The following is a 225,047-nucleotide window of genomic DNA, read 5'->3' on the forward strand; positions in this document are numbered from 1 at the left end:
ACCACCAGGTTATATGGAAACTCTTATTTATGCTTATATTGTGCAGATGCAGTTGTATCCCATACAGCAAAAAAAAATAAAAGACCAAAAACATGTTAAAATCTTTCCAAATGTATTTACATACAATATATTGTTTACAAAATAAAAAAAGTAAAAAAAAAATACATTTAATATTTTATAAATATGAATATATATTTTAAAGCATTTAAAAATTGTGCTCTATATATGTAAAAAAAAATGAAGAAAAACTGTTAAAACACATTTTAAATAAATAAATAAAGATCCGCAATGAACATACTTTACAATGCTCCAAAATAATTCATATTATAATACATTTAAAGAAAATGAAAGCATGATTAATTCACTCTAAATCACCGGTAGGCTAATCCACCCACATTTTGTAGTCAGCTGAAATGTAAAAATGTAAGATTGGAAATGTATTTTCTTTTATTTTAAAATATATTTGGGTATATGTAGGTTGAGACAAAATATTATTTTAAATTTCAAAAATATATATTTCACTCTCGTGTTTAATCATAAGCTTAATCGGTAAGCCCCGATATTATTGTAACTTTCTTTGTACAAATAATATTTCATAAATAAATGAAAGCCTTTGACATTTTCATCAGTAGTTTTGTTGACAAGATTAACGCTGCCAAAAACTATAACATAGTTAGTCTACGTGAAATGTGATAAAATGACTCTTTAGTGGATATGTTGAGATTCAGTTCAAGTGTTGATGTACATTCAAAGGCTTCAGTGTGAACCAGTAGCTGGTCTTCAGGGGAAAGCTGAAGTGTGTGAAGTCTGTCAGCCTGCATTATGACAGTTTGAGGACCCACACTTTTTGTGTTTTATGAAAAATTGTCCCCTAACGTTGCCTATAATGAGCATGTCTAGAGGTTTCAAAAATACATTTCTCAGCTTTGTGAGCCTGAACCTGAAGAACTGCCTACTGCAAAGACAAAATGAAATCTCATTAGAAAGTGTATCACTTGTAAGATATAGGCCAACTTATAAAGTGCTTTTTCAACAGTCTGTAGTGTGTTGTTGTTTCCAGTATCTTACACTCTTGTGCACTAGTTTCAGTTTCTATGGTTGAAACTATAAAGGAAATAAAATCATTCATGTGAATACTGTGAAAATTTAAATAATAATAATAATAATAAATTACTCAGAATGGTCATTTAAAATCTGTATTTTATTTCATTCTTTGAAGCAAAACATTAAAGTTTTTATATGCTATATAGATTATATTATGGAAGCCAGTTTCATCTCGATTTCAAACGCAAAATTCTGACTTTTTTTCTCAGAATTGCATGATATAAACGCTCAATCATAAAAACTCAAAATTATGTGACAAACTCAGAGTTATAAAATCAGAAAGGAACTATATAAACTCGAAATTTGCAAGAAATTTTGAGAGATTTTTTTCTTGCATAAGTACGGAAGCGTATTGCATTCACTTGAGGAAAAAAAATCTACTCTGTTTTTCTGAATTAACGAGTTAATTATCTCAGAATTACGAGAATTTTTCATGAAAAAAAGTTTTTGCTCTGTTTTTCTGAATTAATGACTTAATTATCTCAGAATTACGAGATAATTTTTAATGGAAAAAAAAATTTTTTGCTCTGTTTTTCTGAATTAATGACTTATCTCGTAATTCTGAGATAATTAAGTCATTAATTCAGAAAAACAGAGCAAAAACTTTTTTTTCTTTAAAAATTATCTCGTAATTCTGACAAGTCGTTAATTCAGAAAAACAGAGCAAAAACTTTTTTTTTCATGAGAAATTATCTCGTAATTCTGAGATAATTAACTCGTTAATTCAGAAAAACAGAGTAGATTTTTTTTCCTCAAGTGAATGCAATATGCTTCTGTACATAAGAGTATGGATCTCGCAATTCTGACTTTTTTCTCAGAATTGTGAGACAAACTCGCAATTTTGGGTTTTAAGGTCCAATTCTGAGAGGGAAAAAGACTGATGTTCTAAGAATTGTGAGGCTATATCTCACAGTCTGAGGTTTAAACTCGCAATTCTTAAAAAAAAAAAAAAAAAAAAAAAGTGAGAATTGAGTTTATTTTTTCTAGCAATTGCAAGTTTGTATAATGCAATACTGGCCGCAAAACTCACAATTTAGAATTTATATCACACAATTCTGAAAAAAATGTCAGAATTGGGAGATGTAAACTCATAATTATCTTTTTTATTTTTTTTATTCAATGGCAGAAACAGGTTTCCACACTGTATAGACTCATTGAAAGTCACAGAGTATTTTTTTATCTCTGCATTTTTGGAGACTGGTGGCATAAAACATCTATTTATATTATGACTGACAGTTTGGAAAGTCGGTTGCTTCAAAATCCACACAAAAATGCAACATTCATAACACAAACTTTATTTTCAAACAATTTGTTACATCACAAATGTTTATTTGTGGACTGGTTTCAGGAGAGCAGCTTCACATAAAATCATAACAGGCCCCAAAAGGAACCAGATTATTATTAACATGCAAAATACAATCATGCATCTGGCCCTGCATCTGCAGAAAAAAAAAAAATGTAAAAATGTAAAAACTGTAACTTGAATGCAATGTAAATCGCTTTGGATAAAAGCGTCTGCTAAATGCATAAATGTAAATGTAAAATGAAAGCCTGAATGTCCACAGATAATCTAATTCAAATAGCTATTCATCCAAAATCCAAAATGCTTTACAATGTAAGAATTACAATTTAAGAACATTACGAAATTTAGCAAAATCTCAAACCTTTATAGAAAAGAAAACAACAGATAATCCAACTATTCTTCAGATAATCCCAGTCATCATGCTTGTAGGACTTTTTGAGTTTTTGCTTTCTTCATGGTTGTAAATCTGTACATGTACACATGTACATAATAGGAACGGTAGCATTGCAACACCTATGCAAGCCTCACAGGCTACGCATGCACACAAAACAAAGTAGAACAGATTAGGTTTCAAATTCACAGAAACGTGCTAGTTTTTGTAACGAGCGTTTGCTCGGTGCTTCAGTGGCTAAACGTCCTGGAAGACTCATACTCGCTGGGGCACTTGGGCTTGATCCCCTTGCTGTTGTAATAGTCCACCACCTGGTTTGGGACTTCGGCTAAGACACTTTTTGCCAAAGCAGCAGGAGAGGCCTGAGAAAAAGAAGAACAGAAACAAACAGCGAATCAAACATTTGCATGGCCATTTATCCTTTTCGCCATCTGGTCCAGTTTGCCATTCCCGCGCTAATGATGTGTGAAGATACTGTACTTGCTGAAACCCACATGCACGGTGATGAAAAACATCCGGAAACTTAAGCAAAAGTGACTCGTGTGATTCAAAGACGCCTCGAGGAGCTGAGAGAAAATCAGAGGAGAGCCACGTCAAACCCCTTCAACCCCTGCTGACCAATTAGACGCAGGAGAGGAGATTCTCAGATAGAGAGAGACACGGCTGAGATGGTGGTGTTTGTCAGGGACTATCAATACAGTACATGTCTGGAAAGAAAACAAGTCTTGGCATATTTCCCCAGAGGATCCCAATAGACCGCCACTTTGGCTTATATGGACACTCCGTCACATTTAGTGACATGCCATGTCAAATGTATAGATTCATTCATTATATGCTCTATATGTTGACTGTTATATTGATATATATGTGCGTGTGTGTATATGTATATGTGTGTGTGTATATATATATATATATATATATATATATATATATATATACACACACACACACATAATAGATATTTATATATATCTATGTGTGTGTGTGTATTTATTTTTTATATTTTTACATTAAAAAAACAAAAAAATCACAAAATATGCGACAAATTACAATAAATTTAAACATTTTTCATTCTAATTTGTTTTTTTTTTGTTTTTTTTGACATTTGTTTCATGTTTTGTGATTTTTAGTTTATTTTTATTTAAATATTCTCTCTCTGACTATATATATTGATATATTATATTATACTATATTATATTTTATATATATATATATATATATATATATAAAGCTCATTTCATATATAATAAATATATATATAACAATTAAAGCTAATAAATACAAATTAAATAATAGTATATAAATAATATTAAGATAAATTCAAAAGAACTAAATGTACAAATATCATGGTTTTATTTGTTTGCTGTGACTACCAGGTATGTTAGATAAACTACATCTAACAAAATTAATCTGGTAACTATAGTTTTAAACATTTTAAATGGCATATTAAGCCATTAATGGAATAAATGGCATATTATCGGCTTATTAAAATGGAGATTCTGGCGTGTTCTACCTCAGAGGTTTTGATCTTTGTTTGTAATACAGTAAAAACAGAAAAATTATTACAATGTAAATTTTACATTCATTATACATTAAACTACAATTTATTAATGTGGTGACAAAGCTGAATTTCCAGCACCAATATTCCAGTCTTCAGTGTCACAAGATCCTTCAAAAATCATTCTAATATGCTGATTTGGTGCTCAACAAATATTTGTTATTATCAATATTGACAAGATTTTGTGGAAACTGTGATATTTTTTCCATATTCTTAGAAAGTTCAAAAGAACATATATTTGAAAGATAATTTTTAAATAACATTATAATTGTCCTAACTGTCATGTTTGATCAGTTTAAGCTTTGCTGAATAAGAGTATCAAGTTCATTTCTTTAAAGAAAGAAAGAAAGACATCTTACAGACCCCAAACTACTGAATTGTAATTTTCAGAAAGTTTCTAAATGACAGAATTAAAAACCTTCCTCAGAAAACCTTTGGGCTCTTTATTAAAAAAACACAATCCTTTATAACAGTAAAGATTGTGGGGTTTGTCACACTCTAGTTAACCCACTCGAGAGGCAATGCTTCTCTCTGCATTCTGTGGTTTGTTTTCCACCAGGGACCGGCAGTAGATGTGGTAATTAATGGAGCAGTCAAGCTAAAGGTTATTAGATTGCTCCGAGTCTGGGTGGGAAATGTGAGACGGAGAGCGCGGAGGAAGGAGGGAGTAATTAACCAGGAGAGATTCTCCTTAGAGGTACTTCAGACATTATAAGGATGCAGGATGAAAACCTCTGCATAGCGATGCATTGATTAAAGGGCATGATCTACAGTTCAGCTGCATGTATAATCATTTTAACTTTCCATTACAAGTAAAGGGAGCTCAGGTGTGGGTTATGAAAAGATCTCTGAGGCACTCATTAGTAAATAGACATGATAAACATATGTTGTGCCCCTGACTTCAACCTTGTTTCTGGCCATAAATTATTAGGACATAAATTATTAGGACATCACCAACACCTTTTCTTGACTTCAGCATCTAATGGGGTTTCTTTTTATAAAGCATTAGAGGCACAAATGTTTTGCTGTGAAAATTATTAGATGCGTTACATAACAATTTGACATTAAAACTGGTTTTGAATGCATCAAATGTCAGCATCAGTGTTGTTATTGAAAACTATTACAAATAAAATAAAATGTAAATATCAGCTGAAACTTAACGACTCAAATCAAAATTTGAAAAGTTGACGTACTAAAATTACTAAAACCTTAACTGAAATCAAATTAAAGCTAAACAGAAATAATATGTAATAAAATATGTAAAAAAAAAAACTACTACAACCATTTATTTCTATATTTTTTAAAGAAAATTAGAATTTTTATCAGGGTCTATAATTTTATACCTGATATTTGGTAAATCTTGAGTATCAAAATATATACATTTATAATGTAACCGTGTAAACTCACATGTTTGAAGTTACGGAACGGCACAAACTGTACGATGTCACGCAATACTGGTTCTCCTTTAGGTGAGCGAAGGATTCCATCATCACCATCCAGCATCTCCATGTCAGTGAAATCTGCGCTTCCAACTCCCACGATGATGACAGACATGGGCAGGTGAGAAGCGTGGACGATCGCCTCTCTAGTGTCTGCCATATCTGTGATCACTCCGTCCGTCAGGATGAGCAGGATGAAGTATTGCTGCATCGAGGCAACAAAAGAGAACCTTTAGAACAAGAGAAACTTCAGAGATGAAGAGATTGAATAGAAACACACTCACCATGGCCTCTTTGGTGTGCATCTCCTCTGAGGCAAAGTTGGCCACTTTCTGGATGATCGGGGCAATGTTTGTGGGACCGTACAACTGGATCTTAGGAAGGCAATTCTGGTAGGCATCTACTACACCCTGGATACCTGCAACATTTAAAAAGCTGAGCTGTGTGAGGTACAGACTACTCACTTATAAAATACCAGGGTAATGTTTGTTAACTAAAACATTAATAATAATAATTATAATAGAAAAAAGAGAAAAAACATTATTTCATTATTTGAGAGAAAAAAAAAATGTAAATGAAAAACCTTCTTAAAAAACCACAAAAAATTCCTTGTGTTTGCGCAAATAAAACTTCTTAATAATTTCATTTCAGATAGTTGCCAAGGCAACATATCTAATTTTTGTTTAGTTTAAGTTGAAGTACTACCATAACAGAAATATTGTAAACTGAAAACTAAAATAAAAAAATCAGTACTTGGGGAAAAAAAATACATTAAATGAAATTAAATAAAACAAAAAAACCTAATCATTTAATTTTAGAGTTATTTATTTTAAGTTTCACATAAGTTTCATTACTAATAAAGTAAACATAGACTGAATTAAAGTTATATATATATATATAAATAATTTTATCTCAAAACAGTTGCCAAGGCAAAATTTCTCATTTTTATTTAGTTTAAATTGAAGTACTTAAGTAACTATATAAAAAAAACTAAATATATAAATAATTATAAAACAAACTTTAAAATTTTCTCATTTTCATTTTAAGTTTAAATACCAAAATAACTAAAACTACCTCAATTAAAATTAAGAATTAAATTATAATAAAAAAACTACACAGACAAATTTTTAAGAAAGCCTAGTATATCAATGATACTAAAATAACTCTACAATAAGTTTATCTCTTATATTTCATCATTAATTGTATTTATTCCTCTTTTTGTAATGCTTAAAGACTCTTCATGGGGTATGTAAACCAAAGTGCATTGCATTTAAAGGTCTAGAATGAGTGTCAGTGAAGGCTCAATCTCTGCAATGAAGCAGTAATGCTGTTTACTGACTCGCTGCGCATGAATCTTAAGGTCAGCCTGTCTTTCCTCACCACGTCTCCAACTGCTTCATTTAATTAACACCTGTGAGCTTGAACACGCACAAACAGAGGCTCAAAGGTGAAAGCATGCCATGCTGTGCTGCAGCAGAATTGAGATGAGAAGACTTTCAAAGTGAGGGTTAAGGGATGTAATCGCTTCAGTGGCTTCCCCACAAAGAGGAATCAAAGAGACGCTCTGGACCCTAATAGACTTTTCAACTCTGACACACATACTGCACTGTCTCTTTAAAGGATAAGTCATGCTGATGACATTAAAAGCCTTGAATTAACCTGCTGCTGACGTTCTTTCGTCATAACACCTTCCAAGTCTTCATGCATCGACAGTCACATTTGGCCAATTCACACTGCTGCTGTGAGAATGTCTCACCATGTGACGTGCGTGTGCCCTTGTGTCCGCCTGTGATGTTAGCACCATGAACGAAAATCCATCACCCTCCGCAAATAGAAAGCGATAAATGTTGTTAGATGTGATATCACATTAGGAGTTCCACCTAGGATTCACTGACTGTCATTGACATGTAAACCGTCCCGCAACTCCTCAGAGAAAACCACACACACTCTCAGTGCGAAGTGTCAGTAATCAGCTAAATGAGCTCTTTGCCTGTTCACCCCATCTCTAATTACAGTCTAGAATAATTGCATTGGCCAACAAAATTCTCCTCAAGGCACTAGAATTTTGTACTTGTGTAAAAGTTCTGATGTGTTACAGCCAAGGAGGTCTTTCTGGAGAAAAATATCTGTTGCAATACTCATTCATCTCAGAGGTTGTTCCTTGGCAAGCATGTGACCCTCAGAAGTCTTCGACATGCTTGCTCATGGGAATTCTTGTGGCCTTGGACATCAGAAGTGTCACATTTATCAAGCGACCAAGTGGGAAACTCGGAATTCTAGATGATACCTGAGCTGAAAGGGTGAAACATTGCAAAATGTGAATGGAAATGAATGATTTTGTCAAAAATATTTTCATTATCTCTGCTAAATTCCAATATTACTGAGCTTATAGACAACAAATGTAAAGAAAATTATGTTTGCTTTACGAAAGATATATATTTTGTTTGTACAAATTAAATTAAATAATTAATAATCAAATACACTAGCATTTAAACGTTTATTGTTTAAAAGTTTAATTTCTTTCAATATTTTTAAAGAACAAACATTTATTCAATAAAATTCTTATAAACATGTTATAAACGTCGAATGTTTCAGAACAAAATAATTCTATTGTAAACATTTCTATTTCAAATAAAGGCTGTTCTCTGAACTTTTTATTCATCAAATATTCCTGAACAAAATGTATTACACTTTCCACAAAATTCTAATTAATATTAAGCAGCACAACTGTTTTAACTGTCATAAAAATAATCAAATCAGCATATTAGAACCATTTCTGAAGGATTGTGTGCCACTAAGACTGGAATAATTTGTCATATACGAATAATAAATAACATTTTAAAATATATTAAAACAGAAACCAGTATTTTAAATTGAAAATGCATTTTTCAGTATTGTTTTTGCTATATTTTGTATCACATAAATGAAGCCTTGATAAGCGACTTTATAAGAGGCGTTATTTAAATAAGAAATAAATAAGAGACTTTTTTCAAAACCATTAAAAATTGTTTGTAAAAATCCCAAACTATTAAATTATTTTTAAGTGGAGATGCATATATAATTTTTACAGTAATAATGATAGAAAACTATTATTTTTCCAATCTGAATATGTGACATATATGTAATTATGAATAATGATTTGTGATATGTGTTTCTTAGAAAAAGTTTTTGCCAAAGTTCAAGGCTACCTCTGAAAAGCCATGATGCGCAAAGTTTGGTATGGCATCAGAATGGTTTAGTCATGACCTCTTCCAGCAGGGTAGTGCTAACCTCTTGACTGGAAAGATGTTTACACCCCACTGCTCAAAGGTTTACAGATGAGCAAAACTTTTCAAATGAATGACTTTGGATGAGTGAGAAGACTACAAACTGGCTTCTTTCATGGAAAGCAAACAACAGTGCTCTCCAGATGCCTCACCACAGCTTGTCCACAATGGGATGTTGATATTTAGAAAGTAAAAATTACTGTACTTATAATTGAACACCAATGTGGTTCACACTATTCAAGCGTACTGTGTCTCTCGGCAGAACTGCAAAACTGTCATGCTGGATTTTCCAGACAATACCAGGGCGGAAAGGTGCGCTCTCTGCTCGGGGGAGATTGGCTGGCATGTGTCCTGGTGGGGCTGCGAGCCATTTGCTATTCCTGGAAGAGACAGGCCTGGCTGCTTGATCAAAAGCTGAGTGGTCTGTACCCATTCTGGGCGCCACCCCGGTGCGTCTGCGCTGATAGAGGTGGAACAGAAATAGCAAGGGAAATCAAGTGACACCAATACACTGGAGCGATGATCAATTTATCCTGCTCATGGTTGAAGACAGGGATGATGGGAAAGCTAAGCACCAAACACAAACTGAGAGCAAACTAAATACAGAATCCAATCATTTGCAACTTCTGACTTGACTTCCAAGCCAATGCCATCCCAAAGAGAGTTGGGTTACATTTGAATGCATGGCTTGGCAGAGGCTCTCTCATAACAACAGAATTATCATTTATATTACTTTACTTTCCCATCTGTTTCTGTATTTCAAGCATTCATTGTTCTTATATTTTCATCTTTACTCTCTGACTGCAGCCACCCTTTTAGGAGACATGAGTTTCAAACTTTAAACAGGTTGTGATGATGCAAGCCTTCCAAGAGATTACGAACTAAAAATAATCATTTGCAACACTGGGGGATTAGATAAAAAGCAGAGTGGTAACAAAGTCTAATAAAATATGTAAACATGTATCCTACAAAAATAAACCATGTCCTAAAAGTATGTACAAGAATTTCTGCTCTAATGCAAGGTGCCATTATCATTTCACCAAGCCTTAAAACATTGGGTTTTTTTGTGTGCTGACAGTCATTTCTACCTGCTGTCATGGACCAGAAAGACTAATTACTGGGGAAGGGGAGAGTGTGACAACAACGTCATCCAGACCTCCCTGCTTCAGACATTCCTCTCAGGCCGTATATTTAATAGCAGCATTAAACATTAATGCGTCCACCTTTGTCAATAGCATAGCTCTGTAATTCAGCTATGCATATATTGATCTCCTTTGTGTGGGGTACTGTTTGACTTTGCCAATGTTATGTTGAAGCTTTGGGCAAAGATTGCATGGGGAAGTTAATGCATCTGCACTGAGAAGATCATTTATGATATATGGTCTGGAATAGATACAATTTTGGGGTGAATGCTTCATCATACCTGCACATTCTGGGTTGTCTTCGTTGAAGTTTACTGCAAAGTCATGTGAAACCTTGAGGGAAAAAGAAAGACAAAAAAAAACCTTCTTAGGCTATTTGTGGTAAGAATAATATACTCTTTGAGAATAATTCATGCCATACAGAGCCGATCCTCCCTATACGCAGAATACGCAAGCTGCGTAGGGCCCCCGAAACACCAGGGAGCCCCCTTACTCTCAAAGATGATTTCATTTTAGTTTTGTTTTTTAATTTGGCCAGCGGTTATGAAAACATGAATGATCATTTATTTTAATGCGGTGCGCTGTTGCCCTTTCTACGTAAAAATCTGTCAAATCATGTAACGTGAATGTCGTAAAGTCTCTTGCTCAAGACAAAAAAAAACGAGTTGAAAGCGTAGCGAGCCGCGGAAGAGACACTGTTTCTCGAGTGCTTTCCGCGAGCGTGATTGGAGACGGAGTGAACACAGACAAATGCGTTTCATTCATTCATTTTGCGTAGGGCCCCCAGAAGTCTAGGATCGGCTCTGAAGCCATATACAGTATTATACAATTAATTCTTTGAATTTGATCAGCTGTTTTTTTTTTTTTTACAACAACGTAATTCTGACATCCTGACTTCACTCAAACACATTATTAAAGTCATATGTAGACACATTTATCTATTAATTTACATTATATTCATTGTCATATTCGATCTTAATTGGAACTGTTGACTCGAGAACTGCTGTGATCGGTTTACTGCAATGTTGACTCCAGAACCGTTGCAAGAATCGTTTGTGCAAAATTATTCATTGCAAAAATCAATTATCAAAAGCAGATATTATGGTATTATAACCACATTACTCCCTTTTGAGTCAGAATATCAAACACATTTAAGAGACCACTTCATTTATCGACTCGAGACACAAAATGTTTCAAACCATTCAGTCTGATTTAGTGAACTGGTTCAACCTGTTAACTGAATAGAATCCATTCAAAAGAATGATTTATTCATTCATTTGTACTGTGAGTGTTGATTCTGTGTTAACCTCATTTGGAACTATTTTGGTTGGTGAAACCAAAAATATATAATAACTGGCAATATTGTCTAAAATTACTCAACATGTTAACTGAACTCTTGTTTAATCTCACAGTCATGCTGTCTTGATTATAACTGGTCAGCTGCTGCATTTTGTAGTTAAATGTTATAACTGTCCCAGGCACCTGATTTCTTACATAGCTGTGCTACAGTAGTTTCATATTTCAGCCACTATTTTGCTGTCTCTATCTTCTCACATAATAAATAAATCCAATTTAAATCAATATTTAACATACATTTATTTACTTATTTATGTGAAGTCACTAGTCTTGAAATAAGCAGGATAAAGTACATTCAGCTGGTCAATATTGCTGGTCAATACCCCCTTCAGGGGGAATCAAGACCCTTCTCTTCACATTGTAAATAAATACATGATTTTCAATTATATTTGTTTGAATACTTCAAAGATATTTTAAAAATAAGTCTGGAGTGAAGACTGTACATCCAGATATTCAATCTGTCTAGTCAAAACTGTTGAAGCCAAAGATGAATACAAAACACTCTCAGCTCAACACAAAGGCACGTTATCTGTCGGAGGGAAATGAACCTGCTGATATTAGTTCATACATTACTCCAGTGGAAGCCTAATTAGAAGCATTGTTCACTATTCATCCCATTCATGAAAAAAATTCCATTGCACCCCATCACTATAAATGATAAAGAATTTACCTTGAAGTCTGGAGGTATTCGAGCACCGAAGCCAAACGCTGGGAACATTTTGTCACTGCATGGAAACGAAAGCGGACAGGAGATTAGAGCTGGCAGGAATTGAGGATCTTGGGGATTACTTACCAAATTTCCCATCATGCTTTCCTGTCTCAGTGGCCCCCCATCACTGCTCATTTGTAATGGACACAGATTTGCATACTTGTTATTGTTAGTGCCTGCCAAATCAGCAAGCGCCGTGATTTCAAATTTTATCCCAACTGAACGTCCTGATGACTGTGCATTCATCTCCTTCTGGAGTAATCCTGGAGCTCGACATGGTGCTGGAAATGAGCTTTTGAATGACCTTTTGAGAGAGCTGAAATAACAGCTCAGCTACAGTGGTAAAAAAACGCTGGGATTTAGCATGTTATCCAAAAACTGCTTCAGGGTTTCTAAATAATCACCAACTGTTAAAATGCAAAGGCCAAAGGTTTAATAAAATAAGGTTTGAAAATAACAGGCTGCTGTCAAAATGTAACTCCCACCTTGTTTTTCGGTCTTTACCGTATGTATAATTAAAACAGGTCTAGTCTGTGGATGACATGTTCTACTGTTTTTACAGCAAAATGGAGCAGCTATGTAAATTGGTAAATTGGTAAAATTCATAAATTCCAATTAACCACTCTCTATTTACTGTTTGAAGTAAAAAGCATTGTAAATTAAGTTTTCAGTGGTGTGTCTTGGTTACGTCACTATAACTGTTTTTCCCATTTAATCTCTGAAGTTCAGGGCATCACATTTCTTCATATTAGCTGTGTGAATACAGCAGCAAGTCAGTCATTGACTTACCAGATGGTGTTTTCTCCTAAGGAACCTAGTCTCAAACGGGCTTCCTAGGCACCATAACATCATGTATAAAGAAATGTGTGACCTGCATATTGCTCTCTGTGCTCCAGGGCTTTCAGTTTTTCAACAAAAAAAAAATCTGTCACTGTGGGTAAAGCACCCACTATCACATGAAATATTTATATTTTTTCTTGTAAAAAATGTTCTTTGGTCAGAATGCATGGCTACTTTTGAATGGTCATCAATGGTGAATGATGCATCCACATCTACAAAGTTTTGGGACCATGCTAACCAGCCAAACCTTGACCCCTTGTTTCCTTCACATTTTTATATTTTAGACAGCCTATACATTACATAAAAAAATAAAGCCCCAATGTTGGGACTCTACTTTACTCACTATACTGTCAAATTACTGCAGACTCGGAGAAAGAGAACTGACTCGCATATGTGTGAACCCAAACAACTGGTGTATGAAAAAAAGTTGAGAACCCAGAGAGCTGTAGTTGGGATTTGATTGGCTGTTCAGCCAGCTCACCTGTCATAGTCTTGGCAAATCTCCCCCACTGCGACTAAAGCTTTCAGATACTCATTAGGCTGGTAGGGGTGGATGTAGTGTAACGAACAACTGTTTCTAGGATCCCCATTAGAGGCTGTGAAATCAATCGCTACCTGAAAAGACAAGCAGCAATCAAAGTAGTGATTTAATGCTAATTACTCAAAATGTATACACCATGTGGAGAGTCGCTACAAAGCGCCGTCTCAGCATTGACAGAGAGTAAACAGATAAACCTGTAAAATGCATAAGTTAATGGCGGTGTGGGGATACCTATGTAAATAAAATATTGGAGTGTCTATTTACACTAAGTGCAAATAGCCTGCCTTTTGGCAGAGGCTATTTACACTAACTCTGCCCACCAGCGTGTGATTGGGCTAGTCAACATTACAAAAGATGCTCGTCAGTCGTCAGCTCCAGTGGCGCTGATAAAATGTGTCGTACTCCTTTTGGCGTGAACAATCCACCTTTTGGTGAGGATTTTTTTCTCCCTTTTCAAATTTCACATCACATCAGAAAAGAATTCATTTTCAATAAAAATGAAGGAAATAATCAAAAAGCTGAAAATAAAGGGTCCCACTTTATATTAAGTGTCCCTAATGCCTGTGTACTTACATAGTAACTAGATATGTACGTAGTATGTAACCACAGTGTAAGTACATATTGATACATAGTATCTACAGCTCTTAATGTTTGTGCAACTACACATATGTAACAACCCACTGAATGGTATGTGTAAGTACAAATGTGTAACAGGACATTGGTAACAACACTTTTTGGTAATGAAAGTACAAAAGTGTAACAGGACTAACAGCACTTTTTGGTAAAGAAAGTGTTACACTTTATATTAAGTAGACAATTCCTATGGATTTACCATGTAATTACTTTAATGTTACACAGCAGCGGCCAGTAAGTTAGGCTTTACATATAAATTGTGGTTGGTGTCCAGAATGTTACACATTATATTAAGTGGACAGTTCCTGAGGAGTTACCATGTAAGTACACTGGTATTACAGTGGTGCACCAACTCCAACTCAAGATCAAACTCCTCCCACTTTACATATCCCTAAGCCTACCCGTTTACACATACCATTTTGAGGGTTGTTACATGTGTGTAGTTACAGAAATATTACAGCTGTAGATACTATGTACCAATGTGTACTTACACTGTGGTTATGTACTACGTACACATCTAGTTACTACAGGTATTAGGGACACTTAAAATAAAGTGGGACCCACTTAGTGTAAACAGCCTCTATTGCTATTTACACTTGTGCAAATACCATAAAATATACCTGGCTTGTATAGTTTTATTCATTCATTAAGCTTAACTACATTTCATCACAAGTTAATGTTGATGCAATCATATCATTTAATGTTTTTTCAATGTTTGTGCTTTCTGTGTGTGTGTGTGTACCTACTTAACCATATTTTGGGGACAAATTTGTACCCAAAAGTGAGGTAAACCTGACAAAATCTCCAAAAACAAACTAAACAAAGTTTTTTTGAAATTGTAAATATGCAGAAAGTCTCCTGTGAGGGCTAAGTTTAGGTGTAGGATAGGTGTAGGGCAATAGCACACACAGCTTGTACAGTATAAAAACCATTACACCTATGGAGAGTCCCCATTTAGATAGCTATGTAAACGTGTGTGTTTGTGTGTGTGTGTGTGTATGGATTTTATAGCTTTTATCTACAGTACATGTACCAACAACATGTTTAAGCAGAAAAGGTTTGTAAAAACTGCAGGTCTACCAGTTTTCTTTCTATAGAAATATCAACACTTATTAAAAATGCATGTTATATAAATTATTAAAACAAACATGTGATCAGTTTAACTGAAACTAATTCTAAAAACTTTCAGGAGAATCTTTATGAGAATAAAAGAACCTATTGTGATAGAAAATAAAAGTAATGAAACACTACGGTGCACGCAAGTGTCATGTGAAAAAGCAGTGCTGTTAGCAGGTGAGGCAATTATACTTTATAAATTATGAAAAAAAATAAACATTTAGAATGACACTTTGTTTTTCCTGTTCCCATTAGTATGTACATTGTAATGAATAATAAATCATGAGTGCTCTGACTAATAATAACATAAGTCATTAAATAAAGCTGGCGGCTATGCTAATGTCAGAGAAAACAAATAATAATGGATGATTCGGTTTATAGATGTAAACACAGATAAATGAGATCCATCAACTAAGAAAACATGAGTTTTATCTGTCTGGACTTACTGTAAACTGTATTTGGCAACCACCCATGATGTAGTCCAGAAAGGAATGCATCTTAATGATCTGTGGATACAAAAGGACAGGTTATTGTGAAATCAAGCACTTTCATGTTGCTATCTTCTCATCACTTCTAATTTATGTCAACTATGACTTCTAGCTGTGTGAATTTCCCACCTCCATCTAATGTAACAATCAACGCCTCTGCTGACAGCGTGACACTGCCACTTTTTGAAATACAGGGCCTACGGGGAGGAGACAAGGTCCTCTAGAGAGATCATTTTATGATGAAAAAATATTACCTTGCACTGATTCAGAATGACAATCCCAGAGTTCTTGTAATTCTTCTTCTTGACTTTATATTTGGGGTTTATGCATTCCCACTGGACCTGTCATTGTTTCAAAAATAAAAACAAATAATTTGCTTTCTATCATTACTGGTTAAAGTGAGTGATTGAGACATCCTGGACAATATAATGGCTTCATTAGAATGTGTGAGACGGTGCATAATCGCTTCCCATTGGAGCAGCGAAGGCCAAAAACAAGTGCTCCAGTAGGTAATAGACTCTGAAAACAACAATTTCAGTCATAATATTGAGGAATGATGTCGAGCCTGGACGCCTGTGGTATAGAGATACCAGCCCAAAGCGTTTGGGACTTCACAAGAGAACGAGGTGTCATCCAGCTGTAGCTGTACATTTTAGCAGAGTTACAATTAACTGACAGCATAAAAGACAATGACTTATTGTTTTCAAAATCAGAAAGGGATGCTAGCTAATTTAGTCTTTAGCAGTAATGGTTTATCACTGGATCCATTTTTAGAGCAAGCTGCACATTGTAGACTCTTTAATGGGGACTGAATACTCTTTAACACTTACACAGAACATACTCATTATTAATTATTAAGGAGGATGTGGTCATTTTGTGTGAAATTTTCAACCATAAAAAATGAAATTATCCAGTTTGTAAACAGCATAGTGGTCCTGAAATGCAATAAAGCTCAAACTCCAAATTACAGAAGTGAATAATGACTTAATGGACACTTAGAGATCTAGCAGGTGCAGGGTTATGAACTCTGATGTGATGCTTTTTGTGTTTGCCTGACATTTAAAGTGCACAGCAACATTGTTTTGCAGACATTGCAAAATAGCATTTCCATAAGTCTTTCAATCAGTTGTGTCATTAAATTAAATTGTTCTAATTATGCAATTATTCCATTTATAATTCCATTAGAGCACATTGTTCATTTGCAGTCAGTCATTTTGGGTTCAATTATGTTTTTTGGTATGTGTAAGTCAGGTCCTTTTTAAATGGATTTGGTTTCAAAGAATCAAACGTCAAACAATTAATCGCAAAGTTTTTGTTACTTAATATATGTGTGTGTTCTGCGTATATTTATTATGTATATATATAAATACACATACAGTATATCTTTTAAAAATATTTACATGTCTATATTTATATTAATATAATTTATATTATAAATATATTTAATATATAAAAATAATTTTTTTCTGAAATATATAGCCTACATGCATGTGTGTGTATTTATATATACATAAATATACACAGTACACATACATTACGTTAAGAAATTTTATATATATATATATCTTATGAATCAGTAATTCAAACAATCATTGAATCAATTTGAATATATTTGTCTGTCTCTCTGTCTCTCTGTCTATCTATACATCTATCTTTTTAGAAAGATGTGACAAAAATCCAGCCGTTCAGTTCAGGGATACTGGAAGTTCACTAAAGAATCTGTTAAAGTATAGAAGAAACTACATGAAGATCTCCTCATATAACCTCATTCCTCTTTCATCTTTCACTTTTGCTGATTACACTTTGAACCAAACTCATCAGTAGCTTAACCTGCTCTGAATATCTCACAGCGCTGTATGAAATAGTCAACTGGATTTAAAAAGCTGCTTGGCTTGTAGATGGTGTTCTCTGTATTGGATGTGAAAGTGCTAAAATAAATTGATAATTTTTTTATAGTGAGTTTAAAACTGTTACCTGTCTTCCATCCATTGCTGATCGCATCTCTTTGAACGTAGCTTGAAACTCCCCAATGAAATCATGCTTTCCGTTCGAGTCCCAGTCCCACACTGTACACTGGATGTTAAGGGAAGAACACAACCGGCTAAAATTGAATATTAATAAGGCACACCATCTACTCTTGTTGAACCCACTCTGGTTGCCTACATATGGTCCACAGAGAACGCTGATCACCACAAATGTCTGGAACCCGAACACACGGCATAAAGAACTGGAGCAGACTTATCATTACTGTCCCCCATGCATTCCTGCATTAAACATAAAGTGACATTACAAATTAATTAAAGTTCGATGGTTTTCTGCAATATTCAGGACAACAAGGGGTTGACTTAAATAATGTTGCTGTAAAAGAGTAGACCAGGGCATAGTGTGGGTGCTTTTCATTCACACAGTACTTCACACAGTACAGCAATTCTGTTTCAACATTTTTCATGCATTTATCTATCTGCCCAACCAATAGAAGCCAACGTGTTAAAAGATTTTCTGAGGGAAACCTGTTCAGAAAAAAATAGCTTCAGCTTTAAAAGCTTTAAACACTTCAGAAACAAATTCTAATTAATCAAAAACATTACTAATTCATAAAAAAAACTTAGTAATTTGTGAAACATCTGGGGTGAAAATGAAAAAGCAAGCAGCAAGGTACGAAAGGATACAACAAAAGAGCAGTAAACCCCATCATAATAACTAGTATTTTTATTTTGAAATAATTGCAAAACTTGCTAATCATTCTTCGCTGATGCTGATTCTTATTATTATCAATGTTGAGAACAGTTGTGCTTTAAAAAAAAAAATCTGGTAACACTTTAATTAAAGCCTTTATCCATAATTCATCATAAAATAGTTTTAATGCTTTACTTAAGACTTGTAATGCACTTTATAATGCATTGTACAATCTCATGAATAATTGTAACCACACTTGATACATTATATATCAATTCATTGTTACACATTTTAAATTTGGTTATAATTACGTATGACAAGATATAATGTATTACAACGCACATTATGAATATTATAATGTATTATCGCCTTTAATAACCCTTTATAAGGCATTATACATAAAGGCTTTAAGTAAAATGTTACCAAAAATCTCACTCAGAATTTTTGAACTACTGTATATACAGTATATATACGTTAGCTTTTTAAAAATGACAACTAAAAGATGTTAAGCATCCTGTAGAAAAGCTGCAAGTTTAATGTTAATTGAACTTTATGTTTAATGTTTATGAGAGCAGAGCCGATCCTCCCTATATGCAGAATACGCAAGCTGCGTAGGGCCCCCAAAACACAAGGGGGCCCCCTTGCTCTCAAAGATGTTTTAATTTTAGTTTTGTTTTTGAGTTTGGCCAGCGATTATGAAAACAAATGATCTTTTCTTTTTAATGCAGTGCGCTGTCACCCTTTCTACATAAAAATCTGTCAAAACATGTAATGTGAATGTAGTACAGTCTCTTACTCGAGACAAAAAAAAACGAGTTGAACTGAGATACTGTTTCTCGAGCGCTTCCCGTGAGAGCGATTCAAGACTGAGTGAAAGACGGTGAAATGCGTTTCATCGATTCTTTCATCCCAAAACCGCCCTCCCACCACCCCTCGCTGGCAACACAGTTTTGCGTAGGGCCCCCAGAAGTCTAGAATCAGCACTGAATGAGAGAATAAGGCCTGTCGAATATCGGCAGGATCCAATCAATCACAGTCATTATGAGTTAACAACACATGGCATCCCTTAAGTGTTCAGCAGAGGTTCTAAAACGAAGACACGTTTCCCTCACGGATCGCCTTCGCTCTGAGTGGTGTGACAGCAGCGCTTTAATGGACTCCTAAAGGGCAGGTCTGGGAATGGGGTGAGCTCCAGCTGTGAGCTGAGCCTAGTCCGCGAGTGATTCTGCAGATGGCATGGAGGCATGCTACTAAATGAGGCTGAGCCATTTCTTTTAATAAGGTCTGAGTTCTGTTCAGTCATGAGTGGGCAGAAGGGAGGCCACATGCAGCCATATGCTTATGCACTACAAACAGGACGAGAGGCACACAGGTGCCCTTAAGAGATGTTTATAGGGGACCCAAAGCATCTTATTGTTAAATGGATAGTTCATGGAGTACACAGACTCCATCACTCCTGTGACACACCACAACACTAAGCTTTAATGCTATTTTTAACAATTCATTATAGATTTATTATTATTATTTTTAAATAAATGCTATTCTTTTGAACTTCCATTACATAATCTTAAAAAAAAAGGGGGGGGGGGGGGGTCACAACATGACGAGAGTGATGCGAGACACTGTGATCCAAGAGCGCACTTTTGTTAATAAAATTTTAATTTCTTCGTTTAATATAAGCGAGTTTGTCTTTATTTTTGCTGTGTTTTCATAAAAAAAAAAAAATTAAATAAAATAAAACAACGAGAAACAAACTAAGCATTTGTTTTAAAATAGGGAAAAGACCTTATTTATTTGGGTTACAAAGCAAGTAGGCTATATCGGTCTTATTCATATCGTTAATAAAAGTTAGATGTTTAATAAAGGCCTAAGCGAATTTGCCATTGTGCTATTTTATGGCTGATGTGTTTTACTTAATAGGCTAATAATGAAACACAAACTATGATCATTTTAAGAAAGGGGAAATCCAAAGACCGTTTATTTATTTGTGTTACAATGCGGGTAAAACAGATTTCCCTTATTGATATTGTTAATAAAAGTTCAAAGTTTAACATAAGTGAATCTGTCATTGTACTGTTTTATTGTATAGCCTTTTATTATTATTATTATTATTAATAATAATAATAATAATAATAATGAGCCAAACTATGCATTTGTTTGGGGAAAATCCAAAAACCTTTTATTTATTTGTTACAACATGGGTATGTCTTATTCGTTCAGTTAAAGTTATATGTTTAATAAAAGTGTCAGGACTATGGACTGTTTTCAGTTTGTTTTCCCCCCAATGTGCTCCTGGACCTAGTTTTCCCTTGTGTGTGTTATGCCCATTTGGTTTTGTTCCTGTTCTCGTTTCGTCTGAGTAGTCATTCTGTTCACCTGTGTTTCTCCTAATTACCTCATTATGTCATGTATTTAAATCCTGGTCTGTGCATTCGGTCTCCCTACCCCTTGTGATTCTGTTATTAAAGACTGTTAATGCCACTTTACGTCTCCATTGTTCCTTCAGGCAGCATAGTGACAGAAGACCCGACCCAATACAGTTTAACTTGCGTTTTTCCTTCTGTTTGTTTTTTTGAGTTTTTTCAGTGTTTTGTTTTCTGTTTTCCTCATTTTCTCTATGGATTCCCTCGTTTGCCTCCCTCACCCGCAAGGACCTTTCCCTTTTGGAGTATGTGGTTGAGTTCAGCCAGCTCACCGTTTTAGCGGCATTCGACGACGCTGCACTGAAATCGCTGTTCTGGATCGGGGTCAACTATTACCGCCCCGTCGACCTCCCAGACAAAACCAGACTGAACTGAAGGGAGGCAATCATCCGGTGTCTGGAGAGTGTCTACCTCCGATCCAGAACACAGCCAGACCCAGTGCCCAGCCCACCATCTCCCCGCTGCGTGGAGTGTGAGCCTGAGCCCACCACTGACATAGAGCCAGAGTCCGTCGCGAACGATGATCCATCGCCCAGGAGTGCGACAGAGCTGAGGATTGCCACGGATCCAGAGCCTCACAAGTGGGACATTCACATAGACTCCATTGTGAAAAAGGCCCCGCAGAGGTTGTACTTCCTTCTCCAGCTGAGGAAGTTCAACCTGCCACAGGAGCTGCAAAAACAGTTCTACTCTGCCATCATTGAAACTGTCCTCTGCACTTCAACAACTGTCTAGTTCAGCTCAGCTACCAAATCTGACCCCAGAAGACTACGTCAGATAGTCCGGACTGCTGAACGAATCATTGGTACAACCCTCCCTAGTACTCTCCAAGAACTGTACTTAAAGGGCTAGCAACCCCTCTGGACCCCTCACATCCAGCACACTCCCTCTTCAAACTGTTGCCATCTGGTCGGCGCTACAGAGCACTGAGAACCAGAACAGCCAGGCACAGGAGCAGTTTCTTCCCTCAGTTTCCTCATCTAATGAACACTTGACAATAAACGTGGAACACACAACATTATACTGTAATCGTGGGGGGTAGTCCACTGGTCAGCCAGGACTGGTACTGAGGGTCATTTAGTTCTCTTTGGAATTTGTTTGAAGTCCGATGGAGAGAAAATATAGTCAATCTGTTTAACATCTTTTTGACAGTGGGGGGACAACCACTGGCAATTTATATAGGTATAAAGGTCGAATGTGGGGCCAGGTCTGTGAATTATATGCAAATGTCAAAAGGCTAAAAGGGGTCTCTTAAGACATAAAGTCCCAACGACTATCAAGGATCATAAGCAGATGCTACAATAGATAGATAGATAGATGGATAGATGGATAGATGGATAGATAGATGTAATTTATGTCCTTAATCAAACAGGCATTAAGCAGTAAACATTACAAAACATTACAATCAGCACAAACCTCACTGCTAATTTTGTGTGAAGTAGTATTCCTTTAGTTGATTCATTGTTTAACTGGTCGATATTAAAAACATAGGTACTACTAGATTTTAAGATATAGACATATACTACTGTTCAATAGTTAATATTTATTTATGTACATTTATAAACCTTCAGAAATCCTTTTAAGGTCTGTCTGTCATTCTATCATTTAAGAAACATATGTCAGACAGTTGAAAACTGTTGTGCTGCTTAAAGGGGATATAACACACACAGTTTCACCCAATCTCATGTTAATCTTGAGAGTAGTATTGCATCCTTCATATCTCCAAAAAGTCTTTAGTTTTGTCATATCAGAATCCGAATCAGAATGAGCTTTATTCTGGGGGCAGTCATTTATAGGGGCAGTCGTGGCCTAATGGATAGAGAGTTGGACTTGTAACCAAGGTCACGGGAAAATCTCACAGCCAGCCATGAGGACATGGTCTGAAGCCTCACACGCTTCAAGGCACTCACCGAGCACACACCAGACCGGCCTTCGCAAGCAAGTGCACAAGTTTCCTATGAGGTCCTGCTAACAACCATGGTGACTGCCAAGGACACCTGCGCCTTAACTTGAAGTAAAATAACCAATGCTCAACCTGCTAATTCTTGGTTCTTACAGACCTTGCAACCCCCTAGGGAAGCCCTGTAAAGTGCAAGAACTTCCGGCCAGACCATACCATTTACTCTGGTAAAAATATGAGACTGCAGTACCAGCATACACAAAAGGGGAACGGACAGTGACAGTGTGACACACAGACAGCGTGGCCAAACCCTCAACCACACACCTTCAAGGGAATGGAGGGAACCTGGCCCCACTCTGAGCCACACCCCCTTTTTGTAATAGACATCCTGCACCTGCCGACAACTGCTAGTGCCAAAGCTGCTCTTCATAAGAGGCACTGATGCAGAGCTAATGTCAACTATGTGGAATCACTCAAGACCACATTACATCATCAAACTCAAATGGCATCTGCACTCTACACCATGCCTGATTTACTCTCATCCCAAGGAGTTTCATCTGACAGCTGGATCCACCAACTACTGCCTTAGTCCTGGTCTACACCAACAAATGGCCAGAACTAAAGGGGGGTTGCCCACTTCAGCAGATCACTGCTCCCAAAGGAGCACTAACTACTCAGATGAAAAAAGAGCTCTGCTCTGCACTTCACAAACCATCCAGCGATTTTCCAGTTACAGTGGAACATGGAAAGTGATCACAGAGACGTGCCGCCAACCTGTAATGGCCCTCAACAGCCAAAGCGTCCATACAGGGGACCAACGCACCCAAAGCCACATGGTCAATGGCCTTTTAAGGATGCAATGTTGACGGACGGTGTGCCCAGAGCGGGTGTTTTGTGGGTTAACAGCAAACCTCTCCCACAGCAACACTTCAAGCTGGACTCCCAGTTATCACAGTACAAGTGACAGCCATCCTGATCACCCTTTTAATCGCATCGGCTCACAAAACTGCATCAGAGAACTCCTCAGTTACACAGACTCAAATTATGCCAAGCTCAGCTTCACACGCCACCTCCTTGGCTAGGAAAAAGATGAATTTGCCACAATGAACAAGAAGCCAGTCAAGCACCAACATCACCAGTGCATTGCATGGTGAGCTATGGTCTCAACCAAGACCCACCCACCCACCCATGACTAGGGCTGGGTATCGAGTTCGATACTTTTTAGGCACCGACCGAATTGCCTCGATACCACCGAGTATCGAAAAACGTCTTGTCGTTCGGTACCAAATTTCGATACCTAAGGGGTTAATCTCATTAACGTCAGTGAGCCAATAAGCCTGCAGCACTAGGTGTGTTTGACTAGAAGCGACACGGTGCTGATTGATCAGTGTTTGACCTCCGCGAGAGCAATTCGAAAGCGTACGGAGCAGTCTGCTCTCTATATCGCGCAGTTTCGCTTACTTGACACAGACTGAAGCTCACGTGACCTAATGACTATCACGTAACCTAATGACTATCCATGAATGGCATTGCCTAAATGCAAACCTCTGACTGATCAATGACACTTATTCTTTGCCACCTCCCTGACCCCTCCAACCACCCTATCACATCGGCTCAACTGGCTACTGCTCCAGCCCTCAAACTGCTGCATGACATCAAACACATGCTGCGTGTGCTGAGCAACATTCTATAATATGTCCCCGATGACCACACTGCGCCAAAGCTTGTGGTGCCACAGTGACAAAGGGGGGTCAGATTAATGTATGCCTACAACACACCATGTACTGGACACCACAGTACCAGAGACACTTATGATACACTAAAACAAGTGGCATACGGGGCTGGCATACAGCAAGATGTGGCGGAATATATCAGAGCATGTCAGGTTGCTGTCAATTCCGAACAGCAAACCTGAACCACAAAGCCCCACTACAACACACTCCACTTTGGGTTTGCTATTACTGAAATGACACTTAGCTGTTTCACCACATATGGGCCTATAACACCATAAAGATCTGTGTCAGTCCTCACTTTCCAGTCTGCCAGCATGTCACAGACTGCAAACCCCACTACCAAAGGAGGAGACGTGAACACCTTACTAAGAGGCATTACAGATAGTCTCACCCACAAGACCAATGAACTTTTAATATTCTGAGTAATAGTCACGATTCCTGACACACGACTCAAGCCAGAATCACCACCACGGGGAGCTAAAGAAGGCCATCAGTTCCCTAAGCTATGTCTTCACAGCCCAGCTGACACTAAGCACCGCACTCATCGTCAGAAAGAGCTGACACATGCCCAAAAGCCGCATAGACAAGCTGGCAGTGAAAGTCCAGGATGATTTCAGGCATCAGACCACTGAGTTCCTGAGAGAGCTATTGCACACCTCACGCTGCACAGACAAGCTCGAAGTGGAAACCCAGGATAAACTCAAGGTGCCAGACGGAATCAAGCAGGAAACAAAGGAAAAATTGAACAGCTCCAAGAAGCCCTTGCAGTTGCTGAACGTGACCGACAAGAACTAAAGGCTTCCCAGAAAGACATGAGAAGACATCTACAGTCTGCACAACAGCTACTAGATAAGTCCCCCATCCAAGAATTGCTACACAATGGAAGAAGTGAATGGCCACAAACAAAAGCATTGCCAGCCCTCACCACACAACTCTTCCCTTCTAGCAAAAGAAGAAAGCCCCTCCATGCAGACCCTGAAACTGCACATGAGACGACTCTTAAAGACCTTGACAAACTGGCTAAAACATCACCCAGTTTGACCGAACGCTGCAGAAGGCCAAGATATCCAGAAGTTGGAGCTCACACGACTGACAGAGACAAGTTACACCCCCTCAAACCCACCTCCAGTCCTGAGAGTCAACGTGGTGCAAAGGTCCATGAACAGGTGCACGGCTGCACTTCCTCAGACCTTCAAACGTAACCACCGGAGAAGAGGGACCCAGGCGGAGACAATGCTGAACCTGACTAAGGTTAACACTCAAGCTGAGGATCCGAAGGCTGAGGAAATTTAGAAACCACCTGTCATCTTTGTGACCTTTGTGATCCACCTGCCATCTGACAATCAGGATCCAACTGCCATCCGGCCTTCACGATCCACCTGCCATTTCACCATCATGATCCACTGTTGTCTGAAGATATCTCCAGGTGAACATCTTCAGCCAAAAGGAGGGATATTCTGTAGCATCTGCTTATGATCCTTGATGGTCGTTGGGACTTTATGTCTTAAGAGACCTTTTGACATTTGCATATAATTCACAGACCTGGCCCCACATTCGACCTTTATATGGGTGCTAAATTGCCAATGGTTGTCCCCCCACTGTCAAAAAGACACCAAACAGATTGACTATCTTTTCTCTCCATTGGACTTCAAACAAATCCCAAAGAGAACTAAATGACCCTCAGTACCAGGCCTGGCTGACCAGTGGACTACCCCCCACGATTACAAGATACATAACACACACACACGTAGAGACATTTTCTTTATTTAGACCATAATTAATCAGTTACAAAGGTATCTGGTATATGCACGTGTTGTTTGTATGTTTTCTTATTATATTAGCCTAGTGACCACTCATTATTTGTATTAGTAAGCTCTAAACACTCATATTTAGGTGTATGAATATATCTCTGGTTTAATATCTTTTAGATGTCTCTTTCTTGATATCAAAATGATCTGCTCTTTATTTCTCAAACAATGATGTACACTATGTGATCGTGAAATGCATCATACGATTTTTACTGTATTGTGGGAAGAATTACACCGATTGAGCAGAACAGTCATAAAACATGCAAATGAGGCATCAAGTGGGACAAAGAAACACTTTCCCACTAAAACTATGTGCCTTGATATTGGTCAAACTAACCAAAATGGGTGTTACAGGGAAACCAGATAAAACGTCTCCCACACCCAAAAGGCGAGATCTTCTCTTTACTTTCGGTGCCCTGGAGACACACACATCACCTTGAAAATCTTGCAACTCCCCTTTCGGGGGGAGTCCGAGCTTCTGGCAGTTTTAAGTCCAGTAACTTTGTTGATTCACTTCGGACCAATCAACCCATGGCTGGAATGACGAAGCTTTCACTCCTAAAGGAATTCATGAAGAATCTACGCATTATACATGCACCAGGACACTTTACTCAGCACCAACAAAACCAATATGCAAGTAACCGCTTGTTAACTATTTAGATGCGCTTCTAAGCTTCGACCCCTTTTAATTAAGGTGATGTGATTCTCTGATGGTTCTAACAGGTTGTGTTTAGCCGATGTGTAAATCCTGTCATTACGCTCTACTCTCTTGCGCTCTCTCTCTCTCTCGCTCTCTCTCCATGCCTTCCTTGCGTTGGCATCTATGTTTAATGTCTGCATGTTTGTGCCTAGTTCGATGTTACATGTTCCCTTGTAGTGTAGTTTAATAAACATCCATATGTATTCACGCTTGGTTGTCTGTGTCTGCTACTAACAGAACGAGGTTACTTTAACGTTTCGGTTTTGTTGCATGCTCTATGAACGATGTATTAGCGAGGGAATTATTTTTCGTGGCCAGAGAAATAATTTTTTCAATAGACGATTAAAACTGTCCATACTGCGGACGAACAAATAATTTTATTGTACTATTAATGCTACAGTTAATTCCTGAAGATGAATATATAATTGATAACAACCCGTTATGATTAATTATGTTCATCTCACTTTGAGCTAATTTGCTACACTATCATGATTATAATAATTTAACCGAAGGTACTTTAATGTAGATTCTTGTGGGAAACTGCTACTTTTAAAATTAAATTGGTGTTCTTGAACACATTTATTTCAAACTTTCCCTGAGTAATTCCTTTCCTAATTAAATCAAGCAGTCTTTGATGAATGACGAATGAATAAATGAAGCAAGAGAAGGCTAGAGAGGGGAAAGAGGGAGGTAAATTATAAAATGCACATATTTAAGTAGAACACATGGGAATTCCTGGTGAATCCTTGCTGAAATATATGCTCACCAAGCCTTATAGTCCCGAGTCAGTGTAATCAGGCCATGTGACTTATCAGAACTCCTGCCAGATATCTGATCTCAACACACACGGTGGTCCAGCAACACTCATTGAATTTCAAAGCAGTATGGAAATCAGCACTGCTCATCGTTCTGTGTATAAATGCAACTTCACCAAGCTAGTCTAGCTGTCACTAAGCTACTCTTAAAAAGTTAATCATCTAATTATTTTTCTTCAAGACTGGTCATAACTTTTTAAAGGCAGTCACATAAAGGTAGACTGGTCTAATTTGAATCCGAAAAGTAAGACTGATTATTATTATTACTCCCAATTGGTTGAAATAGTGGCTATGTTTATGCAACTGGCACCAGGTAATCGTTTAAACCAGTAATACAAAAGTACACTTATGCAACAGCATCTCACTCATACATAAAAAAGTCTATATTTCACTAACTGCATCAAAATGCACTGGAAATCTGAACATTGAAATGTACATCTGCATTAATTCAATAATAAACCAACTTTTCCCAAAGTGCTGAAGTGCCTTTCAGTTCAATTTTAGTAGAATTGACAGGTAAAAAGCAGACTATTTTTACCCAAGTGCAAATACATGAAATTACGAACACAATGCATACTCTTCTAAGCTTCTTATAAGCTGCCATCTGCCAGGAACACGGATAGCAAATGCTAATGTAAATGTAAAACTAAATCAAAATGGATCCATGTATTTATTTGTTAGTGTAAGTCAAATACACATTAATCTCCAACATCAAATGACATATTTTACCTTCAGTATTCTTTCATGGTCTCCACTACAGAGTGAGTTAAGGGACGTCTTGAAGGTATTCCACACGGGATTGAGGTTATTCATGACAGTCTGTGTGCAGAGGGGAAGAGAGAGCAATTCAGTGTCAGTTAAGCACTATCGCAGAGAGATCTTAGAGAAATGGTTGTCTTACCTCTGTTCTGTGCACTAGTTGCTGAGTGTTGTCATCATTTACCCTGTAGATCTCTAAGAAAGGATCCGACTTGCTGAAAAAATCCTGAGGGAATAACAAACACAGAGATCAGCTGATAGCATCACAAACAAAGTAATTCTGGAGAATTTGTACAATCTAACGCAGCAGCATCGCCACTACATGAAACATAATTTTTAGCAACCCACTGTTTGTAACATCCGTTTGCTCACTGCTTTAACTGTTCTATTATATTTAAATATTACATACTAAGGCCGATTCATTTAAACTGCAGAGGTGGATCCTGTTATAAGCAATACAGGTAACTGGCTAGGATGAGCATTCTATAAGGCTGTTCTTAGACATTTATTTATTTATTTAGTCATTTAGCAGACGCTTTTATCCAAAGCGACTTACAAATGAGGACATAAGAAGCAATCAAAACCAACAAAAGAGCAAGTGCTATTACAAGTCTTGGTTAGCCTAACGCAGTACAGATAATTATTATTATTATTGTTATTTTTTAATAAAAAGACATAGATAAAATACAATTAGAATAGATAGTGCTAGAGTTAGAGAGTCAAGTAAAGATTATAGACATATACACCATTCTTTCCTGGTATTGTACCTGCTCTAAATTCTACCCGCCTCTGTCATTGAAAATTAATTGTGTCCTTGTGGGTAACTTTTTTCCAAGCAGCTACCTGTGCTCTCACCGTCGGCTGCCCCATCCCACCTCTGCTGCTATCTGTCGGCTCAGGGGTCTCCTCACCGGATCAAAGCCAAATATGGTGGGGGAACAGTTTGGACAGGAGCCTCTTCTATTCTAACGTGTCAGTGTGGAAGTACTTGACTGGTCTGCTGAAAGCAAACTAAGTCCTGATCCCAGCTGAAGATCTCTGATGTGACTTTAAATGCAGACCTTGAGCCAAAAACTCATCACCAAACACCAATGACATGAGAGAGAGAAAAAGAGAGAGTATATATAGAGTATAAAGTTTGGGATCAATAAGATTTTAAAGAAGTCTCTTATGCTTTTCAAAGCTGCATCGATTTAATTAAAAATACAGAAAAAACAGTAATATTGTGGAATATTATGACAATTTTAATGTTTCTCTATTTTAATATTCTCTATTTTAATATACTGTAAAATATAATTTATTCCTACGATGCCGAAGCTGAATTTTCATCAGTTATTACCCCAGTCTTCAATCATTCTAATATGCTGGTTTATTATTATTGTTAGAAACAATTTTGCTGCTTAATAGTTTTCAGAGAATGTGATCATTTTATTCAAAATAGAAATCTAACAAAAGTCTTTACTCTTTATCACTTTTTATCATTGTAACATTTAAACAAAATAATTAATTAATTTACATACTTTTTTCAATTTAACATCCTTATCCTTATTCATTTCTTTCAAAAAAACAGACTGACCCTAAATATAAAGTTTAGGGTCAGTCTGTTTTTTTCAGTGCTGTCAAATGATTAATCGCGATTAATCGCATCCAAAATAAAAGTTTTTGTTTACACAATATATGTGTGCTCTGTGTATATTTATTAAGTATAAATAAATATATATATACATATATACACACACACACACACACACACGCATGTATATACAGTATTTAAGAAAAATATGTTACATTTATATGTTAAATATATTTATATGATATAAATTATATAAATATAATTATATGCATGTGAATATTTTCTAAATATATGCTGTATGTGTGTGTATTTATATATACATAATAAATATAAACAGTACACACACGTATATTATGTAAAAAAAATATATATTTTGGATGCGATTAATTGCGATTAATCATTTGACAGCACTAATATATATATATATATAATATATATATATATATATATAATAGATTGCAGCGTTTATGTGCTTTTTATATATATATATAAAAAGCACATAAACGCTGCAATTTATTCTAAAAAAAATATTATAATATTCTAATGAAGTATTCTGAGTAAGTAACATGAGTAAGTAACATGGCAAACCCCAGTTTTAAAAAATTATAATGAAATTACGTATCAACAAACCCATAAATATTTAACTTCTTTTAAAGTATTCTCGGCACTACAGAGAGGTAGCCTACATCACATGAAACATACATAACATGTCCCTTTATCAAACTTGTAATACTGTAGATCAGGGGTCACCAAACTTGGTCCTGGAGGGCCTGTGTCCTGCAGAGTTTAGCTCCAACTTGCCTCAACACACCTCCCTGGAAGTTTCAAGTATACCTAGTAAGACATTCAGTACGTTTACATGGACATCAATACTACTATTTTAATACGTATTAAAACAATACTCTGATTAAGAGTCTACCATGTAAACAGAGATTTTTGATTACCTTAATCCGGCTAAAGTCATAATCGAAATAAACACAAATCGAATTAAGACATGTGGAGTATTCCTATTTTAGTCGCATTTAGTCGCATTGAAGTGCAGTACAGACATGTAAACACCTTAATCAAACTATTACCGTCGTGTAGGACTTTTCGCTGCATTTTGCAACAGGATACACACATGGCAGTGGTCAAACGTTTGACGGCAAATAAAAGACCTTCAATACCCCCATCTTCTGTATGCACATACAAATAATTAACTGCACTTGAGGCTTTCATAAAATTAAAAATGAAACACCCAAACGGTATATGGCATCATCACGAAGACGAACTATATATTTATACGTGAAATTCTGGAGGGGACGTCAGATGGCATAGCGTGGTGACGTAATGATGCATGCCATTAATCGATCTATGTACTAGAACATGTAAAACAGGAACATGTAAGGATTATTCTAAAAGCAAGTCATGTAAACACCTTAATCATAATATTGTCTTGTTCAGAAGAAGGTAAATAATTAGATTACTGATGTCCATGTAAACGCAGTCATTGATTAGCTGCTTCAGGTGTGTTTAATTAGGGTTGGAGCTAAACTCTGTATAAATCTTAAACTGCAAAACTTATTATTATCTGCTGACAATAAGAAACTAGTATGCCTTTCTTGAAGTTTTCCACAGTTGTTAATTATGCCTATAAAACACTTTTCCTCAGAGGACAGCAGCAGGTATGCTGAATGATCAAAACTGCACTGAATCACCAGGAGCCATTTTCAGGACTTTCAGATCTTTCCGAACAACTTTAACACATAAAAAGAGCCACATGCACAGAAGAGTCACAGACCACACACAGCTCAGCATTCAAAGATGTCATCTACTACAGTAATGTTCTCCTAAACGCTTGTAGTCAGTCAGCCAAAGTTTCAGACGTGAGAAACAGCAACTTATCAAAAGTTATCAGAGAATCTTGACAGCCTGGGTCTCTGATCTCTCCTCCAGACTAGAAGCTTAAATCAAAGTTTTAATTACTCAGATGCCAAGGATATGATTTTCACTGAAGGATTATGACTTAGGAGAAGAAAAGTACTCTTAAATGAAAAGTGATTTAAAGGAGGCTTTCCTGTTCTACCTTTTGACGCCCTGTCAAGCAGCAGTACGAGCCGCTCTGTGTGAAACTGCGGATCATTTGTTATACTTGTATTAGTCCTTCTTATTAATTTTAGTCCCATGTAATTACCCTGCTGACAAGAGTTGATTGTGTCTCCCACAGGAATACTACTCTCTCTATCACTCTCTCTCTCTCTCTGTCTTTTTCTTTCTCAACTATCCGCATTTCCGAGTATGGGGATTCATCAAGGCTGAAGTTTATTTTTAACAGAATCCCAGATCATTTCTTTCTGATCACAACAGTTTCAGTGGCTCATTTCACATTCCTCTGTTTATCCACTTACAATGCAATGCAAACTTTGCCATGAGGCTGTTTTTGAATGATGGGCAAGTTAAATTATATTTAACACTTGACAGCAAGCCCATGTCTCAATGCAAGAGAACAGAAAACTGTTGTTGCTCATTTGATATGTTAATTTCTTAAAGGCACAGCCACAAAAAAAAACAGACTCTTGATTTGATGATAAAAAAAATCTAATTATGTGCTTCAAACTTTGGGGGTCAGTATGATTTTTTTAATGTTAAGAAGTCTCTATTGCTCATGAAGGATGCATTTATGTGATCAAAATACAATAAAACAGAAATATTGTGAAATATTATAAAAATTCAAAATAACTTTTCTATTTTAATATAGTTTAATATGTATTCTTGTGATGGCAAAACTGAATTTTCAGCAGCCATGACAGTCTTCAGTGTAACATGATCATTCAGAAATTATTCTAATATGCTGATTTGGTGCTCCAGAAACATTTTATTATTATTATTATCAATGTTAAAAACAGCTGATTGACTTAATATTTTTGTGGAAATCATAATACATTTTTTCTGGACTCTTTCATTAATAGAAAGTTCAAAAGAACAGCATTTATTTGAAATAGAAATATCAAAACTTTTACTGTCAATTTAATGCACCGTTGCTGAATAAAAGCATTAATTTCTTTTTAAAAAAAAAACTTACTGGCTCCAAATTTTTTAACAGTAGTACACCTCAGAGAAATATGTATAATATTGACCCCTTAAAATACATCATAAGGCCCAAGAAAGAAAGGTTCTTTCTTATGTTGAACACAAAAGAAGATATTTTGAAGAATTTTAAAGAACCAAACAGTTGTTGATCCCCATTGACTTCCATAGTAGGAAAAGTAATACTACATGGAGGTCAATGGGGACCATCAACTGTTTGATTACCAGCATTCTTCAAAATATCTTCTTTTATGATCAGCATAAGAAAGAAACTTGTACAGGTTTCAAGGTGAATAAATGACAAAATTTTCATTATTGTGTTTACTATCCCTTTAAGTTTGTTGTTACATAAGATCATTTAATATTCTGAATAAAAGTGCACAGGAGGTCTTCCTACCTTATCATCTAGCTTCCTTGCACTGAATGAGAGTTCAACATAATCATTATTTCCTGTCAGCTCCTCAGCGGTGATCTGGAGAGATAGAGAGTGATGAATTGTTTTCAGCAGAAGAGAAAACAGAATCAGAACCCAACCATGAAGACTGGCATTTGTTTTATAGATCTCGCTCACCTCACCCACTGAGCTTTACATATTCAACTATTGCTTCTGCATTCTGTCAATGTGCATTAACAAGCTCCTCTGGCTGTTTTCTGCAAATTTTGTTTCACAGCTCGCATTCAATACCCCATCTGACTGTTTTGGAAGGTTTCTTGTGTATTATGAGAAGCTGTTCCATGTTTGCCTGGATTCAGTACTGACATGGATCATTCTAAGCACCTCTGTCATATAAAGTGCAAAGCTTTTAAAGGTTAGACCATGAAATGTTTGCGTAAGGCCATTTGCTGGTGTTGTGCACTGCTGGATGTTTGCATAAGTAGAGCGTGAGAGAAAGCAAACAGATAAATTTGGGATTTGAGAAAGTGCTCACCATGATAGACGATTTCCCAACTGTGTTGCCCTGTTTAAGCAGAGCTTTGGTGAATTTTCTCTGGGAGATGATCTATTTGGAGAGAAATAAGACATTTTATGTTGGTCAGAGGCTGCCTTGTTTTGATGGACAGAACACACACACAAAAAAAAAAACACGAATATGTGCAGAACGCAGCACATAATAACACCTCGGGGAGAATTTGGCATGTAAGCTTAGTTCATAATTACACCATGAAGTCTTATCCACTCCAGATAAGTGCTTCATTATTAGCTGTTAAATATTTATAAATAGGAGGGAGAGCTTTTGGTTTTATTTCCCCAAGAAACTCCATACGAGTGAGTGTCAACACCTCACTTTCTCACTTTATTAAACGCGGCTCATTTCAACAATTATACTCTCCCCTTCCCCCTCCAACCAAAACAGACTCTCAACCCAACTCCTCTGAGAGAAAAACAGACCTAGAAAGTGGCTTTGATGCAAAAAGATAAACACATGAATATTGAACAAAATGAATATTGGCATCGGTTATACACTTTAAGCGTCTAGCAAATTCTTTACTGAGAAACTGCAAATCTTAACCATCTGGCGGAAGATCATGTGTGTAGTTTTCCATTTGCTCAAACTGCAGATAAGAGAATTGCATAGCCCATCTGGGCCAGCCGTCCTCACACTGAGCCAGCTACACAGACATTTCACGTTTCAAAATTCAATCAGCCGTAAAATGTCCGGAAATGCTCTTAATAGGTTGTTGGTGTGATTATATAATTAGGGGCTTCATCTGATTTAGGCGCAGTGCCGGCCCCACTCTTCCCTGTCTGTGTGCAATCAATGATCATGTAGAGATCCTGTTGCAAAAAGATCATTGCCAAGCAAAACTAGAACAACCATAATAATAACACATAGCCCACTTGAATATCTATGCTCACTTGGCCCAGTGTGCACTCCATGGCTCCCAGGAAGTCCGCCTCTCTCATACCATTATGACTACTACTGATATCATAGAGCTCATAACGTAGTCGCTGGACCTCCTCGAAGTAGAAGTCCAGGGTGAAGACCTTAGAAAACGTGGGGTTTATACAGCTCCGAATCACCTCTGTCCTGTCCACCTGTAAACAGAACAGAAAACAAATATCTACTTTATATTCAGAACAGCACACCACCATACTATAATACTAATATTTCTGCAGTAAGTGCACAATGTGCAGGATATAACATTTCTGAATGCATGGAATACAAGAAAGAAATGTTATATTCCCCACATTTGCAGTAAACAAGAGGGTATACTGAGGATCCTGTAATGCAATGCAATTTTTTTCAGATGCAACATTTTTTCAACTTTTTATTGACTTGTTATTTGTTTTTATTGCCAAGATTTTATCCAAACTTCCAAATTTGAAAAAAAAAAAAAAAAAAAAAGATTATAACTGGACCTTCTGAGATGATTTTTGAGATGACAACTGGATGCTTTTCACTGAACGAAACATTTTAAACTCATATGGGCGCTTTCGAAACACTGCTTCAAAACCTTTGCGAATCATTAGTTTATTTCAACCCAGTGATTCAAAGCACTCATCAAATCAGCAAAGTAACATGGTATAATTGGCGATTGGTTTGTAAAAGGTGTTTTTATGCATGCTTGTGTTAGGATTTTGTTTACATTTACATTCTTCTGACAAGCAGGAATCACCAGTGTGGGACGTTTTAAGCTCTTCCAAACAAGGAATCATTTTGCAACTGGTTCAATTGATTCAAAGTTTTGAAAAGCTTTGTTTCTCCCATCTCTACAAACAGCATTATGCCACATTTTTGTCAGATGACCCTTAATGACCATGTTTAGTCTGTTACATGCTGTCACATCACCTTATTAAAGGAACAATTCACCCAAAACATAAAATTGTCTCATCATTTACAGCATAGGTCACTAACAGGCGGACTGCGGTCCTGGTCCGGACCCAAAGATTTAAACCTGACGGGGCGCTTCTATTTCAACCGACGCAGCTTTTGTAGTCTGTACGGTAGTGGGGTCGCCAACTGGCAGACTCCGGTCCGAATTCGTGAAGGCTTTTGACATAATGAAATAAATAAATACCAAACGCTAATTTAATAAATAAAATTTATATTAAGCACATCAAGGTCAGCTCTAGAGCCATTTGGGTGCAGTCATGCGTGCAGTAATGAGAGCAAAGAGCGGTGCGGACAGATTAAACTTTCAGTGAGTGAAAAACGATGGCATTTTCAAAAATTATGAAAGTTGACGGGTCCTTAAAAAGTCTTAAATGGTACAAGAAAGCCTTAATTATGATTTCAGGAGGTCTTAAATGTGGGAACTGAAAGATTAAATAAATATGAGCACTGCACGGTTCAGATTCAGCTGCTGCGCTGCTTTGTGGAGTCTGTCTCTTGGGCTTGTGTACTGCCATTCCGCTGGAAGATGATGAATTTCCATTTTCAATCAGCCTGTACGTCTGCTGTTGTCAAAGATCAATGTGAAAACCACCCATGATTTTAAGCAGCAAACACCCAGAGTTGTAAATGGATCAACAAGAAGGTAATGTGTTGTAAAATGTAAACAATTAAGGCAGTAAAATATATTTATATATGTTATTTAATTAATATAATACTTGATTGTTTTTTTTGAAAACCTACATCTGAACTGTAAATCATGCTTTTTTCAGTCATTTTATTTATTTTTATATTTTTTTTTGTGCAGGTCTTAAAAAAGGCCTTTAAAAGTCTTGAAATTAAGCTTAAATATCTTGCATATACCCTGGCCTGGCAAAAACCATCAATTGTTTTTTTTAGAATTGTCCGGACCTCGGCTGGTGGGGAGGGTTCATTACTGGACCTCAAGCCATTTTAGTTGAAGACCCCTGATTTACAGCCTAGTATCTTTCAAAATCCATATGACTTTGCTTCTTCTGTGGAACACAGAAAGAGTTATTAAGATCAGAATGTGCAAGCTGCTCTTTTCCATCCAGTGAAAGTGAATGTAATGACATGAGGTTAGCGGACTAAGTCTTTGAAATGTTTATTAGATAGTTTTCTCACATTTCATTCGCTTTTTTTTGTAACGCACACACTATACACAAGTATTCTTTTCCAAACACTTTGACTTGGCTTCGGTTGAGCTGAATTCACTTTAGTGGATGTTCAGGAGAGTCTCTATTTCAGTTAATCAAGTTAATCCCTTTCAAGAAGGATTTCTAAGGTCAATATCTCATCTCAGGACAAGCTGCTTGATTAGAAGGTAAAAAGACGTTTGACAAGAGCTGATACTCAGGACCAGATCAACACTGAATCAGTGACCTGGGGAGTGACAGGAACTGATCAATTAGTACTGCACAAGCCCAGTCCATTTCTACTTATCTTACCATTAACCAGCAAAACCAACTCTAGTTGATTTTCTTAGTGCACTTAGCCTAACGGCTCTCATCAATCTCAACTAAAGCATATCTAAAGTCCCTCTGAATTTAAACAATCTACTAACTGACAATTACTAATAGCAGCTATAGCAAAGAATTTTGATACAGAGGATGCAAACAAACGAAAACCTTAATTTAGTTCACTCAGGAGAATATGGTATGTTTAATCATTCTCATTAAGCTCATTTGAGACACCACATAATTACATAATGTTAACTTTCGTAATGCTCTGTTGAATGAAACCAGTAAATGTAATAAATCTCAGAACAAGAAGATAAAACCATGTCACTGCTAAATCCCTGTTCCTGAAGAATGTATCTGCCTCTCACCTCACACAGGCAAAGAAAATGGTTTGTTTTATTTGACATCCCTCAGCTGTCATGGTTTAGTCTCAGTTGTTTAACTTTCCTCAGGCAGCTCAGAGACTCAGGATTCTGTTCTTTTTCATTTCAGTCTGCTCCCTGCTTGCTTGCTTTCTTTCTGACAGATAAGATATTTTACTATTTAAAAAGATTTAAATATAATGTAAATGTCTATAATGCTTTTCTTTTGTGTAAAGTGGATGTTTTTTATGAACTGTGTACTGTATATGAGCTGTTATGAACTGTAAGCTTAACAACAAAGCTCATATGAAAATTTTAATTCGCCATCAAAAGCCATCCAAGATGTACAATGTTGCTTCATGCTCCATTATGGATTAGGTATTTCGCCAGAAGTGACAGTTTAAAGTTAAAATGTTAAGATAACTGATTTGTTTCTTCACTTCACAACAAGATGTTAATTGATGGGCTGTTGTGATGTTTTTATCATCTGTTTGGACTCTCATTCTGACAGCACCCATTCACTGCAGAGGATCCATTGGTGAGCATATGATGTAATGCTAGATGACGAAACAAGCTCATATATATCTTAGATGGTGTTCCAGGTTCCAAATTTCCAGTTCAGCATTATTTTTTTATATTTTCGTGAAAATATTCTTTAAATAAATAATCATATTTTTCCAAATCTTTTTTTAAATGTTTACTTCAACATTAAAATGGTTAGCTTATTTAATTTGCACCAACCATCTGAAGACACCACCATTTCTCTTCATTAAGGTCTATAAATATTTGCCTGACTCTTCCAGGTGTTTGCTCTTTATTTACAGGGGCTTCCTCAGGGCAGCTGGCGCTGTTTTATTGGGAAAGTTGCATGCATAAACATAAATCAGGGAGGCATGGACCTCGAAGCAACTGTATATTTCTGCTGCTGAACATGCAAATAAATCTCACTTATCAAAGTGAAAATAGTACAGTTCTGATGATGCTTAATATACATCCATTCTCTGACTAATTGTTGTTTGTACAGGAAATATTCTGACACTGCTTTCAGGAACCATCTGCTCTGTTGTACATCAGGCAACTTGTTAACCTCTCAGAACGCGCCTTGTGAATATTCATCAGAAAAGAACTAATTGCCCCTATTTTGTGACATCTTGTCTATTAAAAGAAAGTAAACATTTAAAGAGCATGTTAAGCAAGCCAAAAACAGGTTGGAATCACACATGATGAGATGTAAGAGGATTGGGAGAAATGTGTAAACCTTAACAAACATAATCAAAGAAATTGAGTCAAATGAATTAAGTCATCTATTACGATGAGCTGTAAGTAACTCAGTTTTGTTAATCAATTAACCATACTGGTATTGATTAACCATTAATCAATACTTAGTTTGTAAGACGTAATTGTGAAAAAGCTAAATAGCAGATAATTCATTAACTTCATAGCTTTTTCACAATAATTGTTCATCAAAAAGTTTAGACAAAAACTATAAAATGAAATAAAAATAAATAAAATAAAAACACTTTTATTGTCATTCCAAATGATAGCAAATCAAATACACACAAAACTGCTGAAATTGACATATCTTTCATTAAAAAAAATTTTTAAAACACTAAGCAATTTTGCAAAACAGAAATTGACACAAGGGGAACTACTACTTCTGTTATTCAGCCAAGCACAATAATGTCATTAATGTCAGAATGGCCAAAAATTGACCAGTCCATTTCATTGCTCACTGATCATAAATCAGCCCTTACAGGATTTTTCCTCAGGGAAATAAAAATGTGACCTGGAACCAGAAAAGCAGAGCCATCCCAAGCCAAGCCTTCCATTCATGGATCTTCCATCACACTCCTATACACATCAACAAGCAGATCCCACATGACAATTTCTAGCAAGAGAGGTCTGGACAAGCCAGCTTTAAAAAAAAAGACGTGTGTCCACTCAGGCTTAGAAACGTCCCTTTATGCCTGCATAAACAGGGCCCTGAGTTCATCACTACACTGGACTGACAGTCTTTTGGCAGTGAGGGGTAGAGCAGTCAAAGCATAGACAGCAGAGCTCTGCAGATACCAATAAATATTCAAGACACCATTGTTGGAAAGGCTTCTTGTCATTCAGCTCTACTTCACTGGAGCTGCTCAGATGGTGATATATATCAATGTGTTGATTATTCAATTATTGTTTATGGCAATAGTTCAATCACAAATATAAATTTTGACATCATATACTCACCATAATTTTGTTTTACTCTTTTATACAATATATATATATAAAGAAGGAGGACGTGACGTGTGGCCAAGTATGGTGTTCTGCATTTAACCCATCCAAGTGCACACACACACACACCGCAGTGAGTAGTGAACAAACATACACACACCGTGAACGCACACCCAGAACAGTGGGCAGCCAGATCCTTGCAACATGGGGCCATGCATTATCATGCTGCCATATGAGGTGATGGTCATGGATGAATGGCAGCCAACAATCAACAACCTGATCAACTCTATGCAGTGCAACACATCTCCTTCGCATAGAGTTGATCAGGTTGTTGATTGTTGATCCACTCCTCTTCAATGGCTGTGCGAAGCTGCTGGATATTGGGAGGAACTGGAACATCGTATACGCCCATCCAGAGCATCCCAAACATGCTCAATGGGTGACATGTCCGGTGAGTATGCTGGCCATGCAAGAACTGGGATGTTTTCAGCTTCCAGGAATTGTGTACAGATCCTTGCAACATGGGGCCATGCATTATCATGCTGCCACATGAGGTGATGGTCGTAGATGAATGGCACAACAATGGGCCTCAGGATCTCTTCACGGTATCTCTGTGCATTCACAATGCCATCAATAAAATGCACCTGTGTTCATTGTCCATAACATACACCTGTCCATACCATAACCCCACTGCCACCATGGGCAACTCGATCCACAACGTTGACCTCAGCAAACCGCTCACCCACACGACGCCATACACGCTGTTTGCCATCTGCCTTGTACAGTGAAAACCGGGATTCATCCGTGCAGAGAACACCTCTCCAAAGTGCCAGACGCCATCGAATGTGAGCATTTGCCCACTCAAGTCAGTTACGACGATGAACTGCAGTCAGGTCGACACCCCGATGAGGACGACGAACATGCAGATGATCTTCCCTAAGACAGTTTCTGACAGTTTGTGCGGAAATTTTTTGGTTATGCAAACCGATGGTTGCAGCAGCTGTCCGGGTGGCTGGTCTCAGACGATCTTGGAGGTGAAGATGCAGGATGTGGAGGTCCTGGGCTGGTGTGGTTACACGTGGTCTGCAGTTGTGAGGCCGGTTGGATGTACTGCCAAATTCTCTGAAACGCCTTTGGAGATAGCTTAAGGCCCTTTCACACAGGACGCGGCAGTCGCGAGTGTCTAGTTCATTTTCAATGGGAGACATGCGGAAAGCGGCAAACCGCAAGCGGTTTTGCTGGCGGCGCGGAGGCGGAGCGCAAGCGGTGCTCGTGCACCCAAAATGCAAGATAAATTTTTTTGATCTTTTTGAGAGCGGCAGCCGCATCGGCACAGTACATTATTGCGCGTGGTTAAATGTCATGATAAACTAACTTTCAAAAGTTTGGATTTGGTACGATTTTTTTAAATAAGTCTCTTCTGGCCCACCAAGGTTGAATTTATCGGATCAAAAAACAGTAAATCAGTAATATTGTGAAGTATTTATTTTTTACACAGACACACACATGCATGCACAGCCGTTCAAATATAATGATTTGCTGCTTAAGAAACATTTATGGTTATTATTATTATAATGTTGAAAACAGTTTTGCTGATTAATAATTTTATGGAAACAGTGATAGTCAGAAATCTGGTTATGTAACATAAAAATGTTTAGGAGAAGTGGTGTGTGGCCAAGTATGGTGACCCATACTCAGAATTTGTGCTCAGCATTTAACTCATCCAAGTGTACACACAGCAGTGAACATACACCTGGAGCAGTGGACAGCCAATTTTTGTTGGGGGTTCGGTGCCTTGCTCAAGTGTCTCACCTCAGTCATGGTATTGAGGGTGGAGAGTGTTATTCACTCCCCAACCTACAATCCCTGCCAGACCCGAGACTCAAACCCACAACCATCAAGTTACAAGTCCAAAGTTTACACTATTTAATTATCCAATTATTTAAATTAATTATTTTATTCAGAAATAATGCATTAAATTGAAGTGACAGTAATGATACAAATGCTGTGTGTGAGTGTGAGTGTCTGATAAAATCAATGGAGCCTCGGTGAGCAGAAGATGATTTTTTTTTCAAAAACATAAGAAATATTTCTGGCCCCAAACTTTTGAAAGGTGGTGTGCATCAGGTTCAAGAAGGCTAGATAGACACTAATCGATAATAAGCCATCTGTTTTATTTAATAATTTTTGTTTACTGTAACATCTGCTTTTCATTTTATTATTTGAGCTGTACAGCTGTTAAAATATCATTTTACAGTCATTTTAGAGTTGCATGATATTCTGTTGTCATGGCAACAAAGTTAAAAGATGTAATATAACTTTACATAAAAAATTTTAGTAAGCATTTTTAATGCTAACATTCATATACAGTAGATTTCTTTGTGTGGCTTTTAAAAGAGTGAGTATTTTCAATTAAATTTAATCAACATTACGTCAAATGCTGCCAGGTGAGCTTAATTTCTACTAATCACGGAATACGCTTTGAATATGGTCTGGAAATTGTAACTTTGTTACCAATTACACATTGTTGTGTAAGCATATTAGGAATGTCTGATCTACTGAAACATCTTGCAAAACAAGCTACTATAAATGCTTTCACACCAGCCTCGTTTCTTGCCCTTTCTTATGAGTGTGATACGCCGGATGGAAGTTTGGCAAGCATAAGCATATTTCATAAGGTTTCATCACATCCATTCTCACACATACAAAACACACACACATACAATGTCACAAATAGTACTGCCCCAAAGGATGTGCCTCAACATGTGCAACATCCCCCACACAAGGGCCTAATTGTCCCTGGAAGCCACATTTACCTTCCTTTCCTCACATCTCAGTCAGAACATGCGGTCTCTGAATGTGTGGCCACCTTCATTCTGCATATGGGCTGCTTCTCCTCATTAGCCCATCAGTGGGAGAGAATGGAGGTTTTCTCCAAGGCTAATCAGCGTGGCACCATCTTCCCGCTTATGAGAGCAGGGCCCGAGGTGGAAGACCGCAGGGTGCAGCAAGAGCTATCATTAAACATTTCAACTGCACACCAGCACCCCAAATAAGATGTTTACCCACTCTCACATCACCACTCAGTTTGTTGAACAGCTCAAATAAGGCAAACCTGTTTGAAGAAACGTTTCCTTCATTTAACGATGAAACTGTCCATTTTAAATGGGGCAAAAAGGAAGAGTGACACAACTGAGATCTTGCTTGCTGTCTTTGAACACCTGTGAAGATGGTAAACAAGGGGTGGCAGAAAAGTGGATTTTTCAAGGAAGATGATGAAAGGATGAAGGAGGAAGAGACAGAGGGCCCTATTTTAACGATCTAAGGGCATGGTCTAAAGCGCATGGCGCAGGTGCACGTAGGGCGTATCCGAATCCACTTTTGCTGCGCATGGTCTAAAAGGGTTGTCCCTATTCTCTTAATGAGTAATGGGTGTGTTTAAGAGCCAGCTGCACTCGCGCCATGGTGGATTCGCTATTTACATGGCGGAATTTGCAAGCACAAAGACTGAACCCGTCTCCAGAAAGGAAACGGAGCTGCTCATGCGCGAGCAAATAGATAGGTTAATTCTGATACATGCAATGACTATCCATTATGACATGTAGGCATTTTTATATTTATGTAGCCTACACATTAATCATTTTTTACATTGTAATCGTTTCATTTTTAATATTTGCCATGTTTGTGTGCTGCTGCACGTCCCTGTGTGTAATAAGCAAAATGTATGTGCATTGTGGACCCGCCTATAGGCGCATATTACGAACGCGCTCTTTAAATAACAACAAAAATACTGTGCCATTGACTTTAGACCAGGTTTTAGTTGGTCAATGGTGCGGTCTATTTCAGTTGCATAATAAATGCATTGTTGAGCTTAAGAGACTTCAAAAATATATAAAAAAATTCTACCGACCCCAAACATTTTAATGGCATTGTACATAAAGTAAACATGTATTATTAAGTAGTGACTACTAGTTGACTTACTATTTTTAAACCATAAAGTGGTATTAGAGACAGTACAGGAGGAAGTGACAGACCAGACAAATGTTCAGTATGGCATTTGATATGATTTGTTTACCCTAAAATGTGCATGCACAATAACTGGACCTGCAGGAAAGAGACCTCAGTTAAAGCAGCAGCATTTAATACCATTGTTACCTATTACCATTGTTTTATTGTTCATTTGAAATTAATTCTCAAAACATAATATTCATAAGTTTCAGTTTTAGAGAGCTTGGTCTTTCAAATTTCTGTAGATAAGAGCTATACTTGCATTTCTATTAGAAAATAGCTACCTGGAGGAGTTCTGAAGACTGTTGCTGTCTACTAACACACACTCATAATTAACGGTTTTAAAGCATTTTTAAATTATAACAGTTAGTGAGGCAACATGCTGCAAGAATATGTCCATATCCAACAGGGAGAAACTTTCAAATTCAAGTTTGATTGTGATAAATTAATGATGGTGAAACAGAGCTCCAAATGCAAAAGAGATGTTCAGCCCCAGTCCATCCTGTAGACATAAATGACAAAAATACCTTGTATGTGCCCATGAAGAGGTGAAAGAACAGAATGGGAACACACAGGGAAAGGACATCTTCCATCACATAACTGACAGATTGTAATCATCAGTGCCCAGATGACCCACGTCTAGCTGCATAACTCTGTCAGCCTGCTATGTTTACTCGTACGCTTAATGAATATTGATATTATTTCTTAAATGCTCACTGAAGTTTAGGAGCGCTGCATCATGATAAGCTATAGCTCCACTGTAGCAAATGCCAAAGCAACAAAATTTGAACCGAGGAACGTGCCTCTCAAATTCATGAGTATTACACAAAACCTAAAGTATAAAAGATAAAAAAGAAGATGTTTACATGGAGAGAAGAAAAAGATGGAATGATGAAGAAAGACAAACCAAAATAAATGTTCAATTTCAGAACAGACATGCCATGGCAAATAAACTCATCATATATATTATCTCATATATGTGTGTGTGTGTGACTACCCAAGAAACCACTTAGTAATGCCCTAGCAACAACTCAGGACTACTTAGCAAGGACATACCAATCATAACACAATAGTATAGTTTCAGTGTCTCTTCCATTGGCAAACTTCCCAGTAATATGCAATTGTGATGTGAGAATCACTACAGCTTGCAGCTACAGACATAGAGTTCTCACTCTTTTTACATCAATATCCAATTATTTCAGACCATGAAACCAATCTTGATCAGTCGAAGTGAAATCTAGATTGCACCCCGTATGGAGCGATATGGAGATATGCTATCCTTACTCAACAGGAGTGCTCCCTGCTCCTGTGATTGGCATTCTGTGTAGATGAAAGAACAGCTCCACCTGCCACAGTCATTCAGATGTGGAAGTGAATGCTGTCGCTGACAGTCAGGCTCTCATCTTCAGTTCTGCCTTTTGTCTGATTATTGGTGAGAGCTGACAGCTAGGGCACTGATATCTGACACGCTGACAGGTCATTATAGCCATTGGCAATGTAACTTTGGACCTGGACATTTTTGGTGTGTTGCTCAGATAGCATTCATTTTCAGAGAAATTGAGAGGGTGGTGTCAGTTCTCTCAGTGCTCAGATTATATGGCTCTTTGAGTGAAAACACTTTTATTTATTGGTGTTTCTTACACACAGAATTGGTAATGAATTGTTTGATAATATACAAGTATCCCACACACTCTGACCAAAACTTTTCTGATTACTGGACAAAATTATTGTATACAAATGCACTCATAAAGTCAATTTCTAGACAATGGCATATTTTAGACACATGAAAATCATTAACACAAAAAAACTCATGGAAATTTCTATAGCTTAACTACAGAAATTTCCAATACTATATATTAGTATATATTCAATATTTACATAATAATACATAATTATTCATATTTCCATTTGATACATTTCCATAATAACACGAATTATTTAAATTATATACACACACACACACACACACACTTAATATTTACATTTAATACATTTCCATAATAACACGAATGATTTAAATTTTATGTATATATATATATATATATATATATACACACACACCCACAGTATGTATGTGTGTGCGTATATATATACAAATATATATGTATATGTGTGTATATGTATGTATGTGTGTGTGTGTGTGTGTGTGTGTGTATATATAATTTAAATCATTAGTGTTATTATGGAAATGTATTAAATGGAAATGTGTATAAATAAATATATATATATATATATATATATATATATATATATATATATATATATATATATATATATATATACACACACACACACACATATATACCTGTATATATATATATATATATATACAAACTTTTTTTTTTTTTTTGGATGTGGAGGGGGACTAGGTGTGCAGTGTCGGTCCCTTTAAAAAAATGATAATGAAAAACATAAAACTGCTACAAAACTCAGTCACGCACCCAAAACAAATTAGCTGCTGCCTGTGTGCAAGTAAATAATAGACCAGCTGCAATAATAAAAAATAATAAAAAAAAACACGAAAACACGTACAGACACACAGACTGTACAGCAGATGGATTTTTAAAAACAGAGTATGGTTGATCAGACCATCACTTGTCTCCAGTCCATTCCAACTCGCTGTCTGACAGCTAATCTAACTACGTTGGGGAAATCTCTCTCTCAGGCAAAGTAATTTCAGGAACATGGATTTTAATGGAGAGAAGATAAAAAAAAAAACAGTAAGTGCAATAAGTGAAGCCAGGAAGCAAGAACATCTACCCGTGAATGATCACTTCTAGCCATTCCATACCATAAATGTTTTAAAACTTGCATTTTTAGTGGAGAAAAATATTAAAATGAGAAGTCAGAAAGATAGTAAAAAACAGATATAAGGCTATTTATCTTGGATTTAAAGCACACATTAGACCAAGTTGCACATGACCAGTGTGCAAAAAGCCTCTTTGAATGGAGTTGTCATGAACAAATCGTACTTTCAGCACATTTTCAAGGGCACAACATGGAAACGGCCTGAGTGCTTTAGAGGCCCTTCACCCCAGAGACTGAGGGCCCATCATGACTTACTGTCCACATTCTGAAGTGCCTTCTTTGTGATTCAGAGCGTGGTGGATTTGTTCAGAGTGTTTGTGACCATCTCTCTGCTTGACGGTGCTAGAGCTCGGAGCAGCTGCAGTGCTGCAGTGGGCTAATCATAGGCAGGGTCAGCAGCAGGTCTTTACTCTCTGTGACTGCCGTAGTTTAAAAGCTTGTTCAGGCACACGAGTGCTGCTTCCTGTACTTACACTCACTCAAGAGCCACCAGCTAAACAAACAAACACACACTAATCTTGATCAAGGGTCAACAGACAGCCACTGCTGATTCTGAGATTTCAAAATGCAACACATTTGACAGACAGCATGTTTTTCATAGTAAACCCATTTGCTTTTAAAGTGCACTAATGTTCAGTTTTGTGGTTAGTACGATTTTTTAAGGTTTTTGAAAGAAGACTCTTAGGTTCAACAAAGCTACATTTATTTAATTTAAAAAAGTAAAATCAGTTGTTTTCTATGTTAATGTATTTTAAATAATGTATTTTATTCCTGTGATGACAAAGCTGAATATTCAGCAGCCATAACTCTTCAGTGTCATGTGATCCTTCAGAAATCATGCTGATTTGGTGCTCAAGAAACATTTCTTATTATTACCAATGCTGAAAATAGTTGTGGTGCTTAAAATTTTTGTTGGAAATCATAACAAGTAGCCTATTAAAAGTAACCTATTAGTTTCTTTATTGATCACAAATGTTTGAATGTTAGTGTGAATTTTATATATAAATATATATATATAAAATCTGTTTCTGAACTTTCTCTACCCTAACCCAGTTTTCTCCTCTCACAGCTCCAGATGAATGAGGGATATTCTTGGTAGCAAAATACAGACCAAATTTAATTAACGCTGTCATACTTCAGCTAAAGATTTGATAATGGCTCCCAGTCTACAGTTGGGAAGTGAGAGATGAGCTATCAAACGGAGAGAGAAACTATCACAGTGGGATAATCCACTCAAATTAGATTTAGCCAAAACCCACGGATATGAAATTTAAGTCATTGGGGCACTCAATACAATAGCGTGTATAAGTGACATTTTCAGATAAATGAGTCTGACCCATAATAGCACTGAATACTGGAGGAGACAGGTTAAGAGGTGTGAAGCGAAATGCAATCATGACGGCAGTAAATCGCATTGCTTGTGTTTGTTGAGCTAGAAATGTAAATTTGCTTCAGGCAACATCAGAGAAACCAAATATCATGATATTTCTCTCTTAATAGACATTAGCTTATAGCTCATAAACAAGGAGTTTTTACTCTTTGAAAATGTCTTGGGTTTATTAGCTTTATTTTACAACATTAAACACAATTTCACAAGCAATCCCATTTAAAATATCTAATGTACGAGTCTCAGGGCATTTGGATTTGGAAAAATTCTAAAAAGCATGATGCAACAAGCTCAACTATAGCAGCCCTTAAAGAACAAACAGCTAAAGCAGCTAAAGAGAAGATGTTCTTCAAATGTTCTTCATGGCGGGATTTCCAGGACGAATGAAGAGGTTCTTTGAGAACAGGTAAGAAACATCGCAAAATGAAGATTTTACAGTGTGGTTTCCTTCAGAGACACTCGCACGAACTCAAAGAGCAGAATCACAAGTGAATATGTGAATGTCTAATGAGATTGAGAGTGGTGAGAACAGATTCCCGCTGGTGAGCTGGCAAAGTCTTCATAACCTGACAGGGAGATTTCTCAGCGAACATATGCCACCTGCTTCTCTCGCTCATTTACACACATGCATGCTCTCACACGCTCACCTCCAAATATATATATATAAAATAACATAATATAATTCTCCTGAAAGCTCAGGCAGGTTGTCAAAGATCAAGCATACACGGGAGTACCGCAGTAAATAAACTATTAGGATAACACACAAAATATGCATTGTCTCAAGCTATACTTAAGTGGCAGATTATGAAGCAAAACTGTGGATTTGTGTCATGCCTGAGGTATTTGCGTAGGTTTTAAAATCAATTACAATATACAGAGGCACTATGTTTTCACCTACACACTGAAATTGCCTCTCGGTTGAACAGTATTTATGCAGTATTTAGGATTTTTTCACAGATTTTTGTAAACGTGAAGTTCAGCAAACTGCTTATTATAGGCAATTAAATCTAAAACTAAAAACATTTACATTACTTGAAAAAAGTTAAAGATTTAACATATAGTTTTACTTGATGTACTAAAATAACTAAAACTGAAAAGTGCCCTGGTGCATCTATTTAAAACATAAACTAATAAAAATGACAAAAACAAACAACAAAGTTACTAAAACCTCAATTTAAATTAAGAACAGAAAACACAAATTAAAAACATCAAAATATGAATAAAATCTTTAATAGTATCTCATATCTCACTTCTCAACTGAAATAAAATACTTCTATTTCACAAATGCAAACATGATATTCTTACATTATATTCACAAACAATTTGAAATTTTGGTACATATTATTCAGTAGTCTCTTAATTTTGGTAGGGACATTTCTATACATCATATCCAAACCTTCGCTCATGTGAGATGCTACGGTGTGAAAATGACTGGAAAATTGGAAGAAAACAGGAAAGGGATGTGTGAAAAATGCACTGAAAATGCATTGATATGGTCCCCCAAAAGAATTAGATAAACTAGCTAAAAATAATTTCATTCAGTCACATAACTACAAATTTTATGCATCCGACTGGAACCACGAATCGTAAATACTTAAAACTCAAACCCACCTCCAACCACTGGCCATGGGACTGCATTTTGATGACCACGCAGGGATCCGGCTTGGAGAGGGTATCCCTGTCTGAGATGCCTTTGCAGGCAACCCGCAGCTCTACTTTGGTCAGGCAGGGGCTGTTGAACAAACCCAGAGAATTGGCTGCAGACTCGTAGATGTCGCTCATGTTTCAGGAAACAACTGTGCTAAAAGGGGGAAAAATTTGAGCTTTTTTATTACATTTTTTATTTTAGCTGTCAAAGCAATGTTATTTATTACAAATAATTTAACAGTTTTAAAATATCACAGATAGAATACAAAAATGTGTCCGACAAATAGAGAAATCGACCAACTTGTTTGCAAAATGGATTGCTATGTACTGTAAACCAGTGATAAACAATACCGAAATAAAACAAACAATACTGTATACGTTGACTTTTAAACATGCATGTCTATTCAAACATGCATTTAAAGTTGATTGACAGTCTAAATGCTTTTGTATTTGTATCACAAAATAAACTTTTCTGTTTAAAGAATGCAAATAAGTCTGTTTTTATAAATGAAATTACGTATCTGCATATATCAAAATGTGCAATTTGCTACATAACGCCCCATAATTTTTCACTGGAATGTATTATGCCTGTGCATTTATACTGAGACATATGGGATTCCTATAGGGACAGTCATTTATTGAACTGATTTGTGGGGAAAGTTCTAATCAGAATCCCCACCATCCCAATCAGTTACAATATAGAGCGAATCAGCTGAGCTAACTGAAATTACAGTTTATGTGGAGAGAGAGAGGGAAAAGGAGAGAGACATCTGAGCTGACGGATGGATATTGAATGATAGATGGATATCTGACTATAGAGAAAGAAAGTCCCAGAACGTGCAATAGTAGTGATGATTGCCTTTGCAAACAACAACTCTGATGGTAGAAAATGGATCCTTAAATTGTAATGTTGTGCTAGTTACTGTCAAAGCTTTCAAATTTAATTAAATAGTATGAAATTGTGGCTGCAATCCACACAGACCAGTAATCCAGCCAGAAGCAGACCATGAGCGGTAGATCTGACCTATGAGAACTGCTCTGTGAAAGAGAACAACTCAATGAAAGGATTATTCTCAGCCAATGCAAAGTCATCCATCACTCCCACTGTATCACACTGACAGCTGACAGCCTCATACATTATAGGTCAGCAGAGATAATACGGAGGTGAGCGGTTCTCTCCCTCCATGTATGTGTGCAAACTTCTCAACATCGACTACGTCATCAGTATTATCCTGTTGCTATTTTTGAGTGTTTTCTCAGCCAGTTTCCCCTCTATTTCTGTCTTTGTTAATGACTCTCACTGAGCCTCTTTATATAGACACGCACAATGTCTGCAGTAGAAAGAAAATTTTCAAGAAATCTTCAGTGCTAATTTACACCCACTGATAACACTTGACCTGATTAAAGCCCTTCTAACTGGTAAATAACCTGAGTATTCAGTAAGGGTTAGGCTTGTTTTTAGCCTTTCATCAAAATATAACGCCTAGCTATAGCATCAGGTCACAAGCTTTGACATAATGACCCTGGTGCTCATGCAGTTGAAGTGAGTTTGAATCTATTTTCTTAATCCCCCATCTCCACTCCATCTAGCTTCCATAATATGAATAAAAATGGCATTAAAATTTTATTCGCTTTTGAAAAGTCTTGCCTGTTCTGCAAGACCAATGTTGTACAGGTGTTGAATATTAAGTTGAATATAATGCATACATTTCATTTTTTTACATTTCTCATTCATTCTCAATTTCATAATGTATCCAGCTATTTACTTTTCTTTCATGAGTTCGCCTGCCCATTCAGCTCTGCCAGTGCCAGGTAGTGGTAAAACAAACTTGGCTTGCTGTCCGTGAAGGAGGCTCGAAACCCGAGGCTTGGCTTGAGCTTCGAGTAAGAAACCCCCCTGATGATACAGTGTGGATAAATGAAAGGGATTTAAAGGAGGACTAGGGGTGGTGAAGGGATATTTGTTGGTTAATAAAAGACAGGTGTGTGGTGGCTAGATTATTGAATGAGAGATTGGTGTGCTTGTCAGATTTGGAAAAGGTTTGATCTGATGTATGAATGGAAAGCGTTTGAAGAACAACGGCCTATGTTCTTTATTTGGATTTCGGGGAGACTGTTTTGAGCAGCTGAAGTTGCGGCACCTATGCGAAAGGAATGACTGGAGTAATGGTTCGCTGAAATGCCTGATTTAGTCAGGACTGATTTGAGGTGTTTCTGAAACCAATGTCTGGAGATATTGTCATCTATGAGAAGAGGAGACCGAATTTGAGAACGTCTGTGAGCTAAGAAGAGGGCAACGGATTGGTAAGGTTGGAGGGGGGTGGGTAAGTTAAAAATGAAAATTGGATGGCCGTGCATTAATTGATCTGTTTTGCTACGTTTGATGTTTGATGCAGGTGAATTCGGAGCATCTGAGGAAACCGAAGAAAGCGAGGATGAAAAGGGCGTAGAGTAATCTGGCTGTGTTTTCGGAGTGGTAACCTGAACGAAGGGTGAGTAAGCAATTGCTTAATATTTTGCGGGAGATGGGCAAGCGAGAGTCTGGATGGCGGGTTGGGATTTTTCATTGCCTTTTAAAAGCAGGGAGAGTTGAGGGTTGTTGGTGGCGGGGCACTGGCAGCCGAAAATTTGTTTATGGAAGAAGTGGATGCCGCTAAGATATGTTATGGAGCCGGGTTGGATCTGTTTGAAGTGGTGGAGAAAAGTTGCAAAAGAAGAAACAGTTGTGAGGGAAAAGTCAGGAAATTGAAGCTTATGGTGAGAATGGAAGGTTTTGAAAGAGTTCCAAGCCATCCAGTATGAGCTAAGTGTTCTTGGAGAAACTGCTTGGAGGATGAGATGGGAGAAGTCGTGAAGATGGAGAAGAGGATGGTTTACTGGAACGTCAGGTCTGAATAAGGAGGCACTGGTGTGGGTGACTGGTCTGCCTGAGGAGCTAATGATCTGAATTTCTGAAAGGCAAAACGGGACAGAGAGTCAGCGATTGAGTTTTTACAACCTGGTATAGGGACTGCTTTAATTATGAACTGGTTGCAGCTAGACGTCCAGATCAAACGTCTTTATTTATGCAGTGGACTGATGCTGAGTAGTTGCAATGGAAGAGAATGCAATGGAAGAGAATTTCCCCCATAATGTCGCGGCGACGACGATTGGGTAGAGCTCCAATAAAGCGGAGGAGACAGACGGTTTCACATTTAGGAGTTCAGGAGACCATGTGGAACCGAACCAGCGTCCTTGGAAATGCCCCCCGAATCCGACTGAGGGAGCTGCGTCGGTGAACAGGTGCATGTCGGTGGCTAGCGCGACGTGGTCGTCATAGAAAAAGGTGAGACTGTTCCATTGATTAAGGAGCAGGAGCCAGAGATTGAGATCTGATCTACACGATTTGTTCAGGGTGACTAAATCGTTTAAGCCGGGGACAGAGGACGCTAGAGAGAGAAGGTGGGAGATAAAAGGGTGGCCTTGGGGCACGATTCTCATAGGGAAATTTAGGTGGCCTAGCAGGGAAAGGAGGTCACTTTTGGAAATTTTTGTGGCCGAAGTATGGTTATTGATTACATTGGAAATTCTGTCAATTTTCTCTTTAGGGAGCGAGGCTTGGAATTTGACTGAATCGAGGCGAATTCCGAGGAACTCGAGGGAGGTGGCAGGTCCCTCAGTTTTCTCGGATGCGATTGGAATGCCTAGTTCGGAGAAAACTTTTTGAACTGTGCTGAGGTGGGTGGCCGGAGGAGAGTACCTGGGTGATACTATAAGGAAATCATCTAGCAGATGAATTAGGTAAGGGATGTTGTAATTATTAGCAAGGGTCCAGCACAGGGCTTCGGAAAGCGTGCCAAAAAATTTTGGGCTGCTTTTACAACCGGAAGTCAGACGGATGGCGAAATGGTATTTGTCACGCCAGTATACTCCGAAGAGATGCCAGAAGTCAAGATTTAATGGCATGACTTTGAAGGCTGAGGTGATGTTGATTTTTGCTAACCATGCTCCGCGGCTGGAGGATTTGATTAGTTGAATTGCTTGGTCAACATCGTGATAGCATAGAGAGAATTCTGAGAGGGGGATTAGACTGTTGATGCTGGGAACGTAACGATGCACTGGTTCCACTGCGCGACCCTTGTCGCGCATTTAGCTGAAAATAGCTTGTGATACGTGTAAAAGTGGCTTCTGCCGAATGACAGCGATAACAGAGAGATAATCATTTAGCTCCTTACACCTGTTTGGAAAAACTGAACAAATTACGTCTGTATATTTTCCAAATGCTAGAACGAATTCTGCAAGTGAAAGAATGCGATTGGAGCTAGAGGCTGAATCTTTAAGGGTCACGGAAAAAGCGCCACAGTCCAGGGATCAATAGCAATCTTTTTGCGGAATGGGAGATAGAAGAGATGCCAAGTCCAGGTCCATACCTGAGAGGATTTGGGTGCGGAGCAGAATGGACACAGATGGGGGCTCCATGGCCATGGCGTGAGCAGGAACTGCTGTTGGAACAGTCGTGTACAGAGTATGGATGGAGGATGGGCTGGAATAACGTTAGAGGGAAGAAGGCTGACGGGGGGAAAAGACAAGGCAGGCACCGTTTGCGGAGGCAGCCTCACACTGGGTTCTGTGCTCGTAGAAGGAAAGAAAGAAGTAGATGAGGAAATGTAGGGGGGATGCAGGCAAGAGACCGGAGCGGGACCTGATTGCGGAGGCAGCCTCACGCTGCGGGGTGCTCTGGAGATAGTTGGAAAAGAAGTAGGAGGAGGAAGGACCGGAGTGGGATTTTATGAGGAATGGGCGAGGCTGAGCAAATCTGAGGTGGGTAAAAGGTGAGCTTGGACAGGAGGAACAATGTTGTGGGCCCTTGGGAGCGTGTTTGAGGGGCTAAATTGGCCTTTAAAAGCAAAGGACTTAAGACCGTGGCCGCGAGACCTGCGCTATTGGGTTGGAGGCAGGAATTACGGCTGCTGGTGCTGTGCTGTGACTGGGGACGAAATACTGGAAGAGCCGGAGGCTGCCTCGGCCTCCGTGTTGAACGAGGTTGTCTCCGTGTTGTCTTGGCGAATTTGTGGGAGGGCACCGAGTAGGACGACCTCGTTCCTTACTGGTGTGGCCAGTTTGAGAACCGGAATTGGAGGAATCTGGGTTCGGCTGGGTGGCAGGCGGAGAATCCGAAGTATGGGAAAGTTCCTCGTCGGAGGTGAACAGCTAAAGCTCGTCAGGGTGAGACATGTTTCACAGAATAGGGCGGGGCCACTATGCGGGAAGAATTGTCGCTTGAACGGAACAATGACTGCTGCTTATATATGGTTGTGGCGATGATTGGCAGGACAAGATGATTAGGCTCCTCCCAAACCTACGTTGTGAACTTCATGTATTTTCATTATTCTCTATGGAGTGTCTCATTATTTTTGGTTTTGAGGTGAAATATGACTCAGTTTTCTGTGTTTCACACATTAACACCCATTGCCTTCCTAAATTCTGTTTCATTTGTAAATACTGTACCACACATCAGGGAACTTAATCTCAAATGTCTATGTATCATGCATAAATATGAAAGGAACACCAAGAAGACTAACTCAAAGTCTAAAACAGGTATTACCTAAACTAGACACGTGAGACAGATGTACAAACTTGGTATCCCTAATGGATGCTGGGACATGCTGGGAATAGGTAGTGCTGAAACCTCAGTGAAGTGTCAGTCTCAAGAGAACAGCCACACAGTGGAGCTGATGGGGCGGCAGGTAAGCAGCGCTCCTGTGACAGACTCCACAGGTACGGGGGGAAAAGTCTCCTCCACTGCTGGTGAGACTGAATGAGAATGAGGAACTCCCTGCGACAACAGCTGTAATCATGAAGGAGGATGCTGTCCACCGATCTGACAATGTTCGTCTAATAGCCCTCTGCTTTCTACAACATTTCTATATCGTATGGTGCTTGTTAAAGCAACGGAAGTCAAAATGTTTCATGCATCATAGATTTTTGGTGGGTGGAAGCAAGGCTGAGAAACAAGACAGATTTTTGAACACTGCTTTTTGAAAACCAAAAATAAATCCCTCAATTTTTGCCACACAATATTCTCTGGCTCAGAGTTATTCATTTGCTTCAGCTAAACTATGATACTGTGATCTCCTCTATCATGGATTAGATCCCCCTATTTGGCCACATAAAACCCATCAACAGACAAAAAGCTCAGTGTTTAGATATTCTTTTATTTAAATGATGAAAAATAAATGAATGCCCTGGAAACTTTGCATAATAACCTTACTTAAACTAAGAGATCAAAATTAACCAGTATTAAAAGGGGATAGTTCATATAAAAGTTAAGATAATTATTTACGCACCCTCATGTCATTTCAAAACTGTAAACTGTTATTTTTTCATGGGAAAAATACACACACACAAAAAGGGGTTTAAAACTGAAAATTTGCTGAAAATGTACTCACTCTCAGGCCATCCAAACTTGAGTTTGTTTCGTCATCTGAACAGATTTGGAGAAATTTAGCATTACATCACTGAATGAAATGAAAATTCACCAATTCACCACATCAATTCACCAATGAAACCTCTGGAGCGAATGGGTGCCATCAGAATGAGTCCAAACAGCTGATAATCCACAAGTAATCCACAAGACTCCAGTCCATCAATTAATGTCTTCCGAAGTGAAAACCTGAATGTTTGTAAGAAGGCATTTTAACGTGAAACGTCAATTTTAGTCCACAATCTGTAATAATGCTTCCTTCAGTGAAAAATGTCAGTCACTGTTGTCCTCTCACAGCAGAATCCACCAAAATATTTGTTTAGAACTGTTTTGGACTGTTTATGCTAGTAAACAGTGCAGGGTCTGTGCATATGTCTTTCCTGATTCAGACGACTTCTTCACAGTAGGATGCAATATTATAGAAGACTTGTACTTTAGCTGGAAGCACCAGTTTGAAGTTAAAAATGTCTAAAAATTTTGTTTATTGCAAACACAAATTTTCACTTGACAAGACATTAATTGATAGACTAGAGAGGTGTGGATTACTTGTGGATTATTTTGATGTTTATATCAGCTGTCATGACTCTCATTCTGACGGTACCCATTCACTGCAAATGATCTATTGGTGAGCAAGTGATGTAATCCTAAATTTCTCTAAATCTGTTTTGATGAAGAAACAAATCTACATCTTGGATGGCCTGAGGGTGAGTACATTTTTTGTTTTTGGTGAATTATATCTTTAGGAAATATGACACACGAGTCATATGGACTGCGTGTATGATTTATTTATTTTTTAGTTCTTTTTTGGATCTTGTCAGCCTGAGTTTACTAAGAACTCTCATTCTGATCAATGTTTTAAAAACGCTTTGTGTGTGTTCCTCAGAAAAACTTCAGAGCATTTGAGTTTGTTCCAACATAACAGAGTAAATAAAGACTTAAAAAAATATAATTTTACTTTCCTTAATGGAATTTAGCAGATTCTCTTATCAAGAGTGAGTTTAAAAAAGAGCTTCGGTTTTCATATGTAAAACTGCCAAGGTAAACAGATGGCAAGCTTGCACTTCTGAACGGTTATCTGAAAGCCGTGGCAGATATCTCCCTTGACAAGTATTTTACAAGCAATTACCTGGCAGAAACACATTCCGTAGGCTTGTCATACAGTAAAAATATCAAGTAACAGATAAACAAACAAAAACACTGCATAAAGGGCTAGCCTGGCAACAGCTATTCAGCAAATGATAAACTGGTTTGGATTATGCTGTTCACTCTGACAGGTAATGTCTACAACCTTTCCACTGTCATGTGTTATAACAAGTGTTTCTTGAGATGGAGTCACAGTTAAGGGTACATCAGCAGAAATACTTCACTTATGCTTCAACATCATAAACAAGCATAAACAAAAGGCAGATTACCTGCTGAACCTTCCTCTCATACCCTCATATCATACAGAGTGCCTCCACAGGGGAGCTGTCATCATAGATATATACTAGTGTTGTCACGATACTGGAATTTCTAACTTCGATACGATACCTTGAAAAATATCGATACTCGATACCATTTTCGATACCACGGTGAAAAAACTGCCACAATATTAAGGGGGTAATTTTTTTAATTTAAAGATAAATGTAACAAGTCGAGAACATGCGGTATATTTTACATGAACAAAAAAATGTCTTGAGGTACTGCATTTGTTGATTTATTTATTAATCTTGTATTAATCTTAGTTAAATGTTAATTGAAACTAACGTTTACTAATACATGTACTAATTACAATCCAAAGTTCTATTTGTTGATATTCTCATTTGCTTCATAACCAAAATATTTCCAGATATAGGGCCCTATAAAATCCGTTTTATTTTTTTCTACATTCAATTTTTTCCATTTTAATTTTTCTGGATTCCGTTTTTTTTTCCGTTAATTTTTCTGGACTCTTTTTTTTTTTTAATGGTCAAATTAAATGCTATTAATCTAAAAGCATGTCTAATTCATTAAAATCATGAAAATTATACAATTTAACATTTAATTTATTAAAAGTGTAACAAAAATGACACGTTTAGGGCCGTATGAAATGTTTTATTGTTTTCTCACCTTATGTTTTATTGTTACCAAATTCTGTGTTTTAGCATGTCTATTAGGCTATTTGAATGCATACAAACAATTTTTATTTATTCTTACAGTAGCCATATGAAATGTGTTTTCCCCCTCAGAAATTCTGTGTTGTGTATTTAAATTTTACTGGATATCAGATGAAGGCATAAAACTATTTTAATTAATTTATATTTGAATTAATGAAAATTAAACATTTACATTTTTTCCAAATGAAGGGGATTTACTATTAAAATTAAAATATTTTGTGATTATGTCTTTAAAAAAAAATTAACAGTAGTAGTAAGTAGTAGTATTATGTACATTCTACTAAATAATAGTAATATAGCCTATTTCTGGCACACGGTCTTTAATAAGTTAAACCGAACTTTTATTTTGACGGGTTGCCGTGAATACTTCTAAAGTTCTGTGTGTGTATGATATGACGCTAGTTATACTCAAATCAAATGGTAAAATGCTGGTAAAGTGCCTTTCAGATCAGTTCTGGAGATATTGTTGATGTATTTATGTCCTCATTGAGACGGCAGACGCTGAAATCACCGCGAGCGCCACATTAGTAAACACAACCGCAGGTGCAGCACATTCACACAGAGACGCGCAGAACATGCAGGATTCATATTTAAATCCACTTTTGCAGCTTAATATTTATAGATACTAGTCCATATTGCGATTTGATTTAAGTGTAATTACCTACTTTCGATTAAGTCATCCAAACTTTGACAAATTCCGTGACATTCCGCATTAAACTGTATATTCTGTGTTTATGACTGGATTCCGTGCGCGTTCTCTGCATCCCGGAGATCATAGATCCCTACAGATAGCGCTCCTGCTGTATTCTTTAACAACCAGAGCAGTCATCTTTCTATTCACTTCACTTTTGCTATTTAACCAGAGCGAAGGAGACGAGTGCGGTCACATGTGGTGCTTGTCCACACGCCTTTGGAGAGAAGTGAAAGTGACAGCTCGGCTAGTATCGGTGTATCGATACTTCGGGAAATTAATATTGGTACCGTTCAGATATTTCAGTATCGATATTTATCGAAATATCGATATTTTTGACAACACTAATATATACCATCTCCGCAAGACTCCAAAAGTTTCTTCCTTTTACAACAGAGTGCATTATAACCATAATATTATCAACACATAAAGCTCTTAACACTTTAGACAGCCTTGTAATTCAAGATCCAATGTGCATATCTTAAATGCTGACACATTCTTTGAAGTCTAATACTATCTTAAGGTCATTCATGAACTTTAAATTAAGTTTTGAATGTCTGGAACATGGAAGATCAACAAAATGGCAGCTTCTAAAATGTGTTCAGCTTTAAAGACGCACAAATGTTTATGAATAGTGCATCCTGTTGACAAAATGCTAGTGGAAACTCATGTTACTGGAACTTGAATTTATGTTTACCAAGCCTGGATTTCTTTGATAAAAAAAGTGTAAAGTGAAATATTATTCAAATTTAAAATACCTGTTCTCTATTTTAGTATATTAGAAAATATCATTTATCCTGTAATGCTGGATTTTCAACAGCTGTTACTCCAGACTTCAGTGTCATATGATCCTTCAGAAATCATTCTAATATGCTGATTTTCTGCTCAACAAACATTTTTGTGAATACCATGGATTTTTTCAGTATTCTTTGATGAATACAAGTTCAAAGGAACAGCATTTGAAATATTTACATTTTTACCAAAATATTCTATCTTATTATCACTTCTGATTAATTAAATGCATTTTTGTTCAATAAAAGTTCTAATTTTTTTTTTTTTTTAATACTGACCCAATTACTGATTACTGACCCAAAGCCAAAGCAACATTTGTCTTAGAAAGACCTTTTGATGGAAAATGTTGTATTTACAAACAACAAACATATGGGTCTTTTAATAAAAGTAAAGTCATTTGCAGTCTTTGTGTGGAAGAATTACACAGAAAATCATGTTTAAATAAAGAAATAGGTATAGAAAGTAGCTGCATTAAACATAATAGTGTAAAAAAATATTTATTCCAATTTATAACAAAAAATCAATTCAAACCTATAAAATATTTGGTTGACAGTGGAAGCTGTCAAAAACAATTTGTGTACATACACTTTAGATATGCATACCTATGAATATTAATGAGATAATTTCAGTATAGGTAATATATCAAATGCATCAGCACACAACATGACAGCTGAAACATTTTGAATGTTGTGGTGATATGTTCTGGGCAATAGATTCAGGAATAAGCAATAAAGTCATTTAGCCTGTTTAAATCATCAAAATTGAAGGGTTGTGTGTGCAGTAGTCCACTTAAGGTCCCTGTTTAAATTATGTGGGCTCTATTCCTCCCCTGTCAGTTTCTTAGTGCTATGATGGGTTTAAAAACAATGTAAAGCATTCGGTTTGAACCCTTCATGATGATCTCAATGTAAAAATCAACAGCGCTGTTTATAAATGAACCTGTATTTGTGAGGTGAAGCCCACTCTGTTTGTTCCCAACAGGAACGGGCTCTGGGTGCTTAATCATTTCTGCAGAGGCAGAGGCCACGAGTCATCTCCAGAGCCTGGTGGCTTTGATTATTCTTATATTAGAGACAGTAATATAATCAAATACGCCTATAGGATTATATAGGATTTTGTCAAAAAGCAATATAAATAATACATGCAAATCATGCTATGTTTGCCAGATGGTAAAAAACAACAATGTGATCTCTTAGAATTGATTTAGAAGATGATTTATGGCGGTGGTTCTCAGATGGTTTTGCTTCACAACAGATTTTCCAACAAAGCAGGAAAAAAAAATAGAAAAACAAACAAGTGCATTATTAATATTATCATGAAAAGCACGGCCCTGATAATATGCTAAATTCTACACTTCTCTTGAATGTCTGAGATTCAAACCTGCAGTCTTTTGATGACAAATATACACTTCTATTCTTCTTTTTTTTTTAAAGACTTTATGCATTGATTTACATTGATTAAAATTTACATTGAGAAAAAAAATCTATTTCAAATAAATGCTGTTCATTTGAACTTTTATTCATCAAAGAATCATTCCTCCAAAAAAATAAACATGATAATGACAAGAAATATTTCTTGAGCAGCAATTCAGCCTATTAGAAGGATTTCTGAAGAATCATGTAACAATTCAGCTTTGCTATTACAAGAATAAAGTATATCTTAAAATACAGTTAAATAGAAAGAAGTTATTTGAAATTGTAAAATTATTTCACAATATTACTGTATTTCCGATCAAATAAATGCAGCCTTGATGAGTCTTCAAAGATTTTAAAAATGTTATAGAGCCCAACCATTTGAACAGTAGTTTATACAACCAATAATGTGAAATAAAAAACTGTTTTCTAAACTTCAGTGAAGTTTGATTAAGGTTTTAAGCACATTCTAATGATGACTTGTTGCCAACACATTATTATTATTATTATTAAGTATCAAGCATTCTGCATCATTTCACTTTTGCTAAAAACAAACAGGAGTGCCACGTCAGATGCAACCTGTGAAACCCATTTCCATGTTACGCCTTCCTCTCAACAAGATAACTGCATTTTCTCTCCCATCTCAGCAGGTAATTTCCTCTCCTTACAGCCAGTGTGCCTAATTTGACAAATACCAATAATGGCTCTCAACAGAGAATGAATGATGCAGTCGACTGGAATCTCACAGGAGTCTTGCATCCTGCCATCTCAGCTCATTTAGCCTTATTTCCAGTCATTTACAACAAACCAATTATTCACTTGGATGTGATCGTCTCATCAGCCTGCTCGGTTACATGAGGAGGGGAACAAGACCGCAGGCAGCTACTGAAAATGAATCAGCTCATTATTCTTTAGAAAGTTGGCTAATTAGTTGGGACATAACACGTTCTGTAAATGGAGAAGCATTAAATGCTTGTGACACACAAGGAACCCATGAACGGTAAGCAATTATCTAATGAAAAGATGGAATCCTGAAAAGGATCAGCCTTGATTCACAACTAAATTGCAGGGATGAAATCTGATCTCATACATGCATGATTTAAAATATATATTGGATAAAGGAATGTAAAGATAGGAATGATATGAAGGAAAACTGGAAACCAAAAAATACTTGAATGTTATATGAGATATAAACTCCACAACTACTGTACAATCAAGATTTCTAGGAATGTTCTTGGAAACAGCCAAGACTTTACCATATACACTGCCATTCAAAAGTTTGGGGTCGGTAGATGTTTGGTTTTTTTTACATTTTTGAAAGAAGTCCCTTATGCTTACTACAGATTAATTTGTTGGATCAATCAAAAACAGTGAAAACAGCAACATTGTGAAATATAATTATTATCATTTAAAATAACTATTTTGTATTTTAATATATAATTTATTCCTGTGATGGCAAAACTGAATTTTCAGCAGCAATTACTCCAGTCTTCAGTGTCACATGATCCTTCAGAAATCATTCTAATATACAGATGTTGTGTGGCTTAACATTTTTGTGAAATCCATTTTTTCAGGATTCTTTGATAAATCAAAAGTTCAAAAGAACAGCATTTGTTTGAAATATCTCATATCTTTGAAATAGTCTTTATTGTCACTTTTGATTAATTTCATCCTTGCTACATTAACTTATTTGTTTCTTTCAAAAGAAAACCCCAAACTTTTAAATAGTGTATATGTAAAAATATTTTTTTGTATATATTTTTTCAGATAATGCATGTAAATTTTAGTGTGAGATATTGTTTAAAACGTATTTAGAGGTAATAAACAAGGTACAGAAAAGGTCAAAAGTCATTGTGATTTCTTATCATGCCACGTTTTTACCAGTACATTTGGTACAGTAACTTCATATCACGTCATATGAAATACACTCACCAAAATAATTGTAATGTGGTCACTGTATTTTTACAGTAAACTTCCACCAGACGTGCGGTTGAATGATTGCATATACAGTATTTACATAATGCTGTTAATGTTTCCTCTCTCCGGCTCCCATATCTGAGATCTCGTGAACATCTAGCTATTTTAGCAGTAAAATAAAGTCTGTCTACGAACATGTTCAAGTTAAATAAATTCTTGCATGTTACTTGCTTTAATTGTTCACCACCATCTGGACACTGAAGGAATCGCATCTTTATAAATGAAGACTGATTTGCCAAGAAAATTAAATTTAAAGTACTTTTAAAAGTATAGTATAAAATAAAAAATAAAAAAAATAAAACTTATTAAATAAAATTTGACATTTGTTGTAATTAAAAGCCACGTGACTAATATTTTGTTTATTGGTTTCATAACCGTTTTGTGTCCAAGTTAAGCGTGCAGTTAAACAAATTCAACAATTAATAAAGGAAATTTACTTCAGTATGCTTCTCAAGTTAATCTTACAGCTCAACATTTTATCCAGGCTTCGAATTAATTAAAAACTTAAATGGAAAAACGATAAGCAGAGTTACGCACAAAATAAAACATTAACAACTTTATAAACAGACTCTCAGACATTAGCTGAAGCACAAGTGCCTCTAATCAAGTTCTCTACTACTGTAAGTTATTAACAAAAATGATCCCCATCCTCTTTTACTTTAACGTGATTAGAGTGCAAATAAAAGCGAGAGCTTCTGTCTGAAGCACCTGCGCTCGCGAGAGCTACTGCAGTGAGAGATGAGAGAGCGTTTCACTCACCTTTAACGAACATGAAAAATAATTCCAGGTAAATTGTTGCTTCGCTGCTTGTCATCAAACACAGAGCACTGAGCAGACATGCGCTCCACACAAGGAGTCGAGCTCCATCCTCCAGCCGCTGTGCAGATGATTGAAAGTAAAGTAGAGCTCGTGCATCTCGCGCACCGGTCCCTCCCCTTCACGCGCAACGGAGGACCCTTTCAGCGGTTACGCGGACTTTAATGGGAGGTACTACAGGTAAACAGAGTCGATTTTGCTCATTCTCCTTAATTAAAATTAAACGTGCCGTATATAAACACAAAATAAGTATTGATCATAAATTGCGGATTTAAACTGGTGTTCTAGCCGGTGCCCAAGCTGATGCTCGACTGGTTTATCAGCCTAAAAGTGCTTTAAAATCAGATCACCAAATTTTATTTATTTTTTTCCAACAAAGAGTGTAAATAAACATGCATCTTATTGAGCCTGTAATGATCAACTTTGCTGATCTGAAATGGTTCCTGCTGTCAGCTGGCTGATTTTATATGGGTTTTGGGCACTTTCAAGCTCAATTTGGCTGGACAGGGTCTTATTATAAAATATTTAATTTATATGCAAAACGTTGCTTAAAAATGGTCGTAAAATCAAATAAAAAGTTAAAATTGTTATCCAACCAAAACCATAATTTATCCCTGTCGTATACCTGAAGTGGAAATCGTCTTCAAAGGCAAGTGTTTGGTTATAGGTAGATGGTAACCATGCAGGCAGCGACATCTAGTGTTAGCTTTAAAAAAATTAAATTGAACAAAAAGCCAGACCACTTCAAGGACGTAAACAATAATAAAGGCGTTGTAACGCTACTGCGCATGTCTGGTCCTGAAGCATTTCCGGTAGCGCCATATTTAAATCTAAACCTACAGCGCATAATTTTTAAGTCTAGCGAAAACTTAAGTTAGGTATTAAAAAAAAAATAGAATTACCCTTTAAATATGATTGAGGTGCAAACTTGCAAAGAACATTAAAAGTAGTTTTCCGGAGGGCTCTGACATGTAAGTTACACGAGAGATGGCGGTAAAAGCGTATGGCAGTCTGGATGCTTTCAATTAATAATTAAAGCAAAACAAACAGTTACTTACGATCTTATCATGGCTTGTGCTAAGATGTCCGGGGAGGTTTTTGGTGGACATTTAACTTGCATTGCTGGGTCAGTCTGTATGTCTACGCATTCATTTTTATTTGTACAGCGCTTTTCACAACATGTCTTTTCACTGCAGCTTTACAGAACATGCATGTTTATTACAACACTAAATGAATGCTAGTAAGCTAGTCACTTCATAATAATAATAATTTGTTACATTTATATAGCGCTTTTCTGGGTACTCAAAGTGCTTTACATAGAAGGGGGGGGGGGGTCTCTCCTCATCCACCACCAATGAGCAGCATCCACCTGGATGATGCTCCAGAAGGCCCACCACACACCAGCTTACTGGTGGAGAGGAGACAGACGATGAAGCCTATCAGTGTATGGGGATGATTAGGAGGCCATGATGGTCAGAGGCAAATGGGGAAATTTGTCCAGGATGCCGCTTTTTCGAAGGACGTCCTGGGATTTTTAATGACCAGAGAGTCAGGACCCCGGTGTAACGTCTCATCCGAAAGACTTCATGCCATTATTACTGACATCATTCGTTTTATAATGTGTGCTTAGTTTGGTCAAGTTTGTTGCTGTGGAACAGTGCTAGAAAGCTTTTGAATGCTCTGAGCCATCATGTGGTCACAAATAAACAAGATGAATGCGATTCAATGCTGGCTACCGTGTTTTGCATAAACCTTTAGATTTTTTAAGATGAAAGTATAGCCTACATGCAGATTAATAAATGCGCACACACTACATACAGTATATATGTGGGTATGCATGCACATTTACTGTAAACCCACATACAGGTAAAAAGTGTGGCCACTATTAATGTTTTTTAAATAAGTCCAATGCTCATCAAGCCTGCATTTAATTGATCAAAAATATAGACAAAAACAGTAATATTTTGAAATATTTAAATTATTTTAATACAATTTAAAATAATGGTTTTCTATTTTAATATGCTTTAAAATAATTTATTTCTGTGATCAAATCTGAATTTAACAATTACTCCAGTCTTCAGTGTCCCGTGATCCTTTAGAAATCCTTCTAATATGCTGATTTATTATCAGTGATGGAAAAAGTCGTGGTTCTTAATATTTCTTTATAAACCGAGATAATTTTAGTATTCTTTGAATAAAAGAACAGCATTTATTTGTAATAGAAATGTTTTGTAACAACTTGCACTAAAGTTTGGGGTCGGTATTTAAAAACTTTAAGAATATGAATACATTTATTCAGCAATTTTTTTAATTGATTTTAAAAAGTGATAGTAAAGACATACTGTTAGGAAAGATTGCTATCATTTTGAAAAGTCCTGTCAGGATTCAATCAATCCTGTATAAAGTACACAGGTTCCAGAAAAAAATATTAAGCAGCACAATTGTTTCCAACACTGACAATAACCAAGTATCAAATCAGCATATTAGAATGATCTCTGAAGGATCATGTGACACTTAAGACTGGAGTAATGGCTGATCAAAATCCTGCTTTGCATCACAGAAATATAAAGAATATTAAAACAAAAAGACATTTTAAATTGTAATTTGACAAATTAATCTAGAAGAAAGTCACGATTCCAATATTTCGGATACATGTCTCAAGTGATTAAACCAGCTATAAATCACTGATTTGCCAAGCCTTAACAAGCATGCTTCCAAACAGGCCACACACACAAAAAAAGTCTGATATTCGGAGCCATTTATTGCTTAACTGGAATGGAGAGGTTTACAAAAACAGTGCTGTAAAATGTTCCATGTGACTTTTTGTAGAAACAATGCTGGTATTCAAACAGACCCACAAGACATTTCATTTTAAAAATCAACAAAATCCTTAGCAATAATTAAACTTAGCAGATGATTGATCCATATCTTAAAATAGATTAATAAGAAAGTGGCTTTTAAAGAATCAACACTATCAAGATTTAAAATCTACACAATGCTCAATTAACAGAAAGCAGCAGTCAGTTATACAGCATAGGAGGGTGGAAGCGTAAGGCAGATTAGTGTCTCAGAAAACTTGCAGTCCGTTCATCTCCGTGGGCATTTCAACAAACGCATTTGGGCCTATACCTCCAAATAAAGACCAATATCTGTCAAGGTACTAAACTTCCATTAGATTTAACGCTTCATAGATCAACACGCTCACAAAAACACGACCTGGGCTCACATGGAACAAGATAAAGCACAAAAAATATACAACATTTCCACACAATATAAAAATGACATTTCAATAAAAGAAAACAAATCTATGACTGTACACCCCTGACGTCCCTTGCACAGAAAAACAATCACAGGGCCATAACATCTTCATCTTGCTGTCACCTCATTCATTTCAACAGCTCACTAAATACCTTTACAGTAATTTAATGACATTTCTTTACAGTGCAAGTGTTAAAAGAAATTTCATGATTTTGTTAGCCTTTTACCCAATATTATATTCATATTCCTGTGCCATAAAACCGGTAATAATAAATCATTGTCGACATCATCAAAACCCTGATTTTTCTGCAAAATATATTATTTCAGGAATGCATATATAACAAAAAAATAATCAGGAATGAGTACTTCAAGAAATACAGTGCATCTTTTCGTACTTGTTAAATCATAAATTGTGAAAAAATTGTGCCGCACATACACTCCAACAAGGATGTGATGACTTGTGTAATCAAACAAAAGTATACGCTGTATGGCCAAAATATTTTTTGTTTGCTTTACAAAAGGATATCAGTGTGAAAATAGTAATGGCAAAATAAAACAATCCCCACACAGAGAAATCGCTATGTAAGAATGTTGTCTACTAAAATTATGACTTATGAAAAATATAAAAATAAGGCACAATATAGAACATGCCAGTTAGTAACTGACTGAAATGGAAATATTACAAAATTTTTGCTTTGGGTAAAAACACTTCTCATGTATAAAAAAAAAAAAAAAAAGTTGGACAAATGGGAAAAAGCTTTTGAAAACGGCTTGTTTTGTTTCAGTTCATCGAGTCAGTTCCATTAGCATTAAGTTTCTCACTCTCTGGTCTGGGTGTGTGGTCTGCTTGTTGATTGTTTCCCTTTCGGCAAGGAATACCGCGATTTTTCACGAACAAACCAAAGTCAATAAAGAAGGCCACCGTGGCCAGGAAGCCAAATGCCTGTAATACAGGAATGACAGTTAAATGTTAGCCGGTCAGCAGCAGCTATTTTGTCATATCAACTAAAAAAAACAAATCTAGCGCCATCATACCACTGCGCCCTGCTCCAGACCCGTCTGGCCATTGTCTGCCGCAAACACAATGCTTGCAAGGAGGAACAGTATTGCCATGGCTGATGTGTATCCAAAATCCTATGAAAAAATAAAAAGTTTAACTGTACATCGGATAAAATTATATCCTCTAGAATAAGTGATTCTGACTGGTCAGGAGCGGTCAAGCATTTTTGTATAAAACAAAATGTATAACAAAACAAAAACTTAATATAATATTCTAAAGTTATTATATTTAACATTTGTAGATTTGTAATATTGTAAAAAAAAAAAAAAAAAAGTTTTTTGACTTACCAGAGTAGGCCAGCTGTTAATTCCAACTCTCTGGTGCAGCGGTGTGGCCAGGAGGATGAGGAGCAGCAGTGTGAAGAGGAATGCTGTGCAACTGACAAATTCAAAAAAGTAGAGTGGTCCACATTGCAAACAGTTGGACACGACCTCCTCCATCACAAAAGCCACAAACGAAAGGAGCTGAGGGGACACAAACGAAATCCAAGTGCATTAATTAACCACCAGGTGGCAGTATCAGCTTATTTTTCATTTCAATAACTATCCCGTCTACAAGACAATATGAATGGTTTGGGTGTTTTTAGATTTTCTTAAATGACAAAATATTGTCTTTAACACACTGTTAGAGAACATGCATCAGTCACAATTCGAAACTGAGAGAAAACCAGGTGTGATGTAAATGCATCAGCATCAGGTAGGAGATTCCCAACAGTGTGAAGAAGCTATTTACCCAGGAAATTCACTCCGAAAACTGATATTCATCATCCTGAGCGCTATGTCTTAGTCACATGTACACTATTAAAAGGTCTTCCAGTCCAAAGGTTAAATTTTCACTGTTACACCAATTCCAGGAGACTTTCCACTCAATTTCCCTTTAGAGAACTGAAACTGGTCAAAAATGATACTGTAACTGATGTAGTCATGCTAGTAACTTACTCAACTGTACTATAAAGAGAAGTCCCTCAAAATAACTCAGCATTTTTTGTTGTAGTGAATACGTCAAACATCTCTGCTGTTAAAACTCTGGGGTTGGTAGTGAAATAATTTCTTTAAACTATTAATAAAAGGCATAGCAATTTGCTTAGAGTTTGAGAATATAAAATATAGTAAAGTAAGTAAAATATACATCCATAAATCACTATGACAATGGGGAATATAGAAAATAATAAAATGTCACTTTTATAACAAATAACTGGTATTTGACATTTAACTGGTAAAATTCAGGGCAAAATGGGAAAACCTGTATAACTGGCAGTAAGGAGGAAGAGGAAATCCTAACAGCATGCTCATTTATGCAAAACAAAATTTCATAAGAAGCAACGTCAAAATGACAAAGCCAGACTAGCCCAAACGTCTGACTCATAATGTCTGTATCGAGCTTTGACAGCCCTGACTGCTAGGAAGGAACAGGGTAGGTTCACATGCAATTGTTATTGTCGCTTAAGAAGCAGAACCTTATCTCTACCACACAGAATCCATTCCAAACCCTCCATCCAAACAAGCTGGATAAAACAGCTGCTGTTCACCACCCAAAAAAGGACTTATTTTAGACATGACCTAAAATGTAACCAAGCAAACTGAAACCACAAAGAAATAATTTGTCTAAAACGGAAACGAACAAAGCTTCATTCCTGGAAAACATGCATAAAAACGTAAAGTTAATGCTAAAATTGATCAGCATTTTGGAATAGACCGTCCTCAGCAAAAAGCAAAGCATTTCTTCACAATACATTAGTCACTTGACTGTGGTCAACAGTCTCTGTTCTGATGAATGCATTGTGGGTAGACTGATTTCATAAACAAAACCTGAGTAAAAAAAAAAAAAAAAAAGCTGTCTTACAAACTCAAACAGTTCTTTTAAAAATACACAGAATATCAAGTGTCAAGAACTAAAAAAAAAAGAAAAGAAAAAAAAATCACTGACTTTTTAAAAATTGAAACAAAGCAGCTGCAAATTCCCACTTGTAAATGACTAATACACTGCACTGGGTTTATGTAGCACAAAAAATATATATATGCTATGGTTTGTGGGCAATAATTTGATAAAGTGGTTTGGAGGTAGATGAGGAAAGATACTCTTCTCACTGAAGGGCCTCTAAGAACCAGCTTCAGCAACTAATCTAGATGAGGTGTCATCTGGAAAGTACCAAGGTGTTCCAATGTTGAATAAGTGGAAAAGGAAATTAAAAGTAGGGAATTTCAAGGGCATCCAGAAGACACCAGCTAATGAACATTCATAATTATAAAAAAAATTAACTAACATAACTTAAAACTTGAGAAAGAAAAGGCATTGTGTACATTTGTAATATAATTTACATTTGTATACAATTTGAACTGTATAGGATTAAAAAGCAAGTCTCTGTTCCGATTAATAACATGCTGTTCAGTGTCATGAGAACAACACTTGGGTACATGGACTAAAAACTCCAGTGGCAATTTCCCTGAATACACTGCAGGAGAAACTCTTGAAAAAATCTAATTCCCAGAAAAGCATGAGACCAGGCCCTGGGCTGTAGGGGCAGTTACTTACAAAGAGTATATTTGTCTCAATGTTGACCTCTCTGTGGTAATTACTGGCTAACTTTAATGTGTTCTGAAGCGTATTTCCCTGTACTTAAAGATTCTTGCTTACAGTATGCGATTTTGAATGTCATTTAAGTCCTTGACTCACCACAATGTACTGTGAAAGTTAAGAATGAGATGGTAATTGAATTTAGCATCTGCTCTCTAACTGCATTAACAGTTTAAAGGCAGACAGTCATTTCTTACACCTGATATCACTTAGTTTGTCACATGCAAGCAGACAACGCCCTTTGGTCTTTCCAGCTGTGACCTTGCGAATTCAAACCCTTAGAATAGTGACAATCAAGTAGTAACACCCTGAGAAGAATTAATGCTAAAAGCTAAAGATCAAGACGATAAAATATGTAGAGTCTGAAAATTTCAGACTGCATTGAAAATCAGGGACTCAAAATCTAATTTAGCCCAGAAAATAAACTGAAAGGATTTTATTTTAAAACAAAAGAAATGCTATGAATTAAAATGCATGAGAAAAAAAAATGGATTCTTCACCATTTCTTGATTACCCTTCAAATCAAATGGTCAGATTCCTTGCTTTCAATAAAGCACATATACATTTCTCATATCTTTTAAAATGGAGCATCAGGTTTTGCACAAACCTGTTGAGCCCATATACCAGTATTTGGGATTTATAAGATATGGTGTAATGCTTATTGTGTGCTAAGTAACAAACACTGCAATGAATGAATGATGGTGGACCTCACACAAAATAAACCAGGACCTCGCCTCATATGAGTCCACTGAATGTCTTTGCAAAGCACAAGCAATATCTACTAAATAGCCACTCAAACAATAGTATTCCTTAGTGAACCAAGATGCGTGCATGTTCTGCGTCGTCATAAATTATAGAAGTCAGTTTGACATAAGGAAGATGCCAAGGAAATGGAGGGAATTTCTAACTTCAGTCTAAACTGCTGTACAAAAAGCCCCATGAGCAACAGCCAAGCAGCATATGACCGTGATGCTAAAATGGCCATGCTTGTTTAGAAAATATGCTTGTCATTATTAAATGCAGGCAAAAAAGTTGCCATTCCTCACTCTCACCCAAGGACTTGTTAAACATAATTTGCATTGTCAAGGATGCGTGAGACAGGTCAATGGATTCATCCGGCAGAATCTTTCATTAGCATGTAACAAAAAACACATTATACTGATGAACACTATCAGTAGTCATATTTTAGCCCCACCTTTTAGAGTTTAATGAACTGCCAGCGTTCTTGTTTAATATTACTCACCTTTATGGAAACTCACACACTTTTCCAATAATGCTAGCTTAACTTGAATTGTGTTTTGAACGGTCTTTAAACCGGATTAACCACTCATTTACAATAATGACCTCTTATTCAAACCGTGTCCCAATGTACTTAGGTTTGAGTATTTTACATTAGGCTACTATAAAAGAAAGTGCATATATTAGAACATTTAAAGACTGTATTGAGATATCACATAGGCTAAATTATGATCACAGTAGCCTACATGTAAACATGGTCGCATTTGTGTTTTCAGACAAAACATGAAACATGCTGCTTACCACTTCAACCACTTTTATCACGAATCTAACTTTATCCAGGTTCTCTGAAGGCACGATGATCCATTTTCTGGATTTGGCCTCCTGCGCTGTTGTTGTGGTGTTGTACACCGTGTCTGCGGTGGCCATACTGTAGCTAAATCTGAAAACGAGAGGGAATAAAACAGTTTAGCGATAAAAGCGTTTAGAATTCAGCAACGATACATATGTGATACTGCAAAGGAAACAAAGTAACGACGCGTCGATAGCTGGTGGTGTTCACGCTGAGAAAAGCGAAAGTAAAGCAGTCAAAGTCAAGTCTAAGTTAACAGAATTGATCGACAATCGATACAAACACAACTGCAAAATGTGTGATAACAATATTGATTAATACTTAAGAGTAAAATACCTCGGTAATGTGCTCTGTTTATGCTGTTCACGCGTCCTTTGTTTGGGCTACTTGTGTTTCACTTCCCCACTCCCTTCAGTTTTCTTTATCGAGGAAGGACTTCCTACGGAGGTTAATGAAGGTCTGCGGCCATGCGCGCTATTTGCAACTTCAGCGTGCCTTTTATGTAGATTGTAGTAGCCTACTTTGGTCATTTATGTCTTAAACTTTGAACATTTAATAAAATATTAATTATGACGTTTAAAATTATGATTATCTAAACCAAAAATAAAATAATCACAAATAATTTCAATGTTTATTGTGTGGAAAAATGTATTCTAAATAAAATAATAATAATAAAAAAAAAAAAATCTCATATGACTCTCCCTCATTTGTAGGCATTTCTACCGCATCAAATAATTTTGGCCTTAATAAAGTTTAGTGAAAGCTACATGCTTACCTGAGGCAATGGAGCATGTCTGAGACCCTGTCCCTGGACTACAAAACCAGTCATCAGGGTCAGTCTTTTGAAAGCTGAATAAATAAGCTTTCCATTGATGTATGGTTTTTTAGGATAGGACAATATTTGGTCGAGACACTGCTATTTGAAAATCTGGAATCTGTAATATTTTACAAATTAAAATATTGAGAAAATTGCCTTTAAAGTTGTCCAAATGAAGTCCTTAGCGATGCATATTTCAATCAAAAATGAAGCTTTGATAATATATTTACGGTAGGAAATTTACTAAATATCTGCATGGAACATGATCTTCACTTAATATCCTAATGATTTTTGTCAAAGAAAAACTAATCGATAATTTCAACCCATGCAATGTATTGTTGGCTATTGCTACAAATATACCCGTGCTACTTAAGACTGGTTTTGTGGTCCAGAGTCACATATGTGATGTGTGAACAAAATTACAAAAATTAAAAAAGTAGTATTTTATTGTGCAACAATTTCAATTGAGCTGTAATTTTGTCAAATTATTGGAAAAATGTGAGAATATTATTCCATTGTTTGTACTGAGGATGCATAAAATGCTGGCTTTTAAAACAGCCTTTGAAAAACAAGGGATTCTGACATTTCGCATCATGCATGTGGTCTTTGCTGTAAAAAAGATTTTACTTAGAAAATGCATTAGAGTTTGGAAGATGATGCTGATAAGCAGCTAATGAGAAAACGTGCTTTTAATTCCCATCTTTAACAAAGGCTGTTTATACTCTGGGTCTTTGTGGATCCATCAGTTTTCTCTCCTCTTTAATGAATTTGATTAGATCTCTATATAGGTCTTAACCTTTCTGTATAATGAAATGAACTTTTGTAAAGACGGATGTGAACTAACTAGAGTTTGAATCTTAATATCCTGATAAACTTTGCATAGACAAACATAAACTACACTTGTCTCATATTTAGAGTTCATGTTTTTGGATTCTAGCCATTTCATTACAAATCTACTGTTAGAGTTGATCCTGTGAGAAAGGCAGTAGGACTTTCATGCACTCTGTGTCTTAGCATACACACACACAAACCTGTTTGGAGTCAATAATAATTGCTAATGGTGCGTAAGATAAAAAGTCTTATCTTATCAAACTAAACCATCAATACAAAGAAATTCTGAATCTCAACTCCCACAATAATGCACAAACCCTTCAAAATAATTAGTCTATTTTAAGCAATTATTATGCAAATAATTAACCTTTTTCTATTTGTTTTTTTATTTCTCTATTGTCCTTAAAAAAAAAACATTGTATTTTATAATTTTTTTTCATACTATTTTGTCATTGTAAAAGTTTGAAAAAGTTAAGTCTACCTGATTACATACAGAGTGTTTTGTTTGTCATTTAGCAGGACAGACTTTGGTAAAGAACAAAGCATTAGCATGTGTGAGTATTCTGAACCCTGCCTAACTTTTCCCGGGGCACTGTCGGAAGAAAAAGTGAATCAATTTTACCAATGTTACCGGCTCTTTAATCTTGAAATAATAAAAATACAGTTGAACTGGGATCTGATTTCGAAATCCTCCTTTAAAGAAGCTCCATTCTTTTGCAATTACTTCATGACCACTTCATGAGAGAATGAAGGCACCACCTCCAGAGGTCACCACCAGAGGTCAGTCATTTCCAGCTTTACTGACTTACTAAAGTTTTGCTCCAGGTTTTGTGGCATTTGAAAATTTGATTTGAATCCTTAAAGCAGCTAACAAATTGAACACTTTAAAACTCTCTAAATTACTTGCAGTATATATTGATTAATCCCCTTAAGTTTAGTTTACGCATAGTTTGTTTTTATATATTTATGTATTTATTATTTGTAAGTAATTATTTTGTTTGTATACATAAACTTTCAAAATATGCTGCTTGGAGTCATTGTGGACGTGATCGACAATGATAATGCCTGTTTGTGATTTGAAGAGAATTAATAAAAGCTACTAATATATATATATATATATATATATATATATATATATATATATATATATATATATATATATATATATTAGTATGATTTATATTTATAATTTATATTTTGAATTAGATTTTATTTCTATTTCACTTTCATTGTAGTTAAAGCTTTAGTGTTTTTGTTATGTTTTAGACATTTTTATTAAATGTTCGACATTATATGTCTATACAGTTTTTATTCATTTTAATATATATTTGTTTGTTTTTTAGATCTAGTTATTTTATTACCTAAAATTAAACTAAATGAAAATGAGAAATTATGCCCTGAAAACTGCAGCTGAAATAAAATAAGTTTAAGGGGTTTTAATTATTATTATGTAATTAAATTTTACTTAAAGTAACTAAAACGTAAGCTTTGCTGCGCTGAAGCCTGCAACAGACCACAAGAGGGCAGACTCAGAAAGTATAAGTAAAAACACAACACAAATGGTTGCTCTCTTGAAGGAAAACACACATAGTAGTTTGCATTTAAGGATCCTTAGATCCTTCATATGTTGCCCACACTGACATTGGCAGCAAACCGCTTTTGTAGGTCACACAGTGGTTGTATTTTCCACCATTGCACTTCTGTAAAGTATGACCTACAACTGTGAGAAATGTACATTTCATCCTCTATTGCATCCCAACCATTTCCCTCCTTTTCCTGTTTGTTTGGGCACTTCAGTGTTGTGCTTGTGAACATAAGTGCCATTTACTTTAGCCAGTGGTACAGAGGTTCTTTTGCTGGACTTGCTGTACTCTAAACACAGCCTTAAAGAGGAGTTCAGATGTGCATGAGTCATGTTTCCAAATTAGCTGGAATACTAAAATGGAATCTGTCTAGGACTGCAGCTCTCTCTGTTTCACTATTTCCCTCCATAGATGATGGCTTCATTTATCCCTAAGGAATTTATTTCCCTTCCACATTGCAGTAGTTACAACAACCCATTAGTGAACTTCAAATGCACCATCAGTGCATTTCCGTCTTTCTCTTTTGGAGGCACTTCCCCTGATAGAGGTCAAGGGTTTCCTGTGGTTTTTGCTCAACAATGTCTTGCTGTAACCAGAAGAAGTGAGCATAAGTCACTGTGTGTTAAGTAGTTCTGCAGATAATATACCTTAAACATTTATATTAATGGGTAGCATGATTTTTGCTCAATTAAAGCCAATCTGACTAAACCGTAATAGGATAATACACAAACACTTGTCGAGGTCATATTTCATCCCAGAACCAAAATAAACAATGATATAAAGGACATGAAGTCTGTTACGACCATTAAGGGTTGCATTGCATTACAATATCATTTTAATACCACATTGCCCCTATAATTCTCATTACTGTAATGCATCATCTCTTTTTTGTTATGCATTTGTTTTTAAATAAGCATAAAGAAAATATAACAAACATTATAATGTATTATCAAGTATAAATACAAATGTATGTTCATGTTTGCCATAAAAATGTCACAATGCCAAAAAAACAAAAAAAATATTAAAGGGATAGTCCACCCAAAAATTCAGATTCTGTTGTAATTTCCTGAATTTTTCTGTGCAACACAGAAGAAGATATTTTGCAGAATGTTGGTAACATTTTCGTTTCCCTTTGACTTCCAAAAAATATAATGGAAGTCAATGGAACCCAAGCTGTTTGGTTACTAAAATTTTTCAAAGTATCCTCTTATGTAATCCACAGAAGAAAGCCAAGTCATGAGGATCAGTAAAAGTCTTGTTCTGATTCCAATTCTGATTTTGAATCAGTGAAGAAGCAACAAATCATATACAACATCAGGAGACTTTTTCTTTTTATCACAGTGTATAAAACAAAGTGACTTACATTTAGGAAGCCAAAAATACATTCTTCAAACTTTACAGTTGCAAATCATAATATAATTTATAGAGATACTGTGAAAAGCAAAATACACTTCAACTTTTGTAATAATACTGTGGGTCAGCATCTCAGTCATTCATGAACACCTAATTTCAGCCAAAATATTCTTTGATCACAGGCACTGAATCAAATCTGCATCACACGATATATACTGTCAAATAATGTAAACATTCTCGTGAATAAATGGCCCCTTTTGGTTTCAGACATTGTTGATTAAATATATCAAAACTCCACTCTTAAAATAAACCAGTCCTAATGCTGAAAAATTCTGAGTTTGATCCCAGCCGATTAAGTTTACTGAGGCACTAAAAGTTTGATGAAGAAATCCACTCTTGAAGCATGTAGCATCTTCAAAAACAACCCAAAATGTCCCTTTAATGTGCTTCAGGAACTCATCATCTCTCCAGAACAAATTGAGAATTTTTCTTGCTACTCTCATCTGATAAGACAGTGACTTCCATCCAGTCACACTGCAGCACCTTCAAGAGAGAATTAGCAGGAAATTATGCAATGAATTTCAACATGTCAATTCTGTTAAAGGAACAGTTCACGCTAATTCACATTTGCTGAAAATGTAATCGCCCTCAAGCTATCCAAGATGTAGATGTTGTGTTTCTTTATCAGAACAAATTTGGAGAATTAGCACTACATGACCCGCTCACCAAAGGATCCTCTACAGTGAATGGGTGCCGTCAGAATGAGAGTTCAAATGACTCCAGTCCAGACTCCAATTGCTTCCAGCTAAAAACATTCATAATCCTAAATACTGATTTCTCCAGTGAAAAGGTCAATCAGGAAAGAAATATGTACAGATCAAGCGCTGTTTAGAACAAAAGCAGTCCAAACAGTTCTGAACAATTATGCCGGTGGGTTTTGATGTGAGATGATAACAAGAGATGGACTTTTTCACTAGACGTTACATGTCACAAAACGTTAATTGATGGAGTCATATGAATTACTTGTGGATTACTCTGATTTTTTTTTTTTTTTTTTTTATCAGCTGTTTGAACTCTCATTCTGACGGCACCCATTCACTGCAGAGGATCCATTGGTGAGCAAGTGTTGCAATACATTTCTCCAAATCTGTTGCAATGAACCAATACATTCAACTACATCTTGGATGGCCTGAAGGTGGATATTAATTTTTATTTTTATTCCTTTAAACTGTTCACGGCTTTCATATTATATAAATTAAATGATTAAAACAGGGTCAGACTCACCAGTTGGTTGAGAGCCACATGTGACCTTATAAGAAGTCCATATGCTGATTGCAATAAGAAAAGTAGCTATAAAGCCAAACACCTGTGTTTATGTAAAAACAAACATTAGTGACATATTAATAATATTCTATAATCACAAATATTATTACTAAACATGAAAAGTCATTTTCTTTTGATGCCTGATAGGCCTTTCTAAGAATCGCACATTCACTGCCCAATAAATAGTGTGTAATGCAACAGTAACGATTAGCATTTCCTGCTTCTTCATCTCTACACAAGAAGGCTTTGTGCATTTCCCCGGCCAATTAGCAGCATGCATTGCACATATTGCGAGCATAAAAAGGCACTCACAGATCCAGCGATCAAAGCTGAGATCCCATAACTCTTCACAGCAACAACTATAGAGGCGATAAAGACCAGGATTCCTCCCACAGCATAATGTAAAAACTCCTGTGAAAGCAATAAAGAGCCAATTTGAGATGAAAAAGCAGCATAAAATTTCTTAAAGATTACAAAAGACACCTAATGCCATGATCTTCGGTGAGAAGATGTGTAAGTGAAATGTGAACTCTGCTGACTTACCGTCAATGTCCAGTTGATGCATGTGATTTTGCTTTGAAGTCGGAACAAATACATGAGGAAGAAGATTAAGAAGACAATGAGAAACCATGCAGTGACCACCTCAAAGTAGCGGTGGGCAGAGTAATTGATCCCCTCACAGTGCACGCAAAGGAAAGCAATCAGGAGGACCACCTGCAAAATTAGAGGTAGTACATTTCAATTAAATATCCTTGTGCCCTTCACAGGAAATACTAAAACAAAGAACAAAGTAGCAATGCTTTAGCTCAGTAAACCTTTGGATTTCACCAGCTCAGCAAATGTAAAAAAACAAAAGGACTTGGACAACGTTTCTGTTCATTTCTTTAGTAATATTAAGTTTAAATATTTTTTATGTTTCTGATATTTTGAGTTTAAATGTCTGATTTTAAATCATGACTTTTTAAAATCATGTTTTATTTAAATAAATGACTAAACATTTAATTATTGTCTTATTCCTGCTTTTTAGTGTAATATTATCATTAGAATTCAACACTAAAAATATATGCATGATAAATGTTTTTAAAATCATATCAAAACAATAATATTATTCTAGTATTACTAATTTTGAAATCATATTTGTTTAGTGTTATATTACCATTAAATACTGTTAAAATATTAGCATTTCTCACTTTGTTGCATAGAAGTGTTAAAAAATGTATGCAAAAAAAAAAAAAAACACAGGTTTCTTTTCCTGTGAACACTGGTGTTTCCTGTTGAACCAATCAAGTAGAACTGTGTGAATGGTGGAAAAAAAATATTTTGTCAAACCACTTATCTTCTATCTGAAATGTTTCCGGTGAAAGTATAATCTTTGGTTTTGGTGGGTTTTGAGTTTAGCCCTCTTTGAGCAAAGAGGCCCCACATGTTGCAGTGCAAATCTCTCTAAATCTCTCTCATCACTGCAACCATTTTAGCAGCCGGCTGTTCCTGAGCATCCGGGGTGTGTGAGTCTTATCAAATTATCATTGCCTTCTACACATTCCCTGGCCTAGACCACACTCTAAGCCTCAAAACACTAGTGTTATTTAAGTAGTAATAAAGACTTTATTTTAAGGAAGTCCTCCCTCCTGCGGCACGGTATAGTGATGACCATACCATAGAAAGTAATCCAAAATTCTTTAAATAATTGCATTATTCCAGATTCATATCCTTTACAGAACACCATGCCACTGTCCAAAAAAATATTATAATAGTATGACACATTTTCAAACATGGCAATAACATTGTACAGTACGTTACAATGATTAGCTTTAACTTCCAGGATATTTTTCACCAATTTTCCTTTAACAGAAACATATTAGTATATTGTGTTGTTCAAACATAAACAAATAATATAGTAATTATTCATGAACAGTTCACTAAAAAGTTCTGTTAATCAATGAAGCATTTATGCATACAAATATTTAAATAACATCAAATACAACTATTACTAGTTTTGGCCTTTATTACGGGTTAAGCTTAAAATATGATGCATTTTTCGCTTGAGAATAAACAGCTGTTGCACAGAAGATATTTATGAAAACACACACAAAAGTGCCTTTTCCTGTGAACTCTGTTGTTTCCTGTTGAATTGATTAAGGAGATAAATCTAAATGTAGATTAATTTACCATGGTATTTAATCCAGCATTCTTTAAAGAATATCATGCTACGTTTGGGGATTGTTTTTTAAATGTAAAGATTAAAACTTTTAGTTAGCACAAGTTTTCAGATTTATCTCTTAAAGAATAACATGGTAGACTACTGCCCAGAAACATAACATAATGCATGATATAAAGCATGGAAATATCAGGTTACAGTACGTTTTAGCATTTTTGTAAGTGAAAAGAATGTTTAACTTCTTGGAAACTTTTCTCCAACGTTTCTCCAAAAGGAGTGCTGCTGTAAATAAATGCACTGACCCTGCATTGTTAGTGCACAGGCAATGCATTCATGGAAAGTTTAGTGAAGAGTTCCGTTTAGTGAAGCATCGTGGTGTAAAACAGTCAAACGTTACCATCCTTAAATGAAGGATTTTATGCATTCGTCTACCTTTACAAGTATAACTTTCTCTTACCACTTGGCCGATTTTCAGTAATCCTTGAAATGAACGCGCATAACCGATGTTGCAAAATCCTCCATCCGAGGATGTTGTTGTGGTTGTAGTAGTAACGATAGTGTGAGACATTCTGGTATACTATATGAGGGACTTTACAAATAAAATAAGATAATATAAATTTAAAGCTGCTTACATTGAACGATACTAGTTGAGTCAAGAAAAGCGTCAAATACAACAGGGTGTGACCAAAGACATGCACGTTTCCACGGGATATAAAATAGACTCGACCGCTCGGGGGCGCGCGGAGGCTCAAAGTCATCCTGAATAGGTTGCATTCAAAGCTTTTTAAAAACATTTATACACCAAAATATAATATTATTTATAAACATATGAACTATATTGACATATATCTGAATATATACGAAACAAAATACACCATACAAATCTCAAATATAATGTTTTTTTGTTTTAATGAACATGCAGTAATCAAAAACGAATGTGATTGGTCCATCCGGATCAGCGCCTAGAAAAGAAACAGATACCATGTGTTATCCAGCAGCTTCAATAATAACCCACACGTTTAAGTGCATAACCCTGTCCCTATTCAAATAATAGAATTATTACTCAGACCCTTCATACATGATCAATAAGACACGACTTCAGGACTTCAACTTTCTGCTTTATGAGATTTGCTTTTCTACCCACCTATTCTGTTGCTATGTGTGTGCCACTAGAGGAGGGACCTAAAATAGCAGCAGTATTCTTACTTTTTTACTTACTTTACTTTTGTCATTTAGCAGACGCTTTTGTCCAAAGCGACTTACAAATAAGAAAAAGTAACTAAAACTAAAAAGTTACAACTCTATAAATACTATCTACCCACATATTTAAGAAAATAAAGAAATTAAATAAAATTAACACATGCATATAACAACAACATTTCAATAATAAACATATCAATGAAAAAATTAAATAAAAAGCTACTACTATCCCTTGCCGGTGTCCCTGCCCGGTGGAGTCGCACGGTAGAGTCGATGGTCTTTACACTCTTTACTTTTTTACTTTCTGTATTCTACAGTGTTTATTTATTTAAATTGTGTGGCTGTTTTTATATTTGTGGTTTAGATTATTTTAAAGCCCTACTGAAGTGAAAAAATAAAGAATATTACATGAAATGACTAACACTCTTTTCTTTCCAACACAACCATAAGACTGTAAGGGTACTAGTTTTGTTACCCACCCTTTGCACAAATCACTGAACACACACACATATAGACTACATATCCTTGTGGGGGTTTGCTCTTGAAGACTGACTGTAGTTATTCAAAGGTTTAAAGGAAGAAAAATAGTTTCTGGATCAACTGCTTCATCACATACACACACATAAAAAAAATAAATTAATAAATTAAAAAAAGACATTTAAACTGCACTTTTTATGCACATATACTAGTTAAGTTGTTTGTTGATATCTTCTTTCAGCATTTTTATTTCCCTTTTAAGGTCTACTGATATTATAACTTGGTTCATCAAACGCTATAAAAAATATGTGAACCTGGACCACAAAACCCTCCATCCAAGGATGTTGATGTTGTCATAAGTGTCAATTGTATATATATGATATGAGAGCTGATGTATGGTTTGTTATGATCGGACAATATTTGGCCGAGATACAACTATTTGAAAATCTGGAATCTGCGGGTGCAAAAAACTCAAAATATAGAGAAAATCGCCTTTAAAGTTGTCCAAATGAAGTTCTTAGCAATGCATATTACAAATAAAAAAAATAAAATAAGTTTTGATATATTTACGGTATAAATTTACAAAATATCTTCATGGAACATGATCTTTACTTAACGTCCTAATGATTTTTGCCATAAAAGAAAAATCAATCATTTTGACCCATTCAATGTATTTTTGGCTATTGCTACAAATATACCCCAGCGACTTAAGACTGGTTTTGTGGTTCAGGGTCACATATATACATACTGTACATATAAAGGTCAACTTCACTGACTCTTGATTAAGACAATGCTATTATGAAATTAAGCACAATAGTAAAATAGTCCCCACCTTTCACTTTTGGTCAATGGCTGGTGGGGGTCCTGGAGGTCTCGGGGGCCGAATTTTTGGGGCCCTGGGAATCATTTCTTCCTTTCCCCCCTCTCTCAGTGCCCCTGTTGAGTACACACCAACTTGTCTAGTTTTACGACCTAGAAAGAATAATAATGTGTATTACAGTATTAGTACTGTGACACATCACTATAATGGACAATTATATAGGTTTTATTAATCATAATCATACTCACCAACTGGACAAGTGCTGATATTGGCACAAACTGTCTCATTATCTTGATATACAGAGGTTTGAACCCTCTGTACACCCATAGCCCTAAAAAATGAAAACAGTTTTTGAGTTGCATTCAAATACTTTTTCAGTAAAGACGCACTATTTCACTATTATGGCCAGTTTAAATGAATAACGTGATCTTACTGTAGCATGACTCTCTGTGCATTTTTTCCTTTTTGGGAAAAGTAACAAATACTGACCATGAGCATTTTGCACACACCAATTTTTAATAAAAAATGCGCAAAAAATAATCAGGTACTTACTTCTTATCACCACATCGAAAATAACCGCTACAAGCCCAAGCAACAGCAAACACCCAAGAATGCCAGTCATCACCGAGAGACTTAAACAATTTGGAGGGTTTGGTGAAAATGCTTTCTGATCCTGGCCCAGTGAGTTCACAGCTTGGCAAGTGTACACGTCATGGTCAGAGAATGGAACTGAGCTGATGACTCTGTGGCCAGTTTTGATTGAAATCTGTTTTACCGGTCCAGATGAAGAGGTCCATTTTACTTCTGGAATTGGATTCCCTTGGGCAATGCATTTCACAATCTTAACCACAACATCTAAATCCAGGGATAGGATAAGGATTTGTGCTGGAGCTACAGTTGACAATAACAAATAAAAATATGTAATTTCATGCATACAATGCAGTGGTACCAAAAAGTATTTAGACACTTAAACTGCAATTAAAATGTATAATTAAATGTATAAAATGTATACTTGAGTAAGTGATGACAGAATTTTCATTTTTGGGTGAACTATCCCTTTGAGTGTGACTTAAGTGTCCAAAAGCATTAATATAAGTGTATATTATTATATATTCTGTCATATATATATATATATATGAAAATTCTGTCATATATAATTATTTTTATTTTATTTTTTTGGGTGACTGTTTATTTGTGTGATGATACAAATGCTGTGTAACTCTTACCATTGACATTAAGCGTTGTGTGTTTGTTGAATTTATCATAATCCAGCTCCACCCTACAGGTGTACTGTGAGGCATCAGTAAACTGTAAATTATTGATCCTTAAGGAAATGTCTCCTTTTCTGTGGTTACCTTGAAGGAAGAATCGCTCTGAAGATGTTGGATAAATACAGTTACTGTCTTGTCCTTTTGTCTTGTTATGAAATATGCACTGAAAAATGGGTTCATGTATGTTGCCCTGCATCCATTTAATAGTGATGTCACCAGTGTAACTATTTTGTTTTGGGTGTGTGAAGATGCAGGGGAGAATCACATTTTGTCCCAAAGTGCCATTGACCTGATCCTGTACTTTCATTGTCCATGGTGTACAAGATATGCCTGCAGATGATAACAGAACAACATATAATATGATAACATAAGTTATAACAAGATAGCCTAAAAAACACTAAATCTGGAGTTAATCATAGTTTTTAGTGGATATGTTTCCAGTTTACATTTATTGCTTTCATTTTAATTCTTTCTTACACTATAAAAACATAAAGATGCATGAGGAAATCTTTGCAGTTCCTTAATGATAGACCAGTTCTCCAAGATTCTGCCTGTATGGTATTGGAAGAGCCTTTTGTATTTTTTATTTTTACCGTGTAGAATTAGTTACATTCTTGCTTTTAAAATTTAAAAAACAATGTATTACCTTCGAGACTGCAAATCAAAAAAAGCAAACCAAACTCATAATCCTGCATCTTCGGAGAGAACATTCCGGGATCTCAAAGACAGAAGATTTGAAATTAAGGTACTGTGACTAAACAAGATGGTAAGTAAAGACTAAAATGAGGAACTGTCTACTTACATTACCTTTTTTAGTGAATTGGTCAGTGCAGGTAGTTTCCTCTGAAAGGCCCTGCTCCAAAAATAAAAATCTAATTTCTCACAATGAATTGCTTACAGCACCACCACATGGTGAAACTTAATCAGGTTTCTTGTCACTTTTAAATTAAAGAGTATACTTCTTAAATTATTTCACTAAAATCTAATTACTAAAGCTATATTTATAAAGTAAACCTCCAATTTGTGTCTAGATGGATGGATGGATGGATGGATGTATACATAAACCTCCAATTTGTGTCACAGACAGACAGACAGACAGATAGACAGATAGACAGATAGATAGATAGATAGATAGATAGATAGATAGATAGATAGATAGATAGATAGATAGATAGATAGATAGATAAACCTCCAATTTGTGTCACAGACAGACAGACAGACAGACAGACAGACAGACAGACAGACAGACAGACAGACAGACAGACAGACAGACAGATAGATAGATAGATAGATAGATAGATAGATAGATAGATAGATAGATAGATAGATAGATAGATAGATAGATAGATAGATAGATAGATAGATAGATAAACCTCCAATTTGTGTCACAGACAGACAGACGGACGGACGGACGGACGGACGGACGGACGGACGGACAGACAGACAGACAGACAGACAGACAGACAGACAGACAGATAGATAGATAGATAGATAGATAAACCTCCAATTTGTGTCACAGACAGACAGACAGACAGACAGACAGACAGACAGACAGATCTCCAATTTGTGCCACAGACAGACAGACAGACAGACAGACAGACAGACAGACAGACAGACAGACAGACAGACAGACAGACAGACAGACAGACAGACAGACAGACAGATAGATAGATAGATAGATAGATAGATAGATAGATAGATAGATAGATAGATAGATAAACCTCCAATTTGTGTCACAGACAGACAGACAGACAGACAGACAGACAGACAGACAGACAGACAGACAGACAGACAGACAGATAGATAGATAGATAGATAGATAGATAGATAGATAGATAGATAGATAGATAGATAGATAGATAGACAGATAGATAGATAGACCTCCAATTTGTGTCACAGACAGACAGACAGACAGACAGACAGACAGACAGACAGACAGACAGACAGACAGACAGACAGACAGACAGATAGATAGATAGATAGATAGATAGATAGATAGATAGATAGATAGATAGATAGATAGATAGCAATATTAGTAGATGTATGAAGTCAGTCATGTGTGATGGTGAGTCAGAAACAGGAACATGTTGCTAGGAATTTTTTTCTTATACTGAATCGTAAATCCAGATCGTCTGCAATGGATGCACACCAGTTTACAAAAACTCTCGGCCTGTTGGTGATCCTTTATTCTGCAGGTGAGAAAATTCAAAACAGAGTTTGAATAGAATAACTCAATAGACCTGATCATTTTGATTTTGTAAGCTTTGTCAACTTTGTTCCCTAGCTATAGCCAAAGACGATGATGGCTGGTTGATGAAAGCACCCACTGAGGTCCGGGCGATGGAGGGGTACCCAGTAGTGCTTCCCTGCTCTTTTAGCCACCCACATCACACCCATCCCTCCTCCATGCATGTGGTGTGGACCCTGGGCCACGGACGGGCTGCCACAGTGCTGTTCCGCTGCACGAGTCTGAACAACAGCCAGCTCTGCCAATCAAAGCCCAACCAGGACCAGCGCTACCGCCTGGAAGGCAACCACCGAAACCATGACGTCTCACTCAGGATTAACAGCGTGACCTTGAAGGATAGCGGCCGCTACTACTGCCGCATTGAGATACTGGGACATCCCCATACAAGCTTTGAGAACACACTGGGTACTCGTCTACGAGTGGAGGGTAAGAAAAGCATCAGTTGATTCCTTATGTTCCCATCTGATGTCTTAACTTGTGTTTAAGAGGGAAAGGAAACATTGTATCTTTATGATGACTGTAAATTTGCTTTCTAAATCAACATCTTTTGTTGGTCCTGGAACAATATTAATGTCCAACAAGCATAGCCCTAACCCTAACCAATTAATCAATTAATATCTCTAAAAAATAGAAAGGATAAAAATAAGTTGATATGAACTCTGATTGGTTGTTCCAAGACTGTTCTAATTGGCAGTAAGCATATGGACGATGTGTAGTGTTCCATTAAGAATGCTTTTAAATTTTAATGAATTTCCTGAATTTGAATTAAGTTTGCAAACAGGAAGCAGAATTGCAATTTGGCTTAAAATGTTAAAATATGAAAAGTCAATTTAAAAATGAACTAAAATCCTTGTAATGGCAATAAGCTCAATTGTTAACAGAAAAATTAAAGTTTGTCAAGACAAATTTAATGAAGGCTTGATAAAGTTTTGTGTGAAAGACATTTAAAAAGCCCTGAACATTTTATAGTCTTATAGACAAATCTGTTTGAAAGGCCACCTATGAACTCGTAGTTAATTTATATATTCATCTTTATATTTACCAAAATTTATGAAACTGGGGGAAGAACATTTAATTTCCCTGAATTCCTGTTGAATTTCTCTGAGTAGAGCACTGAACGATATATTTGTTTAGGGCAACCTACAAAGTTCCTCTGACAAAAACCCAACAAGATTTTTCCATTGGCTTTTGATTAATGCAGAAAATAAATTCTGTGACCAACAAAAGTTATGATTCTTACAGGTTTTGTTTCACAAATAAGCACAACTTTCATTAATTCTACTACAATCAGTAAAACTAAAAAACTTAAAGTAGGCTACAGTATAAACAAATACTCCATCACATGACTTCAATGTCACCACCAAGCTTTCAAAAACTCTGTTGTAATTCAATAAATTCCACTTCCTGTCATTCAAATTGAATGGCCTATACAATTCAAATTCCAACTTATGAACTGAATGGAAGTCAGCTCTTATATTCTGACAGGCTATTTTTATGTTGCTCATTACTAGCTGCACCACGAATCCTGAGTTTGTCAGCCGAGGGGATTGAAGCATCTGGCTTCAAAGCCGTGTGTCGTGTTCAGGGTTCCCCTCTTCCTGACGTTCAATGGATAGAACCAGATGGTGTTCAGGAGGGAGATACTTCATTCCCTCGTTCTCAGGACGCTACCGGGCAATACCGCACTTCAAGCCAACTGCTGGACATCAAACCTGGACGACAGTACATCTGTGCGGCTTCAAACTCTTTGGGGAAGGATCAAGCCACGCTCTACCTTTTGCCCCCCAGTCCAGAGAGGTTAACCGCAAAGAGCTCTTTCTCGCTCCTTGTGCTGCTTCTTGCTCTGGCATTGGCTACCAAGCTGCTTTTGGCTCTCGGTGTGGGAGCTTGGGTGATCAAGAGGAGGTTTAGCATCAGAGCTAGCAGGGTGGAGCACTGAAAAGACGCAAATGTCATGCTCACATAATCAGAACACTGGTTTCAAAGCCGTTTCTTGTCCCATGTATGTTGTTAAAAATAGAAAGGCTTAAAATAAACTTCCTCTTCTAAGGAGAGCCATATGACTCTGACTTCCATCTTTGTCTGACCTGAGTGGATAATTTAAGCCTGAGTGACTTAAATAATAATATAATATCTGATAAAATATAAATTTTTATCTTCATGTATTTGTCTGTCAAAGTTTTGCAAAAAAAAAAAAGCAGTGGGTTGGAAAATATAAAGAATTTTAGATAATTTTTTATCTTAAACTGGGGATCTACTGTACCTGTAGATAAGGACTGATTACTTATATTCACTTCCACCACACAGGCACACACACACACACACACAATCTCGTAAACCTTCCTGTCTTCTTGATTGACAGTTTCAAGTCAACATGGATTGCCACAGTTTTTTTTTTCTTACCACCCAAAGGAAAAACAATAAATTGGGACTTTTATCCATTAAGAATAACTGAATACTATAAAAATGGTCTATATGACAGGCGCATAGAGGGGTAGGAAATTAAGATAATGGCTTGGTAATGGCAGACAAAAAACAATTACAAAGACAAACATTGCTTTTTCTTATTTTTAAAAAGAACATTTACTACTGAATCAAAGAAAGACCATTTGTGAGAAATTAAAAAGATCTTAAAATTAAAAAAATTTAGATTTTTGGATGATTTTCAAGTCAGTTTAAACTTGTCTGACTGTGACTTGACTGTTAAATTAAAGATTTTTTAAATAAAGGGCTAAAAACTTAATATCAAATAAAGCCTATGGCATTATTTTGTATAAAAAAGTCCACAGGACTCATTGTTGTTCAATTAACATTCTTTAATAATAATCACAGTTTAAATCTTAGTCTGGATACAGATCAAAATGCATCTCAAATTACAGGCTTATATTTAATAGTTATATTTAACCTAAAAAGTTTGCAATACAAGTTTTGTTTTCACTATTAATATTAATGCTAGATCAATGTCATTGCCCACCAGATAACATTTTCTAAATCTATCCTACTATAGGGGCCTCGTTATTTATAGACAGATAAATGTTGAGCATGAAAATCAAACAAATCTATACTGATCCCTAAAGGTAGTTCTAAAAGCAAAAAAATTAAACATTGAACATTTTTGGAGGTCAGAAGTCTTGTAATTATGACATCTGTTGTTTACAAAGGATCTCATAAAGTGGAGTATTTTGGTCTTTTATAGCAAACAGGCTTCTTTTTAGAACAGCAGGGTGCACTCTTCCACCTGAAGTTCTTGTTGGGATCCAGGGAAACCGAGGCACACAAGCCTTTCTCCGGTTTTTCAGGCTGTCCTTTCTCCCAGTAAGTGAAGTCCACGTTGGGTGAGAAAGTGTCCTCGTTTCTCCAGTACCAGTCTGTTGAGTACAAGCTGCGGCGCAGACTGATCCAGCCCTCGCTGGGTTCTTCGAGTGTCATGTTTAAGGCCATCCTAATCTGGCTGCTTTCATTGTTGAGCCTGGCAAACAGATCATTATTTCCTATGCAGTACTCACGGGACTTGAACCAGCTCATTTCATCTTCACCAAGTACAAATATCCCTGGGGTCACCAGACAGCCGCCATCATCTAAACACACACAAATGAATATTCAGTATACAGTTAGTATTAAACATGACTGCTTTAAAAAAACATTATTTAACCAGTTAGTGAAATAGCTTGTCATACTGCTAACCGATTAACCTAAGCGGTCAATTATTAGGTATTCAGTTTCTGTCGGCCACTAGAATGGGGGTTGAATTTGTAAAAAAAAAAAAAAAAAAGCAAGCTCCTAATTTTGTGACTCAAAAACATAAAAAAGCTAGAAGCAAAGCAAGAGCAGAAGACAGATAGAAGGTTTATATATGTATTATATAATAGTACTATTTGTTAACCATTTTAATTGTGTTATATGCTCATTAAAACACTTTTTAAAAAGGTATATATGTGAATGTACCACAAAATCATATCTTACATACAAAGTTATATATACGTTGCTACTTTAATATTTATATACAGTATATGTGTATGAGTACACACTCAAAGAAATATGTATTACATATGTATATTATTATTTACTATTACTATTATTTATCTATAATTACTATTATTTATAAGGAGTATATTAGTAAATATTTTTAGAATTTAATCATCATCTACACTGGGAAAAAAATTCAAATTGCTAGTACACTGCACAAATAAGAAGAAATTAAATAGTATTTTATTTATTTTGGTGTATATAAACACACACAGAAATACACACACATATATATACTGTACACATATATATATATATATACTGTACACATATATATATATATATATATATATATATATATACTGTACACACACATATATATATATATATATAATTATGGTTAAACATCACAATTGACTCAAACACTCACCTGGGTCTGTATTTATAATTGTTGCTGCACTCCAATAGGTTTTGTAAGACTCCAAGCGTTCTATCATATATACACCAATCCCTGCAAAAGGATGCCAGATTGTGCTTAGCCATTTTCCCTCCACTAGAGCCCAAGAGTACTCTGTGCCATTCATAACGTTCCATTTGATTGCAGACAAAGGCTGATTATTCATTCGCACAGCATCAGCGCTGGATGTATTAGCAATCACCAAGGCACCACTGCTTGAGGAATTAAAATCTACCAGATAGCAGCCAGAGAATTTGCTTATCGGGATGAGGTCTAGAATGAGTCCGGGACTGATTAATCGGAGGGAAACCTGGATGTTGGTAGAAATAAGCGAGAAGTTGTTCTTAAAATTCGGTAATAATGGCAGGATGTCTGAAGAATTTTGCACCCAAACTCTAGTACAATTAATAAAATAACCCTGACAGACTTGGAAGGGTTGATTTGTTGTCACAAGTAGCTGACTGGCGTTGACGATGGGGGGCATGAGGAATCTGTCTTCATTGTTGTTTGACACATAGGGTTGGAGCTGGTTCAGAACCATGTTGCATGAGCAGTTTTTGCTGTCAAAGCACGGATGGGTCAGAATCACAGCCACTTTGTCATTTGCCTTGATTTGTGTCACCGACCCATTAATCGGAATCTGGTAGAGATTGTAAGGATCAAGCATTATTGTATCTTCTTGGCTCTGACCTCTTTCATCTACCTTTTTGATGGTGACACTGTTGTCCATGTCCACTGCATTGATGATCATCAGCCTAAAAGGTGTGAATCTGACAGCTGATGTTATCACGAAGTTAAAGGATATGGCTATCTTGGTGTAATTCAGAGAGGGAATCTGATACACCTTTCCCAGATTTTGTTCAGGCTGGACAACATGAGACTGGAATCTCCCCTCCCATCCACTCACAGAAAGCACTGTGATGTTTTTATCACTGATGATTCGAAACGTCTTATTGGAAGACATAAACTTGGATTCTTCAACCTGCTTTGTCAAATTCAAAGTCCAAACGATTCCTTCGGCGAGGCTTTTGTTGGTGGTGAGGTTGTTGTTGGCCATATAGGTGACATCGATCGTAGTGTCTGGGTGAAGGGTAGTGATTTTGAATAGATTATAGGTCTTTCGATAATAAACAGCAATATTCTCAGGGAATGCAGTGATGAAACTCGTCCCCTTATTGTCCAATGAAAGCCCTGTGAATGTCCAATAGTCTAATAATTATGTTCGTTTAGCTGTTTAAACATTTCAAACGTATTTTTAACCTGTGATAATCACTACAGATGCACCAATACTACTCCGTTGCACTCATATCAAGTTGATACTGGAGGGTAAACACTTGTATCTGGTATCAATATCATCATCAATGTTCTGAATCCATTGGCATAACAGCACTTTGAAAATTTGACCAATTTGAGACCGCAATCGTGATATTTATAACAGCTATTTCAAGGACAGGACTTGAGCACAATCGATTTCATTATAAAAACATCATATTGAGTACAAAATGTTTGGCGTAATGAATTGGTATTGGTGCATCAGTAGTAATTGTATTAAATAATGCAGAACATAAGAGATTTGTCTGAATGCATTAATTACCTTGACTAAACATCAAAATGGTCAATAGAAGAGCCAACATGACTGCGTGTTTTGCATATGCAGCTCCCGCTTGTGTGAAGTTGGTTTCAGCTGCTGTGCACTAAGTTAGCAAAAAAAAACACAATTAAAAAAAAAACGCTCAGTTGATCCAGTGTTCATTGTACAAAATTCACATGCAGACAACAGTAAACCATATTTTCCACAGAGGAGGCTCTTCTTACAGTTAGTCAAACTAGAAATATGTAAAATGTAGAATAGCCTACCTGCTTTCAATATGTTTTGTCTCTCATTTGCAGTTGCTCTTTTGGGGGGTAAAAAGTGTTTGGTAAAAAGTAATACTGTGAAATAGTATTACAATTTAAAATGAATTGTTTTCTGTTTTAATATATATTTCTTTAAAAAAGTAATGCATCCGTGTGAAGCAAAGTTGATTTTTTTAGCAGCCATTACTCTTGATCCTTCAGAAATGTTTTGATTGAACTGCATATATTCAAAACATTTCTGTAATTGTATAATCTGTCACTTTTGATCAGTTTAATGCATCTTTGCTGAACAAAAGTATATTTCTTTTAAATATATGATGGACTTTACATAGATACTGAGACTAATCATTAGATGTGTTCAAATACAGAAGGCAGTGAAATGATTCATTTAGCATTTCACAAGCAAGAAAAGATATTTTACTTTTAAAATTAAATGCATTAAATACTAGGAACAAAATGATCTCATATTAGTTCATATCTAGGAGGCTATGTTAAATATTTTTTATTCACTGAGATAAATGCATCAATTTAAATTAATCAACAGCAACCACAAAAGAGTGATTTGTTACTTGATTTGAATTATTTGCTAATTCTTGATATCTCTACAGACTCTACAACAGTCTATAATGACAAGCAATTGTTCTGCTTAGACTTGCATTAAAAAAATTCCATTCTAAAAAAGCAATACTCTAAATAGTGCTATTCCTGCATTCTAACAACCACTTCTAAGGTGAACATTCATAAATATTTACGCAGTTTACCTAATTTAAACAAATGAATAAATGAGGTTGTTTGCTTCATAGACTCAAGTGATAAAACATCTTACCTTATCGTGGGCAGCACTCTATATGAACAGAAAAAGCTGCGAGTTTCTGTTTATTCGGTATAAGAACATTTGACATTCAAAATCACTTCTCTCCTCTCCCCATACGGTTTTGCATAAGATTCCAGAAAGATTTGGGTTAATATTAACAAGTGTCTTATTACAGATGTGGAAAAACACTTTCAATTTTATTCACTCAAAATAATACAATTCCAAAACAGTTTTACAATTTCAACAGCCACCGAACTAATTATTATTTGTGCATATAATGTCTCTTAAACATTCACTGTCTTTGTACTTTACTCCAACAGTCTATGCTGGGAAAACATCAAATTAATTTCAAGTATTGACTTAAATTTCTCCACTGCCGCTGATATGCCTAAAATCTGATCAAATAACATATGTTTTTCACCTGAACTATACATCAAAAAAACATCTGCATGCTTTCAGACTTTCTGAGCTGTGTCATCTAAAAACACTGGCATTTGGTCACACCCCTTCAAGACCAAATTTGTGTATTTTCTGCAGAGACATATTTGGTATTCAAAATACACAATTTCCTTTCCTTTGCATGAAACAATAGAGGGTTCACAGTAGCAAACTATGACATAGGCCTATTTCCATTCTTTGATATGAAAAATTTCACCTGGGACTTAGTCTGTTAATCAAATCTGCAAGAATATAAAATAAAGATCAAGTGAAATGTGTTTATTTCATCACGATTTGAATTGCTTCCTGAAGCAGCAACAACTCATCCAAATGGAAAAAATCCAATGTTTTACCTTAAAATATGTCAACAGTGATTATATATGATTATGAATCTGGACAAATCTATATTTTTCTATTTAAGATATCTTAACGAAAAAAAAATGTAACAAGGTTTTTCTGAAATCAGTGTAATTTATTTAAAGAAACAGATTAGGATGGATTAATAATGACAGAATTTTATTTTTAGATTAACTATAAAGGTACTGACCTATTAAACTAATTTTTATGACAGACATTCTCAAGATATGGCACTTCAAAGGTGAAAATACTCAATATGAACCAAGCTACGGCAGGAAGACGCAACACCGATTCAATCCTGCCCACCGCTAGCATGACCTAGAGGTTTACGTGGTCCTCCAGGTCGACCCTTTCCTCTCCCAGCCCCTTCTGTCCTTCCAGACCCTGTCCCTCCCCTCTTCCTTCTCTGTCCATGTTTCAGAGTTGCCGCTTCCTCTTTGAGAGCCTGAGCCCACAAGGCATCAAAAGAACCTGGCGCTTGGTAACCCGGCTGGTTCTTATCAAGCGAGTTTCTGGAGAGCAGAACCCATATACTGGGCACATTTCTGCTGACTGTGAGACTGTCCAAGCCGGCTTCAGGCTCCAGGGCCTCCCAGACCTCCTGAACCGTGCGATAGACCAGTTTGGTGTGCTGGTGCAGGCCGTGTACACGCCGCTTCATGATCTCCACACACGTGATGGCTTTAGCCACACTCTGACCCACACCCGTGAACATGATTTGGCGGCACAGATTCTCTCCCGACCCGACGCTCACCTCTGAGCCTTCTTGAGGGCCTGGATGATCTGCGGAGGCGGTTTTCTCCTCCATACGGTTTAAAGCAAACCTCATCAGGTTGCGGATTTTGCTGCCATCCTTCACTCGAACTTCTGGAGTGTCGCTGGGGAGGTCAGGGAACGGACATGGGCAGGGCTGCTCGACAGTGCGTGCTTTTTTGTAGTTCTCCATGTCATGCAGCCTGTACCTGTGGAAATTAAAACAAGGACATAAGGCAAAATTAATGAATGTGTATAAGTAGTTTGTTATGCCAAAACATCACCCAAAAATATCTAAAACTGTACCAGTAGAAGCCCACTTAGTAAAGTATCTTTTCCATTACCAACTACTTTGTATATTGGTTTCAAAGACCCCAAGTTCATTTAAAATAGTAATAGTAATAATAATTTCTAATTCATAAATTTTTAATAAAGTTCTTTGGCAGTGTACTCTGGACAAGAGTGTTTTTCATAAATGACAACTCGGGGTAAATGTTTTAAATGAACACAATGCATGACAAAATGTGTACGCTATTTAAAATATACATTTAATAACAGCATTATTATTGGCACATTAAATGTATCGCAAACTTACTTTCCCTTCCGTTGCTGAAGTAAGTTAGCGATCTGGCTAACAAGTTCAGATGTCTGCAGCTGTTTTTCTAATAACTGCGGGCTTTTGTCGGTCCATATGAATGAACCAATGAGCTGCGACCGCTGAGATTCGACAGTCTTTTAAAAATACTAAGTTAAATACAACCCAAACGCATAATTTAAGAAATTTAAATGTTATGCTACAAATCCACATGTAACAGAGTGCGCAGAGTGTGACGTCAGCTGAATGTGACAATCAATGTGCCGCACATGTTCATGGGAAATGTAGTTTTTTTTCTGCATAAAATCTGATTGACCCTATAACAATTTGTTTAAATACCAAAAACATGACCACACTGAAACATAACGAAAGAAAAAGTAATTTACATATAATTAAGTTAATCTTTTTTTACGTCTACTTATATGGATGTATGTAGGTAGGCCTATTTAAACACAAGCAATGACCACATATGGCATGAGGATGTTAATCCCTAGTTTAAACTCTCAAATTAATTTATTTTTACATTTCTTCTGCTCCTTTTAAAAGAGCTGTTGTAACAGCAACAGAACGTCAGTGAGAGTCATTTATTAGAACACAGCGCCATCAAGCGTTCAAAGTCAGGCATTTTTTTGTGGGCTGCCCACTGCTCCGGGTGTATGTTCACTACTGTGTGTACACTTGGATGAGTTAAATGCAGAGCACAAATTCTGAGTATGGGTCACCATACTTGGCCACACACCACTTCCCTTTCCCCTTAAAAGGGTTTGCATGTTGCACATTACTGGTGAAATTTCCTGTTTTATGAAATCTTGTTTCCTCATACTTTCAATAGTTTTCAACATTATAGGCCTACCTGTAGATAGTTTAGGTTCAACTTATCACAGCCGATTCAGTGCACGAGTCAGGGTAGTTTTTTCCACCTTAAAATGTAGAACATGAACATTTACATAGAAAAATACAGGAGAAAATAAGGATTTATACAATGTATTCACAATTTTAAGCATATTTGGAAATAGCATAAATTAATTTTTTTTTTTCTAAGAATATATCTTTACCAGTTAAACCATTTTTTTTTTTTTTTTTAAATAATGTGTTTAATCCTTTTAAATATATATATTTAAAAAAAATCGGTCTGAATTCATAGTGTTCCTATTATGACAGGATATCTTTGATCAAAATATGGGCCGTTATATATGTAAATATTCACATGCCTGTATAGAGGTCATAGAATAACTTCGCAGATTAATCTGTTTTACTTCTGTATTATCTGTTATTCAGATATTTAACACATTTTGTTTACATTTTGTTACACAAACATTAGTTAACATAAACAATGAAAAGTACTTATAAAGCATTTATTAATATTAGTGAATGTTGATTTTAACTAATGTCAACAAAGATTAATACTGTAACAAATGCATTGCTCATTGCTAGTTAATGCATTAAATTTAGTTAAATGGAACCTTATTGTAAAATGTTAAAACACAATTTTACATTCTGTAAAAAAGGCTTCTTGCCTTTTTGGATAATTGTACATTTTGTGCTATAACAACTAAATTAGCAAATGTTTCTGTTTATGTCCCCTCCCAAGACATTGGATAATGCATCATCATCTAAACTTGTCAACCTGCTACAATTTCAAAATAAATGCACATTATTCTTAAAAGAGGCATCTTCACCCATCTCACCATATTATTTTCCTGGGCCTTGTGCATCATAGCATCAATACCCCTGAAACACAGTAAAAGGGACAAAATCTTGATCTTCGCTATTCAGCCATCAGTAGCTTTAATGTACAGTATGTCATAGAGTTGTTTTACATGCATATTAGTAAAGACTTTCCAATAGATTAGTGCTTTCATAAATACCCACATCTTTCCAGCCATGGTTAACAAGAATTTGCATTCAGGAGCATGCATAAGTTGCACCTATAAAAAGCACTCAACACTAGGGAATGATATTTTATTAAAATATAATAAGACTGTGTTATAAAGGCAGTCGTGGCCTAATGGATAGAGAGTTGTAACCCGAAGGTCGTGGGTTCGAGTCTCAGGTCCGGCAGGGATTGTAGGTGGGGAGAGTGAATAACCAACATTCTTTATACCCTCAATACCACGACTGAGGTGAGACCCTTGAGCAAGGCACCGAACCCCCAACTGCTCTGGGTGTATGTTCACTACTGTGTGTGCACTTGGATGGGTTAAATGCAGAGTTAAAATTCTGAGTATGGGTCACCATACTTGGCCACACACCACACACCAAATTTCATTACTGGTGAAATTTCCTGTTTTATGAAATCTTGTTTCCTCATACTTTCAAAATGTATAGTTTTCAACATTATAGGCCTACCTGTAGATAGTTTAGGTTCAAGCATACATAACAATGACAGTAATTGATTATTACAGTTATTAAAGTCATAAATTGGCGAAATGCTGCTGTTAGGCATTATAGGGTTGAAGAGATTAGAGTTATTAAGCTTATTAATCAGTGGATTGGTTTGCACACAATGAAATGCATATTCAGAGACTTTTACATGTTCTTTATGGAAATTAGGTACAGCAAATTTGGTACACAAATAGTTTATATAGGAATTTATCACTACATGCTTTAATTAGAGATATGTATGCTGTAACCATTATTTCATCAGCCAGAATTTATTTCTAGACATAAAATTGGCAGATGTTAACATATATACAACAGCACTGAAATGAAATACTTAATAAAGCGCAAATAAGGATTGCATGCATGTTTTTAAAAACAATGTATTATAACTCATGTTTGACATCAAATGTCATGTCATAGATTTTTTTCATTTGTTATATACACAATTTGCTATATACAACCCTTTAAAGTTGAACATAGATTATATTATTTTGTTCATTTTATTTATGATATTCATTTTATTGTTTATGTGGCATTCAAAACTTACAGATTTACTTCCTGCTTCTATTTGAGTTGATACCTAAGCTTAAAAAGCTAAGTTGAAAAACAATCTATACATTCATGGTGTCAACGTAACTGCTTGATATAATTTCAAAATGTTATAATCCTTGTATAATGTTATCATGCATCTAAAATAAATCTAACAAAGATATTGTAATCATTTAAAAAAAATACATCTCAGATATCAGGTGGTGATATAAATATGAACTTGATTAACCTAAAGAATAGCATTACTAACAAGTACTAACTTAAAATATTTCCACCAATTCTTGTAAAGGATTTAGGTATGCTGGCCTTTTGTAGCAGACAGGCTTCTTTTTATCACAGCAGCGTGTACTTCGCCATTTAAAATAGTTTTTAGGGTCAAGGGACACTGAAGTGCATAAGCCCTTTAAAAGGTCCAGTGGATGATTGTCGTCCCAGTGAGCGTAATTGACAGAGATTGGAGTGTCATACTCTTCCTGCCAATACCAGTCTGTAGTTAGTAAACTGCGGCGCAGACCGATCCAGCCATCCCCATCCTCCTTGGTCAGGTTATCAGCCATGTCTTTATGGACAGATTCAGTTACAGGACAGGCAAACTGATTTCCATTATTCATGCAGTACTCGCGAGACTTCTTCCAAGTCAGATGGTCCTGTCCAATCGCAAATGCTCCGGGAACCAACACACAGCCATGAAGATCTGGATGCATGAAAAAATTAACAGATTTTTACCTTTTGCCTTCCACCAGCCAGGGTTGTGCACCATTCAAAACTGAATTGAAAATGTTTTTGTTATCAATTCTTCGAAATTGAGGAAAGCAAACAGGATGCAGAACTGATAGATAGATAGATAGATAGATAGATAGATAGATAGATAGATAGATAGATAGATAGATAGATAGATAGATAGATAGATAGATAGATAGATAGATAGATAGATAGATAGATAGATTTGATTCAAATAAGATCTTTTACCTGGTTTTTTATTGATTGGTACAGCTGGACCTCCAAACATTACTTTTTGAGACATATGTTCCAGCATATAAACGCCAATCCTTGATGTTGGATGCCAGATTGTGGCAATTTTATCTGGTATAGTTACAAAAGCCGAAGAGTAGTTTGTGCCAATGATTGCAGTCCAGTCAGATGCTGAGAGCAAACCTCTATTTGTGCGCACATCATCTTTGCTGTGTGTTTCAGCGATCACCAAAGCCTTGCCATTTGTACTAGAAAACTGCAGCAGGTAGCAAGCAAAGAACATGGTTTCTGGGATCAGATCCACAATGAGGCCTGGACTGAAAAGTCTGAGGGACACTCGCTCCGTAGCATTAACCAGCTGGGATTTCTGCAGGTCTGAAAATGGCAGAAGCGTTGAGGGAGAAGTCTGTAACTGGTTACCATCGTTAAATAGCGTGGACGTGTTTTCTGATAACATAAGCAACTTGATCTTGGACACGTTAAAGATGGAAGGTACGATAAAGCTCTGACCATGAAACGTGTTGGGAAGAATCTGAGCCATTAGCATGTTACAATTACAGCTCTCAGTCTCTACACACGGGTGAGTCAATATCACAGAGATTGTTTTGCTCGATTTAACCTTCAAAATAGAACCGTTGGTCTGAAGCTGGACCAGCTGGTAGGAATCGATACTGAACGTCTCTTCGTGAACACCTGATGTTGATGTTTGTTTGACTATAGTGATGCTGTTTTGACTGTCCACCGCATTGATAATGAGTAAATTGAATGAGCTGTATCTTATGATTGCAGGCCTAGGTAGGTTGAAAGATTCAAGATAGTCTGGGTAATGCAGCAAAGGGATCAAATGTTGTGTACCGAGATTTACAGTTGGCTGAACGACATTAGTCTGGATGCTGCCCGCCCGCTGACTTATAGAAACCACTGTGATGTTTTTGTCACTGGTAATTCTAACAGATGCATTTGAAATGCCTAGTTGATTTACTTCAGAGGAATCTGAAATATGTACATTCAGGGTCTTCCCTGCAGGATGGATATCTAGGTCTCTCTGTGTGGTTTCGAAGAAGACTTTTATTTTAGTGTTGTCATGGAGGGCTGTGACTCTGAGAATGTTTTTGAGATCAGATGGATAGAAGAAACCAATGTTCTCTGGAAAGGCAGTGATGAAGTTGTCTCCATAGCTCACAGCTGTAAGACCTTAAATAAAAACATTCAGTAAATATGAGCATGAGATCAACACAGATCAGTTTGAAAAAGTTACGCTGCGTCCCCAATCACTTTTAAAATAGCAGTTCTCAAACTTTTTTCAGGCAGAACAACAAAAATCTGGGAGAAACCAGATCAGTAACGTAGTTGTCCAAAAAAAATTATAATAATAAAAAAAGCTGTGATAGAAGACAGTAAAATTTCTTCCCTTACCTTGGCAAAACACTGATGCAATCAGCAGAAAAACAAGCATGATTATGGCTTTAACTTGCTCTGTGCTCTAGCACTGGAAGAAATGACAAAAAACACATTGATTGCAAAATATGTTTTGCCATACATTAATGTGTATAAATCAATAGAATGTTTTCAATTACATGTAACCATGGCCAACAGTAGTAATCTTTCAAAGATAAACATTCATAAGCGCTCTTAAGTTCTTATCATATAGTAATGCTTACTAATGAAAACTCTTACAGTAACAACTATTGTTGCAAGAATAATGAACAAATAATCAAATTAATCACCATTAACCTATAGTAATAAAACACAGACTGCAACCATCACAATGCAACTAATTAGAACAAAGTCAGCCTGCAAACTGGTGACAAAAAAAGATTTTCTAAAGCCACAGAATGTCAAAAAAATCTTGGAAAGCTTTCAAACGATAATACAAATCAGCCAAGACAAACAAAAGGCAACAATATATATTTTCTACACCTTTTAAAGGACACATTTCAGAATTTCAACAATTATCCACACAAACCATCTATAATGCTACACTTATAACGACAGTAAAATCTCTTACCTGATGTCTTGGTCAGCAGCACTGTTCTTCTCTCTAAGAAGAACCCTTTGCCCTTATTTTAGCTCAGACACATTTGACTTTCAAAATGCTTGATTTTCTCTCGGATTTGCATAGGATCCTGGCTACACGAAACACTTCAATTTGATATAATGTTGTTCATAAAGCAAAATTCTGCTGTTTAATTCCTACTAATTAAATATCATACAGATTGTTCAAGATAGTTGCAATACCATTTAAAACATTTTGCTGTTGTTATTGTAACCATTTTGCCACAAGTAGGCATTTAGTGCAAAAACACAGCCACAGTTAATGCTGATGAAAAAAAAAATTAAAAATAAAAAGAGAGTAGCCTACATTACGCCATGTGATGCTCAGTTCACATATTTGATAAACATATGCCTTAAATAAAACATAAACCCACATGGACAGGGTGAGATAAAGGGAAATACTTCCAACACAGATTATGAATTTGAAAGTAATTTATTGAAAACAGCTGAATTTGTAAACCAGCACAAGTGATCCAATATTACAAGCAAAAGATCAAATTCTAACTGTTGCCTGGTTATGTCTATAGGTGTCTGTGATTAAAAGGCTACAACCCCTGATTTACCTAAATGACATGTCAGAATGGAAGCGATGGTGAGCCAAAAAACTTCAACCAATGGAGATAAACACACCCATAATGCACCAAAATCAAGCCAAGTAGGCTTGAAGGTGTCTATGGTGATATTAAAAAGAACTTGTATTCCCCTACAATAGGAGCTCATTTTACTTTATTTGCCTTCACTTTAGATCACCATGCCATTAAAGTTTTGATAGTTGTCATATTTGAGAAGCTATTCAGTTTTGGTTTGTGGAATAATAAGCCTAAAATGATATATAACAAATAATATGTAGTTTTATTGTGTTTTCAGAAGATCCATATATTTTTAAATGCGAATATTGATTTATATTACGCACATAAAAAACAGTAACAGTATAAGTTACTGTTATATATAAGTTATTCTTGCAGTTACTAACTTTAGGTCAAGAATTTCAGCAAAAAGGACAGACCTTTGGGTAAGTAATGCTAAAATGATCATGTAGTGTATTAAAGGTCATATCACTGAAGTATCTGCCCTGTTTGTAGCAGATGGGCCTGAGTTTAGTGCAACAGGACACGCTCTTCCAGGAAAACTCCTTGTTGGCATCTTGGGACACAGCAGCGCACAAAGCTTTCCAGGGCTGATCTGGATGCCCATCGGCCCACTTTGTGTAGCTCACGCTGTATTTGCTGTCATTGCCTTTCTGCCAGTACCACTCTGACGTGAAGAGGCTGCGCCGTAGACCGATCCAGAGGTACCCGCGACTTCCGATGTTTTGCAGAAAGTTGGTCATCTCTTTTTGGGCCATTTCACTGCTTATTGTGCTCAGCTGGTAAGATATATTTAGGCAGTAACGATGGGACTGGGGCCATGTCATGACATCAGTACTGGTCTTAAATTGTGCAGAATCTGCCACACAGCCATCACGATCTGTGAACACACAAACATGTTAACACATTTACAGTATGCACTGCGAATTTTGATTTATTTGCATTTTAATGTACCTTAAAGTAGGAGGATGTAATGTATATTAGTCAGCAAATTTAAAATGAATTCAAAAAATGTTCATGATTCATCTGTGTATGTTGCTCCAAATTTCATTTGTGATGTACATTCCTGATTTTTTATTAAAATGCATTTTCCATAAAATAAAGTGGACACTGATTTTTACCGTCAAGCTCTAAAAATGACAAAATTATTTGTTTACACTACTGTTCAAAAGTTTGGTGTCAGTGAGATTTTTGTCACTTCTGCATACCAAGGTTGCATTTACAGTATTTGATCAAAATACAGTATAAACAGTAATACTGTAATATTAATAATACTTATTAATAGTTTTACTTAAAATAACTGTTTTCTAATTTAATATATTTTAAAATATATTTTCATTTATTCCTGTGATGGCAAAGCTGAATTTTATCAGCCATTTTTCCATTCTTCAGTGTCACACGATCCTTCAGAAATCATTCTAAGATGCTAAAATGTTGCTCAAGAAGTATTTCTTATGGAAAACTGTCAATACTGTGATACATTTTGTTTTTAGAATTCTTTAAAGAATAGAACATTAAAAAGAAAAGCATTTAATTTAAATAGTTAGGCTACTTTTTTATGCATAGCAGTATTATTATTATTTTATAATAAGGTGCCCAATTTTATATCATGTGCCTTTCAGACATTCAATAATATCCTAATTTTGCCAATCCAATCATAATTCAATAAATTCCTGATTTCATGTGCCAAATAAAATGAAATCCTTCCTGAAATGGGAGTATAATAGGTTGTAATTTGATGTTGACTTTAACTTACCCTTGGATTAAAAAAAAGGTATAATTTTACCTGGATCTTCGTTTAAAATGATAGCCGGGCTTCCGTAAGGAATTCCACTCTCCATCTTCTCAAACCTGTACACTCCAATCTTGGAGGTTGGATGCCAGATGACATGCACACCAGCAAACGACACCGATATCGAAGAGTACTTTGAATAGGGAATGGGTTTCCAGCCAGTGGATTTCAGTAATTTGCCGTCTATATACACATTGTCCTTACTGGCTGTTTCCGCTATGATAACAGCCTCACCTGTCGAGTTCATCTGAGCCAGGTAACAAGCGGCGAACATGGCTTCTGGTATGAGTTCTAAGACGAAGCCTGGACTGATAAGTCTGATGGACACGTTATTTGATGCACTGATGAACTGAGATGCATTCTTAAGTTCCGGGAAGGGAATTAGCTCTGAAGAATTGGACTCTTGAGTTTTTATGTTCCTGCCATTGAGCCTTACTTTCATTGTGTTAGTCACTTGCAGCCAGGCTGTATTCAGGTTCTCCACCGACGGCACAACAAACGTCTCACCCCACAGATTTCGTGGGAGAACGTGGCTCACCACCATATTGCAATCACATCTGGTAGTTTCTACACACGGGTGGGTTAACAGCACAGCCATCTTGGCATTAGAGTACAGAGTGATGTCTGAACCATTAGTTTGGAACTGGTAAAGTTCGAAAGGCCTGAGCATGATGTTAAATTCTGTTTGACCATTCGCACTGAGACTTCGGATGGTAATTAAGTTCATGGTGTGCTCAGCATTGATAACGATCAGCCTGAATGAATTGTATCTCCAGTTGTCCGGAGCTAACTGATGAGACATTTTGTACAGGGACGCCATCATCTGATTGTAATTGATAAATGGGATTGAATACCACTTTCCGAGATTTCTTAAGGGTTGAACGACATTAGACTGCACGCTGTCCCCGCGCTTACTGAGCCAAAGCACCACAATCTTTTCAGTGCTGTTGACTTTGACTAAAAGAGGGGCGTTTGTGAACTGATATTGCTCGATGTACTTGGGAAAATGCACAATTTTAGTATGCCCAGATTGTAGCTTATCATTATATACATTTGTGTCGTTGATGATGATTGAGACGAGGGTGTCGTCGTAGAAAGCAGTAATTTGGAGCATCTTAGAGGACTCCTGTGGATGGTAGTAGGCAATGTTTTCTGGGAATGCAGTAATGAAGTATTTTCCATAGTTCTCCACTGACAGCCCTGTCAAATCATAAGTTTAAAATGAATTATTTTTGTACGGATATAGATATTCTGATATAGCATACCCATGCACAGTGAGCCTAAGGTTTCCTACAGTTGTCTAGTTTCTCCTGTATCACTCTGCACTCTTTCTTCTCAAGAAACTTCAACTCAGATTAATACTTCATGACCATTGATTTGCTAAGCAGCCTTGTAATAAGTTTGAGAATGTGCAGTCAGCAAAATGAACTCAAAACAAGGTGAAGACCTGACCATCTTGAAGACCGTCTGATTGTACGTGTAGCAGAGGTCAGCGGGTAAGTGCTGTGCAGGTAAAACCTCACTCCCCTGATCTCAAGAGGCTCTCTAGCGACTGACGCTAGAGGCCATGGCCTATAGCCTCCTTGATAGAGCACCCGCCTTCCACGCCAGAGACCGTGGTTTGAATCCCGCTCGGAGCGGGGCGAAGAGGACCGCAACATACGCTATCCTTTATGTATAGTTATTTGCAGTAAAATTCTGAACAATTTGTGTAATGACACATAAAACAACAATGGAACCAACGAGACTTATTCATTTAGTGATTACATAAACTTTGTACATATGTTTGTGTGCAATTGTGAGAGATGATTTACCAGAGCAAGCCAATGACATGAAGAGAAGAAGAAACAGCATTACGGTCACTCTGTGGTTCTCAGGACAGATGATTTGAGCAGCTACAGGCGTTCAACCAAACTAGAAAAATGAGATGGATAAATAAGACAATCTGATACATAAAAACTGGTCCTTTTTGTCTTTTATGGCTCCTTTGCTGGAGAATCTGCCTGATATGGTTTGTTGAGGCTGATTTTCAAATGTTTTCATTGTTGTTTTCCAGAAATAATAGTTAAAAATTATAACACATAATAATTCTGTCTGAAATTTAAAGAGTTAATCAATACATGTAATGTAAACTAAAATACATATAAGTTTCAAAAAAGGAATGTGAAACTTCTCTTATGTGAAAATATTTCTTCCTGATTCAGTCATTAATTCATATAATTAATATAATATTATTATATATAATTGACTTAAAACTGATGAATGTTGATGTTACATGTGTAAGTGCTATAAAAATGAACATAGATTAAGAAGTCACAAACATAACCCTTGCATAATTGCCAAGTTTATCAAAAAAAGTCATAGTTAAACATTTTAATTAAAGCTGTTCCTAAATTTGTCATTCCAATACAAAGTCAGACAGAAATGATTCCCATCTAGTGCATTTTCAACAAAAACAGACAGATCATGAATAGTAGTTCAGTATTAACATAAAATTATGTTATGTATGAACTGATGACTTACCTGATGCTTCAAGATCACAGGTCTTCCACTCTCTGAGCAAAATAATCTTCTTTTGTGTGTTTTTCCAGCAACTGATTTAGTGTCTCCATGCAAGTTTGCATAATGAGCTGCTGACATATGACTATAATATAATCTCACAGCGCAGTCATCACTCAATTCCTCACTCCTCTACACTCATAAAAAAACTAGAAAAGCTGTCACAGGGTGGTGTCTTTTCAAAAGGTGTTAATATGGACATTTTAGGTACTAAGGCACTTATACGTTTAAGGTACCAATATATACCTTTTACAGGTAAATAAGGTAATAAAGGTGAATTCTGAAAAGGTACCGCCCTAGTGACAGTTTTTGGACCTTTTTTTCTGATGATGCATTGCAAGTCACTTTGAATAAAAGCATCTGCTAAATGCATAAATGGAAATAGAAAGGAAATACAATGCACGCACAAGGTCTGAGGGCTGAAACTTGGTTTATTTGGAAAACACTTCCTAGACAACGATATGCAGATTGTTATTAAGAAATGTTTTAATGTATCCTAAAATCTTTCTTTTTTGAAAGTATATATCTCTATTTTGGAAATATAAAGTGGGTGGTATTTTATATATATATATAATATATATATAATATCTTTTTTTTTGTAGTTATACTCTGTGTGCACAAAATCAGTATGTTTTTGTCTAATGCGATAACATTAACAAGCATTTTCGGGAAAAAGAATATCCTCTCTGGGTGGAACACAAAAAGAGGGTTAATGAAGTTTGTATATTAGCAGTGTATCTATACAACTATAAATTATAAACTAAATTCTGCCAGGTTGTTTTCTTTGGCCAGTTTTTATTATTCAACTTTATTATTTTAAGCATTAGAATTACTATTTGACTCTTTTGACATCTCATCTGAGATCGGAAAGTAAAGAGGAAAGTACTGAGCCCTTGTGTAGCAGACAGACTTCAGTAGAGTACAGCATTGTGTAGTTTCCCATTGGAAATCCATGCTTGAGTTTGGGAATACTGAAGCACACATGCCCTTCACAGCAACACCTGGCTCCCCGGTTCCCCACCGCGCGTATGACAAGTTGTGTGAGCTGTTACCCTTCTGCCGGTACCAGTCTAATTTCAGCAGACCGTGGCGCACGCCGATCCAGAACCTCTCATTCATACTGTCAATACTCAGAATGCTGGCCATCTCCACATGAGCCGCTTCATTGCTGGGACTGAACAGCTCGTCACTTATGAGCTTGCAGTACTGATGGGATTCAGGCCAGGTTTGAGGTGTGACAATGATGTCAAACTTAGAAGGAACCAATGCACAGCCTAAAGGGTCTAAATACACACAAACACAACACTAATGTTTGAGTAAGTACATAAGAAGTGTACACTCTTAACAATAAAGTTTCTAAAAAGGGTTTGTTTGTTTTTTTAGGTAGTGATGCCACAAAGAACCTTACAGTGAACAGTTATTAAAAGAACACTCTTTAAAAATTCTGGTTCTTAATTGTCATCTGTGGTTCCATGAAGAACCTTTCCATTGCGCAAGATTATTTATAGTGGAAAAAGTTTCATTATAAAATGTGTTTCGCACTAAGGGGAGCCCAGAATGATTCTTATACTCTTAAAACAAAATCTGTAAAAATAGGGCACAATATACTGCATAATTTAAAGGGATGTTTTAGAGTTAACATAAAAGGCCATAAAATTAATGGATAATGTCATGTGTAATGAGCTGCCAGTACTTTTCTGTTATTTTACAGATTTAGTTTATATTGTGTATGGTATCGCTGTGAAAACCAACTTTTGCAACAAATATTTTTGAGAGTGAGCTATTTTTTTAGAAAGATAACAAGATATGTGTACAGAATTTGTTTTTTTTTTACTTTATTCCATGTTTTATATGACTTTCCTTCTTCTTTGGACCATAATGAAAATCTATATTTAGAAGAACTGTTTTTGTCCTTTCAATGAATGTCAACAGGGGCCAAAAACAACACTGAACAACAATGACTTTCATTATATGGACAAAAAACACTAAAACATTTTTCTAAATATTTTAAAGAAAGTCATAGAGGTTTGAAACGAAAAAGATTTCAAAAGCAGGTTTTCACAATGAGGCCAACTATTTTGGGTTCCCTAAAAAAACCTTAACGTGAACAGATCTTAAAAGAACCCTTTTTCTTAATGTGAAGAACCTTTTGCCAAATGGAAAGTTTCAATGGATGTTAAAGGTTCTTTATGGAACCATCAATACCAATATAGAAACTAGTGTAAATGACAGATTTTCATTTTTTGCATAAACTCATGATCTCATACACTTGTGTTGATGTTAGAAAAACACACTACACAATACAAAAAGAACAATTATTAGCGTAGCCAACATCACCATCACTAGATAAATTTCTTACCTGGCTTTTCGCTTAAAGCTATAGCCGGGCCTCCATATACATGTGTGCTCTTCTCAAACACGTACACGGCGATCTTTGTGGATGGATGCCAAATGACGTGTGTGTCATCGAGAGGCACTAACACTGATGAGTACACCGAATTGGCGATGGTGCTCCATGCAGTGGATAAAAGCAAATCACCATCTATATACACACTATCCCTGTAGTTTGTCTCTGCTATGATTAAGGCCTTGGCATCTGTCGAGCTGACAGGCGCTAGGTAGCACGCAGAGAACATATGTTGTGAGATCAGTTCAATGATGATGCCTGGACCGACAAGCTGGAGGGAAGCAGGAAAAGATGTGCTGATGAACTGGGATCCAAACTCCAGAGATGGAAGGGACAGGAGTTTTGAGGAATAGGCATCCACAGAACTCAATTCTAAATCCCCGCCACTGGCGTTGGTTTTCACTGAGGATGTCACATGTAGCCAAAAGTTGCTGGTGTTGAGTATTGAGGGTACGACGAATCTGCTATCCGTCAGAGTGTCGGGATAAAGTTGGTTCAGCACCATGTTGCATCTGCATTCATCCGTTTCTACACAAGGATGGGTCAGGATCACTGCCACTCTATAATCAGAATAAACCGCAGTTTCTGTCCCCTTGGCTTGGAGCTGGAGAGCTTCATATGGAAAGAGCCTGTACGTCTTATTTGTAGGCAGTTTTACAATTGTGACATAATTATTCACATTTGCTCCATTGATAATAACCAGCCTGAAGGAGCTGTATCTCTTGCTGACGTTTCTTGCTGACTGATAAAAAGTATTAATCATCTGGCTGTAATTCAGCGAGGGGATGGTATACAACACACCCAGATTTTTCATAGGCTGAACAACATTAGTCTGCACACTGTCTCCTTTCTTGCTGATAGATTGCACCACAATGAACTCCGTGCTGTTGACTCTGACAGTCTGAAAAGCATATTCGAGGCGGTATTCCTCAGTACCCAGTGGCAGGGTCACAGTTACGGGCTTTCCTGCTGGCAGTGTGTCTGTATATGTCAAAACATTTGAGACGAAGACTTCCACCTTGGTGTTGGGAAAGAGAGCAGTGATACTGAGAGCATTGGCTGGAGTATGTGGGTAGTAGAAGGCTATGTTTTCTGGGAATACTGTGATGAAGCTTAGTCCATAGCTGTCCCATGACTGACCTGTCAGCAGAACATGTCTATTATTACACCTAGAGAGGACAAAAACAGCAACATATGAAGAATGGATCTATTTAGAAAGAACTAATGATGCACGATTTACCTTGGCCAATCATTGCTGTGATCAGAAGAATGGTCAACATGATTTCCGTTCTGATTTTAGTCGGTGATCTGAAAAAAAAAAAAATCCATGTGACCCATGTGTCAGTCATGTAAAATAATGTTTTATATTTTGCAATATACAGTTCTCATTTTACATCGCACTGCATGTTTTATAGCTTTGTAAATCATTTCAATTTGTGTGCTTCTTTTTATATAAGTATATATTTGCTGCAGTGAAAAAAGAGCGTACTTAAGACAGTTTGCATGTTTTATTGTTGTTTTTTAAATTTCCTAAACTTAAAATATCAAGTTGCCATGACTTTAAATCTGCCATCAGAGTGACAATTAAATTTAGAATGTTATTCTAAATTGTATCAAGTTAAAACATTTCAATGTAAATTGTTCTCCTTATTTACATGGTATTAAATTATGCAGTTAATCTAATGAAATGTACAAAGGCCACAACAAATGAACAGCTGAGAAAAAAAAAAAAAAACCTTACGCCAGCTCACACATGTGAACTCACAAGAGTAACTTATCATTTTAAGACAAAAAACTTCACAACATTACAAAAAACACACACACACACACACACACACACACACACACAAATTATAATAAAAAAAAAATTAAATGTAATGCTTACAATTATTTTGTTATACAGCAGTTTCTTCAGTATTCATGAATATTGTTAAGCACTGATATTGTTTAAATATTATAATTATGCACTGTCAATAGTATCAACCTAAACCTATCAACATATAAACATCCTTTAAAATGCTAGCTTCATTAATATAAACTAGTTATTTTTCTCCCAGGCAGGGTACAGCTTAAAATCATAACTTCTTATACAATACTAAAGCATCGTGTAGCTATTTCTGTTTTTATAGTTATTTTCTAAAAATCTTTTAGTAATGCATCATGTTATGTAGCCTTCTTTAATACATGTTTTTAATTCAAATCAATAAATCACTATTTATTTACAAAAATCATTCAGCTAAATTACACATTCTGCAAGACATGTTGTCATCCTTCATTGGATTTATGACCGTTGTACACCTCTAAAAGCTATCTGTGAGCTTCACATAAAGATAACTCTTACCTCATAAGTGTATCACAGCCTTCTCACTGAACCAAATCACATCGGCTTGTGTTTCATTTATAGCAAAGCATTTGTCATTCAAAATGCACGCTTGTTTTACAACTTTGCATAAACTGCCTCAAACCTGCCTCCAAAAAAAATAAATAAATAAATAAATTATAGCATGAAGCAACCATTTTCAAAAGGTATTGATAATGAAGCACAGAGAAATCCGTTTAATTTATATAATGTTTTTTTTACATTTAGGCCTAAACATCATGGTTAGCACATTTGGTCCAAGTGGATAAATTAGGGAACCTTGACTTGTTCAGATAAACAAACTTAATTTTATGTCTTGGAAGTAACTCAGGAAATCTGCATGCTCTTACAGAGCTGGCAAGAAAAAAAGAAAAGAGAAAACGAAAATAGCGGAGAGTAAGCTTATACCTAATGCATAACACTAAAATCAGGGATGTAAACACACACACCCATGTGATTCATGAATATATTAATGTTAGAGGTATGCATGACGGTCTTTGCGCTTATTATAGGCCATGGTTTCGCTTCGGAGGAAATGCCTAACCTCACATGACTGTAAGTTTCGCTTTCCAAATAGTTTGATATAAGAAGAACTACATCGTATTCGGACACATGCATATTGTGCAGACGCACATACTTTCACAGCATTCGGTAAGTTCTTTTAACTACTTTAATATTATTTCTACTTAAACGTATTACTTTAGAATTAGCTTGTATCATGTTCAAAGCAAGAACGAAATTTGACATTTGATGGCGGAGGAATTATGAATAATGCTGCTGCTGTTGTTTGAAGAAAGTTCCGTGCCTGTCATATCGTTATTGACAGTATCGAGATAAATCACAAACATAACATGTTTTTATATAATGCAAATTATGTGCATTTTTAATCGTTTATATGAAATATTATTTCGTGCATTTTATGAACTGTAATATTTACATATTAGACAATTAGAAAATAATTGATTTTTATTTTCACAGCAAGTAAAGACTTAATATTGCTAGTTAGTGACATAACCATTTTGTCAGCATGGGAGTCAGAGGACTGAAGACATACATTGAAAGTAGCAAAAGAAATTATTTAAGAAGCTGGGCTTTTAGAGACAATCGACTAATAATCGATGGATGCAACTTATACTACACCCTGTACTTTGACTGCAATTTGGATCAGAGGCATGGAGGAGACTATGATGCCTTTGAGGAGATGATCAAAGGATTCTTTGAGAACCTCAGAGCCTGTGACATTCACCCTTACGTTGTACTTGATGGCGGCAGTGACCACACTGACAAAAAATGGGACACTATCATTGAACGAAAACAGGATAAAATAAATGCGGCCTTAGCCATGTCTGAGGGGAGGAAAGCAAAAGTCCTTCCAATTCTCATTAAAGATGTCTTCAGACAGCTCCTTCATAAGCTCAAGGTACCGCTGGTTCAGTGTCTCGAAGAGGCTGATTGGGAAATCGCTGCTCTGGCAAAAGAGTGGTGCTGCCCAGTTTTGTCTAACGACAGTGACTTCTATATATTCAACCTTGAGGCGGGATTCCTGCCAATCACACATTTCCAGTGGGATAACGTGGAAGTGGACAGGAGGACAAACAAAAAATTCATCCACGCCAAACACTTTACAGTAAGAAAATTCTGTGAGACTTTCAATATGAATGCCAACCTTTTACCAGTCTTCGCTTCCATCTTAGGCAATGATTATGTGAAGTTGCAAAATATCAAAAACCTGAGTTGGTCAGATTTCTCAGTTCCTGAGACAGATCATCCCCACATTGATGGGTTGCTTGAATGGTTATCCCGATTCACATGCCCAGAAGCTATAAGTGCTTTGTTGAAACTAACGGACGACAAAGAAAAACCCCTCGTCCAAGAAGCACTTTCCAAGGGAATCCAAGAGTACGAGCTCACCTCTGGCTATCTTGCCCAGTTCTTCCACTCAGAGACGATTCCACCGACAGCTTTTACAAGTCCACTGCAAGTTCTGCCTGAATGGACCTTGAGGCTCCTACTTGGGGGAAAGATGTGTTCCTCCATTATCGACGTACTGGTACATCACAGGGTTTTCTTGATATCTCAGGTTGAAGATTTCCAACTCCCCTGTAGCAGTGAAGCCTCTCGTCCCATACGCCAGGTGATTTACGGGTTACTGTTTTTGGGAGAAAAACAGGCAGCAGGTAAACAAGCGTTAACCATTAAGACATTCACTGGCACAAGAAAGTGCTATGTAAAGGAATATGGCAGACAACAATCAGAAATAAACTGTCAGACATTTGAAGCCATACAGACCAGGGTGATGGAAGGACTTCAATTGGAAACATTACAGAAGGTAATGAAGATGTCTTAGCTCTCTTTTGAAGTGAAATTATTTTGTGTTTTACAGTATTTGTCATTTTAATGTTTCTAGGAACCACACAGCGTGCGACTTCAGGTGCTCCTGGACGCTTTGGGTGTGTCGTTGGAGATGTTAAGAGGGATCAAACCTGTTCTACAGCTGCAATTGCTTGTGACACATTACTGGCTAGTAAACGCACAGCCTCCGCCGTCCAAAGTGCATCTTTGGGGGCTGCTGCTGGGAATGGTTTATGGAGAGTTCAGCAGTACATCTCAAACACAAAGAGGTATTGAAGTTATCATACATATTTATCTTGTGAGCAGATGATGTTGTTCCTTACAGCATGCAATAAAGTAATAAAGCAACCTCAGGTGCCACCATCGTCACGTGATGGTGATAGGAGGAAATGTTTATGTTACATGGAAAATATGGCAAACTTTGCTGAAGTTGTCTTAAGCCAGTATGTAAGTGAATACAAAGTGAATACAAAGTGTGAATACATGTTATTTTTTTTGGTTTGGGGATTTAGACATGCTGTTCAGACTTAAGAAACCACAAACTGGTCAACGAAGGATCTATCTGGAGCATGAAACAGCTCACCTGTACAGCCAGTGGCAGTCCTGTCTGAAGTGGAGTCTCTGTCTCAATCATTTACTGTTTTCTCCGGTACCTGAACCAGAGGCTGCACGGTATATAAACCATCTTGAAAGCTTTCACTCATTATATGATAGTGTTTATCCTTTTGATTTCCCTCATTACAATTTCGGCTTCCTGATTGAATTGAAAGAATTTAAGTTCCCCTATAATGGATTTTTGAAAATTAACTTTCAAAGAAAGAGTCGACTCTGAATCACTTAAACGAGTCATTTTTCAAATGAATCACAAGCCATTTCATGTTGACTTCAACATGAAACATTAGCATATTGCCCGCGCAGACCTGGGAAAACTTGAACCCTCCCTCCCACATTTCCTGTGGATAGCATCATGTAGAGAAGATGCTGTGCTCTGCACTGTTAGAGTAAATCCGGTTCAATGAATCAATGAGAATCAATGGTTAAAGTTCATTTTTACAGCAATACCACAGCAGTATAGCCCCAACCTTGTGTTGTGTCCCCGTCATTTTACTGAAGACTGCTACAGTAACAGTATTTCCCATAGACTTACACTCAATGTGTGGCGGAGCTTCCCCCGCGGGATATACGGTTCACTTTTACAGCTCTGTGTGTTTGCTGAGTAAAACATGCAGTTTGACCTTGCAGGCACATTATTTGACCTTGCATGCATGTCAACCTGTTGTTTGGGTTATGAAATCCAAAATATGGATTTCATAACCCATAATAGGGGCACTTTAAAATTCTTGATGGACAAAAATAAACCATATAAGATTCTTGTTTTATGACCTCTACATAATACATAATATACTGTACATACACACTACCATTTTGCAAAAGAACAGCATCTGTTCAAAATTGAAATCTTTTTTTTTAATAATATACACAACTGTTCAAAAGTTTGGGGTCAGTACTTTTTTTTTTTTTTTTAAGAAATTGATAGGCTTACATTTAGGAAGGATATGTTAAATTGTTAAAAAGTGATAGTAAAGACTTATTTTGTTAAAAAAGATTTCTATTTTGAATAAATGCTGTTCTTCTAAACTTTTTCAAAAAAGTTTCACATATATTAAGCATTACAATTTTTTTCAACATCAATAATAAATCAGCATATTAGAATGGTTTCTGAAGGATCATGTTACTCTGAAGACTGGAATAATGGGTGATGAAAATTCAGCTTTGCCACCAGAGGATTAAAGTGCCCCTATTATGGGTAATGAAAAGTTCATATTTTGGTTTTGGGAGTCCCCAACAACAGGTTGACATGCATGCAAGGTCAAAAAACTATTTCATTGTCTTATAACATGCATTTTTTTTTTTTTTACTTTATTTGCTCAGCAACTCCCAAAAGATTCGCTCAACGATTCATTTTTCCAAACCCCTCCTTTGCCTGATGCTAATCTGCGGTGATTGGTCCAGTTGGTCAATTTCATTTCCATTTTTTTAATTAAGCAAACAAAGTAATACAGACATACAAAAAAAAACAGGGAAAAAAGAGAGAGAGAGAAAAAAAAAAGATATGTACCAAGAAGATGCAACTGTGGCAATTATGCTAGTTTATGGAGAGGCAGAAGAGAAGGTAAACAAGCAGACAAATAGGGAAAACATACAAACACATACATTTCCATTTCATCATGATTGTATGCCTGATAAAGCAGTGTTTGTGAGTGCAGTGCTGCTTTGTGTACAGCCGTTACCGAGAGTTATTTCAAAAACATTCAAAATCTGATCCCTTTTGAATGGTAGCGTGTATGTATAATGTGTTGCACTTGAATACTAAGTGTGTTGTTCTCATGTTGTGTTTAGTTTGTACCGTGGAACACTGGTGCATCAGGTTGTCGGAGAGCTCAGGAGAGGCATCACTCTGGACTCTCTGCTGGTGAGGGGCTCAAGCACCGAGCAGCTCTTCAAACAGCTGAAGGATGCAGTCGTGAGCTTGGTGGGTAAAAACTTCATCAAGAACATGAGAACCGGGCTGGAGCACAGAGCTGCTGGGAGAACACAGAGAGACTACAATGGCCAGAATCAGCCTATAGATGAACTGAGCAGTTATTTTGAACATCTGATGTGTGAGGATATTGATGATGATGATGATGATCTAAATGAGAACAGGAGGAAGTGTAAAGCCAAGGATCACAAGACTGAAATTCCTGACATTTACATCCGTACCAGACACAAGGCTAAAGCTCGCAATGCAGATCATCCCTCTAAAAAATATGAGAGGAGATGCTTCGAGTTGCCCTTAAAGGACTTGTAAAAACAAAAACAGAAAGAAAGTTTGCACTATTGCACTTATAATGGAAATGGATCACAATCAAATCATGCACAATCCTGTATTATTAATGCCTGATTGAAGTTATAAATCATTATAACGTATTTGCATTAAGGTGTTGGACTTTGGTGAATCAGACTATGTTTGTCAATGCAAATTCACCCTATTCAACAGAGTATTTTAAGTAACGTATATGCTTTTTAATTTAAGTGTTATAACAAAATATTTTTCTGTTTTAATCTTTGTGTGTAAATAACATATCTAAATCACTGTATAATGTATTATTAATAACTACAACTTGTAACTAGGGGCAGTCGAGGCCTAATGGATGGAGAGTCTGACTTGTAACCCGAAGGTTGCCACACACCACTTCCCTTGCCCTAACTACAATAGCCAGCATTACCCACATGAACATATTTTACTCACAAAAAGTTATATATATTATGTCAATTCTAAACTCTTTGATTTTTCATATCAGACTGTTAAATGTGAACAGAACTACATTAGGCATTAAGGTATTATAAACAATGTCATGTATTTCAGTGATTGAATGAAATAAAAATTTAATTTGGAAAAAGTATGTAGTGCATGTATTACATTGTTTTCTAAAAAGCATAGTTAATCTAAATAATCAGATTAATCAACAAGCAAAATCAGATACACATTTTTTAAATTTGTAAAAATTTTATTGTACAATTGTGTTCTGAAATGACCACAACAGGTTACTGGTTTCAGCTGTGCAAACCACGATAAAATAAATACAATCTTAAAAATAGAAGAAAAAAAAACATCAAAAAATAAAAAAATAAGCTTTTTACCTATCACCCTTCATTTGAACATTTTTATACTGTTTAATATCAGTGTATTACAATGTTTGTTTTCAAAGCAACAGCGATGCCAGAAAAGGAATCTCACCAATTAACAAATATGGACGACGTGATCATAAAGAACCACTATCCGCAATACAAAGGTCAAATATGATCGCATACTGCAAAAACTGATATATATAGTGTATCATCATTAGCTGTACCTTATTAACAAGATACAGTGTTGGCAGATGGGAATAAGACAATGCCGGTGGGCTGCACTGAGGTTTTTTCGGCATGGGAGGGGCAGATGTTAGTGTCAGGACTGATTAGTCGAACATTTCTGTACACCCAACATAAGCATCCATTTAATCGACAACTACATCATTAAACCTCTAAAGGACTAAGCGTTCACCTAACCGAGCACCAAGCAGGTGAGAAAATAAATAACACTATCAGAAAAGCCTAATTAAAGTGGAAAGGCAAAAGCATCTTATTTCAGATGGCCCTAATACCAGTGTATTAACATAAGGAAAGTAACAATATAGTATTGATACTCTAATAATCTAAATACATAGGAACTGGAAGTAATTGTACAAGCCAGTTGTATAAACCATCAGTCTACTAAGAACTAAAAGTGCATGTACCATCATGAAGTGGGACCCCGTAATCTCATAACGCCATCATATTGTGGGATCCTGTATCTTCAAATAGAAAGTCATTATAAAAAGCAGATTATGAGAAAGCCTATGCAGTGTTTTTGCTATAAATCAGAATCTAAACAGTGTCTGTTTCACGGTGTTATAAAATGAAAATGGCATCCATGATGCTGTAAGTACATTACGTGACGATTTAGCACAAATGTCTTAATTCACACCTTGAGCGTCATCGTGACCCAAAACATGAGATTTTAAGTGGTCCGTTCCACAAAACACTGGACCTTCCACTCATGATTTAATGCAAACTAAAAGATTATGCAAGCACAATTTGTAATCTGGAATGCAGAAAGGCATTATCCATATTGTTAAACAAACCTCTAACCAGAAATGTTTAAAGAAAAGGAGATTTAAAAGACACAAAATCCTTTTAATAATAATTATGTTTAAAAAAAAAAATAATAATACATCCCTTAAATCAAATTCAGTACAGCCATTGTATGGACAGATACAGCATCTCATAAATAAAGTTCATCCAGATGCTATGGGGAGTAGTACAGTCATAAAGCAGCACACCAAAGCATCTCCCCGGGAAAGGGCACGTGTCAGAGACGACAGGACCAGGGCATCACTCCACAATCAGCTCCTGATCTTGACCTTAAAAAGGAACTGTACATACAGGTCAGACCCGACTGATCACTTCGGAAAGTTTTGTAAGGTATGAAACCGGCCCGAGCGACATTTCAAACCAGGTGCCCCAGCCCCACCCTCCATCTCCTGCACGGGACACAATGTGCGTCATACGTCATGGAAATCATCAGTGTCTGTCATCTTTTCTCCACCTCTGAGTCTCTCTAATTTCTTTATGAGCTCCGATACCACGCACACAGAGGACGTGAGGCCCACCAGGAACAGCAGATCTGCACAGAGGATGGTGCATAAATCAGTGAGCAAATCACGTGATGCATGCACATCCAAAACACAGTGAATCAATTTTTATTGACGTCCTCAAAAATAAATAATTATTTTACATTTTACTGTAATTTTATTAGCGCAACAAAGTGAAAAGTTTGAAGGTGGACATTAATTTCAGAAATCACATTTAAAGTTTTTGTTTAATGACAACAGAACTGGAAAATCCAGTTAGTCTGAGTAAAGCCTGATAGAACAAGACTGTGTTGTTATTGTTACCTAAAACAAAATGTATTAAAAATCATTGTGTGTGTGTTTAAAAAATTTAAAAATGAGCCTTAGCAGCTAACTGAAATAAAATAACCTGAAGTGCTACAATTACTAAAACTGAAATAAAACATTATATATATAAAAAATCATAACACAATAATAGCACATAACAGAATTTCTCAAATTAAAAAGAAAACCCAAAAGATCAATAAATACCATAATAGTACATAAATAATGCTAAAATAACATGATTTAACAATTCAGTAGAAGAACATCTGACAGTCTATGTTTGCATGATCAATGTCACATTTTCTTGTTTTTTTGAGATCTAGAAATAATACAGAATCTATTTCTTCTGAATGTTACGTAACATTTTTGGGCTCTGCTGTACATGATGTGAAAAATGTTGTGTACTGTGGTTTGCTCAGGTTTTTTTTTGGTTGCATACCTAAAATGCTTAGGCTCTCAGTTTGAAAGACCTTCTGTAGCGGAGGGAAGTAGATGACCAGGAGTTGGCCCATGATGGAGCCCAGAACAGCATAGCAGAACATCCTGTTACTGCATAAGCCCATCTCGTGCACCATCCGTGTCTGCAGGATGACAAAAACAGTGAATCCTCGGATGAATCACTGGCATAAAATCCAGGCTTAAACACTAATCAAAGACAGCAAAATACACTTTGACAAAGTGCCCCTATTATGGATTTTTGGAAATTACCTTTCATGCAGTGTGTAATACACATCTAAGTGAATGAAAACATCCTGCAAAGTTTGAAAAAGTTTGAAAGTGCACCGTGTATAAAGTTATTGTCTCTCAATAGAAAGAGTTGACTCTGAATCACTTAAACAAGTAGTTTTTAAAGCAAATCCCAAGCCGTTTCATGTTGACATCAACATGAAACATTAGCATATTACATTAGTCACATTTACGGCTCTGCGTGTTTGCTGCGTAAAACCATCAGCCGATTTTCACGTTGGTCTGAATGAAAATGCAAATTCTTTCTTTGCCACTAGGTGCCACTTTTTGATAAAATAGCTGTTTCCCTGGTAAAGGCTGTACACAAAGCAGCACTGCACTTTATCAGGCATTACAGGCATGATGAAATGGATATGAAATCGACCAGTCAGACCAATCACCGCAGATTAGCATCACGCAAAGGAGGGGGTTGGAAAAACAAATCGTTGAGCAAATCGTTTGGGAGTCGTTGAGCAAATAAGGTAAAATGAATGCATATTATAAGACAATGAAAGAGTTATTTGACCTTGTTTGTATACATGTCAACCTATTGTAGGGGACTTCCAATACCAAAATATGAACCTTTCATAACCCATAATAGCGGCACTTTAAAACAACATGACTCATGTTTAAGATCCTGCTCCTCCCCATGTTCTTAATATGTCCCTTGAGAATATAAACAGGAAACATGTGCATTTTGTTCATTTTTGGTGTTGCTTATACCTGTGATCGAGAACTGAGAGCGTTGAACATATCGAAGAACACAAAACAGGTAAACGTCATAGTGGTGTCCCGTGGGGTGATCTCATTGTCCTGCAGCTGAAAGAAAAAAAAGAAGATTTATTAGACAAAGGAAGTTTTGGGGGCGGGGGGGGTCCTTGCAAAGCATTACGGTTCCTTGCAAAGCATTTGGCATTGTTCCTGCAGCTTTCAGGAGGCAATTATTTAATCAAATTTAATGTACTTCATTAACTACTACATTTTGCACAATGGTTTCGCTGCCACTTTTCCCAGGAAAAAAACAAATCGTTTAGTCATTTACCTAATGGCCTGTTTTGAATATATATGGAACACAAAGGATAAACAAAACAGAACACAAATGCTCACGAAGGCCTCATTAGATGACTATTGACTACCTCTCTCCAGAACACAAACAATGTGCCGCAAACAATGATGAAGGACGACACTAGGATTTTCACTATCAGGCTGCGTGTGATGATGCTGTCTCGAACGTTCCGTGGAGGTTTCATGATCACGTCTCGATCGACAGGCTCCACTCCCAAACTAGGAACAAAAAAATAAAGTTCATTCTTATTGTGACACAAGCAATGTTCAAATGTTCTTATACTAAAATTGCAGTCCTGATCAACTGCCGTGATAAATCTGTTAGTAATCAGTTTATTACCTCTGGGCTGGCGGCCCATCCATAATGATGTTGATCCAGAGGATTTGCATGGCATTCAGAGGGTTGGGAAAGTTCATAAGTGTTGCCAGGGAGATGAGGGTGAGGGCAGCAATGCTCCTAAAGGAAGAGAGCATTCGACAATATTTATAACCTGGATGAGTATCTTATTAAACATACACACATACATACATATATATATATATATATATAAATAACTTGTCAGACCACATCAAACAGGAGACATTTCATATTAAAGCATCAATAAAACTTGCAGTTGAAGTAATAGCAGCCTAATAACCAGGCTGCTGTGATGTTAATCAAAGAACAACATTTGTAGCTTTAAGGATTCATCTATATTTCATTTAGAATTTAGTATTTGATAACTTTGTTCAATTTCTGTGTATTTCCTACTTGCTGAAGAGCACAGGTAAATTACATTTATTATAATGGGTTTATGTTCGAAGTTGGCTTAAATTAGAAGTATTATTTTTAGTCTAATAAATGTTAAAATTGATAGCTCTCAATTATAATGTAATGTTGAATGGCTATAGTCAATAGTTAAATATTAGAGAAAACAATTCCTAGAGCATCAGTAGTATTGGTATCAGTGATACTGGCCTTGAGTCATAAAAAAGATGCCATTAAACAAATATTAAAAATATACTGTCTTTATGTTGTTTCTACATTAATTTGAAGATTGAATGTGAAATTATTGCAACATATATACAGTCATCACATTACATTATAAAACATATTAACATGAAAAATTAAATTAATAATATTTTACATTTTTAATCAAATAAATACAACCTTGATCATAAGAGACCTCTTGCCAACCGATAAAATCTTACCAACCCCAAGCTTTGAACAGTAGTGTATTCATAGTAATCAAACTAAAGCTAACAGAAATAAATACCATGGGTTTTTGTGACTACGGAGCACCACAAAATATTTCAAAATCACATTAGATATTTAGGGTTGTTTTAATTCATGATTTCAACATCATTGCCTCTGTCCGTGAGTCTCGAGCAGAACAATGTCAGAACATTAAAAAAAATTAAAAAATTAAAAAAAGGACACTAGATCCCTAGAAAAATCCATTTTAAGCTAATCTAGACTAAATCTTCAAAACAACTAAAAACAGCACAACCCATGTGGCTTCACATACACCACATATAAATGTAAAAAGAAAACCTGTTCATTTCTGAATTAAAATGAGAGCACTCCAACTTACGTGCTCAGCTGAAAGCGCACAAAGTTCTTAATGTTGTTGTATATCCCTTTCCCTTCCTCAATAGCAGACCTAGATTGAGAAACAAAGGCTTGAGGACATGTGTAGACTCACCAGAGAGCACATCAATAGTCCTCAAAAGTCTGATAAAGCCAAAAAAGCCAAGAAAGTGTAGGCTTACACGATAGTTTGAAAGTCGTCGTCTACCAGGATCATGTCTGCTGCTTCTTTGCAGACATCAGTGCCAGTCTGACCCATTGCCACACCGATGTCTGCTGCCTTCAGAGCCACCGCGTCATTGACACCGTCTCCCGTCATTGCGACAACAGCACCAATGTTCTGTAAGGACTGAAGCCAGAAAGAGCACTCTAAGACACGTATTGTTATATGTTATGTGTTGTATGATCACAAACAATTTGTTTGGTGCACTTACCTTAACAATCTTTAACTTGTGTCTAGGGCTGGCTCTGTAGAATACCACTATCTGTGGAGACAAGTTACAAATTAATTTCATGGAAGCAATCCCTTCTCATAACAGCTACACATCAGCAGATACAACTGACTCAGATTGCTGAATTGCTGCATGAATCTATTTAAAACTCTTGTTTTTACAACACCTCAAAAAGTAAAAGGTACTATAAACCTTGTTTGCAGACAAAACGCTTGAGAACTTAAACTATCCAAACCCCAACTGTGAGTCTTTTGGATAGTAGTGCAGAGAAGAAGCTTAGAGTGTATGAAAGCGTGTTCATACCCTGGGCACTATCTGAGAGAGATGCTGGATGTCCATCTGGTCGACTTCATCTCCAGACAGAGACTGGGAACCTTTGGTATAGAGGCCCAGTCGACTTGCTGCGGTCAAGAGAGGAGACAGAATAAATATATTTGAGCAACTGAATTATTTATTTAAATACAAGTTGATGTCCAAACTAAAAAGTAAAAATTTAAAGGAATCTTTTTTTAATTTTATACATAATTCAAACCAATGTTATTTTAGTATCACTGATATACTATTATAGTATGCACTAATATTTTGAAATAGTTTTTATTTTTATAGTTCCCGTTTTCATTTTATTTTCAAAGATTTAGTCATTTTGCTGTTGTCGCTTAAAAAATGTGTCTACATAGTTTTTCATTTTTATTTCAGTTTTTGTTTTTAGTTCATCCAGAAATATCCCCTTTATAACTAGTTGAAATAAAATATTTTTAAGTTTTGTTTCACTAAACAATAATAACCCTTATTCAAACTAAGTGGAAAGAATTTGTATTAGAAGTGATTCATTTTCATGAATGAATTCATTTGTTCCATTAATTGATTCAAAACTGTGATTCAACATGTTTACATTACTACTCACAAAAGACACAAAACATGCCTATATTTATAGATTTAAATGTTACATTTAATGTCTGTAAATTATATAAATCTTTGAAGATGGAGAGACACGCACTGTGACAGAAAAGGGATAACATGTTTGAAAGTCATACCAATTGACACTGCAGTCTCTTGTGAATCCCCTGTGATCATCTTCACCGCCACTCCAGAGCTGATCAGCGTCGCCACTGCCTCTTTCACTCCCGCTCTGGGAGGGTCGATGATGCCCACCAGCCCCAGGAAGGTAAGAGCGCCCATCTCAGATCCAGAAGCAAACGCCAGTACTGCCAGAGGACAGGACAACATCATCAGCTGCTGCCAAAATCTGCTTGATCTCAATATTATGTAAAGTAAAGTAAAAAAAAGTAAAGTCGTGACGTATTGTCAAGTATGGTGACCCATACTCGAAATTGGTGCTCTGTGTTTAACCCATCCAAGTGCACACACACAGCAGTGAGTAGTGAACAAATGCATGCACACACACACACACACACACACACCCGGAGCAGTGGGCAGCCATGCTGCGGCGCCCGGGGAGCAGTTGGGGGTTCGGTGGGCACCTCAGTCGTGGTATTGAGGGTGGAGAGAGCGCTGTACATTCACTCCCCCCACCTACAATCCCTGCCGGCCGGGGACTCGAACCCGCGACCTTTCGATTACGAGTCCGACTCTCTAACCATTAGGCCACGACTTCCCCTAACCATTATTACTGTGTGCTACATGAAATGTCTTTAATTAAAGGAAACTAATAGAGAGGAATGGCAATATGTGAAAGCACTTCTTCTGCGACCTCAGAGATAACTTAATCTTATTAAAACAAGCTAAATGACATGCAGACAGCTGTAAGCTGGGAAAGACTTGCCAGGGGCAACTAAGGAGGCACCATTAGAGCTGACAGAAAAATATTTGGGTGTCATTTCAAAGTTATGTGTGATTTGATCATGGCAGGAAAGCTGTTTGACATTAAGCCACAGTCTGGGAACCCACATGAGCTGAATGATATGTATAGAACTTTTCAGAAATGCTCTTAAGAGTATCATAAGCTGTAAGAGTCAGAGAATTCATAGCAAAAAAGTAGGACTTCAGAGATTTACATAAAGAAGCTACAAGTAAATTCAAAGTATATGCTACATTCTTAAGTACTGCCAGGGGTAACACTAAAGTGTCATGAAAGAGCAGCAATGTCTACCCATAGTGCCATCCACAACTGCTGAATTAGCTAACTGTGCACCTGTAAGGGTAATACAAGCCATTAATAGGCCTGTCGTAATAATCAATATATCGACTTCTTAAAATCATACAGTCATTGTTGGAAAGGGTTCAAATACTCAAAAGATGCTGGAAAACCAAAGAAATTGTGGGTAAACTTTTGAATAGGGTAATTTTTATAAACTAAACTATTATTTTCTCTTGTGGACTATATGTAAATGTCTTTTATATGAAATATCTTATTCAGGTCAGTACTAAACAAAAAAATAACATTGTATGAGCCCTCTTATTTTGGTAAAATAATTAACAATTTGCAGATACTGTAATGTGTATGTAAAAGTTTGACCACACCTGTATATAAAGAACAGGTCAATCTCAATGCAGAAAACTGGGTTTCTTGTCATCATACCACTCTATACATTATTTTCATTGCTGGAAAGTGAGTGATTTCCACCTCTGTCAATGTAATGCAGCTTTCCTGCTACTCCTAACCAGGTTAGGATACCTAGCTTTTAGGTAATATATAAGGCTGAGACAATGTTTCAAGACTTTTGTTTCAACATCATTATGTATGGCATTTATTAGAGAAATTAAAGTGCTGCACCTCTGAGACCAGCAGTGCCCATGTAACTCTTCTGCTGCTGGTAGAGTTCTCTCTGCTGATGGGTCAGAGGCAGAGTAACACCTTTACTGTTGTAGGAAGTACAGAAGCGGATGACCTGCTCATAGGCACCCTTCACAAAGAATATGGCAGGTTTGTCCTGTAATTTAAATCAGAAGTAAGGAAAGATAATTAGTTAATCTTTTGACTCTCAGAAAATTTTTACAGCTTATTCTAACCAAGTACTGCCAAATACTAAACAAAAGGGCTATATTATTGATAAGTAAAAAGACCAGCTTTTACTGGCCGACATTTAAGGGGTAGGCCAATTTTAAATCAATGTCAGCACAATAATTGACTGAAGCTCATTCAAATAATTACACAAGTCTTTGTGCACGGTCATACAGCCGAAACAATTGTTTATAGACTATGATTAGAATTTATGTCTAACTATCCATTACAAATTATTTCCAAGACACACAGAAAACAAATCAGTGAACCCAGCAATGGGCTCTTCCTATGCAGCAGCCTGGTGTGCGCTTTTGTTTCACAGTGGACTGAAAAACACTTGTGCACCCATAAACTGAAAGAAGCTAGACACTCAGATTGGATCTTAAGATTTCGAGAGAGCTCTTTGAGAGAGCTCAGTGTGAGCCTGAGAGTAGTGATAAATAGCCAGCCAAGAGAGAAAGCATTTGGGTGCTTTGCTTTCTATCCATTTTAAGACAACATTTTTTGAGGGGGGTTCATTTGGTGCATGTGAATCAGTAGGATCAGCGATGTGAATGCGAATTTCAACGTGCACTATTGTGACGCTGCCAAGTAATTTTCAGCTCCAATTACAGTAACTTGCACCATCTACTCCTTCACATTTACAGTGTTTTCTACTACGTGGTCCAGCTTACCTGCTGGGTGCGATGGACGACGCGGACCGCCATCCACTTCTGCTCTGAGGAGAAGGGAATCTCTTCCAGACGCACAAACTCCTGCTGCAGCCCCTCCAAACCCATCTATAAAGAACAGAAAACGTGGTCACATACTCTGCTCACTTGAATCCTTCAAAGAAAAATCTAATCTCAAAGAGACCTATCAGTTCTGGCTCAATGAAATAACTAAACAGAGATAAAACAGAGTGGATAGATACAAAATCAGCATTAGAAGAAAGGAAATGTCTTTGTTGTGCCAAACCACAAACCCCTGATGCACTCCAAATGAAAAAACGGAAACAAGGCTCGGCAAAAATGAAAATGCTGTCATAATTTACTCAACCTCACGTGATTCCAAACCTAAATGAGAGACTTTCTTTTTTAGGAACATAAAAGAAGATATTCCCTAGAATGTTAGTTACCAAACGGTTTCGTTTCCAACTATGGAAAAACAATTCAATGGAAATCAATTTCTTTAAACATTCTTAAAAATAATTTTTTTCGTGTTTCACAGAAAAAAGTCATACAAGTTTGGAATGACATGAAGGTGAGTAAATGATGACAGTATTTTCATTTTTGGGTGAACTATCCCTTTAGGCCAGGGGTGTCAAACTCAATTCCTGGAGGGCCGGAGCCCTGCAGAGTTTAGGGGCCTGTTTACACCTGGTCACTTCATGCGTTTTCTCTGATCGGATCAGATTTGTTAAAACGTTTCCATTTATACTTGGCCACATAAATGTGTCTACACAAAACAGATATAAATCCGTTCTTTAATTCCCGCTCTATATGCAAATTTAACGGAGTTCACGTCAATGAAAGCAATAGATATGCACTGCATTTTATTCGTTATCAGATCATTTCAATATCAGAGACCGCAACAAGAGAGCGCGGTGTCAGCACTAGAAAGATACGTTAGTCTCACTACTTTTAATGAAGATGATTGTGTGTTGAGCGTCTGCGACTTACTTTCAGTTTTATTCGCGGCAGTTTGCGCGTCGACCTGCTGAAGAGATACTTACTCATCCACGGTAACGCTTGTTGCATTAGTGCTGTCATATCTGACTATAACATACCATATAGTCTATAAAACGCTCACGCGTTTATTTATTTTTTATATTTTGGGAGGAGTAAAATTAGCATATGTGGTTTCAACAACCAGATGCATTTACACTTGTCCAGTTTCATCTGGAATGCGGCCCAGACCACCTCCTGAAGTGGTTTGAGCGATCGGATTTATATCCGTCTCGAATGCGTTTAAACCTGGTCTTTTCAGGATCGGATAGCTATCCGATCAGAAAAAACGCATGAAGTGACCAGGTGTAAACAGCCCCTAGATGCAACCCTAATTAAACACACCTGGTCCAACTAATCAAGTACTTCAGGCGCCCAATAGAGCAAGTGACTATTCTGAAATGCTTCCGGGCTGGCCCTGTGCAATTCTGTGTAAAACACAGCAGTATTGTGGCAGTGAGTTTTGCAGAACCACCCACATTTTCTTCAGAAAACATAAAAATCTAGTTCTTTTTATCTTTAGATTTGCATGACATTTCTCTCAGTTTAATCCCCATGTATATGTCCCTGTGGAGAAAACAATGTTATTAAGAGTACCAGACGTTAACACAACCGGGACCCTCAGGGGAGATGCTGTTGCCACAGTAACCTGTTCTATGGGGTGTGAAAGCGTGTCTGCTCATCTTAATTAGCACGAGCAAGCAGAACCGATTCAAACACTCTCTGTTTGCCAAAATGAGGTGACATAAGGTGACAGACAGTACCACGCAGACATCATTCCCACAGGCTGCTGCCTCTTGTTTGCACAGGTGGGCAGAGCCACCAGGCACGTTCAACCACATTGTTTGGATTTAGTTATGATACAGTATTTGCATGTAGTATCACAAAAGAACAACAATTAGCAGCATACCATGCAGAGCGGCGACATACTGTACCTTCATAGCCAGGGCGATGATGGCGCCTTCGGTAGGACGGCCCATCAGGGTGTTGCTCCTGATTACTGCATCATTGCACACACAGCCAGCCTACGGGATTTCAGACACCAAAAGAAATGTCACACAATGATACCCAAACAGCTCTGCATTTCATCATACTCTCTGCTCAGACTCACCTCCACAATCTTGCTGATGGAGGTGTTGGAGAAGCCATGCACCACCTCTCCATCCATCAAAACCTCGCCGGAATTGTTGTACCCGACGCCAGTGACCTGTAAAAGAAGCCAAACCAGGTCAAGGAATTCTTAACATCTTAAAGTCAACATGGCATTTAACTTGAGTGGTGTGATGTTTGTGAGTGAAATAGGATGCAAATGTAGGACGAGACTTTATTTTCTATAAGAAATTGATTGACTCATGAAATGTGGTCTAAATAAGATGGCTTGGTGATGTCAGCCAAAATGGAAGTTCTTCCCAAGGATGTTATTGCATTCTGAGGAAAGATTACAAACTTTAACATATACACAAGGCTCAAACACTGACACTAGATGACTTTAGCAGTCTTTTGACAGAGCTCTGTTTGCAGCCCACAGGGATGTGAAATAAAAAAAGCATGATGTAATAGACTAGTAAGTTTAAGAAGTGAGAGACTCAATCTACTCCTCAGCTTTGAAGATTTATTAGAGCAGGCCGATGGCACGGCAATGAATTCAGGACTCCGCACTGATACCATCAGGCTTCGGAGACATTCCTCCTGTTCCTCAGAGAGAAACCCTGAGGCTTCTCTTCAAATCCATAGGGCTCATGAAACATCACAGCTATTAACACTTAAGATGACGTTTTTCTAATGTGGTGCTGGTTTCAGGATAAATGACACCTGCAGGTGTCTTCTTGTCCTGATGTCTAGTTCAACATTTGTTTGTTTTTGAAAGTAGTCTCTTATGCTCACCAAGGCTGCATTAATAAAAATTACAGTAAATATGCAATGTTATGAAATATTACAAAATTTAAATAGTTTTCTATCTTCTGTATTTTAAAACACAATTCATTCCTGTGATGGCAAAGCAAAATTTTCAGCATCATTACTCCAGTCTTAAGCGTCAAATGATCCAATGAAACATTTCTTCCTATTATTATTATTATTATTGTCTTATTATCATTAAGAACAGTTGCACTGCTTATAATGTTTGGGAAAACTGAGATATATTTACTAATCGCTTTTGATTTTTAATGCACCCTTGCTAAACAGACACCATCAATGTTTGACCCTATGCTCATGTATCTGAATGGGGGCAAATCGCTGCATTCAGGTTTCAAAGTGCAACAGAAAAATCATCCTAGAGTAGGAGCTGGAAGGAAGTACTAACTACCTGTTAATGCCAATAATTTAGAAATTCAGTGCTCAAAATGCACATATGGGTGCAGTGTTTGGGTGTCCAGTTACTTTGGTCATGTACACTCTCAGAAAAAAAGGTACAAAAGCTATTACTAGGGTGGTACCTTTCAAAAGGTACAAAGGTGTACCTTTTGAAAAGGTACTGCCACAGTGAGAGCTTTTGTACCTGTATTTCTGGGAGTGTAGTGTATTTTATCCTCCTGAAAGTTTCAGGGCCCTTACCTCAGCGTGCTGTCCATCAGAGGTGAACAGGTGAGTGACTGTCATCTCATTTTTAGTGAGAGTGCCTGTCTTATCGGAGCAGATCACATTACAGCAGCCTAGGGAGGAGAGAGAGGTTAATACACACAACCAAGAGATTCTGATTTCCATTAAATCATTCATATGTAACGAGAAAATGGAAATGAGGCCCAGTATTAAAAGACACCTACATAATGATATTTTCCCATATGAACACATATCCCATATCTACACCCTTTGACCTTAAGCATTCTTGTATTACCATCTGCAATTAGTCAACTCCTCTGCTAACTGTGACAAAACAATCCTAGTCTTGACCACATTAAAAATATACTGTAGCCACAAGGGTTTTATTCTTCTACTTGGCAAAAGTGTTTTTTCATAATTAGTAAAGAGCCATCAAGTCTATCACATTTGAAAATGGTTCTAACCATAGCAATAAACATTTCTTAAAAATGTAAAAATATTACTCCCACCCACAAGAACATTTGGACCTGATTTAATGCGTCTACTCTTCCTTAAATGAATGCATGTTCAGTGCAACTGTGGCTGGTCACTTGACTCTGTGGGCTGACTGATTCTCATATGACTCATTACGTAATGCCACTGAGGGGAGAAAAAACCAAAGTGACTTTTTTGTTCTCCTGTGAGCTGTCCAAGAGGAATAAACTGCATTAGGTCTTTGTCTGAACATTACACAAGAGGTACTTTGACAACAGATTACAAATCATCTATGGCATGCCCTTCTGTATTTAATTGAGAAGTGTGTTTTGTGAACATTCATTCTATCTGTTCTGATAGGGTAATAGATAGCATGAAAACTTTTCATTTTATGAATGTAAATTTAGGATTTTATAAAACCTTTTTAAGAACAATTCAATTTTCAATTCAAGTTTATTTGTATAGCGCTTTTCACGATACAAATCGTTGCAAAGCAGCTTTACAGAAAATTAAGGGTAAATTTCAGGGTTGGTAAGTAAAAAAAAAAAAAAAGAAAAAAAATTGACGTAACAATACTCAATTACTTGTTCATTTATTTTTACATTTTTTATTTTACAAATGGCTTGAATGCTTGAATATCTATGCTCTCAACCACCAGAACATAGAAATAACTTTTACTGTTCTGATCACACTGCAATAAAGTGATGAATTTTTGTCTTGTTTTCCAGCGCAAATGTCTAAAGATTCTTAAATCAAGACACATTTACTTGAGAAGCAAAATCACACAAGATAACAAGTCTTGCTGATCACAATTAAGTGAGTTTATGATTAAAACAGTTTGACGTGTTTCTTCTCATTTTAAAAATAAACTTAATTTGGTAACAACACTTCACGTGTTTAATTTGCATCTCAAGTAAATCTCTTTCAATTTAAGGATGTTTTGATTTTTTTAATTGGAAAACAAAAAAATACTGGGGAAGATATTCTTTTTTTTTTTGCAGCGCATGCAACATTTAATGCTATCATTCTACAAATGTAAGACTTTCTGCTCTGATTTAATATCTTTTTAAGACCCGCAGAAATTCTGTAATTAGCACAGAAAAATTAAAATACCTTCTAAATAGCTTTTAGAAAGAAATTTAGCATTTTACTAAAAATTAATTGTAGCCAAATTAGCCAGGTAGCAATACAGGCAGGTTGCGTGCCATGCCCTTAAACTTGGATGAATAAACGTGGTTTTTGGCCACCAGTGTACTTTGAAATCATTAGAACACAAGATACTAATATAAACCCATGCAGTACAATGTAATATAAATACATTTCAGTGTTTGACTTAGACACTTTTGTTTACTTTTTGCAAGGTAAACACTTTTTGTACTATACTAGGTCACCACATGATGCTCAAAGCAAAGTCTGGGTCACGTAGAAATGTAGAACAAGTGTAGAACATACTCAGCGTCTCCACTATAGGCAGTTTCTTGACGATTGCCCGTTTCTTCACCATCCTCATCACTCCCAGTGCCAAAGTCACCGTCACTACAATGGGGAGGCCTTCTGGGATAGCTGCCACAGCCAGGCTGAAGAGAAGAGCAATGACGTAAAACTTAAAAAGCCAAAACCTGCACTACGTGTCATGTCACATGCCTCCCGGTAACATCTTTCTCTGTGATGGACTCACTGATTAAAGACATACCTGACACCTATAGTGAACATGTCTAGAATGTACTTCCCCTGAAGCCATCCAACCATCATGATCACCCCTGAAATTGGAAATATATTAGTGCCGTCACAGAGAACGAATACAGGATATGACAGAACAGAAATTAGGGTTTGCATTTTTAATGAGATGGTATGCATCTCTAACTCATGAAAGTGCAATGAATGTTAATTGGACAATCTTAATGAGATGTCTACCGATTATCCCGAAGGAATAAAGGGAGAGCTGTTTTCCCAGCAAATCCATGCTTTTCTGTAATGGAGTTTTAGGAGCCTGTTTAAATAACAAAAAGAAAAAGAAAATGTGAAGCAAAGATGTTTGTTCTTTTTATAATGTCTATCTCTCTGGTTTATGCTTGATTACCTCCTCTGCTTGCATCATCTTAAAAACTTCACCAAATTCAGAGTTTTCTCCAGTGCCTATGACAATGCCCTACAATTTAAAAGCAAAATTATTAAAAATGTGTACAAATATCATTTGTCTTATCCAAATGAAAAAAAAATAGAAATGTCTGAATCAGAATCTCGAATCACTTTCTCATATTTTCTAATTATGAGAATTAATAAATGAATTAAATCGCTAAATAATACTATTTTAATATAATAAAATAAATAATTCATCGATATTAAATTATTTCCCACTAAATTAAAAATAAAACAACAAATTAATCAAATATCTCAGTGCTTGGACATCAGAAAAACAAACTCTGTGACTTGACGTTAAACTTCAGCACATTTCACAACTCACTAATAACTATGCACAAACATGTTTTAAAGGGGCCTTTCGTAAAATTTCCAATGGGATATTTTGTTATTTTTGGTGGTACCTTGTGGTCCGATTCATCAAATTGCAATTACAAACATGTAATAGTACCGCCAGTGAAATGTTACCTTATTTAAACATTTATCTAAAATGCTTTCAAAAATCTGTTATACTAAAGAAAAACATAAAACAATCAAGCAAGCAGTAGGGAATATGTACAATTCTATGAAGGAAGGCAGTTTGAAGTACGAGTTCTCTAAGGAATTCTGTGGGTGGTAGATTGGGGTGCAGAACTAGTGAAGTATGAGATGTAACTGTACCTTGGCCTTCCCACAGCGGACAAGAGTACCCATGAAGGCAATATTACTGCGAGACGTGATATCGCCATTGGTGGCAGCTGGCTGAGGGGCAGAGGTCTTGGTGGAGGGGCTGGTCTCTCCTGTCAAACTGGACTCATCAACTGACAGATCCATCGCCTGCAAGGCAGTAAAGGGTCAGCTTCACTAATTGGCCATTAGAACGTTGCAGCTATTTCAAGGCACAAGCATTTCTACTACTAACTGCCATTCCATTGTGCAATCTGGTAAATCTTCAAGCATATATTGTTCTAGGATATTTCTGACTGCAACAATGTTATAGTAACAGTTTACGTGTACATAATGTTTCTTAAGTCCAACTCTGGAGCCTTCTAATAAAACCCAAATATACCTTTGTTTGGACATTCAGTTACAGTGAATATTCTGAATTAAGTGTTTGCTTATGGCATTAGTAAGGTTAATGGTTTTACATGATGCTTACATAATCAGAATATTACCAAATGATCAATAATATTGTTGTGCATATAAATGCAATCACTATGTGCATAGAATAGAAGCAGAAAGCAAAAAGGAAAGATGTTACTATGCGTCTATATCCATTCACACCTCAAACAGGCGCAGGTCGGCTGGGACTCTCTCTCCCACTGACAGACAGACGGTGTCCCCAGGCACAAGCTCTCGTGCCAGAAGGTGCTCCAGATCTCCTTCTCGAACACTAGAGCATAGGAAGAGTTAGGGAGAGTTGGAAAGAGGGAAACAGAGATACTGATTGTTGAACGGTTTAAAAATAGGCTAGTGAGGTCGTGCAGACAGACCTTGAGATTCGTGCCCTGGGGGCTAGACAGAGGTCAAATAGTTTTGTTAATGTACCACCAACAGTCTTGGAAATAAAAAAAAACACTTGTTGCAGGAAAATTGTGCCCGATTAGGAAGAGTGACAGAAAAAGCAGGATAACACACGGTGGTGCACGCTGAGGGTGTTCTACAGGTGTCTGGGAACAGGGCTCAAGGCTGTGGCACGGCCGGTTTTGAAGTGCAAATAAGAGACTTTGTATGTTTAAAGTGGAAATTACACCTTTCATTCTCACTCTCTCCATATGTTGTCTGAAAGGCTGCCTTTTATGCATTTGGTGGGTGTAAAGCTCTGGAAAATACACCCAAGACATCAAGACCTCACATCCACAGCCCTGACATCTATTATCATTAATGTAGTTAAGGAAGGAAGAAAAAGAAAGAAAGAAAGAAAGAAAGAAAGAAAGAAAGAAAGAAAGAAAGAAAGAAAGAAAGAAAGAAAGAAAGAAAGAAAGAAAAGGCTTCCTCATCTTTTCAAGGCAAGATCCAGGTTAATATAATTATAGATAATATAACTAAAAACCTATGATGTTTAAGATTCATTTTATAATAAACACTGAGGATTTCAGTGGAATAAAACCGCTTTCTCAGAAAATTATAAATAGCACAGTCCAATAAAATGTGTTTTACAGATGGTGACACTGGAATGAAGCACATATGGTGGGCTCTTCATGTGATGATAAAAATGTATGTGTCACTAAATGTAAGTGTGTATTAACCAGCATCAAAAATAAATGATTTTTTTGTTTCATAAACGATTTCAATGGAACATACACAACTATTGAAAAATTGGGGATCAGGGAAAAAATTGGTATTTAAGCAAATAAATACAACTTTGATGAGCATAAGAGACTTTCTTTAAAAACATTCAAATAAATAAATAAAAAAAACTTACTGACCACAAAATTGAATAGTAGTATTTTTTTTTAAAGGTAGGATTCAGTTTGTGTAATTTATTTGTTAAGCCAGATCCAATTCTAATAGCCATTTGTTTTTGACATAGAAATCTATTAAAGCTTTCAGGGCTGTGGAAGGAAAAGCACTTTTTGAGTTTTGTAAATCGTGCTCACCAATGGCATTCTGGAGGCACAAGTTTCCCCAACTCCTCCAGGGATTTTTCTGAGCGGTATTCCTGAAATGAAGCAGAGCAGACAGTAACGGTCCGCTGCGCTTACACTCTCACTACACCTCATTAATCTATAAGACTTCAAGTTTTCCCAAAAACCTTCAAGTTCCCCAAAAGTATTTGGACAATTGCATCCATTGTAAGGTCTATCGCTTCACATGAGTGATGTCACATTAAATAACGACACATGAGGTAATGTCAATGAATGTTGGATTTACCTGTACAAAGGCAACTGTAACAACTATAATAATGGCCTGCAAAAAGAATGATACACGAGTGTTAATGGACCAATCCAGTACTTCAAGGAAATCAAATGTCTGACAAGGGGAGTGAGCAGGAACTTACCACGGTGATACTGACGGCATCATCAAACTGACGCATCAACACACTGATGACAGCGGATGCCAGCAGCAACAGGATGAGCGGGTCTTTAAACTGGAGACCAAAAGAGAGAGAAGATAATTCAGAGACTGCATAGGGATGCAATACTTCTCAGAATTCATTGTGTCCCACATCTCAAAGTGATGGTCTGTGTTTCTCTGCCTCAGGGCTTGAGGTAGAAAAATCAATGTAAGCTATACATGACGGCAACAATTATTGACCTCTGTGTCATATAGTCTGCTTTTTCAGATAACGCAGAGACACGCTTGTCTTTACAGATGGCAAGAAACCAAAGCCCAAACTTATATTTACAATATTGGTCTTCTATGCTTTGAGACTAAGTAGTAAAATTTCATACACAACATGACCAGCTGATTTTTGCTATACAGACAAAAATAGTTAAGTTTACTAGCAAAAATGTCATTTTCTATTTGTTTCAGCAAATCACTTAGCTTAAACATTTCTGTGAATCAGTTCCATCAATGATTTAACAATTTGTGTTACCACACACAAAAAAGAAACAATTAGCCTTTTAAAAAGGAAAAAGTTTTTTGTTCATTTAAATGTTAAATCTCTTTAAACTAGATTTTGAGTGTCCGATTTGCAACAGTGGTCTCAGACTTCTGGAATTCAAACATTACCATGTTCTTTTTATTAAAAAAAAAAAAACACGTACTCAGACTATCCAGGCCTTGTCACGGCACTAACATATTGTTGCTCTTTTGTTTGTTTGATTGCAACTATTGTCCTCAATTGTAAGTTGTTTTGGATAATTTAATCGCGTCTTTTAAGCGATTAAATGTAATGTAAATGTATATATATATAGTAACATGTATATAAAGCATGTAGTATAATTTTTTAGCTACATCACCCAGCCCTGTGAGAGGCATGTCTCATGCAAAAAACATCAATGATAGACGAGGTCTAGAAATATATTAGTTTCCAATCTGCAAAAAACTATTTCATATTCGACTCAAAAACTTCAAAATGCTCAGTTAAACACTAAATGGAATGCTTGCGGTGGAGTGACACAGTTTGGACAGGAAATTTAGTCACATGTAATTTGGCTTATTTCAAAGTCCCCAAGGTTACCTGATAACCAACGGCACCAGAAATTGCTAATGACACACTGGTTAAGCGCTAGAAAGTGAAGATTACAAGATGAGAGTGTGGGTTACTTTCTTTGATTGGCCACATACAGAGAATGCAGAGCTTTAATCTACGGCAGGATGTGACAGCCGCGGATCGCCACGTTTGCATAACCGGCAATTAACAGCACCACACAAGATGAGCTCATCATTTCCTTTGAGCGAGCAATACGGCAGCCTTTTGAAAACCAAACCACAAATGCACAGTTACAGGCAGGTTACACATAGCATAGGAAGGCAAAACAAACAGGGTTTGACTTTGCTGTCTGCTAAAAGAGCTTTGACTTTCTCTCACGTCTACTGTGACACATCCGGATTTACGCCATGGCTTTGTGCTTAGGGCTGGTTACGCTGTGATAAAAATGCCATAGAGAATTTGAATAAATCTGGAGAAAAAAAGAAAAAGAAGTAGGGGAGATTATTTTAAGCTGGTGGTCGCGCCTGACCAAAAAAAAAAAAAGTCTGATATGTTCTGGTCTGTGAAGCATGGGGCGTTAAATGGGGAGGGTGCCTGAAAGCGAGACAGAAGAGTGGGAGAACAAAACATAAAAGAGAGAGACAGAGGGAATGGCGCCACATCCAAAAGCAAAAAGAGAATATGTAGTGACAGATTAAAGGCATGACAGCTTGTTGCTTTTAAAGCGACTCTCTGAAACACACTGATAGCTCAGACAGCCTTGTTCACAGACTTGGACGCTTTTTACTCGCCCAGAAAACAAGTCTTTTCTACTCTGAACAGCAGAAGGTAAGACAAAGGTGAAACTGGCAACTGAGCTGTGGCTGCATGAGAAAATTAGTGTAATCACAGGTGTTAAATAAGACGTGAAGAAGCCTTTGTAATTGCAGAAAAAAAGATTAGCAGTAATGAGAAGAAAAGGCCAATCCATCCTTACACAGAGTAATTATCAGCATTAACCACCCAGTCGCACTGAGAGTTAAGACATGACATGTTTGTGCTAAAAATGTACCCTTGTTATGACTTACAACTAGAAATGTTTTACACAAGCTTTGCAGTTTTAGGTTAGATGCACCACACTTGGGAAACCACAAAGGATGAAGGCGACAAAGTGTGGCACCTCTGAAGAGGGCCCAGGTGAATGTGGGAAAAACAATTCCTTCCAGTTATATTACTATATTTAGCCAATCAGCACAATCCCCCTGACCAAGGTGGACAGAAATTTTTCACAGAGGACAGCGACCTGTCATTGCTACATTGGAAAACAGAACTGGATGAACTGGGTCGTTTTACAGCTTCAAGGCATATTAAAAAAAAAAAGTGTTATTTTTGCCACAAGACTTTAAATAGAAACAATGCAATGTTAAGCTTATGGACCACTTCAAATCGTGTGAAAATTCATGGGTTTTTTTTGGGGGGGGGGGGGGGGGGGTTACAGTGTGTAGGTCAATAACATTTGCAGGAAACTCGCAAGAACAACAGGGCTGGCTAGAAATATTGTTGTTGGTTTTTTTTAAATCACAATCCTCATTTGAGAAATATTGATGCTGATTCTGAATCTACAACCCTACAACAAAATAAGTCATAATTTACACGAATTTACAGTCTCAAATGAATGAGGTGAAATGGCAAAATAAAATGCCAAAATCCACATAACGATGCAAAGAAAATATTTCTTTGTATTGAGGTTCCCTCAGAGGTTGCACACAAAAACATATAGCATGACCAATGAAGTCTGATTCTCAAGCAAATTATTCTTGTGAACCAGTAAATTTCAGTGAATCAAATACATACTGCACAAACTGTGTAGTTCACTTCACAAACAAATGACTTATTTGAGCCATTCATTCAAAAAAGAATGAATGATTAAAAATTTAAATGATTTTTATGTAATTGATTCTGATTTGGGTAGAGTTGATAAATTATTTAATTTGATTAAATATATATATATATATGTGTGTGTGTATATATATATATATAATTGATTATATATATATACTTAAAGGATTATGTACAATTGTGTTAGATTTTTGCTGTGGTACCAAAAATTTTAAAATGTCACTTAAATTGGCTGAAATTCTGGAATTAGCAAGTTAAGGATCAATGTTTTGTTTGTTACATTTTCTGTCAACCAACCTGACAGATATATTTTTTCCAGAGTGGTTCATCTTCACTAATGTCAAACTCGTTCCATCCATGGTAGGCGCGACGTCGTGTAACCTCCTCCTGGGTGAGACCGAACTGCAGGTCAGCCTAACAAAAAGAGAGACCAAGAAAATTAATTCAGAAAAAAAACAGCTTTCCCAAAATAACAATCATCAGATGTGTAACCATGACAACTGAGATTAGCCACTAACAAATAAGAATGCTGGAGCCATGGAAACAACTAATAAATCCAGTGTCCTGGAACTTGAGCCTTGGTACATCTACTGTTAGATAACGGTCACCAACAATGCATTTCTGCTCCCAAAGACCTTGAGACCAGAGCACTGTATCGTGAACTGGAGAGAGCATAAAAAAAACTTGATCGCTGTACCTACAGACCTGCTGTCTGAGCAATATTAGGAATCGTGCTGAGTACAACACAATCTCACCACTTTGTATCACTTTACAACAAACTGGGAAGCCACAAGGTCTCCTTTGCTTTCCATGTTCAGTTTACACTCAAAAAACATAGCAGCTTCTGAGGGTACACAAATGAAAGACACATTGTTTTATTTTCTATTAAAATACTACTACCCGTGGTGTATTATTCATAAAGTGCTTCCCGGAGACTGTGGCTGAATGTTGATGACAATGGATGAATAAAGGTCTTCTGGGAGCAGATATTCATGTCAGTGTGGTGATGGACATGGCACTACAAGCTCAATCATCCACGCTGAGACTGAAAGAGCATCCACAGCACTCTCTAATCTTCCTGGCGTGATTCATTAAGGGACACTGTATGATATCTGCAGGGATAAGGCTTTGAATTCCTCAGTGTCCAAACATGCGGTCTGTGCATTTGGTTTGACTGCATGAGGAAATTCAACTAGAAATTGCATTATGGAATACCTGATTCTGATTGCTCAGTTGTGGCATTCTGGAGCCAAATATTTATTTATTAGTATAATGACTACTTCACACTGGTATCCTGAGCTTCCTGTCTTTCGAGTTATTTTGGAATAATGGCAGACTTTCTCTTTTGCCACTTATGCCAAAATTGATTCTTGAATTTGAAGGTTCTAGAAAGAATTGGTGATGCATTTTACTAAGTTGTACTAATTAAACTATAAATGTAAGTTAAGACTATCTTGATTTAATGTGATCCCTTTTAAATAGCTCATATAAATCATTATGAAAAATATATGTAAACATGACATGTAAATATGCCATTAATCACATTTGTAACCACAGAACCCATTTTGGTTCACATTATAAAATTGTATATTTAATGATGTTATATTAAATAAAGTAAAATATTCTTCCATCTCAACAAATCCCCCCAAAAAAGACCAGCGTTTCTTGGTTTCCTACTGGTTAAAAAACTGTGATTAGTAACGATGCACATACTTCCATTAAGTTTTTTATGAAAAGTCATAGCTAAACTTTTTAAACTTGAGTCAATTATTCTGTTTACACAGTGGTTACCACATGTACATGTTTATCTTTCAGGTTATAATCTGTAAAACACTGTATGGAACTACTCCCTTAAGTAACTGATTAAGTTGCACAAAAACAGTCAAGGCAACCAACAACAGTGGCATGAAAGAGATACTCAACTGTAGTATGATCAACAAACCTTTTTCGTACTCTATAACAGTGAAATTACTGAAAATGAATCAACAACCTTAAATATGTCAACAAGTCAAAATAAAGAATCGAACAATGATGCAGCAAAATTACATTTGCTCTGATAATTAAACAATAATATATAAAATGCATCATTGCAGAGTTTTTGTTAATATCTTGTGCAGCTATTAGGGTTGCCAATCAATTAAATATTTAACTGCAATTAATTTTTTTTTTAATTAACACATTTGGTTTCTTTCCATGAAAGCTATAAAATAACGTGTGACATGAATATACCTGCAGTGCACAGGCAACCTCGTTCACAGGTAGTTCACTGGCTTTTTTCGAAGTCAGTACTGGAACCATGGTCTCATTTTCACAGTGGGGTTGACACTCGGCAAGCTGAAAAAAGAAAAGAACAAAAAATTAATTTATTTTAAACATTAAAAACATCAACAGAGGAAGATGTTAGCATCCTGACTAAAACTGATAACCCATGTGATTTAAAATGGTTACAACTTTTGAGGTAATCCAAATCAAAGATTACTAATCTTTGACCCATTCAATGCTGTAAATGGAAACAATAAACAAATCTAGGCAAAGCACATGTACCATTTTGACCAGACCAACCAGTCATAGAACGGAAGTAGCTCCTGTAAAATCATCTGACACTCTCTCAATTTGCACAGACTTTCAGCTACAAAAGATGCATTAGAGCAATCCACAGCTGTGCCTTGGTCTGACTGGAGTAAGATCGTCCAACAGTAATAATGGAGCCCAGCAGATGGATTGGAAAGCATTAGGGAACAGAATGACATTAAACTCTAGATGGTCATGAACATCAGGTTAAGCTTCACAAAGAGCACTAGATGAACATCCCATTTGCTTTGCTGGATATTGATCTAGTCAGCTAGCAATAAATCCTTCCATGATTTTTCAACACCATCTGCCAATCAAACTCACAAACAAACATAAAAAGAAATAAAAAAAAACATACAGGCTACATTATATAGTACATTTTCAAATTTTCTTAAAAAAATGTGAGCGATACTTTATGCAAAACGTCTCATCACAGGTGGTTGCTGAAGTGTTCTGGGTGGTTCCTTGCGGTCTCAATTCAAAAGACAGATCTCATTCATTGTACAGTTCAAATGTGTGGGGTCAATAACATCTTTTATGAATACTTTTAAATATTCAAATAAACAAATATATGCCATGGTGAGCATAAGACAAGTCTTTAAAAATACAGGTAAACATCTTACTGACCCTGAACTTCTGAAAGGTATGGTGTAAGTCTATTGGATTTTTAGAAAGTAACAAGGTTCTTCTAGCAAAAGTAATATAGTAATTTTAACAATGGCCAGGAACTACTTTCGCTGTCTAATTTTAGGAAGCTTCGGCCAATGATTTACATTTACTGTAACTTGTGACTGTGTGAACGGAAGTTAATGAAATGTAGATATATTCCCAGGTCAAGGTTAAATGGTCAAATGCTCAGAGATGTTGTACAAGAATCCTATGCTTTAAACAAATTAGGTTACAATGGAAAGAACAAAACATTCCAGATGGTCGTTTACATTTTTAGGCACAACATGCAAATATAAACAAAATCCTTTTGTGACTGGATTTCAGGACATGACTGCAAAACATACCAGAGAGACAATATGCTCAGAGCGTATTCTAAACATAGTCTCTGAGCATGAACTTTTAAGAGTTACCCTCAGGATGGATGTCATTGGCGCCATTTGGCGGGTATCATTCAGGGTGATGCCCTTCTTAAAAGACAACAGAGAAAAAAGCTATAGAGAAATAGAAAATCAGGGCTACCTTTTGTAGTCTGTATCATGTTAAGCATCAGATCCAGCGTGATTCTTACAGCTCCACATACATCAGCTTAGCATCTTGAAGTGTTACACCATATTCTTGCTGCACTATCACTCGGCAGGTCCAGCGTAGAGATAAAAGAAAGTATCTTATCAAAGATCTAGTGTGTCTGAGCCTGAGCGGATTCCCATAATTAAGAGTGGCAACAGCTTAAACCTGGATGAGCCAATCCCACGTTCTGACCTCTCTCTGAACAGGCTCTTTAAACTAATGAATGAGTGCTATCTGATATAAACGGGTCAATTTGTGAAATTGGTATTGTGCCACGGTTAATTTCTGTACTGTACCGATACTGTATAACATGCATCCCTAAACTCAGAAACAGGATCACAGTCTGCAGTCACTGGCTTGAAAAAATACAAAATATATATTTACCTCTTTAACCTGTCACAAAAACTGTATCACTACTGCTGTACACTACACTTCCAAAGTTTCAAGTTGGTTAGATGCTTTTAAAAAGTCTCTTATTTCCCTAAGGCTGTGCTTGTTTGATCGAAAATACAGTAAAAACAGTAATATATGTGAAATATTACTACAATATATATATCTGCTTTTAACATTAATATATTTTAAAATATAATGTATTCCTGTGATGGCAAAGCTGAATTTTCAGCATCATTACTCCAGTCTTCAGTGTCACACGATCCTTCAAAAATCAGTCTAATATGCTGATTTGGTGTTTAGGAAATTTTTCTTAGTACACCTTAAAAACAGTTTTTGTGAAAACCATATTTTTTTTTTTCAGGATTCATTAATTAGAAAGTTCAAAATAACCACATGTATTCAAAATATCTTATCTTTGAAACATCAGTTTTTATTGTCGATCAATTTAATGCAACCTTGCTGAATAATTTTTTTTTTATTTTATTTTTTTTAAATACTGACCTGAAATGTTTGGACAGTAGAATACATCTACCCTATGAGTAATTGTAGAAATAAGAAAAAAAGAGAAAACAATTTAAGTAATGCTTAAGCTCTCAAATTTTTACGCTTGTCTTCAATTTTTTTTTTTTTTTTGAAATGACACCGTTAAGAAATCCATTGATTCTTGTATGTTCTGTGACATATCAGGAGGACGTAGGCAAGTTTGAAAACAATGCAAATTAGACTTCAGAGCTACAGCATATTAAATTAATGCACTAAACTTAGTTCCTCGCACAAAGCAATTGTATGGTTTCAGACTACTAAAAATACACATGCACAATGCCACTTTCTTTTATGGAACTCTCTGACATTCGACCAAAGAACTCATTTTGTGCTCCGCAAATAAAGAAACTAGCACAGGATTGAAACAACCTTTAACATTTTCAGAGATATAATAATAGCGTAAACTCTCTTTGTCCTCTAACCAGTATCAGGAATATGACGTGAATCTTTTTTTTATTCCTTGTTTAATTGCCGTGATTATTATTTTTGATGACTATTTCACTTCCTTTCATGTAAAGCACTTTGAATTACCACGGTGTATGAAATGTGCTATATAAATAAACTTGCCTTGCCTATTATCACCAAGATGTGTTATTTGATTGACAGTTTTTCTCTGCAATTACATTATGTTGTTAATGGTAAAACTCTTAATCTGTCACTTAAGTGTGTGATATCAAAAGCAAGATACGCTATTTATCATCTCACTCAGCCAGCGACATGAATCGAAAATAAATAAATAAATCAAGCTTTAATTGTTTTCATGTCTCCCGGGCCCCCCTATCTGGGTCTCAATTACAAACTCTGCCTGGTTCTCCTGCTGACAGAATTGGGCCAAGCGCAGGTTCAAGGCCATGCAGACACAGAACAAACTGCTCTCTCAGCGCTCTCCATTAGATGATCGAGACTGATCGCCTGCAGTCCGCTGAGAGGCACAAAGTCATGTTCGCTCCACGGAGCAGACCCTCCACTAAGTTGAAACCGCACTCTCCCCCATCAACCTCTCTTCACCTTTTAAACAGTTCTAGCGTAGGAGCTTACGTATGTGGTATGAAAAGAATTTGTTAAGAAAAACAAAGTACACAAAAAGGAGGAGAAAAATGCAGTTCACTAAAAACACTGATAAAAGCGTTCTCAGGCCCTGCCATGCCTTTAACAATATACATTTTCTGTCCTCCATCTGACAAGCTGAACATTACACAATGTTCCTAAACAAACCAGAAGACAAATATACACAAAAATTCTTGGTCATACCGGGATTTCATCTTTGTCTATGGAAATTTTTGAACTTTTGAAAGTCAAAAGTCAAAACGCCTCCACCTTTTTCTCTTGCTTTGTGTTGAATGGCAGTCTGCATTGTTCCTCGGTACATTTCAATGATCTGAGTCCTTTATGAGAGCGAAAGAGGGTCATAGTGCAAATAATTTGTTTCTCTCTTTCAAAGTACAAAGCTCAACAGAATGTGTTTGGCAATATGCTGATTATTTACAATATTTGCAACACTATCAATAAATAAGACATTTTTAACACACTGTAAACACCTAAAGACAGTGCCATAGAGATATTCTGCACTGTATCTTATGTAACAAGTATGAGAGCCCAAATTGTTTGTTTATTTGGGTTTTTTAATGTCATGCCAGTTTCTTTGGCTATTTTCATGGCGAAAACCAAACTTCGATTATTAAAATCCTATAACAATTTTTTTTTAAACTAAGTTTTAAGAGAATAAAACAAATTCTAGAAGAGTAGAAATATGACAAACCAATAATATATGTTTGACAATGAGCTCCGACATGTAAATATGGGTGGGTTTGCAAATATTTTAATACCATCTCTAAACAATCACAAATTTAAGTCAAGTTATTCAAATAAATCCTGAGAACCTACTTCATTCAAATGGTTAGTTCTTTTGAAAAATTTAAATGAACCAACTCAAAACATTGATTCAACAACTTTAGTAAAAAACGTAATGCAATGACTATTTTCATTTTTGAGTGAGCTATACCTTTAAGCATTGATGTGATATTTTGAGGAAAGAAATGCTAGTATCAACACAGCCACACAGTAATAATGCCTTCGCACAACTAATGAGAATAAAACACATATATCCTGAAAAAAGGGGTCTGTTTGGGGTGTTAGTGACCATATTAAAAGGAATACCTTAATTTAACGCTTACAAAGTGAGAGATGAATTCAGGATTAGAACAAATGAAAGATTATCATTTACAATGGAATACATCCAGGCTCAGAGATCATACAGTTCAACAAAAACAAAAAGCAGTATTGTTGACTTTGAAAGTCTTTTCTGAGAAGTGTGTTGTTGAAACAAGAACAGAGTTTCCCACAGAGAAAGAAAATCTTTTTTTCTCCAAAACCAAGGTAAACAAGGGACCAAACATCCAAGGCCCTGGCTGCTCAGGGGTGGGAAATCAAAAGATTGATTCCACTTGTGAAAATACCAAACTAAAACTTTCAGAACTGCATCACAACATTACTCTGAATCACATGCTATCAGTCGCTTTATTCCCTAATTTTACTTTTGCTATGATTCTGAACATGCTGTTGGATTTCCTTAAAACTCTACATTTCCAAAAAGACTGGGTTAGGATGTGAAACAAACATCAGAGAAACACTCTGTATCAGTGACCACACACCTCCAGCTACTTCTCAATCTGTCACCTAAAACTAATGGGAGCTTCAAAGGAAGTTAAACGCACTGCAAAGTTATATATAGATGGAGCAGGGGCTGCTGGGACAGAGAGCGGTTTATAATCTTCCTCCTGGCTGTCCTGGCAGTGCCTGCAGGCGGAGGCTCACTGGAACTGTTAGATAGCAGAGAGATGTCAGTCCACAAGTGCTTTGAAAAAAACGGAGCGAAACAGAGAACAGGGCAGAGAGAAAGAGGGAAATCCAGTGGAACGAAGCGGTTTTCTTCACACACAAAACCTTTTACATGCACATGGAAAGAGCAAATATACCCTACACATCATCCAAGGGGTGAACAGGCAGACACCCACTAAACTCTCCCTCACCTCCGCAATTACACACAAACATATCGTTCTGTAATGATCAGCATTGCACAGCACTACTGGGTATTACTTTGGCCTGTAGAGCGCAACAGTGACCGCATTTGAAACCTCAGTTAAGGAAGTACTTTTCCTATTCATTGTCTCTATGGAGACTTCAAAAGTAAAACCAACAGATTATGAAATGACTCACAAAATTACAAACCTGATTTAAAGCAAAAACAAAGCAATTAACATACACTAGAACTGGTTTGTTACTAACAATGGGCCAACAGAAATAACCTGTGAGACAACTTCAAGTGAACCACTTTTGTTTAATAAGGCATTTAACCTTTGTACTCAAATTAGGCCCTACCTGCCTTTTCTTTGTGGGCACAGGTTTAGTATTTCTTTTTTGGAACTTATTGATCATAGGCCTCTCATTCATTTTTAAATGAATTGATCTCAGTTTTTAAATGAAAAAGCATTATTTGTGGATCATTTTGGCAATATTCACTCAAAAACTGGGGTGCATAAGCTCAGATCAATGAAACCTGCGATCAGTTCCAAAAAATACAAATTCTGTGCTAATTGAAAAAAAGTGGATAAAAAAACGATTAAATCCAATATTTGGTAATAATATAGCATAACATAAGAAATGTAAAAGCTATTTTTGTAGGTGTTAATTTTTGAGCAAAGTCAGTGGATTTTAGTCCTTTAATAAGAAGTACTGATGTAATTTGAGAACAAAAATATAAATATATCATTGCATCAAAACAGAGCTGAATATTAATTCAAATGAGGCTTACAGAAGCCCATCTCACTATCAGAGTGGTATGTCTGATTAGTTTATATTGTTGTTAGAATTCAAGCTAAAGATAAAGAAAGGGATTTTTACTTCCGGGAACGTATTGTTATTCTATATTGACCATTAATATAACTAGTGACTCGCTTTGACTTGGTCACCTGACACTCCACTGGTTTTACGTTTCACCCCAGACATATTGGAATACTTGCTAAGCCAAAGGACAGAAATGTGCTAACAGTCTAACGTGATGTGTTAGATTGTACACATTATTGCAAATTAGTGTAGTGACCTCTCTGACTTCTCGTCATTTTATCTGATCAAGTCTGCTTCAAAATCTTGAACTTGCCAAAAATTCCCAAACCTGCTATCTAGGTAGGCATCTCACTTGGTTTTAGGACACTGCCCTATATATGCATATGCATTCCCTCTTCCAGAGCATGATGAACTGGACTCTGTCACCCCAGTTAATCCAGGTTTGTTGTCAATGGTGCACCCGTGCTTGTAAAAATCTCTAGTCAAGCACACCACACAGTGGCAGTGAACTTTAAACACCGCACTAGCCAGAGAACGACAGCAGGTTGGTTGGGGTGCAGTTTACTACTCATGTGAAGCTTATATGGTTCCTCTGAGGCCTATTTCGTTAAACAACACAACAGTTCCTGCTCTACTCTGTTTGATTAGCCGCAGATAACAGATGTAGCTGTAGATAACAGCTGAAAAAAACAAAGAAATGTTTGACAGGATGTTACTATAAAGTGTGTAAGTTACATAAGATAAAACAGGACGGTGTGCTGATATCTATATTTTTCAACGCTCTACTCCAAGTTACATGTGTTATATCCGACCAAAATAAACAAATTCAATCCATACACACTACAACGGCTGCATGTATCACTTATTTTCACTCTCAGCTGAAGTTTCAAGCTTCCTCAGTCGCAAATGCGTTTGAGGAAAACCTACTAAATTAATCAACAACACTAATACATATCACGCGCCACACGATTAAACACGGTTTACTGGTTATTTAGGTGAGGACACGGACAGCACAGCAAATGACGGCTGACCTTAAAGCTTCTCCCGTCGCTTTTCTCGCCAGTGTAAGTTACGCTGTTTTCCGTTGGAGCCGTTAATTTGAATGACTGTCGCTCTCCGAGCGCGAGCGGCGACAAAAAACGCTCGCTATCTGCTAATGTTTAAATCACACCAGCGAGTCTCTAATTATGTTTTAGCTGTGTTTCATGGCACACATTCACAGTGTGGAACAACGTATAAACAAACGGAGCTTCGTCTGAGCCTCGCAGTGGGGATTTCTGTGCGCTATAAAGCCGGCAATGGATCTCGGAATAAGGAAAATTGGCTTTTGTTGAAACTTACCAGCGGGTCCTTTTTCTTTCGCATCTTCCGTGATCTTTCGTCAGGTCTGTCTGACGGCTGCTGATGGCGTCATCACGCAGGGCACGCAAAACGGGGCGGGGCGACGTAAACAGACTTGGGAACTGTCAACAAACTTAGCACGGTTATCGCAAGTCAAAAACAAGTTGCTGATGCAATATAATTGATGCATCGTTCTTAGAAATCAGTTATAATGATATACGGAGTCATTATTTGCACTAGGTGTAAACAGCCACCGCCAAATCTAACAAAGTATGCCAGCTTCCGTCTCGAAACGTTGAATATAATACAGTGGTCTTTAGGTAATGTTGACACATCGTTTTAGGGATCAGAAAAATACAGCGTAAATAAGACAAATACAATAAAAACGTAGTCATCCATATCGTTCCAGGAAAAGCGACACAGCAACAGATCCGTAGCGCCGCCTAGAGGAGTCACAGCTCTTTCTCGTTACTAATGACAACCGTTCAAACAAACATCCCAGAGCTGAAAACACACTTGGCTAAACACAGAAATCCGATACACGGTAGGTATTTCATGAATATTTTAAAAAACAAGACATTTTCTGAATATCGTATATTATTTCCATGAGTTTTGAGTTGCGTGTTGCTACTATTCTGTATTCTAGATGAAGATATTTTGATTAGTAACAAGTAAACTTCTGTTGTTGGAACCATGAGCTCACCGCTGTCCATCCTGAGGAAGAACAAACGAGCTCCTCTACCAGACATACACAGTGAAGGGTACGCTCCAACGAAATGCAGCAGGCAGTGTTAAATACCGAAAAATGAAGCATAAGCATGTGCAACTTTTTTTGAAAAGCTGTGACACTTTAAAACATGACATTATTTTCTAGAAACTATGCTAGAAATGACACTCTACAACTCATATTTGTTCCTTTTTTCAGAATACCATATCCAGTACCACAACGTAATATATAATTAATATTGTCTTCTATTTTTTTTAAGTGTATTGTGGTCCAGATGCTGATATAGTAATAATATATATTTTAAAAGGATCAAACATATATATAACAATCATCTAGAAAGTGATGTAATGTTAAATGAAAATAATGAAAACACGTGACAATTCCATTGATGTATGGTTTGTTAGGATCAGACAATATTTGGCTGAGATGCAACTATTTGAAAATCTGGAATCTGAGGGTGCAAAAAAATCGAAATATTGCGAAAATCACCTTTAAAGTTGTCCAAATGAAGTTCTTAGCAATGCATATTACTAATCAGAAATGAAGTTTTGATATATTTACAGTAAGACATTCACAAAATATCTTCATGCAACATGATCTTTACTTAATATCCTAATGATTTTTGGCATAAAAGAAAAATGTATAATTTTAACCCATACAATGTATTTTTGGCTATTGCTAAAAATATACCGATGCTACTTATGACTGGTTTTGTGGTTCAGGGTCACAAATATTACCAATGAATTTAAAACATCCCACCCTCCTCATAAAATCACAGAAATCTGCATATTATCAAGAACAGATGTTTACGAGTTTATACACGTTCATGTTATGTTCCATCCTGTTCTTGAAATTATTAATTATAACTAGTTACTTATTAATTATAAATTATGTACACAAAGTTCAAAGTAGCCTATCTGAGCTTGACCAGAGCAAATCTGTGAAAGTCTGCTGTAGCTTTTTAACATAATTCACCCAAAAATTCATAAAATCACAGTCTTCAGTCTTCACAATATTTTCCTTGTGTTCAGCAAAAGAAATTCATACAGGTTTGAAACAACTTGAGGCAGTCAGTATACATTACCTAAAATGTCAGAATGACAATAATTTGTAATCAGTAAGACTACAGTTTGTAAGTAAACTACCCTGCGTTGTGGAAGCATTTGGTATTTGTAGTTACAATGACACTGCCCTGTATTTTCTAATTTTGTTCTTGCATTGCTGTGCTCAGAATGTTTCTGGACTACAAACTTTAGCGAGTGTGTGTGTGTGTGTGTGTGTATGTCGTCTTCAGCCAATAACAATGCAGGTCACAGGTGAGGGTGTGACTTTACCTGTCTGCCACTACCTGTCATCAGTAACTCGACAGATGACTAGCCATTGTAGTTACATTTTTATGAAGACACGTACTGTTTACTAGTGAGCTTCTATTTATGTTTATGTTAATTCTATTTATGCATGATAAACACAATATTAGAAAAATATTTGCAAACTACCTCAATGTCATCACTCATCTTCATGCCGGCAGTCTCTTGAGTCGACTCGTTGGGCTGTGTGTGTTCTGGCAGACTGATGTCATTTCAGGCAGGGCAGTGTGCTTTTGATGGCGTTCCGCCCATGAGGAGGGACAAGTGTCAATGTTGTGTTTACAAAAAGTCACTGAAAATTTCTTGTCAATGCAATTGCTTTTTTTTTTTAGTTATATAATTCAAAGGTACTGCATTACAAGAACGATCTAGACCATCTTTGAAATAATCAGATGCTGTGTCTGTTTTTTGTGATCTAGAGAAGGAAAGCCTTACGAAGAAAGGTCAGATAATGGTAAGACTTACAGACATTTTACAGTTTTCCCATCTGTCCTAACAAGCGAATATAATGTCAAGATAAATGTCAACAGTCAGAAGAGTTTGAACTGCTATTCTAATGCCATGCATTACAGATTATATAAATGGCAGGTTTCCAACAATGCCTGTGATGGAACATAAAAGCATATGGGAGAAAAATATTAGAATATAGAAAATGCACAGAGAAAACTATACATCAATGGATGTTATAAATCACTTAAAAGTGTCAATTTTGATGTTTCAGACAATGAAGCTCAATTATTCAGAGAGATCTTTCCACAAAACCAGCCAGTGCCACACATCACGAACAACCTTTCCACTGTAAGATCAAAGGTTGTGCAAAAGAAGACGACAAAAGAGGGTAACGTGGCTGAATTTACCAACTACTAAAGCTGTTTTTTATCAAAAGTTTAAATATGATGTCTCACAAATCTTCTCTAAACATGTCACAGCTCCGCCGAGTGATTTTGAACTTATGTCAAGTATGATCCAAAAGATTGTGCAGCTTGAGAGAAAGGTGAAAACTCAGGCTGCAGATATGGAGCGAAAGGTAAGACTCTTCCTTTATTCTTACTGTCTCATTGTCCTGTGGACTCAGTGTCTGAATCTGCTTTGCTGTACAGTTTAAGTATCCAAGTCTGTGTTAACAATCATCAGTGTTGCATCAGATGTCTCTGGGTGCTCGGCTGATATGTGACCCTGGACCACAACACCAGTCATAAGGGTCAATTTAAGATTTAAAGGCTGAATAAATAAGCTTTCCATTGATGTATGGTCTGTTAGGATCTGACAATATTTGGCCGAGATACAACTATTTGAAAATCTGGAATCTGAGGGTGCAAAAAAATCTAAATATTGAGAAAATCACCTTTAAATTTGTCCAAAATAAGTTCTTACCTATGCATATTACTAATTAGAAATGAAGTTTTAATATATTTTCCGTAGGAAACTTACAAAATATCTTCATGGAACATAATCTTTACTTAATATCCTAATTATTTTTGGCATAAAAGAAAAATCGATAATATTGACCCATACAATGTATTTTTGTTTATTGCTACAAATATACCCCAGCGACTTAAGACTGGTTTTGTGCTCTAGGGTCACATATCATTTTTTCAGGTGTCATGTGGTATTAGCTCTTAATCTCCTTACATTTTATGCTCAAGGCAAGAAGAATAGCAGTTCTGGAAGAGAAACTGAATCTTTTGCAAGAGGCAGAAGGTAATTTAGTAAGAAATTAAAATTGCTGAAATATTGATTCAGCATGATATAGACTACAGTGAGATCAACATGAACCAATAAAGAAAACATTTAATTAGTAGGTTTAAATCCCTTTTAAAATTCCCAATTCCCATAATTGTAATGAAAAAAGATAATCATATATTATTTAAAATTATGATTTATAATGTAATCTAAATTAAGTATTTATTGTTGTACAGTAATCTGCTGATTTTAACAATGTAATTGTTTTGTTGCATTTTCATTATCTAAGCATTTATCTATGCTTATTTTAATGATGAAATAATTTATTATTGTAGTATTTATTGCTGTAATATGATTTTAATAATATAATTGTAAGCATTGTTGAATTATCAGTAATTATGCATTTAACTAATATACATTAAAGTGTGCATATGCATATAATATACATTCATCAGTATGCATTTAACTAATATACATTCAAATATTTATTATTGTAGTCTATACTGATTTTATTCATTTAATACCATTTTAATTTTCATTAAGCATTTATCTAAGCTGATTTTAATAAATAAAATACAGTTCTATTAATGTTAATATATTTATAAAGTATTTATTGTAAACTATGCTGATTTTAATGAATAAATAAAAAAACATGTATAATTCTCATCAATGTTACAGTTATAATAATCTAATGAGGCTCATCAAGTAAAATAACAAAACTCATAAACAAACCCAACAGTAAAACATCTGCTGGACATTATTCCAGGTGTGAATGGATAATTTGGGGGCGAAATATGACCCAGACAGACACTTACACTAAAGCACTAGTTTTTTAACCAGTTCAGCAGTTATATAAAAGCTTGTTTAAACAAATATGTTTGTCTTTGACTTTAGAGAAATCTACAAGTAATGAGAACCAAGATGAAGAACTGGTTCAATTGTGCTTCAAGCTTCAAAACCAAGTGTGGGAAATGGAGGTGAGCAGCTTAGTGTGATTGTTTTCTTTCAACCGGTTACCCACGTAAATGTTTGTTCTGTCAGGACCACTATCGTCAAAGATGATTGACAATTAGCATATAGTTTGGATTGGCGGAATGGTTCTGTTCTGGGCAAGAACTCCCTGCGCATCCATGCAGCCTAGCAAGGATGAGAGCAGGGAGAGCAGCGATAACCCCCCAGGGTAAACACAACAGGACCAACATAAGTATTGCAGATTTGTTAAAAAGTTCAGTAATTTTATGTACACATTTTTGAATTTGTCTGATTCAAAAGAGAATCAGAAGGCTGGATCCTGACTGACAGAGGAGGAGTTGGGGATGGAGGAGGGTAATTTGCTATTGAGCAATGCGAAAACTGCTGATAATACTGACGACCTTATATATGGATGCTTAGATAGGTGTCGTATTCCTATAGGTAGATGGGGATCAGCTGAGAGTCAGCTGACGTGAGCTTGACTAACGTGACCTGCCAGAACTAACGCTACGCTCGATTTGTTATGCAGACAACAAAACAAAGGTCATTCCTGTATAACTACACCAAAATAGTCATTGTAAACTCAACAGAATGGCATTTCTCCACCCACACAGAAGTTTCTGAATGATTATGGAATGATCTGGGTTGGAAGTTACAAAGAACACGATGAGCAGGCCAACAGCCAACTTCCTGGAGCAACTAATGCACGCAAGATGTTCAAAATGAACTATGACCTGGTCCTGCAGAACATCCAGGAGCTGAACATTGAAGCAGGGGAAGGGGAGTCCCATGTGACCGCCACTCCTGGTGGAGCCAAACTTACCCAGCAGTCTTCCATACCTCTTTGGCTCTACAAAAACGGCATTGTCATGTTCAGTGGTCCATTCCGCTCCTATCAAGACTCAGGCACACAGGTTTAGTTATTTTCCTTAGTTTGACTACCTAAATACCATACATTTTCCACAGCCAGCTTCCGTTTACTGTAGATGAATCATCAGATTTGTCTTCCTGTTGCAGGAATGCATGCAGGACTTGATGGATGGGTTTTTTCCTTTTGAGCTTCAGGAAAGGTTTCCTAATGGTGTGCCCTTCCAGGTGCGGACTGTGAATCCATGCAGTTTTCATCATTAATATCATCACTATGATTACTATTGCTCATATTTAGGATAATGGATTTAACAAATCCCTAACCCTATACACAACAGTTCACAAGCTTGGCTTGATAATATTTTTAAATGTTTCTGAAAGTCTCTTATTCCTCACCAAGGCTGCATTTATTTGATCTAAAAATACAGTAATAATATATAATATTCTAACCATTAAAAATGTTTTTCTATTTTTAATATATTTTAAAATGTAATTTATTCTTGTGATGGCAAACCTGAATTTTCAGCAGCCATTAGTCCAGTCTACCGTATCACATGATTCTTCAAAAATCATTCTAATATGCTAATTTGGTCAAAAAACATGTATTACTATTAATAATGAAATCAAATGTGCTGCATAATATTATTGTGGAAACTGATCATTTTTTCCAGGATCTTTTGATGAATAGAAAGTTGAAAGGAACAGCATTTATTTGAAATGGAAATCTTTTGTACATTATAAATGTCTTTACTGCCACTTAGGATCAATTTAATGCAAATTTGCTGAATAAAATTAATTTAATTATCAAATAAAAAAATAAAAATTGTACTGACCCAAAACGTTTGAACAGTATAATGCAAGTGTTCAACTTTACCATGTCACTTTTAAAAATATTTATGGTTTTCATGTGGTGTGTGAAAAATCCCATTGACGTAAATTAAGGAAGGATGCTATATAAAGATATAGTAATCATTAATCTTATGTATATTCTTGAATCACACAAACAGGTTCATGACAAACGGGATGAGGAGTTCATAGTTAGGCGGCCAGGGACTGAGTTTCCTGGTAGAGGACAAAGTATAGATGGAGCAGGAAGGCATTCGGTGGACAGTTTTGAGCAGACCAGCTCCACAGCGCCAAAACAGAGTCAGATACCAGGTTTGAACATGATTTTGATATGATTCAGTTATTGTATTACAAAATGGATTTAAATTGCCATTCTGTGTGGCATTTAGGCAAAAAGCTGACCATGGAACAGTTCTTGTGGAAGCTCCCTGTGACTGTGGTGAAGGAAGGGAAAGTGATTAGTATACGTGACTCAATCAAGGCTCATCTACTGGTCAGTGCAGTCATGTTTCAGTCTGTCCTGTTCCGTTCTTAGTTGTTCAGTCACATTTCCCACTGAATTGAATTTTGGTTTTGTTAAGGGCTTTCCTGATGGTGCCAAAAGTCACTCAGTGACCACTGTGGAAACATCCACCCTGCAGGCCCTGAGAGAATGGTATCAAAATCCTAATCATCTTAAATTCATGACCAAACAGAAGTGCTTTGATGGACATCATAAAACTTGATTAGAGTCCCTGATATTTCCCACCCATGTGGTGTGATTTAGTGAGACGGACTCTACACAATCAGAAAAAGGCATTACCACACTACGACTGAAGTCTGAGGATGGCATGGAGACGTTTATCATGAAAATGTATTTCACGGAGACCATTGGAGATCTCCGTCACTACTTGGATCTGAAAAGGTATTACAGCTCTGTTTCAAAATGTAGATAGCTGGCTCTGGAGCATTTTAAGATATTACGCTCTGGATGTTGGCAACTTTAAAATGTTGCTTTCTTTTGACTAAATCTTAGGCAGCATTACATGTATTTCCAAAATGTACTATAATAAACTCATGAACAAATAGGAATGCAGCTATACTTAATGAGTCATCCAATACTGAAATATATCTATTAAAAGGTCATACTCGAAACTTGGGGGTGGGGGGGGGTTAACAAAATAAACATTTTCTTTGAATTTACTCATCCTTAGACCATCCAAGATGTAGATGAGTTTGTTTTTTCATTGAAACTTATTTGGAGAAATGTAGCATTACATCACTTGCTCACCAATGGATCCTCTGCAGTGAATGGGTACCGTCAGAATGAGTGTCCAAACAGCTGATAAAAACATCACAATAATCCACAAGTAATTCACACGATTCAAGTCCAATAATTAATGTCTTGTGAAGCGAAAAAGCTATGTTTGAAATATAAAAAAAAATTCTCTATTCATAATTTAGCTTTCTTCATTCTGAAAAAGTGATCTCATCTGAATCAGGAGGGAAACATACACTATATTGCCAAAAGTATTGGGTCACCCCCTTCTAATGAACAGGTTTGACTACTTTAGTAATTTCTAGGAGTCCAAATCTTAATGTTTACGCATATAAATATATTCTAGGGAATTGTGTGTTTTTAATTTTATAGCAACAGTTTGGACAGAACCCTTTTCTATTCTAACATGACAGTGCCTCTGTGTATAAGGCAAGGTTCCAAAAGACATGATTGATTCGGTCAGTGTGGAAGAACTTGACTGGTCTGCAGAAAGCCAAGTCCTGATCCCAGCTGAACACCTCTGGTGTGACTTTAAATGCAGACCTTGAGCCAAAAACTCATCACCAAACACCAATCTGATGTTTTTATCAGCTGTTTGGACTCTCATTCTGACGGCACCCATTCACTGCAGAGAATCTCTCTTCAAATCTGTTCCGAAATAAACTCATCTACATCTTGGACGGCCTGAGGCTGAGAATTTTCAGCAAATTTAAATTTTTGGGTGAACTATTACTTTAACACTGTTTTACCTGAAATGTATGTATGCTGTCTATATTTAGAAGTAGAATTATTGCAGAGTATATAAGTTGTCACCCCTTTACAGTAAGTTTACAGACAATAATTTGAGCTAATCTCTTTTGACAGAGGACCGGTTGCTGCACCATATGACATCATTAGTGCATTTCCACACCAGTGCTACAGTGATAACACCAAGACACTGCTGTCCTGTGGTCTGACTCCAAATGCAGCGCTGCTCCTGCGTCCTCAAGCTTTATCTCACAGATACTGTGCAGACGCATACAGAACAACCCTTAACTAAAGAACAACAACCATCATCTCATGTCACATAGCGAGTGAGCATCATTAACCCACTTTCACAGTGTGGCTACAAAACTGCACACTTCAAATAGCTCACTGATCATACTCCAACATGTATGAATTTTGGAAATTGATCATTCAGGAAGGAAATCTCAAACACATCAATAAATAGGTTTACAATAATTTCAAGTAGTAATCAATTTGACAACTAAATTATTCATTAAAAAAAATCTAATTACTATAATTTAATCAACTGATAATATAAAAGCTCTTTTTTCTATTTTCTGTAAATGAACCAGGAGGAGACTATCACCGGTCAAGGTGATCTTTGGTTTATAATTAACTTCCATATTATTGTAAATGTTTGAACTAAGTCTTCAATATTCTTTGCATTATTTGCAGAAATACATGAATAAATAGTCTTTTGGGTGAGGTCAAATACACTGAAACCTCCCTATAATAAACAGGTTTGGCTGCTTTAGCCACTTACATTATTAATATGTGTAAAAAGAATCAAGCATGCAACCAAATAATGTAACTTTTTTGTTGTTGTTGTTGTTGATGAATGGCGTGTACTACTTCTGCTTGTAATTACATATTAAATGTCAATACATATTAAAAATGACTAAATGCTAATTGTAATTTCTATATTACAAAATTCTAAGTTCTGGTAATTTCTATGTTATCAAAAGAGAACATGTTACTGCATTATACATACTAAAAACAAACATTCAACATAAGGTTACATTTGAAATACAAAGCTTTATTTCTAAAAACTGAAACGGCTTAAGACAAATATATATAAACAAACATTTAGTGTTGTTAGATAAGGTTTGCCTGGCTGGTTTTCTGTTAAACCTCAAAGAGATCTTACAATATAAAAAACATCAGGTGCATCGTCAAATTACATTCACTCTTGTTAGTGATGTTTCAGGACCAGAATATATCAATTAACCAATAAAACACTCCCCACATTATATGGTCCCTTTTTGTAATAGAATCCCACTACCTCGGCAGTCACACATTACAGTAGAGAAGACAATTAGTATTTACATTGACATGTTATGCAGCAAATACAGGTTACTTCCCTGAAATGCAAGGCATCTGCTCTAATGTTTGACATGGACTAATACAATATTTGCTTCACCAGTTGGTTTCCTCTGATGTGTTGATTCAATGACGCGGCTATTTTTTTATAGCTGATAAATTATTGACCAGACAGCAAATACATCATGGATTATGATAGAGCATTATGGAAACTGTTCTGATAGGTATGTCTTTGATCATGTGGAACTTTGTTTATTATATAATACTAGGGAATGTCTATTCTCCAACAACTTTATACACAAATGATCTGCTGGTGTCATTTCAAACAGCCAGAGGTGGCCAAATATTTCCTCAGCCTTACATTCTGTCTTTAATGTGGTACGTTCTGTTTACTGTAAGATGATGGATAACAGTTAATGTCTTCTTGTTACACACAACCAAGCGTCACTCACTTTGCCATTGTAAAACACACAGCGCCTTGTTGAACCAAAAGATTAAATATTTTCAGTTGATTGTCAACTTCATCACAGACGTTCCCAAATACATGGAAAGGTTTATTTTAAATCATTCTCTTTCCACTGCACACAAAGTCATGGAAATCTTAGAAAAATATCTTATGTATAAAAATAGCCCTCTGGTTTGCGAGATTACAGTGTCCTTAGTGTCGCTAATCCTTCACGAAGAAGGTTTGTGTTGCTAGAGATTGTAGTGTCTTTAAAGGCACTCGTGATGTGGAGTTACCCCCGTACTGTCCGAGCTCACTGAGTGATGCAGTTTTCTCCCATGTCCTGAGCGTAGCGGTCAGAGACTGTGGTTCTCAGTTCCTCGACGTCTCGACGGAGCTGCTGAGCTTCCTGTAGCTTCTTCTGCAGCCCCTCGGGGCTCAGCCAGTCCTCCCACTGCTCTCCTACTGTAGGGGGAGCTGCTGCAGACAGATAGATAGACACGGTGTCAGAGTCACCGCTAATAAAAGCCACAACACAGATAGCACGACAAAGCTGCTATACTGAGTTTCCACGAGAGCATGGTGACAACCGTTGAGCCGTAATCACCACAGCTAATACAAAACAACAGACAAGGTGCCAGTCTGTGCTAGGAATTGTGAGATCAATCACAGGGACTCTGATATTCTCCATGAGTATGTGTATTAAGACAGACTTTAATTGTGTTTCTGATTTAAAGTTACGTAGCAAAAACATGCTGGTAATTTTGATTCATTTTCTTAAATCAAGGTGTACACTTCAATTATTAAAATACAAAATTGAAGAGAATGCATCTTCAAATAAAATATTTTAAAAAAAGTCAAATTATATCAAATGTAAAATTATTTCAATTTATCAAATTAAATTGAAATGAAATATTCTTAATGAAAGCATTCCTTGATTATTTACATTGAGAACTTTTACTGTGATAAGCTTTTGCATTAGACATTTTGATTTACATTTTAATCTCTAACATTAGTAGCAAGGGCTGTTCTGATGAAAATTCAAATGGTTTGTTGAAAATAAAGAAATAAACAAAAGCCATTATAGCGCTAAACCGTTTTTTTTCATGTACAAATATCTCTTGTGTAATTTCAAGTACAGTATTTATGTAAAGTTCTTGTACAGTCTCAGTTTGTGTATGTCTAGGCAACTAGGTATAGTAGTTATAGTACATGTTTAGTCAGATGCTCTATTGTTTTTTTCTTATACTTGCATTGTTGTATGTTTATCTTATGTTTAACTAGTATGTAGAACCGTGGTCCTACGAGACACGACATTTTGTTCCACTATATGTCCACACATGTAGCAGAATGACAATAAAGCTCAACTTGACTTAAATAATACAGAGATATAATAAATATTGAAAGCTGACTGTGCTCAGACTGAGCTCAGACTGTGAGGGACAGACTACAGACTTTACAATATGAATTGGATGAAGGTACTAGATCAGGTTTTTTTTTTTTTACAAAACTTTTATATGGAAGCCCGTTTCCGCCACTGAATATATATTAAAAAAAAAATAAAATCAATTGTGACTTCTCATAATTCTGACTTTTTTTTTCTTAAAGTGTGAGACAAACTCGTATTTCTGAGAAATAAAGTCAGAATTGCGTGATATAAACTCGCAATTGCAAGTTATAACAAAGGCCCTTTAAGGCAAGTCATGTCACATCTTTGAAACGCCACTTGGGCATGCAAGTGCAGCTCCTAACTCTTTGAATGGGGAAACATCAAATTCTCCAAAACTGTTTGCCAAGCTCACGATTAAGTTTAATATTTGAAATCACCAATGAAATCTGACAACAACTGTCTCATAAAAGTTGTATATTTTGCTCAAATAGCGTTAAAAAAAAAGCATATTATTCAAGCTAGACCAGCCAGTGCGCATACGCAGTCCTAGGCGCATGTCTCTGAATACTGATTGTTTCTATAGCAACCAGGACTTCTAACGGCAGCTGCAGTAAAATGATGATTTTACCGATTGGTTATTTTGCTCAATAGGCAGGGCTTCCTTCAATACAGCGTGAGTGACATCTTGGGCATTCTATAGTCTTTGGTTATAAAGTAGGAATTGACCTATCAGTAAGCCCCTCCCCTCGAACGCAGACTAGCCAATGGCAGTCGAGTTTCAGTTGCACGAGGAGCGGAACTCTGACATCTTTAGGTTTCAGAGTCATAGAGAAACATTGGAAGATCCGAAGCTCGCATCAGTTTTATGGGGTTTATGCTTCAAAAGTGGAAAAACAATGTGCTTGTAACACTGATTCCAGGTATCCTGAGAGGATGGGCAATCATTTATTTTATTACATTTCCTGAATCCAAACAAAACAGAGAAAAAAGTCCCCAAGTATTCATCCCCAATACAAATGAAGACAAAAACGTTCATTTTCTGGTTTTCATACACTCATTAATTTACAATTTTAATTTGCTCAAGCAGAACGTTAATGTTATCCTGTGCTTTAGCAAGGTATCTCTGGCTAAATCTAGCTAATGTTAAAGTTAGTGAGTCCATTCTAACATACAAACCTAAATAGTGGACTGTTCTCACGTCTTGTACAGAGTAGGTCAAAAACAGATCTACATTTCAGTGCCACTCCATATTAAACTGGTTAAATGTACATTAATTTAATCGTACCCTGCGATACATGAATAGTGTTGATCCTGCACGTTGTCATCCGCAATCGGATATTTAATTCCCATTTGGTGGCCTTCTGTGTCCAAAATTGTGCAAAAACATCGTGGGACAAGGTTTTCACACTGCAGCTGTTATTGTAAGACAGTGAGCAACTCGGAGCGGGGCTTACCGATAGGTCAATTGCGGGATATAAACTCACAATTCTGACTTTTTTCTCAGAATTGCAAGTTTATACCTTGTAATTCTAACTCTGACTAAGGTCTGTTATATCGAGGCATTATCTGAAAGGGTGCTAGTCTTCTTTATAGCTTGTTGACAGCAGAGGGCGCACTTACAGGCAATGCCGAGCAGCATGGAGAGGTTTGGGTCATGGCCCTGAGCCCGCTGGGTGAGGACGTTGCAGAGGGAGCGGAGGTCATACAGACAGGCGGCCATCTCGCCATACAGCTTCTGGGTGAGCCGGGCTCCCACAGGGAGCAAACCATGGCCACTCAGCGCCTCCTCACCCTGAAGACGCTCTTGCAGTGTCAGATTATGTTCCATCAGCTCCTGGTTCTGCGCTGAGAGCTAAAATACAAACACATGCACACCCTTAGTTCTCCTGTGTGCTATAAAAACTCAAAGAGCTGAATATGCATTATGCTCAACTTCTAACCTCTTTCATAGCGGTGCGTAACTGCAGCAGACTCTCCTCTTTCTCTGCCACTTCCTCTCGCAGGGCCTGACTACTGCACTCCTCCTGAGAGAGCTGCTCCTCCAGAGTCTAAGACAATACACACAATGTTATGGCTGCAAGCTAAACATTTTGCTCATATAAATGAAACTGCAACTGCTTTTGGCACAGGATACTTTGACTAATATTTTAAGTGGACTTAAAGGGAAAAAAATACACGCCCTAAGTGTTGAATACAGACTTTTTTTTCCTACACCAAAATAATATCAGGTGTCCTAAAGAAGCCTCCTACTTTGAAGGTGTTTGTAAAGATTCTTCACCTCCTAGATACTATTGAAAATACATTCCTGAAGACTTGAACATAAAATATGATGCCTGGCTCTTAGTGAGAGGTATTTACTTAAATTACACCTAATTACAGTCTTTAAGACCAATTCTTATTCAGAACAGGTTCCATCTGAAATACAAGACAATTATGATGTTTGTTTCCATTAACGGTTCTTGAATACTATTTTCCCACCTACACTACCATTCAAAAGTAGGAAAAAATACTCTAATTTAATCAAGGATGCATTAAATTGTTTAAAAGTGACAGTGAACTACACTTACAATGTTACAAAAGATTTATTTTTCAAATAAAATGCTGTTCTTTGAACTTTCCATTCAACAAAAAAAATCCTTGAAAAATCCTATCACTGTTTCCACAAAAATATTAACTGTTTTCAACATTAATAATAATAATAAGTGATGTTTCTAGCGCACCATATCAGCATATTACAGTGATTTCTGAAGAATCATGTGCACTGAAGACTGGAGTAATGATGCTGAAAATTCAGCTTTGCCATCACAGGAATAAAACAAAAAGACATTGTATACGTTTATACTGTATTTTTTTATCAAATAAATGCAGCTTTGGGATGGATGAGACTTATTTAAAAAGAAAATCTTAGTCCTGATGTAGTAGTAGTAGCAGTAGTAGACCGATTTGCAAACAAATTGTTACATTGTTTTTAATGTGCATTGTTAAAGAGCATGACACTAGCAACACCAAGGTCATAGGTTCAAATCCCAGGGAATACATGATCAAATGTAAACATTCAGTGCAACACTTGGATAAGTGTCTGATAAATGCAAAACAAATTTAATGTAAATACAAGTTAAAACATTTAATGTAAATGTACCTGCTAAACAAATAAAACTGAATTAAACTGAAAGTAGTCTTTACCCTGATCTGTGAGCCAAGCTGCTCCATTATCCTGAGTTGCTTTTCAATGACCTAAAAAAAGAAGATTCATTCAGATGGTGTCTTAAAATATTTGCACAGAACATATATTCATATTAAATCAATAGCAGAGCAATGCTTCAAAACTATTGGCATCCCTTAGCTAAATTAAGTGTTACTGCAAAGTAATGTGAATAATAAAAAAACCTTTTTGAGTCGTTGGTGCTCCTCTTTCAAGGTAGTGTTTTCTTCTCGTAGCTTCTCTATGTCAAGAGAAGGCAATCTCACTCCATCCTCAAGGCTCTCCTGCACTCTATTCTGGAGACTAGACACACAATCAAATCAAACAATATTAGATCCTACACATGGCAATGCTTCAAAACCTAATAAACGGGCATTTTTGTGCAAGTTGGGCTTGCATGCTTTTTCCTACCTGGTGACTGTTGTGAGCAGTTCTCTCTCCTTGCGTCTCTGTTCTTCCAGTTGGGTCTCTTTGTTGCGCACAGCACTGCGGGCCTCCTCCAGTTTGGCTTCCAGATCTCTGACGGTGGCCTGCAACTGAGCTGTTCCCTCCTCTGCCTCCTCCAGCTGCAACACAACATCCATAACTGAATTAAAACTGAGGACGGAGAATGAGAATAACAGCTGTTTAAAACGGCGGTCTAAAGTGCTGGGTGATGAATAGGCAATATAAAAAAATCCACCCATTCAAAAACTTGGGGTCTGTATAATTTTGGTGTTTTGTTGAAAAAAAAAAAAAAAAGTCTCACTAAGGCTGGATGCATGTTAATATATTTGCATTTGTTTTATATTTTAATATATCTTAAAACAGTTTATTCCTGTAATGAAAAGCTGAATTTTCAGGAGCCATTACTCCAGCCTTTAGTGTCACATGATCCTTCAGAAATCATCATGCTATTTTTTTATTGTCAATGTTGATAACAGTTCTGTTGCTTCGTATTTTTTGTGGAAACCAGGATACATTTTTAGGATTCTTTGATTAAGGGAAAGTTCAAAAGGACAGCATTTATTTGAAATAAGTCATTAGAAATCTTTTGAAACATTATAAAAGCCCTAAATGTCACTTTTCATCAGTTGATAGCACCTTTTCTGAATAAAAGTATTAATTGATTAAAGAAAAATCTTACTGACCCCAAATTTTTTAGCTCCACAAACAATAATGTAAATGGTGAGATTCTGAAAGTAGATGCTACTCTCACTAAAATAATTTAAAGTAATGTTATTTTTACTAAGGCTATTTTTAATAGCAATAACAGGGTATAATCAGCTAAAAATCAGAAAGTAAATAAAATAAACATTTAAAAGGGATAAACAAACAAGATAAATAATTTACAAACAAAACAATATTGTAAGGTGCATTTAAGAAAGAAAAAAAAAAATGTCTTGGAGAAGAAGCATAGTGAGCTAGGGATTTTGTAAACCAGCAGAGTAAGGACACTCTCCTACTTTAAGATAAAGAATACAATAGGAGCAGATGTGTGATATATGGGTGCAGTGGATGCTATAATAGTGTCTGGCAATACACCATAAGAGAAACATCTGAAGCTGAGCATTATGAGCAACTGCTGTGAAAGCACAGAAAAAAAGGCTTTTGTTTTTTTGGCTGGCCATCAGAGAGTGCAGTACCTTTTTGTGCTGGGCCTGGTAGTCTTCCATGGTGGGAAGGTCAGCCAGATATCGCTCGAGTGTCTCAATCCGCTGCTGTTTTTCTCTGTTCTGCTCCGACTCCTTCTGACACTTCTTCTTCAAGCTGTTGATATGCTTGTCTCGACTTCGGATCTTTGTAGTAAACAGCAACAACACAACATGAAAATTCAAACATCAGTTCAGTGAGATTGTGAGGAGGTCACATGATGAAGCTTGCATATGCTCACCCTTTCTTCTTGTTTCTTTAGCTCCTCTGCATGTTTTTCACTGCTTTCTTTCAAGACCTCATTCAGACGTTGCGTCTCTGCTTCCACTGCACCCAGTCTCCGGTCCGCTTCCAGCTTCTCCTTGGTAAAGCAGTCGTTGCGTTCGGCAAATTGGGCTCGCAAAAAAGCGTTTTCCCGCTGGGCTTCCTATCACACACACACACACACACACACAGGAAAGATGAAACAACTCAAAGAGATGTTTTGATACAGTGCAAGGAAAAGGCTGTGCATGCATGTGTGCTAACCTGCAGTCTCAACAGACACACATCGGTGTAAGGGGCTCCACGTCCCATGAGGGCACTGTGCACCTGCATCTCACTCTCTCTGAGACACTGTTCCAGCTGAGACATTTGCTGCTTCTGCCTGCAATGCGCCAGATACTACATTGTGTTAATGTTAAAAATCTTTGGAAAATGAGAGATGCTTTTGAAAACTTGGCATTACCTTTCAATGGTAAGTTCTTTCTCTTTTAGCAAGTTCTCATTGGCTTTAATGACAGCATCCCACTTGCTGTTCTCGGTGTGAGAGGTTGCTGGATAGAGAGATGCATACTGTCCACTTCCTCCTGTCATTAACTGCAATACAAATAGGTGGGAAGGCATGAACGCTAATTTAACAATCGGGCCAAGATTGATATCAGTTTTACCTTTAAAATACACATGAAACGGTATTTGCATCCCTTTTTACTATAGTATAATGTATCCAATTGACACTGAATATTAAACAAGATGAAATATGTAGGTCTTCCTGTCAATCAAAAGAAGGTGGAACAGCTTGTTGAACCGTTATGAACTCATGCAGTGAAGAAAATGTCTCTGGCATGAAGCTGACAGTATAATGGCATAATTGCAATTTGCAGCAAGAAAGATGGCCATTTGCAGTCCTAATATGTGCTGTTTCAGTGTTTGTTTATAGCAGTTATTAAGATTTACAGAACATGTGATTATTATTATTATTGTTGTGATTTATATAGGTATCTCAGACAAATTAGCAGCAGTGGATTTTCTGCAATATCTCTGCAATAATTCCATATTGGGAAACTGTTATAAAGCAAGTTAGCTACATAGACATGGAAAACCCTGATCCAGATTCCACTCCAAAATAGACATATTATCAAAATAGACAGATTATGCTCATTGCCCAAAATGGCTTCATTATTTTTGAAAAGAAGAAAGTTAACAGTGATTTTGTTCCTGCACCATTTGGGGTGATCACATTGGTGTGGGAAACTGAGAGCCATGCCAGACAGTGGGGTGTCCGGACCTCTAACATACAGACCACATATATATAGGGGTGGTAAATTGTAACAGGATGAAAGGTTTGATTAGGATTTTCAGGGTTCATTATGACTCTGCAGAACCCAAGGTGTTACGAGTACTTTGTCCCTGTTACGCGTCATAAACGTCACTGAGATCTTCAATTTCTTACAATTAAATATAGTATTTCATTTCCTTTCAAAATTGTTCAAATAATATCAGTACTTAAAAATCAAGATAGCAGAACCACGAAACCATCAGATATCGTTCTAAATAATACAGGTGCAGTATCAGCACTCTAATTTTATATCCATTCATCTTCAGTTATTACTGTTGCGAAATTAGCTTGTGTTGCGATTGATTAACATTTTCCTTTTGTAACTAAAAACTAAAGTTATTTTAGAGGCAAACCATTATATTTTACATAGGCTACTACATTCAGTGTTTGTTAATTTAAAAAAAACACTATTAAAATAATTATCACTCATTTGAAATAAAGCTAAAATAAAATAATATTAGATGAAAAAACTAGACTAAACATTAGAAAAAAGTTAAGTACTAACATTACTAAAACTGAAAAAAATTTAAGCTAAATAAAATTATAAAAAATAAAAAAAAGGAAAAATGACAAAAGCACAAAATTACTAAAAAACTAAAATAAAAATACACAAATAAGCCAATTGAAATCATTAATAAATTGTAGATAAATAATACTAAAATAACACTGACTACATTTTAATGAAAGATCACCGTCTATTTTTGGAACAACATGCACGGATGAATCATGCACAATAAAATCAGCAAGATGTGTTGAAATTAATCAAGTTAAATCTAATTTCATACTGACTTTAGAAGTATGGTTCGTGATTACATAACTGTTCCCTTTTCCTTTCTCGTATGCAGCAGGACACAAGCTGATCCCTAACCTGCATTTGTTCCACCTGTATCCGCAGACTCTCGAGTTTCTGCTTCTGCTGCTGCCAGCTGGCCAGTTCACCACAGCGTTCCTGCAGTAGTGGATCATAAGCTCCAGTGCTGGCCTGGTCCCTCAGGAGAGCCTGAGTCTGCAGGCCCTGAGGTACGGAAAACATCCTGGCAGAAGCACCAGACCCTGGATGAATGTTCCTCTGGCTGTATGGGTCTAAGGGACAGTTGAGACCTGGCCTAACCTCTGGTAGGATTTTATAGGTCTGTTCCAGCAAGCCTGTATTGTCCCCAAGCCCAGTCATTTGCAGCTGTTGCCGTACATCATGGCAAAGTCCCCCGAGCAGAGCCGACTGATTAAGTGTTGGCTCCATGGCAGGTACCTCAAACTTCTGGGTTTCATCCAGCCGCGTCTGATCTCCAGAGGGGAAGAGCGAGTGATCGAGGCCATTAACCAGGCTGCGGTATCGGCTCAAGCAATCAGGCTTGACCGAAGTCGTGTCTAAATTTCCTTCATGCTGAGCGTCCAGGTTGGGGGAGGATGCAGATTTGGGGAGGGATGACTTGGAGCTGGAAGAGCTGGAGGACACCCGGGCCTCTTCAGAAGCATGCGGCTTGAGCTTGGAGGCCAGAGTTCCGGCTGTGGAGGGCATGACATGGGCAGTGGGGATGGGGATTTGACTGCGGATGGGCTGGAATGAGGGACTGCTGCTAGTGCTGCAGATGTCTAGAACAAAACAGGAGTGAGGAGTGAGAAATTAATGAAACCAAATACAAGTTATGCATTAAATGAGCAAGAGCCTGCAAAAAGTGCTCATCCTTAAGAAAAAGTTTTTTTTTTTTTCCCTTTTCAACCAAATATATTTGAAATAGTGGGACAGTAATGGCATTTTTTCAATGCTTACATTATTTAAACATGTATACTATTTTTATTATATTTTTTTGTACCCATCACGGACACTAAATTGGAGACAACATGGATTTTGTCTTAAATTTTGTAATATTTGAGCTGTATCTCAAAATAAATTAAAAGCAAGTTCTTTAAAAATTTAAATGCCCTCGGAAAATAAATTAAACCCAAACTTAATCAATTAAAATAACGTAAAATCAAATAAAAAGTAATAAATAAGATAAAAATAAAGCATACTGAAACTAAAATAAAAAGAAATGCATTGGGAAAATAAATTAAAGCAAATAAGATAAAGCAAAATAAAAGGCCATAAAATAATATGATTCTCTCTCTCTCCCTCTACACACACTTACATCTATCTATATGATTGTGTGTGTATTTAAGCTCTTCCATTTTGCTTCACTGTTGTGACGTCATGAATCCTAAATTATACAGACATTATACAACTTCAAAAAGTATGTTGCTGTGAAGTCATGAATCCTAAATTATACAGACATTATACAACTTCAAAAAGTATGTTGCTAAATTAGCGAATTATTAACGGATAAATTAATGTCATCTAGTTCTGAAAACCAACACACACCAAACCATTGTGAAAAATAGTACTCACCTTGCTAGCAGTAAAAGAGATATCATCAAATGATAACATTTTCATACATTGAAGAACGGCGAGGCATAAAAAACATGTCCTCCCATTGATGCATCTTCAGTAAATGACAAACTACTGATCTTAAAACACACCCACTCAGTCTGCCAGAACTTGTTCTTCAAAAAAATTAATGTCAAGCTTGGGCAAGGTGAGCGTACCTGCTATGAGAGTTTGTTCTCCTACAGCTCTGTTAGCGCAGGAGCGCGTACACACAGAAAGGTTAGCGGTATTTATAGAGCACTCTCATGTTACGCTGTGAGGTGTCTGTGTGGGACTCCTGCTTTAACCATACAGCTCACCTCTCACACATGCTTAATAGTGCTTAATACTGCAATACTGCTGAAGTGCCTTTAAACAAGTTCCTCAATACAATAATTCAATTAACACACACAAATCAAGTGGAAATGTCACGAGGCAGGCAGCAGTAGGAGGGTCTGCCCTGCGGGTGTCTATTTTGAACATCTGCTAAGGACAGGTTTAAACAATTCTTTGGTTCGACGAAAGATTCTTGGAGCGCTGAGAGGCTTTGTGCCATTGCAAGAAACACCCAGAGCAAAACAAAGCCGTCACCATCACAACACAGAAGCCCATAGACAGTCAACCATATATTTATAACCGCTGAAGCAAAACGGCTGCCAAGAAGTTCCGTGCCGCCACCGTTTTGGCTGTTTAAAAACAAATAAAAGTTGTATTATTAGGGTGTCTTAGTTGCTAGATGCCACAACTGTAAGAAAACTCAAGCAGCTAGCTATTGCTATTACTATGGGAACTTATCTGGGTTTCAGGGCAACAACAACAACAATGGTCGCCTAATAGTTTTTCAATAGCTGATACTGATATCCAGATAACAGGCTGGTCGGATAAAACATTATAATACTGGATTTTCATGACCTTTTCAGTCGTTTATGATTACTGGATAAGAATTTTAAAATCACTTTAATTTAGACGGATGTGCTAATAAGGCTGTCAAATCAATTAATTGTGATTAAATCACATCCAAAACAAACATTTGTGTTTACATAATGTGTGTATATTGTTTTGTATATTTTATCAATATATAAATACACACAAAAACATGCAAATATTTCTTAAATATGTACATATTCATATTTATATATATATATCATGGTTTCCTCAAAAAATATTAAGCAGCACAACTGCTTTCAACATTGATACTAAAAAAAAAAAAAAAAATTCTTGAGTAACTATTTTCACTCTTTTTTGATCAAATAAATTGCAGCCTTGGCGAGGTTAAATGATTGCTTTCAAAAACATTTTAAAAATCCTATCAATCCCAAACTTTTGAACAGTAGCATATAATTGCCAGATATTTATTTCACAACATTACTAAAAACTGAAACAGAAAATTATTTAACCACTGACAAGGCTGTCGTCATGTTTTGGAACTTACATTAAGGGTTATAAAAACCTCTGCTGAACTGAGCAGTTATGCCAATAATCAGCCAAAGTGATATCAGTCTATCACTAAAAATAAGCAATCAAACCAGGCCAAACAGCACAATGCAATAATGCCAACATAATCTACACAAAAGCACACAGAAATGTTTTCATCCGCACTGCATGTTTGGTACAGATCTGTGGTAATCGACATTTACTAGTTTATCAGTGCAGCTAATCGTTGTGCGTTACGTGTTTAACAAGGCAGAGAGAAGAAAACCAAGAGACCAGGATCAGAGTTTCCATTCAGTCCTCCAGGTCAGGCCCTCCTAATGAGACCCCCATCAGTGGAAGTGCAACACCGCCTGGAGGAATCCATGGTATGGAATATCATATCCTCATCTAAATCTCATAGGAGTTCCAGAACTATGAGCACATCTCCATGACTAAAAATATGACAGCTTAATCTAAAAACAGCCAGCCAGCTAATATCTGTTGTAAATAAAAAAAAAAAAAATACAGCCACTGTTTGTTTGGCCAAGTTAAAAAAAAAAAAAAAAGGTCACAAATGAAGTTGAATATATAATGTTCTTGGGTGGCTAAATATATAATTAAAATGAATATATATGTTCTACACTAGATTTTGTATTTCATTAATTTCTATTCTTGCACATGGGTACATGTACGCATATAATTATTTTTAAGACATGACAAATAGACCCAATTGAAGTTTTTTTTTTAAATCAAGTCTGACAGGATGTTCGAATGTAAAAAAAAAAATTAAAGAGAGCCTGAATGGTTTGTCACAGTAAACTGGAGAATTTTTTTTTTTTATCATTTTAAATTTATTGCTTATAATTTACAGTTATTACTATAATTTCCATGGTTCCCAAAACTTTTGATCTCTATATTTCCATAATTTTTTTCATGATCTTTCGAGTCTTTATGATTAGTAGATAAAGTTTCCACTCAAACATAGACCCATTTCTAGCCAATGAAATTATTCTGAGTCAAACATAACTAAAAAAAATGTGTATTCATTATAGAGATTTCCATGACTGTTCCATCGTGGGAATCCTGTACTAGAATACACTGCTATTCCATTAATTTCCCTGACTATATATTCCATGCCTGGAAATCCCATTTGGTGATTCACAATTTCAACTAAAAGGCCGCTGATGAGATGAAAGAGCTGACTGAGGTCTTGAACTCAGCTGTATTACACAACAGGCAAGCAAATGGACACGACAATGTTTGAACACTCTCAGATTTCTCACCTTCAGTGTGGTCAGAGGTACCCAGGCCCATGTCCCCACTGTCTGCTGTGCTGGGCCGCCATCCAAAACGGCTCTGGAACTTCTCAGACACAGCAGGTGTCAGCCATTCCGTGTCAGAATGTCCTACTGGAGCACAATGAACGCATGATGTGACAAACTATTATGGTTATGAGGTACATAACATATGCTTAGCTGTAGATGGCACTGGATTTGTACCTGCAAGTTTGGGGTTCTGGTATTTCTGTGAAGTGGTCATTCCTGTGGCAGTCACCTGTGGACAGCATTCATTAATTAATAAATTCCAAACTAAAAAGACAACACTGTCAAAACACAAAAGGGGTCTATAAGCAAAAAAAGAAGAAACATTAAATCTACAAACAAGTCGGCCTAAATCTTTTCACTGTGCTGCAAAACTACGAACAACAAAAAGATCTGGCAGAACAGCTGCAATCAAAATAACACCAAATAATAAATATAAATTACAAAATAATAATTAAAAATGGTTAATACCATTAGTACTAAATAATAAAATTGTATCATGTTTTTGTATAATAATAACATTAAACAATTTTAAATGACTAAATATTATTTCCACTAACGTTACTCTTTATCTAAATAAAAATGTAGAAAGTATTCACAGATGAACGGTTTTAAAAAATATCTTCATTGCAAAACAGCAGAAAATATATCCCCAAGCTTAGAGCTGGAATAACTGAGCTGTATTTTAGCTAGATTTGCTTATGTTTAGGACATTTGAAGCTCGTTTAAATTACAAACACCCCATGTAGTTTTCAGTACGTTAACATTATAGCACAGCCAAAAAGTGAGACCCAGATTAACAAATGTTCATATTAACTTTGAAAACAAGCTCCATGTATGTTGCTACTTCAAATAAACACATTTACCTTGTACAAGTATCCAAGTTAGCTAACAAAAAGAGTTTAAATGTCAGTAAAAAAAGTGAACAACTCCACGTACCTTAACTCACGGGCTGAAAGGGTTTAATGACACAAACACAACCCAGAGGAACAATAATGTGCTTCATTACCCGAGAGACGCTGACTGGATGCTAACATCAATAACACACAATAGTCAAAGGACAAGCGGCCTCGAGCTTCAAACACCCGCCGCGGCGCCACTGAAACTCGGGACTCTTTGTTTTCAACCGTTATTCTAGTTCTTCTTCTGCGTTTTGCTCTCCTGCCGGGTTGAGACAACAAGCGCCCCCTGCCGCTTGATCAGTGAGCAGCAGGCGCAGACCAATCCACCTTATATGATAAAATATTAGTGATAAAATGTCATATTAAAATTGTATATTCCAAGCCCTATTCAAGAACTCACAATTCACCCATGTGCAATATATTGTGCTATAGTATTCGTTGAAGGAGCCCCTTTTACTCAACGTTTATATGCCCAGGTATGATTATGCTATAATTTGTATTTGCATTTATGTTGTTTATTCTTTATAGTGTTTAGTTCCTTATATTGTTGCCAATTGTCTTAATAAACAAATTAATGAATAAATAAAGAAAAATACAGAAATTGGCATTATTTCATTCAGTTTTCTGTAGACTGGACAGAAATCATGACATTAATAATTGTTTGTAGAGCCAGCAAAGGAGTGCTCTAGTGAGTCTGTGGAAACGTTTTGGAAATAAAAAAGTTTCTAAATAATATAGAAATAAATTACAGAACTTGACATTATTCCTGTTTTATTCTGCTTTCAGAAATCCGGAGATAAATGCACAATCACTAATTGTGATTAAAGTTGTTTTTTTTTGTAGATACATTTTTTATTATATATTTTTCACAGTAAACAGGAAAGAAAAAATGATTTGAAAAATGGAAACTAAATCAAATAGATATGTATTAATAAAATAAATAACATCTACAGAACTCAACATTACTAGTTAATTTTGCTTTATATAGACTTGACAAATTGTGTCTTCAGAAATCTGAATGAATGAATGAATGAATGAATGATGCATTTATATAGCGCTTTGTGTATTGCTGTACACCCAAAGCGCTTTACAATCATGTGGGGGGGTCTCTCCTCAACCACCACCACCAAATCTAGTTATATTCATGTTATATGTTAATGTCTGAATGAATTAAAGAAGTTAAAAACATTTTTTAAAAGCTTTTGATCAGGGATGAGTGCTGAGGTATTGTCGTTGTAGGTTTGTCTTGTATGATGTGTATTGATGTTTTTCATGGGTAATATTTTTATATACTTTCCTACTGTACTGGCGAGTAGAAAATATATATAGCGTTGAGTTACAAAAATAGTATTTTTCAGATTTTATACATATATTTTTTTCACAGTATAATTTTTACTTTACTTACTTTTAGTCATTTAGCAGATTATTTGTATGCCTTGCCTGGTCATATTTGAGGCCACTGGCGTATAAAATGGGGGTACACATAGTTGAGAATCACTCATATAGTCTATTTTAAGGGACTGCAAGTAAACTCAATTGCACTCCAGCCCAATAAGGGGAGCTTGTCTGCGAGTCAGTTCATGCGGCTTCGGCCCATGCTAGAATAGAAGCAGCGATAGCGGCTGTAATCGGTGGCACAGCTATGTATTTTCCCGTGTAATTATCACAAAGTGTTGGTTTTGTGAATGATTGCACGTCGGTGCCCGCTCATTAGATTGCAATGGCACCGGGATGGCAAGAGCTCGCTTCACTGCATGTGGAGCAGATAACGGGATATGTCAGAGAAACCCTGTCGACCGGCCTCGTCTATCTAAAGTCTGAGCTGGGAATAGATTTGGGCTTGAATCCTGATCTCTGCGCCCCATGGCTGCTCCTGTTAACGGCCTGGGCCGGTCTAGTTCTCATTCTGATTTTATGGGTCTCGGTCTGTCGCGGTTTATCAAAAAGACTTTCAGGGACTGAGACAGAAGAAAACATCGCCGATGACACCGGTCCAGCACAAACGGTGAAAAAGGCAGACGAGCCCCGGAGAAGAAACAGAAAGAGGAACGCTGAGAAGGTTTGCCTTAGAAGCGGCATTTCGATTCATTTTAGTGACTCGGTTCTTTTGCATCCAAAACGATTCACCTTTAGATTCGTTTACTGCGTGTAGCGTCGTTACGCCTCCAGGTGGAGACAAGCGAGAGCTTTTGTGTTTTATGAGCGAGTCATTGAATCATTTCTATATAGTTTTTTACAAACTATAAACATAAGCTGACATGGCGTTAAAAAAAGAAACGGAAGAAGGTTACACGTTGCAAAACTTTTACATCCTATTGTTTTTTTATTTTAAAAGTCTGCATTTTTCTAAATGTTTGACAGAAAGCCCAGAAGAACGGACTTGCTGTTGAACCCCAGGAAGAGACTAAAGTGGTGGACGGTCAAGAACTACTAGAAGTGAAGACTGACAAGGTTCATTTATTTTAACATTTACTGTACTTTTAAAAGGATAGTTCACCCAATACTGTCATTTACTCATTTTGATGTTCCTGGTGGTTTTAGGCAAAGAAGAACAAGAAAAAGCCAAAGCCTCCTGCAAAAGAGAAAAAATCCTCCACATCTGCTGGCAAAGAACCTGATGAAGGTATGTTTTGATTAATATGATTTATTATACAAAATTTAGCTTCAGATAGAATGCTTTATTGTCATTATACAACAAAATTGTATAGCTTCTGCTTAAAGGGTTACTCCATCCCAAAATGAAAATTGTCATTAATCACTTACCCCCCCCGTGTCGATCCAAACCAGTAAAAGCTTTGTTCGTCTTCGGAACACAACTTAATATATTTTGGATGAAAACCGGGAGGCTTGTGACTGTCCCATTGACTGCCAAGTAAATAACATAGCACTGTCGAGGCCCAGAAAAGTATGAAAGACATCGTCAGAATAATCCATCTGCCATCAGAGGTTCAATCTGAACTTTATGAAGCGACGAGAACAAGCAAAGAAAATAAAAATAACGACTTTATTCAACAAATGTCATCTGCATCACCATAGCGCCATTGGCAGACTATTTTGACAATGTCTTTCATACTTTTCTGGGCCTTGACAGTGTTATTTACTTAGCAGTCAATCCTCCCGGTTTTCCCGGGGGTAAGTGATTAATGACAATTTTCATTTTGGGGTGGAGTAACCCTTTAAGGTGCATACGTAAATAAACCATAAAAAGAAATACACATACATAAAATCAATAGACTAAGAAAATAAGGAGAATGAAAACAATTTGCTTGTATAAAAAATAAATGGGAAGTAATAGCTTGTGAATAATTACATGTTATAGAAATATTGCTTTGGTATGAGGCGCATATATTGCTCCAAGTAAAGGTATTACACTGAGTGGTAATCATTGCACTGAAGGAATAGAGATATAAAAACACTGCATTAAAAGAACAGACATTTGCATGCGTGTTATCATAATAGATGGTATTTGCTTAATAAATAGCTGTGACTCAGCACTTACAATTTATTTGCATACAGTGGTCAGAACATGATTGTCATGGTAATCTGTCAGGTACCTGGGAGACCAAGGTCAGTAACCGAGAGAAACGACAGCAGCGGCGGAAGGACAAGCCTCCAGGTGATGGGTCAGGCAGCCCAGTAGCAACAGAGGCTTCGAGTGCCATTTGTACTCTGGAGGAAGTCCAGACCGCACCAGAAGAACCAGAAACCACCATCACAGTTTCTATACCTCCAATCCAGAGAGAAGTGAAGGGTATGTTTACAGCCGTTATCATTTTTAATGATACATAACAGGTGGATGTATAATAGAGGAATCAAAATCGTTATTTTTTCCTCCTTAGTTGGCCCACCTGAAATTGAAGCAAGTTTTGTACAAGATGCTGTTGTTCCTCAAGGTAATCAGTTCATATTCATTGTTAACAGACTGAGCTGAAGAAATCATTTTTGCACTAATAATGATCATGCCTTCTGTGGTCTTGTAGTGAAGCCGTGTTGGGAGGAAGCGCTGGGTGTTAACGGTTCTGGCTGGAGTGATCTGGGCCTGCAGCTTCCTCCTCAGATAACCAATGTTCAGGCTGAGAGCTGGACCAGTATGATCGTTCCTACCGAGCGTCAGACTAGTGAACCCTCTATCTGGCCCCAAGATATGGAAGGTGCTGAAAAAGTTTCAATAATCACAAGTTTGTCTTAATATACACTCACTGGCCACTTTATTAGGTACACCTTGCTAGTACCAGGTTGGACTCCCTTTTGCCTTCAGAACTGCCTTAATTCTTCGTGACATAGATTCAACAAGGTGTTGGAAACATTCCTCAGAGATTGGTCCATATTGACATGATAGCATCACGCAGTTGCTGCAGATTTGTCGGCTGCACATCCATGATGCGAATCTCCCTTTCCACCACATCCCAAAGGTGCTCTATTGGATTGAGATCTGGTGACTGTGGAGGCCATTTGAGTAAAGTGAACTCATTGTCTTGTTCAAGAAACCAGTCTGAGATGATTTGAGCTTTGTGACATGGTGCATTATCCTGCTGGAAGCAGCCATCAGAAGATGGATACACTGTAGTCATAAAGGGATGGACATGGTCAGCAACAATACCCAGGTAGGCTGTGGCGTTTAAACGATGCTCAACTGGTACTAAGGGGCCCAAAGTATGCCAAGAAAATATCCCCCACACCATTACACCACCAGCCTGAACCGTTGAGACAAGGCAGGATGGATCCATGCTTTCATGTTCTTTATGCCAAATTCTGACCCTACCATCTGAATGTCGCAGCAGAAATCGAGACTCATCAGACCAGGCAACGTTTTCCCAATCTTCTATTGTCCAATTTTGGTGAGCCTGTGTGAATTGTAGCCTCCGTTTCCTGTTCTTAGCTGACAGGAGCGGCACCCGGTGTGGTCTTCTGCTGCTGTAGCCCATCTGCTTCAGGGTTTGACGTGTTGTGTGTTCAGAGATGGTATTTTGCATACCTTGGTTGCAACGAGTGGTTATTTGAGTTACTGTTGCCTTTCTATCATCTCTGACCAGTCTGCCCATTCTCAGGCATTTTCGTCCACACAACTGCTGCTCACTGGATATTTTCTCTTTTTCGGACCAGTCTCTGTAAACCCTAGAGATGGTTGTGCGTGAAAATCCTAGTAGATCAGCAGTTTTTGAAATACTCAGACCAGCCCGTCTGGCACCAACAACCATTCCACATTCAAAGTCACTTAAATCCCCTTTCTTCCCCATTCTGATGCTCGGTTTGAACTTCGGCAAGTCGTCGTCACCACATCTAGATGCCTAAATGCATTTAGTTGCTGCCATGTGATTGGCTGATTAGCAATTTGTGTTACCAAGCAATTGAACAGGTGTACCTAATAAAGTGGCCGGTGAGTGTATATCATTCTTATTAAAATGATGGTCAAGGGCACATGCTCCATAAATGCCTTGGTGCTCATGCAGGAGATGCTTTTTTTTATTTTATTTTTATAAAGGAATTCATACTTTTATTCAGAAAATATGCATTAAATTAATCAAAAGTGACCAAAAAGTTTTTTTATTCATCAAAGTGTCTTGAATAAAACTATTACATAAAATATTAAGCAGCACAACTGTTTTCAGTATTGATAATAATAAGAAATGTTCCCTGAGCAGCAAATCAGCATATTAGAATGATTTCTGAAGGATCATGTGACACTGAAGACTGGAGTAATGATGCTAAAATTCAGCTTTGCATCACATGAATAAATTACATTTTAAAATATATAACGGTAATAATATTTCACAATATTAATGTTGTTATTTATTTTTGATCAAATAAATTCAGCTTTGGTGATCATAGGCATATTAGTGTATAATATTTTTTTTGTTTTTCTTAAAACAGGCTCATGGACTATTGTGGATGGATCTCATATTCCAGCTTCATTCAGTGGCTTGACTGCTGGTAATTTATTCATAATTCATGAAATTAATACATAACTAAACTAGATTTGTTCATATTCAGCCAGGAACTGTTTCTCTGTACCACTTAATAATGTTTAGTATCACCACTTACACCATAATCTATCACATCTCAGTGTAAAAACTAGATCCATGAAGATAAAGCATGTAGTCCTCTGTGTTTGCAGTGCCTGACCTGAGTTGGAGTGCTCAGCCTTCTGTGCCACTGGATGACGAGTGGTCTGGAATAAGTAAGAAAATCTATACTTGCCCAAAACCTGTTCTGACACACAAATTTAGAGTCACAGACTTATTAAGAGTTGCTGTTGTGTTGCTAAGACAGGACATCTGCAGATCTATCGTGTGACTGGAACGCTCCGTCAGAGGAGTGGGGGAACTATGTTGAGCAACAGCCTGTGAGCGCAGCGCCGCTGGAGCCGCCGGTCCCAGAAGTGGCACAGGTCAGTCTGTCGTGCAGCTGTGGGCCTGTGGAAATGCACTCATTTTTACCTCTCTGAATTAATGAGAGCAAATCAAAATCAGGTTCTGACCTGGGTTGGGAATCCAGGATGTGGTTCTACATTAAGAAGAGATATTGATTGATTAGAGAGAAAGTTTAGGCAATGCAAATAATAAAGCAAGTGGCAACAGAATTTTCCTAAACTGGGGTTTGTGAGATGAGGGAAAAAATGTCAAATTTAAATAATTTTAAAATAAAATGAAACCAAAAATGGAAATTGTGGTGTTTAACATGTAAGTCGGCTTTTTTCTGTCGAACACAAAAGAAGATAATTTGAAGAATGCTGGTAGCCATTGACTTCAAAAGTGCTTTTTTCCATACTATGGAAGTCAATGGCTAAAGTCAACTGTTTGCTTACCAGAATTCTTCTAACAATCTTCTTTTTGTGTTCAGCAGCTGAAATTAATTAATATAGGTTTGAAACAACTTGAGGGTGAATGAATGACAGAATTTTCATTTTGAGGTGAACTATTCTTTTAAGTTCCTTCTTATTTTCATTCCTTTGACCAAGTAGTCGAGCCAAAAATGAAAACCGCCTATATTTCCTTTCTTTCCATTCTACAGGAGTCTGATAACGAGAAAGATAAAGACGAAGCAGTCGCCCCTGGTAGCGGTAAAGCTAAGAAGAAGAAAAAGAAGAAGAAGAAGATGGAGGATGCTGGGCTTTCTGCTCAGGTGAAGATATTACCAGAAGTCATTTCCAAATAACTGATATGTTACTTCAAATCTAACACAGAATACATGCATCATATTCAGCCGCAGGTGAAAGCTGAGAGAGACACGAGCGTTGCAACACCGGCACAGAGCGCAGCGGGAAACGTCTCAGCTGCCACAGCAGGGGTGAGATATGTTTTTCAACATTCATTTGGCTATTAGCAATAAAACAAGGTCCTAAATTTGTGGTGACTTCTCAACAGCCACGTATAGATGACACCGCACGTGCTGTACCATCAGCTCCAGTGCAGACGCAGCGTAGAATGACTGGACCTGAGCAGACTGACAAATCTACTCCTGTACCAACACAAAGTAAGTTCAACCACCATATAGACTTGACATATATCATTAATTTCACTATGTTTCTGCAGGTTATAAAAGTCTTATACACCAATTAAGGCATTTAAAAGTTAACTTAAATCGGATTAGAAAATCTTAAATGCATAAAGCCATCATGGCATTAAATGTTGCATGCATTGTTCTGAAATCTTAAATGCATAAAGGCATCATGGCATTAAATGTTGCATGCATTGTTCTTAAATCTTAAATGCATAAAGGCATCATGGCATTAAATGTTACATGCATTGTTAAAATGAATATCTTCCTCTGCGTTTTTGTCTTGTTTTCCAGTACAAATATCTACAAACATCTCTAAATCAAGATTCATTCAAAATGAAGATATAGGCCTGGTTTCACAAACAGGCCTTAGCTTGAGCCAGGACTAGGCCTTAGTTAAATTAAGAGATTTAAGCAACTTTTACAAAAATGCCTTAGAAGAAAACATTAAGGTGTGCATCTTGTTTTAATCATAAACTTGCTTCATAATTGATTACATTTCTCAGAAAATAAGACTTCTCGTGCCATTTTGTATCTCAAGTAAATGTATCTTGATTTATGAATCTTAAGACATTTGTACTGGAAAACAAGACAAAAATAGTAATAAAGAACATCACTGTTTTACAATGTGATCAGTAGGTACAGTAAAATTTATTTCCTTTAAAAGTCTTACATTTATAAAACCTGTAGAAACTGATTTCTGGTCTTAATTTATTTTGATTTTTTTCTCCACCAGAAAAACCAGATGACAGCAGGGAGTCTCCGAAACAACCAGTCAAAAAGAAGAAAGCTAGAAGAGAGACATGAAGATACAAAAGTGATGAGACAACATATGCAATCTTGGGGTTGTACAGAATTTCATACTTCCTGAGTGACTTGTTTTTTGATACCATTGAATCCACCGTGTTGTGAATCCCATCCTAGTGTCTACATCCCATTAGGTATATCTAGACAAAGTACTGTAACGTTACACTTCACATGAAGGGACACTTCATTCGGTTTTTTATGTATGTTAATTGCAGTCAATTTGATATGATTTGTATTTGCAGCAAAACCATTTTTGTAAGAAGATCCTGGCGATCATTGCAAAGCACTAAGGACGTACCAAGAACACTTAAGATATACGCACGGATCCACCGGGAACCTATAGATCATCTGAGCTGTTACATGAGAGCATAGTCTCATCCTTAATTTATGAAACACTGAGGCAGATTAGAGTGCACTAATTTAGCCAGTTTGTAGGAGGAAAAAGCAACAAATCAAGCCATATGTGGAAACTGTAACAAACTCTGAGAGACTTGTTGCTGGTGAGCACGAGTACATGACGCTGTTATCAGACAAACAACTTATTAACCGTTCGCTTTGGTGAAGTAGTAGTGACGTCAGCCAGGTTTTTCGTGATTAATGTTACACCAGGTACAGCAGTGTCAGGAAAATTTCAATGCCTTAACTTGTGTTGTGCAAGATGGCAGCAACGATCTGTTAGCTGCATGCTGTTTCCTCTTTCGTAATTATTGGTTAATATAAGTCATGTTTAACGAGTAATAAAGAGTTTCTTTGCACACCTGTGTCATTGTCTGATTATTCTGACAACTGTTTCTATTTATTTGGCACAAACAGTTGTTAATTATACAACTGTTTTAAAGGGACAAATACACCCGAAAATGAAAATTCTGTCAGTTACTCATTCTCATGCTATTCAAGACCTGTATGACTTTCTTCTGTGGAGCACAAAAGAAAATATTTTGAACATGTACACTTGTGGGAATTATGTCCATGAAATGAAAGTCAATGTGGCCCAAAGACTATCTGTGTATTTTAAAATGTTTGTTAAAATATAGGTAACACTTTAGATCAAGTCTTATTTGTTAATATTAGCGTTAAAGGAATAGTTCACCCAAAAATGAAAATTTCCTTAAAGTTTACTCTCCCTCAGGCCATCAAAGATGTACATGAGTTTGTTTCTTCATCAGAAGAGATTTGGAGAAATTTAGCAAAGTCCTCTCCATGTTGTTTAGGAATGTTTTGGACTTCAACTGTAAACTGCGCTCAATCTATGCATGTTTCTTTCATGATTCAGACCAGTCATCTTTTTCACTGGAGAAAGCAATATTATGGATTATACACTCATATTTCAGCCAGATGCAATGGATTTAAGTTAATTATGACTTAATGGATTTGATTCTTAGAAAAGCACAGCTTTTCGCTTCACAAGACGTTAACTGGTGGACATTGTGTGGTTTCATGAGGATTATTGTGATGTTTTTACATTTACGTTTACATTTATTCATTTAGCAGACGCTTTTATCTAAAGCGACTTATAATTGAGTAATACAATAAGCGATTCATTCTCAAGAGGCAAATAGACAGGAAGTGCTTGCAATACAAAGTTTCATGCATTATTCAAAGTAAATATTAGCTAGACAGGGAGAGGTTAAGTAAGAAAGCAAAGTGTTTTTTTAAGATGAAGTCAAGTGATGACGGAAGAGATGAGTTTTCAGGTGTCACTTGAAAATTGTCAGGGATTCAGCATTCCGGATAGGAGTGGGAAGTTCACTCCACCAGCCAGGAACGGTTAATGAAAATGTTCTGGAAAGGGATTGTGATGGCACCACTAGGCGTTGCTCACGTGCAGATCTCGGACTTCTGGAGGGGATGTAGATTCTCATAAGTGAGTGGAAGAAGGGTGCTGAGCCTGTGGCTGTTCTATATGCAAGCATCAATGTCTTGAACTTGATGTGAGCTGCAACCGGGAGCCAGTGCAGGGAGATAAAGAGAGGTGTAACATTTGGGTTCATTGAAGACCAGTTGTGCCGCTGCATTCTGAAACATTTGGAAAGGTTTGATTGTGCATGATGGAAGTCCAGCTAGAAGAGCATTGCAGTAGTCCAGTCTAGATATTACAAGGGCCTGGACAAGAAGTTGTGCAGTATACTGGGTAAGGAAGGGCCTGATCTTTCTGATGTTGTGCAATGCAAACCTGCAAGTTCGAACAGTTTTTGCAATGTGGTCTTTGAAAGTCAGCTGGTCATTGAAGACTGCACCAAGAACTTGATGGGGTAATTGTTGATGAATCTAACTGGATGGTAAAATCGTGCTGTAGAGTTGGAGTGGCAGGGAAGACAAGAAGCTCAGTCTTTGCCGGGTTGAGCTGTAGGTGATGTTCTTTCATCCACGCCGAGATGTCAGCTATGCAGCCTGAGATACGTGCAGCTAACGTTGGATCATCTGGTTGAAATGAGAGATAGAGCTGTGTGTCATCAGCATAGCAATGGTAGGAGAAACCATGTGCTTGTATGATGGGACCCAGTGATGTAATGTATGTGGAGAAGAGGAGGGGTCCAAGAACTGATCCCTGTGGAACCCCAGTGACCAGTTGATGTGCTCTGGATACCTACCCTCCCCAGGCCACCTTGAAAGACCTATCAGTGAGATAGGGATTCCACTTTGCTGGTTTGAATCTTGTTTTATCATCTGTTTGGACTCTCATTCTGACGGCACCCATTCAGTGCAGAGGAGCCATTGGTGAGCAAATGACGTAATGCTAAATTTCTAAAAACTTATCTACATCTCGGATGACCTGAGGATCAGAAAATTTTCAGCAAATTTAAATTTTTGCTTCAATTATTCCTTTAAGAGGGATAAATATTGTTAGTTTTTGTTGCCTGTTAAATGATTTCACCTTACAATAAGGTTTCAAAATACATTTATAGAGGTCAACCAATATGTAAGAGTCATAAGGTCCTATAAGATAAGATATCCACAAATCTCAAAAAAATGCACCAATCACAAAACACGAGACATGCAGTACATTAACATTTCTTTTATTAAATCATCTTAAGGCCGCTGAGTAGTGTGCAGACTTCTTAAAGAGAAACAAATGCCCTGTCTTCAGAGCATTGCCCACTGAAGAACTCCAGATTACTGACGCCCGATAAGGCACATTTAGAAACATCGGATCCATCACCCCACCTGAGTATTGTGCAGCCTGTCATCTGTACATATCATACTATATCATTCACGGCTGAACAACAGAGTTTTCCAAGCACCTTCTATGATGGTGATGTGAATAGTTATCAAATATAAATTCTCAAAGTGAAGAATAAAGATCTCCTCACCCCTTACATCCCAAAATAACTCAAATCAAAAGTGTTTACAGTCATTACACTCAGGTGATATTCAATGTGAGCCAACAGACTTGTGTAATGGACAGATTTCATTAACAACCCCCTTGACCTTTCATAATTCAGAAAAAAGACTATTGGTGTTAAGAAAAAAAAAAAAAAAAAAAAAAAAAAAAAAAACAACCTGCTAGTTAAAAAATAATGCATTTTTGGTATCTCTGCCTCAATGACATCTGATGACTTCCTTCAATGACCCAACACCATTTGTTTTTTTTAAATGACCCATCACAAGCTCCCAACAGCATAAAAACTAGTAAAGAGGGGAGCGATACCTCCACCTTTCACATTCACACCAAGAACAGCAGCATTCGAAAAACAGCGTATGATCTAGTTCTCAGTATCACAAATGTGTAACCACACATGCGCAGATCCGTCTGAAGCATCCGTGTATCTGGTGACTGGACTGTCAGAGGACTATGGACTATGCAGAAGACGTTTAGAGGTTAGAGAGGAACAATGCATGGCAAACATAAGGTTAACATTACCCAGTTGAGGCCATGATTCAGTCTAAATTTCATAACTGATACTTCTCCAAATTCATGAGAAATTTGGCATTTTTAAATATGAAATATCTGAAACATACAAAATTTATTTAATCGATCAACAGTGCAAGTTTAAATGTTTGAGAATTTCCTTTTTTTTTGCAGAATGTACCAATAATGGGTCTCATTTATGAACAGCAAGCAAAACGACCAATGTGTAAATTGCTCGTAATTATTCCAGTGTAAATGGTTGCACTGAATGGAATTGTTTTATGAATATTAGCGCACACAATTATAGGTAAATATATGCAATAATGATTTTACAATTTATATTTGGAATGATTTTGATTCGTAACAGCAATATATAAGATTGGTTTTACAAATATTAGTGCATTCAACTGAAATGTTTATGGACGTTAGCGCATTTAATACAATAATGGTTTGTGAGCATTAGCGCATTTAATTTAATGCAGCACCTTACACAAGAATGGTTTACGACTGATAGCACATTTGATTCATTATTTCCAATTTATAAATATTAGAGCATTCAATTAAAATTTAACAATTTATCTAAAAATGATTTTACGAACCTTAACGCAATCCAATGCAACAATTTGATCTAAGTGGTTTTACAAACTTTAGCATTTAATTTAACTTCATGCAACAATTTACACAAGAATTTGATTCAAAGCAAATATGTAAAAATGGTTTTACGAATGTTAGTGTTTTTGAATCAGTGCAACAAAGTATGTAAAAATTATTTTACAGATGTTCTTAGAGCATTTTATTCAATGGGACAATTTACTTAAAAATGGATTAATGAACAATTTATCCTTGTATATTTATGGGGCTAAAGGTTTTCAAAAAAGGTTTTCGTTAACAAGGTAAGCGCATTTTCAGGCAATCTCTTTGAATAAAAAATGGACTCAAAATGAGAATATGGGACAAACACTTAGGGACTTCAGAAGTACGTACTTCTCACGAAGCCAAGCAAAAGGACAAAACGTAATGCGCTGTTCACTGATGTGACATTCTCTCACCAAAAAGAGAGATGTAGCTACATTCGACAAGCCTATTGCTAATCCAAAGCAAACCGCACATAACCAACTAATCATAAAAAAAATAAACAAAAACAAAAATCATGCAGATAAAATACAATGTGTTGAGTAATTCTTGAAAATGAGAGGCAGCACGTTGATCATAAAAGCCAACGTTATTACCAAGACAACCAAAGTCTGTTATGACAATTACGGAATAAAGATAAAAAAAAAAAACTGAAAAAAAGGAGAACATCTGTATATGTAAAGTAAAGTGGTTATTACTACCAAAGTGGGAGTTCTGACTGAGATACTCGGAATGGAAGACATAAAATATCAATCCACCCGCCTGTATAACAATACGTACAGTACATAATCAAAAGTTCTAATTTACCAAACAGGAAATGCACCAGACTCACAGAGTTGTGCAGCAAACAATGTTGCTAATGTAGTACATTGGCCTGCTCCACTATTGACATCACATGGCAGAAGACAAATTCTACCCCTCCCTAAGACTCGGCCTCACCCATTGTGACACGTCAACCATGGGCAGCCGAAACTACGCTTCAGTCATCATAAAAGAAATGGAAGGAGAGAGTGCAGCTTGATTCTAAGGCAACAGAGGTTTTTAAATGGTGCCCATGGGCACAGAGGACAGATGAAGAGTCTGTCTGTCAGGAAGCAGACTGGCCCATCACAGAGTCTGTAAAGCGGTCAGTGTGTGGACCAGTTGAAGTTTCTGCAGCATCCTGACTGATAAAGTGAATCAGTGAGCACAGGATCAGAATGTCAAACTTTGGAGAAAAAGAGCAGAAAGGACAGAATCATGGGACCACTAGATGGCACTGCTGTTACAGAGGAAACAGAAGGTGTGTGGTGCAGTAAAGGCATGATGTCCCTTGAATTCACTGGCCATGTGCATGTGGGTGAAGTGGTCTGCAGGCAGTGCGGCATTAACGTTAAGACTTGTGCCTCTGGGATCCACAAGAATGCTGGGAGTCAACTATGAAGCAGGCTTTTTTTGGTTGGGTGCAGGCCTGCCTCGGTGCCGATGTTGACCGTGATGTTGGTGTAAAGCGGCTGGTAATCCCGGGATACGATCTTATACGCCACCGTATTCATGCCATCTTCTTTCCACGTATGCCGGGTCTTAGCCAACATGTTAAACCTGGATGAGAGGAAACAGCTTGAACGGAGGAAGTACTAGGAGACGATGTCATCATATTAAAGAAAAAAAATGTCATTTAATATTTGTCATATTTAATGCTGTGAATTTCAAAAGGAATCCACACAATTGGGAATTTCGCATTAGGACAAAAGGTTTCCGAATGCAGACTTTGCAAAAGAAAGATAAGGCAATATCAGATAAGGCAATTCTACCTTTTGGGATTCACTTCATTGCCTTTGTCATGCTTGTGTTTGATCATCTTATATCGGCCCACTTTTAGAGACGGGCGACTGATCAGCATTCCTCCGAGTGAGACCCTGAGAAGATAAAGAAAGTTAGACAGTGCTGCAAAAAAAAAAAAAAAAAAAAACAGACGGAGACACTCAGGATAGGAAATTTGAGAAACTGGTTCCAATTCAATTAATGAGTTTGAATTTTATTTCTATTAGACACACCTTACAGGAAGCTGCATTGCAATTTGAATCAGAATTGCAGGAGGACGAATTTACTGAATTTTATACAACAAAATTTAACACATTCTGGAAAAATGGGGCATTCTTTCACTCTGGTCCACAAAAGTTCATTTATTAAATATGATAAAATGCACTACTATTCAAAAGTTTGGGGTCAGTAAGAATTCTCTCTTATTTAATACTTTATTTAGCAAGGATGCATAAAACTGATGAAAAGTGACGGTAAAGACATTCATATTCGTTTCCACAAAAATTAAGCAGCAAATCAGACTTAAGTAATGTTTTAGAAAATTCAGCTTAGCCATCATAGAATAAAATAAATTTTTAATTTTTCTGAAACAGAAAACAGTCCATTTAAATTGAACTAATTTAAATGTAATTTATTTTATTGAAACAATTGAATTTTTCAATTTAAATTGTTTTACTGTGGTTTCGATAGACCGTTTTGATGAGCAATAAAGACTTAATTAAAAAATATATATAAAAAAAAGAATCTTGCAGATCTCAAACTTTCAAAGTGTATACAAGCTAAATTCAAATTCTATTAGTGGCATTTAAAACATCTACAAATTCAAAGCTTTTTAAAGTGTCAACATTTCAAATCTGTTTTGACAAACTTTGCTTTCCAAGTTAAAAGATACATTTACTCAAATTTCTGTATATTTCAATTAATTTTATTTAGACAGAATAACTATATTACATTTCATACATGTTATATTTGATCCTTTGAATGTGGCCGAGCTTGTGAACCATGACCTGACTACACAATCCACCTCTATAAAACACTGTCAGATGTGGACACTGTAGCTTTGAACTAGAGAAGCTGGAAAAGACGGGGGGTTCATGGCCAGCTGCATCACAAAGACAGATCTCCTCCCACACGGACCCCTCTATTAATACACACAAATCATCTATGCATACACTCAATCCCTCCAAAGCAAATAAACCCAATATCCCCTGTGCTCACTCACCGGACACCAATGTCATCGTCCTCACCACCCCAGCCCCAGTAATTGTTTGGGAAACCATTCATCTTGAGGTACTGAACAGGGGTCAGAGCCGACACTCCTCCAAAATACATCTTATAAGGCAACCTGAGCGATAAGGAGAAATGCACAACAACAATATAAAACGTCGAGCTTTTAGTCACTTCATATACATATTGTTATTTGAGTGTTTATTCATTATTTAAATTTGTTTTTATTACAGATTTCACTTTTGTTGTTTAAAAATTACAGTAAAAAAATCTTTGGAAGCTTCTTATTCATTTTTGCTATTAATCCATTAAAATACTATTTAAATTTTTAGCATACACAAAATGTAGACAACAAATTATTTTTTTCCACAAATACATGGGTTGTAAACTGATCTGATAGTAAATCATGTATATTTGCATAATCTGTGCGCAGGTGTGAAATGCAGGCATGAAGATAGAAAGCGTGAAGGACACTGACTTGTAGCCAAATTTGTCCATGGCAATGGCAGCGTGCTTGGGATGAGTGTCGCAGACATAGGTGTTGCGGTCGTCCTCAGGAATGAGGTCCACGTCATGAAAGAAGAGGCAGTGCCAATCCTCATCCCTCATGGCTTCTCGAAATCCCACGTTCATCAGCTTTGCTCGGTTAAAGGTGTAATTACCAGCCTACACACAAAGACCATTATTGTTATTGAACAATTCATAATGGTAAGAACTGAGCATACAGATTTAAGATATTATTTAGTGTCTGTAAAAAACAAATGAGTCCATATAAATCCAGTTACGCAAATACCGATAAAACAAAGCATACAAACTCAGCCGTGCAGCCTGTATATACTTCATACTCATAAAAATGGGCTGAATCTATGTGTTCAGGATTTTCAGAGAGCAGATTAATAAGGATTACGGTCTAATCCTTGGCCTATTGATGTGAAGTGGGAATATCAAAGTCAGGAACATAAGCAAGATGATGATTTTCTTTTCATGGTAATCCATCGTTTTGTAGAACAGCATGTGTGTGAAAAATGCAAAACTTTAAAGTGTTATTTCAGTATGATTGACATTCAATTATAGTTTTTGTTAATATCTTTTATTTATTGTTTTTATTAGTTTTAGTTTTTTAGACTATAGTTTTTTAATAATTTTTATTTCATTTTTACCTTTAGTTATTTTAGTATTTTAGTTAAACTAAATGAAAATTTAAAAAAAGGTTTATGATTTTAGATTTACAGTCTTTTGATCAATTTAATGAATCCTTGCTGAATAATAGTGTATAATTTTTTATTGAATAATTGCAACAGCATAAAAACTATAACCAAATAAAAGTAGGATTTCAATCTCACAGAGTTTAATAATTCAGCAAAAATAAATCTGAACAAAAACAATGCAACTCAAAACTCTGCAGAAATTTCATGCCGTACATTTATAATCCAACATAAAACTGTATTAACCCAGGAAACCAACAATAATAAAACCAGACATTATAGCAAGGAAACAGGTCTGAATCTGGCACACGTTTGTATTAGGATCATTTTTCTTCACTAAAATGAGAGATAAGCTGGAGGGGAGAGCGAACGATGACCAGCGATTGACCTGTCAGAGTGAGTTGTACAGGTTTGCATCTAGATCAACAGCTATAACAGGATAAAGTTATTACAACGGGCTCTGACGGGAAACAGCAGGAGACAGAGTTGAGTTGTACTATAACAGAGCTGCATATTTAATATGTAACCAAGCAACAAATACATCTGTGAAACTGAGGGCATGTCTAAAATTAACACTCACAAGGTGCCAACTGAGAATAAAACTTGTTTTGGCAACCAAATAAAATAGACAATGTATGGATTAATCTAACGTAAGAATGATAGTCTGACCTTTATTGATACGAGCGAATCAAATGACAAAAATACAAACAGTCTACTAGAAAAAAGATCAGACATTTTTCAGAAAAACGTGTGATTAACAAATTTGTCTTGGAAAATGTATAGCAGCTTAACTAGAAAGTTTTTTTTATTATTTCATTGTCATATCTTCTATAGGTGGCAAAATTATTATGAAAAACAAACTTATAACAATTTCTGTCATTTCACTAAGAGACCGTTTACGGAGAGTCAAAATACAATTCCATGACCAGCAAGAAATATTTATAAACTGTACATTTTTTTCAGTGAAAGAAAAGTGATTTTTTTGCATCACCAAATTAAATCACAACAATAACAGGCTGCAGACGCACCTGTTGAATGACATAGATGCCATAGTTGAGCTGCTGACGCTGTAGGAAGGGATGCAGATAGTAGAGGAGGAACTTGAGGTGGTGTTCCCTATTTCTGTGGGGAATGATTATTGCAGTGCGATGGCGAGCCTCACAGTTTGGTGGCCTATAGCGCCCTCCACGGACAACAAGTGGATTCTTCCTCTCCACCTCGGCAAGCGTAAGCCGAGAGGGGAAAGTGACATGAATTGGTCCACCTGAATATAAGAAAAGAGTGTGAGACACTATTTGACACTAAGACACTATTTTGAACCAAAGGTTAACAAATTGCAAAGTGGTTTTACTAGTTTGACATGTAGAACCTGGAAAATTGCTGGCATAACTGGACTGTATATTTCAGCAGAAACTATTATGGTTTATAAATGTATTTATGGTATCTCATTTCAGTATCTTTCTAATATGGTAATGGTGATATTGGAAAAACCTAGATTAGTTATCCATGACTAAGCACAGACAGACAGACAGACAGAGACAGAGAGACAGAGACAGAGAAAGAAAGACCCTTCTGAGCGAGCTATCAAACTCACCAATCAGAGGAGACTGCTTGGGGCAGTAGGGCATGTCCTCTTTATTAAGAGCAGGGCCCAAAAGGGAGAGGTTGGCGTAAACATCCATGTGGTTGCGTCCACCGACTGTGTGTGCTGTCGTAGAATCCGTTTTACGGAAAATCCGGAAAAAATATGACACTCTTTTCTGGTAGCCCTCTCTAGAGAGAAGAGCCATGACCACTAACTGGACGCCCAAGAACATGATTAGGTAGCGCCATTTGGACTGCAGCGTGTACATGGTGACGGAACTGTTCAGTAGAAGCAGTCTTGGTGTGTTTAGGTTGGATAAGTTTGAGGAACTGGACTCTACGGTGGTCTCATTCCTCGTATCTCAGATACTTCAAACTTTTACTTCCATACAAAGAGAAGAAACAAATGAAACAGATATGGAAGGCTGTATATGTAAACAAATCAATTGTTTCAAGGATTGGCAGATGTATCAGATATGTGGAGTAGATGTAAACAGTTCGATGAAACACAAGGCACTTCAGATATGACGGATGAAAAGGCTAAGGATATGTATCATTTATTCTACCAGACTTTCAGGACTGCTGCAGGTTGAATTAGATTTGCTTTGCTCACTGGCAGTCTTTCAGACAATTAATATACAACTCCAAATGGAAACTCCCAGTGGTCCTCTGCTGTTTTCATGATTCAATGATCTACTGAGCTTCCATCAAGCTCCACCAAAGCCATAGGATCTGGAAGGATGTGTCCACTGGCTGAAAGGAAACTGGTTTTGCTCCCAGAGGGCTCTCAACAACAATGGTCCTCTAAAAGTCTCATGGTCACTACAAAGTAAAGCATGGGAGCAACAGAAGTCCAAGGTATTGTTTTGTAGTGTGCTAGTGTGAAATCGTGAGTATGGATATGCTATTTGGATATGTAGGAGGGGAAAACAAAGAGGAGGGGGGGGGGGGGGATGATATCCAACACCCCCAGCTATTGTCTCATTCTGTCCTCGTGCAGGGGGAGGGTCCAACACCCTGTCCAATGCCAGCTGGTCCAATGACAGGAGTCAGTGTCTGAAAGAAAAGAGGGAGACGTGAGGAGTGACCCAGAACAAATTTACACTGTTATACTAGCAGTACACTCACTACTTTACATTGTAGCAAAGTGTCATTTCTTCAGTGTTGTCACATGAAAAGATATAATAACATATTTACGAAAATGTGAGGGGTGTACTTCTGTGAGATACTGTATGCACATACATACATAAATTGATACTTTCAGCAAGGATGCATTAAATTTACCAAAAACAACAGTAAATTAATATTATAATTTTACAAAAAAAATATAAAAAAAAAAAGTTAAATAATAATTAATACCATTATTATTAAAAAGTATGCATCACAGTTTCCAACATTGCACCTGTTTTCAACATTGCTAATATTAGGAAATGTTTCTAATCACCAAATCAGCATATTAGAATGATTTCTGATGGATCATGTGAAAATTCAGGTTTCCCATTAAAGAAAAAAGGAAAATATTTACAATATATTAAAATCAGTATTTTTTTTAATTTATATTTTAATTACAGTATGACTATATTTTTGATCAAACAAATCCAGCCTTGCTGAACATAAAACTGTTCTTTCAAAAACAAATCTTTCAGGCCCCAAACTTTTGAACAGTACATTATTAATATAATATAATTAGTGTTGTCAAAATTAGCGTGTTAACGTATGCAATTAATGCGTTAAAAATATTGAACGCAATTAAAGCAGGGGCGGGGCTAGGGCTGGCCACCTCATTCACAACTGCTGCCTCTGCCACTTTTTTCTTGAAAAGGATTGCGTTTATTTATATACTACAGCCTGTATCATTTCATATCAAACAGCGAAAGAAGCTACATGCAATGCAATGCCCTAGTTATGCCGTCAGTTAAGGCATGAAGTTACCAAAAAGGTGATTAAAGCTGCCTTAAAACTGTGTGCATGCATGCAATATGTTTTATATGCGTCATTTAAGAACATGTCTCTGAAATGGTTTTAAAAACTGTCCTGAGGCACCCCAGCACTGTCTCCCTCATCTAAAACACCCGATTCAACTCGTCCACTCATTAGTAGAGACTTTAAGACCTGAAGTGGGTCAGAAAAGGTAAAGAGATTTGTGAGAAAATAAGATGTACGTCAGATCAGCGTCACGTTCAGCAGCAGCAGCTTTTAAAACAATAGCAGGCAAATAAGCTAATAACCAGCTGCTGTGATGTCTATTAATCAAAGAACAAAAGAGGAAATTAATAACTTTTATAGCTTTAAGGGGTTCATCTACATTTAATTTAGAATTTAGCGTTTGGTAACTCTTCATTTTCTGTATATTTCTGCTGAAGGGCACAAGTAGCTAAATATGTCATTTATTATAATGGGTTCATATGAAGATTGTTTTAAGTTCACTTAAATTAGAAGTTAAGTCTAATAAATGTTCAAATTGATCGCTCTCAAATATACTGTAATGCTGAATGGCTCCAGTCAATGGTTAAATATTAAGGGGGGAAAAAAACTATTTTATTGAGACATCAGTAGTATTGATTTCAGTGATGCTGGCCTTCAATCATAAAAAATTATGCCATTAAAGAAATATTAAAATATACTGTCTTTATGTTGTTTGTACATTGTACATTTGAAGATTGAATGTGAAATTATTGCAATATAAAAAGATATTTAAAAACTTTAAGGTTAGGTGGGATTAATCGCGATTAATTTTAGAAAAATGTGCAATTAATTAGTTAATTATTTTTAAATCGATTGACAGCACTAAATATAATATAATGTTATTATTAAAATAAAAAACACTTAAGAAAAACCTATGGCCAGTAAATTTCCTCAACTCATTTGCCAATGGCAAAAAGTTAATTTTGGACCCCATGTACAACCCTTGGTGAGCAAACACTACCAGCTTGTGTCACTCCTCTCCATTCCTCTAAAATGTGTTTAGATGAATAAAGCCTGCACTTGGTTCCAACATGGCTGACTTCCCAGACACAGGCCTCGTCCAAGGGTAAGGAGGCAAACACACCCTCAGCGGGAAGGCAGGAACTCTGTAAAATCGGTCCTGAAAGCTACATCGGCCCTGCTGGGAATTCTGTCCCACCACCACAAGGATCACTTGCTAGAAAAAAGAGGCCTGGGGCTTCAAACAAGCTTCATTTAATCTGACTGACAGTCTGGTGGATCTGTGCCTACAAATCAATTACAGCTCATTAAAACTACCACTCACAGGCCAATAATCCTAATCTGGGGAATAGCGCAGGGATTGGTGGATTGGTGGACTCATATTCAGCTAATCCTTCTCACAAATCAGAGAGGAGGCCAAAGAGAGAGGCATCAAGGGAAAGGCTGGCGGAGATGCTGTAATTTACATCTTTCCACTCTAGTAATTGAGGTCAGAGAGCATGAGGTTTGGCTTTGTGCTTACTAACACACACATTCTGTCTCAACGCATTAGGATGGACATTAAAAATTATTTTTTCCTCTACTTTCTACTTAATATCTACAGTGGGGGAAAACAATTATTTGATCCCCTGCTGATTTTGTACGTTTGCCTACTGACAAATGATCAGTCTATAAGAAGCATGATCAGTCAAGAAGTATATTAAGGTCCTGGAGTGGCCTAGCCAGTCTCCAGATCTTAATCCCATAGAAAATCTTGTGGAGGGATCTGAAGTTGCCAAACGTCAGCCTCGAAACCTTAATGACTTGGAGAGGATGTGCAAAGAGGAGTGGGACAAAATCCCTTCTGAGATGTGTGCAAACCTGGTGGCCAACTACAAGAACCGTCTGACCTCTGTGATTGCCAACAAGGGTTTTGCCACCAAGTACTAAGTCATGCTTTGCGAAGGGGTCAAATACTTATTTGACTCATTAAAATGAAAATCAATTTATAACTTTTTTGAAATGCATTTTTCTGGATTTTTGTTGTTATTATTCTGTCTCTCACTGTTCAAATAAACCTACCATTAAAATTATAGACGGTCAGGAATGACACTGATATGATCTCATGACACGAGTACACAAAACATGCTCCATTTTTATATTTACATAACTAAAAGTAATGATCATTTTCAGTTTAAGATGTCAGATTCATTATGTTGACTCAGTAATCGCTGAATCATTTAGTGCAGGATTCATCATAATAATTCAAACTGCTGTTTTTGATCAGCTTCATCCATCCACTTTATTTTTCAACACGGAAATAAGCAGTTTTCTGTGAATGTGAAAGACTTCCGGTTCATTAGCCGCTGTAGGGAAACAACAAGAAGAATAACAACTTCATATTATTTGAAGCGCACTTGCTGTCCAGTAATCGCAAAAAGCTCTGTGCTTTGTTACTTTTTATAAACAAAGTATCAGCTTTAAAATGATGGCAAATTCATAATGAAATTCAAACCATAAAACGCACTGTAAAGAAAAAATTCTGTAGTTTTTACAAAATAATTTTGGCAGCTGTGGTTCTGTACAGAAAAACTAAACACATTTACAGAATAAAACTGTAATTTACAAACAAGGAAATTTGAATGTAAACCACCAAATTCAACAAAACACATACTGCTATTAAAATCTGTTTTGTACCTTTAACATACTGACAACCACCATAATGAAGCAGGTGGTAAAAGAGATAGCCACATGAAGATTCAAAGCTCATCACAAGTAGCTTCGCCACAAGCAGAAGTATATACTAATATATAGAAGGTGCACAGAGTCATTCATGCAAACACAAAACACCATCATGGTAACACACACAATACTTAATGCAATAAACTTTCAATGAACAACAGAAGATGTAACAAAGCCCAAATGTACATAACTGATAACAAAACCGATTAAAAAAAACATGATTTAAACAAAATACTTTCAAATGTGGAGTGTCACGCAAGAAATTCTGGGAATATTAGTTTACAGTTTTTGACTGTAAATTATACATTCACTTGTTATTTTTTACTTCTAAAAACTGTACGATTAACAGCATTTTACTGTAAGATTACATGAAATGTCTGGTTAGATCTTTTACAGTTTTTCCTTGTATATAGAATGGGAACTTACTGTTAACCTATTAACTTTTTTCAGTAGCGTTTTTACAGAATTTTACAGTTAATATGACACTTATTTTTTTACAGTGTACGGATTTGGCGCTCTTTAAGCTTTAGCACCGCAGTTCAAGCGGCAAGTGAACCCATTATATCTCTCTCTTTACGACTATAACACATAATTAACATTAATTAACATCAAAAGGCAGGCTATTTTATAAAAGATTCTACAGTACAACTTACTGAAATGTCTCATGTAAAAGCTCATTCAGTGTTTCAAACTGCCGAAAACGTGTAAAGCTTGTAAACAATGCAACGTAATAATACATTTAACCATTCGGTGTCCATAAGCTCATCAGTCAGCTAAAAAAAAAATAACTATAAAGGGGAACATTTTGCTATAATTATGTGCTATTGCATATTAATATTTTTACTTGACCTACTGTCTACATGATTCAACTCCTCCTATAAAATTGCATTTTACTAATGAAGAAAAACAGATTGAATGTGTGAAAGACATATATAACAACGTTTACAGGATGCATTGAGGAGGAGCCGAAACTACATTCAGTGGCCAAGTGATGCTTATGGTCCATGATATTGGTACAGATTATGTGTAATGAACAATTCTTTGTGACTGTATATTTCAAGTTGGAAAAGACATTTAGTTCCCACTTTAAGTGAACCTTAGTTCCCAGGTCATCGACAAGATGCATTAATTTAAAATGCTGATAAAGTCAAGAAAAGATGAGACAAACACATGAGAGTAAAGGCCAATTCACACCACACAGAAAAACGCCAACAAACTTCAAACAAGTTGGCTCAAGTAGGCCGTTGGATTTAGAATCTTATGAAAAATAACTCATGTTCACACTGCACCAACACACACCTACCAACTCTATATCTATAAGCATGTTCAGTCAGATGAAAACAAACTCCAACCAACGCCAACAGGGTTAACACACTGATCCAACAAACTCCAACAGACTAGTTTGTTGGAGTTTGTTGGCGTTTGTCTGTGCGGTGTGAACTGGCCTTATGACTGAAATTAAATTAGTGCTATCGCGATTAATCGCATCCAAAATAAAAGTTTTTGTTTACATAATGTGTGTGTACTGTGTATAGTTATTATGTATATATAAAAGACACACACATACAGCATATATTTTGAAAATATTTACAGGTATTTGCATGTATACATTTATATTCATATAAATTACATCAAACATAAATATATAAACGTACCATATTTTTCATAAATATATACATGCATGTGTATTTATATATACACATAATAAATATACACAGTACACACACAATATTATGTAATCGTTTGACAGCACTAGTTAAAATGTAAAATAATAATAATAAAAATAAAAGATTTATTCTGTGACACCTAAAAAAAATAATTTGGCGTCTACGTTTTTTTTTTTTCTTATAGGAGCCTCCTTACTCGATTTTTTTTTGTCTGGAGCCCTGCAAACATACAAGTAATTTCTTGTGAATCAACACTGGTCTTCGTATTTTTGTACAGTTCACAATGTCAGCCCAATAGAAAGATGCGTTTAATTTATTTATCTTTTTTTCTCATTCAATTTAGTCTGAAACTCGCAAACAACTAAAGTAAAGGTAAAATATGATTTCAAGGCATAGGATATTCTGTAAAACAGATTTCAAATTCAATTATAAAATGCAGCACAAGTCAACATTTGTATCTGTAGTAAATGACAGTACGCCAGATGTGGTAAATACACATTGAACTGAAAAATAACAAGACTGTTGCTTTAAAAGGATCACATCATATCATAATCGGTCACCATATTTGAACCCAACTCAAATCTAATTATCTCTGTTGCACTAATCATCCAAAAAAAAAAATTAACAATGCAGAGGCACTCAAGATAGCCAAAAAGCCTTCTGGCACGGGACACTAATGCAAAGTCAAGCGTAGCAGGTCTGTGGCCGCTGGACTGGAACAAAGTAACAGTCTTACTAAGCCACATGAAGACAAGAGGAAGCAACCAATATTAAGATAGGACAGAGATGGAATGAGAATATTGTGTCCTTTTCTTGCCTTGCCAGTGCACATGTCCCCCCGTCCCCCTTGCATTCTGGATTCAAAGGGACAGCACTGGCATGACTAACTGCATCTTCACAAGCCAAGACACACAATCTTTTATCGTCTGCCTTTCACTCTATTTCCTCACACGGCAGCAAGTGTGCATCTATACACATAAGGCTACAATTGGCACAATGTATTGTGCCTGAGGCCTTATTTTTAAGTGCATACACTTCACAAAAATGGGACACGATTGGGTTTATATAAAGTGCATTAACATAAATATACAGAGAGATCTTTCCTGCTGCGAAGCCCATGGGGACTCGTGTGGCTTTGCTCAGCAGTGCAAAGTGAAAAACTGCATGACGCTTACATGAGGCACCAACAGTCTGGCTGAACTGAATAATGAGATTGCATCTGCGCTAGCATCTAATTTCTCCATGGAGAGTGGAAAACTGTGTTAGACTGTCCTTAACTAAAGGACAGCAGAGAGGCTGGTGAAGTCCACTTCACTCAAATACCTTTTAGATTGTGAAACAAGATGATTCTTTGAGTAACAGTTGTGAAATTGGCCATTATTTGGCCATTTTAAGATGCCATTACCATCAGCGGATAACTGTGATGGCTAATTAACAGAAGTGGTCATTCTGCTTAATGCATATTGTAATAATCAAACAGCCCTGCCAAATGGAAAGTGCACTTTTTTGTGTTTCCAATTCCATATATCTGAATATGCATGAATATTGAGTAAATAAATATCGTACAAAATGTTTATACAAGTAAAAAAAAAAAAAGAGCTTATCTCAAATTAAATATATGCTTTGTAATGGTCATTGCTACCCTGCTCTTGAATACTCATAAGTACTGATCAGTAAATTTTAGGACAATTTCAATAAAGATTATGTAACAATCACAATAATCTTATTGGTTAATTGTTTATACATATAAATTAGGGGTGTAACAATACAGTATTCATATTGAACCGTTCAGTACAAGGCTTTCGGTTCGGTACGCATTACAAACAGAACGATTTGTTGGACTAATCCGATTACATTTGTAAAATAAAAGAGCTTGAAGTGTGTGAAATATAATGTTCTCGGTGCCACTGCGTTCAACAAGACAGCCCAAAGCATGTAACAGGCAACATGCTGTCTGCCCCGTGATAACCTCCCCTTGCTGGGTTGTGTCGAAAAAGGATGATCTTGTATCGACGATAGCCAGAGATAGTCAAAAACATCAATTATTGGCAATATTAAGAGGATTTGGCATTTCCAATTAATGTAGGCCTGTTACATTCTTATTCGGCGTATTATTATTATTATGAAGTTACTTTTATTATTAATTTAAAATGTCAATTAATTTGCCCCGCAATATTACAGCGTAAATAACATGCTGCGAGAGATTGGGCTATTTACTCCAATTACCATGTTGTAAAAAAAAAAAAAAAAAAAAAAAAAAAAAAAAAAGGTCTTTTAAAACAGGTCTAGCCTATTATACAATGAATTATAGGCCTATAATTAAAACATTAATACTGCACCCATAAAAAAAAAAAAAATCAAAAAAAAAAATCAATGAAATAAAAAGCTTTAGTTTAGCCTATTTCAAGCACCGACTTTCAAAAACAACCTCTTTAACACAAAATACGATTTTTTTTCCCAATATGTACGGAATATTAAGGGACTAAATTAAAACAACTAGCTATACCGTTATCAGCATATGTTGAAGTAGATTCGTCTCTCGTCGTCTCTGAGAGTATATGCAATGCATCAGATGCCGAAAGCTCTGTCATTCCGTTTTTACTTTCACTTTCTGCAGTGAGATTAAGACGTTCACCGGCACAACTCTTGCGCAAAGTTTGCACGTTGCTTATGTGATCTCGTCTTCATGGTTTAAAACATAAATATTTCCAACATCGCGACGCAAGCAATTTAAGTAAATTTTAAAAATAAGAAACGCAAGCAAATTTTTGAGCATCTGTTTAGGAACATTCCCAGACAATTACTAAGCAACTTCCTGATCTACAAGTATTAAAAGACAGCAAGTATTATGAGAGAAAGGAAGAGAGAATAAAAGTTGAGAGGCTTCAAACCGTTAGAATTCTTAACCAAGTCAGCAAAACAAATGAAACGTTGGCTGGAGCTGCAGAGCATCTGGATTCCATGTGTTATATTATGAGACCAGTAGAAGAATAAAGGAGTTTGAGAATAGTTGGATTCCCTGGATCCTACAGCCTGTTGTCAATCAAATCTTAAGAGAAAACAATCCCTCGTTCTCTAGCTTCACTGTCACACAAGGTCAACAGTCACTCTATCAGCCAATTCATCAACATCTGTCCATGTACAGCAAAGCATGTCCCTCCAATGCCTACAAAATCACTCAAATATACACACCATCTGTACAGTAAGCCACAGAGCGTACAAAACCACGCTGTCCAGACTCCAGAGGCTTTCAGCAACACAAATATGTGGCTTCACAATACCTAAATGGAAGAACTTTTCAAACACATCTACAAAAGGCATACTAGAGGATGCTGTGAATGGCCATTATGGACAGAACCAAACAAAAGTTTAAAACAACAAAACCACCTTAAAAACAAACGTCAATGAGATATGGACATTTACATGAACAAATCCAATGCTCAACATTTAAAGTAAAACTGAATTTCCAAATACTTGTCCAAAAAAAACATTTTTTTTTAAATGCTGTTCTTTTGAACTTTGTTCATCAAAAAAATCCTGAAATAAATTGTATCATGGTTTTCACAAAACCTTTAAGCAGCACAACTGTTTTCAAGTGTAATAATAATAATAAAGAAGAAGAAGAAGAAGAAGAAGAAGAGTTTATTGAGCACCAAATAAACTAATTTCTGAGGGATCATGTGACAATGAAGACAGGAGTAATGGTTGCTTTCAATTCAGCTTTGCCATCACAGGAATAATATGCATTTTTAAAAAATATATTAAAATAGAAAACTTAATTTTCCACAATATTACTGTTAAACATTTTTTTTTAGATTTGTGCAGCTAAGACCAACATTCATCTACATCAGCAGATTTTGGAAATTTGCATCTTTCATTCAGGATGTCTAATGAATCATCCCACATTATTTTCATAAAAAAACAGAGAGAGAAATACCCGAAAACCAAGTGTGCATGGAATCAGGAAGACTTCCTGATCAAATGCTAGATACCAAAAAAAAAAAAAAAAGTAAAACATAAAATAATATTTACAATGGCACAGCTGGGCACAAATGGTTTAGCAGTTTCACATGTAAAATCAGGCCTGGGCTCAAAGTGCGTCAGAGCAACTACAGGGAAAGAGGTCACATTTTAGAGACTATGGCATTTGGCTGTCAGAACCTTCACTCGGTCAAATCCAGAGCATTTACATAACATCTCTGCACATAACCTAAAGGGAAAGTAAATGCCAAGCGTGTCGAATCCAGGCAGACTTGATGCAACAAAAAATGGGATCTTACTTAATACACAAACACCAGAGTTGTTTGCGTAAGCTATGGTTTCAAATGCATCAGAGATAAAAAACAAATATCAATATCCTCATCCGGGAGGGCGACGCAGACAATCCTTTGTGATGCTAGAGGATTTAGTTTGTGCTCGCAGCAACAGTACCAGGAAATATTTTCCCTTGCTCAGCCTACTAAAGCGGTTTCTAAAGTCTCACATGGAAACAATCAAACAGAATTCTTCATAAGGCATAAAAATTTAAATAAAAAAGTTAATTTACCACAAACTACTGGGATCACCATTTGCTTTATATCCAAAAATGCTTCATCATAATAGACAGCATGTATCTTTAATAAAGGGATACAATGAAACATTTCCAAGCAAACTGATGTCATTTATTACAAAAAAAAAAAAAAGTACACTAGGTTTCAAAATATTTCTGGTTTCTAACTTTTTTATACATAAAGAGATTGTGACGATACTACTAAAACCTATATTTTGATTTTATGTTATTAAACTTTGTTTCCTTTGACACAGGGCAGCCTGGACAGAAAATACCAAAAATAATAACCAGAGGAAAAACAATATGCATAATGCAGGACTTTTAATTATACTGCCTATTGGTTGTGGCTCACATCAAGTTCAAGACATTGATGCCTGCTTACAGGTCAGAAATGTCTCATTTCTTCTAAGTCACGTCTGCTAAATGAGTAAATGCAAATAAATGTGTTTTAAACAAGTTCAAAAAAAACACCAGGACTCTTATTTTAAAAATGCCTGTTTTCTATTGCCAAGATAAAATATGCACTCTTACAACCACCTACAAAATAATACAATACGAACACCACAAAATAAACATTGTCTAAATTCATTAACAGTAGATTGTAGATCATATTCATTAACAGTAGATTGTAGATCATTTGAAATAAATGCATGGTATTACTTGTGAACTGCTATAAAATGTGAGCGTGTAGAACTTGCAACTCACGTGTTCTTTGTACAGCGCTCAAATACTGTAGTAATTCCCATTTTCAGACCCCAAATTTAAGACATCTTAAAGACATTTGTTATACCATTTAAGATATTTAAGACTTTTATGGCCTTAAATTTCATTAAAACGGAATTAAAATTTCATAAAAAACGACTTTATTTGCACAAATGCTCCTAAATAGTTTTTACAGTTTGCACACATCTACTTTTCCTGACAAACGAGAGCGAAAAGCTCACACCGTCAAACCCTGGGCCTGTGAAGGCAAAATATTGGACACAGTCTTGGTACAAAACATTCCGATGAGTCAGTAAACCTGGATCTCATAATCCAGTGATTGAACAGGCATCAGAGTACAGCTTCCATACTATGGTGACAGCAAGTACACAAAGCCAAACTCTTCTTGGGCTAACTAGTCGGAGAATGCATCTAGTTAGTCAATTCCCTTGTTACATAAGAACTGCAACTGACAGATGCCAAATATTAGTACGCAAAGTCAGGAACATATTAAGTTCTTCAGAAAGAACCCTAAAACCCGTACCATTTCTCAAAGTTTGAATGTTAGAAAACCAGCATACATTTTGCCTTTAACTCTGCTGCAGTGCTCTGTATAGAGCAGAAATGATCCATTAACTCTCAACGGATATAATTTCTTTGACCTGATGGTTTAAAATGAGACTGCTGACACATTTTCACTGATCCATTTTGCATTTCGCTGTTCATACTTTGCGCCCTATACGCCACAAAGCTACAGGGAGAGCAAAACCCATAGAGCGAGCAGGACAACCTGCTGCTTGGTTCTGTAACCAAGCGATAAGATCCCAGGGGACTAAAAGCGTCAACCCATAAACTGTGCAATAAGTAAAACAGGACTAAATGGAAGCACTTTCTTATCTAAATGCAGTTAAGAACTAACCTGAATGATGACGCTAAAGAATTGTATTTTCCAAATGAATAAATCACACAGGCTTTTAAAAAAAAATTTCTTAAGCAGTTTATAAATCACCTACAAAAGATGTGCTGCTAAGATCAACATTCATCTACATCAGCAGATTTTGGAAATTTGCATCTTTCGTTCAGGATGTCTAATGAATCATCCCACATTATTTTCATAAAAAAACAGAGAGAGAAATACCCGAAAACCAAGTGTGCATGGAATCAGGAAGACTTCCTGATCAAATGCTAGATACCAAAAAAAAAAAAAAAAAAGTAAAACATAAAATAATATTTACAATGGCACAGCTGGGCACAAATGGTTTAGCAGTTTCACATGTAAAATCAGGCCTGGGCTCAAAGTGCGTCAGAGCAACTACAGGGAAAGAGGTAACGGAGAGTCATGGATTCTTAAGCCTCCTTATCGCACAATAAATTGCTTCATCTTCAAAGAAATTTAAAAACACTTCAAAGAAATGTCATTCTTCATGATGCCTAAGAAGTGTTTAAATAAGCAAATTTGATCGGTTCACTGAGAAATTTACTTCAACTGTTTTGCCAAAGGCAAACTACCAACCAATTATTCACACAAAAGGTTTCTACACTGCAGAATACAATGAATTTGCATGGCAAAAGGTGAAAATAGAGCCATCGGGGTGAACGGTCCAGAACTCAGGTGCTTGACAATCATAAACAGATATTGAATGAAACTTCTTAATAGATTTTGGTGGGATTGTCCACAAATAATAAACAAAACACACTTTGTCCTCTCCAGCTCCAAGTACTTAATCTTCTTATCAGGTGTTATTGATGTTTTTCTGACCTGAATTGCACATCCTGTTGTTTACTTAAGGTCGGTGATATTATGTTGGGCAATCTTAAGAAACCAAATACCAGACTTATCTGATGAAAGAAACCAGTTCAAAAATACTAAGCAAAATGCAGAATGTTTTACTAAACAGCATTAGTTATTTACAAAAATGTATAAACATATTAATAATTCCATAAACTGATATTTATTTGTTATTCAGATCTTATTCTTTTCAAATAGACAATCAAAAACTGCAAACTAACTGAAACAATAGTGTATAAATATACAAGCATGTAGTACAGGTATATTTATGTATTTCATATTCCCCACATTCATAATCTGCAAGAAAAATTAATATGATTTTTATAGTCATCGATTTTTGCTGTTCTTTAGGTTTTGTTGTATAAGGCCTACCTGGTTTTCTAAAGAATAACACCCAACAAACAACAAATGTATTCACAATCACAGGTAAAGTAATTTATTTAATGTACTGGGCAACACTTTAAAAAAAAGGCATAGTTATTGCATTAACTAACTAGCAGTACATTTAATCTCTTAAGATTAGTTAGCCTAATAAACCTATAACTATTCATTGGTAGTTCATTTTAGCTCAGGTCCATTAAAAATATTAACTGAGAATAATAAATGCTTCAGAAGTATTTTGTCTGTTTATGTTAACTAACATAGTTAACTGTTAATTAACAGTCATAGTTGTGTTTAATTAACAGTCACAGCTGGATGAGATGACACACTTCTGACAGCTGAAGGCTGAGGCTGTAGGTGTCAATCTAGCGCCTCGAAAACGCAAAATAATCCGTTTCCCAATAAACATGGGGTTTTGTTTCAGTCCTCAACTTGAGAGGAAAGCATGCTGAGCCAGTACGGTTAGCTACAGCAGGCTAGCACAACTGGGGCTCCTTACACACTCACTAACCCTCCGAAACGTGGGGAAATTACACTTCTACAAAGGCCAAATGAGGGTTAAAGATCTTAAAACGAGTCTTTAGAACTTACCTGAGGAATTTCGGACAGTTTGGTGGACTACCCCCTCAGATATTCCGTTACTCCTGTCTATTTATATGACTTCGTCGACTCCTCCGACGGTCCTGTCGGAGTTGAAAGCGCCCAGCATGCACAGGAAGTGATGTGCGCTCGCGCTGCAATGATGTGCTCTAGTGCGCGTTCATTAGGGCACTTCTTTTTGTGTGTGTGTGTGTGTGTGTGTGTGTGTGTGTAGCAGATACAGGGAGGGGGGTGGGGAAACATGTTTCGTTTCACCCTCTATAAATCTGTCCTAAAGTTTGATATTGCTTACAATCTCTGCTTCAAATAAAATCTACTCATCCATAAACAATGCAAACTAACGCAAAAGAGCACTATTTCAACCCACTGTAGGTTGCAACATTAAGAACACTGATATTTTAAACTTGGACGCATGAATATATTGTAATAATTAACAATATTCTTCTTTTAAATTATTATCATGACATTCCTCCTCATGACTCCACCCAGAACAAGCCTTATGTCAAAGATGTACTGTACACAAACAGAAACTGGTCATTTAACAACCAATAACAGGACCAGAAACCATCAGTCAGACATGAAATATTAAGCAACTTCTTTACTTCAAAACTGAGTTTGTCCTGTAAATCCTTTATGTTTTAAACAAAACAGAACCTTCAAACTTGATGATTGGTGGACAGATGTTTACTTACTAAATATATTAGTCTGTGACAAAATGACATCAGCAAATTAATATAGTGGCCTGAACATCATCTGAACTATAGAGATCTATAAAATAACTTATAGATCATTCAATATCATTCCTGTCAGTCAAAATAAGGTGCAAATAAAGTCTCTGTCACGGTCAAAGTCCAAAACACATACATATTAATTGGACATTAAGTGCAGGTAAGATCATAATCCAACTATATAATCACTGGTAACTGATGAACTGATTGATAAACTGATGAAAATGACAGCATACAATAAATAAAGCTGTGCAGCAGGAGTGAGCCTAAAGGACAGTAACTCCAAATAACTAGGTGAGATTATTATTTTTAAATTGCATTTACTAAAATACACCTAAATGTTTAAGCTGTTTCATAAGTGATATTAAAGATCAGTTTTGTAGTTAGGGGCATAGGCAGCGGCACAAGAGATAATCTTTAACAGATCTGTCCTAAAACCGTCCAAACCGGTTGTCTTTCAGACAAACCTGAATTACAAGACAATGGTGGGTTGATTAGTCTACAATTCGCAATCATATATGCTGAGACACAATGTATATCACTGATAAGTGCACAACACTTAAGAGTCTAGGCACATTTTATTTACTACCAAACTCCATCTTGTGGTGAAAGTTTAGTACTAAAATTCTTGTGAATCAAAACAAGTGAGTCATCACTGAAGAGGTTTGGTTTGAAATAAATGTTTCATTGCATTCTCAGAAACGTCAGGTGACTGTTTATATGCAGTGCTGGGTAGTAACTAATTATATATAATCTGGATTACACAAGATTACGGACAAGATTTTATTTGTTCCTACTGATTGAATTGAACAGACCAAATCTTGAGAAATAAAAAGAGCATTTACTCGGGTATTTTTCATCTGTCTTGACAGACATGAATTGACATTAATGTGTCCTTTATCAACAATTACCTTTTGACAAGAAGCAAGCAGCAATAGATGCAGGGTTAAATTTGTTTAGTTGTTAAATATCAGCATCCTGTTCATTTCTTTGCAGAAACGCACAGAAACCTTTATCTGCCAGCATACATTAGGGTTGTTATCAAAAACATCTTTATTTAGAGTTATGGAAAAAATTTTAATGGTTCTTTGAGGAGTCATTAAACAGAATACATAAAATGCTCACCAGATGTACATGTTTGTTTTTCCATCCATATTTTATATAATAAACCCTGAAGATTTAAATCAAGGTTCAAGTTTTATATCCTCAATATTACACTGTACGTACAAATACAGGCTGAAACAAACAGGGTAAAAGCTAATGCCGATATCTAGTCGAGGCATATTCTACTTGTAGAACTCGTGTTCCTGCTCGTCTTTCTTGATGACAGTCTTGTAAGCCTTCTCAAAGTCCTTAGCCAGCACAATGTAACGGTTTTCACGCACAGCCAGCATACCAGCCTATAGACAAAACAAGTAACATGATTAATCATAACAGAAAAACATGTTTAAAGAAATTCTCATCACAAACAAATATATAAGAATTTTTTTTTATGAATATACTATACTGTCTGTTCTAACTCACCTCCTGGCAAATGGAGTTGATATCTGCACCAGAGATCTTGTCAGGCCTGGCCACATCTGCATTTTGGTTAAGGACAATTGTAAAACATTTATTTGGTCTTGAAAGTCTGGTATAACAGTCTTCTAAATGAAGCTGCTGTAAAAATATTTTTGAAAGTGTCTCATGCTCACCAAAGCTGCATTTCTTTCATACAGTAATAATGTGAAGAATTACTGAAATTTTAAAAATGAATTATTCTTGTAATGGTAAATCTGAATATTCTAACATGCTGATTTAGGTTCAAGAAACATTTGTTAAAAGTCATCAAAACTTCCCAGGATTTGACACCAAAATCATAAAACGTCTTGACTTTTGATTCATTTAATGCATCTGTGCTGAACAAATATACGAATTTATTTGAAAAACTTTTTTTAAATGAGAATATACTTTTTTGTGGCGGTGTTAATACTGTTTGTTCCTCTATGATTAATGCCTTGCACTTTCCTCCTTGCAAGTAACTTTAAAAAATATTTATACTCCGAATGAATAATTGTAATCATAATGAGAAAAAATTCATGTAGGGTCAGGATACAGTCCTCCAGGTCAACCTCCTCTGAGAGGTTCATCTTGCTGGTGATGGTGGAGAACACCAGGCGTTTCTGTCGCCGGTCAGGAAGAGGAAACTCAATCTTACGGTCCAGTCTACCTGGGCGCAGCAGAGCTGGATCCAGTGTGTCAGCCCTGTTGGTGGCCATGATAACCTATCATTGAAAAAAAAAAAAGAAACATTGTCAACAATAGCTGAAACGCCTTTAAAGCAGAACAGGAGGAGAAGTGCAACATAATACACAAAATCACAGAAAAGAAAAACAAGAAATAATAGCCAAGGGGAACCAACATGGCAGCAACATGACGTGTCCATTCAACATTCTGCAATTTCTTTATTAAACAGCCTCAAACTGAATGAATACATAAAATCACTGTAAACAACATCACATACAACAGAAAAAACATGGAAATCAAGATGTCGCCAATGCTGAGTCTGCTAATCACCAAGCTAGCATGACATGCGAAGGTAAAGAAGTCAGCACAAATATCAACAAATCAAGAGAGTAACATTAGGAGTGCAATCACAAGTATGAGAGAAGGCTTTTCAGTCAAATTTACAGGATCCCCTCAGCCATACAGGAGGTTAAACAAGTCAAGGAACTTTTTAACAGACGGTCCACGGTGGAACAACGTATCAGTGACAGAAGATCAGGTGTCCGTACTGCGAAATATTGTAGACAATTTTCAACAACAGGTGAAACTTCAAAGGAAAATCAGAGCAGTCGCATTAATGTGTTAATTAATTGTCGGTCTCCCTGAGGATGCGGAGGGCTCAGATACGGTGGGATTCCTCGAGAGATGGCTGCTTGAGGCAATGGGACAGGAGTATTTTACCAACCTGATTACCACTGAAAGAGCTAACCGCCTACAGGATCAAGACGAAACACTCCCTGAATATTCACGCTCTTCTTGAATTCAAGGATAAAGACCAAGTGCTCCAAATCGCGTGGGCTAAAGGCAAGGTAACAGAATGAATGCGAATTAAAACATTTTTTTTACAAGAAATCGCACGAAGGGACACATCTGAAAAGACAAAAATACATCGAAGTGAAGCAAGCTCTTAAAGCCATGGACATCCGATACGTAACAATCTTGAAGCTGTGTGCATGAAGCTGCGCATCATGCACACAGAACGAGATTGCATATTTGAGAGCCCAGATGAGGTGGAAAATTTCATTTGCAGTCCTTCAATCAGGAAGGCCGAATAAGGGGAAAGAAACTGTCACGTAACAAATAATTTTTCTTTCTTTTCTCTTTTGGGAGTGATAATGTATTTAGAGTGAAATAGGACTGATTGACTCAAAGACTTGACCAGTGGAACTCAGTACGGTTGTGGTCAGTGACTTCTAATTATCTCTATCATTTTTCAGTTATTTTCTTTATTATAATTCACAGAATATATTTTGAATCTGAGACAAGCTGATTGCTCTTGGATATTTCAGTTGTTGCTATAGGCTGTTGTATAATTTCTAATATTTTCAGCCGTTTATTTGTGGGAGCATATGATGGTAGAGAACATACTCATGATTCGTGCTATGTTGCTCCTTACAATACGATCAGTGACACAAAGCATTGAATCTTTAGTTTTTGTTAAGGCGGCTAAAGTGCTGGCAAGTTCAGGACTGGCAAATGTGTATGGACCTAATACAGATTGTCCTAGTTTTTTTGCTAAATTATTTCTTCTACTGTTTTCTTAACCAGGAAAATTTCTAACTGCTGGAGACGTTAACTGCACATTATCTCCTAGCCTTGACTGCTCAACAGCTTTAGACACAATACACATACAGAACATATTCATGCTGTTCCACAGTGACGAAGGGTCATTCTCATATTGACTATTTTTATTTCTAATGAGCTCTTTCCAAGAGTAACATTATGTCAGTATGATTCTATATTTATGTCAGATCATGGTCCAGTTTCTTTAGCTTATAAATCAATAAGTGACATGAATGAAACTCGTTGCTGGCACCTGAAATGGTTAAATGATCCGGATTTTATAAAAGTTACTGGAGTAGAGATGGATAATTTTTTTAAAAGAAAATAAAAATTAAATATCAGCAACTGTAAGGTGGGAAGCCTTCAAAGCATATATCAGAGGTCAGATAATATGTCATCTGCTCAAAAACTAAAACTTAAATTGGAATTAAATTTATTAGAAAAAGAAATCAAGCTTGCAGAAGAAAAGGCTTATTTAGACACTTCAAATACTATACAGCATTAACATCTAAACTTAAAGCTCAATACAATACCCACTCTATAACAAAAGCTGAAAACAGCTTAAGATAAAACAATCTTTCTACAAACACGAAGAAAAGTCAGGAAAATTATTAGGATGGCAAATAAAACAAATGGACACAGAAAAAGCCATTAATAGTATTCAAACTTTAAATGGGGAAATAACATCTAATCCTTTAGAGAAAAATAATGCATTTGCTAGAGTTTAAGTCTGAGTCAGCAAATTTCACAGGAGGCCAAGTTCAACTTCTTAATGTTCTCCAGCTTCCATGCATATCAGAAGAAGAGAAACATTTCGACTATATATTAGAGTCAAATCTTGGACACTATATTAAAGCTGAAGAAAGGCAAATCAGCTGGCCCTGACGATCTGCCAACTGAGATATAAAAGCTTTTTTAAAAACAAATTGGTTGGTCTTCTTAAGGAAACGTATACAGAATCATTTCAAAACGGTTATTTACCACCCACGTTGAGAAGTGTGTTAATTTCACATTATTTTCCATGTCTTTTTTCCAATAAAAGCATGTTTAAATAAAAAAATAACAACCAAAATGTTTTTTTCTAACCTTCACGTTCACATTCTGGTCGAACCCATCCATTTGATTGAGCAGCTCAAGCAGGATTCTTTGCACTTCTCTATCAGCTACAAATATAGAAACAGAAAAATAATGAGTAAACAAAACTCATTCAAACAAAAACTGTCTCCGTCAGAACATCATGAAATGAAGCATGATGACTGAAAGATGACAATTTAGCTTTTTTGTGTGATATGTAAACTACCGTTCAAAGGTTTGGGGTCAGTAAGATTTAATGTCTCTCATGCTCAACAAGGCTGTGTTTATTTGATCAAAATACAGTGAAATATTATTACAGTTTAAAATAACCCTTTTACATTTCAAAATGTAATTTATTCCTGAGACTGCAAAGCCAGATTTTCAGCAGCCATTACTCCAGTCTTTATCAATGCTTATATATATATATATATATATATATATATATATATATATATATATATATAGGGATGCATACCTCCAGTCTGTGCATCAAAACGCTTGGTAGCAATCGCATCAATCTCATCGATAAAGATAATGGCTGGGGCATTCTCTTTGGCCAGTCGAAAGACATCTCGCACCATGCGTGGACCCTCTCCGAGATACTTCTGCACAAACTCAGATCCCACCACACGAATAAAGGCCGCTATAGAAAATTAAAACACAATAAGAAGTTGTAATATAACCATGGTGCTTCTGATCTAGTCATTTACTTCCATCCATGTTCAGGAATAAACTTCAAAGCTCAATAAATCAAATTTGAGCATATAGGCTGAAACGCCTTTAACCACACTTGAGCCTACCTGTGGTATGGTGAGCCACAGCTTTTGCCAACATAGTCTTTCCACAGCCAGGTGGGCCATACATGAGCACTCCTCTGGGTGGGTCAATACCAATCTGAGAACAGAAGCAGAATGTGAGTGGACAACCAAGACTGCTATACAGGCACTTGCATGCACAGACTCACCTGTTTATAGAGCTCAAAATGTGTGAGAGGGAGCTCCACAGCCTCACTGACTTCCTGTTTCTGGATGTCCATTCCTCCTATGTCTGCGTACATCACATCTGGCTTCTGATCTGGGGTCAAATAGAGAGGAAACACATTAAAAGTGACAACAATAAATCTGGAGCAAGGGTTTTTCAGAAATAAGGTGCAATCTAGACCCCTAATACAGGATAACCAAAGAATACCTGAAGTGAGCATCATGATGCTGCTGTCAGCTTCTGGAGGCAGAACATCCACCAGAGCATTGCTGTGCTTGTGCAGAGCAACAGAGGCATTGGGCTTCAGCAGCTCTCTGTCAATTGTGCTCAGAATCCGAACATAGTAATTGGAGCCTGAAGGAATCAAAAACGCACAGTATTATTGACAATGTAGTTTTAAATAATAAACATTTACTAATTTCAAATGCACATTTAAGCATGGGGCATGATCTTATCCAAAGAAACGTACAGTGTTATATAAACATACGTTATATTTGACGGTTTTGAAAATTCAGAAATTAGAGTAGATTGATAATTCTGTAATCATAAATCAGTTTATGATTAAAACAAGAACGAATATCTGCCAATGGTGTCAGAAAAATCAGCTTAATTCAAAGGGAAAACCAGTTTTTACACCTCACCGACATATCTTTTCTTGTTTTAAGCATAAACATAATTTTGTTCAGTTTCTCAGAAAATCATATTTCATATCTTCATTTTGCATCTCAAGTAAATGTATTTTGATTTAAGGATGTTTATATATTTGAACTGGAAAACATAAATACTGAAAACTAAAACAATTTTTGCCGTGCATGCAACATTTAATGGCATGACTTCCTGAATGTGATCATTTCTGCTAGGTCCTTTCTAGACCTTAATTTAAGAAAAGGAATTAAGACCTTTTTAAGACTCGCAGAAACCCTATACTGATCAGTCCTCTTACCTGTGGTTGAGCCCACAATAGCAGTATTCTGGTCTACTGCTTCCAGGAACTGCCCAATAACCAGAGGGATGCTCTGTATCCTCTTCACCTCCTCTTGGGCATGAAGAAACTCCTTTTTCAGATTCTTCTGTTCATCTTTAATGTACTCCTCCTGCACCTCCAGAAACTCCAGCTCCTGCTGCAATTTCTAAAGTGTGGAAGTGATTACATGTCAACAAGTGTGGTAGAGTTAATATTCAGTGGTCAATACTGTGATAGACTAGTTGCATGTCAATCAAACATTTTTAAAAAATAAATAACACCTCACAAATATACACACCTTGTATCTACTGTAAAGGTCCTCCAGATCTTCTGGTTCAGGAGCCAAGAAAGACAAGCCGGTCTGGGGCCTTGAATTCAGCATGGCCGGCACATCATCCTGTAGAGAGAAAAAGATCACAAATATGTAGATGTAAGACAAGATTTACTGAACGCACATTAACTCTACAAGCCAAGAACTTCAAAATAAAAATAATATTATTCAAATATTACAAAACATCTTACCGTAATAACACAATTTACATTAATTACAATTAAAAAAATATTATACACATTATAGCACATCATAACTAATGCATATTCAAGCAGCTACTCTGCTGTATTATTTATATAATTATAGTGCTGTCAAATGATTAATCGCATCCAAAATAAAAGTTTTTGCTTACATAATATATGTCTACTGTGTACATTTATTATGTATATATATATATATATATATAAATACAAACACATGCATGTACACATTTAAGAAAAATATGTTATATTTATATTTAATATAAAATATAAGAATATGAATACATCATAAATGTAAATATTTTCAAAATATATACTGTATGTGTGTGCATTTATATATTCATAAAATATATACAGTACACATGCATTTATAATGTAAAGAAAACCAATTTTGGATGCGATTAATCGTTTGACAGCACTAAATTATACATATTCAGATTTTAATGTACACTACCGTTCTGTTAAGCGTTATATAAAGCTTCTTAATAAATTCTCTTATAAAAAAGATAACGTTACTAAAGACAAATGTTTTTAAACAAAATGTTAAAAGACAACCACAGATGACAAAGCAATGCTAAGCAATAGCATAACTGACGACTGTTGTAAATATGTTTAGAAATTTGTTCAAAGAGGTCATATACAACTCAAACATGATGAAATATAAAGTTTTAAACTTGGCATATTAGCAATGATCGCTATTCTTCTGTAAATTCTCGCGAGCACACATGCTAACGTTAGCCGCTGTCAGAGAATGGCATGACTGAGCATTTGCAGCGAGCTGAATGAATCGGCATCTTTTCACCGTTTATTGTACGCTTTAGACAAGAGTTCAAGTGTACGTACGTTTTACGTATATAGACTAGAACCTTTTAAAGATAATAACAGTGTGTACGCCACCTCTCTCTTTGTAAAACTCTTAAAATCACAACATAACATCTCACCTGAGGTTTCTCAACCAGCACTCCGCCGTCCTCCATGTTTGATTGCAGCAGCTGACGTCACGTCGTGAAGCCCCGCAAATATTCACCGGGTCCTAAAGACCGCCTTTTCATTATTAAGCAGCGCGACTGTTTTCAACATTTATAATAAGACATTTTTTCTTGAGCACCAAATCTGGAGTAGCCTTAGGCCTAATGGCTGCTGAAAATTGAGTTTTGCCATTACAGGAATAAACTGCTTGCTTATTTATTTATTTAAAATAGACTACATTTATTTTAAATACTAGCATAGTGTAATAATATTTCACAATAGTATTGTTTTTACTGTATGCAATCTGAGTGAGCATGAAATATTTCTTTCAAAAACATTTAAAATCTTACCAATCTCAAACTTTTGAACTGTACCCAGTTTATTATATTATTATATTATTATTGCCACAGCCATATCACCCTGCAGCCCAAGACTGGTTGCCCACTGAAGCTAAGCAGGGTTGAGCCTGGTCAGTACCTGGATGGGAGACCTCCTGGGAAAACTAGGTTGCTGTTGGAAGCAAGTAGAGGTAACTGCAGGCTGGAGCAATGGGCGTGCCGTAAGGTCGGAAAGGAATGGGGCGTGCCGTAAGGTCTTTACAATTGGACGCATAAAAGCATCCTGATCCGCACAAAAGCGAGCCATAAACTTAATCACTATTGGCCAACAAATAATTATACAAGACCAAATACATTTCTTTCACTGTAAAAATAGCAATAATGATATTGAGAATACATTCAAAAGTACGTTACCTTAGAAACCTTCTGTATGGCGCGGATTACATGACGTCATCACCACCGCGACTTTTTTAGGATCAATCATTAAAAAACATTCATACTGTTTGTGATAAATGCACTTTTTGTAACACAACATTTGAAGATATTGAACATTTATTTTTGTTTTGCCCTTTTTCTATTTCTTTTTGGACTGACTTTAAAATAGATATGACATACAAATGTGTCTTAATTTAGAACCTCATGACATTTTACTTTGTTTCCAAAACCCATATTTTTCTGAAAAACAAAATTACATAATTAAATTATTTTGGCAAAGTTTTTTATTCATAAGACAAAAATAACTCAAAAGAAACCCTCCTATATTACCTTTTATAACACTGATCTCACAGTACACTTTGAAACCATTTCAAACATGAGATCACAAAACAAAAAGTTTTTGAAAATATCTATAACTCTTGATATGAACTTTTATTTTTGTATTTATTTGTATTATGTTCATTTTATACTTCAGTTGTTATTGTTATTCTCTGGTTTACACATTTTGAGCTGTATTTACAATGTATTCATCTTGTTTTTTTATTGCATTATACTTGAAATGTCTGTACATGAACTAAATAAAATAAAATCATTAAAAACAAATTATTTTAAAGATAAAAATGTCTCCTGACACTATTAAAGTCATACTAGTTTTGTACTTTCATTTTAAGTACATACAAACTAAAAGTAAATGTTATTTTTATAATAATGGTACAGCAAATGTTGCTGTATAAAGGCATACATATACATACGTTTGATCAAACACTCACCATATAATTATAAAATGAAGTAAAAATGAACACCATTTTATCCAAAAAACATTTATTTTGTTGTCATCTTTACAATACATTTTTTGAAACGTCAATTGAATTTGTCATCAAAGGCTTGTGTTCCAAGTCAAAACTCATTCCTTCACTGATTCATACTGTAGTAGCAGTCCATAGAACAGAAGCCATCAAACTCTTTGTCTGAATAGAACGCAGTGAAGACCCCCTTCTTTCCACTGCCGCAATATCCAGTGGTGTTTTTGTAGAGGAACCCACAGGCATCACACCTGGTGAGCTTAAACGCCACCCTATATTCCTCCCTCACATCCGGATTGACTGACTTCCAGTCAACGATACCTACAAGATAAAATAAAAAATATATTTTTAATGCAAAAAATTAATTTAAGATATTAGCTTAACTTGTTCATTTCATAAAGTAATACTTATACAAACTGTCCAGCCAGGCAAAGTGATCTTTTTTAAGAAAACCTGGATGGTGGACTGTTTCATTAAACTTTTTGCACACTAGTGACAGAGTGTGAAAGGCTTTGTCTCCTTCTTCATAAACAACATCAAGAAGAATGTGACTGAGGATTTTTATTAAATATTTTTAAGTTATATTTCAAACTGTTTAACATACCAGTTTTGACTTCACATGGGCCTTCAACCTCAGCATCTTTCCTGTCCCTTTTCCAATCTGTAGGAGACCTAGAGAGAGAGAGAGAGAGAAAGAGAGAAAGAGAGAGAAGAGAGAGAGAGAGAGAGAGAGAGAGAGAGAGAGAGAGAGAGAGAGAGAGAGAGAGAGAGAGAGAGAGAGAGAGAGAGAGAAAGAGAGAAAGAGAGAAAGAGAGAGAGAGAGAAAGAGAAAAAAGAAAGAAAAAAGAAAGAAAAAAGAAAGAAAGAAAGAAAGAAAGAGAAAAAGAGAGAGAGAGAGAGAGAAAGAAAGAAAGAAAGAAAGAAAGAAAGAAAGAAAGAAAGAAATTACAAAATGCTAAAATGTCATTACTTTAAAGTTATATTAGAATTTCTTCAAGTCTTCAAGTAGCAGTACACACCACCATTTCTTTATTCTTGACATGTTAGTCTTGAAAAAAAAAATACTACAATGTTTAAAATTATGTTTTTATACTGGCTTGCAAAACAAATGTGTCGAACAACGATCTGAAGACTCACCTCTGAAAAGTCAAAAGCCACCCCCAGAGAAATGTACAGGCCATACTGAAATTCAAAGGCTACTTGTTTAGGCCTTTTTTTTTTATTTGGTTTCTAAATTAAACTGATGTTACTGTCCAAACTCACCATGAGCACAAAGACTCCAAAATTATTGGAGAAATGCTGCATTGGAATCTCCTGGATTAGGTTTGCAAGCAAATCAAGAAATGGAAAAAAGTAAGCAAGCAGTGGAAGCAAAAGTGCTTGCTTTTTCTGCATTCCAAGTGGCAGTCAAAGATGATCAAATCTATAAGAATAATAAACAAACAAAAAAAAACAATTTAAAATAGGAAAATTCATATATAAAGCAAAACATGTTTGACATAAGTTTCCAATTATGATATGTAACATCACCGTTCACATTATTATCTATAACCTTAAGTTATCTGTAAGGTAACAGGCATGCATATATCACAACTGAACTTATACTGACGTTCATGACGAACCGCGCTAAGTCTGTGGCTTTGCAAATGACTATGTATCTTGTGTATTTCAGGTCTAAAAACTCTGATTGCACAAAACGGACATCGATATAAATTGCCGACTCTGAAGTCTTCAATGCAAACGCAGTCATTGCTTCGTCTCACTGTAATATGTGTCTGTCAATAAAAATTAAATAATTACCAAAGCTGAAAGATCTAACGCAAAGAAAACAACAAATTATGATATGGTATACATGCATTACCTCCGCCATCTTCTTTCAGTCTAAATGATTTTTTTTAGCAAAAGGAAAGGACGTATATAAGTATGGTTACTACTGATTGGCCATCGCAGTAGCCGGGAGGAAACTCCTTTCACCAATGAGAAACCTTTCGACACGCCCCTTACCTTTCGACACGCCCCTACCTTTCGACACGCCCATTACTCCAAGCTGCAGCTACCCCTGTCTCGTTGGAAGCGGTGTTAGTGAGGCCAGCAGGGGGTGCTCACCCTGTGGTCTGTGTGGGTCCTAACACCCCAGTATAGTGACGGGGACACTATACTGTAAAAAAAGCACCGTCTTTCAGATGAGACGTTAAACCGAGGTCCTGACTCTCTGTGGTCACTAAAAATCCCATGGCACTTCTCGTAAAGAGTAGGGGTGTAACCCCGGTGTCCTGGCCAAATTCCCTCCACTGGCCCTTATCAATCATGGCCTCCTGGTAATCCCCATACACTTGATTGGCTCTATCACTCTCTCCTCTCCACCTGTAGCTGGTGTGTGGTGAGCGCACTGGCGCCGTTGTACTGTGGCTGCCGTCGCATCATCCAAGTGGATGCTGCACACTGGTGGTGGTTGAGCAGAGACCCCCTCCTCATGATTGTAAAGCGCTTTGGGTGTACGGCAATACACAATAAATGCGCTATATAAATGCATCATTCATTCATTCATTCATTCATTCATTATTATGAGAAGTTCCTCACAAGATTGGGTACCAAAAAGGTGCACACTCTCAGAAATAAAGGTACAAAAGCGGTCACTGGGGCACCACCTTTTCAAAAGGTACACTTTTGTACCTATTAGGTTCAAACATGTACACTTTAAGTACTAATATGTACCTTTAAGGTACCAAAATGGACCCTTTAGGTATCACTGTAAAAAATAAATGTGGTTTCAGCTTAAAATCTTTTGTTGCACGGCTGCCTTAAAATTTTAAGTTTAGTAATATCTAAGATGTCACTTAGTACAACTTAACATTTCAAGTTGACTAAACTTAACATTTTAAGGCAGCCGGGGTAACAAATTATTTTAAGTTGACGCAACTTTTTTTTTTTTTTTTTCATGTACCTTTTTAAAAAGGTATACTGCCCCAGTGACAGCTTTTGTACCTTTATTTCTGAGAGTGCACTATACCCTTAAATTTGTGTGCATGAGTAATATTTTCTTCTGGTTGAAAAGGCAAACAAAATATATTCATTTAAGGAACATTTATTTTTTTATTGTTTTTATTATATTGCATTTATTGATAATCACCAACTGTAACTGACATCAGATTCTATTAGAACATGTAATCTTTTAAACAAAAAGATGAAGCAATGGTTTTATTTAATAGTTTATTTTTATAAAAATGGCATCTTTTCATGTCACAGTTGTGTGGGAGTAACTTGGGAACACAGACTGTTTTTGAAATCAAAACATGGCACAACAAAAAGAGACCTTCAGTTGCCCATATTGTAAACATAACTTGAAGATAATTCATGTCATATTCAATCTACTGCCTTTTGATACAGAATATTATTTAGATTAAGAGGTTATGCAATGGCAATATGCAATTTTTGATGCATGAAAAAGGAACTTTCACTTGATGCACAAAGAGATTTTTTAGGTACAATTTTTTTTAGATATCTTTTTTTTGTCTTTTTCATCATCTTGTCTTCTTTGTGTGTGGATGTTTATAAATTCAAAGCAGGGTCAGAGTAGTAAAATGGGTTCAAGCAGTGGTGTCTAGCATCTTGTCAAACCTTCTGACCAAAGAGGGGAATCCTTTTGGTGGCTGAGCCCTCTTCAACTTCCTCATCATCAAATACCCTGAAAAAATGTGAGATTCTTTGCCACAACAACACTGCATCTTTTCTGTGGGTCAGCAAGAGGCTTCACAGGATCACGGGTTTGTTCCAGAACAGGTGTTTTTGTGAACACATCAACACGATGTCCAAGCAGAGACCTACGTTTGTCCACCTTCACTGGTCGACTTGCAAAACTGGGCAGCCGGGGTAAGGAGAGGGGAGCGGTAGCTTTCAGATCAGACTCACATAAAGGTTCAACAAAGTTTCTCGTTGCCATGCCCATTAAATGGTTAGCAGCAGGTCTGGACCCTCGATGTCCCGGAGGTCTTTCTTCTGAAACTGATGTCTTCACTTCAGCTTCTGTCAAGAAGAAATGTCCCGCAGACTTGTTCTGTCCAGCAAGAGGTTTCACAGGACAGTGGGTTGGTCCTCGAACAGGCATGTTCTTGGACACAGCAACATGGTGTATATGTAGAAACGTTTGTTTGTCCACCCTCACAAGACTGGACAATGAGGATAAGGAAAAGTGAGCACTACATTTCAGATTAGACATAGGCCTACATGAAGATTCTGTGGCATTGCTCTCTGCCACATTAATTAAATAGGTAGGAGGTCTTGGCCTGCAACGTCCTAGAGGACTTTCACTTGAAGATGTCTTCTTTTGTCCAATCTCAGGCAAGAAGGGAGGAGCAGAAGATCGGCTAAAAATCTGTTTGCATACTAGGCATGGCAGGGCCTCACTCTGGAGAGTATTTCTCACTCTGTACCACATATTGAAATGTTGGAGTGAAGATTATCTCAACAACAACAACAAAACTGGCTGCAGGCAGCAATCACAATGGTCAGATACCAAGTGAAGCTCTTTTATCTCACAAGATACCAATAGTTTCACTGTTGAGTTGTTAATACAGTCATTAAATATAGCTGTTCAAAACACATGATACAGGTTGCATCATTGTAATAGACTAGAGAGAAAAGTACAGACACTAGAATCATTAAACATTTGAAAATTATTGATGAAATAATCAACTCTCAAAAACTTTAAATAAGAAAAAAAATAGATTAGAAAAGTCACAGTTCCTCGCTGCTCTTCTATGTCTTTGCCAACCCTTGTGGGTTTGGCCACATGCAGGTTCTCATCCACATCATAATGGATGTTTTCATTAGTGGAAAAAATCTTCTGGCATGGCAAATACAGGCCTGGCATGGTCTCCTGTGATGTCACTGCAGGCATCATCTATGGCCTGGAGAAGAGAGACTTGTTTGTGAGGAGCCTATTGTGAACCTTCCACCTCCATGTGGAGAAAAACTCTTCAGTCTGGTTAAACTAAGGAAAGGGGAGTATGGGGGTAAATACAAGGTGATAAACTGTGGATGAGCCTGAAACCATGATTGCTGTCAGTTGTGAGGAATTCTGGTCCTATTGCACTGATTTTGTTATAGGGTCCCCTCAAAATCACATTCAGTGGGGGGTGGTCGGGCCCCCCAGTGAACATTGTTCTGGGCCCCTCTCAACCGCTGGGCTCTCAAACTCTCCTCCGTGCCATGGCCAGGGTAAAACCTGCGTCATCCAAAAATATGAATGGTTTTCATCAGCTTCCAGCTCTATCACCCTCTAAAAAGACATTTACTGTAGGAAAAACAAATACTGATAACAATGATATAGCATTTTTGGGGATTTTTTTTTCTCTCCCAACAACAGGCATCTTGAAACTGATCTGAACATACTCAATCCTCAGTTGCTTTCATAATCTAAACATTTACTATTGTTCATAATTTTCCATAAAAACTATGCTTCAAGAGTAATGCAACAGTTACGTAGCATTTTGAGTAGTTGTATCAGTTGATAGTTAGATCATTGTAATGAAATGATTAAACACTCAATTCAGATGTAATGTGGGAGTTGCATTTTGAAATAGTAATACTTTGATATTAAGTTGTGTCATTTTGAACCAGTGATTTTAGTTAAATGAACATAAAATCTTTGGTTTATGTGTATTGTATCCAAGCATTTGAAAAAAAAGTGTTAAACATTTTGAAAAATAACATGAAGGTTCTGTAATTAGTGCAAAAATTATTGTAAAAACTGTAAACATGAAGAGCACTTCACATAAAACAAATGTATTTTACTCTAAATATGCAGTGTGGAAATTAAGAAATGAAAACAAGAGATTTTAAAGCTCTTTTACAGTAGGCCTATAATTCATCTAGAATTGTGGCTCACCCATAGACTGTTAAAAAAACAGGCTCACCTCATAAATGAATGTGTGGTTCACCCTAGAGGTACGAAACTATATTACAACTGACTTTAAAAGACTAGTTCAGCCCAAAATGATTTACTCGCCCTCATGTCGTTCAAAATCTATACTTTCGTCTTGAAACAAAAAGTGCATTTTTGAAGAATACCCTGACCACTCTTCTTAATAGCCGATAAGTTAACCAGGACTGAGACTGTGAATCTCCAAAATGACACAATAAAAGTATCACACGACAGCTTTTTCTAAACAGGTTAAATTTCAGTCACTTTTCTCTTCCTTCTTGCTTATCTTTCTGCGTTCATGGTCTTTGGTTCATATTTGTGATGTTCGATTCATGTCATCATTCGTTGTCATGTCAAAACTTTTAATGAATCTGGTCTAATTCATAAAACCGGTTTAAATAATTATTTCCCGAATCGGACTTCAAAGCCTTGCTGACTGGAATATTGGTTAATGTTTTATTAAGCATAGTAATATGGTTTTAAGGATGGACGTTATAAAACCCTCACATTACTCTTTATTTATTCAATATATTGAAATGTTGTAGCCTATGGACCACAAATTTTGTGTTAAGTATATATATATATTATATATATAATTATTATTTTAACTGACTAACATTTTTACAGCATTACCACAGTTTTACGGAGGTGTGAAGTACTTGAGTAAATGTAACTAATTACTGTAATTAAGTATCTTTTCAGGTACTTTGTAGTTGTACTGAGTATCAAAGATATTAACAACTTTTACTCTCTACTTCACTACATTTTTAAATGAGTATATCTGTACTCTTTACTCCACTACATTTGAGTGTTGCAGTTACACAATACATTTTGGATGGCACTTAGCTTTTCTGCAGCAGTTTATTTATGCTACAAAAGTGATATTTCCAACTACAGGGCACTGAAAGTACTATATCTTGTGCAGTTTACCTATACCCAAACTTGTCAACAAGGCTTTTTGCAATTTTGAGGTGTTCAGTTTTATTTTGGTTTCAGAAAATAAGCGTGATTGCTCTCTTCACAAATCAGCTCTTTCTTGTTTTCAAATGTCCTTGTCTTGGACATTTATGTCACTTCCTGTCTCCCGTGGTGCTTGTAGTCAGTTTGTATCTTATCTTGATCAGCTTGTTAGTCTCCTATATACTGTATATACAACCCAAGTGTTTTGTTAGTTCTTTGTGAGTTGTTGAATGTAATGGTTGTCTGTTTGCCCGTCATTCTGTTCTTTGTTCCCTTTGGTTTTTGGCTTATTGTTTGTTCTAGCTTTTCCATGAAATATCTGCACACAGATCCTTACCTCTGCCTGTTTCCACAGCTTCTCCACAACATTACATTTTTTGAGTTGTGCATCTTTGAGCCTATATTTAGTAAAATCTAAGTACTGTTAAAATCAGATATTCTAATACTTTAGAGTTAGAATATCTGAATACTCAAGTTGTTTTGGAATTGGTGACTTGTAACTTGTAGTGGAGTCTACATATTAACGTGATGATGACATTGCTCCCAGTTTCAAGACTCTAGAATAATCTGTTCTCATCTTGCTTTCCATCCATCCCACTACTGCAATGCATCAGTCTGAATATCCCTCCCCCATCCCTGCTCCCTCCCAGCCCCTCCTCGCCTATCCCAAACGCAGCATCCTTCCCTACAGCGCGAGACATTGTCTTAACGTGGGGTGCACCGGGAGAAACGGAATCTTTTGTGCATATTTTAATTTACCGAACATTTGTTCGGGGACGGCAGCACAATTTGGTTAAATCCGTGACCCACAAATAAACACCCCGCGTGACCAAAGGAATGATTTAACGGCGCGAGCGAATCGACTTCATCCACTGAGAAGGGATCGTAACCAACCGAATGAAGACAAACGTGGAGAAGGAACGTTTTATTGACTAAATGCGTGTGGTATTCGGTAACGGTAGGCAAAACAATCACCCTGAGGTCACGTTTATTATTGTCGACAGGGGAAATACCGTCGACGTTGATATTTCAGTCGTTAATAGGAAAACGGCAACTGAGTATTGTTTAAAAATCTAGGGAGTGCAATTGAAATTATATTACATGTAACGTAGACGCATGAATGATGCATTATTAGCATATTTTTGGTGATCATAATTATTTGCTGTTAGACATATGCCTTGATGCCTGACAGTTGGAAATTACAGACGCTTTAGCAAAATAACAGATGGCATCCGGTCATAG

At 36.5% G+C, this 225,047-nt stretch overlaps 15 protein-coding genes and 1 long non-coding RNA gene across 21 annotated transcripts; 4 read left to right on the plus strand and 12 right to left on the minus strand.

Annotated features, from left to right (window-relative positions):
- Nucleotides 1-2,379: 2,379 nt before the first annotated feature.
- On the minus strand, nt 2,380-64,419 carry LOC306887126 (copine-4-like). Its single transcript, XM_079444663.1, has 16 exons — nt 64,313-64,419; nt 50,048-50,232; nt 35,198-35,377; nt 34,269-34,340; nt 33,737-33,811; nt 28,843-28,926; nt 28,671-28,760; nt 17,861-17,959; nt 16,141-16,227; nt 15,845-15,904; nt 13,590-13,723; nt 12,230-12,284; nt 10,485-10,536; nt 6,080-6,213; nt 5,764-6,000; nt 2,380-3,160 (listed from the first exon to the last, which is right to left on the minus strand). Exons 2-16 carry the CDS (start codon nt 50,216-50,218, stop codon nt 3,029-3,031), a joined length of 1,662 nt encoding a protein of 553 aa, XP_079300789.1. The 5' UTR covers nt 50,219-50,232; nt 64,313-64,419; the 3' UTR covers nt 2,380-3,028.
- Nucleotides 64,420-67,110: 2,691 nt separating this feature from the next.
- LOC306887394 (CKLF-like MARVEL transmembrane domain-containing protein 6) lies at nt 67,111-73,353 on the minus strand. The gene is made up of 5 exons (XM_079445080.1): nt 73,186-73,353; nt 72,801-72,939; nt 68,975-69,151; nt 68,663-68,761; nt 67,111-68,570 (listed from the first exon to the last, which is right to left on the minus strand). The coding sequence occupies exons 2-5, from the start codon at nt 72,924-72,926 to the stop codon at nt 68,409-68,411; spliced, it is 564 nt and encodes a 187-aa protein (XP_079301206.1). The 5' UTR covers nt 72,927-72,939; nt 73,186-73,353; the 3' UTR covers nt 67,111-68,408.
- Nucleotides 73,354-77,394: 4,041 nt separating this feature from the next.
- Nucleotides 77,395-81,652, minus strand: LOC306887175 (CKLF-like MARVEL transmembrane domain-containing protein 7). The gene is made up of 5 exons (XM_079444734.1): nt 81,372-81,652; nt 79,300-79,470; nt 79,069-79,167; nt 78,718-78,799; nt 77,395-77,976 (listed from the first exon to the last, which is right to left on the minus strand). Exons 1-5 carry the CDS (start codon nt 81,480-81,482, stop codon nt 77,963-77,965), a joined length of 477 nt encoding a protein of 158 aa, XP_079300860.1. The 5' UTR covers nt 81,483-81,652; the 3' UTR covers nt 77,395-77,962.
- Nucleotides 81,653-86,749: 5,097 nt separating this feature from the next.
- LOC306887562 (sialic acid-binding Ig-like lectin 15) lies at nt 86,750-88,983 on the plus strand. Its single transcript, XM_079445394.1, has 3 exons — nt 86,750-86,877; nt 86,967-87,356; nt 88,442-88,983. Exons 1-3 carry the CDS (start codon nt 86,820-86,822, stop codon nt 88,867-88,869), a joined length of 876 nt encoding a protein of 291 aa, XP_079301520.1. The 5' UTR covers nt 86,750-86,819; the 3' UTR covers nt 88,870-88,983.
- Nucleotides 88,931-94,073, minus strand: LOC306887561 (uncharacterized protein). The gene is made up of 4 exons (XM_079445393.1): nt 94,037-94,073; nt 92,948-93,047; nt 91,327-92,544; nt 88,931-90,508 (listed from the first exon to the last, which is right to left on the minus strand). Exons 2-4 carry the CDS (start codon nt 92,985-92,987, stop codon nt 90,096-90,098), a joined length of 1,671 nt encoding a protein of 556 aa, XP_079301519.1. The 5' UTR covers nt 92,988-93,047; nt 94,037-94,073; the 3' UTR covers nt 88,931-90,095.
- Nucleotides 94,061-96,432, minus strand: LOC306887563 (ribonuclease P protein subunit p25-like protein). Its single transcript, XM_079445395.1, has 2 exons — nt 96,168-96,432; nt 94,061-95,781 (listed from the first exon to the last, which is right to left on the minus strand). Exon 2 carries the CDS (start codon nt 95,763-95,765, stop codon nt 95,112-95,114), a length of 654 nt encoding a protein of 217 aa, XP_079301521.1. The 5' UTR covers nt 95,766-95,781; nt 96,168-96,432; the 3' UTR covers nt 94,061-95,111.
- A 1,495-nt stretch (nt 96,433-97,927) lies between these two features.
- On the minus strand, nt 97,928-102,112 carry LOC306887042 (IgGFc-binding protein-like). The gene is made up of 4 exons (XM_079444510.1): nt 102,079-102,112; nt 101,487-101,559; nt 100,068-101,264; nt 97,928-99,792 (listed from the first exon to the last, which is right to left on the minus strand). Exons 2-4 carry the CDS (start codon nt 101,524-101,526, stop codon nt 99,359-99,361), a joined length of 1,671 nt encoding a protein of 556 aa, XP_079300636.1. The 5' UTR covers nt 101,527-101,559; nt 102,079-102,112; the 3' UTR covers nt 97,928-99,358.
- A 5,549-nt stretch (nt 102,113-107,661) lies between these two features.
- On the minus strand, nt 107,662-111,844 carry LOC306887375 (uncharacterized protein). The gene is made up of 4 exons (XM_079445050.1): nt 111,812-111,844; nt 110,711-110,778; nt 109,423-110,610; nt 107,662-108,346 (listed from the first exon to the last, which is right to left on the minus strand). Exons 1-4 carry the CDS (start codon nt 111,814-111,816, stop codon nt 107,880-107,882), a joined length of 1,728 nt encoding a protein of 575 aa, XP_079301176.1. The 5' UTR covers nt 111,817-111,844; the 3' UTR covers nt 107,662-107,879.
- Nucleotides 111,845-112,393: 549 nt separating this feature from the next.
- On the plus strand, nt 112,394-117,619 carry LOC306887597 (single-strand DNA endonuclease ASTE1-like). Its single transcript, XM_079445457.1, has 5 exons — nt 112,394-112,480; nt 112,808-114,158; nt 114,237-114,450; nt 114,694-114,853; nt 116,582-117,619. Exons 2-5 carry the CDS (start codon nt 112,857-112,859, stop codon nt 117,030-117,032), a joined length of 2,127 nt encoding a protein of 708 aa, XP_079301583.1. The 5' UTR covers nt 112,394-112,480; nt 112,808-112,856; the 3' UTR covers nt 117,033-117,619.
- Nucleotides 117,620-117,710: 91 nt separating this feature from the next.
- On the minus strand, nt 117,711-149,296 carry LOC306887596 (calcium-transporting ATPase type 2C member 1). 3 transcript variants are annotated; one of them, XM_079445454.1, is made up of 27 exons: nt 149,219-149,296; nt 141,521-141,625; nt 139,589-139,705; nt 136,313-136,402; nt 136,186-136,221; nt 135,912-135,973; nt 134,596-134,704; nt 133,993-134,148; nt 133,274-133,342; nt 133,108-133,183; nt 132,887-132,953; nt 132,646-132,770; nt 130,735-130,832; nt 129,293-129,388; nt 129,117-129,206; nt 127,150-127,254; nt 126,248-126,404; nt 124,548-124,718; nt 123,817-123,914; nt 123,496-123,546; nt 123,244-123,410; nt 123,066-123,134; nt 121,832-121,948; nt 121,563-121,710; nt 121,150-121,245; nt 120,140-120,281; nt 117,711-119,429 (listed from the first exon to the last, which is right to left on the minus strand). In XM_079445454.1, exons 1-27 carry the CDS (start codon nt 149,240-149,242, stop codon nt 119,308-119,310), a joined length of 2,763 nt encoding a protein of 920 aa, XP_079301580.1. In that variant the 5' UTR covers nt 149,243-149,296; the 3' UTR covers nt 117,711-119,307. The 3 variants fall into 3 exon arrangements, with proteins under 3 accessions (XP_079301580.1, XP_079301581.1, XP_079301582.1); XM_079445455.1 differs by having other exon boundaries at nt 148,909-149,229; XM_079445456.1 differs by lacking the exon at nt 149,219-149,296 and adding an exon at nt 143,051-143,251.
- Nucleotides 149,297-149,301: 5 nt separating this feature from the next.
- ubxn11 (UBX domain protein 11) lies at nt 149,302-158,809 on the plus strand. 2 transcript variants are annotated; one of them, XM_079445462.1, is made up of 14 exons: nt 149,302-149,762; nt 149,865-149,979; nt 151,732-151,766; nt 152,034-152,150; nt 152,242-152,339; nt 152,959-153,013; nt 153,890-153,972; nt 154,582-154,881; nt 154,985-155,062; nt 155,842-155,992; nt 156,070-156,173; nt 156,262-156,335; nt 156,447-156,584; nt 157,803-158,809. In XM_079445462.1, exons 2-14 carry the CDS (start codon nt 149,912-149,914, stop codon nt 157,975-157,977), a joined length of 1,476 nt encoding a protein of 491 aa, XP_079301588.1. In that variant the 5' UTR covers nt 149,302-149,762; nt 149,865-149,911; the 3' UTR covers nt 157,978-158,809. The 2 variants fall into 2 exon arrangements, with proteins under 2 accessions (XP_079301588.1, XP_079301587.1); XM_079445461.1 differs by having other exon boundaries at nt 149,516-149,762; nt 154,558-154,881.
- LOC306887598 (centrosomal protein of 85 kDa-like) lies at nt 158,721-173,594 on the minus strand. Of its 3 annotated transcripts, none has more exons than XM_079445458.1 (14): nt 173,368-173,594; nt 172,606-172,660; nt 172,390-172,515; nt 168,158-168,882; nt 166,420-166,550; nt 166,221-166,338; nt 165,934-166,119; nt 165,686-165,838; nt 164,472-164,626; nt 164,246-164,363; nt 164,042-164,092; nt 162,799-162,906; nt 162,479-162,710; nt 158,721-159,948 (listed from the first exon to the last, which is right to left on the minus strand). In XM_079445458.1, the coding sequence occupies exons 2-14, from the start codon at nt 172,643-172,645 to the stop codon at nt 159,782-159,784; spliced, it is 2,310 nt and encodes a 769-aa protein (XP_079301584.1). In that variant the 5' UTR covers nt 172,646-172,660; nt 173,368-173,594; the 3' UTR covers nt 158,721-159,781. The 3 variants fall into 3 exon arrangements, with proteins under 3 accessions (XP_079301584.1, XP_079301585.1, XP_079301586.1); XM_079445459.1 differs by having other exon boundaries at nt 172,390-172,512; nt 173,368-173,523; XM_079445460.1 differs by lacking the exons at nt 172,390-172,515; nt 172,606-172,660; nt 173,368-173,594 and adding an exon at nt 169,676-169,780.
- Nucleotides 173,595-174,914: 1,320 nt separating this feature from the next.
- LOC306887360 (protein LYRIC-like) lies at nt 174,915-182,389 on the plus strand. Its single transcript, XM_079445030.1, has 13 exons — nt 174,915-175,389; nt 175,692-175,781; nt 175,872-175,953; nt 176,881-177,081; nt 177,170-177,223; nt 177,311-177,481; nt 179,202-179,261; nt 179,446-179,508; nt 179,597-179,718; nt 180,342-180,452; nt 180,534-180,617; nt 180,695-180,803; nt 181,564-182,389. Exons 1-13 carry the CDS (start codon nt 175,051-175,053, stop codon nt 181,632-181,634), a joined length of 1,557 nt encoding a protein of 518 aa, XP_079301156.1. The 5' UTR covers nt 174,915-175,050; the 3' UTR covers nt 181,635-182,389.
- Nucleotides 182,390-184,634: 2,245 nt separating this feature from the next.
- Nucleotides 184,635-206,412, minus strand: LOC306887024 (beta-1,4-galactosyltransferase 3-like). The gene is made up of 7 exons (XM_079444484.1): nt 206,263-206,412; nt 191,947-192,992; nt 191,381-191,616; nt 189,626-189,813; nt 189,143-189,265; nt 187,911-188,015; nt 184,635-187,698 (listed from the first exon to the last, which is right to left on the minus strand). The coding sequence occupies exons 2-7, from the start codon at nt 192,203-192,205 to the stop codon at nt 187,530-187,532; spliced, it is 1,080 nt and encodes a 359-aa protein (XP_079300610.1). The 5' UTR covers nt 192,206-192,992; nt 206,263-206,412; the 3' UTR covers nt 184,635-187,529.
- A 446-nt stretch (nt 206,413-206,858) lies between these two features.
- On the minus strand, nt 206,859-215,390 carry LOC306887106 (26S proteasome regulatory subunit 6B-like). Its single transcript, XM_079444618.1, has 11 exons — nt 215,319-215,390; nt 214,145-214,243; nt 213,826-214,012; nt 213,090-213,236; nt 212,866-212,975; nt 212,702-212,795; nt 212,377-212,544; nt 211,914-211,990; nt 209,095-209,263; nt 208,524-208,579; nt 206,859-208,399 (listed from the first exon to the last, which is right to left on the minus strand). The coding sequence occupies exons 1-11, from the start codon at nt 215,352-215,354 to the stop codon at nt 208,286-208,288; spliced, it is 1,257 nt and encodes a 418-aa protein (XP_079300744.1). The 5' UTR covers nt 215,355-215,390; the 3' UTR covers nt 206,859-208,285.
- Nucleotides 215,391-217,524: 2,134 nt separating this feature from the next.
- LOC306887903 lies at nt 217,525-218,341 on the minus strand. Its single transcript, XR_013785705.1, has 3 exons — nt 218,186-218,341; nt 218,060-218,104; nt 217,525-217,594 (listed from the first exon to the last, which is right to left on the minus strand). It is a non-coding gene; the product is annotated as an uncharacterized lncRNA (long non-coding RNA).
- Nucleotides 218,342-225,047: the final 6,706 nt, after the last annotated feature.

Source organism: Barbus barbus, assembly GCF_936440315.1.
Source record: "Barbus barbus genome assembly, chromosome: 21".
Classification (NCBI taxonomy): Eukaryota; Metazoa; Chordata; class Actinopteri; order Cypriniformes; family Cyprinidae; genus Barbus; species Barbus barbus.

Bases quoted from the DNA above. Each gene is read 5' to 3' on its own strand.
- LOC306887024 (XM_079444484.1), bottom strand. From the start codon at position 192,205: ATGTACACGCTGCAGTCCAAATGGCGCTACCTAATCATGTTCTTGGGC. The intron at 191,617-191,946 runs GTGAGTTTGATA...TCTTATATTCAG, and splicing joins CAAGCAGTCTCCTCTGATTG to GTGGACCAATTCATGTCACT. The intron at 189,266-189,625 runs GTCAGTGTCCTT...CTTATCGCTCAG, and splicing joins ATGGACAAATTTGGCTACAA to GTTGCCTTATAAGATGTATT.
- LOC306887360 (XM_079445030.1), top strand. From the start codon at position 175,051: ATGGCACCGGGATGGCAAGAGCTCGCTTCACTGCATGTGGAGCAGATA. The intron at 179,262-179,445 runs GTAATTTATTCA...CTGTGTTTGCAG, and splicing joins ATTCAGTGGCTTGACTGCTG to TGCCTGACCTGAGTTGGAGT. The intron at 180,453-180,533 runs GTGAAGATATTA...CATCATATTCAG, and splicing joins ATGCTGGGCTTTCTGCTCAG to CCGCAGGTGAAAGCTGAGAG.
- LOC306887562 (XM_079445394.1), top strand. From the start codon at position 86,820: ATGGATGCACACCAGTTTACAAAAACTCTCGGCCTGTTGGTGATCCTT. The intron at 86,878-86,966 runs GTGAGAAAATTC...TTTGTTCCCTAG, and splicing joins GGTGATCCTTTATTCTGCAG to CTATAGCCAAAGACGATGAT. The intron at 87,357-88,441 runs GTAAGAAAAGCA...GCTCATTACTAG, and splicing joins TACTCGTCTACGAGTGGAGG to CTGCACCACGAATCCTGAGT.
- LOC306887106 (XM_079444618.1), bottom strand. From the start codon at position 215,354: ATGGAGGACGGCGGAGTGCTGGTTGAGAAACCTCAG. The intron at 212,796-212,865 runs GTGAGTCTGTGC...TTCTGTTCTCAG, and splicing joins ATTTTGAGCTCTATAAACAG to ATTGGTATTGACCCACCCAG. The intron at 211,991-212,376 runs GTATGCATCCCT...CTATATTTGTAG, and splicing joins TTTTGATGCACAGACTGGAG to CTGATAGAGAAGTGCAAAGA.
- LOC306887126 (XM_079444663.1), bottom strand. From the start codon at position 50,218: ATGAGCGACATCTACGAGTCTGCAGCCAATTCTCTGGGTTTGTTCAAC. The intron at 35,378-50,047 runs GTGGGTTTGAGT...TTCTGTTTACAG, and splicing joins CCCATGGCCAGTGGTTGGAG to GTGGACAGGACAGAGGTGAT. The intron at 6,001-6,079 runs GTGAGTGTGTTT...GCCTCGATGCAG, and splicing joins TGCACACCAAAGAGGCCATG to CAATACTTCATCCTGCTCAT.
- LOC306887042 (XM_079444510.1), bottom strand. From the start codon at position 101,526: ATGCTTGTTTTTCTGCTGATTGCATCAGTGTTTTGCCAAG. The intron at 101,265-101,486 runs GTAAGGGAAGAA...TTTTTATTTAAG, and splicing joins TGCATCAGTGTTTTGCCAAG to GTCTTACAGCTGTGAGCTAT. The intron at 99,793-100,067 runs GTAAAAGATCTT...TCATGCATCCAG, and splicing joins ACCAATCAATAAAAAACCAG to ATCTTCATGGCTGTGTGTTG.
- LOC306887596 (XM_079445454.1), bottom strand. From the start codon at position 149,242: ATGCGAAAGAAAAAGGACCCGCTG. The intron at 132,954-133,107 runs GTAGACATCTCA...TTCCAATTTCAG, and splicing joins TTATTCCTTCGGGATAATCG to GGGTGATCATGATGGTTGGA. The intron at 129,207-129,292 runs GTGAGTCTGAGC...GAAATCCCGTAG, and splicing joins CCATCAGCAAGATTGTGGAG to GCTGGCTGTGTGTGCAATGA.
- LOC306887375 (XM_079445050.1), bottom strand. The intron at 110,611-110,710 runs GTAAATCGTGCA...TTCTGCTGACAG, and splicing joins CACAGCAATGATTGGCCAAG to GTCAGTCATGGGACAGCTAT. The intron at 108,347-109,422 runs GTAAGAAATTTA...GTGTGTATTTAG, and splicing joins AGCTTTAAGCGAAAAGCCAG to ACCCTTTAGGCTGTGCATTG.
- LOC306887563 (XM_079445395.1), bottom strand. From the start codon at position 95,765: ATGGAGAACTACAAAAAAGCACGCACTGTCGAGCAGCCCTGCCCATGT.
- LOC306887175 (XM_079444734.1), bottom strand. From the start codon at position 81,482: ATGTCTCACACTATCGTTACTACTACAACCACAACAACATCCTCGGAT. The intron at 79,471-81,371 runs GTAAGAGAAAGT...CTAATTTTGCAG, and splicing joins TACTGAAAATCGGCCAAGTG to GTGGTCCTCCTGATTGCTTT. The intron at 79,168-79,299 runs GTAAGTCAGCAG...TTGCTTTCACAG, and splicing joins GCATCAACTGGACATTGACG to GAGTTTTTACATTATGCTGT.
- LOC306887394 (XM_079445080.1), bottom strand. From the start codon at position 72,926: ATGGCCACCGCAGACACGGTGTACAACACCACAACAACAGCGCAGGAG. The intron at 69,152-72,800 runs GTAAGCAGCATG...GTGTCCCCTCAG, and splicing joins TGATAAAAGTGGTTGAAGTG to CTCCTTTCGTTTGTGGCTTT. The intron at 68,762-68,974 runs GTAAGTCAAAAA...ATTTTTTCATAG, and splicing joins TTAACAGCTGGCCTACTCTG to GATTTTGGATACACATCAGC.
- LOC306887597 (XM_079445457.1), top strand. From the start codon at position 112,857: ATGGGAGTCAGAGGACTGAAGACATACATTGAAAGTAGCAAAAGAAAT. The intron at 114,159-114,236 runs GTAATGAAGATG...TAATGTTTCTAG, and splicing joins AATTGGAAACATTACAGAAG to GAACCACACAGCGTGCGACT. The intron at 114,854-116,581 runs GTATATAAACCA...TGTTGTGTTTAG, and splicing joins CCTGAACCAGAGGCTGCACG to TTTGTACCGTGGAACACTGG.
- LOC306887598 (XM_079445458.1), bottom strand. From the start codon at position 172,645: ATGACCACTTCACAGAAATACCAGAACCCCAAACTTGCAG. The intron at 164,627-165,685 runs GTACTGCACTCT...GTTGTGTTGCAG, and splicing joins ACCAGGCCCAGCACAAAAAG to CTGGAGGAGGCAGAGGAGGG. The intron at 164,364-164,471 runs GTAGGAAAAAGC...TTGTGTGTCTAG, and splicing joins CTGCTCACAACAGTCACCAG to TCTCCAGAATAGAGTGCAGG.
- LOC306887561 (XM_079445393.1), bottom strand. From the start codon at position 92,987: ATGTTGGCTCTTCTATTGACCATTTTGATGTTTAGTCAAG. The intron at 92,545-92,947 runs GTAATTAATGCA...GGACATTCACAG, and splicing joins CATTTTGATGTTTAGTCAAG to GGCTTTCATTGGACAATAAG. The intron at 90,509-91,326 runs GTGAGTGTTTGA...GTGTGTGTTTAG, and splicing joins AATTATAAATACAGACCCAG to ATGATGGCGGCTGTCTGGTG.
- ubxn11 (XM_079445461.1), top strand. From the start codon at position 149,912: ATGAGCTCACCGCTGTCCATCCTGAGGAAGAACAAACGAGCTCCTCTA. The intron at 149,980-151,731 runs GTACGCTCCAAC...TTTGTGATCTAG, and splicing joins CCAGACATACACAGTGAAGG to AGAAGGAAAGCCTTACGAAG. The intron at 151,767-152,033 runs GTAAGACTTACA...TTGATGTTTCAG, and splicing joins CGAAGAAAGGTCAGATAATG to ACAATGAAGCTCAATTATTC.